This window comes from Tyto alba, unplaced genomic scaffold (genome assembly GCF_018691265.1).
Source record: "Tyto alba isolate M040663 unplaced genomic scaffold, T.alba_DEE_v4.0 Super-Scaffold_23, whole genome shotgun sequence".
Lineage (NCBI taxonomy): Eukaryota > Metazoa > Chordata > Aves > Strigiformes > Tytonidae > Tyto > Tyto alba.
Window position 1 is genome coordinate 4,976,262 of NW_024881297.1, and position 288,358 is coordinate 5,264,619.

General features: G+C 42.3%; 1 long non-coding RNA gene across 1 annotated transcript; it reads left to right on the forward strand.

The window, feature by feature from the left end:
- Positions 1–50,620: 50,620 nt before the first annotated feature.
- On the forward strand, positions 50,621–167,330 carry LOC116965234. Its single transcript, XR_004409217.2, has 3 exons — positions 50,621–50,711; positions 55,179–55,277; positions 167,219–167,330. It is a non-coding gene; the product is annotated as an uncharacterized LOC116965234 (long non-coding RNA).
- The last annotated feature ends 121,028 nt before the right edge of the window (positions 167,331–288,358 follow it).

Below are 288,358 nucleotides of genomic sequence, written 5' to 3' on the forward strand. Positions count from 1 at the left end.
AAAAAAAACCAAACCCCAACATTACAAAAAAACCCCAAACCTGCAGCCTCATTATTATTTCAACGTAACTTCTGACACGAGGAGATCAAGCAATCATCTCCTTTTTGAATGCCAGTCTCTGACTGTCAGAGTGAAGAGACCAACTGTGGCTGTATGTGAGAGCAAGTTTCTGGGCACAGTACATGAGAGGCACTGGTGAGTTCCTTTCAGGCTGCTGGAATGCTTTTCTTTCCCCCTTCTGTCATGTTTCTTTTGTTCGTTTTTGTGGTTTGGTTTGTTTTTTTTTTTTTTTTTTGGTGTGGTTTTTTTTTTTTAGTTTAATGTTTTGTTTTGTTTTTTTTTTGGATGGACTAGTAAATTATTAGGATGTGGACTTGTCAAACAGGCTTGCCAGGTTTTCAGCAGTCATCCCAAGTGAACTGCCTAAAAAAGGCTGGCACTGCATCACATGGAATGACCGATGATATGTCATATATTTTTAATAGGCAAAATGTTTTAATAAACATTCTCCCTCCTAAAACACTGGATTTTAAAATAGGTTTTAGCCTTGAGCCATGTAGCTACCCAGCTGTGAATTTTATAAGGCAACAATCTCCACATCATTAGATGTTATGACTGATATGCCAGCAATTTAAATAGTATGTATCTCCACACATTAAAAAAGTTTCTGATAACAGTTAAAGGAAGGTTGACTCTACTTGGAAGATTTTCTCGTCTCAAAATGAAAGCAGTTTTCTAAAATTATGAAGACCAGGTGGTACTGTCTTCTAGTGAACTGCAAGTATCTGTTTATTCAAGCCATGCGGATATTTGCATCTGACAGCTTTAATCATGTTGCCTGACGTTTTTGAAAATCAGAATTATTTTTCTTTTCATGTGATTTCTACATCTTTGACCAATCAAAATTCAGCTGAAATTAGACTCCAGCTTGATCTGCCACACTTGTATTAGTTCATAGGAAAAGCATGCTTGGTCTTATTTTTTTCTTGGTTGCAACAGTTATCTTGTTTTTCTTAGAAGCATGTGGGGTGAAAATTTGAGTTGAAAGATGATCCAGTGACCCCTCTTTGGGCAGCCCAAGTCCCTCCTCTACAATGACTTCTGTGTAGCAGTCAGGAAATCATGTAGCCTTTTTAAGATCTGTTCTGACTCTAAACCTACTACCAAATTAAACACAGGCCCTCTCAAAAATGGCATACCTCTTATCATGTCTTACCTGTTGCTAAACTGCAAAGTGAAATCACACTGTCTTTATGTCTGAAAGACAGAGTTGGTAGAGATAAGGTTCTGCTTGACCTTGTACTTTCTTGCATTCTCTGTGAACTGCAATGATCCTTTACACACGGGCTAAGAGTGTTTAAAATGTTGAAAAGAAGTTTTGTTGTTTCTGAGCTTTTTGGTGGAATAGATCAGATGTATTTTCTGTGATTATTTTTAATTATTTAAGTTCACTGCTGGGGCATTTATTTACTTCACAGAATACCATTTTTTTTTTCAAACAGAAGACATGCTGTTACAATTCCAATAGGCATTCAAAAGTTCTCACAGAGTGATTCTTTTAATAGTTTACAATTAGTTTCAAGCCGTAGAAGGCAGCAACAGGCTTTCCATCCTGTTACAATAGGACAGAAGTTGAAGCACAAACGTTCCTTGAAAAATCTGGCCAGATTTAATTTCAGAGCGGTGTTAATCTTTTATAGTGTGCATAGTTTCATTCAACATCAGTGCTGTCATCTAACTAATGAACTGGATATATTGCTATATTGAACAGTATGATTGTTTAGTTGCATAATGTAAGGTTTTTCTTCTGGTGTCAGTAAAAGGTACTTGCATTTCTAGCATTGCAGGAAGAAACTTTTCATTACTGGTTACACAGGGATTTGTTTTACCAGCAATTAGGTAATCCAGATAGTTAGATTTTTCTTTTCAGCTTTGGTATGTCTCTATTTTTGGCGGCTAGACTGAATAAAGAGACCTTATTTTTGCAAGTACAAATGTTTGCTCTGTGAGTTTCCATTTTTACAGAAGTTAGCTGTTCTGAAGCTCATACTGCTCCATATTTCTCCCTATGAATGGGGCAACGTCTGACAACATGTCACTTTCTGTCTGAGGTGTTCTAATATACAAGCACTGAATAACAGCCTTGGAGAATGGGGTCCTAGAGGGAACACCATGACTGGTCTCTGTTATAGTAGTTGCTTGACACAGCCATGCTCACGTGAAGACACTGTCCTTCAGGTCAATGCCTGATGATGATTCTGAAAGAAGCTAAATAACAAAAGCCTTGTAGAGAATTTAGAAATTTTCTTGTGCAGATTCACATCTTTATTGCATTCAGATGGGTGGTGGCCTCCCTTCCAGAGGTGAATGAGTTGCTGTTACTCCCTAGTTTTGGTATTTTCTATTGTGGTAATGACCAGACAGAAAAGAAACGAGGGATCCTGAGTGCTAGCTGCTGTAAGGGCAAATAGCAAATAGCAGGCTCTGTGCTGCTTGGCTTTCAGTCCAAAAGACTAACTACAACCAGAGCATTAAAAGATGTGAGAGACCAAGTCACTGAATTGGGTCCCTACTCAGGAGAAAGCTCTTCAGTTCACCTGGTGGTCTTGTGCTGCCCTTAACAAAAGAGTGATAACTTTGCCTGACACTATGGTACAGGGGAAGACTTTGGAAAAGCATGTCCAGATGTGCCTGTTGGTTTCCATTTCTTTTACAGGTAATTCCTGTTCTTCATATTTCAGAGCTAGTGATGGCACAGCCACAGCACTGTGGTCTCTAAAGCTTCCCCAGGAATCCATACAGCCTTATCCGCTTAAATCATGAGAGGGGTTAGCACTCTTTAGGATTGGATTTGCTACTGACCAGCATAAAGCCTTTCTGCAGGTTATCTTTTATGATGGGATCTTATTTCTTGCCACTAGGCAGGTTTCACTCAGTCCCATATCATTCCTCTCCCCATTCCTCATGCGATGTCTGTAAGGAGCAGTTACTTAAATGGCAAATAAATCTGATTCCTTTTAGATGAAAAAACGAGTCGGGTAAGTTGCTGCTTGTTTTTGCTTTGATGGCTATGTCTATCGGGCAGTGATTTCTATCACTTTCTCCTTGCTGCTGTCACCCCTCATAAAGTCCATTCCCAGGGGCCTGACAAACTTGTGTGGCCTCTCTGCTGCAGGAGAGTATTCCTGCCCCGGCTGCCTGGCCTCGCTGTGTTCCCCCTCCGCAGCTCCGGGCCAGGGGAAGAGCTGGTTGCTCTGCTCTGGCACTGCATCGAGGGCTACAGCGGCTGGTGGGGAGCACGGGATGCCGGCAGTGATGGTGAGGAGAGGCCGTGCTTTTGCTTCTGCCGCCTCAATGCCAAAACTGGCGTAGGGGTGGAGGTGGAGAGGGAAGGGGCAATGCGCCAGGCGAGACGGACAGTGATCTCCCCGCGTGTTTCTTTGTGTGGTCAGACATCCCGGTGGGTTGAGGAGAGCCGTTTGATCTTGAAGACAAGGGCAGAGGGACCCCATGGTTTGGTAAGTATTCATAAGAGACCACCTCTTCCTCCCCGGCACATAAAGTAGGGATGGGTGAGTTCACTTCCTCCCCAGAGGAAGAGGAGCTGTGCGAGTGCCTCCTTCACCTTCCATTTTACGGCACGTGAATACCCGATTTCCAGGGTGAAGCCGGGGTGGCATATGCTTCCTAGTGCACTGTTTTGATACCAGGAGGGGAGCACTGCAAACCGTAGCACAATATTTGCTCAGCCTGCGCATAGATTCAGTTAAGTCTTGAAAGACTTTGTGGGTTATGACATTCCCCTAAATGTGCTGAGCTTTCTTTAACCTTTCATAAAACATTGTGATCTTTATGGACTGTATCATATTGTGCAGTAATGTGCTTTATTGTCCACAGAATAAGCTTTTCTTAAAGATAATTGGAAAGCTGGAAATGGCTGCTATCGGCTGATTTTTTTTTTTAATACATTATTTCTGAAATGGGCCTGGTGTAATAATGACCCTATCTGTTCAAGATTTAAGATTTGTCTTGGCAGAGAAAATTGATCCATTTCACCTTTGTCTAATGGAAATTTTTATCTGGGATTATCTGTTTATGTAAATGAATGTTCCTCTGAAAAGAGAACTTGAGGGGGCTGTAAATCTCAGTGACACTTTAGTTTCATGGGGGGAAAATTGGAAAGGATTCTAGTATTTATCTGACTGAAATTGGTTATAAAAACAAAATTATCTTCATGTACCTGCTGCATCTGATGTTTCCTGGAATTTCATTACCTTTTTGAATAATGCAACCTTATACTATATGCAGGATTCTCTGTGATTAGCCCCAAAATTGTTGGGGGGGTTGCTTCCTAGCGTTATAATTATCAGGAAAAGTCAGCCTGTTGGGGCAGTGGGATTCAGATTCAGTACCCTAATGGGTACCAATTAGCACAGTCACATTATTCATAGCGCTCTGTGTAGAGCAGTGAAAATATACCACATGACTTTTTTTTCCTTATGAGGTTTTTTTTCCGTTGTTTTTGGGTTTGTTGTTTTTGGTTTTTTTTTTGTTGTTTTTTTTTTTTTTTAAACTGAGGACTGAATCTAATTACAGGGGAAAATGTCTTTGGCTAATCAGCTTTTGTTTACAGTTTGCAGAGCAGGACTGTGAATGTAGCATTTAAACTAATATTTTAAACATCATCTTTAAAAGCAGTTTCACTGTTAAAGAGACAGACTGGGGTTTTTGCCAAGTTTCCTCTTGGGATCTACATGACACAGAACCGACCAGGCTAGATCCTTGCTGGAGTAGCCATGCCGAAACACAAAATTTGGCTTGTGCGTGCTATCAGTGAACATGGTTGTCTAACATAGCTGCTGTAAATACCCCCTCTTTTCTGGCACTCAGTGGGACTGACGGCGAATAGAGCAATGAATTGATTTTGTGCCTATTATTGTATTTAAAAAGGCACTATACAAGAACATACGACTTTTGATTATTTTAAAAATAAACAGGTGAAAACCCCATGTATTTTCATATGAGGCAAAGCTACTTTGTAGATATCTAATCCTTGCCATCTCTGGTAAACCAAAAAGGATTTAAATGGTATAATGACATGATAATGTCAATTGTACATGCCCAGAGGGAGCAGCAGAACACACACTAGAGATAAACATGCATTTAACATGTGGAACTTCTGGTTGCTATCTCTTCTGATGAAATCACTGCTTTCCTGGAGCAGAGGAAAAGCAGTTTGTATCTTCAAGCCATGAAAAGGTACACTTCATGGTATAAAATAGTGCCCCATATTTTTACATCTAAATAAGTGGCCTAATTTTCAAGCATGTATCAGAGCTGCTAGTTGCTCAGAGCCTTCAAAAATCAACCGCCCTTGCCTAGCTACCCAAGTGGAAGACAGGAGCCTAACTCTGGAGACTCGCCACCCGAGTCTTCCTGGGCTGATTTCAGTGAAAGCTGGCGCAAAGGCTCTAATGAAAAAGGGATTTCCCCTCTGCTATTAGAAATCATACCTGTAATTGATGCTGTACTGAGGTGCATCAAGACTTCTTCAATGGTCTAGCCTAGCATAGCACTTAGTACTTAAAATAAAAAATAGTATTTGAAAAGAAAAGTTGGCACTTAACCATGGCTACCATTTTGTGATATCTGGCAGATTTCTCCCGAATCTTTCGTGTCTTAATGTTGCTTAATTTTATTTCCATAAAACTTGAGGCAGCAATGTTCCCTCCCCAAGTTCTTTACTTTTGTGACTTTCTGCTCCACATTCCAGGCAGCCATTTCAGCTGGAAATATACATTATTACCAGCTCATTAAATCCAAAATAAATGAAGTGGAAAATTACAGAACTCCATGGATTACAGTGCACCCAACTCAAAATAGAAGTGTGTGATTAAAAACAAAATGGTCTGCATTTTAAAAATGGATTAATAGTTTTTGGGCCCAGCTGGCAAAATATCACATGAAATGTGTTTTCAGAGTTGGACTAATGTAAATTAGATCTCACTAAGGGTGCTTAAGATGGGCCTCTACAAGTGCAGGGCTTCCCAGTACACACGCTCAAAAAAAAAAAAAAAATGAAGGCAAAGATATATTTGTAATATAAAGGAATGCAATACATGAAAGCCACTGGAAAAATGTAGCTCAGTAATGGTGGTCTGGTCCTGGAAAACGCATTGTTGAAACTGCTGGGAGACAAACTATGTGGCATAGCCTTACCTGCTAAGCTGGAAAGTGATGGGGTACTGTGTGTCACTCAAGGTGGTCCTTGCAAAAGCTGTTGTGGACCCCCGTGGCTGGGCGGGGTCAGGACTACGGGGGGGTACCTCTCTCCTGAAGTGTGACTCTCCACAGGGCTCCGTGCCTCTGTGCAGGGACACAGCATGTGGAATTATTTTGTAAAGGGAAAAAAAAAAATCACCTATGCCATGCCTGGTGCTACTTCCTTGATGCTGAAGCATTTAGGTGCTGCAGTCACAGGCATTGTAGAAAAACCTTAACAAGTTCAGAAGTCAGGAACCTCTGGATACCTGCTCCCATGCTTGGCTGTACACAGTGGGGAGCATTTAAAGCTAATACTACAGGAGCCCAGCTCAAAGTTGAGGAAGTAAAAGACTGTCCTTTGCCTCCATTATAATGTCTGTTTCTTTGCAGGACTGGAGCATGGTTAGGCTGTGAATCCTTATTTGCTTTCTTTGATTGTAATGACAATAATAACAATGAAAAATAACAACAAAAAAATTCCTGGGTAAAAGCCCTGGTTCTTGAGAATAGTTTGGTTGACAGCATTAACAGGCCAGCATTAAATGCTAATATACAGGCAAATTTCAGAAGATGCAGTTTGAAAGAAACAGAATATGTGTATGCAGAAAAGGTTTCCTTTATCTTCTCTATTTAGCTTGTTTCCCCTGCTTTTGGTCCATTTTCACTAGAGCTTAAGCAAAATGAATCTGGATGAGTGGTGAAACAGGTCTTTTCCATCTTCTGTGTGTCACTATTTAATACTGAAGGAGAAAACGGAGAGTTAGGAATGGGGAAATATGAAGAGACAGGTAGATATTTTGCAGCACAAATAAAACTGGAGCTCAATTTCCTTGTGGCATTTTGCCAGATCTTCCAGGCTTTGTAAAGTATTCCCAGGTTTGGGTAAATCTTACCATTCCTCATAAGGTGCAGAGAAAGAGAGTATTTTACAAAGTCTGGATTAAAGTATATTAAACATGAAACTAAAAATGAAGATCATATAGTTAAAAACGCCACAGGTTTTTTTTCCTGATTTGTCCTACAACAAATGCACATCAGTGTTTAAATGCTGCTGTTAGGTTGTGCTTTGTGTGCGGGTGTGAACAAGAGAAATGGGTTTTTGACATCACAGAGTACACAGTATTGCAGATTCAGAATTTGGGTTTTCCTTACTTCTGTTGAATTTATTGATGTCTACCTGGATTCTGGAGCAGAATACAGTAAACGCGCATCTCTGCCTCTCTCTTCTGCAACCTCGAAGAGCTCTTAAACACAATGGAGAAAGGAAGGGGAAAAAAAAAAAGTGGACCATCTGTAGATGCAGATGGGGATTTGTGGACGGTGTACAAGTTGCAGTCACTGAGTAAGCAGAGATGCCCAAAATATGTCATCCAAATTGACCAATCAGGCTGGTAAGGGGAACATTAGCCTGTTTGGATGTGTGGTCTTACAGGCCCACCCCAGCAACTGTGCAGCTCGCGCAGGCACTCCGGCACTCCATCAGCTTTTCTTTCCCGCTGCTGCTCAGCAGCCTGAAATCAGAGCTGCTTTTACCTGTCAGTTTAGCTCAAATCTCCTAAGACTAGCAAGCTTCATTTTGCTTTTTCAGAACATGTTGCAAGAAATCTCTTATCTTCCTTTCTTTTTTTTTGTGTGTGTTTGTACTTTTAAGGGAGGATGCACGATCTTTTACAATATTTGCCTGCTCTGAGTTGTAGTTTGATTACTAAGTGTTGTGATGCTGCAGTTAGTGAATGGATTGTGTTTTGTTTGGCCAAGCTAGATTTGCTTCAATTACTTAAATTTCTTTTCAGTTCTAAAAGATGACAAAGTCCCCGCAACCATACATTTGTTGGGGAAATTAGTTCTGAGGAGAAAAGATACTGTTTCTGTCCTATTCTTGGGGAGAAACTGTCTGAAGTTGGAAAAGATGTAAGCATTCCTGTACACCAAATCAGTTGAATATTCTGACGTTATTGGATGCCAATTAACCTATTTTTGCTTTCACTTCAGAAAGAGCTCATCGCACCCAGCCTGTTTTCCGTAGAAAGTTTTTATTTCTACTGACTATTCCAGGTACATGTTGTCCTGCTTCAGGAGAGGGAAGAGCCTTACACAGCTCTGGAGTGCTGGGACGTGGTGGTTCGGCAGTGCTTTCTCCGAAAACAGGGTTGAGTGGTGCCGAAGGGGCAGGTGGCTTTCCTGCACACCGATGGGCTAGTATGGGTAGACATAAATGGGGTAAAATGAAGAGTTAACTGCTGGATTACGAGTTCCCTATATGAGGAGAACCTCAGTGAGGTTGATGAGGTCATGGAGCACTCTCTCGGGTGGAAATTTTGCTACCGGGATCTTTTAAAACCTGGGCAGTACTCCAGGGAACTTCCCATGAGGATCAGATCCCAGCTGGCAACAGGATGGACATTCATCCCTTTGCATCTTTCATGCTGGTATGCTTGTAATGGCTTATGCTCATGTGAAAAAAGACAACCCGCATTCACTCCTAGGATATTGTGTGGAAACCATCAAGTGGTAAACATGCAGGACAGAAGGTGAGACAAGGCTTGTAGCATGTGAAAGAGTATTGTGTAGGGTTGTTAAGTTAGTAGCTGCATCAAAGTATGTGTCAGCTTGTCAACTATAGCTAAACCTGATTGCAGACCCATCAGCTCTGCAGCGAGTTATCTAAATCTACCTGAATGGATTAGCTATAGACTTACATCAGCATAAATGAGGTCACAGTTTTTCTAAGCAGGCCATAAAACACAGTGAGTTGTACAGCTAGTTGAATACATTGTTCGTTGCCAAGTCCCAGAGAGGTTTTTAGGGTATCTGAAGATGTGATATCTTTCCTAATGAACTCCCAAGATTGTAAAAGAAATGGTGTGGAGAGGAGGGTGGAAGGGCAGTAGAGGGGAGAGCAGTGGAACTCCTTTTGCTGGTTTTCCTCAGAAACGGTGGGCAGCCACTTGCCAAATGCATTTGTAAAGAAGCATCAAGGAGAGGTTTGGCCGCAAGCTCAGGTTCCCTCAGAACAACTTTTCTTTAGAGGGGGTTTGAGATTCAAACACCCATGAGTGCTGTTGAAGGTCCATTTGGATTTTTAGGTCCTGACTAACAGAAATCCCAGCTCAGTTTCCTACATGGCACGCCGAGACTGTACTTAGGCATACTGCATTTGTTTGCCCAAGTATCCAAAGCCAGTTTTTATTTCAGAGAGGGCACTTGTGATGGTGGCAGTTCAGCCTTGCAAGCATTTTCTCCGTTTGTATTTCATGCCACTTTTTCTTTTAGATGAACCTGGTGTTTTGTGAGCTGTAAAGAGTCTCTGAGCTTGCTTATGCAGGACTGCAGAGCAACAAGCCTCCTTGTAATGCCTTTCAGGATGGCTCCATTTATTTTAATTGTGTCACTAAAAATATTCCCTTTTACTTAGGGGAGCATAGTCTGCCTCACAAATCATCCAGATAAGAAGAACAGTATCCACAGTAGGTAGCATTTTCTTTAAGGTATGAAATTTTTGTGTGGCAGCTTTAAAATTAAACACCCACTCTTCCCTCTCTTGGTACAGAAAGCTGGTGCATGTTACTGCTCAGCTCCCTTGTTTGACAGCACAAGTGGCTGCATTTCTGTGGTTAGAAACAAAACTGTGATTGTGGCCCAGAGTCATTCAAAGCTTTATCCTTAAGCAAAACCATAGTGGTGGAAAGAGAAACTCAGGTACCACTGTGCTTGGCAAAATATGTCGTGATGACAGTGCCTTTGGTTATGTTCGTTACTTATTGTCTGTTAACTAAGAACACTGAGAATGCAAGGGCTGTGACCGAAACGTGTAGCAGGGTTGTCGGGCAGTTTTCGGCTCAGCTTAGCGAGCGTTTTGTGTGTCAGCCGTGGGTGGCTGATAGCCATGGGGAGCTGCTGTCTGGATCGGTGTCACTCCTGATTGCCCAACCTCCCAGCAGGGAAACAGAGGCGTTGAGGTGAGGGGACTGACAGAGGGTGCACAGCGAGAGCTGGTGGCAGAGCCATGCTCAACCCCTGGGGCTGCCAGTTCACAGCAGCAGCTTTTTGCTTTCCTGGAGATTTTTCTGTCTTCACAGGACCTGCAAATCCCGAGGGAGCCAGCGCACAGCCGCCAAGCTGTCTGCCCGGCTGTCCCGGATGGCACTGTGACTGCGGTTTGGCTCTGCTGTCTGTACTTCACCCACTGACTCAAAGTGGAGGCTCTTCCTCCCAGCCCTGCTCTGATTCAAGCTCCCTGCAGTCGATAAGCGTCTTCACCGCTCCCTCCAACCTTTGGCTCTGGGCCCTGTTCTACGTTCGGTGAAAGCCTGTCGAGCGGTACCAGTGCCAACAGGCTGCATCAGCTTCTGGGTGTTGCTCTCCCCTCCCACTCTTTCCTTCTTCTGTGCTACTCACTCCACCTTCCCAGGCTCTGCACTTTCTGCCTACCTCCTCCGAATCCCTCCTCTTCTTCCTCCCCCCACCCCTCCCTCACCCAACAAAGTCTTAGGTTCTTCCTGCTTGTAATTTGTCGCTAATCAGCTGTCAGTGTTGGAGCAATGATGAGAGGTTCATCTCTTGCTGAGGGTAATGGCCTTAAAAGTCACAGAGTCAATGTCAATGGGATCGCTCCAATTCAATCAGAGACCTGAATGAGAAATGGCCCCCGCTGACATTAGCACTCATTTTGAGCCCAAGCATCTGGGCCCTAGTAAATAACCATCAGTGGGTGGGTCCGGGGGACAGGTCATTAGCCCCACGAAAAATAAATATCGTTTCCCTTGATGGCTGCGAGTAATTTAGCTCAGACGAGGAAATTTCACCCTAGATTAAGTATGATGAGCCAATATCAGTCAGAGGAGGCCAAACAGTGAGAGCTTGATGAGATAGAGGGAAATTTATATGCAGCTGGCTGAATGCAAGATGAGTTTAAAGAAATGGTGTTCTCTTCCAGTCTTTAGCCACGTGCAATGGCAAGCACTGCATTTCCAGCAACTGACACCCCCTCCCCACGCTCTGGGGGGCTCCCCCAGCCTACGGGCACCCATTTGTGCATGGCTCAGCCCATCCACTGCCATGCCCACCCCCTCTACAAGCACCAGCCCCTGCTTTCAAACAACTGGCTCTGGCGCTGACAGCTTTCGCATGTGATGCCTCGGAGTCAGAGCGGCAGCAGCAGCGAGCAGCGTCCGGAGAGGAGCTTGCCATGTCCACGGGCTTGCACACAAGTCACAGCCGTGGCCAGGCCTGCCTATCCGAAAACAGCGAGGGGGCTTCATTGCTCTGGGGGCCCTCAAGGCCCATCGCCTGCTCCCTTTCTCCTACGCAAGTAATGCAATAAGCCTCCCCCTGTATGTTTGCTTTGCATGCTTTTTTTTTGTTGTTGGTTACTTATTTAATCCATCAATTTAGTACACGATATGCTCGATGGCTATTAATTTCACACACACCCCCAGCCCCTCTATATTGGGAGCACACATTGGGAATCATGTTTTATGTCTGCTGGAAACAGTAAGCAGCAGCTTCTCTCTCCCTCATTGGCCCAGCTTTACATCCTAAAGCTGTGGCTGGAGGCTGGGGTCTGTGCCCCTGTTGTGCTCTGAATATAAATCAGGCACGCTGTAGTAATGAGTTCAGCTCTCCCTCTTTGTCAAGTCTTTTGGACAGACCTCATGGGTGATTGGGACAGGAGCATGGGGTGAACCTGATGAGCTGGGATGCCAGAGGAAAACTGAAGCAGGCGAAGAGCAGACAGAAATCAACAGAAACTATGAGGAGACGTAGGTTATTTTAACCTAGGCATGAAGGAGGGAACTGCAAATGGAAGGAACCAAGTAAGCCTTGCTACAGCTAGCACATGCTTTGGCTGTCTTTTAGGAGGCCGATTTCTTGGTGTTAAGCTCATTAATTGTGCTAAGAACAGACTTTAGACTAGTTACATGGGAGAGCTGGGAGGCTTTGTCCTTTATTTCTACCTACCTTGTGCATCTCCTTGTGCCTGAATATTTGTCTCACTCCACTTACCTTCTGTTGCCCCAGTAAAATGGGTCAGCCAGCCACGAAAGACCAAGCAGTTAGCAGGTTTGACAGAGATAAAAAAAAAAAAAAAGGTTGAAAAGTTGAAATCTACTGGGAATGCAGTTGTTTCTTTTACAGGATGTTCCTATTAGAAGCTAGCAATGTCTTTCTACCAGCTCACCTATTTGCACACTGTACTCCCAAGTAATGACAAAGCATGATTATCCCATATCTCTGAACCTATTCTGTCATTGTGCTTGAGTTCACCACAAGCAGCTTCTAGTGGGTCACTTAATGATCAGCAGCAGATATGCATCACTTAGGGCAATTATTTTTTTTAAGAAACAGGGCTAATAGTTCATGTATGTCAGCCTTTTTTTTTTTTTTTATGCCCAACTGAGCAGAAGTAAAAATATCTTTGTAAATATTCTGCCCTTCCTTGCAAAATCTCTCTGGAAGGCTGAGTCTTGCTGTTGTGCTGAAGGGCTACCCAAATATTCAGAGCAAAAGACGGAAGTGTCAGAATACCTACATTAAGCATTTAAAGTTTCCCCTAGCCTGGTAACATCTGATCAGCATCTCAGAATTACTCCTTCTGTGAAGTAAATCCTGTGCAGGTATGGTCAGTAGAATTATGACAATGTCTTCAAAACAAAGCTCTGGCCAGGACACAGGGTCTGAACCCAAGCAAAGAGTGAAAGGCAAAGCTTGTACACAGATGCACCCCATTTCCAGCCACCCTGGTTTTGAATGGTCTTTGGATCACATTGCCCCATGCCCAGGAGTTGCAGCAAGCACAGCTGTGTTATGGAGCTGCCGAGTCCCCTGAGACCAGCTGTTCACTCAGCTTTCCTGTGAAAACTTTGGAGTGTGTTCCCCTCTTGAGCGTACTTCTCCCTTCAACTTCCAGCATCACAGGTTAGGCTTTCCTTAGCGCCTGAAAGTTTCCTTGCAATTTGCAGGGGGATGGAGGCTGGTTTCCCTCCTTCAGGGTAATGATGAGAGAGTGCTTGCTCACCCTTTCTGCTCTCTGAGTTAGAGGTGGAATTACTGAGGCAGTACCAGAAAGCTTTGTAAGAGGAAGGAGAACATATTTGACCTTTGGCTGGTGATACAAGTGAGAACTTTTTGGCTGGTGTATGGTTTAAAATGTCCTAGCCCCTTGGAGGTTGCTCAACAGAAATAGGAGCTGGACTGGGAACGCCACAAACCTTCTATCATGTCATTCACATCTCGCAGGGCTTCAGCGCTCAGTGTCTGAGGCTGAAAGCCCCCATAAATGACTGTCAGACATTTATATAATTCACTTCATGCAGAGGAGTATCAAAGCGAGTTTTATTGTAGCTGGCTGTATCTCCCATTCTTATCTCTTCTGCTTCCCCCAGGTAGCTCTTGTGGAGGAACATCCCAGCTCACATAGCAGAGCTGTTGTTGGTTTTTAAGGTTGTTTAGATATGCACAGGGTCTTGTTAGGGCTGGCATAAAGTCACATTCTTAACAGAGGAAGGAGTCTCTGTGTGACTCATGGCAACTTCTGTGGGGAGCGACTGAAATGTGTTTGGTTTGTGAATTTATTTCATGGCTTACGACATGTTACTTTTTGATTAAAAATGGAATTAAGTATTTTTTCTGGAAAATGTTCTGACATCTTAGATTTTTATCCCAAATCAAGGTAAAAAACTTTCATCTATCTGTTTGTCTATTTATCTATCTGGTTATTTATATATATATATATATAAAAAATTGGAAATTTCCAAGGTATGAAAATTCTGAATATTCACTTTTTCTGCTTCTTTCCTGGTCATATGACATTGTTCACCAAAGAGAGAGATTGCTTATGGTGGAGGGCATAGAGCTGATTTTTTCATGAGCTGAAGCAGTATAGCCAACAGAAACAAATGCAGTGACTGACCTGGCACCTGTTTGGAAGGTGTGAAGATCCTTGTATCCTTCTACCAGTAAATGGAGCTGACACATCAGCCACAGAACATAGAGGATGTGATTTTAATGTACAGAGTTTCTTGGTGACGAAATGAACATGAGCCGCTCTTCTCTATAATGCTTATTTTGCACATTCTTTGCCCCCGTCTCTTGAACTTGTCCAGGTCTTAATGTAGCAGAGCTGCAGGTTCTGTTGCTATCACGGTAAATAATTTAAAAAAAAAAAAAAAAAAAAAAGCAATAATAATTTTATGTGTAGTTTATACATAATAGCTTTTCCCATCTTTCCTCCCTGTTTTGGAAAAAACGGTTGGCAGGACATCTTGGGCCTGATCATAAATCCCTTTGCAGGGTGATGGTCTGTGTTTGGAACTACTGACAACAGCTGTATTTGTCTCCAAGAATCAGTGCCTGGGATGGGTCATAGTTACGTGGCCTGTCCAGCAGTCAGGAGCAGTGCAGTGGAGGCAGAGGTGTGTCTGTTGGCTCTTAACCAGGCCAAAAATGTACTTTCTGTGAAACAGGATACATATAGCAGAATTTGGAGTTCTTTGCTGAATTTTCCTACAACAAATGTACTTTTTTTTTTTATAGCTTTTTGCTGGGGTGTTTCAGTCTTAAATTTTTTTTTTTTTTTTTCCTTGTGCATCAAGCCACAGCATACCCTGGTGGGTAGAATGGGCTAAATTCTGGCCTAACATAAGCAGGTATAAAGAAGTTAGCAGAGTTACAGCCCCTTGGGCTAGACCTGACTTTGGCCCTGTGCCTGCCTTGCTCCCTTGCCAAAGCAGAAATTGCCATTCCTGGTTCTTTTTCTTTTTTTTTTTTTTTTTTCCCCCCGGTCTGTGATAATTCTCTATGATGCAGTATCTGCCTCCTGATCTCTTGTGTTGGTACACAAGCAAATCGATGAGCAAACCATTGAGAAAGTCCTGATGGTAGAGCGGGTGATGATGAATTTGGGGCCATTATAGCAGGTATTGTGCACATTCTACCAGCTGACACCAAACTTCCCTTCTAATGCCAGTTGCCTTCTATCATCTGGTAAACGGATTGGATGCAGGCTTCTCCCAATTAAAGCCAGTGAGGTCATATACTTCCTAATTACAGGCTATCCCATTGTGTCTAAATGTGACAGACATGTGCTTGGAAAATTGCTTTTAATGCCTAAATAAACATGATGAACTAAATGGCAGATTTGAATCATAATTGAAAGTGCTCAGCCTCTTGAATTTTGCACTGACTTTCTGATAGCCACTTGTACTGCCGACCACCCCCATTTGGGGGTGCTTTGTTCTTGGCATAGCAGTGCTATTATGTTGCATGTGGGTCCTCACCCTTTCCCTTTCTCTGGGATATTAGTGTTTTACAAACATATGCAGCAGGATCGCACAATGGAGAGCAATACAGCCCTCCTAGAAGAGGAGGAAAGGATTGCTGAAAGAGAGACAAACTGAGCTTACACCACCAGCAACACTGGGTGAGTGAGCAGGTCTAGGACAATGCAAGTGCAACACAGGATGGTTGAATAGAGAAACTCTGAATATTCCTGAGAAATCACAAGTGACTGCCGTGACCATCCAGGTTGGGACATGTCTCCACATGGGCACATTCTGCTCCCAGGTACCTAGGGAGAAATCTGGGCTGTTTCCAGACAAGCAAAAACAGTCGCTCTTAATTCAGACTACAAATACAGCATTGCCCTCCCATGCTAAAACTTTGAACGAGAGCAGATGAGATCTGTGTAGATATTCAGGAACAATCTTTCAGGGACGTATGTATGTTAAATAATACACTTAATGCTGGACCAGAGGCAGTTTAAGTATTGCATTTTATCTGACACCAAAGGCAAATTGCTCAGTTTCCCAGGCAGCTTGCTATTGCTTGCATATGTATTAGTTTCTATTGGTAGTATTCCCTGCAGGATTATCTAAACTGGCTAAAGCTTCGCTAGCTATTTCCCTGTGTTTTATAATGGTTGGCAATATTCAGTGCTCACTAACAGTCACAAATGCCTGCTGTGCCTGGCTCTGCTCTGCTTCTGCTCCATTCGTTCCCTAGGGCTAAGACTGTGTCTGAAGGTTTGAATGTGAGTAAGGCAACTGGGATTATATGTGAAAATCAATAGCCCTCCTAACAGTGTCCAGAATAGATGGTGCCATTGCAGAATGAATATGGAGAAGTTGTGGCCATAGTCACAACTTGCTCTCCAGCTCTTGCGATCTCAGGTCATGATTCAGCCAGCTGCTTAGATATGTGCCAGGCTTTAGTGTGATGGCTAATGTGCTTGAGACTGGGCCTGTGATGATGTGCTCTGCTAACAAACAACCTGAATTCTGTGAGCCAGTTCAGATTGACATCTCACAAGGCCCTGAAGCTTTAACTTAAAGAAGGCATACAGTCTTGTGGGGTGCCTCCAAACCCAGGGATCCCAAAGTCCTTCCTGGCTCCCAGACACAGGCTAATGCTCTGCCCAGGTACGTGTTGGAAGGGGAGCTGAATGTACATTTGTTTCCCACCCGTTTTTTCCAGCAACATCTTTCGCTTAGTGTGCAAATGCCAGCAGTGACCTCAACAGAATCACACAGGTGCTTTGAGTTAAACCTGAGTGGAAGGGTTTTGTCACAGAAGGATGGGCAGTTCTGGGGTTTTAAAGTGAGGAATATTGAAAGCCAAGGGTTTCGGTCAAGTCAAAACCTCATAAAAATTCAGAACTTTATATAAGGAGTGGCTTATTTTTATCTTCCCTTCCAAGCAATGCTAAGATCAGAAAAGGCTTGAATCAGGAGTGCAAGTACTGACTGTGGCTTGTATCTCTCATTTTCAATGTCTGGTTGCCACATGAACCTTCAGTATTGTACCCTATTTGATGGTTGCACATATTTGCCGGCTTTAAAATAATATATAATCTAATCAAGCTTTCTGTTGTTCAGAAGAAAGCAGTCTTCCTGTCAGGAGTGGGGAGGTGATGTTTTTAAATCAGCGGGTTTGGTAATGGGCATGGTGAAATTTGTGGTGAAGTGAAAACTGGGTCCCAAGCTGGCTCAGACAAGGAATATAATTTAGTGTGTTTGAAACGCTGCGGTGAGGTAGAGTCTGGTAGATTTTGTTTTAGCACACCCTAGTATATGGATACAGCGTAAGTATATACATAACTTGGAGATTACAATCAGCTCTCTTAAAATCTGTACTTGAGGTTATATGCCAGCATACGCACCCAGCTGGACTGAGATTTATCTTGACAGGTATTTTCCTGTAGAACAGATCAGCATATTTGCCTTGTGCTTCATTGCCTGAATCCTTTAATGCTGCCTGAGCAGAGAGTCCTGTCTTCCTGCCCCGTTGTAGGGATGAGCTCTCTGATGCAGGGCCAAAACAATTCCCTTTGCAAGCTGTATTTTATCTTTTGAACTGATGAGTGTCAAACTTACAATGGTGTCAAGACAGATGTGAAGTGCTTGGGGCTCGCAGTAATATATTGTGCCCTGTTGTTTTATGTTGATAGCACACTGGTACAATTTACACCAGCTATTCTGTCTTACCTTGAACTGTAAGGTACAGCAGCTGTTTACTTTATATTTACAACACTGTAACTATTTAGACTATGCTGTTGACAAGCACACACATATTTCATGGTGCTCTGCATCCTCTTGGACTCTGATAGACCAATTGCATGAACTGATGACGAGGCACTCAGCAAGAAACAGCTAGCTTGAGAGAGTGAGAGAAGGGGTTGGCTCTGAAGATGTGGGATAAAGTGCTGTTGAAGTAAAATGTTTGTTCTCCTCAACCAGCCACCTATTTTCATGACACTTGCAGGAGCTTAACTGTTTGAAAGAGTGTCAGTGCTCTTTCAGATTTGGTTATGGTAGACTAGTATGAGCAAGAGTTATCAGAGAAGTGGAAAGTACAGAGTCTGAATGATTTTTATTTTCCTTTTCCTGGGGGAAACTAGGTTAAAAGTTAAAAATGTGAATAAAATACCGGGACATTCATAGCGAAGCTAGGTGGGAGCTGTTGTTGAATCCGAGTTGTCATTGAATACCTTGCCGAATCCTGGCCTTAGATCAGGTGTGCTGAATCATGAAACGAAGGCTTTATTACCCCAAGATGTGTGCTACATACTGGCATGGGAGAAGGGCTGTTTGTTGCAGCTCTGCAGAGGATTTCTGTCCTTTGCAAAGGATGTGACATCAACACTGTTTATTTGGCATAAGCTAAGGACATTAGAGGGAAAAACAGGTCCTGCCAATAAGGACTTCATTCCTAGGGTGTAGAATTAATAGCATCAACCAATCCATTTTAAATGACCTGGCTGCTGCAGGCACCGGGTTTTCTGAGAGACCAGGAATGCTCAGGCAGCCAAAATAACAGCTTTGATCTATCTCTCTAACTTTTTGTAAGGCTAGGTGAATGCCATGCAAATGCAGGATGTTCCTGTCCACTGTGTGTGTCTTTGTCTTAGCAGGAATGAAAGTAAGATTTCCCTGAGAACGTCGGAGGTAATTCTCCAGCTCTGCTACAGACTCCTTGTGTGATCTTGGGTTAGTCACTTAGGTCAAAATCTTCAGACATATTTGCACGTTAGTTTCCAGGCACTTTTCTGTGGAATATAGAGGCTGAAGTGTGTTTGGCAGTCTGGGTCCTAATGCTGTTTGGCTTCACCAATACTATTTTCCCTGCCATGCTCAAAATGTACCCAGGCGAACCTGCTCTGGTCTTTGAGAATTGTGTTTTCCTCCCTCATCAGGGTGTTGTGACAATAAACACAGCAAAGATTGCAGAGTGCTTACTTGATAATAGGATCCATATAACTACCTGACATGGATAAGCTGCTCTTTTGTGCATGTGTCTGGTAAGGGAAACTGTTATTTATCCTTGCAGCATCCTTTGAGAATCGAGAGCTCCCTCTGGGCTTCATCTGATGCCTTTAGGGCTGATTACTGCCAGCCCTGCAGTCATCCCCTACCTTATTCCCACACTCTATAACCCACCCATTAGATCTTTTTCTCACTAGAATTTATTTACAGCGGCTACCACCTGCTTGGCTGCATCGTGTGTAGGACCCTTCTTTCTATCTCTGCAGAGCCCATAGTACAAAAGCAAGTTTGTGGCTGGAATTTGGTGTTTCTTTTCTGTCCAGATGGTCACTCTGAGCCTCAGTTGACCTCTCAAGTACAGGCTCTGGACTCCAAAGCAGAAATTAGCAGGCTTCATCTTCTCCTTCACAACAAGCTGTGAAGAGCTTCAGCAGGAGATTGGCTTCAGGGAGAGGCAATGTATTGGAACACATTACAAAAGACACTTCATGCAAGAAAACGTGGGTAAGTAAATGAATTATTGTTTTTCTGCCTGTAGCTGGAACTTACTCTCCAGCAGGGTTGGAGGGCACAAAGACTCCTGTTGAAAAAGAGATCTCCCTTGGGTGTTTCATGCAAATGTTTTAATTCGTAGGGATCCCTTTCTTCTTGAGTAGGCAAGGTGGCACTCTTCAGTCCTTTCCACTCTGCCCGGCCTGCCCCTTTAGAGTCTGTCCCTGAGAGCCCCTTACTTGGGCTAGGTGGAACAGTGGGTATCCCTTGTCGTGACTCTGTTGTTCACACCAACAGTGAATGCTGGTGTTGGACACAGTGGTGATGAAATGCTGATGGGAAGGGTAGCACTTGCACCTCCAGACTAAACGATGAAAACAAGCAGCTACAGTTTTCGCAATAAAGGCAGAACTTGGCCTTTGTGTAACAGCAGACTCTTGTGCAGGGAGTTGTGCTGTCTGTAAATTATTCCAGCACTGTATGAGTTTGAGACTGGACTCAATGGCTTGGAGCATACCTACACAGTGGCAGATAAAAGTCATTATTGACACCACCATCAATGTGTGGATGCTGGAAGAGGGACTGATATTAATTCTACCTAATTAGTGTAAGGCTACATTATAGTTTGGTACTTATCTTTTTTTGTTTCTGTATTTTTTCCTATGACAGATCTTCCTTTTCTAAATGCTTTCACATACTGGAGTAAACAAATTTGTCTTATATATATATATATATACACACACATTCATGTGTGTTGTTTGTTCTGTTGTCTATTTTGGGGTCCCTACAGAACATGGTAATTTTAATCTCTTCTTCCAGAGGAGTGATTTCAATCAGCCAATGCAAAGTTAAAGTACATGCTCTTGATTATCAGAAACATTTTTGGCTTCTGGAAAACTATGACAAAGTTGACAAGTGTAAAAAGTTCTCAAGTATCGTAAGAATTAATGGCCACTTGATATTTCTTGTTGCTCCTTGTTCTCTTTGACTCCTTTCAAGTCACAACTTTTTTTTTTTTTTTTTTTTTTTTTTTTTCCCTAGTGCAGAAGGTAGCATTTAAAAAAGATGATCTCCCAGGCATTTTTATCAAAATAGTCTTTATGGTCATCATTATATATTTCAGCCCCAGTTCTGTGCTGGTGGAAGGAGTTGGGAGTGAGTTTCTTTTTGCTTCATTTGTTTGCTTTTCTTCTATCATCATAGCACAGTTTTGGATCCTGCAATATTTGCTTTTCCTCCTCTGGCTTGATGCTAGTGTAAAAGCAACTCTTCACCTCAGCAGATCCTTATCAGCTCAAAGTTTTGAAAATAATGGGTCAGAACCTGCTGTCCATTTTAGGGCATATAGTGCCAGTGACAACTTTATGGCTTGTCGCTGGAAACAGAAAGGTCTCCAGTAGGTGTGGGTATAAACCCCAGATTTGACCAGTTTCCCTCTAAACCTCCAGGCTGGATTCTGGACTTGGATACAGACTTTTTACTAAATCTGTACCTGCCTGTATCCCCACACCGAGGTTTTATGTAAGCAGGTGCTACGTAAAATCTGAGGCTTTCAACACTTGGCCCTACAGCAACCAGCTTTCTCAACATGCAGGTTATCAAACATAGAAGCCAGAAGCCAGTACAGAGAAAAGCATACTGTAGAAGTCAGAAGATTTCACTTAAGACATTCTTAAATGTGAAGTGTCACTATCAGCAGGATAGTATGGTAGTGCTGTCTCTGTGTGTCAGCTTTAGGAAGAGAGTGCCTGTCTCCTGAATCGCCGTCCAATGTAACAGCAAAATCATCCTGTTTTTGAAATGATGGCATTTTAATCAATTGGAAAAAGCAGCTTGAGCTGGCAAAGTTCCTCTTCTTTCTCCCTGCTTTTTCTCCCCTTTCCAGCATTCATTCAATGCAGCTAAACTGTGGCCAGAAAGATTTTGCAGAGAGCAGTTCCAACAATATTCTCTTCAGAACTGAGACACCCTCCGCTCTGTATCTCTGCCAGCAGCAAATTTTTAGGAGTGATTTATCAAGTCCCAGGCCTGGGGGCTTTGTAATGGAAATGCTGACAGACCCTTAACTGTAGCATTGTGAAATGCAATGCTGTAATACAATGAATAATATTCATGAATCTGCCATAATGCTGGATATTATCACTCATTACCATTGTAAGAAAGGGGTGATTAAACTAATAGTTACTGAGAGACATTTCTGGTGACAGGAGGCAATGATTAGAATGAACTGACTTCAATATACATTTAGAACTGGGAATAATGGGATGTGGCAGGAAGCCAATAAGTGAACATGGCCCACAGCTCTGATCAATGAATTACTTTTTTTCCGCTTTACAGCAGTACATGGTGTTTAATGAAAAATCAATAGCCCCCTGTAATTCAAAACCGTAATCAATCGTTTGACCTGAAGCTTTCCCTTTTTTTCTTTTTTCTTTCTCTGCCTCTTCTACCAGGAAAGATGTCTTTGGCTGATGACAGAGTCCAATGGCAAGGCGCAGACTTCACAAGGCTCGCAGAAGGAACCTGACACAGGTCTGCTGCAGTTTATATCAGCTGCAACATATATAGTTATATGGAAAATCTGAGCATGATCTTCGGTCAGATGTTGATGCAGCCTCGCCATCCCTCCTGCCACCCACAGCCAAGATCAGAAGGTGAAATGAGAACTCTTTTCTCCTGCTTTACCCTGTCATCACTAGCCACAAGGAGTTTTATGGCAATTGGACCCATTTGGACCTGGCACTAAGGCATCTGTGGCCCGAGGCAAGTTGAGAATGGTTGGCCCCTTTCTTCAGGCTGCAGCCACTCCTGCAACCCAGCGTCCAGAAACACTTCTGCTGCCCCAGGCAGCTGCTTTCCATGCCTGTGTGAGACAGCCTGTGTCTGCTCCTGCCTTTCACCTCAGCTGGTCAGAAGAACTCTCTGGTTAGCAAAGCAGCCCTCTGGAGGGCTCTCTTGGGATGTCCCCTAAGTCCTTCCAGAACTGCAGATGATGTCTCATAGGTGTTCAGTGATGCTGCAAGCATTGTACTGTTTCCCAAAGGGAAGGTCTTCCCACCAGGGAAAACTTGGACAGAGCAGATCCTTTGGATTCAGCCGAGCTCTGTCAGTTGACACCATTGGATCTGGCGTGTTAAACCTCTGCTTTACATAGGTGTGAATTAATTCAGCTTTGTTTTGAGCACAGTAAGACAGGCCAAATCAGAGAAAAATAATGCAGTCGAGCGCCTTTCTTTTAGAAAAGTCAAAGCCATGCTTTCAGCATGTAGGTAGTTTGTGTCATCAGTGCCTTAGGCCTCCTCTGCCTGTCAAGGCTGTCAGAGGGGTTTATTTTAAACAACAGGGGAAGGGAGGAACTCAGTGTTGGACATAGGTGGGAAATCCACCCAGGCTATTAGTGCCTGTTGACTTAGGAACTGAGATACATAACTGGGTGTTGGGGCAGATTCTGTTATGCATTGCAGGAAAAAGTTTTCTATCTCAAGTTTGCTGTGAGGTTGAAGAGATGTTGCTGGTTAATGCTATCTATCTGGGCTCTTACTGGGCTAAACTGATAGCAGGTGTGATGTTGGGCTTATATGCAATTGCCTCTGATTTGCATCAGTGACAACAGGAAGAAAAATGTCTGGTGTGTCTCAGCAGCACCTTGTTAAAAAGGATAGTGATGCTGATGAGCAGCGTTTCCATCTCAAGGATAACCCAGTTCAATGAACTAATAATAAAACCCTACTCTTGGCAAGTTCCCAGAAAGGACAGATTTTGGAAACCTAAGGTTTTTTTTGACTGTTACTTGAGTGGGGTTTTTTCTTTGTTCTTTTTGTGTGTCCTCTCCCTTATTGGCTTCTTGCTCTAGTCTTGTCACCAACTACCAGAATCAGACATTGTCTCCAAGTGAAAAAAATGAAGCATCGGTAATGGCAAAGACCTGCCTACTGCAGGATTGTTCCTAACAGCCTGTTCCTGACTCTTCTTCTCAGCCTACTTCCAAGTGATTCAGTGACAAAATGTCACCCTTTTCCATTCCAAGACAGCTCTTAAATGGGAAGGTTTTTGCTCAAACCTAAGCTCTAAGATATCGTCTCAGTATGTTGATTTTGGTTCCTCTAACCACTGACTAAGCAGTTTTCTTCCTTGATGCATTAGAAAGATAAATGGGTTAAGCTAAAATTTACAGCATCTTTCCGGTTCCTCACTACCCACACCCACCCCTACCCCCCCTGCTATTTGTTGTAGTGCATGAGGAGAAGAGAGCAAGCATGTCTCTTGGGTTTGACGGCTCCCTTCTGCTTCTCCGTCTTCTGTGGCCGCTGCTTTGCCTGTTAGCTGAATGGCTGATTTCCTGGCACAGAGACAACACCGGTCCCTTGGCGGGAAGCTGAGCACACGCAGTATTGCCAAGCAACACTTTCCCATGGATTGTGTGTGCCACAACTCTTGCTTGGTGTCGTGTGCTGCAGTCTTCTGATTTTTCTTTCCATCCGGTGAAAATGCATATGCCTTGGGATATGGGACCGAGGGGGTAGGAGTGGGATCTTAGTGGGGAAATACGAGGGTGGAAGGGCCAGGTTTCCTTAGGGGCACATATTTCACAGATTTTCAGAGCTTTGGGTGGAAGCAGAACTGCAAAAGAATATTCCATGTCATAGCTACACACATTCCTGTAATGCTTCTCTCATGAGAGTGTCGACCGATTCCCTGTCCACTGACATGCTGGGCCAGCATCTGTCATTGCTTGCTGTGAACCTCGGCTGGACGTGGCAGGTATGGCTCTGGAGGCAGGCTCACCTCAGGTGAAAACCAAGTGCTTCGAGCAGGTCTCCCATACCTCTGACTTAGGTTCCTGCTCTTTCTCCTCCATTCTCTCAACATCGCTTTACCTTAAATGACTGGTATTCTCTATGTAACATCTTACTGACCTCTTTGCTTTGGAAACACAAGTCTTGGTTTGAGACAAAGCTCCTTGTATTTATAGACTGCTCTTGAGAGGTATTGGTGGGGGGGAAAAGGAGCTTGTTGCAAGGTGAGGAAAATTAAGGTCGTTCTTGCAGGACTGCACAACAAACAAGCTGCATGAGGAAAAACAGAAGATCCCCTTTGTTGAGCATTTACCAGTGGCCCTATGCATTTGTTTGTTGTCCTGTTCTCGTATGGAATTCACGTCCCATCCTGTAATAGCTTGTTTGGTGTTAGACCTCGCTCTCTACTTGGAATACATGGCGGGTGTGCATGCCGATATAACCAAGGCCCTACTATACTGTGTAGGAATGAGTTTGGGTTCTGGACTTCTCTGGTCCAAAAGGTCTAAAAAGAGGATTCCATGCCCTGTCCTAAAGCTGCTGAGACTTGGAACAAGGGGAGTGGATTTCATCCAGAAAGAACATGTTCTGGGATAGCTGAGCAGCAGTAATTTTGGGGTTGCTCCTGGAACTGGTCCCCAACTGGGAGAGAGGACTGAATGCAGCACTTAACACGTTCGTACTAGTTTTATATGTCCTGTTCGGCTCTGAAGACATGGCTTTTATTCCTCTTTGATTCCAGTAGCTTGAATAGTGACACTGTTGTGCTGCTATGGGTGCAAGCCAAGCAGTCTCTGCTGCGGCTCCTTTTCTCTCCCATAGTTCCCAGATCTTCACTGTGGTTCAGTCTGAAAGAGGACTGGACAAGGGCTTTGGGTTTTGGCTTCATCAGAGGCGAGCCTTTAAATGCAAGGAAAATGGAAAGAATGAAACCATCTTTCCTCGAGAACTGCCACAGCCAAGCCTCCAAACTGTCCAGCCAGTCACTGGAACAGTGGGTACCAGGTACTACCTCAGATACAGCAGGGAAGCAATAACGCTACTAATAACGTTGTCGTGAGTCAGAGAGGCAATGAAACTCTCAATCTGGATGTTGCAAACCTCATCCCGCCAATGGAGTGAGTGAATTTGCAATAACACTGCAATTGCTGCAATGGCAGCTTGTCAGGCGGCTACTGGAGCAACGAGAAGCTCTCAAGCTGTGGTAAATACTCTCTGCATCGCAATTATGTAACAGAGCACATCCTATCCCAAGCTCGTTTGCTAAACAAAAAGGGCCAGCTCCTCCACTGGTGTAAATTGGGGAAGCGCCACTGGCTTGGGTGGACCAGGGCTTAACCCTGGGATGATTCTCTGAAGTGTCACTGTCCATCTCTTCTTCTAATCCCCTGGCTTTTAGAGATGAACCTGTATTTTTACCTTCTGCTGCATGGCTTAATTGATTTCTATTTTTTTTAAATACTATTTGTTAATTCACATTGTGTATTTGGCCGACCAATTATATGCATGGCCATATTGTGTGACTGCAGCAGTCTGGTGCAGTGCAAGGAATGCCACATCATGTGAGACGTTTCATCTCCATGAGTAACCTAGTCACTGTGGTAAATGAATACATGAATACAGTACATCCAGGAGAGATTAAACGTATTGACCAGTGCCTCTAGTCGCCATACAAATGTCATTGTTTTTTAATTTTTTTCCCCCCCTTTTCTTGTTTTCCTGACACATTTTGGTCCCCTTTTCGCTTCTCCCCTTTTCCCTTAAGTAGAGATGACACAGATCAATACCTTTGATGGAAAGTAATAATCAGGCCTATTAAGTGACAAAGGTTTACTCTGTAACAGCTGTGCTGGCGGGAGAGGAGAGCTTGTCTGACTAATGAATCATGAAACAATCAGGCAGTAGCCATTTGTGTTTAGATCTGTAAATATGGTGTGGTTCAAGTGCCAGACCATCTCCAGCACTCCAGCTGGGGGCACAGATGGTCCACATTCAGAACAGCACAAGTGTAAAGAAAAGCTTCCCCCCCTTCCCCCTCTCCTTCTCTGTCCCATACTGCCCCTCTCAAAGGAACAGATCAGCTAGCTTGAGGATAAACTTGTGTTGTGGGAAGGAGTCGTAACATTGGCCTTAACGACCGAGCAGCTCCCAGCAAAACGCATGCTCCCTTGCTTGTCCAAGAGGGAAAAAGAGTCAGGAAACCCCTCAGATCCTGTGTGCTGTGTAAGTCCTATGTTTTGAGCTAAAAATTGGATTTTGTTTCTTGCTTTCTACCCCTTTGATTTCTTCTTCGTGCTCTACATCAGATTTCCTTCTGAAAGGCACGATGATGTCAACTTGTTAACTCCTAAAGGGCAAGTGAGTGGCACATCAGGAATTCAAAGCTAAAGCTCAGGAGCACAGGCCCAGCAAGTGAGGGAGAGAAATAAAGTTGTCAGGGAGTTAAAGCTCTTTCCACTGTCTTGACTTCAGCTGAGAGTGCTGCCTCCAGTGCTGGTTGTTGATGCCGCTTTTCCCTTTGCCTCCTTAGGGAGGCCAGGGATCCCAGCTGACACTGAAGATGCTTCTGATTCTTTATTATTATTATTCTTTCCCCCAAGAGGTGGTACCATGATCATGAGTATGTATTGAGTGTTTTCTCATCTGCAAGGAAAACTGCAAATCAAGTAGTCCGATTTATGCAAAATATAACAACTTCAATTTTGACAAATTTCACTGTTTGAAATATGGACTTTAATGCAGTGAATTAGAGAGACCTGCTTTTCTGTTGTCTTTTACGCTGATGGAACTCCAGAGAATCCAAACAACGGGAGAAGATATAATACAGAAATAATAACAATTTCAGGCCACAAAGATCTCTCTTTAATCAGTGCATGCTGTTAAGATGCTTAATTGCCCATTGCAAGTAAGCTTACTACTCTGGAACATTTATTTTCTTTCACAGCATGTATACATGTTTATATGTATGTGTATGCATGTATGTTTGTAAAGATATGCAATACATGTTCTTTCTGTAAACTCCTTAATCCAAGCACTTTGAAGCTGTACCCCAGTTTGGTTTAGCAAAAGAAGTTATTGCTGCAGTGGGGAGTTGCTATTGCAAATGTGTATTCTTTGGACATGCTTCTGATTTCTTTTGCTGCAAATGGGTAATTTAGCACAAGATGAAACAAAGAAATAGCTGTATGTATGGCACATCAAAATTCACTCGCTGGCCAAAGCATGGAAGCGACAAAGGCAGAAACACGTGAGTTTGCAGCTAACTGATTGCCTGGGATTATCGCTTTTTGGAATAGTGAGGCTGTATTGCTGAGACAATGTTTGCTTAAATATATGTCTGTCCCTATCCTGCTAGAATTATAGGATGTACTTGAAAGCATTTAAAAAATTTTTTTTTTTGTCTTCTAAGAGGGAAGATGGTGGTGGGATACCACTGTCCAGATCGATCAGTGAAAGGAAACAATGAGCACTGTGATCTGCTCTTCAAACCTCTCTGAAGAAGGCAGCAGTGGCAGAAGTGAGGGTATGACCTGCCATTCTTAGTTTAGTATTTATTTGTTTTAGGAGTATCAAGTTAGCTAACATCTCTGCTCATTGTTGTTGATGTCATTTACATATTGCCACTCCCTCAGCAGCTTCCTGGCTGCTTCAGGGAGCTGTTGTTACCTTGGACGAAATGTATTTCCAGTGGGTCTTGCCTGAGGCTCCGGCTCCGCCTAGGCAAGCCTGAATGCTTTTGCTGTTGTGTGCTGCATCTTCTGTGATTATTCCTGCTCAGACAGCAATGCACTGTAAATGTGAGTCCGTGCAGGCATTTCACCTGTTGGTAATTTATGCTCATTTCATTCTTGCTGTATAAATAACTCTGCAGGGTACAAGCTAGTGAAAAGACACATCCCCATTTCATGTGAAAACTAGATAGGTTTCTGTGCATGAATTCTGGCTGTTTCTGACTCTCTGGCAGCCTGCAAGGGCCAGAAACATATAAATCCATGTGATGTCCAAAGCCTCCCAGGTAAGTCACCCCATCAGCTGCTTGAAGGTTGAAACATGTGCAAAGAATGGAGCAGACTATGGACACTTGTCCTGTACAGTCTGCATTCTGATGTACAGTGGGAAAAACATCTGAGAGGGCTCAGTGAATGGACCTCTGCTGGCAGGCCCTAGAGTTGAAGTCGGTCTGCTCCCCTTCTTGAAAAGGATCAGAATACAGATCTCATTGTGAGCGCTCCCTGCCCAGTACAAATGACCTAAAATGTCATGGGATTCCATCACCTGCGTTTCAGACTGTATGAAGTGTGGTTTGTGAATTTAGTCATGCTAAAGAACTATATAGACCTGCTTGAATGGCAGAAATGTCAGCAAGAGAAGATGATGGTTGGCTTGGCTTGAGATGGTTTTTCATCACTTGGTGTCCTAGTGGAAGGCCGTTTTTGACTCTGATCCTCTCTCCCCCTCTCCTGGGTGAAAAGGGCTTTGGGGCTGAGGTTACCACAGACCAGTGCATCTCAGTGCCATCCGTTCACAGAAAGAAAGTTCCTGAACCCAGAAGCAAATATCTAATTTCTTTGTCTCAACTGAATTGGAGGAGAGCGTATGGCACTGGGAAAAATACTTTCATTCAGATGATTTTCTTTTTAAAGTTATTTAAAGCATGAAACAAGACTAAATTGAGGAAAAAGCACTGTAGAGACTCATGAAGACTGCCTAACGCTGGCCACAGGACAGTCCTTCTGTTGCTGTAGGTTGGTGGGTAGCCCTCCTGACAATACAGGAAAGAGGTTTAGCTTCTTGTCTGATGAGGGCTCAGCCCATCACATTTACCCTTGCAGGGCTTTTTCATGAGTGTTTAAAAGTCCCTCAGCCTTGATAACTCAAGATGACATAGTCTGAAATAGGGATAAAGGGCAAAAGGGGAGGGGGAGCAGACCTTTTTCTTTTTCCTTTCTTTTTTAAGCCATTATTTTGGGTGGACAAAGGAGCAAGTTTGCCAAAACCCTAAGAAATACAGATTTTGTGGGCTTTAACAATAGTACTATTCTTTCCAAAAATCACATTATGTCCCACCTCATTTGAGCTGCTGAATGGTTATGTCATGCAAAAAGGTGGATGAGAGAGAAAAGCCACCAAACTCTTTCAGCTAGATCAGTGCAATCAATAAAGCTCAGAAAGGTAATTATTCTCTGATTTAAGACTTGCTCTTCTGTTTGCAGTATTATTTGCTTGCACTGACCAAAATGCTTTTGGGAACAAAAAGAAGTTTAAACTCATGTAAAAATAATTTCTTCAGGAAGTGGTTTTCATCCTTCTCTTGTCCAATAACCCTTCTTTCCTTTCTCCTTCTTCTTTTTGGTTAGGGGAAAAATTTCTTTATTTCTCTTAATTTTGCTTTTTGAAGACATCTTCTTAGAAAAAGCAACTGAGGCCATGCACAGCTGGCTTTTGAAATTTGAGTTTCTACTGCAACTTCCCTGCTATTATCTTGACAATCTTATTATTATCAAAGCATGCAAATATTAGGTATGACAATGAATGCTCACTGCAGGGAGGAACATAGCTTGGCCATCAGAAGAAGGGGACCACTAACAGTTGTGCCCCCTGTTGCAAAAGCCATAATAATTTAATATTCTCATACTGGGAGTCTCCATTTTCTGTGGCCTGCATAGAGTTGCTGAGTGCGTTGATTCCTTTTGGCCAAATCACAAAGGCTGTTCCTTGAACATTTTGCAAGACTTCAAATAGAGGATCATGCTGATCATGACTTCAGGGCAGGATTTTTTTAATTTTTTTTTTTTTTTCAGCCTAGGAATAAATGATTTAACTATTAAACTGAGTCAGGCTTCTAGCTTTTGAATGTAATTTATTTCAAGGTTGTGTTAAGCTTGTTAGTAGATCAACCGTTTTTCTTTTTTTGCCAACTTTCTTAGCAAAAAATAGGGAAGACAAATCAGCTAAATGTCATTGACTCAGTATATTTGAAGTGTCACATATTGTAATCATTAACTACCAGCTGCATTATCTGGATATGGATTTTATTTTTTAGGACTGTGTTTATTCTCTGCTACTAAAATTCATCAGCATATAGCAGGACATGTTAAATGTCTCATTTTAAAGACAAATAACTTGGCAAATTGGTCAATTAAGTGATTTTAATGGATGTTCTCGCTTCTTTGCACAAATCTGCTAGCTCATATAGAAGTCAGACATCAGGACTTCTATCTTCCTCAAAGACTGGCCCTTCAAAACAAATTTGTTCAATATCCACTTTTAGTCCTTGTTTGATGTGTAGAGGAGGAACTGTACAGAGTGAGATAAGCCTGGCAAAGTGGCTACCTAAGATGAATTCTCTGTAGCACATAAATCAACAATTCAGTTGCTTCCAGCCATCTGAAACCACTTTGCTGTTTTTAAGGAGAACACCAAGGAAACAGAGCCCTGGGCTAAAACTGTTGTCTTCTACAGGGCATAGATTTCCCTGTTCATAATACGAGAGGGTCACTAGCAAATTTTTATTTGTCAACCAAACTAAAGGAGCAAGGGCAATATGTGAAAAAATGCAGGCAGTAGCTGCCACTAACTGGTCATTTAAAAGCTGTTATGAGGAGTTATCCCTTTGTCTTCCACACCTTATGCTTGTGTGTATGCCTGTGCGTATGCAGAGTACATAAAATTTTGCAAGTAGAATGCAAATTCACAAGTGCGCTCTGGGAATTTTGTTACACTCAAAAACTATACAGACCTGTTTGAATGGCAGAAATGTCAACAAGAGAGGGTTATGGCTTGAGATGGTTTTTCATGCACCTGAAAAATGTTGAAGATAGCGTAGGCAAAGTTCACCAATAAATATAGTGTTACAGTTTTAAACACATGCTGGAGATTCCCATGACCACAGGGGTCCTGCCTCTTGTTTAACAGCCTGGTGGTCTGAAACATCAAGGTCAGAGTGCATCTATTGCTCTGTGTGTCTATTGTCTGCACTTCTAACTTAGGCTGGTGAAAAGGATAATCATGTCTGAGCCAACCTCCACTTCCAAGCCTGCACCATTTAAAGCCTGTTCATGAATTATTATGGGGAGATACTTATGCTGGGTGGCCATTTAGAGACAAGGAAGAGAGGCCTCTTTCTCCAAATGTGGGTACCGGGAACAAGGTTTGGGTTAAGTTAGCTGGGGCATTGGGGTTAACACCCTTGATCTTCCTTTGTTGAAAGTTGTGGGATTTTTGGCACGCAGAAAGCCAGGGTAGGGAATTCCTGCATTTCCCTGGGGATTCCCAGTGTCCTGGCAGCAGAGACTCAAGCCTCTGTGTATAGAAGCTTGCCATTCATTTTTATGGAGAAGGTAGGACCTCTTCTGCTGCAGGAATGTATCACACAGACTGTGGTGAACACGGACTTGCAGGACATGTGGAGGTGGAGAAGATATGGAGAAGCACTCAGAGAGATTTGTCTTTTTGATATACCTGTTGTCGTGGAGACTAGGAAAACATTTTGCTTGTTGTTCTGGTGAGTTGCTGCATTTGTCCATCCTCGTTGGCCTTTGGAAGTCAGTACAGCTACAGCTAGGTACAACTGGAGAAAAGAAGAGCATGGGTTGTTGCTGCCAAATAAGGGGACACTTGAGGAAATTGAAAGGCAACACATTGCTTAGAGGAAGAGATAATATACCTTTTTATACCACTGACCTCAAGCCAGCCCCTTGTTACAGTCTGTAACTGAAAATGGGGCTTCAGGCAGAAGGTAGACTTTTAGCTATGGATATTTAACGTAGCTCCAGTGAAGCCACTGGGACTGTCTGCCACATCCCCATGTTGTCCAGTTCTGCAGTCAGTAAAGTGTTCTTTTTCATATGTATTTTTTTCTCCCACCCCCAGGGGAGTTATACTGGCTTCTCACTTTGGTTTTGGCTCTTTTTCATAACTTGTCTGAGGATCCATGGCGCAAGAAGTGTGGATCACATGGAAGGATAATTCAGGGCCCAAGCGCTGTCTTTAATTCAGTGTGTACTGGCATTGCCAGTAACAAAGTGGGCTAGGGAAAACCACGAAGTGGAGAAACACTCCCTTTACCTTGAAAAGAGGAATCATTGGAAGATGGCTGCAGAGCTCCTGAGGAGCGCAGGGAATCAGTGGGAGGCATTCACAGAGCAGCCCATCTGCGGTAACATCAATGCATTTTTGTTTGGTGGTTGCAGAAATGTTATTTCCCAATGCATAATCAAAGCAGTCTTGGAATCAGAGACTGAGAGGGTCACTGCTGTGCTCTCCCCTGACAGCAACATGCCACCAGCCTCCCCTCAGCTAGAGGAAGTGGTTTAATTACTTGTCCTGTAGCGCGTCCATCAGATCCACCGCAGGGAGCTGCTTTGCTGCTGAAGGGACACTGTCTCCGCACGCTCCCTGGAGCTCCCTGAGAATGGTTTGAGGAAAATTCTCTGGCGTTTGCTTTATGAACAGCCTTTCCTGACTTCTGAGGGGAAAACTGGCTGGCTGGACAGAGGTTGGATTTGGTCCATGAGCTGGATTTGGCGCGTGGTTGGCCTATGGGGTAATGGGCGCCTGGTTCAAGGCCCAGGTGGTCTGTATGTATTTCTCCACAGGAAGGGGAGCATGGGTCCACTTCAAATAAGCAGCACAGTGTCATGGCATGATGGTACATCGCTGACTGGGCCTCTGAACTGCAACGACTGTATCCTGACAAAGGGCACAGTTAAATCAGTATTTTTTAGCGGTCATGGGATGCAAATTGGGAAGCGATTTGGTGTGTTGGGTCAGAAGACCAATGGCTTGATCCCGTAGCAGTGAAAATTGTGGTGGCTGATCTCACTGCAGAGCAGTGGCCCTATGGTGCATAGCAAGAGGAGCCCAGGAAGGCTTACAAAGGGCTGTCTCTTTGATTTATCCCCTCCCCCACCTCCCATCCCCCCACAAAGTAATGCTGGACAGCAGTGAGTTTCAAAAATATTTCACATACCTAGACACTATAGTGATGAGTTTGGTGTAATGATCAACAGAGAATAGTGGGCAGAGGATAAAGCAAGGCACCCTGGGCTTAGATGCAGCTGACTCCTGTTAAGCTGCAAGAAAGTCTGTCCTACTGGTTGAAACACAGACCAAGGTGGAGGGAGATGAAAATTGCAGCAAGACTGACATAGGTGCCTAACTTTGTGAATATCTTCCAGTGCCTTGCCGAGTATTGATGGGGTTTGGAATACGTGCCTCTCTGCCACAAGCATGCGAACGTGAATGAAAATGCTTTAAACACTGAGTCTGCTTTGTATATCATAGGAATTGTTTAAAAATCCTGAGCAGATGCCTAATGTGCTGCTGGCATGGGAGGGGTTAACCGGGACATCACCTCCTGGTCCGACTAATTGGGCTCATTTGCCATGGTGTGGCTTCCAACACCATTTCAGAAACTCAAGGATGTGAAAAAGATGGAGCGAAACCAATGCAAAGTGGGCTTAAAGTGACTGCTCTACTAAATGTCAACTGCACAACTAAATATAACCCCGAAAGTAGAATTTATGCTCTGCACTCCTTCGCTTTTTTATTGTGGTGAGAAAAAAGCCGGGAACTCAACGGGCTGTAACTTTAATAGGTCATTCCAGCCAGTGCTTACCTTTACAAAATCCTGATAATACTGAGAAGACAATACAGTGATCAAAAGCAGTGATGAGATTTTTTAGCAGCATTAACCGTCATGACCTAGCAAAATGAAAGAAAATGGTTTAACAGAACTGTCAGATCCAATATAGCTAATAAAGGCATGGATAAATGTTTATTACATACCGGAGACAGATCATTTCTGTACAGAAATTGAGGATGACCTTTACTGATAACTCTTATCTGCCTGATATCCTGAATAAGAAAAAGAGAGGGGGAGAGAGGGCTGCACTATTGCTGATAGTTATGAAAGGTGGAGAAAAATTACAATTTGCAGATGATTGTTTTTAGACAAGAGCTCTCAGGAAAATAAAGATATGGAACTGTTCATTCTGCACAAGAGATTCCAGGCTCTGACTTGGCTGCATCAAATGTAGTGAGTGTGTCCAATCAGGGGACTTCCTGGGAGACTTGATTTTCATACATTATATATATATATATACACACACACACATATATTTGTGTGTTTGTGTATGTGTCTGTGTTCAGGGGAGTACCAGTTGAATTCACACTGATTTTTCTCTCTGGTTAGAAAGTTCCATAGTTACTCGAGTAATGTTGCTATAAGCCATCTTCCCACCAGGCAAGTTTATCGAAGCTGAGCACCCATAGAGGAAAGCAGACTTCCAAGAGAAGCCAGCTCCCAAAAGTTCCCATCAGGACTCAATGGTCAGACCTACAGAAGAAAATTGGAAATTCAATATTTTGAAATTGGAATATTTACTTTGGACTGCAAAAGCTATGTAAGCTTTTTGAGGAAATCTGTCTGCTCTGTTCCAGTTCCATACAAAGCAACACATGACTTTTTGAAACACAGCCAATACCAGTGCTGGACCTGTCAAATGAGGCTGCAGTAGTCTCACCTGGCCTGGCAGCCACGTAAATATGGGAGTCAAGAGACAGACAAGTCACCAGGCTGCCTGAAGGACGAGGGGTGGGCAGCGCCCTGGTGGGTGGGCTAGGAGAGTTCTGCCAACAGGGAAATCAAAGAACAAGTGAAACGCAGATTGTTTTCCTCTCAGCCTAAAGTTCAAGCACTGAAGACCTTACTTTCATAATATTCTCAGTGTGATGTAGAACTTCATATGCTGAAAACACAGCTGTATCCGTGAGGGCGGGCCTCCTGCCTGAAGCTGGGCACACAGGAAAAGGCACCAGCTACCTGTCAAAAAACTGACTGGAATGAGATGTGAGTGAAATCAGATTCAGGCTTACTATATGCAGTTAATCATAAATAATACTGTCTCGGTAATGGTTGCAATTAGTTATGAACTTCAATCATTTCTAACGTTTCCATGTTGGCCAATTATGCTGCAGAAATTATCAAGTAACCCATAGCACATTAGCTTTCTGTAATGCCATTGTTTGGACGTGCTCAGGTCACCAGATCCTCGCCAGGATGAATTACCATAGCTCTCTGAAGTACAATAGTGCTGTGCTGATTTACATTGGCTGAAAAGCTGTCCCTTTGTCTGCTGGAGTTGTAGCAGGAGCAAGTTTAAATCACAGCTTTGCAGTAGAGACTTAGGACTCAGCCTCATAGAAACAATGGTAGGTGTGTTTTCTCTCTCAGCTCTGTGGATGACTTATTAGATGCCAACAATAATTCTTAGATCTGGTGGTAGTTCAACAATAAGCTGAAATCATACTTAAACGGTGCAATTTGAAGCTGGGAAAAAAAAAAAAAAGAACACATAATTAATGGGGTCGTCTGACTTCTTAAAAAGAGAAGCCTATCAGATAAGGAAATTTCTTAAACTAGTGCTGATGAACAGCTTAAAACTTCCTTATGCACTTGCCCTACAGCTTATTAAAATGCCTTTTGTTTTGATTTTACAGGACTGCAGAGGTGTATTAGGAGTGATGCTTTCTGATGGCAGGTATGATTATTTTTACTGTGGAAGTCTCACTTTGTTGTAAGCCTTGGCAAAACAAAGCAGTACAATTTGTTACTGTTGCTACAGTCCCAGCCTTGAATGCTCCATGTCTGTTGCTTGTTTTCTTCAGAGAACAAATGATTTTTCTGTTTATGTGAACTTCATTTGTCAAGTTGTGTGGGAAATAATATCCTTGAAGGCTAAAAGGCATTTCCATGTTGGTAACCTTAAAATCCATGATAGCTGAAGTGCTTGAACACGTTGAAGCTTCCAGACCAAGCCCACAAACACAACACATTATTTTGAGTGAGAACAGCACTCTTCACACTCTTTTTGATGAGATCTCATGCTCTGTATTTGTTAATCGTTGTAAAGCAGTTTGACTTCCTATTTCCCTGACAATAAAATGAGTCGTCAGTCTCAGTGCTTTTGCCATGCGCGTGGATCCCAAGCCTGTAGTTTGAAGATGTCATAGCTGGTTCTGGGCTGTGAGGTTTCAGAGAGAATTATTTTAAAGCAAAAAATCTTGGGGAAATTAGTTGCAGTTTTAAAACAGAATATTTTGTCAAAATCAAATTTATTTCAATGAGGAACAGTCACTCTAATGGCTGAGAAGAATGCAAAGATTAAATGAGCTATGAATAGCTGTAAGATGGTACAATTACCACCTCAGAAACAATATATTTGTAAAGTTAATTCCTCTTGAACATGAACAATCTCCTTACACTTGACCCCTCTCTATTGCCTCTTCCATGCTTGAACTCTCCTTGAACTTTGAAGATCCATCTTGAGAGTATGATATGGCCATCTCTTTTGCATCTGGTTATTTTAGCTCCAATTTGCAGCCCTAAAATGGCAATTATGGTGATATATTGCTCAAGTCACCCGACATGGATTAGTATCGGGATCAGCGCGTTTATGCACAGGAGTAGTGAATGGAGACTACAGCTATGATTTTAAATGACTTGATTAATTCTGAAACAACACTTCAGAGTCCATTACATCCAGCAGGTGTTGGGGTTCAGGCTGCACTTCCGTTGCATATTCAGGCTGCCTTCCCTTAAACAGCACAAGCATGTCATATTTATTGCCTTTTTTTTTGTGTGTGTGTCCAGCATTCTTTTCCTCCCCCTTGCCCCTCCTTTCTGTAAAAGCTCAGTGGCCTTTTGGGGCAACTCGGACAATACTTCCTTTTCATAAATCACACAGTGGGATTCAGATTGCCAAACTGTAATATGTTCCTTTATAAAAATCTCTGGGGACACAGCCTGATGGGTATCGCAGTGAGGACTGTGACTTGTTGGACAGCAGGTCTGGTTTTTGGCTCAGGGTCAGTTGAATAATGCTGAGCCTGCATAAAATATCTGACCATGCTAGTATGAGTATCTCTGACCTCTCAGAACTAACTTTGTTTGCTGGGTATGGATTTCTTCTCTCTTACTTCAGTGGTATAGATGCTGGAACCCCTCTCTTGCCTTTCTGCTCCAGGTTATCTACCATTGCTCGTTTTGGGGGCAGCCGACAGCTCTTATGAAATTGGGAACTTGTCTGGGATATGGTTACATATTAATATGCAGGGGGTTAGGTTTTCAGCTGATGTGCAGTGATGTGGTTCCCACCTGATACTGGGGTTTTGGTTGTCCTTAAAAGAAAGGGGATAAAATAATTGGCCTAATCAACGGGTTTAATGTGCTTTTGATCTTTGAGCTGTTACCACGCTATTTGATACCGTGAATGTGTCTACCTGTGATCTTCCCTGACTTTAAAGCAGGACAAGGAGAAGCAGGTTTAATATAGAAGTGTTTGTGCAGAGTCTGCAGGGCGCCACGATTGAACTCTTTTTCAGTCTGCTTCTTGTCCTATGGTCAATACTGCAGAGAGGGAGGAAATGACAGCAAACCACAGAAATCTTCTGAACTGGAAGGATGACTGGATTTGGATAAAGCAGGGAGGACGGTGATGAAAGCCCTTCCAATACATCACTCAAATTGTAGGGACAGCCTTTTGTAATGATCAGTTGTCATGTGGCTTTATTATGTGCTTGTTGCCTTTATTTAAGTCTTTGTGGCCTGATCCTGATGCTCTCTATGTCTTGTTCAGCTAGAATAATTCTCCCAGTTTGCCGGAATTCAGCCAAACAGAGTGGCAGGCCAGGCAGGCACCGCACATATAAATAAGGCACTATTCAGTGAGGCGCCACTGAAGTGACTGCTTGATGGCCAAGGTACTCCTTCCCATGAATAAGGGGACAAAAGTTTGGGGCTAATGAGAAGCACAGCATTTGAGTGTTTGTTTTAAAGACAGTGGCTCATTCTGCAGGCTGTGGTACAGAGGCAAGGGAAATTCTGTCTGGGGTCAGGAGTCTCCCAAAGGAAGCGGCTTCTGTTTGCACTCAATATGTAGCTCCTCTTAGCAGAGGTGACAGTACATGAGCCTGCTCTGAAGTCCATTGAAATCAGTGGGAGCCTGTAAGTGTACATGGAATTTGCCTTAATAGGACAAGCACAACGCTTGGCTCAAGTGCATTGAAGGATCTACTTGGAGGAATTTACAGGGGAGAAGGATGCAGAACTTGTCCTAAGGCTCTGCTGGAAAGCATTGCCCAGTTCAGACCCCCTGAATGAGCAGATGGATGATCTGTACAGTGCTCTGCAGGAAGTGTGCTTCTTGGGGATCAGATAAGAAGCGCAGTTACACGGGTTACGAGGGTTCAAACCTCTGTGAACAAGTTGCCATGGAAATACCTGGCATGGCTTGGAAATGCAAAGGATTGTTTTAGGGTTGTTGTGGGGTTTGGGTTTCATTCCTATGGGAAAAAATCTAGTGAAAGTCTTGGTTTTTCCCTTGGTGCTTCATCAGACTTTTATTTCATTTTTACAGTAGATGGGAAATAGCATAGGCTGTTCATCTGTGAGAACATTGCATTTACTATGGGAAATTTAGCTGCAATGAGAAAAAACCCCAGCTTTTAAAAAATGTGGCATCTGAAATATTTGCAAGTGTTTCAACCTTTTCTCTCGGTGAAGGCAATGATCTTTATTCTAGAGCAATGGTGGTATTTCTTTTAAGCTGGAGTTTGATTGAAAACTCAAATCCAAATGTGCCTAAACTTTTGGATTGCTTGAAATCTAACCCTACAAAGCTGTGAAGAGCTAGGAGCAAACCTGGGCTGGATCTCAGGAGCACAGAGCTCAATTCTTGTCTAGTCTCACATACCTCTGTTAATGTAATCTTTTCTGTGTAGTAACTTTACGTAGCTTAAGTGTTAGGTCAGATACCAAGTTCCCTGAGCCTGGGGCTGTGTGTACTCCAATGATATAGGTCCTTATCTTCGCAAATCCTTCTGTTTCCAGCAGGTGTTTACGCAACCTGTTCTCTGACCAAGAAGCCATTGGACAGCAGTGGATTAGTGCAAGACAATTTTTAGCTCAGGGATTCATGGTAAATGTCCTGGCCCCTCTTGGACTGTGAGTCTGCAAGTTTGCCTACATTTTAAAAAGGGACATTAAGATCCACCTTCCTCAGATCGAGGGATAATCTTGCAAACTGGGGGCTCATTCCTTTACATACCTCCATCTGAAATGGAACAGGGAGAAATTTCTGTTCTTTCTTATAAATGGCACAGATGGGGCCAGAGGGAGCACTGTGCTAGCCCACATAAGGCTGGGATGACTCTTCAGCTATGCAACATTCTATTCACACATTTCAGACTATTTGTTATCTTCAGTTGTTCCTCCTCCTGCTGGGGTCTACCCGCTACAGACACTTTTAGTCTGTTAAAATATTTTCCTTCATCCATGGGCTAGCAGTGCTATAACTGTGGGGAAAGCCCTGGGCTGAAATCCAGGAGGCTCGAGTTTAATTTCTGTCCCTGCAGTTTCCACTGGTTCACTTAACCTCTCTTTGATTGTATCTTCTGACTTTGGACATTAGAACGGGGAGAGAAATTAAACAGGTTTTGCCCTGTAGCCACTACTGCAGTACTGTGTACCTGTCCAGATTGCTTTTTCCCTTTCTAAAGTAACGTTTTCCTGTTTGTGTGTGTTTCTCCTCCCGCTTTAAAACACACTGACTGAAACCCTCCAGCTGCTTCAGCATCTTTCTGATTCTTCGCAAAGCTCATGCTGATGTTTCCTGGTGACAAGGGGCCCAGAGCTGAATCCTGATTGAGAGGTTTGCCTGCAGTGGCCCTTGACAGCGCACAGCAGAAGCTCAGCAAACCAGGGCCTTGGTGTTTCCTACCTGTGGCACCGGGGAGATGGTGGAAGGGCTTGGAGACATGGTAAGCGGGCATTGTGTGCAGATGGAAGGCAGGGAACGGCCTGCGGGGTAAATGTCTACATGCAGAACAGAGTCCTAAATGCATGGTGGCTCTCAGCAGTATTCAGCTGGGGTTCAGGGCTCAGTCTGCTCCTGGGCTTTCACCTCCCTGTTGACTGCCCTGGGAGCTGCCCTTCAGCCACTGCCTGGATCGCCTGTTTTCGCAAGGATCAATTTCTGTCTGTAAAGCAGTAGATAAAGTCTCTCAGAAGACCCACGTCCTTCAGAGCAGGGATTTTTTCTGAGCAAAGATGACTGTGCTGTGTAACGTGCAGCATGACTTGCAAGCGGGCACAAATAACGTACCCGGAAAACAAACCTCTGGTGCAGAGGTGTGACAGCCAGCACGGGGTGGTGATTGACAGGAGTCTCCATTGAAGGCCTGCTCCATTCAGGAGAAACCATTCCTTTTGAAGCTGTTCCTGACCTCAGGCGTGTTTCTGTGGAAACACACTGCCAGGAGGTGCTCAGCACAGCCTGCCTCTCCTCCCACCCTCGCTGAATGAGGCGACTTCTTCACACAGGCACAGGCCTACTGCAGGCGTTCAGTGCAATACCCAAATCAGGATTTTATTTATATTCCAAATCCCATTTCTCAGCACTGTCAATTTTTTCCCTTGCGCAGAAGCGAAAAGACAGCTAAAGGGACTTTCGGTGACATCCCCCCTGTTTAATGAAGCTTGGAGTTATGGGCAAGTGACTCGAACTGCCGTTATTATCTGCATGAGTGACTGAAGGCCGAGGGTCTAGCAGTGTGCAAAGAGCTCCACCGCAAATGTGGGCATTGATCATTCCTAATCAGACCAACCAGGTCAGGGGTGCTGGAGAGATGGAGAGCTCTGAAAAAGCTGACAAATGAAGCAGCGGAGCTTGGGGGTTAATGTAATATTCAAACAGAATGAGATATTCATTTTCTTATAAGCTTGTCACTTTTCCCTTCCTCTGACATTTTGCCGGAGACTACGATGAAGAGGCAGAGAGAGCGTGAGAGTACATGAGAAAGAAATGTCCTAACTGGGGCGGGGGGAGGAGAAAATTCTACAAGTGTATCTGAGGAGCAGAAGGGAAAAGGCGTAGGGAAATACAATTCTTCTGTGTCCTTCTAATTTTTCCAGTGCTTTGCACTCCCTTATAGTAGAACTCTTCAGCTTTGGGACCTTTAATGTTGATACAGCCAACCCTGTTCAGTTATTCTGCAAAAACACCTGCTCTGGCTAGATTGTCTCTAAAATGGGAAACTCTGTGGTGCTTCTCAGGCTAGAACTGTATTCCCCTTAAGGAGAACAGACTGTGTTCAGCATTGTAAGAGGTGAGGAGCTGTGCGGTGTGCTCGTATGGTTGGTGGGTTTTTTTGGAACCACTGTGGGCTGTGGGCAAAACATCTGCTATGTGTCAGAAGTATCATTATTGCTTTACTTGGGCTTCTCATGACTTTCTGGCTTTTTAATGCTAAACGCCCCACCTGAGGGATTTGAAGGATCTGCCAAAAGTTCACTGTACTTCCCAGTGCTTTGCATGCTGGAAGCCAGGCCCAGTAAAGCACAGCAATTGTAATTTAAGTGGCATAAATGGTATCTGTGCAGCTCCTGTTGTATAACAGGATAAACCAGAGCACAAAAGGATTGGTGGTTCATCCCAGTCATCCCTGCAAGGCAGGAGAAGGGCTTGAGAAGTCCCTGTCATCAGTTCTGGACTCTCACCAGGTGAGTGTGGTCGGGTTATGGCACAGTTGAGGCCTTTGTACTATCTGAGAAAGGTAGGCACCTTATGCTTCACAGGACTCTTACCAAAAGCCTGCCTGGAATTAACAATTTGAGAGATTTATTTGGCACTTTATAGGTTAGAGGGACTTAATGCTCTAAAGAATGAGAGAGTCTTGAGAAATTAAGGGTCAGAGTTCCTCTAAGATCTTTGCCGATTCAGTCATCATTCCGGCATTGGAATGCGGTACACAGTGCTGAGGTCAGCTGTTGGGAAGGAAGGACTCCACGAGGAGACCCAGAATGCTCCAGAGCTAGAGATTTTGTGCAGCGCAGATGCTCCAGGGTTCGAGATGTAGCAAGGAGACCGTGAATTGTTTTTGGTTGTTTCATCCCAGATGCAAATAACTCTCTGAGCTCACCTAGTGGGACCCTACAGGTCTTGACCAGGAGACTACATCAGGACCGCAAGAGGAAACCTGCATTACACTGGCGCTACAGGAAACAGGAAATTTGTGCTTTTCAGGCCGCTCTCTGTAATACTTTCATGATGAAGTGTAAACTGAGAGAAGGAGGAAAGGAATCATACTGCTGTTTGTCTTGTACCTTTGGAGTGCATTACAGCTCCAGTTCCCACAGTAATGAAATCAGCCTATTACCTTCACCAGACTTTAGACTGCAGTCTCCAAAGTTTTGTAAAGTGCAGCTCAAATTTTCACATCAGAGCTGACAGGAATGTGTAATAGCAACAGCAACAACATATAACATAGCAAACCCTGCAAATTTCTTATAATTTTCCCCTCATAGTGTGAGAAGCACAAAGGATGGAAGGAAGGCCTTTGGAGGAACAGTCACTGAACTGGGTCTTGGAAGATGCGAATTCAGCTCTCTTCTTTCCCACCAGGGTGGTGCAAGACCTGAGATAAACAGCTGATTTTTTTTTTTCTTCTCCTTTGTTTTGCAGATCATTTCAATATGTTCTTTTTTTCTCCCGTCTGTTTTGACTATCGGTTCTTCAAGGCTGGCATGATTTCTTATTATGTTCCTTTTACAGAGGGGCTTTCTTCCAGCAAGAGCCTGTCCTGAAGTACGGAAGAATAATACTGAATATTTGTTAATGCTGACAAGCAGAAATATGTAATCTTCCTGCTCCTTTAACCAGTACTGCAGTCTGCTGGCTGCCTGTGATGTTAGGTAGTTGGCAACATTTTTCTAAGACAAGCTCTCTCTCCTCATCAAGCTTCTGTCTCAGAGATTCATGTGAAGCATTTCAGTTTATTCAACCTTTAATCAGATGCCTGACCTATTCTGAGCAGTGCTGAGCTTATGACCTCTTCCCAATAAACAAGTTTTAAACAAGCTGCCACATCAGATTTTTTGCAGAAAACGAATGTGAGACAGCAAGGAGAGCTAATCATGCCAAATATCTCTCTTTTTGCCAGGCCACTCTCTCTTCTTCCCTGCAAGAATTAATTTACATTTTTGGAAAAGCATGACCATCTCACTGAAAAGAAATGATACAATTTCTCTAGCGTCAAGAAATTTGCTGTTCTGTGGGGAATGAAGTGTATTTAATTAGGCAGAATGTTCTTAGTGAGTTGTCCTGAAATGAACGCTGTCCAGAGTACTTTCTTCTGCTAGAGTTACACATGATTTAAAAGGTGAAGGCAAACACCGTAGTCATCTGTAGCACTGGTCCTTTGGACCTTGGGTACTTAAAAACTCATTAGTCACCGAGAGAGACAAGGAGGGTGTTCAGACAACTCCCTGACTCACTGCCAGGGCTGTGGGCCCTGATTCTCAAACTAATGTAGTGCATAAGTCATGTTGGGGATCTCAGGGTCTTGATGTTGAAATTATTTTGATTTTGGAGGGGTTTTCCCCTTCTTTCTTTCTTGGAACTTAATAAGCAGTGGAACTGGAAAGGAAAAATGAAGAAAATGGTGTTTTTTCAGTGACTGCAGCCATCTTGCCCAAAACTACTACCATCTTTGGAATACTTATTGGCAGCTTCAACAACAGATGAGGAAGCTCAAATGGTTAAATGACTGGATTCCACTTGCCGTGAGGGTGACTGCTGCAATAGCAAGTAGCACAGACAGGATGCTGTGCCGAATGTTCCCTTTTCAGGCTACGGTCTCCATTTCTGACTAATAACTCCCTTTACTGCTACTAAAAGCACGTTGCCGTATTTTCCTTGTCAGACAAGGTGGAAAGCCTCTTGAGGCTTTGCAGTGCCACTCTCCACAAGCGGTGGTGTGGCAGAATAATGCACCCAGGTGCCAGCTTGGGGCCAAGTGTTATAAGTATTGGAGGTTAGGACACCAGTTCACAGGTGTTTGAACACGGGCACTTCCCTGGAATATTCTCTACTCTGTAAGCCGGCCACCTACTGAGTACCTGTGTCGCTTTGTAGTGGTAAGAGCGGAAACACTGGAAACGAACGGAGGTAAATATCACACATTCTGCTATAGCCCGTCGTTGGCATCACTACGCAGCTGACCACTGCAGTTACTACAGGGGAAACATAACAAATATTGACAAGACTTTGTACTACACAGTACAGTCTCCAGGACACCACTGTTTGCTGATAATGTTGTTTTTTCAAACAGTTTCTTATGGCTCTGTTCCTTAATGCTTCTGTGAGAGGTGTTTACATTAGCTTAGGCCAGAGGTGCCATCACAAATGTTGTCAAGCGAGCCAAGGCCTCGATGACACCTGGACCTTGCTCACTGGTGAGGCTTAGCACCAATAAACATAGCTAGCAATAACATTGCCCATTTGCTTTTCTTTTGACTCCCTTTGGATTCTAAAATATTCCAAGATGATTTGGTAATAGCTGAACTTGTCCCTTTTCTCTGGATCCTTCTGTGATGCTGAAGAAGTCCCAACAGTGGAAAATGGATTTTTTGTTAGTACATTTGGTCCCATTTTGTAACGTTCTGAGGAGGCTATTGAAGTTGGAGTGCATCCTCTGACTTCTGGTCAGTAGCTTGTAGGACAGGCTGCAAATGTGCAAAAGGAAGGTAGGAGTTGTATATTTTCCTCTTGGAAAAGGAAATTGGTGAGGGAACCAACCTTGGGCAAATTTCCCTTGCTCCAGCATTACTTGCCTTCTCTATTTTGACAGTTTTCTGTGGAGGAAATAGTCTACAATGTCCCTGTAGTGCTCAGCATACCTCAGCCTCTCCAGACACTCTAGAGACACAATAAAATTTTAAACAGAACTTGATTTATTTTTTTTTTGTAATTAATCATGATTGTTGTGTGATTTTTGGTGTATCTTGAACACCTTAGACTGTGTTTGGCTGTTGGTTGGATTAGAAAACGATAAAACATTTTTTTTCAGATTTCATAGGATTTAAGAAAATTTTGTCTGTGGTTTCCCTTAACTAGACTTTAGTTGAGAGTTTAAAAGGGGGAAAATGCTTCAAACCTTCTCGTAGTTTTCCCTCTTTCCCACTAGATGGCCAGTTGTGTTAAGTCCAAGAACCATTTTCTGTCTTGACACCTGGGAGGCCTTTGGTGAGAAGCATGTCGCTATCTGCTAAAGCCCAGATGCAAAAGCTAGATACAAAACATGCTACTTAGGCAGGACACTTTCAGGAAATACCCTGCTGGGTCATAAATATTTTTTTCCATCACGTGAGTTTCATAATCTCTCATTCCCAACAGAAATAATATTCAACAGTAAAAGCAAGGGACTGCACATCTGTTAGGAGGTCAGGAACTATAATGGGTGGCATCCCTTGAAAATATATTTGAGAGAGGAGAGCAGTATACAGCAATGTTTTCTTGTTTGCTCAGTTTCTATACTTTTTTTTTTCCTTAAATGGCTTGGCACTGGTTTATGCTTCATATAAAATATTTATTATTGTCTTATTTACATTAATTTTGAATGCTTGATCAGAAGTTGGATCTCTCTCTAGTTTATGTGCTCACTTCCCAATAAACCAATTAAAAGCCAGCTGCTGTGCAAGAGAGAGTGAGTATGAATCAGATCCTCTTTCCAAGGATTGTTCTTTTATAGATTGCTCTTGTGTCCTATTTCCCTGGCAAGAATTTAATTACACTGAAGACAGACATCTAATATTTCACTTGAGGATGGAAAAATCTAAGAGTCCTTACCATTTTCCAGAAAAAGTTCTGGGAAATGCTTTTAGGGAAAGCAGTAGCTGTGCTTGTTATCTACCTGCTATTCTATTCTACGTACAGAACCAGATACTTGGTCATCTTGTATTATCTGATCCCTCTCATGGATTTGACTTCACAACACGTGCTGTTTGTGTTTTCACAGAGGTTCCATTAAGTTGTCTGTCCGAGCTCATCTTGGAGGGCTGTGTTTGTGCAGAGAGATTAGGTTTGAGGTGAGGAGTCCCTTTCTGCCTGTGTCCAGATGTTAACAAGTCTCGGTGTCTCAAGATGCATCTCAGACACTGGTGGGATTGCTAGAAGTAATGATGGCGCCGACTCCCACCACTTGGGATTTTTGCTCTAGGACGGCTTTTTGTTAGTTTTTAGTCTAGGAAGATTGCAGTTTGGGCAAAAGCAATGATTTCTGTCATCCTTCTCTGCAGCTTTGCAATCTTTTGTACCCCACAGTGATCAGATGGCCTTCCTTTCAGTGGACTGTATTCTCCACAGGCTCCAGACAGCCTTCATTGTCTCAGGGTAAATATTTTATCTACATTTGCTCTTATTTGTCCTTACCCTTGACAGTGAAGCACAAACACAGTCTCTTTCGTTGATGCAATTAAATGAGAGTTCCTTATAGCTGGGAACAGTCCATGAGAGCGGGACCCTCGCTTAAATAAAACTGAGCTTTTCTGATGGCACCTGAGCCAGGCATGGGAGAAACTGGTGTGGGCAAGCAAGGGGCTGGGACTGCCAAGTGCTGTGTTTATGACAAAATGGTACCAAGGAGCCAGCTTGCTGCTACTTAGAGATTTCTGCAGAATGTAACGTGGTTTTTGTAATTGGACAGAGAGCAGGAGCAGGGCTCTGGGTAAATGCCATTTGTAAATAAATAAATTCAGTCTGAACAGAAAGAAATAGCTGTATTTTTTCATGGTAGAAGACCCCCCGAGAAGTCAGTACTTATTAATTATTATTTTCCCAGGCTATCCACTTCCTGCCCCACTGGACACTTAGGAGCTGCTGCTTCGAAGTCTCGATCATCCTTGTGTGTCTAGCTGTCAGCCACAAGGACTCAGGGATCCAAATGTCCCGTGAGGGTGGTGTATTTTTCTTATATCTCTTACTCGGAGCTGAACATTGGTTTGCTGATTCAGGTTTTATTGGGTGTCATTCTAACTGTTGCACTGATGACAAAGAGCAGTCTCTCTTCTAGCAGATGTAGCTGTAAACACCGCCAGCAAAACAGACTCCTGGACTTGGTGATGTTTCGTGTGGAGTAACACACGCTAAATGTGGATGCCTTGGTAACAGCCTTCTGTTTCAGGCTCTGGTCATGGAAGAGATACTTCTGTGGGAAATCCTGCGGGGTGAAACTGTTTGGTCCCATCCTGACTGCATTCTCCTTTTTCAGCTTTTTGTCTTCTGAGGAAACATGCTGCCAGAGAAGCCTTAAGGCGCCCACATGAGTTCAGCATGGAAGGAAGATGTCCCTTATTCTAGCTGTGTGTGAACATGCAAGCTGCAAATGATGCCTCCATCCCAGGTCTCTTTTGAGCACAGGAGAGGAGGTGGTGAGGATTTTAAAAACTCAGCTAAGCATCCTCTCAGTCAGGGCAGATTCAGTTAGCATCATGCCAACAAATACACATTTTGGGTATGTTTAGGACCAAATACTGGTCTCAGCTAAGGCAACAGCAGTTTTACTATTTAGTTCAGTGGGACTCAGCTTTACTCATTTCACTCCCCCTTACTTCAATAAAAAGAAGCCTTATTATCAAAGAGCAAAAAGGAAGTGAACCAAGTGGTCTCCTCTGTGCCTTTTTATGTTGATGGAACTGTACCTCTTGTAAGTGATTAAACTTCACCCTGTATTGATGTGGGGCAGAGTCACAAGCTCCTAGGGTAGGGGTTTTCAAACTGAGATCTGCGTACTGCTGTTTTGTCTGTACGCATCGATCTGTGGGATCTGTGTAAGGTATTTAAAAAAACCCCAAGGCTATTCCTGTGAATTGTTGAGGGGTCTTCAAAAAGGCAGACACTTTTATAGAGCAGATCTTGCTGATTTTCATGGGTGTTGCAGTAAAAAATTCCATGGGTGGTTTTGAAAAATCTACCATAAAGACGCTCTTGTCTAATTACATAAAACAACTGCCTGGCTCCACAAAGACCTATTCCTGTGAGTGTTCTCTTGACAAGAATCATTTTAAGTGAAGAAAAGCACAGGTCTTGAAGATTTTAATGATTTTTCCAAAACCTATTTTTAATATCTATTCAATTGTACTGTTAAAGAACAAAGTTATTGTTCAAGTTTAGTATTTAGTCATGTAAGATTTGACATCTTGATTATTTTTTTTCTCATATTTTGAAAGGATTAGGCAGTGGGCATTTGAAAAGTCTTGACTGCACTGGTGAGACTACATCGTATGGTCTTGGTGCTCAAGTCTCAATCCTAATTCTACTAATTTTAATAAATGCGATTCATGATCTTGCTTCTGTCATTATATAAAAATCCTGGATGATTTTAAAGATGAAAATACACCAACAATCCCCTACTGAAATTTAACTTAACTCCAAACTTCTTCCTTTACAAAATCATACAAAGAATGAAGAGCATACAGCAACTAAACAACAAAATAGAACCCAAAAACCTACCACAGCAGTTTAGACTACAAATATTCTTCACTTAAGTTATAGTTATTACCATGTCCTTGAACAGGCTGGATTACTGTAATTCAGATATAAATGGTGTGTTCCCATACCCAATGTACCAGTGCATCTGCAGCAATGGTATGGCTATGACAGTGTAGTGCTCATGTGTAAAAACAATTGAAAGGACTCACAAGCAGGAGAAAAAAAAAAATCATATATTTGAAAATCTTTTTTGTTTAGGTTTCTTGGTTACATTTCCCACTGGACCCAAAGGAAACTTAATCTACATTTTCTGTAATTAAGGTATGATGCAAGCTATGGAATCTCCAACTTTTGTGTCAGTCTGCAAGACACTGGTAAAACTAAGGAAAACCACCTTGGCAGTGGTTGTTAGTGCGCCTTTATAGTTCACACAAAACTTTGTGTTTCTTGTTTCAGAGGAAAGAGAAAGATATTTTCCCAGTACTTTTAATTGTAAATGGCCGCTTTCATTAAGGCCTTGTCTCTGCTTAATGTCCTTGATGGGAAGAGCATACCCTGCCTGAGTGGATTTCAGGAACGTGCTCGGATGCTCAGACTCACTCCCGCGTGGTTCTGACACTCACTGTGCTGCTGTTTCTCCCTGGATAATCTGCATTTAGTCAGCTAGGCTTTTCAGAGAGGAAGCGGCAAAAAGCTAAGATGCTGTGAAAGAAACAGTGAACTTGAGGAAACTGGCCCTAAATTAGAAGGCTGAAACCCAGAATTTAACACCCCTGTTGTCCGTTTCAGAATAGGGGGGCAGAACAGGAAATAACTGATGGAGCTGATAACATTCCTCAAAAAGCCCCTGCACGACACCCGGTGTTCCCTCATCTGTCCCTTCCCTTTGATTCTCTCCCTCCGTCCTCTGCCACCCCCTTTCTCCGCACGCACACTTCTGTCTCGGTATTTTCCATCAAACGTGGCAATGCCTCCTGCTTGCCAGAAAGACAAGATGGCTCGGTTGCCCTGCAGTCAATCAGACAGCTTGGCTTGCGCGGGAGAGCCTGGCCAGCTGAGTCACATTTTGACCTCCTTCATCTGCTCTTCTGAAAAGTTCTGGATCCACACAAACTCCTGAGAGTATTCTGCTCCAGAGCCCCCACGCAGCTCTCCAGGTGGGGAATCGGGGCCGTGGCCGCATCTTCACACCCAGGCGGTGGGTCGAAGGGCCCACATGATCCTTTGCTGCTCTTAAAAAACATCTTTATTTGCTGAAACGGCACGCTGCTGTCAGCCTGGTTTATCCTTGCAAGCCTTTCTGAAGTGACCTCTGTTTTGGAAGCGGTTAGTGCGTTTCTCTCTTGTTACATCTTTTTCTTCTCGCTTTAATCATTTTTGGCTGGTGCTCCTGGCTTATTCCAGTCCTAAACCTAGCACAGCTGTAGGCTCCTTTGGTGGGGACAGTTAAACATAAATGCCGCGCTGGTTTGGGGCTGCAGTGTGTTCTACATAGCCTTTAACCAGCCGTGGGTTTTTTGTTTGTGTTTTTTTTTTTTTTTTTTTTTTTTTTTGTAAAGCACAAGAAAACACGCAGTGCACCCACGGCTCCAGCTTCCTGAGAGGAATCAGCCTTTCCCGCCTCTTGGGACTTCACGCCCGTGGGGCGGGTGAGGCGGAGCTCCGTGGCAGCGCAACCCTGGCGCGGCCCGGCCCTCACACGCCGCCGGGGCCGCGACGCCGCTCGCGCGGCTGGGGGAGAAGCGCGAGCGCGGAGCTCGCGAGCCCGTGCAGGCGGGCGTGGGGAGGGGCGGCGCGCGCCTGTTTGAAGTGAGGGGGCGCGCGGCGCCGAGCCCCCTCAGGTGCGCGGCGGGCGGGGGTCGGTAGGTGATGGGAGAGGGAGGGGGCGGCTGCCGCCCTCTTTGCCTTCGCTTCCCCCGTCTCTAAGGTCCGTGCGGAGAGATTGGCTTCGGTGAGGGGTGGAGGCGGTTGGTCACCTCTGGGAGCCAAACGAAGTGCCCTCCCGCTGAGACCACGTAGAATATTCTGGAAGAGATCTGAGAGGAGGGCAGCTCGACTAGGCTTTCTTGGTAAGAAAGCTGCTTTTGCTGGGGAAGCGAGTGCTTCTGAGCACATTGGGGTGTGGGGTGGGGTGCCTTGCCTCAGCTGGTGGCTGTGGGGACACTCGGAGATTAAGTTCTGATTTTAGCTCCTTATTCCCGAGTAAGACTAATGCTACTATGTCCTTCCAACTATTTCTGGAAGCAGAGGCTTCTGGGCTGCATTTGAGGAAAAGTGGGGGTTTAGCCCTGTTGGGAAGCTGGGACCGGCTGTGTTTGTGAACAAAGGAATCTGGAAGGGCAGCAGGCTGTGTCCCACTGTAAGAGGCTGGAAACATTTCTATCTTTTATAGTCTGTCTAGGAAAGAAGGGGTTTATGTCATGTTTTGCTTTTTTGCAAAACAGGTTGGCTCTGCCCAAGGGGTCTGTGCAATGGCTCTGCCTACGTTTAGAGGCCTTATATCTCTTTTTCTGCAGTAGTAGCTTTTTTGTACTTTCTGTAACTTCAGGTAGGTAAGGAAGGTTTGTGCTAAGGAACTTTATCTTTAAACCTGCTCTCCAGATTTTGATAACTGGATTTTTCTCTCATTATTTTCCAGTTTATAAATACTATCAGTGTAAGAGCGTCAGGGAAGGGTTTTCAGCACTGCCCTATGTACTCTTCCAATGTCAGTTGTCTGTTAAGACTCTAATGGAGCATGTAGTAACTTATAAATCTTACATTAGCAGATTTGTAAATCTCTGTATAAGCTGTGTACAAAATCTCTTTACAGTGGTTCCTTAAGAAAAGGAGTTGTCTCTTGTTTGTGGCTTTTTATGGTGGTAGATATAAAAATTATGGATGCTTCTTATTTTTCTGCTGTGAATGTATTCTTTTATTCTGGTTGCTTAACTGGCAGTTAATACATACAGGTCAGGTAGTGTATGTGTGTGGAGTGGACTGTTGTAACTTCCTTTCAGGGCAGTATTTTGTTTTAAATATTATCCACTGCTGTGCTACAGTTCGAGATCTCTGGTTACGATGTTTGAGATGACCTCAGCACTGCTTCAGTAGGCAAGGAGAGCTCATCCATGTGAAATGACTTCAATTAATAGTTAATTATATGAGGTGATGATTCTGTGAGAGCAAGCTATCCCAGGTCATTTACAGCTGTCCATGTCTAGTTACAGTATGTGTAATGCAATTTGATACCTGCTACTACAAATGCAAGGGTTAAAAATAAATTCTTAATTAGGAAGGAAGTATATCTTGCCTGTGCCACAGTTTAGTTTCAAGAAGGATGAATAGCTTTAAAAATGTGGGGGTTTTATTAAAAAAAAAAACCAAATTCACAACAAACAACAAAAGAAAAAAATCCAAACCCACAAAAAACCCAACAACAAAATTTTCCAGTGAAAGTATAGCAGCACTGGTTTAAGATGTTTATTTTCTCCCAGGTTGTTTCTTTCTAAGAGAATAAGCTTTGCATACTTGCAGGTGTTTAAAAAGTATTGATTTCTGGCTAACAGTGAAAGGAGCAAATGTTTGGTTTAGTTTTGGTGGAGTTTTTTGTTTGTTTTTGGTTTGTTTCCTGTTCGTGTGGTGTAGTGCAACAGAATAAAGAAATTAAAGCACAGGGTGAAATTAAAGTTTGGGTGTTTCTGAGGCAGAGCTGTCCTGGGGGATCTGCTGCCCTAAGTAGGTGGAACAGGTGGGTATCATAAAGAAAGTAACAAGCTCTCAAGCTAAGGAATGAGAAGTGGTTGCACATGCTCATCAGTGTAGGCTTTCAGGAATGTTTCTTTAAATTTCTTAGTATCTCTAGGTAAGAAAAGTTTAGGTAAGGGTCGGATTTTGTGAAGGGACTGTGATACTGTTCTCATACCGACAGGGAAGCAGAGTTATGGGGAAAGAGAGAGCATCACATTTTTCTACTGAAATTTGAAGAAAGGAAATAATTATGACTTTATCAGTTACGTGTCAGTCATTCTGTCTGTGTCTGTTTTGACACATTCAATTCTAGTGACTGGTGGTAAAGAAGATGAGAGTGTTAAGTTTGAAGGAAAAATTTTCATGGGGGAAAGCAAGGGGAGAAAAAAACCTGTCGAAGACAATTTCTGGCAGGCAGTCGGGTTCCTGGTGCAGACAGATTGGCTGATGTTGATTGTTGACAGCTTCTGCAGCTTGCTAATTACAACTGTAAAAAATTCAGGTGAATGACAGTAACTTGAAATGTTAATTCCGCTTTTTTTTTTTTTTTATTTTGCAGCTGCAACTGTTAGTTGGCTATCGCCATAATTGATGGACACTGCCAGTTGCTTAGACAGATGGAAATTAATACTTGTGTTACTGTTAGAACTCACTATCACAGTCACGTTTTCATTTGTCTCCTGCACTGAATTAATGTGTACAAGATAGTGTGTATAGAAGGAGCAAACACAACTTTTACCTGCGGACCAGGCAGCAGCACTGTGCTCATTGTGTATCTGTGCAGAGTCATGCATGTCTAGGCTGTGGTAAAAGATGGTAAGACTGGGTTAAGGAAGAGTTGTCAGCTCTGCTTTCCTGTGGACGCAATGAATTGAGCCACCTGAGAGCTGGGCAAGTGCTTTTTAAGGTTTGTGATTTATTCCAGTCACTAGAGGTAACTATGCTTAATGATCCCCCACATAAACTGGATTCAGACTGGAATAGTTTTCTAGTAGCATTGGCTTAAATCTGATGGATGTGAGAAGTCTTAAAATGTGTAGCAGTAGCATGGGTTTTCCTGCTGCCGTCAGAACTTCACTCTGCCTTGCATGAAAAGGGAAAGACTAGAACAAGATAGAGTTGTTGTGCCTGTTTGCACTGAAGGCATGTGTACTGGGGAAAAAAAATAATAAATGCTTTCTGACACCAAATAAATAAAGTATGGTCCTGTATATGTTGAGGTTGGAGGTATGAACTCTGAATAAAGGAAGCTTCCATGCAGTGTCAGTACTTGAGGTGACTCTCACGTACAGGCTGTTTCTGCACAGTATTCTTCAGTAAGGGTAGTGGCTTCGATGTATTCCACCTGGCTTTCTATTTTCACAAAATTTAAAGGCTGTATGGTTTTATCTGATCTTGTAAGCAGAGATTGACTTAAGTCCTAAAGCCTGTGTCAGGAAGCAGGAATGGAGCTGACTCTTCTTGTTAGCCTGGCTTTTTTTTTGTCTTTTTTGTTTGTTTGTTTTTTAAACTCCATTAAATATTTGAAATGAGAAAGTATTTCTTTTTCTCTGCTTAAATGAATTGAGACTAGACCTGTCAGTTTTTGCCCAGATTATGTGCAAATGAGAGGAGAGTTTTTTGGCTTTTGAATTGTTTCAATGATACTGTACAGACAACTGAAAGTATGCTAGGCTCTTTGAGCTGGGATGGTGACCCTCCCCTTTTTTTTTTTTTTTGTATTGAGGATGATAGATATTGCAACACAGCTGCTGTTTGTTAGGCCTGTGGACCCCTTGAGTTCCATGGCAGTTTATTCAGGACACCATCTGATTTTGCTTCCTGCTTTCACATCCTGACTTAACAAGGTCTTTGCTGAGTTATTTGAAGAAGCAAGCTATTTAACCTCTCTTGACCCCCAGAACTACAGTGTTTTCAAATGTTCTCCTTTTCCTATTCCAGTTAAGAAGGCTTATTGAGCATAAGATCCTGAAAAATGTTATCTGGATGTGAGTGTGCAGCTGCAGATGTTACCAGAGTTTAGAAGAGAGAAATAACTTGCATTCCATGATATTGGAGCCATCTGTCCAACATAGAGCAGATGACCTGCTTGTTAGCATAGTGCATACTTCCATTTTTTCTGAGCTTCTGAAAAAGTTCAGATGAAGTTAAAAATTACCATAATAACGTCTGAGTGTTTGAAGACTTGTATCAGAGTTGATGGAAACTTGTGGCTTAACTTGTTCATCATCAGAAATGCAGCTGTGATCTTAACTGGTGTGTTTGAGTTGTAGTTAGTTGTATACCATGTGAACTGCAGACTGTAATGCTGGTTGAAAAGAAAATGCCTAGAGGTAGGGTAAGTAAAAGCAATTAATAATGTCAAGTAATACACAGAGGAAAGTAGCAGTGAGGTGAGGTTTTTGTAAGTAGAGGTGTGATGTTCCAGGAGGAAGAAGTGCATTTAAGAGAGTTGCTTGACTGACTTGCAGGTGGGCCTGCTTTCTCTGCGTGGTTGTGGGACAGGCTCAGTAAAATCCTGATCTCTCTGAATGTGGATTTGCTTCAGCTTCACAGGGTTTGGTTGTTGAGAAAGGAGGTGGTGGCTCGGTTTATCTCTCTGAGGACATAGTCCTTTCTGAGAGGTTCAGTCTTGTGGAGGTAAAGCAAGTCAGTGTGTGCAAAGAGCTCCTCATGTGCAGTGAGGGAGCACCACAGAAGTGTTAGTCAAAGAAGTTGCTGAGATGTTCACAACTTTTTGACTAGGGAAGTTAAGTGCATGAATTCTGAGCCCTCTGAAGCTTGCCTTTTTTTTTTTTTTTTGACAGTTTGCTTCAGGCTGCTGAGGAAAATCCTCCTTTGGCATTCAGAGATTGCAGTGAAGTGGGACTCTCCTGCCTGGAGGCGTTCATGAGCTGTATTTAGAGGTAGGCTGACATAGCTGCTATAGCAGCTCAGTTTAAGGTGCAAATGTATCTACTTGCTGTTTTGCCGCTTCTGTGAAGGGGAAGTCATGCATGCACAGTCCTCTCTCCCCATCTCTCTTTCTCCTAAGCCTCATGTGACCGAAGTGGTGCCTCATTTTGAGAGCCACCATGTCTGACTGGTAGTTCTGACCTGCGAGCTAAAGTGTAAGCAACTGCCCAGGAGCTCTTCACTGGCCTGGTTAGCAAAGCTATGATGTAAGTGTAGTTGTGCACTTGCACACAGCACAGGAGGTGTTCATACGCTAAAGGTAGGATTGTGTTGGCCACTGCTATGCCAATTACTGGATATTAATGGCAGGATAGCATGCATATGCCTAAACTGGGAAGCAGAAGGTTAATAGACGAACAGCACCAGAAGATCCCATTTATCAGTTTCTATTTATCTCTCCTTGGGAGGTGGCAGGTTTACAGTAAATACCTTCTGTCCTCCTAATTTCCTAATGATGGGGATAATGATGGAGAATGGTGAAGTCATTAACTGGGACAGCCTCTGTGCATCACTCTGTCAACCACATCTCTCCAAGACCTGCAATGAAAAGTGATGGGCCCCAGCTGTTCACCGTATTATCTTCCCTTCCCCCTCCCCATTCTCAACCCCAACTGCAGGTTTTGCAATTAAAAAGGGGGAAAAAAAAGGAAACCCCCAAACCAAAAGCCAGTCTCTTCCTCTTCCACTGCAACGATAGGCAAGTCTGCCCTGTGCGTTGTGTGTGTGTGGCAGGGGGTGGGAGGGATGTACTGGTCTGATCCTGTTTCAGTGCTCTTGGTTAAGTACAGTGGTATCCTTAGGCATAGAGGTGTTACTGGGCAAGGGGAGGGGAGTGATTAACTGAACCAGCAGAACATAGAAGGAGGTTGCGCTTCTGGGATGGAGGCATTGGGTTTCCTTTGTGCTGTCTTCTGCTCTTGCCTCCTGCTGAAGAATGTGTTAAAAGTCTGTAAAAATGTATAGCAGTTGTCTGTGTCTGAAACGGTGGCCTGGAGCACTGATGTGTTTTGGTAGTTAAAAAAATGGATGAACAAACAGTTCTCAGTCTGGGTGGTATGTTGGGGTAGAGCAACAGAGAGAGTACAGTAGCCGGGCTTTATTTCTGGATGCCACTACTTGGAGTTATAAGTTCTACAAGACAGAAAGGTGTCCCTGAAACATGAACCAAAGTTCAAATGAAGATTTGCCTAAGTAAATTGTTGCTTTGAAAGGCTTTTCTTTCTTTTTTTTTTTTTTTTTTTTTTTTTTTTTTTTTTACTTCACTATGGCATTTTTTTATAGCTGACTTGAGAGGTTTTTTTTTTTATGTTTGTTTTCCATTTGGACAATGGCTGTGACTTGATTACTGTTTTCAGAGTTAAAAGTCATTTCCCATTTGTAACAGCCATGTATTTATCCAGTGAATGCCAGTGATTTATTGCCAGTCCTTTAAAAACATTGCATTTCTGTCCCAGGGAGGTGGAAAAAACCCAACCCCACCCCACCACAAGGGTGATTGGGTGTTTTTATTACAGTGAGAGGGGGAAAAAAACCTTATGTGTGCTCTCTCCTATGCTTACAGTTTTATGGTAAATCTGAGCCTGTGTACAAGTGACTTCAAAGCTGGTTAGCTTGATTTGTTTTCTAGTAATATAATAGTTCTTCAGTGAGATGTCTTTTTTTCTTGATTGTTACAGGCACTTGCTGTGGCCCTGAGTATAGTGTAATACGATGAAGCCGTGCAGACCTGCGGGTCATGCCTTTTGCTCTTGACTGTCAGCTGTTCGTGGTGTCTGAGAGTCCAGCCTTCTGCCTTGGCATGTTTTGAAAAGAGGCCTGCCTGAAGTGAGGTTTTTCTATGCATCTAACGTGTGTTGGGCTCATAAAAGGACTCTGAGCTGTGGGAGCTTTGTATTAGAAGGGGTCATTAACTTTAAAATGTTTCAACTGAGAAATTTCAGAGCTCTCAGCAATAGACCAAGGTGGCCAGCTCAGCCAAGAGTGTCCCCTGACAGTCAGGTACAGATGTGATTGCTAGTCAGATTGCCGTAAGAAACCTAATAGTGTCCCAGAAAGTGTCATACTTGAGCTGGAGAGGCTTAAACCAGATAGCCCAGAGAGACTGTAAATAATTTTTATTAGGCTTTAAGCGCTAGGAAGATAGAGGAGCCCTTAACTTGTAGCACACCAGGAATTCAGTCTGCAGGGTTGTAGAGTGTGTGGGTCCTGTCTTTATGTGACTGATCATGTTCATTTAGCTGTGCTGGAAAATGTGACAGGAGGAAGGCAAGCACTGTTGTGGTGAGTTGATGGACTCCAGTACTGGTCTAGTTCTGAGCAGATGATTAACTGTGTTCTTAAGTGCTTCAGGCCAGATCACGATGGTACAAAGGGGCATTTTTCTGACTAACGTCTCTGTAAATATGGTATCTGAGCAGAGGGATTAAAAATTAAAGGGAATGGAACAGCTCTCTTGTTTGGGAGATGTGGTGTTAGACAGTTACTTCATTAGACAAGGTGCAGAGTAAATGTTCCATAAACATTTAATTCTCCTTTATTTTCCAATCCTAGATGTTGTTCTTGGCCATACAAACCCACAAAGATTTTTGTATTGCTCCAAACTGGTCTGGTTAGCTGCATGTTCAGGGAGTCTTCTCCCAAGGGCTTTGACTTGGGTTAATGGCCTCTGGTATCTCGTGGGTAATAACTTCATTTTGTATCTTCAGTCATAAACTTTTAGGCCAGGGAAAGTGGAGTTTGATTTCATGTGTAACAATGCAGGTCACTCAGCTTATCTCATGAGCCTTGCAGTATACTCAAGGGTTGATACTTGACCAAAGTCTGTTCTCCAGCTTTGGTTTAGCCATGTGAGGAGGTGCCAGTTCACTGGGATTTCAGCCCTCCCTGGAACAAACTGTGGGGGCTCCTTGATGATTTTGCAGTGTTACTCTTCTTGTTGAGTTGCTTTTCAGTTATTTGGCCTTGCCTAGGTTCTCCTGAAGACAAGCTAGCTAGTGTTTAGAAGTGAAGTGAAGCTTTGGATTTCAGCCCTCCTGTGTTGCCTTGGTTCCCACAAGAGTTCTTAGCTGAAAATTAGAATATGTTTAGTTGTTAATGTCTTCACTTCCCCTGGTCTGGCTGTTCAGAGTCCTGCAGTACAAATACAGCAGTCCTGGGCCAGGCTCTACAGCATCAGCTGTTTCTGTGGCTAGCCTCTCAGCTTTGACACCTCAAGCATGACACAAATCAGGCTAAACAGAACATGCGATATTAAACATCTGTTGACTTCTAAATAAGGAAAATCACATTAGTCACTCGGTAAGCAATCTGTATGATAATTTCAGGAAAACATGAGGTGGCTGTTCTCTCAGTGGAAGAAATAGCTGATAGATCTTTTTACATACATAAACTAACTGTAGGAAAGACTTAAGAGCCTAGCATGGAGGGAAGTTTTACTTCCCTGAGGTATGTTTGATGGAGAAAATGAAGTAAAAACCAAATTGTCTAGCACTGTGGAAATTTGTTTGGGTAGGACACTATCTAAGCACCAAATCTTGAGGAAGATAGATGCTGTTAAAGATAATGCTGGTCAAGTGAAAGAAATGTCACTGGAGCATTGTAATATCTATCCCAAATAATTTTTTCAATTATGTGTAACATAAAGCAGTGGATGACTCAAAAATTAATCCTAGCTGACAGCACAAAGCCAGTGAAATCTTATATTCAATTTAATTTTTAAAGGTGCAGAATGTATATCCTAACTGTCTGGCTATAGATGGTTTAAGGAAAACAGAAGTGTTCACAATGAGCATTTAGCTCTTGTTTCAGCTTGTCTACTATTCTAGCACTGGCTATTATGCACAGTTGCAGCTTCCAAAGTGAAGTGTAGCGGTGCATATCTGCAGAACATCACAGATTAATCTAATACTTTACACTGATTTCAGTGGATTTTGGCTTCCAGAAGCTTTGTCAAAAAGGAAGCTATTAAATGTGTTTTCTCTGAGTAACTAAATTCTTAATGTCTCTGCTGGGTGAAGTATACAAGTTTGGGTTCAGTAGAATGTACACACCGGATCTGTCCTATTCAAGTACGGGAGAGTTCATTGATGGCTGTGGAGAAATGGGGATTAAATGTAGCAGACTTTTTTTCTGCCCTGCCTCTGACTCCAAAATTCAGGAGCCCTGCACCTCTCAGATCTCAGTGTTTCCAGTTGCAGGCATGGTTGAAGTGTACGAATAAAACAGCATGTAACGTTAACATGGGAAAACTGAAGGTGTGGACCAAGTTTATACAGAGAGATAAACTCTGCAATTCCTAGAATTGTGTTCAGGTTTAGTTTTTTTTAACAGTATTTTACCCCCTTCCAGAACATTCTTAGTGCTGATGCTCTTCTGCCATTCCCTTGGTTAAGCAGTCTATTGAGAATCCATGTCTGAGCGTTTGGAATAGAATGACTGCAGATGCTTTAGTTGAGTTTAGGTGAACCAGGTTGTCCAGGCCTCATGGAAACCAGAGAAAATTTAGTCATGTTTATGTAATCTTTATGTTGCTTTTAACTGAAGTATAAAACCAAGTGTTGTACGACCATGCCAAGATCACTATAAAGTTTATAAAACCTATAGTGTTAGCTACTTCACAATATTAAAGCTTGGTGCCTGAAGCTTGTAACAGTTTCTTCTTTGTAAAGAAAGAAATCAGTACTGTAGACAGGTAGAGGATCCAGCTGGGGCAAGAAGCTCTGCCGGTAGCCTTCAGCAGTGGAAGGAACTGGGTGGTATAAAGCTCTCTCAAGGCTTGCTTCCTTGATCGTATTATGTTGTGCAAAACTCTGAATTGTGATTCTGCTTTGTGTGCTTTACATAGATAAATGCACACCTTTCCACACTAACCCTGCCCTCCCCCAAGCCCCAAGGAAATAACCATAAAACACAACAGCTGCACCGTGAAATACTGTGATGAGGACACAGGCCAACATGGAGAAAAGCACCTTAAATTACGTCTTTCAGTATGGCAGTTGGCATACAGTAGTGTGCACTGTTCCCCAGTGCAGTCCAGAGGAAGAACTGTTTGCACTGGAGCATGGACACAGACTGAGCTCTGTGTTGTGCTAAATGCAAATAACTGAATGTGACTGGGCTGTGTTTTAGCAGGTACATAAAAGTCAGTGACAGACTTGAGCGGAGCCTTCCCATGTCTTAAGATACCATTTTGTTTGAACAGTGTTTCTGTTACTTGACAAAGTTCTTGGTGAATTAAGAATGTCAGACATCTGTAGAGTATTTGAACCCATGGACTAATACAAAGGATTAATCTCCTTTAGGGAAAGCTAACACTACTGAAAAGTAATGCCTTTTATACTTAAAAGTCAATAAAGGAAACAGAGAGCTTGCTTCTTTTATGTGCATGTGCAGGGTGGGCGGGGAGAAGGAAGACTGTCTGTCATACGTTCATTTCCAGGTACACTAGTTGGAGGGAATATTCCCCTGGCATGTGCAAAATAGTCCTCCTGTGAGTAGATCATGGCTGTTTAAAAGGAGGCAGCTAGGTATCCAGTATATACGACTGACAGTCTTAGCTAAAAAGGAGTGTGAAGTCCTGCATTAGCCATGGCACTAGGATGTGTAAAGAGAATTCTGAGAGCTATAGAGAATCCCAGGCATCTACTACTTTTCTTTTCCAGAAGAGTACTGTTGTGATTTGTCTTTGTATAAAGGAACCCTCTTGCTGATCTGAGAAATCATGCAGTGTGAACACTTCCCCTGCTTGCCTTTATATAGACTCCTAAAAATCCTTATAATTAATTGCATGGTAAGGGCTTCAGCTTTCACTGAGAGTTGTATTGTATTTGGAGTTTTTACCACTGCTATGATACTTTCATTACTCTGCGTACATATTTTCCCTTACTTTCTTTGTTCCTGTTAACAAAGGAAACCTATACAGTTCTGTCTTGCTACCATTTTTCTTTGGATAAATCATCTGTGATACAGAGGCCTTGAAGCCAGAAGCCTTAGACACAATGCTCAGTAGGCTGCGTATACACCTTTATCGGGGGTAACAGCTGTAAAAAATAGGCAGCACCATGGTGCAGAGTTCTGCATGGCTATTCCAAGTTTTCTCTCTTATTCACATCATGTAGTGCGTGTTCACATATTCAATCAGTCACCGTTGTTTTGTCTGGCTACACAGGCTAAATTTAAGACCCATGGTGAACATTTCTGTCACTTTTGCTGTTCTGGCCACTATGCTTAATCAAAGAGCTGGAAGGATCTCATTAGAGAGGCTTTCTTTCAGTCATACAAAAGCCTGCACTTGGCTAATAGAGGCTTTAGAGAGCTCTTGCTTCTGGTTAGAGTTGGTCTACTTGACCTGATCTATGCCTGAGGCAGAATGAAGAAAGAGCAGACTTAAATGATATCTGAGTAAATGGAATGGCTAGAGATGAGCAGGATTTTGTTCTGTAAGGCTGCTGCTCTGAGACTAAAGAATTTCCCTGCTTATATAGCAGCAAACTGCAGGTATATACTGTGACTGAGGAGATGGTTGCAAACTTTTAGGTGAAAGTGAGAGTCTGTGTGGAATTGATATTTTTATATCTGTTGTTGTTACTGCTTGCATGTATAGCAGTCAGAGTCCAGGCTTCGTGGTACCAGGTGTTGGAAGAAATGAGAGTGAAAGGCAAGCTGTGTTGCAGAGCCTGAATGGAGAAAGCAGGTAAATGCTAGGGAAAAAGATGTAAGGGGAGGCATAGGTGCATCACTGGCAGAGCTAAGAACAGCTATCCTGTTCAGCTGTTGCATAGGTGTCAGGTGAAGAGTGGTGTGGAAAACCTAGTGTATACTGTTCACTTGAAAAGGGAGCGTGGAAAAAAATTTCTTCTCTCAGAGAGAGCTAATTTGTCTGTAGTGTTTGAGGGTCTTTAGCTTCTGGAGCCGTGTAAGCTAGTCTATTTTGTGTGTTTTGTAGACTCTTTATTTTAATACATTTTTTGTGTAATACATAGTCTGTGGGCCTAGAAGTTGCCACCTGGGAATGTGTGAGCAGGTGAAATTATTCCAAGTGATTTGTTCTGAATAGATTCACTATTTAGAACAACTACAGTTGATGGTACTAATTGTTGGTGTCTTGGGGAAGAAGTGTGACAGAGGAGATAAAGTAGAGCACTTGCTCTTTCAAGAAGGAGGAACTGTTTCTTCTTCTTGTGGTTAGTTACTTGAGTAAATATCATCTGAAGAGGGCTTCTGTTTTGGGTGTGAGGCAGTAGTCTTAATGACAAGACAAAGGTGGAAACCATCAAGAGTAACCTTCATAACATCTCAGGCTGCTCCCCATGTAAGATGGGTTTGTCATTTGTAAAGGTGGGTACCCATTCTCACTGAACCCTTTTAAATGTTTGGTGGTGTTAAGTAGTTAGCTTTGCAAGAGGCAGTTGCTGCTGCTCAGTAAGAACAGGTGTGTTAAGAATTCAGGTGATGTAATATTGTATTATTGCCTGTGCTAGGAAAAACAGAAATGTAAAATGTGGAGCTGGGGTCAGTGGCTTGCAGGTAGGTGTGAATTGTGTGTGCTTGGTGATGAAGGTGTGGAAGGACAGGAACCTCAAGGTAATATGTTCACCTAATGCTTCTGAAAGCCAATCTTCATCCCAAGTGAAGTGTAAGAGCAGAGGTTTCAAAAAGTGTAGCTGCCTTCTGCAGCTTTTGAATAATTGGGTTGCAAAGGGCTGAGTTGTGCTGAGAGAATTGGAGTTAACAGCTGTAAGTACCTTGATCCTGGTGCCTGGGTGCCAAGGCCAGCTGCAAGCTGAGCAGGCTCTAGAACTGGAACCAGTGTCTTTGTGGTCATTTGGCAGGGTCCTCCTTTTCTGTAGAAGGGGAAAACCTACCAGCTACCCGAGTGCCTAGAATTATTAAAGAAGCTGCCTGGAGAAGGGACACAATGAATTCAGATCACTTAATGAGTAGGGTAAAGATGGAATCCAAGTGGAGATGGAGTGAAGGGGGAGGGACAATGGGGCGTTAATAGGATGTTTGCCAGATTGCTGAGTAACATTCCTAGTTGGTCAGGCATTGCCAGACATGTCTCAGCAGGTCTGTCCTGTCAGGAGTCAGTGCAGAGATGAAGGGACAGATGGGGAAAGGAGACAGAAACTATAAGGGGATATATATGATCTCACCCAAGGGACATGTTAAATTTAAGTTTCTTTGTTAACAGTTTCATAGTGTATTAGTGGCTGACCTTGCAGTGAGGATTTCTAAGTACCTTCCCCCTCTCCTTTTTCTTTGCTTTTTGCTTTTTATCTTCTTGCAGAGCAATAAAAATGCTTGACTCCAGAGAGCTCCTATAGGAATTGAATTCTTAAGACACAGCATTGCCTTATGAAGAGAGATGGAGGAAGCTGTGAGGATAGGAATGGGAACAAGGTTTGCCAGGAACAGTTTTAGGATTGATCAGAGCAGGAAGCGAGGAAAGGATAGACTCCTGAATCAGATAAGCTTGTTTCAGTAGATGACGTACAGCATCAGAGTGATGTGTCAGTGCTTGGAACCCACAGTGCTGGGAGCTGTATGTGTTAAGAACTTGCTTCTGCTCAGAGATGCTAATGTCGCGCAGAAAGAAATAAAGAACTGATCCCTATTCCTGTTACACAGTCAAGGAAGGCTGAAGGCTCCCTCTGATTAGGGGAGGGGCTTTCCCCCCTTCACAGCAGGTAGTAGGAGTGGGACTGCAACTCAGGTGTCTCTATGTTCTATATGGATTTATAAATGCAGCAGTAAAAGGAGTAGCTCTCTTCTGTTTATCTTGATCGTGTTGTGTCCACTTTGGCTTAGCTTATGTCTACTACCAGTGGTTCCATGTGGGATGCTCCCAACTGAGGGACCTGAGGCTCTGCAGAAGAGGTTAACAGAAGGATTGTAGAAAATAAGCAATTCATGACCTGTAGGCCACCAGCAAAGGGGAGAAACTTATTTCTATCTCTTCTAAGGCACAAGCCAAATCCTCACAAGACTAAGTGAGATTTGGTGTCCTTTGTGAGCGCAGGACTGAAGGCCATGTCAGGAAGAATCCTGGCGATGCCTTTAATCACACCATGTAATTTAAACACTGGAGGATGGCAGAAGACTAGGCGAGGAGCTTAAGATTACTGCAAGAAGGCATGTTCTGGAACAGTGTGGGGTAGTTGCCTCACTAATGTTTTGTCAGAATCTTCCCATGCCACAATGGATTCCAAATGTACGACAGAACTGTGCATAAGAATGAGGGTTTCTGTGTCATATGTCGCTGTCTGCATTTTATGTATTGAGGGGACAGGGACCTAGGTTTTGATGGCAGAGGATCCTTAGACAAGCTGTCTGCGTTGATATATACAGATGACTTTATGTGCTAGAGGTGGAAGGTGTGGCTGAGCAGGAAGAGGCAGCCATTGAGGTCTCTGGGGAGCAAAGCGCAGGTTTGCAGATAGATTTGACTGAGTGAGTGATGGCTTGGCAGATGTGAGGAGAATCTGGACAGGTGCTTGGAATGGAAATCCACTGGGAGCTGTTAAACACAGAAAAGCCAACCTGAGCTCAAGAAGTCCCAGAGCTGCAAGTTGTTAGGGACCAGGAGTGTGTTCTGAATGAGTGTCCCCATGTGCCTGCTTTATTCTTGTATCCTTTGCAAGGTGTCTGCTTCTGGCCTCTGTCACAGCATGCTGGGCTAGCTCATTCTTTGGTGTGAGCCACAGCAGATGTTCTTCTGAAAAAAACTACAGCAGGAATGATGCAAGACAAAGAGAGTTCTGAATGCTTACAAAATGCATCCACTGCTTTTTACTGACTTTGCTAAATCTTACTGACTTATTGGATGTTGAAAGAAAGCAGAGAAAGCTATTGTCTGTGGGGAAGAGGGGCAATGAGTTTATTCCCCTGACCCTTAGGGGTCCTGGGCTGGTGGCAGTGGTAAATCAGGGTAGCATCTGCAAGACAGAGTGGAATATTTGAGTTAGTGGATGACTCCTTGAGTATGCAAAAGTTCATAAAGATATCAGAGCTAATGATGAATGAAATGTGTCATGTTCCGATTAACTAAGTGATTCTGGCAGGATTGATTCAAGACTTTGTTCTTATATGCTGGCTCTATCCCTAGTTCTGCTGTGAACTGACATTGCTTGCTTTCTGGTGGAAGAGTTGTGTAAATGGTACTGTGGCTTGTTCCCCAAGATAGTTAATTGTTGCTTCGTAATGGCTGGATTGTGACTCTCATGTGCTTGTCAGAAGTGCCTTTCTTACACTGTCCCTAACCTTGCTGAAGTTTGGGTCCTGTAATACTTTGCTTAATGGTGTATTTTTGAAGAGGCCAAGGTGTGGGTGACCTTCAAGTCAGTAGAACAGTGCTGTTGTTCAGGATCTGGTACTTGCTGAAGCAACATTTGCAGTGTTTGTATGTAGACTATTGCATTAATTATACACAATCTTGAATCAAAATAAGCATGAATATACAGCAAGGGATATACCCTCAAAAGCCATGTACAGGACAATTAGTGTTCAGGCCAGTGTGTCAGGGAAGAGGGCAGCAGAGGACATGGTGCTCATGGGGGGAGGAAGAATGAAAGGGGGCTTTTCATCACAGAATCAAATTATTATAAGGCTGCTTCTGAAGTAGTGATAATACTAATGAATTGTTAATGGAAGCCTGTGGCTTCATGGCACTGACTGTAAAGTGCTAAGATCAGGAATATAGGTGGCAAAATGAGTTCTGTGGTCTGTAGAGGAAGGAGAGTTGTCTCGGGTGTAAGACAAGAATGTTGCTGTTTTACTGTCAAGCGCTATTTTTATTTTTTATTGCAGAAAGGGCAAAGCGAAACTAGAGACCCATATTTACTCTTGTACGAGCTGCCTTTTCTTTTTACTGGAATAGACTATCTGTAGCCCCACTAACTACAGAGTAGGAGGTATGGACAGGTATGGCCACAGAGTCCTACTGTGTAATATGCATAATACAGTTCTTGTGTGGACTATATGGGTATGATGGCTGTGGTTTGCATTTTCCTTTTTGCCTGAATGCTTATTTGTCTGATCTGATAGCCCCTTGAAATCTCTGAGGAGAAGGCTCCATTAATCGCTGGCTGTGGGGCAAGGTGAAAAAGCAATGTGTAGTCCTGGGTTGATCTAGATACAGCTGCCATAATTAGTTATCAATGTTTTTCGTGTCTGTATGAGACTGTTTTGTACTAGGGTTAGGACTTGATCTATCTATTGTCTGTGAAAATTTGTGTGCACCCCACCCCCTGGTGCTGTCAAAACAGAAAAACTGTATGTGATGATTTTGTATCGTATAGCCAAGAGAAAAGAAAATAGTATTTTAAATGACAGGCATTAAATCCAATAAGGAGGAGACATTCATCATGGATGTGGAGTCATATTTTCTGTCATCTGAGACTGTGAAAAGGTATTCATGGTAAAGCTTACTTAAAATATGTTTAGTTTCTCTACAGACTTTGGGATTTTTTTTGTTAGCTGAAGATCTGTTAGAAAGGTATACTGAGGTTTAAGACATTAAGAGCAATCAGCTGATGCTAGAACTAACTTTGGCATTTGAATGAGTGTAAATAACTATAAGTACTGTAAGTGAGGATGTGTATTAAATTGTGAAAAACTTAGAGCGAACTGATCAACTTGTACAGAAGCAGCAGTGTGGAAAATAGCGAAGTAGCTAAAAATTGTTTGCCTAGATATAATCACCTGTGCTGAAATGTGAAATGTGTTTTCCTTGGGATACTTTTTAATTACTATTTCAGTTTACTGGACTGTGGTAAGTGTAATGTGTGTGGAAGGAGATGAACTCTGAGTCCAAGATAGAAAAGAGAATTTTTACTAGAAGACTTTTTAATATGGAAAGATACTTTAGAAGCTCTAATATTTCCTAGAGGCCCAGAATGTGAGATTCAGGGTAGGAATTAAGATCCTGATCCACATCAAGATCTGAAGTTATTTTTCTGTAGGAGAGGATTCAACCCTTCTATCTGTGGAAGTTACTTAGATTGGGAAGAAAAGATGAGGGTCAAAACTATGAGCTGTATCTGAATATACCCAAGCCTGTGTGCACCTTGGATTCTGTACATCTTGCAGGGAGGTGCAACTTAGCATTGGCATGAAGGTTTTGACCTAGCCTGTCCTTAGATTTCACGTGGCCTTGTTGGTGCGGTAGAGCAACCAGACCGAAGCAGTATCTGCTGTCAGTCATGAGTTTCCAACTCACTGTGTTTGTTTTTATAGCTCTACGCAGCTAATTTTGCAGTCACCCCATTATGCATCATCATAAATTAAACGACTGCTAAGGTCAAAGGGCAGGAGCTCATCTGTAAATGAACATTCCTCAAATTCTTGTTACGTATTGGACCTTTGAGATCAGCTCTAACAAGCATAGTGCAAACAGTGGTTTAGTTTGTTGCATGCCATTGGGAAATTAAATGTGTCTTCCAAGTTCTTGTCACTTAAAATTTGCAGTGACATTTACTGCATTTGACGAAGTGTAGGAAAAATAGGTTCCAATTAACCAGAACATCAAACACTGTAGATGGTGCAGTTTATTTTGGAGGCATGATATTCAGAAAGGTCAGTCTTTCAGTCAGCTAACCTCAGCCATTTGTAGTGTTCACTGTGGCTAATGAGCACTTAGCTCAGTTACATAATGGGTGCTTTATGCAGAGAAAATCCAGAGACGGTTGCGTAGTTAATGTACGTATGTGCTGAAACTAGCTTTGCCCTATAGATGTGCACGAGGGAAGCAGTGGATGAAATTTCTCTGTAATGTACTAGAAAAACAGAACTGCTATTCTGCCCTAGAGACTGAGCATTCAGAGGGTTTGCATATTCTAGTGGGGAAAAAATGGAGGCTGGACCTAGATCATGAGTCCTTTGAGAAGAATGGTGATCTTGGCCTTTTGAAGTACTGATCTGAGGTTGAAGAAATCTAGGCATCTGGGTTTAGTTTACTTAGAAAGTCACACAGAATAGTTCTGTTTCTTGCCAGTTGCATTTCATGTCAGGTAAAATCAGTGTACCAGGATTTAGGCTGTAATTTGTGTGCCTAAATTGCAATTTTGGAAGGATTTAATCATGCTTGCTTCAGTCTTCCTTGTGATGGCTTTTATAGAGACTGCAGAACCAGAGGTGTTGGAGTTTGCTGCTGTAAAAACCTGTGTAAGTTAAACTGGGAATACTGCTTTTAAGTGTGAGGTGCAGAGAGTTACACAGGCCCTAATACTCAATGGAATGTCCATCCTTGTCTTCTCCAGTGTAGGAATGTAAAACAGATTATTTCATCATGTTAGGGTTGTCTAGCCCAGAGGTGATGCTCAAAATAGCTTACTACTTTTCATCTATGTTTAAAAAAGTAAAAACAAAGTTTTTATTGCAATAACATAATACTATGTAAGGCTCCATTAGCAGCTATATGCAGGGAAGAGGTGTGATTTAAAAATTAATAAAAAAATTGCACTGAGGTTTGGATATGCTAGTTGGAATTTCACTTAGGAAAATAAGATCAACACAAAAAAGTGATGAATCCAGTGTTAAGAGCCAGAAGGATCTTTATAAGCGAAGTTCTTTCCCCATCCCTCAGGCAAAATTCTTGGAATATTAGTGCTTCTCCTTACAGTTGTTAAACACACAGAAACTTATGTAACAGGACGGTTGTTCTGAACTATAGCATGACAGTAGTTGCTTATAAAAGGCAAGTGGAAATCCATTTCCGCATCCCACACTATATGCTCAATGTTGACAAAAGGCTGAAGGGGAGGTGAAGTCTCCCGATAGCAACTAATCAATACCAACATTAAGGCAACTGAAGAATATCAGTCTAATAACTTAGTACTTCTGCTGAAATAATTTATGGCAGCTGCTGGTCATTTAAGTGGGTTTTTTCAGCATTAGTACTTGACTATAGTACTACTATACTATCTAAAACTAGTCATTTGGGCAGAGCTTCAATGAGTGGTGGTGGATTTATAGCAAATTCGCCCTCGGGAAACTGATAGTATTAAACTGGCCCATGACATCCTGGTTCTTCTCAAAGCTTTGGTGTTTTTATGAGTCCTTTAGAAGTATTAACGTTTTTCTGTGTCCTAACAAACCCACGTTCTTAAATACACTCTACCCCAGTTTTTTTTCTTCTGTTTTAAGGAAGACATGACAGAACAGTGGTGGTTGGCAAATGACAGCTCTTTGAAATGTTAACTCTTAATCCAGTCTGCATATTTGAATGCCTCTGTTCTTGGAAAAGTAGTTGAGAGTTCTCATGTGAAGGCAAGTGAAAAATAATTCAATGTTTCTTCGATCTTTATAAACTTTTTTAAGACATAAAGATGAACACTTTCTTTGCTAACTATTGTTGCATCTTAACATTGTCTTTGTTTTCCTTCCTTGAATTTAGCTCCCCATATCAACTGTTTTGGAGGGGCGTCCAGCACTTATAAGTATTTGTGTTTCACTGTGCTGCATGCTAGGCATCTTCTGATCAACAGGATTTTACCTTGTCTGCTTTCTGTTGGGTTCTGTTTGATTCAATAGAGGGGTGGGAGTGTGGGAGACAGGAAGGAACAGTGAGAATAAGAGGACTGGGAGAAAGCAAGGGCTATTTTAAATTGGTGGAAATTGGATCACAGGCCAGAGTAGGAATAAGATAGTTGCCTTCAATCTAAGAGAGGAAATAAGAACAAGGACTTAGAATGGTAGAGCCTGATGTTGTTAGGGTTTTAGCGAAAACGTGCTTACTGGGTCACAGTGCAAAAGAAACGATTTTGTGAATTAAATACGGCTCTCTTCATACTGAAGTCAGAGCAACAAAATGACCTCACGTTGCAACTTTACCCCCCTCCCAGTTCCCCCCTGCTCCCCCCATAGTTGTTGCTTTAATTTCCTACAATATGTTATTCTTGTTGTTTGGAATCATGGGGAGGAGGGAGAGAGGGGAAACCAACCTGTGTAAAAATTAGCTTTGAGTTATTCCATCTGTGGACTCTTAATTTTGTCATGAAAACAGAGAAGCCTGGCAGGAAGCTAGCTTTTGACTGGCTTCATGTATCCTCTTGTCTGGAGCTGGTTAAGAAAGTGTGGCATTTAGAATGAAAGCAAAAGCTTCGTTTCTGGAACTCTGAGTGTTTGCCCAATTCTTTGACCATCTGTTTTTGTTGACAACCACCTCTTTGTGTTGTGCCAAAGTTATTTTGGCTTTTATAATCTGTATATGTGACTGTATGTGTGTACGTGGTAGTGTGGCTGTGTGTTTCTGCATGTAGATCATTAGGGCGCTACTGACTGGGTAAGATTGCAGGAAGTTGAAAGCGTAAAAGCAGTTATCTTGTGAGGATTGAATTACCAGGAGAAATATAAGGACTAATCCTGGCTTCTCTAAGAGATTCTCAAGTCCTATCCATGTTGTTATCCTGTCTAAAAGCTGCCAACTTCTGGTAGCATTCCTTAAGTGGTTTTGGTTGTGTTGCAATGGTTTTGAGTATGCATGTACGTGCCTCAAATCAGTGCTGTGATTAGTAGTACTGATGGACAGCCCAGCATCTGACTGAATGTGAAGAGCAGATGGTTCTCTGTACACTTTGGTGCTAGAGCGGGGGGCCTCTTTGGCGGTGGTATCATGGAGGTGCTCAGTCAATTTAGCTTCTCTTTGACTTCAGTTATCTTCCATTCTTGATATCAGTGAGAGGGTAACTATTAATTCCCTGTATCCTTCATATTCTAATTACATCCACTACCAGTATATATCAGAGGCCTACCAGAGCAAATGATGTTCAGAACTCCACTGTGGAATTGCAAAAGCATTTTAAAATTCAGCCTCAAAATCTAGTATGAGAGTCTTGTGCTTCTTAAACATGTTTGTGTGTTTGTAAACCTGCATTTTTCTCTACTTTGTAATGAAACTTCTCTTTCTATTTTCTTCTGAAGGAGATAGTGAGAATTTTCTGTGCTGCTTTCCACACCTAGTTTTTCCAGCAGTGACTTCCAAACTCTTGCTTGGCATGAGAATAGGCCAGAGAAACATATATAGCCTGTGACAGCAGCAAAATGAGGCTAACAAATACCCTACCGAGGATGCAGTATGACAGCTTCATCCATCCAGCTGAATTTGCATTGTGAGTATGCAATAGCTGCGTGTCATGGGCCACTGCCATTGCACACAGTCATTTATTTAATAACTCAGTGCACAGACATTAAAGGGGAGCCATGCAACACATCATTTTGTTGAAGACAAATAAGAAATTAAGAGATGGCAGCATTTAGAAAAAGTCTGTTTTGTACTATTCCATCACCGTAACTTTTTCATGTTCATCCAGGCAATGCCTTGGGTGTAAAATGGATAGTTTTTATGAACAATGGCAAAGGCATAGACTGTGGTGTGTCCCAGGCTGCTTCCCTATATTGTTCTCCTTTGTGCTGAATATGAAGGGGGCCTTTTAAAAAGATCAACTTATTCTCTTGCAATATAAAGTATTAGAGCTGGTTACGCAACTTGCACTAGATGTTTTCTGGCCCGTGAATTGGGTAGGTTAAGCCTGCTTAAAATCTTGATGATTACTTAATTTACTCTAGAGCATTGTTAATTCATACAGAATTGAGTCTCTGTATTTGGTACTCAAAGTTTTCCAGAAATGCCAAGTGTTGAATTCCACCATGAGAAGAACTAATTTTAAATGATGTAGATTGCCTTGAAATCAAGTTTTTAAAATGTTTTCCAGAAAGGAAAAATGGAGAAACTAAAGGACCTGAAATAGGTAGTCACTTCTTAAAATCTGTTCATAAGCATGAAGGAAAATGCTTCTGTTATTTTAGACGTATTTTCAGGAATTGTCTTCAACCCACGTGTTGCCATGTGCAAATTAGGTGTCTAAGGTCAGTGAGGTTTGTGGACATGTACAAATGCCTCTAGTGAGTGCTAGTGCAGTTGTGAAAGGACAGCTGTTATTTCAAAAAGAAAATTGGAGTTATGAGGAGGCCAGGACTGAATTTACATGCGGACAGCATGTCATGCTGAGAAAAGGGAACAGTGGAAGTTCTGTTCATGCATAAACAGAGTTTTTAGCAGTGAAACCTATAATGCATGTCTTAAAATAATAGAGTCCAGATGTGAAACTCCTAAATCCTTTGCAGGCACTTAAACCAGAAGTTTTTCACTGCAATGGGAATAAAAGATTCTTTTTTTTTTCTCGTTCGTGGGAGACTAATTTTAACAGCATAAAAAAGATTTCATGATGTCTGCTATAAGAGTAAGTCATCAGACTAACTGGAAAGGAACACTAATGGTTGTCACTCCCCCTCAGCATCAGCAGGGCTAAAGCTTTCAGAGTGCTTTCCTCACAGCCAGGCCAGCTCTAAACCTTCAGTTCTTATTTGTGGAACTCAGCTGTGTGTGTGAAATGTCTCCTGGGTTGCTTTGCTTAATAGCAGTTAAGAATAAAAGGGCCTCTTAAGTGAAGCATTTCAAAGAATTTCTGTTCTCAAAGGTCTGTAGAAAGAGATATTTCAAAACCAGAAGAACAGGAAGGGCAGAAGCTGCAAAGAGAAGGGAAAAGGCGCAAGAAAGAAGGATGACTGTTTTTTTGTGATAATTTTCATTGAGAAAATCCAGGTTGCTGCTGTTATTTGTACTAATATTATTACTGCTGCTGCAAGTACAGGATGGCTGGAGTGGTTACTACTTCTTTGCCCCTCTCTTGCAGAAGGGCAGCCTGGTTGCAGGCTCAGTAGGTAAGCAAGTGTCTTAGTCTTGGATAGAAACTTCAGTAGTTCAGCAGCTGTTAAGTGACGAGTGGAGCTGTATCTGCAGTTGGAGCAGAGACTTGTGAGAGAAAGGTGAGGTTGCTGGCCAGGTGTGGGGAAAGATTATCTGTCTCTGCATGTGTCAGATGCCTGAGCTGGGCTATGTTGTGTTTGCCAGAAGCTGGCATGTTACTGAGAAGATTCACCTATCAACTGAACCACAGTAACCCGTGTGTCTGTGGTTAAATGCTTAGGCTGCTTAGAAATGCTGAAGTGAAGAAAAATATGCAAGGAGGATTGGCCACTTGTGCCCTATTTATACTTGAAATACTTACACAGGAAATAACTAGAGCATGGTCTGCAGCTTCTGAAACCAATACTGAGTTAATTATTCAAACTATCTGTTGGTATAAATGGATGCCACCTCATGGATTTCAGTGGCATATCATCCATTAAAACAAGCAGAGAAGGTGTCTTGGAAAGCTTGTAACAAAGATGAAATGTTCATATTTGGTGGCATGTAGTTCTGTGCTGCTGTTACTTACTGGTATTGAAAGAAGAGTTTTGCTTGAGGCTGATATGTAATTGGCTAGATGGCTAAATAGATCAAAAAATAGCTAAAAGTGCAAGAAAGTTACAAGATACTCAACTGGCAAGAAACAAGTCTGTAATTTAGCTTAAAACAAAGCAATGCAAATTGAGTTCTGCTTGTTAGAATAATAGTTTATTCATCCTGCACAACTTGTTTGCAATTGCAGATTCTTTCAAGAGTCAATTCCTAAATCAGAGAGCAGTGCAAAGGAAAAGGATAAGGGCTCTGCCTGCCAGTTAGGTGGAAGGGCAGTTAGTATCCCTATGCGCTCCTTCAGTGGAACCATTTAAACCTTTTTCCTGCAATCTTTCATTTCGTCTTATTGTCACTGGATTTAAGTCTTCCACTTACTGCTGTAAATGAATCTGGAGGCATTGTTCTAATCCAGTTTCAAATGTGGAGTCTGCAAGGGGCTGCTTTGCCTCTAGCACTTCATCCTGGTGCTTCAGCTATTTTATCAGTGCTTCTGCTGCAAACTGACCAGCTGTGGCCTTAGGAGACAGTGAAGTCTTGCTTCCTCACATCTGCAAGTCTGACTCAAGTGGCTTTACCTGATGCTGCAGTTCAGGTCTCAAATGTTAAGATTTTTGCGCTCTGTGTCATCTGAGCGGAGGTCTCTTCCTGTATACCCCATCCCTGAGAACTGCATTGTGTCCTCATACCAGAGCTGTCAGCATTGGACCATGTGCAACTAACATCTTCATTCCTATAGATACAAAAGCTGGGGAGAAAGCTGTTCTCAACTGCTGGCTCAAAGGAAACAAGATCATGTGGGTCATGTCTTGATGTAATTATTATAAGGAGTTCCTCCTTGTGTAGGGCCCAGTGGTTCTATCTTCCCTCTCAAGGTTTGTGTGTGTCACAGGAGCATGTACTACGGCATCCTTCCTACTTTGGTTTGTTCCTAGTAGCCACGCTATTACACTGAGGTTGGTTTGATTCAGCACTGCAGGAATGTGTATAGCTTGCTGTATATATGAACAGAGGTGGAGGAATGTACCCTGTAGTAGATGGCAAGCCCCTCCAGTGATTGTTTTGGGAGCAGATTTGTAATTGCCCAAAGAAAGTGAAATTCTGTTTCGTCCACAAAACTCAGGATTTGCAGTTTCAGACAAGAGGTTTACCAGTTGCAGCTTTTGAGAAAAGTTTGGAAGAACCTGTCTGGGTGTGTTGTATGTCGATCTGGTTTAGTGCTGGCCACATATTTTGTGGGAAAAATATTTTTACTCTGAATGTGACTAGAAGCATTTCAGTGACCTGCTTCTTTGATATGTTATGTGAAGTTTATCACTATATTTTTTTTTCCCCAGTTACCATCAATTAGACAGCATTGTTACATTGAAACCTAGGTTTAAGTTGGTAGGCAGTGTATATCTAATAGCTTTGAAGGGTCTGAGCTATGGAAGTAAGCTTTTACAGTTCCTACTGCTTTGTGCTGTAATAAGGGTACACAGGACCTGTAAACCAGAGTTGTTTACTCAGTGTGAAAGTTGTTGACAGATGGTACTGTCTATCTTGGGTGCTGAAGGTCTTAAACTAGTTTAGTAGATGCTGATGGGGTGAAAATAAGTGGAATGGATAAGCGCGGTGTTTAAGTCTTCTCACTTGGAAGGCTTCTGGACCATCCAGAGGATTTTAGCTGAAAAGCTGCAAAAGCAGGATTGTCCTCAATAGATTTTTGCAAGAGAGCTACTTAATGTAATGGCAAATCCAGGGAAAAAATTGTGGGGGAGTTCTCATTGTACTTGAGAAATTTGAAACTTACCACTGTTTTGTGTTAGAATGCTGTGGGTAAATGGAAGCAATAATAGCATTCTTGTTGAAGAACCTCTATTTTCATCTGCCTGAAGAAGTGACTCACAGTAAAAAAATTGAACACTTGGACTGGTTTCCAGCACTGACTTGCGTTAGGGTTAATCCTGAAGATTTCAGCATCTTCAGCATCTTGTTTCTTATCCCTTCTCCCTTATCCTAGGAAAGCATGTAGGAAAATACGTTGGCTTTGGAAACTTCTTAGCTGCACAACTATTTTATAGTTGTGTACGATGGCTTTACCTGTAGGTAATGCTTTACATATGGTATTGGCTCTGAACCATCTGTGGACCATTTTGCTTCTACTATTTCTGGGTGTAGAGCAGAGATGTTAGTGCTGAGCTGAACTGCTGCTTCTGTTATTTTTATATCTCTGTACCCTTTTGTATGATGGGCTTTGGAGACTTTACAAAGTAGCAGTGCCATTTTTCTCTGATTCTGTATAACGCAGGAAGTGTAACAAGCATATTCCTCACTTTGTGCGTACTTACTCATTTGTGCTACCTAACTTTCAGCTTCTATGACTACTACTTCATTTTTTTTGGTGCCAGTTTTCTGTTCTGCTACTGTTATTTCCAGGTAGATAATTTTGGCAAGATTTCTACTTCTCAGCATTACCATGACTCCGCTGGTAATAGCAGAATATAGCTGATATCTTATGACAGCTATTACTATGTGTAACTAGCAAATATCTTTTTCACAAAGAAAATTGATTCAGTGAGCATAGTAGCTTGGCTTCATAAAGTATAGTGGACTCCTTGAAAGTCTTTTTCATGGCTTGTGTGATGTGTTTGGTATTACAGCACCAGCTTGCCTAGCAGCTGCAGTCTGGAACTTGGAGGGTTCAGATCCTGACAAGTTGGTTTGTTTCTTAGATTCTTGTCATACAAACTCCTTCCCATAGATGGAGCAGGTGGAAAAACAGACCTCTTCCCTTGCTGATGTTGACACCTACCCAGATTTTCTGAAGTTAACAGCAGACGCTAGTGCAAAATATTGAAAATGAAGCAGTTCTCTTGAGATGTGTGGAAGTACCTCATGTCAGAAGGAGTTCAAGTGCAGAAAATACTGCTTTCAAGAAGGAGGGTGGGCTCAAAGGCCTCTTGAGCTTTCTCCTAGCTGCAGTTCCTGAGATTTATCAGTCTATTTTGAGCATGCTTTGTCCCAAAGGAAGTATCAGAGATTGCTGCTAATTCTGGTTGGAAAGCTTGTCTTTGTTAGCAGAAATACTCCTTTGCATTTGCTAGATGCTTTGTGGTGTATTGGAGAGGTTGCTTCTTTACCAAGGAAGTCTTCAGAATTTGAAATGCAAATGTCCACTCCTTCCAGAAGAAATAGAAGTATAATGGTATGTTAGGACCTTCATCATTTTGATGAGAATTTTACGTTATTATTTATCTGTACCATACTCTGTATTGCCATCAACTGTGATCTCGTTAATGATTTTTCTCTCTAAGTTTTAGACTAGATTTAGACTAGGTTGAGTGGGTAAGTTATGGCAGCTCTAACTACAGCTCAATTCTGGAATTTGTGGAGCAATTAAGTCATGTGGTATCCTTAAACATGCCAGTAGCTTGAATTGGGTGGGACTGTTCGTGGCCTTAGAATGTGTGCAGCTGAGAAAACCATACTGCAGCCAGGAAGCTGGGTTGGGTGGAATAAGGCATTTTGTGTTAGGCAAGGAGAATGTAGGCAGAAGGGCTTGTATGAAGATTAGCAGCATCAAAAGACAAAAGCCTGCATATCTTCTTTGACTACATAAGTGAAAATAAAGGAGAAACCTCCATTTACTGTGTCAATTATGAATGAGTACTAATATATGATAAGAGAAAGCAGATGAGCAAGTGAATTTGGGGGAAGCCACACAAGTCCTGGTTCTAAACATCAGACTTGTTGATGAAGCATCCCAGGTTTCTGTGTTGGTAGATAGTCTAATCTTTCAGATGATCTTATTTGGTGGTGTTCTACTTCAGCAGAAGAAAAAACCTGCCCATTTATACCAGTGGGACACTGCATGTTATGCTGCTAGTACAAATGCAGTTTCTTTGTAGCCACTATGGGGTTAAAATAGTTTGAAGTGAAACACTAAGTTTTTAGTGGTTTGATTTTAAAAAAGAAAAAAAGTGTCAAAACTGCTGTTACAAACCAGAGGGCAATATTTGAGCAAGTGGATAAATAGAAATGCTCTTTTGTTTGTTCTTTTTCTTGCTTTTGTGTATGACAGATAAGTATAGGATAAATTATACGTTTATATGATGCGTTCATGCTCCACATCACTCGAATCCATCTGTAAATGTAGAGCTGTTGCCACACATCGGTTCTATATGCTGCATATTTTGCAAACAGCTACACCTACTCACAGACAGTATGAGGCATTAGGGCTTTGATTTCCAGGATGCTGTATGTACTTGGAGTCTGCAAGCCGTGAAACTGCAGTCATTCCAAACCTGACTCAACTGATTTGGCTGAGCACTAGCATTAGAAAATACTACCAAGGCGTGGGGGGAAGGGGTAGCTGCTCTCTCTTTCTGAATGGAGGGCTTAATGGTGAAGATTTTATTAAGTTGCGAGGCAGGCTACTGTAAAAACTGCAGTACGGGGCTCTTGCCATGCATGTGTGGGTGTGTGTATGTAGATGAAGGCAGGTGTAAACTCCATTTGGAAAAACTGTAGCTCTCCATCTATGCTGTGTCCTATCAGAATATTTATCTGTGTTCATTCTGGTTTCCCCCCATGTGATGTGTTGTAAGAATAAGTGTGTGTTCCCCATCCTCCCTCCCTCTCTCTCTCTCCCTCCTCCTTTTCCCTTCCCCACCCCCCCACAAGCTGGAGGGCCAGAAGGTGGGGTGGTACCTCAGGATAATGGTAGCAGAAGGCGAAGGAGGCAGACAGCTGGCAAGTTCTGCCCCAATATGCTTCTCTGAAAGAGGCAAGGAAAATGCAGAAGATGTGATGCCTGAATAGCTCACTTTGCAGCAAAAGGGAAGATTAAAAGTAAAATTAGTTAACATCTTGCTCATTTCAAACCACCGCACGCCAGCTTTTTGTTCCCTCCCTCCTTGCCTTTTCTCTGTGGCTTTATGTTCTGAGGGGAAGGAGTGAAAAGGCAGAGAATCCTGGGAATTTGCAGAAATCCATGTAGTGAACAGCACTTCAGAAAGAGTAAGCTCTCCAGGTAGTCTTCCTGCTAGCTCTATAAGTCATCTTCATGAGACTAGGCAACTGGAGCAGGCAGCTGCATTCCTCTACCATCAGCTTTTATTCACTGTACTAATACAATATTGTGTGAGTGTTTGAATGCATAGGGTAGGAAGAGAGGCTGAAGCAACTGAAACGGTTCAGTCTAAAAAGGGAACCTCTTAAAGTAGGGTATGGGTACCCTTAAGGTAACCTAAGACCTTATGGAGATGTTGAGTAGGGGACGTCTTGCTGCTGTTTACAGCTGCCTAATGGGAGAGTGGCAGAGGCAGAATCTGCTGGGAGGTGAACCATGACAGGTGAGAAGGACAAAGTGGAACACAAGAATTCTTGACTAGATGCAAGCGAAGTAATTAATTCCCTGAGAGGGTGGTCAGGCACTCTAACAGGGACCTGAAGTGGTGCTGGGATCTCCATTCCTGGACATGGTCAATAAATTAAATTAATAATACCTTACCTAAAAAGGATATGTGTTTTTACTTCACCAGCTACTGTTTCTTTTGACAATCTGACCAACACATCCCTTACTTGCAGGGAGCTCCAACTGTGTGGTGGACTGGTAAGTGCTGGGAGTAGCGTTCTCATTCAGTGCAGAATATCTTTGTGCCAGTAGTCTAGGCGTTTGGGTCCAAGTTATTTGAGGGTCCAGTTCCTGTGTTGTGTGGGCAACTGTTTTTTGAAGAGTTTTTTGTTCCATCCAAGCGAAACTCAATGGTATGTTGTGGTGGTTCATTTTACATAATACTGTTCAAGCAGAACTGAGGTCCTCAATAAAGCAGATGCCTGCTTATTGAACATCAGGGTAGCAGAGACAAGGTATTTACTAGACCCCTTCTAGCAGCAGCAGTGAGGGGTTTGCTCCACCACCTGACTTGCTCAAATAGGCATGTGAAACTTGTTGCACCTGTGAGTTCAGACCAGAATGATAGATACTTGGCTCTGAGTGGTTACTGAATACCTGCAGAGTCTGGAAGCTTTGCTTTTTGCAAAGTGATGGAGAGGAATAGGAGAAATTATACTTCTAATTCTTGCCATCTCCACTGAAAATAATGACAAGCCTTAAATGTGTACAAACCACTTTTTTGTATAAAATTCAGTGAATGTACAGCTTAATGATCATGCAATTATTGTAGAAACACATCATTTTTATTACAGTTTGTATAGTTGAAGATAATCCTTTTGGGTAAATGTTAGTGTTAGTTAATTGGACAGAAACAGATAGATGCCAGTGCGGAATGCTTTTGAAAATTACTCTGTTACGAACACCCCAAATCCCACGTATTAGTGCTTGCAATACAAACCAACTATACCAGCAGCTTGGAGTTGGGGGAAAAACAGCTTCCAAAAGCTGTTTAGTTGGTTACTGCTCATTGTGGAATTTCTCATACTGACTTCTGAACTATCTGGTTTGGATTGATGTTGCGGATTAGATTTTGTTCCAGCTGGAATGAAGCTCTGATCCTGCTCACTGATTCTTGCACTGGACGAGAGTACTGTGGGAAAGATAACAAATAGGGGAGTAAATTTATCTGCTGGTTTTTGGTTGTACTTCTCTGAGGTGACTATCATTCTAGCAAGGCCATTATGAGTAACAGAGTGATGCTGTTCCTTTACGTAAGCCTTACTTTTACTGCAGCCCAAGGGTGATACATGGTCCATATTCCTCATGATGATGTCTTTAAATGCTTATGGGCTCATAAGCAGAGTTTATACATAGGAGCTCCTGTCCTTAAACATTCACCAGTAGCACTAGTTTATTAACCGCTTATCTCTTTCTGAATCTCTTAAATAAGCTGGACTAGAGTGATTGATGGCACTAGGGAGCACCAGAGATGCCTTCAGTGAGGCTTCCTGTCCTTGCTAATGTCATAAAAGTGGAAAAGATTCTAGTCCTTCAGGTATGTTAATCCTCATCGTGGCTGTCTGCTACACGAGGACTTTTTGAGTCAGTGGTGATGTTTCTTGTTAATAGCCCTAGCGACACTGAACTTTGTTACACATGGCCAATTGCTTTTTGAATGCCTGCAAGCTTGTGGAATCTGCAGGGCCTTATAGAAAGGCATTCTTCTACTTGTCTGCGTGCACTGAAAAAGATGCTAGGGATGCATCTAGGTTGCCTATAGGAAAATAGGGCTTGAAAGCTATGTGGTAGCAGTTGGAATCATGTTCTAATGACTTAGTAATCTTCTCTTAGCACACAGAACCTAAATTCTCCATGTGTCACTTGAACTGAAAGTACTCAAGTATGCCATCACTGTTGTTAGGGCCTTGTGACTATTTTACTGATGACTAACACGATGTGTCTAAGGTTACTGTAAGCAGTGTTTTTTTGCTGCAGCGTTTATGTGGCTGTTGTGACATGAGGATGAGTAAAAGAAAAGGCTTGTGTCACCTGAAGGCTACTGTATATGGCAGAGATGCCTTTGGAGTGCAAAGTTACTCAGCTACATGTGTATATATATATATATATTTTTAACTGTGAAGGTGTTCCATCCTCTTGTTTTTTTTGCCCCGCCCTTAACCTCCACATGACCCAAGCATACAAATACATGAAATTCAGATGGAGTGTGCCTCACTTCATATATTTGCCTGTGTACCTCTAATGGGGTGAAAAAAAAGTACATCAATGATGGAAAGTTATTTAGTGCTGCATGGAGTTAATTGCTTCTAATCACTGTTTACATCCGTCTGGTTTTATGGTAGACAGCAAACCTCTTCACTGGATTTGCTCATTAGACATACTGTAAATCACAGAGATGCTCTGGCATCTTGCATATTGTGCTCCCATTAGCAAGGCTGCATTCTCATATAGCTGTGAACAAAGAATGGTAGTCACTGGGAAGTGGATAGATGTGTTGGGAGTCTCTGCTGGGGAATGCACCAGGGAATGTCCCCTTTTAAATTCCCTTGTAAAAATTTGTAAATTGACTGTTAGGTTTAGGTGGAAAACCATGAGGGACAGCTGTCAGACTCTTAGTGCGGGCAGCATGGTAGCTCTGCACAGCTGCAGTTAAGAAGAGTTCAGATGGACATTTCCATAGTGGTCCCTGCTTTCCATGGCTCAGAATGCAGGGGTGGTATGTCTTTGTCAAACTGAAACAGGATGCATTTCATCTTGGGCTGAGGAAACAGTGTAATTTAAAAGATGTGAGTAATTCTTAACAAGGAAGAGCAGGCTCCCTTTAAAACACAAAATGAACCTAGTGCTGTCTGCACTCTTTTTTTTCAAGAAGGTATTATTTGGCCTTGTTTGTTTGTTGTGGCAAGGCTCAGTGCCAGGCAACTCATGAGGAGAGATAAAGACTGTTTTAGTTTTGAATAGCTTGCTCAGGTGGAAGTTGTTGCCGAGTTGGCTACTGTAACCTTGATGAGGGAGGCCTGTTGCATGGAGTAAAATGATTTTATATCTGAATAAATAACCTTTGTCACTTTAAAGAAGACATCAGAGCTACAGTTTGCATTGTGTTGGCATGAAAATTCTGCATGTTTTTGGGAAGCTGTTTTTGCTGCATGTAGCAGTGAAGTGTTGTAAAAAATGAAAATTTCTTACATGAGGGTAAAGAGTGGTGAGTTCTGCAGGTTAACTACCCAGCATTATGTAAAGATGTTTTAGTTACATTAAGTAGCTCATTTTTTCCTGTTTGGTTGTTCCAATATATATGAAACAGCTAAGTATAACATGTTCATATTTTTGAAGTTCTCTGCTGGTTCACTTGATTTTCTTCTTTTTGATTAAAGCATGAATAAACATGTAGTCTTTCCTAATAAAGAATCTTTTCTGTGGCTTTAGTTTGTTGCAGCCATCTCCAGTAGTCTTAGGTTTTGTGAAGCTTTTTTTTTTCTATTAGCTTAAAGAGAGTGTAAACCAGGGGAGTATGTGATTCCTCTATACAATGGACATGTTACTTTGATATAACTTTCTTATGATTTAAAATGGTCAGAAAGTTTATAAAAGTGAACTTGAGGTGGACAAGAGAATTTAGAAAGGCCTTTCTGGAAAGGATGAAAGGTGCTTTTTTTTGATGTAGGCTGTTCATGATACTGTACAGTGCAGAAAGGCGTGCTCTGAAATCAGCCCTGTTTTTTTTCATATGGTATTCTGGATGAGAAATTAGGAGTCAGGTTAGTTTATAACTTGAAGGTGTTGCTTTTCTGTTTGAATTCAAGATGTAGTGAGGAGCCACTCTACTGAAAAGGACATGAAGGCCGTGGTGAGACAGCGGGCAGAATGTGAGCCTGCACTATGCCCTGGCAGGAATACAGCCTACAGGGCTGCATTTACAGGATCACAGGCAATATATTGAGAGAAGGGGTTATTTCCCTCGATACTCTCTTTAGGCCACATCCAGAGCAGTATGCTTGATTTTGCATCCCACAATACTGCAAAAGGCATGAATGAACTGGTGTGAGTTCAGCAGAGAGCCACCAAGATATATGGAGGTTGGAGTGCTTTTGCCTGTGAGGAGAGGCTGAAGGAGCTGGACTTAATCGACCAGGACAGGTTCAGTGCAAGGGGACCCAAGATCGGCACCCCCATGTCTCCAATGAGGTCATCAAGAAGATGGGTATGGCTTTTCAGAGAGACATGTGGCAGCAGGTTGGGAGGCAGCAGGCAGGTCAAACAAGAGGTTCAGTTTGGATATAAGGAGAAACCTTGTTGTGATGAGGACAGTTGGTCAGTGGAATTTGCTGCCTAGAGAAGTTGAGCAGCCTCTATCTTAGTAGATAAAGTTTAAAACCTGACTGGATACAGCCTGGTCTGACCGACCTCACAGCTGGCCTTGCTTTGAGCAGGAGGTTGCACTAGTGACCTGCTACTGTCATTTCTGGTGTGAATTACCCTAAGATTTTATGGATGTTGCTGCTGGAAGTGAAATTCTCATTGAGTCTGGCCATGCATTTGTTGGGCCTGTGGTGTGTGTAAATTTTAACAGGCATTTCAAAACCTGAGTTTTAAATACCTTAGGAAGATTTAGAGTAAATATTTGGACTGAAATAGGTGCATCAGTGCCCTGGCTACACCAAGATTTTTGGAAAAATGTCAAGAAGATGAAACTGTATAAAATTTAAAAGCTTCCCCAGTATATTGTAGATGACATGATAACCAGGTGGAATGTGAAATGTAACTTAAGTCACTGCAGTTAGTGTAATTTCGGTGATTCTCTATGATACAGAACAATTTCTTGTTACTAAGTCCAGTATGTCCAGTGCATCATGTAGTCATTTTGAGCTCAGAGACTGGGTTTATCCAATGGTCATGAGCCTAGAGAGTGCGGTCTGTTAAAGCGCGATGTGACCTGCTCTGTGTGGTGAGCGTTGTAACGCTGTGATGAACAGCATGGTCACTGCCCTCATGTTCCCCTCTGTATGTGGAGCTCCCACCAGCTCCTCTTGGAATATACAATAGCTGTGGTGCTTAGAGCTCTATAGTAAGTGATAACCAAATGAGATCTATTATGATACATCATTGCTGTTAGACTTGCAATGAGCCATGTTAATCGAGCCATGTTAATCTCTTGGACATGTGATCCACTTGGTTCTATTAAAATGTCTCCTGGAGGAGAACATTTGCCTTTCTCCTTACAGAGTGTTGTGATAGACGTAAACAGTGCCTTGTTTTCTCCCTCTGCCCCTTCTTCTCCTGTATATGTATATTGGTACACGTATCTTTTATGAGGATCATTTACGTTCTGCTGGCTAAACTGAGTTCCAGGAGCAAATTTAAAAAGTGACAGGAGCTGCTTTTCCATCAGATATAGGAACACTGAATGGAGTGGCATTATAATTGCTATTTGTATATGGTTTAATTGTTTCAGTGGCATCTCTTTGGGGCATCCCATCCTCAAAAAGAAGAATAAATTTAAAACCTTGCTGCAAAGGATCTTCTAATTTCTGTCAGAACAGACAAGGTGTGTCAAATCCGAACTGTTTTTCTTTTGATGTCTTCATAAGAAATAAGTAGTGTTTCTAAGAGGTTTCAGCTCTTCTTTTTCAGGACAAACATAAATAATTACCTAGAGAAACTACCTTATGGAGATTCAGAGATGCACTGTCATGCAGCAGTCGTGGCAACCCTGCCAAGCTCTGTATCTGGTGCAGCATGATGGATGCATGTGGTTTGATGAATGGCGTATGCCTGGGCACCTTATTAGAGCACATTTGCTTCGGGAAGATTAATTGTTTCAGATTGTGCTGGCATCTTTCAGGACTCAACATTTTAGGTTTATCTATCCATCTTCCACATCAACTATAGCATTGTATGCTCAAGTCAAAAAACATAAGGGTACATTACAGTTCCTTACAGATAGCTGGAGGCTTTGTCTTCTGGAGCTCCTGTTACCAACATGTTGTGGTTTTCAGCACAGAAGGCAAAGGAGACCACAGGACTGTTAGTCTTGGATGGAAACTCCTCTGCTTCATTCCTGGTTATCGTTGTTTTTTTTTTTTTTTTTTTTTTTTCCCTTGAATCTCTGTGCTCCCAGCTTTCAGCTTTCCCAACACTCACAGCAGGTGGCAGCCTCAAGCATGCAAAACTAGGAGCCTGGTGCTGTTGAAATCCTGAGGCTAGCTTTCAAATCATGATAGTAAGAAGACAAAAAAAAAAAAAGAACCTAAGTCAGCATTTGCTTTTTGGGTTTTTAAATGTTCAGGTGTTTTGAAGTGTTTAAGAAGCTGCCACCAGGAGAATGAGCAACTTGTAGATTATTTTACAAGTAAAGGATGTTGGGAACTGTTTTACCATCCTATGATTCTAGAAGCAGGTGCATGCAGGGCTGTTGTAGGTGGCATGAAACTCATGAGTCTCAACTGAGGAATGGAGACAGAGACTGAAGTCATTGAGAATTGTGCTAGTTTCTTCCAGCAAGAAATCTGTAGATGGAGAATTTTGGTGTGGGTTGGAATAGGGTGGTAAGGTACGCTGGAAATGGTAAAAGATGGAGAGCAAAAGGAAACAGTGCCTAATAGGAATATATTTTATACAGAAACACAGGGCAAGGGAGAGAGAAGGCTGAGTGTAAAGCATACAGAACACACTGCATGGATAATAGCAAGTGACAAAGGCTAATCTGGTCACCAAATAGTGGCGATTCCCAGGAGCATGAAGAGATCAAAGAGGTGATAATGCATTGTATTCCATATCCCATGTGGTTCTAGGTATATTTTAATAATTGATTATCTGACAAAAAGTTGGCATGGATTGGCTTGCTGGTTGTGTTTGCTTATGTATACAACCCCCTTCCTGGGTCCCTCCAGCCTGTGGAACGAGGGAACGCTGATTGGGAACTCAGAATGCTACATACTGCTGTTCTTAGGCAGGGATATTTGGAAATGCAGCTTGCTATCATGTTTGGTGCCGTGCATTGGAGTGCAGGAGAAGCCTTACTGCAAGTGGGTGTATCTGTGGACATGCGGTGCCTTCTCTACCTTGGCTGTATGTTTTTGTAAAGATGGGGAATTCGGAGGGGTGACAGCTGGGAGCAAGGGCCAGTGGCTGACAGAGGCAGGATAAAGAAGAAAAAAACAAGGAAGGTAAAAAAATTGGGGAGAATAAGAGGGACTTGAAATGGGAATTGCGTGATCAGATGACTTGGGCCTCAACCCCTGACCTGTGGTTTGCACCTTGGCAGCTCTGATTCAGTGGCTGATCTGGGATTGCATAGAGCCTCAGCAACAGAACTAATGTAAGAAACCAGGAATCCTAAATCCAGATTTTATCTCCTTGTTTGAAAGTGTGAGAAGCTAACAGGTTGGTTAGGCTCTAGGAGACTACACAGGAGCCAGAATGGTGTACGTGGGTGCTGAAGCTAGTTTTAGCAGCACCTGTTACTCCCAATTAAATGTTTAAGAATCCAACTCCTTCACAGGGACTGAAAAACAGGTATGGCAGAACCTATAGGTACTTGAGGGTGGAAGGGGGAAGACAGCAAAAGACACTGTTGTGGTTTTAGTGATACATTCCTTGTTCTGATGGCTCTGCACCCGTCTCTTTGGTAGGTGGATAGGTTTTTTTTTTTAAGACAATGAAATTCCATATATGCCTAAAGAAAATTAAGAGATCTATATTAATTGTGAGGCAGCTTAAGGGAGATGTGCATGAGAGAGAAGTGACATAATTGTGAGAGACGTAGTGACTATTTCAGAAGAACTGGGGCTTCCAACCACACTGAGAGCGTACGGCTTGCATGCACATGAGATGATGCTATTCGGTGAGTTTTCTAGTTGTGTTCTGCTGTTCCATTTTTTTATATCCAACTATCTTTTTGCACTCACGAGTAAAAGGTTTTCTTTTCCATCCTGACCTAGAAGGATCACAAGGCCACGTATAGGGAAAAGCTTGTTCTTTGAGTACTGTGAGAATTTTGAGCTGCTGAACACTTTGGAAAATCAACTATTTAATTAGTTGCCTGATTGGGAAATGAATATCGGGGAGGGTCCCCATGTCCTTAATAGAGTTTACACATTGATAAATAATGCAGAATAGGGTAGGGAAGAATGAAAAGTTGGGGCATCGAAGGTTTGCAAATAATGCTGTGGCTTCTGCATCTCAATTTTTCTGGCCAAGCTCACTCTCCCAGCCAAAAGCATTCAATATTAACATCCCTCCTGGGTTGTTGGATTTAGCAGAGCTCTAGACTGACTTTTTTTTTTTTTTTTTTTTCCTCCTGTCTGCCTGTTGGGCAGTCTGGACTTTTGGAGTGAATTCCTCTGCTTCTGTGTGCAGAGCTTCAGAGAGATTGCTGCCTGCACTGATGTGATGTCCCTGTCCCCTGCTCCCATTACATGCGTTTTCCGTTTAATAATTGTGTGTGGATGGCAGACTGGATGCCAAAGCCCTGTGCATCCAAAGTCATTTGGTGAAGGAGTCCATTATGATCGTGGCTTGCAGTGATAAATTCCCTGTGATGGTGGCAGCTCACAGCAGCCTCCTCTCGTAATGGCATTCTGCTCTTGTTGGCAGGGATCCCTGGGCAGGAGACACTGCCCTGAAATAGCAGAAACGATGTGAAGAACAATAGCTAGACATCTATGGGAGACCAAAAAATTATGGAGGAATTAGAATAATTCCTTTTCTGGGATCTGTTTAAAGGAGATGTTAACTGGGTGTCTTGACATTCCCAAGACAAAAAAAAAAAGTAATGGACTAACCAAAGAGATACTTTTAGGTGCATGAGGGGCTAAATAAAGCTTTCAAAAGTAGATTAAAGGCATGTACATGTACTACCTCTGTAGTTTCAGGAAAGAGCCTTTTGGAACTTGTTTTCAAGGCATAAAGTATGATGTGTGGGATGAGGGTCTGGGGGAGGCATGGATGACACATCTGAAATAGGAGCAGCTTCCAAATTATGCACTTTGTCAAAATTATCTTCTTTTTGGTATATTGATCTTATAGGAACTGCGTGCTAACACTTTGAAGGATTTGTGCCACGTTCAAGCTAATCTAATTAAAGCAGTCCAAGCTGCTTAGCATGGACCAAAATGAAGTAGGGTCAAGTTTTATGTCAGTATTTTAAGGATAATAGTTATTAGGGTATAAAATAATGATCAAGAAAGCTATCCTTAGTGGAAGCAGTTTAGTATAACAGATAAAATACTGTTAAGAGAAGATCCTAATATATCAGTACTGTTACCAGAGAGCTCTCATGCATTCTGCACAGGGTTTATATGTGAGAAAAAGTTTCCCAGAGAAGGGCTGGAGGAAGGGTTTATGCGTAGACCAACACATTTGATGGGCACCTTACTCTTCTCTCTTTTTCTACTTGGTTTCTCATTAAGTCAGTCCAATTGGCTCAGAATCTGTGGTAGTAATCTGCTTTTATTTGTGTGGTCAGGTTTTTTTTTGTTTACAGACGTGTGAACATACAGAGCTCTGTTAGGCAGATGAAAATGTAGCTTTAATTATCAGGAAATGGTTAATACTGATGAACTCATTAGATATCAGTCACTTGTAGGGTGTTATGCTGTCTGTTTCCTAATTATTAATTTTAATTGTCTGCTTATCTATTTATACTGCATAAATGGTGGGGAGCCCTTGCCACAAACCCAGACCCCAAGCTGCGAAGTGCTGTGAAAAGGACAGTCCCGCCTGCCACAGAGCTAACAATCTGGACTGGCTGATGTGACAGAAACGAGTCTGTGGCGGTTTGCACTGACATCCACCCACACTAGGCTTAGAAAAAATAACTTTATTTGGTTAAGGGAACAATGGAGTTCCCTTGCTGTCCATATTCTGCAGGCTTGACGTGATCCCTGTGCACTGCATGAGAGAGATGAAGAACTAATCATTCCATCAGCTACTCTGTGTATTTTTAAAGACTGTTCTGCTCACAGCTGCAGAGCAAAGCAGGCACTTTTTTGCTAACTAGTTTATTAAAAGTATGGATATTTCTTTCACTGGGTTATTTGCAAGTCCCTTGCTCCTCTGTCATTTGCCCTTGGCTGCAGTATAACCATAAAACATTTACTGCAAAGCCATGAAGAATCCATATGTCCATTTGATCTGTCAGGCCACCAAGAAGCCAGGGCTTGTGGGGTAGCATAAGGATATCTGAAGGTGACACATGCTGTCATTTGATGAACAGAGATGCAGAAGGGGATTCTGGCAGCCACTACCTTGGCCTTGACAACTTGTGATGGTGACCAGGTGGGGTGTGTTATCTTAATAGTCTGGAGCTCTTGTGAATTATTTGCTGATAGATGTAAACAGCTGTTATTCTTGGTAATGGAAAGCAATTAGAAACATCTGTACTCTTGGCGATGAGTAATGCCTCCCATCTTCACTGCTCCCAAGTGCCAATTGGAAATAACTACATCATCAGGATGGGGCTGGCAGTTCTATATTGCATTATGGACTGATGATTAGTACTGAGCTGTGAAGAACAAGAGGTGAAGCGCAATAGAATGAGCCTGTACCTGCTTGCTGTTTGTTCCCCCTCTCAGGAAAAGCAGCAGAAAGTTGCTGGTTTGGTTATGCAGAGAGAAGCAAGGTGCTTAATACTTCCCCGTCAGTCTTCAGGTAACTTGGTATTCAGGAGCCTTGACCTGTTACAGCTTCTGGAGCTGTAAGTCAAGATCAAGTCACAATGCAATGCTGTACTGAGGTACCTCTCCACCGTGCTTCAAGGACATGGCATGTACCACGAGTGCCTCAGCCAAGCACGTATGGCTGATCTCAGGGGCTTGCTGACAGCTGGGATGAGGTGGTGGGTTTGGAGGCACTTGAGTAAAGACCAAGGGAAGCAGAAGAGCTTGGGATCTAGCAGTTGCTAGCAAGGCTTCTCAGGAATGCCCCGTTCTCAAGAGATCCTGGCAACAAACAGTAACTAACGACAGTGAAGTATATTGCGCAGAGAAGATTTTTTTGGCTCTTTGACCTCTGAGGTGTATTGTTTAAACAAACTATGGCTGGAGTCCTTTAGGTTGTCTTTATTCTTCATTGTAAATTACAGAAAACTAATTGTGGCTTCAGAATCACAAAATGTCACACTTGATTTTCCTGTTGGGGCTATATGAGTAATATTTAACAAAACAAAATGTAGGGTTAATTTAGTATAAAATCCTTAGCTTTCAGTTTTTAAAAGTGCAGTTTTTATTCACAATTTGCCACTGGCTCTGGAAAAAAAATAAGAAGCAAAAAAGACCCCAGAATCTTGATTGATAGAGTATCTGTTTTAACCCTTTCAGGAAGGACCATTGGCAGTAGTGTTAAAGTATTTGAGGTGAAAGTGACTGCCTGAGCTGCATAGGTTGGCAGTGGTTAGTCTGTGATGGGTGTTTTTTCTGCTTTTAGTTCACAACTTGTTTTGTCTCCATGGTTTAACAATAGAACAAAAAAAAAAAAAGGGTACATAAAACAGCATATTACCTCACTTTATCGTTTAACTGCAGAGGCACCTTTTACTTCCTGATAGTTTCTCTCAGCTGTTTTTAACAATATGTAATTTTCAGAGTCGGAGGTCAATGCATCTCTCTGCCATGCAAAACTTAGTCAAAGACCAGCAACTCAATTTTTCCAGTAATATGAATGAAGGAATTGCATAGCATTATAATTTCCTTTTAGGTCAAGCTTGTGTACATCTTAATTTGTTTTCTATTATTATTTTTCTTTCAATGTGACAGGATTGCATAGTTTTATAGTTTCCACATGGTTTTAAAACAATCAAATAAACAAATGGTGTATTTTGTAGCTGTAGCATCTCTGGCTAATAGATTACAGGCTGCTCTTGGAATGGAATGAATTAGGTTAGTTCTCTCAACTTCTAAACTACAACTTAAGGAATTAATGGTATGGATGAAGGTCTTTGAAATGGGCAGCAGAGGAGTACTGTGGGCTATTTTTACTTTTCTTGGCACATTAGTTTGTTCTCACAGGCTGTATGGCTTAATTCTTCCTAAACCCTCTTCCCCCACCCTCCCCGCAAGAAATGAAGAAAACGATGGAAGTGATTAACACATAAGACAGAAAATATGAAATACTATTCTGTACAGAGGCATTTCATGCTTAACTTGTTTCATGATAAGGCCAGGGTACCAGAACAGTAATTATTATGTTGTAAGAAGAAAAAATGTCTATCTCATGTAAGGTTGGAAGAATTTTGTGGCTTTGAGGGAAGGAATAGTATTGAAACTGTTGTGGTTTAGGCCTGGTTGGCAGCCAACCACAATGCAGCAGCTCTTTCTCCCTTCCCTTCCGGCAATGAGAAGGGACAGAGAGCCAGGCTTGGGGTTCAAGATAGGACTGGAATGGAGAAAAATTCCCCTTTATGATCACGAGCAAGAGGCAGACTCGTTAGGGGAAGAAAAAAAAGAACATACATTTATTACAGACACTAACAACACATAACAGAGTAGGACAGTGAGAAGCATTGCCACATCTTGAGAACACCTTCCCCCCACCCCTCCCTTCTTCCCGGGCTCAGCTCTGCTCCCGATATCTCTACCTCCTCCCCCAGCGGCGCAGGGGCAGGGAATGGGGGGTGAGAACTTTACTTAGGCACCTGGTACTCAGCTGGTTAACAGAAATTGGAAAGCTGATGGGCAGTGTTGGAGCAAGAGCTCAACTTGTCTGAATCAGTGTGGCTGTCATGAGTACTGGGTTTTGGTCAGTGCTACCGTGACTGTATGCATTGTACCTGCTGCTGGATGAAGGATTATGAAGGGCTCCAATTGCTGTGTTTGACTTGACAGATGTCATAAAAAGGCATTCTTCAAACCTGTTCATTCCCCCAGTGCTGTTTTTCCAGATGGGAATTACAGAGCAAGATTTGGTGAAATCTGCTTCTGTGTTACTTAACAGAAAAGAATTACAGAAACCTTTTCTAATCCTTTCATTTCAGGTTTGATTTACCTGCTATAGTTTGATCATGATTTTGTGTAGTTCTACAGGATTAGGTATTTTCATGTCCAGTTCTGCAATGAGTTCAGTATATAAAATGTTCTATGATTATTGTATTTTGAAAGCTGGGATTAACCTGTGATTCTTGATTAAAAAGATATTGTACAGAGGTTGGGGGGTGTTTAAATTCTTGCCTAGCTATGTGTCTCTTACTTGGAATAAAGCAAAAATTAAGCAATTTCCCAGGCAGTATGCTAACAGAGCAGAGAAATTTGGAAATACGGAAGCTAGGAGTTTTTTACTTAGTTCACAAGGAAATTCAGAAATGTGTATGTGAATGGTTGGCAGCAACTAGGCTTTTGTTTACTGTGCCCTTGAGTATTGGAAGATAGCAGTGCTGAATCTGTGTCTGTGTTGAGTTGACATGCGTAGCTCTACTGAGGATGGGATCAGCCTCCTTTGTGTTAGTGACTCCAATATCTAATTGAAAGCCCCTCGTTAAGGCCTAAACTGAATTGGATGTAGGAAGTAGTGGCTTGCAAAAAGCTGGCTTTTTCAATGCCATTTTTTTCTACTTTCTTGCAAAATGTCAGGGAGAGCAGTTCTTAAGTCACAGGTAGAGGGAAGATGCCATGTGGGACAAGATTATGTGCCACTGAAGGTAGGATACAAGAATGCCCACCTCCCATAGTGGGATGATTAGAGATGTGGTTTGGAATGCCTGTGGACAGAAGAAATACTTCCAGAAGACAGACATGTTGCACAATACAATAACTGAATAACCTAAATATTCTATTTATATGCATCTGTATATCTCATACTAAATGAGCCTAAGTGTCTTTATTGTACATCACGCTCTCTTCAACCCAGTACAGTTAATTTTAGACTACTATATGTATGTATTTTACTTATTTATAAGGAATCAATCCATGTAATTTGCTCTATTTAAATCTATCTAAAAGTTTCTATTGATTCTGCTGCCATCCTGCCCTTGAGTAGGGGTAGAAGAAATAGTACAGATCTACTTCACTTTGGACTACTGCAGGAATTTTGGCAAAGTGATAGTGTGGTGGAGGTGATGGACTGTTTGAGGGCTGGATTTTGTTCTTGCTCACTTTCCCTTTTTAGAGAACAGCTAACATTTATGAGGGAGAACTGTTTTTGTTGGTTTGTCCTGCTTTCAAGATCAAGCCACTGCCTTGCACAGCAATAAGAAAAGTTGCTTTACGTGGTGATCAGCTTGTTGAGAGAGTGTGTGGTGGGTAGTTTTCCCATGAAAAATACCTTCCCACCCCCACCAAGCTGTTGTCTGCCAACCACAGATGAAGCAGTCCTCTTGTGGATGCTGAAGTCAAGGGGAATAACAAGGAATTGCTGTTCTCTATGCTAGGTAAAAAAAAGGCATGTGCCCATTAAAAATTTAAAGGCATGCTGCAGTTGTATTCTGTCAAATAATATAGTCACAGCTGAGTAGGAGCATAATTTACAAAAATTCCAAATGGCAATTATCAAGCAGTTTAACACTCTCTTGCTTAGGAAATCACTATCAGGATTATGTGCTCTCAGGAAGGATTAGCAAAGCTGAGGAATCTCCAGGTTGATAAATAGGAAGATTAGACAAGAACAGTGGGAAAGCTACTTAGTACTGAAGTATTTACCATAAGAACTGAAAGAAAAGCTTTTAACTAAGTGTTTGGAATGAACAGGCTTGAAATTGCAAGAAAAGATGGCATAAGGAAGTAACATGACAGCTGGAACCCAAAGGAGCTTTTAGTTGCTTCCACTTGGCATTGATGGGAACTTAACCAGACATAATACCAGGAAGAGACAGTGCACCCTAATTCTGACTGCTTTTGTAATGGAGACTGTGGTGTACTAAGCCTCCATTGCAGAAGGCTGTAGTGGGTAGAAGAGAAAGATGAAAACAAACCTATGCTAGGCTGGAAACTGTGGGTGCCAAATCATACAACCCATATCACAGATCTAGCAAGAGAAATGTTTATTAATATTGTCTTAGTCATTGATTTGATAGAAACACTGCCTAGATCTAATCAAGACTGGGGAAGGCTCTGTACAGCGAGCAGGACTCTGCAAACACAGAAGATAGTGTAAGCTTAAGTATGAGTTGAGAGAGGTGTAAAAAGGTTGTTGTTCCTGTTATAGAACAGGGACCCCAATAATTGACTTACGTTGTACTGGGAGTCTTTTAAAGAAATACAGTTAAGCTCTTACATGTCTCCTTCGAGTTAGAAATTGTCAGAAAATCTGTCCTTTATATAGAAATGTACATGCACATACATAGTGACAAGCTGCTCCGTGACACCCACTAAGGTAGCTCGCTAGCACAGTCTGTGTTCAGCACATTCATACTGCATTTTGTTTTCTATTTACAATGATAACTAGCTTGCAAGGATGTATGGGGAAGGAGTCTTGTTAATGCCTGTGAAAAACAGTATTTCAGCTGAAAGGAGTTTGTTAGTGTCAGATTGTCGTAAACAATTCAGTTGGGTGGCTAACAGATAAGAAAAATAAATAGTTTGTGACGTGTGAGACCTGATTTGGATTTTTATAATTTATGGTAAGTTAGTGTATTGAGTATATTTTTTTTCAGTTTGGATGTGACTGCTTTCTCCATTATTTGGGGTGAAATTGAGAACAGACATGTTGGAACATAGAAGGGGTTCCTTGCAGTAAATAATAGATGTTTTACATAATATTAAGTACTTCTGAGAGAACCCCACCATACTTGGCTATTCTGCATTCAGTTGTCAAGGAATTTGAGCACGTAGTGTTTCTAGTAGTGTCTCCTTCTCATGGAAACTTCCTGAATATTGCTGAAGCAGACAAACTAAGCGGTGGTTATGTCTTTGTGAGGTGTAACCACAGCTCCTCTGCTGGCTTTCAACTGTCGTGGCTGTCTAGGTGTCTTATTCTGGTGACTTCGAAGCCCTCTTGGGTTCTGTGTTCCCTGAATGGCTGGAATCTCTGGAAGAATTACTGATGGGGAGGACCTGCATTTTGCAGGGTATTGTGCATACATGCTGTGAAAGCCTGCAGTTTGGAAGGGAACTGTGCAGTTCTCAGTAGCTGATGTAGTGAGCGCTGGCCATGGACTTTTTCTACCCTATATCAGGAATGAAATGTATTGGGGCATCCATTTATCTGCAGTCTGTTTCCAGAACTGTGCAAATGGAAGGTCTGTTACTTCTACGTGAACCTTTTCTCTCTGAAGAGTTTTGTGAGGCCAAGACAAGCTTCCCAGCTGGCTTGCAAGAGGAGTTCAAGTGACCTGGAGCGGTCTGTATTCTGCTCCAACAACCCAGTGTACCATCTGTCCCCTGGGCACGCTCTGGGGCTTTGAGCTGGTGTTGGCTTTGTTGCTTGGCTAAAGGGTGTGCTGGATCTCTTTGGTTCTGGGATGTCCCTAAGGATGTATTTCAGGACCTGGTCACAGCTGACAAATGGTGTGATGGGCCAATGAGAGGTGCAGTCAGAGTAGCCAGGAGATATTTTTCTGCTGTATCTTTTCTTAATTTGGTAAGAAGTTAAAAAATGGTTGAAGGCAACAGGAACACAGGGAGGCTGTAAAATACTGCATAAGACTAATGGAAAATTGATCTTTTCCCGGCATTATGTAGTTTTCATGTCAATCCTCCAGGTGCTAGAGACTAGTAATCATTTTGGAAGAAATTCTATTTCTCTACCAGAAGTTCACTCCTTGCTTTTTAGTTTAGACCTGCTTTTTAAACTAGTTAATTTAACATCAAGTAGATATAGTGGAGTGATAAAATTATTGTCTCATAAATCTCATGTTATTTATACTCATATTGTCATGAAGTAATGCAGCAGAAACATAAGAACATTACACTGAATGATATGGCAATTTTCTATCTTCTTGCTGATGATGATCAGACCAAATATTCCAAGGGAAAGTTAAAAAAGAAAAAAATAATTCCAGAATGGGCAGGTGGAAAGTGACAGATGCTGACTAGTAAAAACAAGCATGAATGTGTTTGATACATGATGGTATAGATGGCTATTTTTAAACATAAACTGGGGATCTTGCTTATGGCAACTGTCTGATATAGAAAAATGTGTAAATGTCCTAGTTTTATTAAAAAAAAAAAAAAAAAGAAAAGAAAAAAGAAAACAACGAAGTTGGGTACAATGAGGTTGAAGGATAAACAGCTAAAATACGGAAAAGGATTTTGATCTTTATTTTTAGGGTGGCTGCTTTTCAGTCTTACTGGGTGTAATCTTCCTTTCATACTAAGTAGTTACATTGGTTTGTTCAGATTTCCCCAGTTTTGTTTTTGTTTCACTTTCTAAAATTACGTGTAATAAAATGATATTACAGTATGGCTTCGCTACCTAGATACTTCCAGTACACGTTTTCTGTTCTTTATCTGTATTGCCACAAGAGACAAGTTACTTGCCCAGCTGTCCAAAAAAACCTGGCTAGCTTTTCAGATTTGCAATAGTGTCTCCCTAGAATTTGGCACAGTATTCCTGTTATTTATTCCAATGCTCATTACCTTTCTGTTTTGATGCTGCAATTGTTCTTTTATCTCTTCTATGTTCTTGCACTCTTCTCTAGATTTGACTAATCCAAATGATTTATCTGTGTAGGTGTCAGTCACCTCATTTCTCGGCCTCCTTCCTAAATCATGACTAATGACTGTAAATAACTCTGGTTTTAGTGTCTTGGGGCACCTCTTTGTTAATCTTCAGCCATTATATTAATTGACCATTTGATCTTAATCTCTCCCCTGCCCCCCCCTTCATCCCTCTGTCTAACTTGCAGCCAAAATGTCTGTCTGCACAAATGCTTAATTCTCCCGGAAGGTCTTATGGGGCACTTGGAGGCTTTTTGGAAATCCAAAATAAGATGCCATCACATACGACTTTATCTTCTATTTTGGTGAAATGCCATTATCTGGCATGATTTTCCACACCCTACCCAGGCTCACTGATGATTTGTTGTGCTGCTGTGACTGCTACTGATGGTTATTCTATCTCCTTCTAGTGACTTGTTGGCTCCCCTGGAGGGATTGAGGTGGGAAAAGAACTTGGAGAGATCTGTGTGGCAGGGGAAGAGGAGGAACAGAAAAAGGGAAATGAGCCCTTTCTTCAACTTGCTTGTACAGTATTTCTGTCAGCATGTCACGATGTCATCTTGGAAACAAAAGCAGAAGTGGGAATTGATTTAAGGCATTCCTAACAGTGATAAAAAAAATAAATTTACACTTCAAGATTATGTCCAAGTAGATCAGATGATCTTCTGTCATTCACTCCTGCCATTTTGGTATGAGGCAGGTTTTAAAAAATATCTTTGCCCATTCTCTGTGTTTTACAGTAGCTGTATATTTGGGAAATGGAATGATAAGTCTGGTGGGTCTTTCTTCTCTCCCTCAGCACCAATATAATAGGCCATGTTTTAAAGGCTAGGATTGCAGGATATCTGCATAAGTAAATATAAATCTTCTTGGCATTTCAATTTTCACCCTGGAAATCTTGTTTTGATTCTCAAGTGCTACGGAATTCTGGGAGCTTCTTTGGTTATTGCTGCCTTTATGAAAGCAGCTGTTCTATCAATGCTGTGGATTTTGTTACTTATCAAGAAGGTAGAGGAATACAGGTGACTGAGGGGATAGCCTGGCTATCTCATTCCAGGGCAGTTACTCCTTCCTGATGGTTGTGCAGCTCAGGACTGTTAGTTATGTAAATGCTTACTCTGTGCATACGAACCCCATGTGACAAACCTGTTGAGAAGACCAGTGTGTTTTTCAAGGCAATGTGACTGGTTTGTTTCAGTTTCCCTCTCACTTGTGTCATATTCCAGATAGCCTTTACTGTTCCTGAAGGATGAGGTGATGGAAGTAGGAGAAACAACTGAAAGAAACTCTGCAGAACAAGAAGCAGAGTTGACCAATGATTTTTAGCGAAATAAGGCAAAGACTAAATTCTGTGTGTGGGGACCAGATTATCAGTTTCACTGGGGTCATAGTTGTATTAAGTGAGCACTTTCAGAAACCTTGTGGATGGAAATCGATGTGTCTCAGAGGACAGGAATTTGACCTGGATGTTAATACACCAGCCCAGGCAATGTAAGCAGTGAGCACCCTGTTGCATGACCATAAAAAAGACCTATCCCCCTTTGGTGCCTCTTTGGCTGTCTTTTAATGTGTTCTGCTTAAGACCATCAGTTGTTCAGGCAGGAATAGACTCTATACCATACTTGATATGGTCATGTGGGCCTGTAGTTCAAGGTGAACTTGCCATTTTTTGTTGCTGTGTACAGTGGGGTTCGGAAGCAGTGAAACGCCGTAGATAATATTCCTGGGAACGATGAGGAACTTTTCTTCAGCCTCAGGAAAACAGTACATCTCATTGTAGGAACAAAAAATGTACAACATCAAAAGTTTAAGGCTCTTGAATCTCTGCACCATTTCACCCCAGCAGGCTAGCAGCAGAAGTTGTGGATGCTCAGCCCATCTGATAGTCAGTGCTCCACTGCCCATAGGGTCTAGGACCCATGTTTAGGTGACACTATACTTAAAACCCCAAATGGAATGTTCTCGCTCGTTGCTTGGTAGCTTCATTTCAGACCGGATGGTCAGGATGGATTTGATCACAAAACGTGGGATTTGTCCGAATCTGCATCCTTCACACTGCTGCCTCCTGGTGAGCAGCTAGACATTTGTAGATGTATTGTAGAGGTTTCTTGGTGGATGAAATGTTACACTAATTTTGTCTCTTCTGCTTACGGGTCGTTGTTGAGATTTTTTTGGTGGGGAAATGAGAGATAGATGTGAAGATGGGAGACAGATGGGTAGACAAAAAGGCAGGATCAGATACTAGATGAGTTACAGTTGTAGCCTTAATGCATGTGCTGTCTTAATGCTGCAATATTAGCACAGCATCAGAGTCCCTCTACATCTGCCCCCCTTCCTCCAACTGTACCGATTTATATGAAAATTAAGATTACAAATTAAAACCAGGCTATCCTGGAGTTTTCCAGTTCATCAGCCATCCAATAAAAATGATGTTGAGCCTGTATGCATAATTCCCAGAAGATTACTTTGTCCTTACAGCTAAGCTCTGTCCCTGATATAAAAGATCTCTATCCAGTTTTATTGAAATAAAGAACTAACATCATAATCCCAATATTGAGGTATAATCTTCATTATCTCCTGACCCTCTTGAGATTTTTTTTCTACCATCCCCATTCTATTCTGCTTCAGATTTATTTCATTTATAATCCCTATGTGTTTACCTTTATTCAGATAGGATTATAAACCAAATAAATAAAAAAACCCTCCCCCTGCCCTAAGATACAACAAATAACCTTCAGTTCAGTTATCATTCTCTGATGTGTTAGGCTGAGCTATTCAGTACACTGGGCTTGATTCTTGCTTACTCCACAGTTCCTGTTACACCACTGTAGCTCTGCCCAAGACCCCTTGGACAAAGGAGTGTGGCTCCTGAACAGTGTCATGGCTACTCTCCTGTTGGCATTTACTTGTGCTTTGATCCCCCGTACTTGTAGGCAAGGCATAAAGAGGACATGGTATAACTGTCAGTGAAGATTGCAGACGGGTAGGCTAGCATGTGTTTGTAGGCTACTCCTGCTGTAAGTGGACCTGATCTACTCCGCTTTATAGTACTCGAGTTTTATTTCTATGCTGAGTACAGACAAAGAATTAGAATCAGCTGATGTGGTTTTGGTGACCTGGCCAAAAACTCTTTTCAGCTGAATACAATGAATGGCTTTTTTTGACAGGACCTTAATGGCTGCAGGCTTTGCCTTGGGCTGTTAACTGCCTTAGTGGTCAGTAGTTAATGGTCAGAAATGTTTCTCTGCTTGCTTTCTCTATATGTGGAGCAGTGTTTCTGTGCTGTAGGAAAGGGGAAGTGGTAGAGAAAGGAAACCTACACCTGCTGCCTCGTATTAGTCAAATAGAGGGGAGCTGTTGCTATGTAATGTCATGGTCAAATGTCTTTGATCACATGGGAGGGCTAACACAAAATCCAACTGTGTCAAAAATGAAGGCAAGCTTTTGGAGACTGAGTTCGAGTGGTGAGAAAGTCTTAAGGAAACCTGTTTGCTATTTATAATCACTGGAATGTTTGCATGGAGAAGAGAGGAGACTTCAAAATATGAAGTGCAAGTGGCAAAAGTGTTGATTTGGTGGTGTGGTTTTTTTTTTTTTTCCTATTACTGACTCTTTCTGATTTTTGTCTTGGAGAGGACAAGTAATCAACTTGCAGCAATGGCTGCAAGTAACCAAGGCTCTTGCCCTGAGCACAGTGATCATTTTCCTTTTATACGTTTTTGCACAGTTAACACACAAGGCGGGAAGTCCTGATCTGATATGTCAGTGACAAAGCACCTACTGATGTCACTGGTGCTAGGGTTGTTCAAGTGAATTTCAAACGGATGGCACTGTGCATTGTACAGCTTCATTGCAGGTTGGAGTTCTCAGAGACATTTCAGGGGCGTTTCTTTAGGTGCTTAAAGAAGAGTAGTCATCTGGCTAAGACCTATGTAGATTGACAGTATGAGTGTGGTTTAGTATGGGAAAATAAGGTTCAATTCCTGGCTATGCCAGCGACGTTTCTGGTGGCCTTGGTGTGTCTCCCTAAGTTTCTTCAGTAGGTATGAAGTGAGGTTGGAAATATTAGCATTCAGTGAGAAGAACTTTGAGAATCCAAGGGGAAAATTGCAATGAATTAGGCATGTGTTACATAAGAGGAGAGAGAATTTAGTTTGCTATGGGGAGATATCATGTTGCATTGCTAAAATTATGATGATTCTTGTTCTGGAGTATAGTAGGTATGCACTTAAGAAGAAATCATCCAGGTAAGCTGAGGTTTTTCCTTCTCTGTCTCCATCTGCTAAGCTGATAACACAGAGACATATTGATGAGGGCTCAAGGAAAACATGAAATATTTCATCAGTAAGATTATACCACACAGAGACAGATGTTGGGAAGCTGTAACATTTAAAAATAAAGAGATAAACACATGCTTGCAGGAGGGATGGAAAGATTATTTTTTTTTTTTTTTTTTTTACTGCATGGGCTGAGTGGGAGGAGGGAGTGGAGCTGTAAGAGGGAGAGGCTGTAGTAGAACACAAAAAGAGAAGTTATTACCTGAAAGCAGACTGAGGGGGTAAATCCTGCTGCTTTAGAATAAGCAGCTTTATGGGAGTAAGGGAGGAAAGTGAGCTTAGCCAGCTTTTTAACCTGGGTCTGTTCTTACATATATACCAGCTGTGCTGGTGCTTATGGCAGACTGTATTTTATTCTTTAATTGTAAAGCTTTCCTTCTGAACTATCCAGACATAGGAGATAGGTATTTCTTGAATTCAGAGGGTATGAATGAACAGAAGGCCCACTGTCTGGTAGACCTTTTACCTTTTCCATGCTACAGGTAGTTTGTATGTCTAATGGTGTTAAATTTGCAGGTAGGTGTCCTTCAGGTGTGTCTTTTGACTTGCTTACTTCTGCTGTGGTGTGTGACACGCACTGCCAGCTTTCTCATTCGTAATGGTTTTACTTCAGCTAAATTAACCATGTCATTGTGCTGCTCTTCAGTAGCTATCCCTGAGCCTTGCTTTAATGCTGACCCTTGAGTAGCAATAAGCTCCTAAGATTCATGGTTTGAGCAAGCTGTGTTTTATCTATACAGCAGGTGTAAGTGTGTCAACTGATCAGCTGGGCCAGCAATCCCTAACTGGCTTCTAGAGGTGTTTTGCATTCCTTTGTCAGTTCTGGGGGTGTGGAGATAATAAATTGGAAGCTTCACCAGAAATGCTTCAAAAGAATTGGTTGTCAACAAGCTTGGATACGTGGTGTGTAAGGAGGAAGAGAAGTCTCCTCTTCTTTCTCCCAGGATGAGAAAGCCTGTGGCTGGCTCCTGTCTCTAGCCAGATTTCCAGTACCTTGCAGGTTTGGTGCCAAAGGAGGAAGCTGCTAGCAAAGCTTCGTGAGTCTGCAGGTACCTGCACTGATGGAAAGCTCCCATGTGATTCCTCACTGGTACAGCTTCATTTAGGCTGCCCATCTGGCAGTTACCCAGTGATCCCATTTGAAAGGGGATCTCTGAGAGTGGGAGCTGTCAGGAGAAATTTAAAAAAAAAAAAAAAAAAAAAAAAAAATCACTGACACTTCTTGGGATGGGCAGAGAAAACTTCTTGGGCATGGTTGCAGTGGTATAGGGTAGGAGGTGGGAAGCCAGAGCCCCGATTTGTACTACTGTGGAAGTGGGACATGCTATCTGTCTGACAACAAAAAAAAGAAAAAAAGTGACTGAAACATTTGTAGTGGTAATTGTTACCGTTGGCTCTGGATCCAAAAGTTGCTTCAGTGGTCTCAGCGCATGGAATTGCTCAAAGCTAGAAAGGCACTCATACCCATGTGAAATGCAGAAAAGAGGAAAGCCAAATTCCAGTAAAGGATGAATTGTACATGATTTCCCATCCAAAGTTACATCTTGAAAATCAACCTGTTTGCTGTAGTGCTGCTTAATCTTCTTCTTTGCCAAATTAGCTTCTCCTTTCTGCTAATGTTCATTTGACCTCCTCTTCCTCTTGATCCCATTTGATTTTTCTATCAGCTTCATTACATATTAGCATAGTCTATATTTACTTCATTATTCCCCACCTCTAGCTTTTATTCAGTCTAATCCTTCTTCTGACTTCTTATTTCTAATGCTACATAGTAGTATTCAGCCTTACTGATTCATTAGTATCTCCTTACAGTGCTAGTGTTTGACATGATTTGCTACAGTGCCAACCCCGTCAGGGAATTACCCATTTTTCTCTTTTCTCTCTTGTTTTACCTTGCGGCTGAGCTCTGCTGCCCTGACATCTTGTTTGCTGTCTTGTGTGGGATCTACAGCTTCCTTTTATCACCTAGGAGGTCCTGGGCTGAGGGGCAGTTGACCCCCAAGCACCCCACATGGTTCAGGATTTCCTCTGGATGTTTGCCAGTTGCACACAGTTCCTGGATTCAGCGAACAGCACTTAGGCAGCTTCTCAGGTTATTTTGGTGGAAGAATTTGGTATAGGGGTCATCAAATAACAGATGTGCCTTCTTTTTTTCAGGATGGCTTCTGTGGGAAATAGATGAGTAGTTTATAATGGTGAGTCTTAAAGGTTAGCAAGGCAATGATGAACTCATTCCATTTGGGGTGGGTAGGACACTGCTGTTTGTTCTTGAGGTTGTTGCAATGATCCTTTGGTTCATTGAGGGGAGTGTGAGTTTTTGGTACCTCTTGGCAAAGTGCACAGAGCTTGAGTGACTCACCACCAAGGAGGGTTAGTTCTTAACTTTCTCACTGGGATAATGTGATGGATTACAGTGCCAGGAACATTCTGAAAGCTGTATAACCTCTCAGGTTCCCTAAAGGTGATATACATCATGTGTAAATGTTGCCATCTGCAGAATGCTTCTTTATGAAGAATTTCCAGCTCTGCCTTAAGTGGGAAGCTGGAGTGACAAAGTGATGGTGTCACTTTGCAACTGGCCCTTGAAAGATGGTCCATTCAGTTCAGTAACCATCTGTATAGTCCTTCGTGCCTGATTGAATATTTGTTGTTTTAGGCTGAAATAAAGAAAATAATCTTTGTGTTTCTTGTGTTGACTTTCGCAGTGAGTTTAAAAGCCTTCTGAGAAGTTGTTCCCTTTTCACCAGAAGACAGACATGTTTTGAACTGGAGCACAGGCTGGAGGTGTAGCATTGGTTGAAAGCTTTATGAAATTTAAGTATTGAAAAGATTAGTTGATACAGATTTCCTTCCTCTTCAGCATGAGAATCAGCCTTATGTTTGTCTGTGATTAATCAATTGACATAGCAGGTGGAAGTAGCAGCCAGTACTTGGTTACTAACAGGAGTGGCTTAAAGTGATAGAAACATTAAAAATGGATGTTTGAAAAAGATACTAATTCTGAAGTCACATAAGGTCAACGGCCAGGTGTTTATATGAGGGATGTATGAGCAGCAGTTGGTGATAGATTCTCACCTTGATGATTGTATGATTTGATAGTAACTCTTGGTTGGCCAGTTGATCATCCCCTGCTTGCGTTAGCCTTCCTACTTGAGCTTCCTTGGAAGCAGTAGGAGCGTGGAGATGGTTTGGTGTAAGTGAGGTTACTCTGACTTGGTCTAAGATTCTAAACTAGCCCCTCGTACTGAAGGAGTTTTCACTAAAGTGAACTACTTTGGGGCATGATACAAGGGAGAAGTTACTACGGGTATAGTAAGAATAGGTAGAGGTGGCTAATCTAAAAGGAAAGACTCAAAAAAGAGTGGGAGACTTGGATTATCTTCTGAGTTTTCCCATGGGCTTGATGTGTTAAGTGTGTGATCTGCCTGTGCCTCTGCAATGTCCAGGTCACATGAATGTTTATGAATGCTTTGCTTGGACCCTGACTCTCAAAAGTATTTATTTACTTCTCAGGTCAGGTAGGGCTAACAGCATCAAAGCAGATGATATGCCTACTTCCTATTAAGTGAGAGGGAGTCACGTATATAAACTGCTTTGAAAGTTTTGTTAGATAAGGCTTGTCCATAGGTGCCTAAGTGTTAATCAGTCTTCTAGTATTTTCTGTAATTGACTTCTGTTGGTGATTATTTTTTTTTTTATTTACTCACAATGGGCTGCAAAAAATAGCAGGAGAGAAGATGCTGACACTTGCCACTGACACTTACTTTCATGTGGCCAGCCTACAGCTCTTTTGTTCTTTTCATGTGGTCTTTTTGTACGAAATAACTCCAAAGCTATTGCTTGTTTTAGTATAAGCACCATCTTAAAAGTGCTAAAAGTCAGCTGTACTTCTTCCTATCAAGTTCCCTTAGGTTTTTGTTGATTTTTTTCTCATAAAGGCAGAGAAGCATTGTGCAAGGCACAATGAAGAAGATGGCAGACTGGGACAAATGAGGAGAGAGGGCATGAGTACAAGTAGGGGCAGGAATGCCCATCCTAAGAGACAAGGCTAGAAAGACTAGCTTGGTTAGACTTGTGTGATGGCATCTGTCTAGGAATATGTCAGGGAGACAGGCTGTTTAAACTGTGAGATGAAATGGGCACACAAAGAAATGTGTATAAACTGACTGTGGATAAAGTCACTGGAAATCAGAAGGTGGTCTCTGATGTTAAGAGGGATCAAGTTTTAAAACAATCTGCTGGTAGGAGATGTAAGGATGTAAGAACGTATCTAGTATTAAGGCCATTTAAAAGGTTAGATGCTGGATTAGCAGGGTTCAGTTCAGGCTTTGATAGCCTTGGGTGTGATACAGGGGGCTTCTTCATATTCTTTTCCAGTGTATTAAGTGCCTAAGAAGTTTGTCCTCATGGGTTCACTCTTTGAACAGGATGGCTATTAATGCTGTTCTCAGTAGTACCTCTTGAGGGGAACAGAAGGCAAGATTGGACAGTTATTCCTGGTTCTGTATATACAAGCTCACCACTGAGTATTCCAAAACCAGACAAGCCCATCCTCCCCAGCAGTAGCGCTAAAACTACTGCAATTGTGTGTGAAATGTATAGTTTCTGGCACATCTAGGGTAAGGTTATAGTTGGAATTTACCCAAGCAGCCAGTTTATAACGTGATTGCGTACTTCATTACGTTATTTGCCTTGTAATTAGTTGTCTGGTGACATTAAGAGAAGTCTATTTCAGCGAGTGCTCATGTGAACACTTAGCGACTTGGTGCTCAGATGAGGACTGCAGGAGCAGGGGAGCTCCTGGCTGAGCAGCCCAGCCCTGGGTGCTTGGCCTTGCCAGCTCCACTGCCTGCGTGTTCCCAGCTTCAGGCAAACTGGCAGTTGGTTGGTGTGATAACTTCCAACTGACCTGACTGCCTTACTCAGCTGAACTGGATCAGTTGAATGTTTTGACACCTTGCTCATCCAGGAAAGCTATTTCAATCACTAAAATCAATTTCTTAGTTGGGAATACAAATAGTTCAGTCTGCACATACCGTTGCAAAATGTGCTTGTCTCCTTTCTTATCTGTTATTCCCCCTTTCCTCCTGCTGCCTTGTTTTTTTCTCTCCAAGCAAATCTGGGTGATTGCCTTCAAGCTGAAGAACCACAGGCTATAATGACCATGCGTCCCTGTCTTGGCTGATGTCTGTTTGTGCTTAAGTGCTTCTAATAGCTATTCCAGCATGGGTGACCATGCAGCTTTGTTTGCTGAGTCTCGGTTTTCCCAGCTGCAGTATGGGCTAATGGATTTAATAATGTTCTCATGATCTGAATAGACAGCAGAATAGCTACATGGTGGTAGTGATATCAACAGAAACTGAAATTGCAGGGATGTATACGTACCTATAAGTCATTAGCTTCTGAGCTAAAGCATCTTCAAGCATTTCAGAAGAAAATATTTTTCTTGCTGTAACATCACTAGAGATATCTAAATGCAGGACTTACAGTATTTCAAAAAGTATTTAGTAAATATTAATAAATAGTTTGCTTTTTTTAAGCAGTAATGTTTCATTAAACGTGGCTGCTTGTGGATTGTGTTCTTGCAGATCACTCTAAGAAATGGGTGTTTTACCTTCTTCAAGCCCCAAAACCGCCATCATTTAAATGCTGAGGAAATAGGCAAGAAAGGTGAAGCATCAAGATTTATGATGCTGACTTAAAGCTAAATAGAGTAAAAATCCAGGAGCCAGGTTAAAGTGGGAATGCTTTGTGACTGGCAAATAAGTGCTGCTGAGTAGGTCTGGGGGACCTGAAGTGGTGGTGCTGTCTTCTAAGGCTAAAGGCTTTAAAGGCAGACAGAAAATGAGATGTGAAGTTGGTTCCCTGTGTTCTGCTTTTTATATCATGAGTGATGACAAAATGGAACCGAACATGAGAGAGTTCCTGGGGAAAACGAGCAGTAGCTTCAGAGTCAGGCTTTTAATTAAGCTGCTCAAGTGAAACTGCCATTTCCAGGGTCTGCATGTGTGTTCTGAGAACCCCAAGGGCTGTTTGCCTGAGAGTAGTACTGTACCTTATTAAATAGCTGTCGATGCCATTGACCGATGCAAGTTTAAGTATGTGCTTCTGTTCTGCCCAATGACACACTGCCTTTTTCCTCTATTGTATGGCTGACTGTAATACATACCATTGCCTCGAGCAGCCTCTATTCTGGCCAAAGGATTGCATTTGAATATTGGAGTTAATGCCTGGTAAAAATCAAAGGTGTTCAAGCAGTAAGCAATTTGTTTGTGGGTTTGTTGTTTTTTGTTTGTTTGTTTGTTTTTCTGAGTGTAATTCTTCAAGGGAAGGCTTTTGTAGTTTGATTCTGTTGCAGTTTGACAAAGCACTTTGAGAGATGACATTCACTGTTCATAAAGAAGAAACTCTATGCAAACAGTTGAACATCATAAATATAGGTGGGGTGTCTCATTTGGTAAAGTAGTTCACAAATAGCACTAGGCCACTTGCAAACCAGTAAAAATTACGCTTATTTCAAATATTGGCCTACCTTGGCATTTTGACAGGTTATGTCTCTCTTGGGTTTGCATGCTGTCTTTTTGCTTCACCCTCAGCAGCACAACAGGAATGGGAAATGCAAAACATCCAGCAGTGGGAAGAAAGATGACATGTTGGTCACTAGTCTCCTGCTTCACTTGGCTAATGTAGTGGAACTGCCACTCATAATTACGGTGAGAAGGGAGCCACTGTGCACTGTCTGGAGATTTTCATGAGAATTGTTTGCTATTATGAGAGGCGTGAGGTTACACTGGAGGAATTTCTCCAGACAGAAGTCCTTTGACTGTTAAGATGGGCCCAGATCAGGAGGTATGCCTGTAGAGGAATTTCGGTGGGGAGCAGGGAAGTATCCAGAGGATTTGCCTGACTAGTTCTTCTGGAGATGCTGATGTATCTTAGCTGTGCGACACTGCAGGGGCATTCGTGGTTATGTCACACATTGGCCTAAACAGCTATAGCTTTCCTGTAGTTGCTTGATTAGTTACGTGTTGCCTGCTTCTGAGATTGTTCCCATCAGATCACTCAGAGCTGTAGCACCCTTCTTCAGTAAGGTGGCAGGGATGCAGTTTCCTGTCTTCAAGATATATGCTCTTGTAGTGGGAATGAATATACAGGAGTATTCTTAAATGTTCACTTATTAAGCAGCTGTAAGAGCAGCTTGAGTGGGGTTTAAATGAGTCATTCCTTCTCAAAACTTGCTTGTCAGTCACCCTGCTCCTCAAGAGCTCCGTACAAACACTGCTGCTGTTAGCTGTAAAAGTTACAGCAGCTGCTTCATAAGCCTTCTGTCTTCTACTGACTTAATTCACTGTGGTTTTTACTTTGTCAGTGAAAAGTATCAATATAATATATGTGTGTACTACTAGAAAAAAGGTGAATTAGTTGACTATGTCACCTTTGGCTGACTGCTTCAGCCTGCAAAATATATCTGAGGTTATAATATCATGGCCAGAGCCATCCTGAAGCCCCAAGGAAACAAGGGAGGGATATTTGAAATACCAGCAGAAGATACATGGACAGCTTTACTTGTTAGCTTGCGCTTCTTAAGAAACCTGATATTTCTGTGTGCATGTATGGAAATTACCCCAAAGTGTGCGTCTTTAAGTGGAGAAAGAAATTGTGAAGTGGCTACAAGGAAGTACTATCCACTCGTTATGTGTTAAGTTCTGGTAGAGTGCCAAGAGAGAGCCAGCTTAACCTGGTGCTTTAACCGTTCATGCAGAATTTTTGTACAGAGTACATGGGGCTGGCATGTCAGCTGTTGTAAACTGACGCTGTGCTCCTGACCTGATCGAATTAAGCCATGAATTGCAAGAATGGGGCTGTGCATTTTCATGGCTACAGAATGTCACAATCTTTACCACCTTTTCCTGACTGCTGCGCTAAAAAGGACTGTAAAATAAATACTTGGCATTCATCATTTCACATCTGGGTAATGAGTCATTGGCAAAAATGCTTCAGGCAGCAGCCCAGTCAGATTCAGAGGGCTGTGTTCTCTGCTGCAGTGCTGGTGACTGTGCTGCAGTGATGCTCTTTGAGACTTCTTGATAATGTGGTATAATTGACAAAATATTTTGTCAGTTCATTTCATGCTGTTCTGCAAGTATTACTGTGTGAACTCTTCCTTGAAGTGTCTGTAGCTTACATATCCCTGGTGATGACATGAGCTGGGTGTTCTTTTTCTCCTAACATGCAATTTGTGGAATTTAAGTCCAGGTAGAGCAAGATCAGGACTCTGCTGCTTCTGATTGTGAACTCTACAGAGCACCAAGAGCAGAAGCACTCAGCTGATATGGTGGTAATGCTTTTGCAGTACTTTAATGGCTTATTTATAATTATCTGGTAGATTGAGAAGTCGGATATCATCTGCTTACACCAGTCTCACATCAAAAAGCAGGTGCATCAGTGGAGATATCATAGTCTAGTCTGTAAGGAAGCCTTTTACAGCTTTTGCTTTTCCAGTGTAACAGTAGCCGAGGGGTCTATTTTGTGCCCTCTTTTTCTCGAAATAGACTTTGAACTGCGCTGGCAGCTTTCGTGTGTCAAAACAATTTATTGGTTTCTATGATCAGGAATAAATTTTTCTCTGCTGCAGTGATGAAACTTGCAGCATAACATGTAATGCTACTGGTGGCAGAAGCTCAATATGTGGGTATTACAGAAGAAGTTAGAAACCTTTTCAGTAGGCAATATGGGGTGATCAACAATACTACCCATTATTCCTTTTTGTATGAAAAAATCAGTTGATAAATGTGTATGTTGAATCGTATGCAACTCCAGGTTTTTTTTTTTCCTACATAATTTAGCACAGAAATGAGGTGAGTACTGCAAATAACTTATGGTTTAAGTATGTGATAAAAATGACTGGTGATACTGGGGACAATTTTTGCCTGAACCTTTTTGCAACTAGCTGAGAGACTTCAGTTTTGCTACAGCCATATTCCAAAAGCGTTCATCTTTGAAACCTGCCAAATTCTAGAGGGTTTTGTATGTTTAGTTTCAAGAAGAGTCTGGGAAATATCTAGAAAGGTAACTTGAAAACAGGAAAAACAAATTAAGTTTGTTCTGATGCTAATAATTTGATTTGAACTCTGTTGGAGTATGCAGAAACACATAGGGCAGTGATTTGACCCCATGTGCAGATTTACTGGTCATCGCTGATGTTATATACAATCATGAAGAAGGATGTGAGGATTGAGAGCCCCATCTATATTTGGTCTATTGAAATTATGTGTATGTAGTTTGCATTGGAACACTGGAAAGCTGGGAAAAATGCTGTCTAGGCATCTAATTAAGATTCCTTGGAGAGCATAAACCATGTGTTTTACAGGTTGACAAGAATACAGTTTGAGGTACGCTTTGTCAGTAAGCAACACAACAGTGGCCGACTGCAAGGGCCAAGGACATGTGTGAAGTCACAGGACCTGGAAAAGAAGTCTGAAGTGACATTGTGTCTTAAACCTGATTTAGAAGGTGAGAGACTCAGAGGCACACCGCCCAATATAAAGTGAAGTCCTTTGAAGGTCTGCAAATGGAAACATGCTGGAAGAGGGCTGGCTCAGAGCACTTCATTATTATGAATGCCTGAATAACGTTCATGCTTTGTCATTGCTCACTTTTATGGTGGGGCCGGCTTCAAATGCAGTATATTATGCAATGGTTTTGTCATGTATCAGTGATGATATTAACAGTCTAATGCTAAACAGGTTCTGAGGAAATGAGGAGGAAAAAAAAATGACTTAGTATATTTACCCTGAAACAAGATTCAATCTGCCACTGTATTTAATGCTATATTTTTCATTATCTCACAAGCATATGTTGGAACTGCTACAGATGATGAAGTTAGCTGCTGGGCAGAACTATCATCAGTGCTTTCCATCTTTATTTTAATAAGAGGAATGAGCAAATTGTTTGTGACCTTTGTCAAGGGCTTCCTGGAAGACAGGAAACCTAGCTGCAACAGAATCACTAGCCTGGAGCCCTGCTGAATATTCAGAGCTTTAGCCCTGAATGAAATGTGCTGTAGCGAAGCCATTGTGTCTGATGGAGTCATGTCTACTACAAAAGAACAGGGATCTAACAGCAAAAGTTAAGTCTTTTCTTTCTTCTTCCTTAGGCTTCTGGAACAATGTTGGCAATATGCTGTTTTGTTCAACTGCTCTGAAAATGTACATTGAAGGCAGGAAGCTTAAAATTGTATTTCCTTGACAGCTGGCTCATCACGCATATGCTGCTGTGGAAAAAAAAAAAAAAAAGTGGGCTTTTGGTTTTTTTAGGAAAGAAAAAGCTGACATATGTGCTTTTCATATGTGTTGCATAAGGGGCATGTCCCCTATGGCCGACAGCATTTAGGACCAGGGAGATGTCATTTTTAGACACCTTGGACAAAGAGAGCCTTTTGTGAAGCTAAGCATATGATACGGTGTCAAGCAAGTAAGAATGCTGAAGCATGAATGGGGCTGTATGTGTTGAAGAACTGGAGTGGTTAAAAAATGCCTTCCTGGCATGGAGTGGGTTCCTATAGATTTCCCCCACCATGCCCAGAGTATTGGGTGAAAGTCTCATTGCTTTATATAGTCTGTAAGATACGATATGGGGAGATGTGATCATGGTCTTTGTATTAAACCCTTGATTTAGCTCTTGGCAGTGTTGTGAGGTGTTCTGATTAATTCCAAAGGCGCTGCCTGGTGGAGTTCACTGTCATCAGGGTGTTTCTGATTAGATGTGTGTTTAAAAAAAAAAAAAAAATCCAAAAACCCAATACAAGCACTACCAGCCCCCAGTAATACAGGGGCATTATGGTCAGTTTGTAGGCTCCCTGTGGTAGCCACTCCAGGGACTTGAATCATCCTTCAACAATAATCGTTTTGACACTTTGATTTCTGCAGCTCTTAATAATTTGTAGAGATAGAGGATATACCCGATGCTGTATTTTGATGCAGATATAGGCTTCACAGGTGACCTGAGACAAAACACTTCACTGTGACTGTTTATTTAAGCTGAACACTTACTCAAATCAGAGCTTCCAAGGACCATTTCATATATAGGGGAAATAAAATACATGGTAGCAATGACAATACATGAAATAATATGGGCAAAACTGAGAAATATTTGCTGGATTTCTTATAGCTGATAAAATTTTGACACATCAGTTGAATGCAAATGCAGTGGTTGCTATTTTGGATAGTACGAGGGTTGAAACTGGGGGCAGAGAGTGACTTGTAAACCTCTAGAGTTTTACAAGTACATGAGCAGTTCCATTTACTGCTTGTGCTGGTGGATCTTGAGATGAGGGATGAAACCACCTGTGTGGCTAACATACAGAGGAAGGCCCATAATGTGGATGGGCTGGTGAGCTTGGTAAGGTTTCTGTGGGGCTGTGATCATCTTTGTTGGAACTGGTGTAGAGGTGGGTATGTTACTTATGTACCCACTTTTGGGTTCTTTACATCTTGGAAAGCAGATTCTTTCATCTCCTCCAGCTTACTTTTTTTAAACTTGGTAGCTGCTACGGAACAGTAATTGGAGCTCCTGGAGAGCGCTTTTCTCCAAGAAGGAAATAATTTGCAGCCGTATTTTGCCTTTTCTGCATCTGTAGTTCAATCTTCTTGTTGGACTTAAGCTGAGAAACAGAAGTTAGCATTGTTATGGGAGATGGGGGTATGACAGACCTCTTGGAATAGGTTCATGATTAGCAGTAATACCTCCACTGAAATGGTGAAGAAGGATCCACATACAGATAAAGTAGGGTTGCAGTTCGCAGTTGGATGCCAAGAAAAAGTCAAGAAAGTCCCAAGCAAAGTAGCAAAAGCACGCCACTAATTTCCACAATAGAGTTGCACCTCTGTTTAATGTTTTCATACTGTGTATTTTACTATCAGTGTTAAACTTGAGTTAAATTTCTGTATGCTAGATATTAACTACTTCAGTTACTTTCTGAATTAAGTATTATATGTAAGCACAACCTCACCTTTACCTGTCCAGGTAGAATGTGTACAGTCATGTGTGTGCCTGAACAAATAAATCTGTAGCTATTATCTCTATGTATGATGACTGACTCAGTGTCTGCAATTCTACAAGATGGTACAAGAAGGTCATGTGAGTGCCATTTTTGTAGTTAGATGATTTTGCTTTGGCATCAGGTCCTTGTTGGCCTCTGATATATTGTTACATTTCTGTGTGTGATACTCTGATGCATTGACACTAGTATCTTGCTCAGTACTTTACCATCACAGAGTGAGTGAAATTCTTTGTGGCCATCTAAGGAAGTACAGTTATAAATTCTGATATAAGCAAGTTCTTGTGGAGCTTGGGACACATGAGCTTGAAAATAGGGTTCCAGAGCTGACACTTACACTTGTATCAGGGTAATGGCACAGCAAAACCAATGCATAGTGTACTGCCATGTGAGGTAGTGAACTCATGTACGTGGCAGAGTTTTCCCTGACCTGGTGTCTGTGGTCACTTGTTTGGGTGGTGCTGATAAATGGCTGTCTGATATAAAGTTTCATGGCAGCAGTTAGTAGTGTGCTGTGTCAGGTTGTTCTGAGTTTTGTTAATTTCTTGTGAAACAATGATGCTTTTTGTTGGCAAAGGGCTTCTGTAAAATAGATAAAGAAGCTGCCCTGTAAAGTGAAGTAAGTGGCTGTGGCCCAGAATGGTAAAGCTCTTGAGTCACTCTTAGGCACCTTCTTCTAAAGGCTTCAAACCATTTCTTGCACCTGTGAATTGCTGGTGCCACTTACTGGGATTATTTTCATGTTTGAGGATTCAGAAATAGCATGTCTGAAAACCAGGGGAGTCTACACAATTATTTCTGGCATTAATGCTTCTGTGCAAAACCATCTGGTGGAAAGCTTGGAGTGCTGAATGAAAGGTGTAAACCTGGATTAGCATTGATACGGTTTTCTATTGCATTTGGCTCATTCACATCTCACTGGATGTTATCCAGGTTCCCTTAGAAGAGCCAAGATTGCCATCATACAGTGTAATGCCATATGTTAAGATTCATATGACATATTACCTAAAAGTCATAAATTATTATACTGTGTCTCTTTACAGGGCTGTGATTAGAAATGTTTATGTAAATGCACCTTCCAAAGAAAAATGGCACATGATGTTAAACAACAGTATGCATGGCAGCTCTAATGAGATACTTTGACTCAGTCAGGATGTTGCCTTGAAAACAATCTGATCCCAGTATAATGAGAAATTAATGTCCTTTAAATGCACTGATCTTAGATGAGGTTTCTGCTGGGGCTGGCATCGCTGGGGAAAATAGTCTGCACACTCTAATAACAAGAGGAAAGAAAGTGATCAAAAGACTAAACTGCAAAATGTACCATTCTATGAATTAGAAATACCTAGTCTTAGAGTTCTGGTCTGTCTCACTGGAGTGTATTATTATAACCTGATGTGGACTGGACATGGGACACGCATTCCACGCATCATGTTTTTAATTGCTAGGTTTCATGAAGATGGCTGATGCAACAATTGAAAGCAATTGTTGGCTATTACTCATGTCACTTGGAGGAGAAACTATCATTGCATAAATGTAGTTTTGTCAGAGCTTCCCAATGATTGTCTCACTGCTGTGGCCCTCTCTAGAAATAGGGGTCTCTTATGAAGTCCTTGCTTATGTGATTTCCCTGGACGTGTATGTTTTTTGGTTCTGGCATTCTATGTCACTTGACAGAAATCCCATATGCATGCACATATGTGTAGACACATGTCATATTCTGATATATGACTGCAAGACAAAGATTTGACTTGGGTGTTTAGAATACTTCCATAAAAGTGAAAAAGTTATCCTTCCAGTTAACTCCTGTTTTTCTTGTATAACTTAACACATCTCAGATTCTGCCAGTGATAGAAGGTCTAACATGCCCAATTAAGTTGGCTGTAGATTTCTCTTAATTGCTGCTTCAAAGATGGATACAGAAATCAAGTGAGCAAAGATGAATATGCTTAGTTAGAAAGCTAACCAAACTGAGCTAAATATTTGTGTATTTGAAAAAAATGCCACCATAAATAATGAATCAGATGGTTTTTTTAAGTATCAAAATGGAGGACATATAACAATTCAGACTAGACATTGGATTAAAAAAAAAGAACAGGAGCCCATTTCATGCTGAGGATAATATGTTTTTTTTTATCCAACAATAGATTTTATTTCAGATCAGATGAAAGGATCCAATCACTCTAATTATCACTAAGTCACTTTCTCTTCCTGAGAGATTATATCTGAGCTTTGAAATGGGTATAACTGTGTTTTGTCTTTTTTTGTAATCTGTTGCGATACTTTGGACGACCAATATAAGGCAAAATGGTAAAGAGGTAAAAGGAGGTGGTGTAACAGTTTTGCATCCAAGCATTCAAAGAAGCAGGCAAGCCAGAGGAAACCACTGGCTCATTCTGAAGTTGTTTATGAACTTGCAGTGTTCTTGTAAGATCTTAGGTCGGCTTCTCATCCTTCACATCGGGAGCTTCTAAAATGAGCCCCCTCCATTGCATCTGCAAACCACAACGGCTGCTCTGACGTCACTCAAGCTATATTCTCTGATACCTGTGCAAATGCACAGTGGTGCTGCGTGTGCACTGGTGTATTTTCTTACACGCCTATATTGCATGTATGTATCTGTACCTGCCTTTTCTTGTCATCCTCACACTGGCATCGATGGGCATGCTCCCAAGGCTCAGTGTCGCCACAGGATCAGCTCTCACATGATTATGTGAGGGATCAGCATGATCGGCTGTCACTGATTTCACTGACATCTGTCCCCACAGTGAGACAAGCTGCAACATGAATTATTGAAGACATACACATGCAGATCTGTGTCATGATTACGCCAAACAATACACTTTGCCACACTCCAGAGAGCTGAGGAGAGCCATGTGGACAGCTGCTTTAACCCTTTTTGACAATCTGTTACCATCTTTCAAGAACAGGAACTTTCTGGGGATTTGTAAAACTTGTGTAGCCTGTTTGCTCCCTGTTCTAAACCGCTACTGCAAATTTATTGTCTGAAGAAGTTTTCATCTCTGCAAGGCATTGTAAAACAAGTCATTTGATTTTTGATAGGAGGACTTGATCTTACAACAGTCTGACAACACTGGACCTGATCCAGAAGAGAAAGTAAGGCCCTGATTAAGTTTAACTGCAAGTGAAGGAGCACTTAAATGCCTGACATTAAGCATGACACTGAAAACTTGGAAGGCTTTGAGGCTATAACTGCTTGGATCACTGCATGATTGTCCGAGTAAGGAGGTTAGGACTCAAGCTTGAAAAACAATAATAAACTTGTTGACCTAGGTCATTGCATGGATTTAAAAACTGTGTTGTACTAACATAGCATTGCAGCTATTTGTATTTGTCTTAATGGTGTGTGAGATTGCTCACAGCTCACAAAAAGAAACGATATCTAAGTATATGTATGTGATAGCAGTTAGCAGCTTTTGGAGGCACTGCAACAGAAATAAACCATAGGAAGAGGCTTGAAGGAAAAATCATTTGATAAGACAATTCTTTATGCTTATACTCTGCATTGATTTTAAGGCAGAAGAAAATACCAAGGTAATAATACCCAGAAGAGATAAATACTAAATAATTAAGAAAATAAAATTATTAAATAAGAAGTAACTGAAGTTATCCTTCGAATGACTAGAAAGTTAATATGATCAGCAGAAAACAAGAATGTCATCTGTGGGAATAACTTCTTAGTGTCGGTGAAGATGTGGAAATATTCAGCATTTGAAGAGATAGTAATCTGTGGAGAAGGATGGTTGCGTTAGGCTGCTTTAGCAGCTGCATTTTATACACAGAGGAAGAAAGGGGTTTGGTTATCGTTATACTAGGTAAAAAAGTGTCGTTTGCACAGAATAGTTCTCATGTTAGCTATCAGTAAAGAAATAGCCAGGTTACAGTTTGAGTGGATGTGTGAGATGGGGAAAAGCCGTGATATCTCCAGATGAGGAGGCTGGTGTCTGTGAAGGGCTGAGCAGTGATCCCGTGGGAGGATTCTCTCATCAGTTCTGGGTTGCGGTATCTTGTCCTACCGAATGTCACTCGGGCCCTCGCACACTGTTGCTATATTGTGGGCATAGTGCTGTTTCCTCCTTCATGGGAACGCAAATTTGTATTTTTAATACTATGTTCAATAACTTGTTAACTACTGATGAGTAAAGAATTCTGACCTTATCCTGTCATTAGTCATGCCATGACTTGAGCACTTATGAGCAAGATGATACACTTTAGGGATCTGTAATTTTGAACAAAATGTTTTTCACAGTGCAGTTGAACTGTTGAGACAATGAAAGCAGTTTAAAATGTTTTTGTAACCCTTTTCTCCCTGTTGCCATATCTCTCCTGAAAGTCCACTGGATGAAGAACGTCTCACTGTAATGACAGAGGTTAAAAATGACTTCTTCTAATGGAGAAGGGAATAATATCAGCTGGGGAGTTTTGCAGGTTTCAATGGCAGAACGTTTTGCCAACTTGACATCAGCACAATTAGAGGGGCTGGTGAAGAGAGGTGGGAAAACGGTTAGGAAGTTCACAAGCTGATGTCACTGGCAGGCTGTTAGTGATATCATTAATACACTGTAAAGACTTTAAAATAAAATCTAGAAATTTGCAAACTTACTCATCTAAAGGATGTGCTTAATTTCATAAGGTGGTTAGTAGACATGTCTCACTGATACCTCAAGTTTTTTTGCCAAGGCTAAGATGTTAGAGACATTTGAGTATCAAACTACCTATGCTGTGAAATACACTTGAGTAAAGCTTGCTTTCTTTTAACCCTTAGTTAAATAAGCAACTTCAGAGCCTGTGTAACTGTGTAATATTAAGCCCTTTTCCTGTTTCAGTGCAATTTAAGCATATATTTAAGGGAAGCAGATGGATATGGGCCCACTCTCCTGACCATGGAAGTCTGTGGGAGGCTTTGTGTTAATTTGATGTGGGGCCCATCATGCTCCGAGTGCCTCTGTCTCACTGAACCTCTATGCTAGCTTTGTAGTTAAAGGGTTGTTTACAGCAGTGTGTGGCTCTAGGAGAATTGGACTCCACAAACAGCTGTGGATAACCAAGGAGAAACAAATAGTAGCCTTTACCCTGTTAAACAAATTTCCTGGGATTATAACAGTTTTCACCAGCATATCCAATGGACCTTTTTTCTGCTGGTTTAGTTTACAGAAGTGAACAGTACTGGAGGAGTTTGTTTCCTGCTCAGTGTAGGTTGTGGGCTATTCTGTGTTGGTTCATAATGAGTGTACTCTGCGTGTTTTGCTATGTGGTGAGTGGTTGGGGTGTGTGGTTTGTTTTTTTTTTTGTTTGTTTGTTTTTTTTTTTTGTGTTTTTTTTTTTTTTTTTATCTCACCATTTTCTGCTCTTACACACTAGATATTGATTCATCCAGATACTTAATATGTCTCAAACACTGTCACAAGGATCAGCTCCCTTTAAGGATTTAGCGGAAGTCACTTGCGGCCTTCCACCTTGTTGCAGAAGTGATTATAATCCAGACCTTTGGATACAAGTGTCATGCATCAGAAGCTATGAATATTTTGAGCTTTTCAAGAACGGATTATTTGCTTTAAATATACTCACACTAATTGTATAGCTCATATCCAGCAGGTCAAGATTACAGATTTCATTACAGATTTCAGAGATTGAAAGTCTTTATGCAATTACTGTAAGTCCAAATACGAGGTAAAATAATTTCCTCAAGATGAAATAGGAGAGCATACTGATCTGATGTGACTTTTCCTAGGCTTCAATTTCATTAGGAAAATAAGAATCTTTCTTCTTTTTCATCTGGGTTTGATATATTCTCAGATATATGGCATATGAAGTGTGATATATACTTGGATCCTTCTTCTCTACATCTCTTAAAGATAGATAAATATTGCTTGGGGCTATGCTTGCTTGATTTCTGCAAGATTCTGTGAACTGTTTTCTTTTGGACTGGCTGCTAACTGCAGACTTCTTGGAAGAAATGCTGATACCTTGGATTCAACCTGATTGCAGAATTAAAAGAAAGAAAAATTGAAGCAACACTATGGGAAAGTGTTCTGGGTTAGATGTACTCTTCATTTTGATTTTCACCTAATGTTTTACCAGGATTCTTATATTTACAGTAAAAAGAAAAAAACAGCAAAAGTGGTCCAAAACTAATATTGTTTAATAATTGGGAAGTTCTCCAGTCAAGGTGCTTCAGTCACATGACAAAAAATGCTTTTTGCCCCATTCTCTTTCTGAAGTGAACTTTAGTTGAAGCATATGTGATGGTGCCAGACTGACTTTTCTGTTTTCTGTGCTACCAGAATGACTTTTCTGAAGGGGATGAAAGCTCTCACTGGAAAGCTTACATTCAGCTCTGACTGGCTCTGCTGACACTAGTGGGCCTCTTGATTCATTAAGGTGCTGCTGTGTAGGAAGTAGGGCATGAGGCTCTCTAAGACCTTGATGCATGTGTTAGCTTCCTTGAGGAAAAACAGTAAGGCTTTTGTGTGAGTTGAGTGGGCTACCCCTGTGAAATAAGGGGAACTTTGATTTCAGATGATCTAGGTTCCAAGATTACTGTGTGCATGGAGCAGAAACCATAAGACTACAAAAGATTTTCTTGAACAACTTCGTGGATGTTGGGGAAGAGGGTCACTTACTAAAAGCCTTATCAGACAGGGGAAATGTTACAGATAAGTTGAAGTAAGATGTCTTCCTATTAGACTACATTAGAGAATATTGTTTCTGAACAATCTATTGCTCTGTGTTAGAAAGTTCTCATAGCTGAGCAGGTGTTTCTGCAATCACAAGGCCAGTGGAACTGGGACACTCAACTCGGAAGTACTTACAAATGTGGGGTGACAAATAGATAATGGGGTTATGTGACACTGTTTACAAAAGAAGACTGAATCTAAGAGCTTCTTCCTTTTGCAATTTATAGTCTTGCTCCATTTTTAAAATGTTCCTGAATTTCCTTCATGAATGGAAATATTTCTTTTAGGAGACAGGGAAAACAGGTTGTTTATTTTTTTCAGTAGCTAGGTGGCAAACATTCTTTGTGTGATCTGGCAAATGAAATTTAACTCAAAAGGAGTCTTGAAAAAGTATCAGGAGTGCAAAGAACAGAGGTAATTCTGAGGGTCACAGTCAAAGAGGAATAAGGTCAATGTACTGATTATACTCACTTAATGAAGTGCAGATACACAAATGTTGGACAGGCCGCTTCCGATGGCCCTGCACAGGCACCATTGCTATGCAGAGAGATATTAAAAAAAACCTCAAACGGACGCTTGAAAGGGCTTTGAGTTACACACATGCTCAACTGATGCCTCAACACAGGCAAATGTGACAGTGGTACCGGCACATAGGGATAACCCATGTGCAGTGTAAGTGTTTGCTGGTGGCAGTTCATATTGGCTGATATGATGTGAGAACACACAGAGTGTTGTTGGACAGATCTCCAGGCCCATCATTATCTCCTTGTAGAAAGAATAGTGTGGGACTTCTGTATAATTGCAAACAAAGTGCCAGAGGAATGGGGATGTGTCTCTGAATGCATATCTGTCAAGGGTCTTTCTGTTGGACAGCTCAGTAATACTTTTCAGGAAGATGGTTCTGTTTGTCTGGGAGAATGAGCTGGAAAGTCGGGGGGATAATACTTGGGAAAAGACAGGGTTTTTTCCATGGACATGAAGCTTTTTGCTTTGAGCATTTGTGCAAAGTGGATGCTTCGCACAGCTTTCCTGCCGGCATCCTCTGCACATGGTATGAATCAGGCCTGTGTTTGGTTCTTTTGGCACACGCTTATTTGTGTTATTGTTGGCTGGTTTTGATGGCTTGTGTATTACCTAAAAGAATGACAAATGCCTTGAGAAGGACCCATTCCCCTGGTGCTTACCAATATGAATCTCTCTAAGAAAGGTGCATATTTTGTCTATCACAGAATCAAGAGAAGATAACCCTTTAGGACCTGGTTTGTCAGTCAATAGGTTAATTTTCTTCTATTCCAGATGAAATGATTGGGATCCTGGTTTTGATGCCAATTGGGAAGTTGCCTGAATTTGATGCAAAGTCCAGTCACTAGGGCTGAGACACAGGGCTTAGAGAAATGGGGTTATTTTTGGTCATGAAAATAGTGGTGGTGTAGAAGCTTCATGATCCTGAAATTCTAGCCAATACTTGATGGCAATCATGTGCTGAGAACATCTTCGAGGAGGTAGAAGTCGGGGATGACTTTACCAACCTGCAGTGTTTCAGTAAATTGATCCTTTGGCGAATTCCACAGTAGCAGCTGCTGGAAAACTTTTCAGCTCTAGGAGCTGCTCAGATTGGTTAATGCTCTTGCAGAGCTATACATCTTGTCTCTGAGTGAAAGGACCTGAAAAAGTCAGAATATGGCATAGTAGCTGAAGGTTGATAGAACAGGGTGTTAAATACTGATGCCAATCCAGAAATAACTGGTTTTACCTATGCATAGGTCCATCAGTGTTTATAGGTGTGTAGCAGGATATTGATTTTTTTCTTCTTGTCAAAAAGGAAATACGCTTATGTAAAAGCTAATTAGACTTAATGTTAAGATTGGAGACACAGAAAGATGTTAGAGACTAATAAATTGTGAACTCTATTACTGTGTGTTAGCTACAGGCTATAAAGATGCGAGCAGAAGGTAACACATGCTTCTCTTTGTAAGCATATGACTTCAGCGGACTACTCAGATGCTTAAAGATTAGCATATGCCCGAGTGCTTTGTTGAATCAGGTCTGTCTTAGGTGTGAATCCGAGACGATGGAGTATTCAGAGTCATTTCTCTGTAGCCATAGGCATGAGCTGATTGGCACATAGGGTTTAAAATATCAGAGAGACCTTGCTGCTGCACGATGTCTTCTTATCCACATCTGTGGTACTGATCTTCCCTTTATGTGGAATAGCAGTGGATGGTGACAATTAATTCCATAAGGTGAATGAACAGGATTGTGTGTTCCCCATCAAAAGAGCAGCATCTGTTGTTTTTAGCACTTCCCAGAATCACGAGTGTCTTAAATCAAACTAACAGTACATTAAGGTTGTTTGAGGTATTAATACTCCATATTTCCATATTCCTTTTTCTTAAGAACGACCTTATCTTTAGTTTTTCAGACTTCCCTATAGTTACTGTTCTTCTCCATAGCAGTGACTTTTTAATGTTGTTTGTGTTTTTTTTTTTTTTTTTTTTTAACTCCTTTGCCTGTGTCAAATGGATATTTCTTTAAAAGCAGAACTCTCATGTAACAGAAGTTTGTGTGTGTGTGAATGCACATGGACAGTACCTGCGGGTCAAATTCAGTATCCTGGCTGCTGCAGTAAATTCAGCCTTAAACATGTTATTAGCCTTTGGCTTTGGAAAGCCATATGGCCAACAAATCTGGCCAGAAGCAGACTGAATCCAATTCACAGAAAGCTGGTAAACCTGGATTTGTTACTGAGAGTGTCCAAATGTTGTCTTTAGTCGGCCAAGAAAATACTAGCGGCCAAACTATTATGATAAAGTAAGACTGATTGCTGTGTTTTCACCTGACAAACACAGGTGATGAACGCAAGGAGTGACAGAAAACCACCAGCATCTCTTTCAAGTAGTACAAGTTTATAGCTCCAAAGATCAGATCTCATTCTAGTATTCTATTGGTTTTAAGCCAGTGAGGCTTTTAACTGCCATCCTCTTTCTTCTGGTAACTTCTAGAGCTGAAGGAGAATCAGCTCAAACTTTGTGCTTAGTGCCGTGCACGAGGAAATGAAGATGGCACTCGATTCCTGCTAAACAGAGGAGGACTTTGGTATCTAATCTATTAATATTTATGGCAGTGTTGACCAGTGGGGATTGAATTTGAGGAACTGGCTGGAATCAGAATGCTTTGCTTTTTCACTTTTTAATGAAGGGAGATGGAGCTTTAATTGTCACTATGTGTAAATCTGTTCTGGTTAGCTTCATGAGAGAGTGGGTTATTTTTATTATCTTTCACTAGTAAGAGTTACTCGCTTAAGAAGATTTCAAAATATTAACCAGTCGCTGAAGGTTCTTTGAAGAAAAATATGACTGCTCGTGTAAACAATTAATGGTTGTTAAGCATGGCAGTGTATATTATGACAAACAACACATGCTACATTATGCCAGCTGGTGTAATGATGTGATAATGTCTGACTCATTAACTCTGGCACACAGTTTACGATGCCCTTCTATGACAGGATTAATTGATTCACACATACATTAAAACAAAAATAACTAAACTGAAATTCAGCTGGAAGCCTGGCTTCTCATTTGTCATCAGCCCTGTTGGTGGTTAAAGCCAGTTCAGGCCCAGTGCAGAGCGAGTCGAGGTTTGTCCGCTGACCTCTGTTTTGGCTAACTAGCTCAGTATCTTGGGTGGAGGGAAGAAGGTACATGAGCAGTGACTTGACTGAAGAGTCCCTATAGTGGCTTTGAGAGCTTCTATAACTGTTTGGATCAAATAGGAAAGTTAGAGGGTGGAAATACCAAAGAATTGCAAAGCCTGAATACGATATAAATGCACATCCCTTTGTTTACTGTCTTCATGGAGCAAGAGCTAGTGAAATAAATATATTTGTATCAGAGGATTGATTAGCTGTTACATTGCTAGTGGAGAGTCTTCCCTCAAACCAGAACTTGTAAGACACACAAGAAGAAATTCACGAAGATTAAGTGAAAGATGTTTAGGCAGTGGGAAAGCTGAATTGGAAACAATGTGCTAAAGATGAAACAAGAACAGTGGTTTAAAAGTAAAAATGAAAAAGCTTGTGGTAAAGTGACCTATTGCTTACCTGTTTTGATGTTGACAGGGACAAACCCAGTGTGTCTCTGCTTTCACCCTGTGTCAGTGATTGGCCTGTACTTGGCATAAGAAAAACAGCTTCTGTGTTCACTTTTTTTTTTCTTACTCCCTTGCCTGTGTGAAATGGATATTTCTTCTAAAGCTTTTTTAGACTGCTTCACTTGTAATGCATACCTGGTCCAGGATGCACAGCGGAAGCAGAGGTGTTCGGAGTTGCGAGCAGGACTGCCTTCTCAATTTGGCTCACACTGTAACATTAGGTTACTTAATATATAGCAGTCCAAAACATATAATAAGCTATATGCTTTTTGTGATTTTAGTGTAGTGTTCGTAGTGTGTAGTACTAAAGTGTCAGTGTGTCACTCATGGCAATTAGTAGATAAAAGGATGTAGATTTCTCTAACCCCGAAGATGTTTCTAAAGATGAAATTGGAAAATGTCTTACTATTATAATGTACAGTCAATTTTATTTTTTCTGTTCATAGCTCAAGAACTCATATGTAACTAGGCTGAGAAAAAAAAATGTAATCCACGTGTTTCCATTTGACAGGTCCTTTAAGGAAAGAAGGGAAAGAACGAATTACTCATGCTAAATAATACTTTCAGTTGTCCTACTGAGTAATAGCTTGTAGCAGGAAGAAAAGTAACAGGGCTTACCTGTGTGCTAGGAGTTGTTAGCAAACAGACAAAAAGGAGAGAAGTCAAGAGGGTAAGTGTAAAATGTGTCTCATAGCTTCAATGAAGCTGCAAATGTAATTGAAGGTTTGACTTATCGTGTGGCTTCTTCCTGGTTTTCCAACAAATGGAAGGCGCTGCTAAAGTAAATGTGATCTGAGAGACTAATCGAGTTACAAATAATGTAAAAATTCTGGGGAAGAAACAACATTATCCACTAAACTTTACACCGTTGGAGAAATAAAGGTAGCTTAATCTTAATGTTCAGCATGTACCTAATTCTAATTTTTTAAAGAGGTTCCCCTTGTTTGGTATGATTTCCTTAAGTGGTTTGTCCCTGCAGCATGAAGCAGTGTGTTCAGATGCTCTGTTTCTGCAGAGAGAGATGGTGAAGGGGGTATGCTTCTGTGCAGTTATGTGGAATAGAGGCTGTGCCAGGAGCTGGGGTGTGTGTGAGACCTGGTTGCCCCAGTTGCGGTGTTTCCCTCTTCATAAATATACGTGGCTGTCACTGAAACTGTCTGAAAGCCCAGAAATAAGCCCCGAGCTCAAGAGAAGTTTCCTGCCTCACAAGCTTACTGGATAATAGAATTATACTGTGGCAAAGTATAGTCTAGAGGTGAGTCTAATAAAAAACCCCTCTGTCATAGGCATTTCTATGGAAAAATATTTCCTGACAAACAGTTTTATAAAAAGGCTTCCCCTTTCACTGAATATTCAGTATTAGGTTTCTTTTTTTACCCAGTCTATGGAAAACAGACATATTTTTAACCACTTTCCCTGCCTTCAATTTCCTCTGAAAATAAAATATGTTGATTGTGGCAGGGTAGTTTATATCCCTGTGCTTTTTTTCAGCTGGAATCCTAGAATGACAGTGGTCTTGATGAGACACTACTTGATTCAATATAATAGGGCAGGTGTTGCTACTAACCAGTGTGTTTCAGCCAGGTTTCTGACCGCAGGAAGATGGTTGGGAGTGTAGAGTAGTCAAATTCAATTTGAGATGAAGTTTGGTTGTGGTGTTTTTAAATACAGTTACTTCAGTTTTTGCCCTGTATGTTTCCACTTAGGCTTTGTGCATTAAGGAACTGTTAAAACATCCTCCAAGCTCTGAGCACCCTTAGATACAAAGTGTTGGATCCTGTTGTTCTGATCACCCATGTCTTCTTTAGTTCATCTTAATATTAGTGGACTGGCTCATGTTGGTTTCAGCATCCTTGAATATGATAAACTGAAAAAAAATCTTGGTGATTTAGTCATGCAAGTTTTAACTGAGTGTTGACAAATACTTTGACCTCATGTTGATAAATATGTTCTGACCCTATCATCTACCTGTGCTAGGTCACTAAAAGGAAACCAATGTATTTGCTGTCCCTTGATTGTTTCTCTCTCTTAGCAGATCTTTTTGAGTTTGGTTTACAATAGTGATGTCTTGTCTACAATTGGGCAATATGCCAGTATGAAGGATAATCATACTTTATGATTGTGTAGATAAATGTAATGGTAATTTGGGGCAGTATTTTGGCTATTGGAAGGATGTTGGACACTGAATGGTTTGAGCAGCACAGTTTCACGTGTACTAACGCTCCCTGCCAATGGCTTCTGATACCTGAAGTGGTTCAGGCATTTATACCATACACTCTGGCCTGAACTGTAGACAAGTTCACAGGGAGCTAACATCCCTGGTTAAAAACAAAGTCCTCTTCTGTGTCTTTAAGTCTTGCTACAGTCTCTCTGGGCAGTCATTTTTTCTTTAAAAGGCTCTCGTGTGTAAGTGTGCCTCAGGTTTAGATGTTCAATTGAAATGAAGAGAGAAGGCTGAATAGCCCTAGGCTGGGCTCATTTTAGTTTTATTGGAATTTCTCCAGGCAGCTGGAGCACTGAGCTACTGTTGAGTTATCAGTTTACACTTATCTAAGCTGAAAGCTGAGGCTATGAACAAACCTGGCATCTGGGTGACTTGTCACAGTTACCTGATGTGACATGGTTGACCACTACAAATGTATCTTACTCTTCCACTCAACACTTTGTTTTGGAAACTTCACACTTCCTGTATTGAACTGACAGGTTAGTGCGTGAGAAACAAATTGCAGCACAGCATGGACTCATGAGCTTGAGTGACTGTACAGAACAGTGGCTGCTCTCCTCTCCCAGAAGTTAAATACTCCCGTAAGGATGTCACTGTTCTGCTCATTTTCTTTCTTTTGGGGATATTACTCTATGACTAGACGTGGTTTATTGTTTTGGGGTTTTTTTGGACTTGATTATCGTAATAGTCTGATGTAAAATCCCAGTTGAGATCAAAATCTCAGTTTTTAAATGCACAATGAAAAATATTTGTGTCTGAAAGAGCTTAGTCCTGAACAGGTAAGGAGAAAAAGGAAAAGAGGATATTTTATCCTAAACAATTCCTGCTACTCTGGCAGAGATAGATCTAAGATATTTTCTGTAATTGATGTACCTTGAGCCAGTTTTTAAAAAAACTTCCAAGTATTTGGCCAGAAAACCCACAGAATTTCGGAATAGTTTGAGTTGGAAGGGACCTTAAAGATCATCTACTTCCACCCACCCTGCCATGGGCGGCGACACCTTACCCCAGCCCAGGTTGCTCAAAGCCCCATCCAACCTGGCCTTGAACCCTTCCAGGGCGGGGGCAGCCACAGCTTCTCTGGGCAACCTATGTCAGTGTCTCACCACCCTTACTGGAAAGAATTTCTTCGTTAGATCTAATCAAAATCTACCCCCTTTCAGTTTAAAACTGCTACCCCTTGTCCTATCCCCACCCCCTGCCAAAGAGTCCCTCCCCACCTTTCCTGCCCCCCCTTTAAGCCCTGGGAGGTCACTCTAAGGTCTCCCCGGAGCCTTCTCTTCTCCAGGCTGAACCCCCCCAACTCTCTCAGCCTGGCCTCCCAGGGGAGCTGCTTCAGCACCCCAAGCATCTTCATGGCCTCCCTTTGTACCTGCTCCAACAGGTCTGTGTCCTTCTGATGTTGGCAGCTGCAGAGTGGGACAAATGCTATATTATTGTCTGTGTGAACCTTCACTGTAAGTATTTGCAGTTTGTTTTATCATGAGATGTGTCCGTTCTACTGGGCTTATAAATCAGGTGCTGTGCTTCAGCTGAGTGTTCAGATGACCGTGATTCTTTCAACTGAGTTTTCAGAAGAAACAAGAAACTATAATAAGGAATTTTTTTTTAAAAAAATCCCTTTAAATATTGCCTTGCCCTGAACCAAGAAGCCTCATTTCCTTGGAATTCTGTTGGACAAAGCAACCAGTGGATTGTTGGCAGACTGTTACCTCAGATAAGAAGACAGCAGAGACTGTTTTAAGTGTTTAAGTATTTACTGTGTAACTATTTGCTTTTTAGGTGATTCTGATACTGACATTAATGGACTAGGGAGCAATGACTGTTAGATATATCAGAACAGCTTTTGGAAACATGTTCGTTGAAGTCTGCTTTGGCTTTTCCTAACTTTCCTGTTATGGGTGAGATGAAGCCTGTCAAAGTTGTTGTACTGTGTCCTTTAGAGCTCTGCAAATTTGAGCTGTTTGAGGATATACCTCTTACTACTGATCTGAGTTAGTCACGAGGTATTCAGCTTCTTCTGTAGTTAGATGTAATTAAACAAGGAACATGAGCTTTTTCTACATCACATGGCTATATTGAGGATTGGCAAACATGTTAGTGTGTGTATGTGGAGAGACATATGAGGCACCAAAGTCATTAGATGCTTTTCTTCCTGGAGACAAGAGTGTCTAGTTTGTTGAGAGCCCTCAAGTTTTTCTCTGTGAACTGGATTGACCTCACTCACTGCGAACTTGGGGTCCAAGGTGTTGTAGTTTGTATAGAGGTGGTGGTCCAGGAGCAGGTTATGCCCCACAATGAGTCCAGAGGAAATTGGGACAGCTGTGTGCTGTCAGAGCATGCTGCAAGGATCGATACAACAAAAGTCTGTGTTCAGTGATCTAGAAATACATCTTAATCAGCACTTCTGGTTAGGTATATGTTTGTAGCTGAAAACAAGCACGGTATCTTCATAGCACAGAATGATTGCTTTAGACTAGGAAACAGTGACACAGAGAGTAATTACAGACTGGAATGTGTGTGTATGTGTATGCATACACACATACTGCTACAGTTTTAGTAGCATATCTGTACAGTATATAAACAGTAATAAACAGTATATATACAGTAATAAAGTATGTATTCTGCATCATGCAATATGCTAATGACTGAGGGTGTTTTAATTACAACCTTAAATAAAACATACCCCCTATACTTAAGAGTTTGTGTCTCAGATCCTGTGCATGTGAGGGTCTAAGGTGGCCCTTGTTATCAACTAGTACCAAAGGAAAAGTATTTCTAGGGCTTGTGGTAATGATTGAGAAGAAGATTAATTTCAGCTAGAGGAAATGTCTGATGATGATGGAAAGATAAGTCACCTATGGAGGGATAATGGATCACATAATTAACTCAGTTACCACATTATGAAAAGGTGATCCCTGGGCTACAGGAAAGCAGAGATGGGTTTGTGAAGTCTGGAATGCTTTTTTTTTTTTGAATGTCCTGCAACACTACTGAAGGGCAGTGCTCTGTCAGCGCTCGGCAATGTGGAGTTCAGTGTGCTGGGCTGAGAGGAGTGAGTTGGTGGCATGCCTCTGTGGAGCAGAATATATCTGCATGGAAGTAGGGGACTGTTTTGGCATCAACACTGAAGTGTTGAGGCCATAGGAAACTGGGGAAAAGACTTAAGGCAGATAATGTACTGGCAACTTTCTTAAAACGTGGTACAACTACAAGCATGAAACTGATGATGTTTGTTAGGCGCACATGATTTTATAGCAAGAAAAGCCAGATGATGCTCTAGGTATGTAGCATAGTACTGCTGGTCCGTTTGTTGAAGCACTGGAGCTTTTTAGGTGTTTCCCTCCGTCTACTGCACAATTAAACTAACATTTGCGAAAGACTTGTATACCTGGACTTTTCTTCATCCTGATGTGAAGTTAATGCTTAAAGTAGAGTTACTTTAAGAAAAATTGGCATCCCTGATGGCTTCAAATTTGTCGGAGGAGTTTCTCTATTGCTTGTGTGCTGGTTGACGGTGTGTATTTATATTAACTTAGGCCGGAACCATCTTCAGGCTCTCCATTTGACATATTTGGAATGCACAGTTGCATTTGGGCCGTGCCATTTCTCCTACTGCTGCCCGAAGGTGTGCCACTGTAGGAAAAATTGATTCAGGGTGTGGGGAGCGCACACAGCTTCCTGCATATTGCTGTGTAGGGAAGGAGGCAAGAAATTCAGGAGTGTGAAATACCAGAATATTTTTCCCATTGCGGTGGTAGACTTGAAAAAGTAGAAGCCAAGGCTGGTGACACGTGACCTGTGGAACTCATTTGCTTAAGGTGCACCACACTTGAAGTGGCTTTAAGAGCTACCCTCTTCGTTTGCTTCCATCGACTTGGGAAGATGTTCAGATATCTAGACATATCTTAGCCCTCACCAACCCAGTAGTAAGATATGCTTACCGACCCACTAGTGTCAAATGCTGCTTTGGAGATAAACAAAATACACGTATATGTGAAAAATAAAAAATAGCATCCGGAGCTTCTAGGATAGTAATGCACTATAATGCATGCTAAACACAGAGGCCAAGCACTGCAGACAATTTCTCCAGTGCTCATATAAATCACATGGTAAAGGTTTTACTGGGAACCGAAGTGGATATTTAAATATTCCCCAGGTTAAGTTTATTCATTTTTGTTTTGATTGAAACAATCAGAAAAGATTGTGTGGCTGTAATTTCAGCAGGAGGTTAAAGTAGGTGACTGACCGAGTTGTGATCGTATTTACTTTAGACCTCAGTAGAGAGATTACTCATAGGGATCTTATTAGGATGCATGATTAAAAAAAAAAAAAAAAAGCAGCACCAGCAAATATTCAATATCTAACACATATAGTGGCTGCATAATGTTGCATCTAGATGGATGATAGTTTAATTTAATGTTTAGTCTTATGCATGGGCTTACTCGGACAAACAATTGCTTACTCCCAGGGGATTATGGGCATTAATATCAAAATGATAACACAAGCATCAGAGCCATGCTCAAACAGAGAGCTGGAGGATTCAGAGCAGCCTGGTTCTCATAGGAGCTGGTTTATTTGGTTGATCTCACTGTAACTTTTACTTCTTGAAAGAAAAGACAGGCTGTAACAGCTGTAGTATTCCCTGTGCCTGTAGGTGAAACCAAAGACATGAGCTAGGCTCCTGCAGAAATCCCTAATGAGATAGGCACAGTACACCTTGTCCTTAAGTTCAACTAACAAGCTGTCGGCTCTGAGTGCATTCACATACCTCACCTGTATTTCAGTTAGTGCTCATCTTCTTTCCACCCTACCCTTTATGACCCTTATTTCTCCAAGTCTGATTTCTTAAAAATTAAAAGAGCAGCCCAAGAAGGTGTCACAGGAGAAAAGCGTGGTTCTGCCTAGCGATCAATGCACATGCAGACAACACACACTGACATTAAACAATGACATGGTGCCACAGAATGTGCATGTAATGAGGCACCATCATCATAATTTAACTGTAGTTCTGCTTAGTGGCAATATAGAGAAATTATTAATTAACCAATTTTATAATAGAATATACTGAGGCGATGTAGTTGCCTGAAGGAGAAAGAGAGGGCTGTAATTTGCTGCTATCAGATGAATTATATTATGAAAATGAGCTTCAAAAACTGCAAGAATGGAGAAGACAAAAATATGGCTGTAATGGGTTTGGATTGTTTTTTAGTTGCTGTTTTTTCTGATTTGCTAATGATTATTGTATGTCCATCCTTAAGGTCATTTGTGATGTGTCCCATGCTGAGAATTATGACCAGCAGCAAGAAATGAGAAATTAATTTGTTTTAAATGATACTACACATTATCAGGAGAGAGACTGCATTTTCAGCCACCAAAATGATTCCTAATGACAAGCTTAATCCTTCTATCAGACACAGATGCACAGAGTGCCATGCAGTTTTGAGAATCGGCTGCTGTGCCGACAAAACACAAGTTGGGAGTGGAAAAAAAAAAAATCCTGCAAACCCCAATTCTTGTCCAGCCATCCCTTTTTAACTTTGACTATCAGACCATGTTAGGATATAGCAGTACACCACGTTCAACCACAGATGTAGTGAATGAAGTTACAATTTACATCCAAGGAGTTGCCTGTATTTGTATCGATACATAATTTGCTTGCTGGCTTGAGCTGGTGTAGGAGCCTGGTGCCACACCTGTGAAAGGCAGGGATGGGATTCCTGCTTGGACAGTGTCAGAAGGACCAGCTGCAGCCCTGGCTTGAGCGCTGAGGAGCTGCTCCTGTCCTTAAGCATGGGCTTGGTTATCTTGCTGAATTGGTGCCATCAAAGAAAAGAAAGAGAATGCTCTTGTTTTCATGGTTCAGTGGTAATTCACTGCTGCGTTGTATTAGTTCAGATTGCTGTGAGGGATTTCATAACTAAAACTTTATCGTAATTGAAGAAGCTGGTATTAACCTTCTCCTGGAAGCGCAACATACATACAGTAATGCTACTAGAAAGAGGATGCTAGTGTGCTCTTTTTAATAATTTTATTTTGGATATATTTGGGACTTCCTTTTTGTTTGGCTACTTTTCATCTTTTTCACAGTAAAATGTAATGGCTCTGCTCATCCATATGATGGAACGGAGAAGGGCTGTGGGTTCAGAAGCTTGTTTTTTTGCTTGGTTGAGTATGGCTGTGTGCCATTGAGTTAATGAAGGCCAGAGTGTATTCTTTATCATGTGGACTCTTCCAAGTGTGACGAGATATTACTCTCCAACACATGCTCCATTCCTACTACAAATTCTTGCTTCTCTTTCAGGAGTCACAAGGTATAATCCCATTATTCGTGTTGCTCATATTTGGATAAAGTGAATGTAGTACTCTAGCATATCTTAAAATCTCCTCATCTTAGACATCAAGTAGAAAAGCTGCAGACAGTTGAAGTCAAATGAGTATTTCGGGAACTCAGTGAAATTGTTTTCTGATCCTTTGTGTTAGATCTCACACATAATAAATTGAAAACTGTTGTGACTCAGGAGGACCAGAATTCCCTGAGTAAAGCTCCCTATTGAATTCCTTCAGTTTTGTGGTAAGATGCATGTAAGGGAAGAAGGAAGAGCAGCTAAGCTACAGACCTCAAGAAGGTGGTATGAATATCCTCTGTGGAACACAGTGGCTGAAATAAGCTTGAGTCCCTTTGTTTCGATTCATGTCAGATAAACCCAGAGGAGCTGTGGAAGGGAAGGTAGGATGATGTCTGGGGTATTGCTTTGATCCTCTCTCAGTAAGGTAAATGAACTGTGAGAAACAGACCATTTTCAGTGTTTTATCTTTGTGTTCATATTTCTAAAGGATTAGTTGAGTCTGTGTCTTGGCAAGAAGCACTACACTAGCATGAAACCAGACCTGATCAATTTGTTGAAAGACCTCACGAAGTCACTGGATACATTTGGCAAAAGGGGAAGATGCAGCTTTGAAAGCAGTGTGGGGACACAAACTAAAGGATGAGGTTTTCAGATAGTTTATTGAGGAAGGTGGGATGTCTGATTATTTCCTTTTCAAATACCTAGAGAGAAAATTCCTGTTGCATTTTCCTTTCTGGGTGTTTGCTCTGAATATTCCATCGCGGAACGCTGGTGTTCTCTTGCCACTCACCGTGTTCTCCAGTCACACAATGATGCGCTTCTAGTTACGGCTGGGCAGGGAGTAAGGATTGAGGGGATTTCACAAAGGACTCGTGTTTCATCCTGACTGAATGAAAGCTGCTTTCAAGATGGGTGATGGGTTAGTATGGCACAAGGAAGATAAAATATAAGGAGAGCCTAAAAACTGCTGTATGTTTTAAAAAATAAGACCAAACCATTATCAAGTAGTTTTGGATTTTTTTTGGTAAGAAATGAGTACTGAGCTTACTGATGCTTAGTTATTTGAATCAGTAAGCAGACGTGATACTGCAGCACAAAGACACTCTGAATGATAGAGAACTCCTGCTGTGAATTCAATGAAGAGGGAAATACAGAGATCAAGCTGTATGATTATGAAAGGTACACATCTCTGATGGGACTTCATTAGGGGCTAGTAAAGACTGTAGCTTACACAAACCACACAGTTGAGGAATGAAAACCCCACCAGCAACCATTCACAGCCCTCCTCCGATGTGCCTTTTGTCAGGAGGTGAGGCAGTGCAGTGTAGGAAGTTGGTGTCAGTCCATGGCTTCAGCTGAGACCTGCCAAGCCATGCTGTTGGGACTGACTTGGTGTGATAAAGTGCATCACACTAGGTGATGCTAATACAGAGCTTAAAATCTCATATTTCTTCCAAAATCCGTATACATCAGTGCAGGGTAATATAAGGTTGTCAGAGTGCTCTGCTTTATGTGTTTTCAGAGCCAAGAGCTGACAAGTCTCATGAGGTCTCTTAGCATGGATGATTTTGAGGGAAGGGAGATGGTCTGTTCTGGTAGTCTAGGTTGACACAGAATAGGCTGAAGATAAAGCTTTCAGTTCTTCCTGGTGGTTTATTGAAGTAGCAGATGGAAGCAGCAAACTTAGCTTTATGAGAGGGGACAAAATAAACAGGATTGAGACATGAAGGGTGGCTCAAAAGGCAAGAAAGATTTATTTTTTTTTTAATATAAAGTGTATCCTTTCTTGAAAATTTCTGATAACTCTTGAGTTTTTTAGGAAATGGAAGAGGGAATATTTTTCCCTCGTACAGCAAGTGTCATTGTCAGTAAAGTAACTAATAGGGGCTGATGTTTCTTTTGGTTTTGTTGACTTTGTTTCAATAGTAGCCCCTTCCTAATGTTGAAGATGAAGAACACTTTCTGTGTTGGAGGAGAAAAAACAAAAACAAAAACCACCACCACCAAAAAAAAAAAAAAAAAAAACCAAACAAACCCCGACATAGAAGCACAGAAATATTGAAGAAAATATGCTAGTGATGTTTCTTAGGCAGGCCTTTCCTACAATTTTGTGCCAAGACTGCCTTGAAGGAGTGTTGTTTGTCCTTCCCATGAAATGTTGAGTGACTTGAGAGTGGTGTTTTCAGTAGGACCTGCCTTAAGTCTCATCTGTCGTTGAAATGATTGTTCTGAACTGCTCAGTCTTTAGTACTTCACTGTTCCTAAAGCAGTCAAAGCAAGATATGTATTGGAAAAATGGGCTGTTTATACAGGTGTCTAAACATGGGCTTACTAAATTTTATGCTTTTGGTTTTGAATATCTTCATCTGAATCGCATGCTGCTTTGTTTCCAGCAGTGTGCAGAAAAATGGAGATGGGCTACAATAGCTTATCAGACTTGTATTGTTTATTTATTGTAAACCACAGCTGTCTGTTGAGTGCTGGCTCGTGACTGACAAACAAATGAGTTTACCCTTCATGTATTTGAAAGTGATACTGAGAATCTCTGCATCCCGTATTTTAATTTTTGTGTCCTTCTTTGTCATTTTCCCCATGAAAATTACCCCAGCACTGATCTCAATGTTAATGTATTCCTGCTTACATTTGACTTCTGAATATGTTATGGCTAATTATCATTACACAGGACGAGAGATCAGAGCCCTGACTGAGGTGCTTGGTATGGGAACAAAAGAAGGCCATCTCTGCATCTTGGCACAGGGCCCAAAAATTGTGACCGAGCATCTTGAAACTGGTGGAGTTTGGGAAGGGGAAGGGGGGCTTGTTGGCTTTTTTTCTTAGTTACATTTTAGTATTTTTTTATTAATTAGGGGGAGGGGCCAGGATGGGGCTAAAATTTCCCCTTGAACATGATGTCAATATGTTGGCATGTCTCCTTTTATTAAGATGCCATCCAACTGATAACAAGTCCTGCTGTGTTTTACCAACATAAAAAATTAGACTGGAGACCGGGGAGCGGCAGGTGGCTTTTGGCACCAAGAAATAATCACACTTGATGTGGAAAGTAAAGTAAAAGGAGCCATCTGTTCACTGCAGGAGGACGTGAAAAATCACATTAACATATTGTCACTAACATCATGAAATACACAGTTAATAATAAATTTAGTTATCATGGCAAGCTGCATTGGATGCTTCCTTACAAAAAGTATTGTATGGAAGATGTGCTTGCTCACATCCTCTTACTGAGATATATCCTTTTTTTGTGTGGAAGTCTGAACCCTGCCATTTGTCACTGCCTGTGTGAGCAGATAAGCGAATGGCTTTTCAGAGTCCCTCTTCTGCCTTTGCCCTTTCTTCTGCTGTGCTTGTCTCCATCCTTGTTTCCTGACAGCCAGGCAAGCACACTACATGGTTGAAAAGGGAGGAACTAGAAAGCCAGTGGGAGGAAGGGAATGAAAAACCTAGAAAAAAGGCGGAGTCTTAGATTAGATGTATTTGCAGTGAGTGCCAAGAGTCTGCTTTAATGTCTACTGAAGTCCTTGGGAAGCTTTTCTTTTGCTTTAATTGGCACTGGAGTAGACTTGTATTGAAGGCGTTTTTGATAGGAGCCCATTCTTTCTTTTTGTTGCAGCTGTGTTCATTATCTGTTTCATTAGAGTTGTACATAGCCTGCAAAATCATTCATCAAGTTGGGAAATCCTTTAACCTCTTTTCCTTCTTCCATGTACTAGGGTTTGCAGACTTCCTGGGCCGAGTGTATCTGTGAGGGCTGTGTGCTAAACTAGGAACCAACCACTGATGGTTTTCTGACAAAAAGATTGCAGGGCGGTAGTGCAGATTTAGAATAAAGCAAGGCAGCTGGAAGTCTGAAATGAGGCATAATGAGGTTGTCCTCTTCTTACTCTAAAGAAACACTTTTGGTAAAAATGTAGCTAGTGTTCTGCTCTGTGTACACTGTACCTCAAATTTGTCTGTAATGTGTTTGAAATTCAAATGGATCACGTAGAAAAATTTAGTTTTTTAGTCATCTCTGCAAAGACTTAATCCCTCAGGATGAAGCTGGTTCCTCCTTTCCTGTACATTGATCCTAATGAAAGATTTTAGTTGTGCCCCCTTCAACCTGTGTTACTCTGTTTTCAGATTGGAATGAGAATTGAAATAGTACACAGTTATCAAGAGAGTTAGCAATAATAGCCTAGCAGTGTGTAGTTGAAGGAGAGCTACTAAGATAACTGCATTGGGTCATATATTGCAGGTATCTCTTGTTTAACCGTTTAATGAGATTTGTACCTAGATGAATGTTGCAGAAGCTGGTGGGATTTTTTTTTTTTTTTGGTATCTTGCAGAAGTCTTCTTAACCCAATAGCAGCATCATAGAGAAGAGACAGAGGTTCATTTCAGAAATATATAAAGCTTTTTTCCCCCTCAGAGTGATAGTCCTCCTCACATGGCTTTGTCGCTAGTAAAAAAAACAGACCTAAATCAATTAATTTCACAGTCTGATGTCTTGTCTACATTGGAGATAAGTTTGTCACTATTGACTTGAGTCATGGACTAACTCTTCAGATGTCTCAATATCGTTACAGCCAAGTCTCTCAGTCAAAAGTACAGGAAATGATTTTCAGAGGCTAGGCTGTGAAATGTTATGAATGTCCTAAGTACCTGAAACAGAATCGGGGCAATGGGTTATATGCATCTTCAGGAGATGTCTCTGTTACTCGCTATTTCGGGCCAGATATTTTTGTGACTTAAAAAATAGCTTACTGCACGACATGAAAAAGTTGATTCTGTCATTTCCTGTCCACTTAATCAAGACTTCACCCAACGTCATACCCGGCAATTCATGGATTAGTGTTTTGGTGGTGCAGCGTTGTTGTGTCACTTGCAAAATGTGCTTTGTGTTGTTGTGGAGATGGTTAGTAGCTCTTCAAAAGATGTCTAGGGTGTCTTTGGTAACAGGTCTGCACATGTGTGTGTGATCCAGAGCACTGAAGCTTAACGTGAGTAAGAACTACTTGATCAGGAATATCAACATACCAATAGCTGTTTAACAGAAACTTACATTTTGGAAAGACTATAGATCTGCAAGTGTCAGGGCTCTAAATACTAAGAACTAATATGATGTCCTTGTAGCTGCCTGTTGAAGCTGTTAAGCTTCTTCCAGCTGTTTTTGGATCACTTGGTTTGTCTGGCATTTTGAGATGGGGCATCAAGTTAGCTGGATACCAATTGACGCAGCCTGTTTTCCTTACTATGCTCCCTGGTAGTGTTGTCAGAAGACTTGCTGCTTTGTTTTCTGTAGGGGACATGGTAGCATTTGAGGGATTTTTAAGCACTAATAGATATGTCCTCATAACCTCCTGCGAAGTAGGGACATAGTGATATGCTCATTGGAAAAGACGAAGATTGAAGCCTGGAAAGAGCAAGCAACACCCACATGCAGGCAGTCTGGGGCAGAAACAAGTATTGAATATAATTAATGTCAATCAACATGGCCTTATGGAAAATGGATCTTGTCAAATGAACTTGATATCTTTTTTTGATGAGATTATGAGTCTGGCTGATAGACTTCTCTTGATACTGAATGATATTTTGATTAAGAAATTGAAATGATGCAAAATTGCCACACAACACATTATTAAATGGATTGAGAATTTGCTAACTGTGAAGTCTTAAAATGCAGCTGTAACCAGGTTATCAGTGTTGAGCAGGTGTGATTCTAATGATATCCTGCAGGAATACCTTTTTAGTCCTGCACTGTTATACTTCATTATTCTCTATTACCGACGTAGAAGAAAATATACTGCAACTCTTAGCACTGGCATGAAGATGTCTGGAATGTTCAGTAGCAGAAGGGGCTGCTTGCTGATGCAGAGCCATGTGGATTTTGTGATAGGAGGAAACAATTTCCTTCTTCGTGTAGTGAAATACAAAGCCATGTGTCTGAGAGCAAAGAGTGCAGGCCCTGCCTGTAGTATGGGAGAGACTTTCTGGAGAGCAGTGACTTGGAAAAAGAATCAGGGGTCGCAGTGAACATTAGCTAGAGGTGAACAGTACTCTAGCTGAAGATGAAGATGCTGTTATTCTTGAAAGGCACTAAGGATTTAAGTAGATTTAAGTATTTCTCTGTCCAGAAATGCTTGTGACTGCTTTTTTTTTTTTTTTTTTTTTTTTTTTTAAAAGGATACGTGTGGTTCTGGGGCTAGCAATTTTAGTAGTCATGTGAAACTTAAGAGAACTTGAAGACTGAAAAATACTGAAAAATTGAATGTGGTCTGTTCTGGGAAGGAAAGTTGCACACTGAAATTAAGGAGGGAGAAAGCTGAGGAGAGGTTGGAAGAGCAGCCAGGGGCATTGCCACTTGAGTATTAAAAATCTCTTCAGTGAAGAGACACAAACTTGCAATAATGTGACTGTAGGAGTCCCTGTCTGGATGCTGAAGTTGAAACAAATTTACACTTGCAGGTTCACTTTTTGATAGCAAAAGGTAGGCTCAATTTTTTCAGGGCTTGAGATCTTGGTAGAAAAAGCAACCAAGGGATGTTTTCAGTGACGAAACAATACCTGGAAACTAGACTTGAATATCCTTGTTTTAATCAATAATCCATGTTGTGGCCCCAATTGTAAGGCCATTCTTCTTCTCTAAAGTCCCTGAGCAGAAAACTTTCTCTTGTTGTGAAGGTGAGTTGCTTGGAGTAAAGTGAAATCATTGAAATAGCAAAATGTTTGGCCGCTGACAGTTCATTTTGCAAGTAAAATGTCACTTGTGGGGGAAAAAGCTGTATATATTGACAGCCTTTTTGTGTTCTGACAGGCCTTTCTAGTTTACTAGCTACTTCATTTTGTACATGACGGACCTCTATGTGACTGTGGAAATCTGAGGCAGATGGGCTCTGCAGTCAGCCTGAGGGGACAGGAGGAAGGCGACTTCGGAACTCTCAAGTACCCTGAATTTTCTGCCTTTCATCACAGCAGTTAAGGGACCCACAGAGACTGACAGTGCTGCAGGAGCTCCAGGAGGATCTTAACGGGTGGCCGGGATTGAAGCGAATGGGTAATGCCTGGTTTCACAGGGAGAGAGGGGAGAGTCTCCTGTAAGGTGGCAGTGGCATTTTAACACGAGCAAAGGGAATATGGCCTGTATGACTATGAGCAAATGTTCTACATGCTGGATTCCAGTCTTCTCTTCCCTGGTTTGCTTGTCATCTTTCTCTACTTAATTTTTTTTATTTACAGACATCCTTCTGCCTGCAAGGGGGTATAGAGGTCCCATCTGCTTACCAGCAGGCAGGGAGTTTGCTCCTTCCAGCTGATGGTGTCTTACAAAAATGTGACTTGTGACTCTCTTACTGAATATAAGCTGCAAGTTCTGTTAGCTGCAGAAAAGGTTTGCAAAACTTTACGGCTCACCAAGTTTTTATACATATAATGCCCATGTACTCTTTGTGTTGTGCCACTGCTGGAGACTTCCAGCCAGCTCTCTGGGCATGTGCTACTTTGCAAATTGCTGTACCAAAGGAGAATGTAGATCTCTTCCCCATGGTTTAGTTGGGCCACAGTGGGATAGGTGAGTGAGCTCAACAAACAATGCAGTGGTAGGATGAGTGGTGGTGATGAAAGGCACTTCCTTGAAAAGTATTAAATGTTGAGTGCTTTTTTCCTTTTCTGTCAATTGAGTGTTCATTTGCTTTGAGGAATTGCCTACACTTGCAGGACTGCTTGTGGAGAAACAGGCAGGAAAAGACTTTCATTTCATCTGCTGATGCTCACTTGTAGCTATTTTGGATAACTTCACTGCAGAATTTTAAGTAGAGACCTGACAGCCTGATAGCTGGTGGTTTGTGTATCTAGATGCAATAAAACTCTTCCCAGCACATCCTGATGTGGGGAAAATGTCAAGTGAGACAGTCTTGTGCTAGCGCTTGAGTGGGAATGTTGCAGAAAGGGGACTTGCTCACATGGATGAGGATATCAGAACAGTCTTTTATTTATCATTACAGGGGTTGTGTGTTATTTTAAAGGAGGAGAATGTTTCTGTTCCTTTTCAAAAACATTGTGAGAGGAGAAATAAAGCCCATTCAAGATGCGTTCCTCCTATTGAATGGAAATTGAATTACAAGGGAGCATTGCTACATGTATCCCAACATGTTTATACACATTCGGGTATTTGGAATAATAAAATGAGTGTGCTATTGTACGCTCTCATTCACACAACTAATTGGAGCATGGTCCTTATTATTTTGATGATGAGTCTGCGTAATAGAAACCTCCTTATAGCCCAGTAGGAGAGTGGGGAGATAAATACCTTTGAGGTCCAGTCTTCTGCTTCCTTCAGTACTGTAGCATGCTTGAAGTGGTACTAGAGATTTGCAGAACATCTGGCAGGAGCAGGTGGTGGTTTACCTTTCAATATGTTATTTAAATGACAATTTAGTTAAGCCTGCAAATAATAACAGTAATAAAAACCGTCTCACATACATTCATGTCGTACAGTAAAGGAGCTTTTTGAGCTGAGTTATTGAGCTCTTTTCTTTCTAGGCTCAGCCTGTGCTCCTTCTTCCCTGATGTACTTGCTGGTTGTGTACTGAAAGCAGGAATGAGTACCCTGGCCCAGATAGGAAAGAGGGGAGACTCCCTTTTACTGCCCAGCTGCTTAGTAGATGTCCTAAGCAAGGTTTGTGCTTGGGATTTGCGTTCTTTACCCTTGTGTCTGGAACGAAACATCATATTGCATCACCAATATATTGAGGTGAGAGATCACAGACAACTTGTCAGCAAGGAGTTTGTTGTCATGTTTGAACATTTCGTATTTCTTTTTGTATCCTGTGCACAGAGAGAACCTCTTATGCCTCAGATAGTGACTAACTCAGTCTAAATCACTACCTACATCTGAGGTGTAAGTCTGTAGACTATATGATATTTTGGAAGTGGTGATCTTGAAGGTTTATCTCTGACAAATGCTTCCAGACCAGGAGCAGGAGTGGCACCTTTATCTGTTTCTATGCTGCATGTGTTGTGTCCCACCTGTTCTACAGTCGTTCATTTCATTGGCATAAACAATGTGACTGCTTTGTGTGGGCAGCATTAAGTGGTAATGAGAATCTGATTAGTACAAAACAGGCTATGCTTTCTTACATTATTAATTGACTAATGAAATTAAAGGTCTTACTGAGAGTTGGAAAACTGACTGTAGCTGTAAACATGCTGATAGAGCATTTAGGACACAGAAGATGCAAGATGAGACAGAGAAGGTGATAAATAAGAGGCATTTTCTGTTGGGAAAGGTGGATGAATGTATGTAAATGTGTATGACCCAGTAAGATGATGGTTGCAATTTTCATTGTTCAAGAAATGATTTTCACTCTTTATTAGTGCATGATATGATATGGTGGATTATTATTGGAGATAGTGCTTTCGCTTGGCGGAAGTTAATAATTTTGAAAACCAGGCTTGTTTGCAGAAGAGAAAGACAATTGCAAAAATAAATCTAGGAATGCAGTTATTCCTTTCTCCTTAGTGATGGTTGTGAGTGTAAGTGAAGCCTTGGAAAGGATAGTCTTTGCACTTTAACCATTTGGAGGGGACCAAAAAAAAGCTGAGTAGCAGAAGCTCTGTGTTAAAATTGGTTTGATTTGGAAGGCTGATGAATGTCTTCCGTATAGCTGGAATTGTGTTCTGGAGGTCTGCATTTAGGCAGGGTAGGGAACTGGGAGAGGAGCGGGGAACAGAAGTATCAAGATGTGGATGGATTTGTTAGAAGTGGTGCTACCTCCAAGGACAGGTTTTTCCAGAGGTGCTGGAGAGACATTGTGATATATCACTGGTACTACTTGATGGTGTTTGGGTCCCTGTGACACATGGGTAGGGCTTGTACAGTCTCAGCTTGGCTTCCGGCTATTTCACTTCTTCCTATTTATTTCACCCATTATAGTAGAAGTTTCCAAGAAAAACAGTGGAATGGTGGTCTATCTCATGTAGCTTTTCAATCCCATATCAGGGCTTAATTGGGCTCTGTTGGCCCATTTTTGTATCAGGACTGAAGCGAAACCATGCTCAGGAGAGCGAACCTGTGGACAGGCATAGGTTGGTTGAGACTTGGCTGGGTAGGACAGCTTTCCCACAGATAAGAAGTCAGTTATTCTATTCTCATGCAGGGACAGTAAAATCATTACAAGGGCTTCTGTAGGGAAGGAAAAAGCCAGACCCAGAAATCCTACTCTCCATATTCTAGTAAAGCATAGGAGATCTGAACTGTTTGTTCTTCTAGGGTACTTTCATGGTCATTGCAGTGAGACTACGCCCCCACTGAGAGATGTAAGGAAACTGGTATTGTGAAGTATTTACTTTCTAGCACTGCTTCATTACCTGCTCTTTATAATTTATGGTGCCATATGGAACAAGGTTGATAACTACCCGTCTTTATGAATACACTGGTTTCATTTACCTGGAGCAGGCTTTTCAGTTTTGAATGGAATCAGAGATACATTGTTGCCTCATTACAGTCCAATTAAAACGCGGTTTTAACCTAACGCTAGGTTGATTATTAATTGTCTGGAAGGCCTTTTTCCTTCTGTGCCTTTAATTAGGATTTCCCATTACAGCCTCATCCAGAGGCACAGAGTGCTGAAACTGAGCAATGTTACGGTGATATGTGGTGGGTAGATGGGTCCAGACCTGCGCGCAGGAAGCTGGTGTCATGCAAATGGTCTCGAGTCAATGTTCCCAGAGAGGCAGGAGACTTCTGTACATCACAGTTGTAGTTTCTTATCTTGAACCTTCAGCTAAATGTCGCTGAGGTTCGAGTCCATTGTTTGGTGGGGGCTTGTTTTGCAATAAAGTGGGACAGAATTTTAGGGTCTACCATGAAGAAAAACCAACAACGTCCCCCCAGTTGATTGGTATCTCTGGCAAGGAGTAGCCTGGTCGTAAGAACAAGGCTGTGGATTCAGTTTTACTAGCAGCTGTATTTGTAGAGGAAGTTGAGGCAAAAGTGGCATGTTGGCTTTCCCTGATGCTGTTTCTATCCCCTTTTCAATTATTCTTGCAATAACAAAGCAAAGGTCTGTGCAGCCTCAGGCAGGGGTCAGTTAACGCATGGGTACTGATTTATTTAGCGAGTAAACTGTTTCCTTCTGATGAATGTCACTCAGGGGTAGGCCGACTCCTCCACATGCCTGACATATGACCTTGCAGTCGCTTTGAAAAATGATAGATGTTAGCTTTTTCACGTTGGTAGCAAACCAACTTATTTTAGTTAGTGATGGGAACTTGAAAGAAATGCAAACTTACAGGGACCCTCAAAGAACACAGTCACTGTGCCTTTAGGTATGCAGTGGGAACAGAACTGGAAATTTTGGGGTTTGCTTACTTTTCAGTATTTTTTAATGTCTTCGGCATTTAATCATTGGGAAGAAAACTTAATGGAAAGGACTTCAGAGGAAGATGTTGTTATGTGGAACTAAATATGGTAGAATGTCTCATTTCGCTTGGCTGGTATGGTACTATAAGGAATATCTTGTAAAGGTATTGCTTAGGGCCAAAGGTTTCCCAGCTGGGGTTTGTTTTGAGAGGGAATGGTGTATTCTCACATATTGTGCAGTAGGAAACCTTCTGCCTTGCAGCTCTCCAGTGATTTATTTTAGGTGTTTAGCCAAGGACTTAAATGGGCTAGTAGATGAGCACCTTCAGGGAAGTTGCTCTTTATAATTTAACTTTCAGTGAGCAGGTTATAGTGCTCTCAAACAGTTGTGTCAAAGACCCAGCAAAAATTAATGGCTCAGAACTAATGGCAAGCTTTCCAGGATATTGCTCTGATTTATTGAGTGGTGCTAAGCTCCAGCATCCTTGTGTGGAGAGCACTTGTCTTCATATAAGGGGGCTAATATTACCTCAAGCTGTTGTCAGTTGACTTGGTGAAATTGCTTAGATGCTACTCTGGGTGTAGATAGCTGGTGGTGATTACTCTTAAGTATTCAAAAAGCAGAAACCCTGGGGAAAGGCTGATTAGCTGCCCAGGAGGATGATGTTCCAGCCATGTAAACAAACTCCTGAAGTCTCCTGGTCATAATGAGGACCAGGCCCCAGTGACAAAGCCCACTCTGCTCTGTGCTGCTGCATTGAAGTTGAGCAATTTGCAAGAGGAAAGTGATTGGAGTCAGTCCCTGAGATGCACGTAATCCACTAATCACCACTCTGAGACTTCTAGTGCTCAGAAACAGCAGGAGGGAATTGGCTTTTATGAGGTGAAGGAGACACTGGCATATGTTGTTGAGAGGGGGAGGAGGGACTACTTAAATATTTATAGATTAAAGGTACATTGGGATCCCTTCTGTCTTTTGTATGCCTGGTTCCCCCACTTCCTCTTGGGGATAATGAGACATAAAATCTCCTCAGTCTTACCTGTGTTTTAACGCGGAAGCATCCAGTCTGAACCTCCTTCCCCTTTCCAGCCTTTCTGCTTGCACTAGTACACCGGGTGGATATGATGCCATTATAAAATGTGTCTTGTCACTGTCCATCTTTCTGGGCTGTCTCAGTCTTCCTCTGAAAACATTGCAACTGAAAAAAAATAAGGGCATTGCAGCCTGGATGCTTACAGAAAGTGAGGTTAGAAGTTAAATGATCTCAGAAGCAGATTAGGGGCAGGCTTCTTACAGAAAGTTGCTGGTGACACTCTCCTGAATCTCTGTCCCGATCACCACAGGGTATGAGGGCAGAACAGGTAGAGCCTGCTGAGAAGAGCTCTAACGGTCCTTCCTACCTCTAATTTTAATAAATATTTGTCTTCCTGCACAGCAAAAGGTGACCTTTTCATTGGTTTGCCAGTGCTTCAGGGATTACTTTGCATGTGTAAATTTGCTCTCCCTTTCATAAAGGAGGACTTATTTCGTATTGTGCAGAGTTAGAGAGCAGCAGTTGATTGCTGTGGACAAAGTGCTTTTGTATGCAGACTGCTCTGCTCAGTCTTATGTACAGAACCTGTGAAGGAGATAGGAAAGGCTGGGGAAGCAGTAGACCTCAGGCTGAATCATCCTCTTAGGTCAGAGCAACCCTATATGGTGATAGTAATAGAGTAACAATGCCCCACTTGGGAGCAGGGGGCGGGGGGGGGAGGTGCCCAGTGTCACCAAATCCTCTCTGCTGTCACAGGCGTATTATTGACAGGCACACAGCAGTGCGAATGACGGCTGTGAGCAAGGTGACTTGAGGAGCTCTTCCCATCAAGACCTTTGGAAAAAGACTGGGCTACTGAAACTAAGGAACAGGGTGTGTTTCCTTGTTCCAGCCAGGTAAAAATGGTAGAATTTTGTGTTTTGTTTTTTTCCTGCTTTTGATGGGCTGTAGTAAATTAGTATTTGTATCCACTATAAAATATGCATCTAATGAAGAAACTGTGATAACCATTTTATGCAGCAAACCGAGGCACATGATATGAAGAGAACCATTCAGAGCTACCTAACGTGTTTGATAGTGCAGTCAAGAGCTGAGCCCCATGTGCTCTGAGCCCAAATGAAGGGTATTACCCTGTTGCTCACCCTCTCTGCTACATGTAAAAGAGGAGAGGCCTAGAGAAATTATGCCAACTAGCTTTTTTGAAAAGACCGCATGAAACTTTTGATAAGCTGTAGTTGCTGTTTGTAGTGCAAGATAACTTCTTGTTTTATTTGTACACATCCTCAAATAGCTTTAATTTCTTGACCAGCTATTTCCACATGCTCTTTTGTCTTAATTTTTAGAAGTTTTAATCTGGTATCAACAAGTCATACCCAAGTCTGCTCTTATTTTGCTGGAAAGGGTGTGTAACTCTCTTTGGTCCTATTTAGGTTAACAGCTCTTTTAAGACCTATTAAAGCCTGTGCTTATATAAATCACATATTAAATGGTTTAATATTGGGTATTAAAATTGCATAAATCAGTTCTAATTAGTTAAAACTGTTGCTGTAATGAAGATCTGCCCCTCAAATCCAGTATAGTGCAGCAGTCCTTGAAAGTCATTGTAGAGCCTGATTGAATGCTTTCAAACAGCTCAGTTGATGTGCTGATGGGTCTGCTGGAAAAAGCAAACCAAACTCAGCATCGGAAGTGCTCCAGAATGGTCCCGACAGCTCAACAGTGTGTGTAGGACAAAATGTAACGCTCTGATGATGTTAAACAAAGCCAGATTGTTCCTGTAGTTGTCATGTCTTTGGTTTCTCATCTTGCTCTGTGTAATGGTGTGGAGTTACAGTGCACAAGTGCCACTACGGCCTTGTACCACAGTGGACTGGATTTTCTGCCTTGAGTTTGAAAGAGCTGTTGCTGGGGTGACTCTGGGCCTGTGTTTCAGGCCACTGTAGTGTTACAGAGTAGGTTAAGGAATATTTTTGTCCAACTGCGGCATAAACCTCTCATAAATCAGTTTTAAGCCAATTGTAGCTTTCTTACTGTGTTCAGGAGAATTATTTACAGTCCAGTCTCCAAGCTTTGGTTAAAATTAACAGTGTATCTGTGACACAGTTTCTAGCAAATACTGGCGTGAGTTGCTTCACTGGCTGGAAGTGTCTGGAACTGTTACCTGTGATCTGGGAATACTTGCAGCATTCAGTTGTCAAGCCAGCATGCGTCGATGCTACTTCACAGTTCACAGATCTTTCACTGAAACTGTCCCGCTCAGATTTTGCAAGTATAAATATCATAATCTGTCTGAAACTAGTAGCCACTGCACTTCTTTTATTTTGCCAATGGTGTCACTGCTGCACCACAAGATTTGTGTTTTCCTGTAGACTTGAAGAAATAGCAGTGAGAGTGGTATTGAGCGTTTAGAGGGCTAGGCGAAGCAATGGGCAAATGGCACGTTGCTGCCGTGCTCCTTGAGGGAGTGAGTTGGAGCAGCTCAGGGTAATACAGGCACCCTTTTTGTCCACCTGTCCCACCTGACTTCTCAGGAGTCTGCGTGCTGCGGTTCAGCTGGAATGAGACCGCAGCTCTAAAAGCTGCACCTGGAATAGCAGAGGACACGTTAGAGCTGTTAGGCTGGGCCTGAGCTGTGCTGGTGAGATGTGCTGCCAGCCGGTGACGGGAGGCGAGTGGCGTGTGCCTGCTGCCAGCCTCGCCTCTCCCCGCTGTGGGCAGCCTGCTGGGGCTGGGCCTGGGCTCTGGCTGCGGCTCGGCTCGGCTCCGCTCCACAGCCTGAAGAACCCGGAGGAGAGTGGATGTTTTATCTTCACTGTGCTTACATGGGGATTACATTTAGGCTTCCAAGGTGGCTTTGAGGTTGGATGTGGTGGGTTTACTTAAAATGGTGCATATGACATCCTCAGTTATATTGGAGCTTCAAGTCACCACCACCACCATGTAAATAGAAGGGAATTCAAGGAAGCCTTTGTTAAAGACTTTGTTAAAGAATCTGTTAGATTCAAAGCCTCAGACTTGCCCTGTCCCAGTTTGCCAGTGCTAGTTTTCTAGCTTGGTGGAAGCTGCTTTGTTTTTAAAGTTGTTATTACCGTTTTTTAACTGAGGGATACTGTGTTTCTCCTGACAAAGAACTGATAGTGTTTATCTGCAGCAGATGTGCCTGCTTTGATGGAATTAACAGCATGTGCATTTGATTTTTTTATAAATGTCAGGCTATAGTTTCAACAATAGGATGACGCCCTATAGTGAGACCTTAAGCTTAGGGGAAGACACAAATGGACTTTTGTTGTTGTTGGGGGGAGAAAGAGGAAATCCTGTAAACTAATTAGCTCATTTGGCTCAGATGTCATTTCTGATCAAACCACTTACTGCTGCTTTCAGTGGCAGATCAGATGTCTTCTGCATTAAATGCCATTCAGCAAGAGCAGAAAGTGTCTAGGGCACCTGTCATGTGCTCTGTGGGGATGCTTGATACACAATTAACAATTGCTTATTAAAACTTTACTGGATTTATTTCAGACACTAGAGTTTGATTTTGTTCTGTCAAAGGGCATTTCTGGGGTGTTGACCAGATGTCAGTGAGCTTCAAGTTTTTGACTTCTGCCTGGTTATTGGGTATTTCCAGACAACAGCTTTTGTCTGAGAGAGAATTTACCAAAGAATCTCAGCATACAGTATTACCTGTGGTGGTGGACCTCTACCTTTTTCACACATATCCAGGAGTCAAGAAGCAGCCATGTCAATGGGGAACAATGAGGCTGTATGGTTCAGGACTGGACTCAAGTTCCTTAAATTGTAGTCCCTGTATTGTAGTGAGTATTAAAGGGACGGATAAATGAGGAGAGTTAGCTTTGAACAATTGATAAATATTATCAGCACCAATGACTTGTAGAGAACTCAGAGTGTTTCTGGGATAAATGTGTATAGGCATTTGACTCGTATTAACATTACAGAAGAGCGTGTGGTTCCATTTTTGCTTTTTAGTCACCTTTCTGATACTGCATATCCATTTCTCCCTTCAATATTTTTTTCCACTGTTACCAGTGAAGAAGATCAAGAGAATAGGCAAAAAATAAACTAAAAGAAATGAAGGAGTTCCTTGGCTCCTCTTTTAGATTACTTATTTTCATTTAGGTAATTCTTAAGGATTGCAATTACATTGGCACATGTGCTTAAAAAAGCACATGCGGCCATAGGCATCTGCCTGCACCTCTACAAAGAATCAGTAGGTATTTTATTTTGACACAGGAGCAATTTGTAAAGATAGCACACAGATTATTTTACCAGAAGGATGATGAGAGAGACTGCAGACAGACGTAGTGCTTGTTTAAACTAGAGCCGTTAATCCTGCATTTGTAAAAGTGCTTTTGAGATGGCTGCAGGCTGGGGCAGCCATGGCATGGTGGAAAAGGCCTGGAATGATGGTGTCCAGTTGAAGGCAGCAGAATCCCTGCAGAAATTGGTCAAAATCTGGGCAGCTGTTCTGTACTGTTGTTGTACTTGAACGGCTTTAAGCTTTCCCAAAGCTTTTTCAGAAAAGGAATACTCAGTTTCCCTTCCTAAAGGGAAAGATGTCTGTAAAATAGTCTCACTCTCAGCAAGTCTTGCATGTTGCTATTGTACCACAGCACTGACTGAAGCACAGGGGATCATGCAGGAGATGAGGGCCAAGTTCTTAACTGGTGTAAATTTGGCATCTTTCCAGTGATGTCAGTGGTGTCATGCTAGTTTACACCAGCAGAAAATATGGTCCAGATGGTCTTGATGAGAGAGAAATATCATGAGCCTGGTGCTTTCTATTGCATTGCACTTTATGTAATGATTTCACACCTGTGAAAATTGGTACAAGATCAAAATGGGGATTCATACAGATGTAGATACACACAAAAAGTGCAAGGTACTTGAGAGAGAAGCCCATCTATTTTTCCTAGAGATGGTTGCACAGTAGAAATATTGATTCCTGGCATGTCTAAGTTGCAGCCTGAGCTCATAGTTTTGTGTATTCTTTATCTGTCTATCTTTTGGATAATTACAGTAGAAGCATCTTGTCTGCAAAAGAAGATAACTTGTAATGGAAGTATCATTAGCAGGAGTGGTTAAGTATAAATATGAAGATAATGTGATTGCTTGAGTGACAAACACGGTGAGCTTTGTTTGACACTGTCAGATCCCACACTGGAATAAAATATGTATAACTTCTGTCTTCATAAACATATGGTAAGTGTAGTGGTGAAGGTAATGTTTTGACAGGTCTACCTGTGGTGTGCTTCAGCAGTGCATTGTTGACAGTCATTGAAAATTACTTGCTTGTGCTCTCTTCAGAATTTTCTAAAAGATAAATACAATTTCTCTAACTCTTGTCTTGTTCAGATCATGGAACTAGAGGAGTGAGTTTATTTTGCTGTTAGCAGGTTCTTACCTCTGCCTGTGGCTGGCCCAATCCTCCCCCAAGGAAATTCCTCATGAGAGTTCTGCTGAGGTTATTTGAACTAGATGAATACTGGTCAGCTGGGGATTAGGATTCATGATCATAGGGGAAAATACTTCTGACTTCATGTGAACATTGCAATGTCAGTGTGTTGGGCTGGAAGTTTAGATGATGTCATTTGACAATAAGGGCTGCGTTGACTGACACAAGCATAGCCAATGTGGAGCTGTGTTGGTGTACAGTAGCCAGAAATCTGACTTTGAAATAGTCAATAGCAGGCAGCATCTCCTTAACTCATCAGAAGTAACTGTATTAGTTGTCAAGACACCTGAGAAGGACTTTTTAGAACTGGTTGCCATCAGCAACCTTTGGCATCTGTAGGGCTGCAGGCAGGATTTGCTATCAACCAACAAGATCTAACCTCTGGAAATTACTGGACAGTGTTTTCTTTTCTTAAAAAAAAAAAAAATAGAGGGAGGTTTGCATCTCAGTATTTTAGCTGTCGAGCATAATACAGTAAGAAGGGTGTCAGGATGCATTCTATCTAATACAACAGGATGCTGTAGGCAACAGTGTTTGAAATTTGCAGAAAAGCAGGTGACAGCCACCCATGTAAAGAGTCTCACTTCCTTGAAGTGTGTTATGCTGCACTGTTGCTATTAATTTCACAAGCTCTACTTGCAAATGAGGAAGTGAATGAGTGATGCAGTGCTGCTATACAAAGCCGCCTTGGCCTCAGAGGTTCTTAGGCTATTTAAACATGTTCCGTGTAATCCACTTAATTGCATGTGTAAGCTTGTCAGGAGAAGTTCCAGCAGAAGCAAACCCATAATGTGCTCAGAAGTGGCGGGGAGGGGGGGAAACAAACAGAATGCTGAATTACTGTGGTGTATTACTGTCTTCCTGAGTTCAGAGGCAGATTTAATTCCAAGTCAATAATTAGAGCAGTTGCTGTTGGATCTTAATATAGATTGAGTCAGGAGTGGCTGCTGTATAAGGATGACAGCAGGTGTAGCAGAAAGCATTCAGCTGGAATGATAAGCTGTAGGGTAGCTGTAGGTATTGAGATAATACAGGGTTGACAGCCTCACCTGTCAGATCTGGTCAGGTTTCCATTCAGGGAAGTCGCATTACACCTGTGAATGCTCAGGATGGATCCTGCTTGGTTCTACCTGAATTTGGATTCCTTTGTGGTTCTGGTGGGTGGGGGCAAGCACAAGAGCCAGAGTTGCTTTTGACACAGTTTGCAGTGCTTTGCTGCAGAAATCAGTGTTTCCTAAGAGAAGGTGCTAGAGCTGTGGGTTTTACAGTTAGGGTCTTAAGTAATTGAGAATTAGAGATCATCAGGCAGAACAGTTTTCTTCTGTTGTTTGTTTTCCTATCTGCCTGTAACAGTTAAAAGGATGTAAAGTACAGGTGGAATTAGTAGCATTGCTTAGGTCCTGGTGCTGTGAAGAACTGTGCCTTAAGTAAATTATGTGCACACACATTGCCTCCTTGTTGTCAATATCTTAGCACAGGATGATCACACATCTGTTCACAAAAACTGTGGGGGAGACGCTCTGTGGTATGTCAGCATTTCTTTTATGGGCTAAGCGTAGTGACTGTTACTCGTCAGGCTTCAGAAATGACTGTTGCTAGGGCTCTGAGAGGCCTAATGAAGCTCAGCTCCTAATTCATACCAGATTTCCCTGGGCTTTGAGAAGCTGTTGCTCTTAGAATGCTGTGTATGCCCACATTAAATCCAGCAGGGCATTTGACCAGTTAGGTTCAAAAGGTGGTTGTGCAAATTGACTGTTGACACCAGCTTTTACAAAGTTAGTTTTTTAAAAATTACTTTTAAAGAGTTTTTATTCAGATGCACGACAGACTAATACTGTGTTGCACAGGCTGAATTAAGAAATTGGTAGAGGAAAGTTCAAAATATAGAATGTTGTTTCTGTACTTTATTACAGTTTATTGGACTTGTATGTAATTGAGGTCATGCTTGTGTAGCAGCATGAAACACATGCTATCATCACATACAACGCAGGAAATAAATGTTAATATAACATAGTAAGTTTTAAGTGCTGTACTTCCTCATTTGTAGTCCAGAACCTGGGAGACCTCCCCTCTCTCAGGTCTGGAGAACATCAGTTTATACACAATGAAGATTTCATCATAAACACCTATCTGGAATGCAAGCTAAAAAGGATCGAGGGGGAAAGCCTTGTGGTTTTTTTGATCATTGGGATATGCAGACTGTGACAACTGTTGTGCTTCAGCAGATAATGATTTGCTCCTATTAATTGTTTCATCTATGTCATAGAAAGAAACAGTGGGGAAGAGAGGGCTTGTATTATCTACATATTACACCTTTGTGTTGGCAGACAGGATGGGAAATAAGATTTTTCTCTTCTGTTTTTTTCTTTCCAAAGAAAAGTGGAGGTTCTCTTTGAAAAATGTAAAATTTTTCCTTATGGAGTCATCGTTGAGTTGAAATTCTGAATTCCTTTATACAAATTCCAGAAGCAGAAACAAACTAAAATGTGAAGGACATGACAAAGAAGGAAGTTGTGTGTTTTCACTTGCAGTATAAACCTCCTGCTTTGTCTCGTCTTACTATTGAGTGTGGAGCAGTTTAAGTACCTTATTTACTGTGCTTGAAAAGCGTCCTTACTAGAGGTGAGGAGTTTTCAATTTGTAGTGTCTCTTCTAATTGACGTGCACAGCTGCCAAGAGTATTATCCCTGCAGAAGGAAAATTGGGTTTGTAGTCTGTAATGTTTAAGAGGCTATTGAAGCCTTCCTTTAAGTTATTCAGGTACCAGAAATTAGCTACAGCATAAAATTGTCAGAGATGCTTGTCAGCTTTGTCAGCTACCGCAGTAGTACTTGATGTCATGACAGTTTGTCTATACCAACTGGAGAACAAGTTCCTGTAGTGGTTGATGAAGTGGATGAGCCATGTGCCATACCTTTGGCTGCTGCTTCTTTCCTTCTACTCTCTGGATGTTCAGTGGCAAGTTTCCCACCCTCCTGCTCTTGTATTTTGGGTATGAGTGAGAAGAATCAAAAAAGTTGACACCTCACTTAAGTGTATGTTGAAACCTGGAACAATCTGTGGCTTGGAAAACTTCTGTCACGTAATGCAGTTTGTCATCAAGGGAATGGAATAAACCCCAATCCCTGCATTTGAAACCATGCTAGGAAGTGTCCTTTGCTCATAATCTTCCTGTATGGCATCTATTCCCAGGGCCAGCAGCAACCTCTTGATCTTCTGCAGTGCAGGTGATGGTTTTCCTCTGCTCATCTATTGTGTGACTTCGCCTCTCCATGGGAGAGCATGCTGAGACCTGAGCTGATGTATATGCGAGATGCTATCCATAAGGGCTCTAGGACTGAGATGCAGCTGTCACTCTCCAGTGTGAATAACAGGAAATTTAATTTGTTGGGTGGAAAGAGTTAAATGAACTTTAACTGAAAAGCTCTATCTCTCCCTCTCAGGGTAGAAAATAGCCAAGGGCAACAGCGGATGACTAATGTGTAGAATATTGCAATTAGTATAGCAAGGTACTTACAGGGATCAAATTAAAAAATTCATTAACGTACGCACTTAATTAAGAAACACTTTTCGGTTTACATGATAAATTATGACACCTATTAAATCTTCTAGTACAAGCTGTAATGGCTTCTTTGCTCCTGGGCAGAGAACTATTGCCTTTGAGGTCCTTCGAACCTCCCCAAGGACCAGCAGCATTAGTTACAAGTGTGTTAAAAACAATGCTTTTTCTCCTGTGAGGTACAAGCCCTGCTTTTACTTGGAAACTAATTTAAAGTTAAGAAACCAGCCCGGGGATTGAGAGACGCAGCAGGCTGCAAGCACAATGGATGATTAAATAAACAAGAAATGACCTTGAGAATGAAGAAAGAATAAAGTTAGAAAAATGCGGAGGTGAGTCCTGAGGCGCCTGCTGGATACACACGAGGGGGCTGCATCTGGGCATGTCCCTGTGGGACTCCAGCTGGACTGCACCCAACTGGCCTGGCAGTGTCAAGAGTCTTGGAGAGTTTCTCACGGGCAGGACTCTCGGCTGCAGCTTTTCTTTCATGTTTTGGGGCTTTGTTTGGTTTGGCTTTTTTTGGAGGAAGAGTGAACACTTCAGGGATTGTAGCACCCAGAGATCCTGAGCCGTGTCGCAGCAGGCGCTGCAATGTGACGCTGTGGAGTGGGAACCAGGCTGTCTGTTCTGCTGCACTGGGAACATGACGGATCAAAAGGGGGGTTTGATGAAGTCTCTTATATTCTAAAATAGAGCAAAGCTGCAGTTTCCAAAGCACCTGTTATTGCAGGTTTTTTTGGGAAAAAATAAAATCCAACTGATGAAAACACTATTTTGGCTTTATAGTTAGAAAAGAGATAGTTTTGAAATATAAAATCCAGACTACCAGTTTAAAATGGACTGCTAGAGAGCGCTCTGACATTTAGGAGAATGCTTTTTCCCACTTCATTTTATTAAACCTAATAGTCTTTTTAATTTGGATTAATCTACTCTATTCATCAAAAAGACTTCTCTGTATCATTGGCAGGAAGCAAGTACGGGGTTAGCAACATGGGCTAAGCTCAGCAACATCAGAGGCTGGAACCAGAGTTCGGTGTGACCCTTTCAGAATTGCCACGTGATGGTCCATGCTAAACAGAGTTGTCTTTCGTGTTTCAGTCACTCTAAAATGTGCCATATATTAGCTCCCTGATTTTTTTAAAACTTTATTTTTTTTTAATTTCAACTGGACTGTAATCTACTTTTGTCTTCAGTGTCCCGATTTGGCACAGTACTGTAGCTACCTAGGAGTACTTTTGCAGCCAAGTGAGTTTGAAATATGGCCCAAATGTGAAATTCCACATACCCTTACACAAGCAGAAGCAACAGCATGAAGCACAAACAGAGAAAGATCAAGTCTTTAAGTGGTAAAGAGGGACTTGTGGCATTTGCATGCTATAATCCTGTGGAAAATCATTTTGTCTGAATTCTATCCTGTGCAAAACCTGCAAGAGCTTAAGCCACCTTCAGTCTTCTACCTCTAAACCCCTCATACCACTCAGATGCACCTCAAAAGTGCTTGATATCTAGTATCCTTCTAGCACTTCAGGGACCTAAATTGCCCACATCACAATTTTAGTCTAGAGTGCTTTCAGAAATCTGTGTGCTTCATTTTAAGATTCTAACGTGGAGCTCTTGAAAATCTGACTCTGCTTATGGTCCTCAATGTTTCAGTCAGCCTGAGCCCGTGTTATACTGCCAAGACCTTCTTAGGAGTTGAATACATTTTTCTCTGAGGCTGATGTGGATTTTTTTCATAAATGAGTTGGAGTTTTGAGTAATGTTGATGAAACGCACACAGTTTATTAAACAGAGCAATTCCAAGTAGTCTAAAGATTTACTGCTCATTAACAAATGTTTGAATGAACTTCAAATGAGAATAACCTGGGAGAAGCAGGAATGATATCTTCATTGTAACAAGTCCATAAATATAGTCCAAAATGGAGCAGATTTTTTTTCCAGACATTGGTGCCTTCCGCTTTGCAGAGCTATGCAGTGTGTACAGCCAGTTGGGAAATGTTTCGCACATGCAGCTGTTCCTTTGAAGCCCGATTAGTAGATTGGCGAGTTCTGTTGAAACATTTGACTCAGATGCTCTTTTTCCTTTGTTTTGGGGTTGGGTTTTGGTTTTATTTTTCTTTGACCTTGGCAAGCTGTTGGTTAGTGGTGGTTTTTGCCTTTGCACCTTTTGTCTCGCACCCCTGGAGACTGACCCTGACCTGAGATATCACAAAGCTCTGGGGAGCCAGGGGGGCTGTTCCAGGTTAACAGCAGGGGACCGGGCTCTGCTGCCCTCAGGAGCACCTCTCCCTTCACGCCTTCTGCCTGGTCAGGATCAGAATTCTGTTGAGCACCTCCACAGAGGTCTGGCCTTTCACTTAATTATATGGAGTGCAAGTAATATCTAGCATCCACAGTATTTTATCGACACTGACAGGCCTGCATAAATAAATAAAAATCTTACTTTATGCAGTGAAATATCTTGTTGCTTTTTAATAAATCAATAACTGGAGGTGACATGAGAAAAGCATCTTGAAAACGATTTTTGAGGTGATGTGGAAGGCACTATGTTATCCTTATTAGTGATTTTCTTTGCAGATTGTTTGGTTTGAAATAAGTTCCCCGATGAGTTCTCCAGAACAGTCTAGAATGACTGCTAATCACTGTTTTTGTCAGCATTTACAGCTTTATATCTTTCTTAGAGTGTGTGAGGTGCCTTACTTTTTCAAGAACTAGTACTAAAAATCACTACCAAATAAATATTCCAGTCCCATTTCAACTAACTGCACATTTCTATTTATGATAGAGGAGAAGAGTTGTTCTGAGCTGAGAAGAAATAGCTTGCATTTCTGACTTCAGTTCTGTTCTCTTAAAGGGTTCTTTTTCTGGACAGCATTGCTGGCGTGCCAGCATTCCTGTGCATGTAGCCTTTGATAATGCTTAAGAGCTGTAGTACAAAATACGTATACAAGTCCTGTCTTAGTAAACAGTTGATGCTGTGCACAAAAATCAAGGCTCTCTTAAAATGCCTGTAGCTGAAAGGCTGAAATGACAGACCCTGAATGGTAAAATGAAGAATCTTGCATCATAGCACTTTGGAAACTGTGTGTACACCTGGTTCTTCTTCAGTGACTGTGGGCCTTCCCTCTCTGCCGTGCACTAACTGTAGTCCAGGTGAGCAGCACTGAATCCCATCACTGGCTTCTGTAGGAAACCAAGTGTTTGTAGGCAAAGTGTGGTGAGCTGGGACCAGGGCTATTGGTTTGTTCTCAAATTTGTATCACGAGTTGTGTTCCTCAGAAAAGGTTCAGAATGACTAATTGGTTGTGTGGAGACATGGACTTGACCCAGCTTAGCTTGGCTTAAATACAGAGATTTGTCTGAAACTTGTATTTGTGCTACAGTGTATGCTTATTTCTGTACTTATGGAACCGATGATTCTGTATTTACGGAACCAGTTGTATGTCAGAGTGGGTTTAATGAGTGCTGATACAAAACTTTTACTCAGTGGGAAACTTGCTATTAATTGTAGTGTAATTTGGGTTGATGGCTTGTTTGCCTGTGTGGTTTTCTGTTGGAAGTGGTTACTGGGTGTCCCGGTGGTGCCTGTTCAAAGAGATAATTTTACTGCAGATGGCAACTTCTGCCATTACAAATATTTGTTGAGCACACGGACATCTAATAAGTTGCTGCATGTGATGGCATGCAGTGATCATTCAGCTGGGAATGACAGGAATTTGTTTAATATTCAGTGTGGACAGTCCCAAAATTTGAGTGCGTGTCTAAATTGCCATTCTGCAGATGTGTAACGCTGGGTGCTTAAAGCCTCGTTTATATTTGTGTGAAATTTTTCTGTTGCCTTGATTATTGAAAAGGAAAGGTTTATGTGAGGGTCTGACTAGCTCCTTCAAAATGGAGGACCTGAGAAACCAGGAGTCCCTTTGGGAACGTCTTGCTCAAGCGTGGTGATTAATCCTCCCCCCAGCCGTTATAATCCAAGTGCAACTGTGTCCCCAGCTCGCTGTAACAGCCCTTGGAATCCTGCCCGAAGCTCCAATCCAGAGGAAAACTTGAGAGCTCTGAGCTTTCCGGTTCCCACTGACGGCTGTGAGACTTCCTTCTTGCTGGGAATGGCTGTGTGTGTGCTGGTGGTAGCGTCTGTGCACAGACATGCACTGCCCTGCTCCCCACAAACACTTAGAAACAATTTCTTCTTGTCTCTCTGTTGCTTTAATCCCTTGCTAACCTTCGGAGGATTTCTTTGTCGCTCCTCTCTGGTATATTTCCTTCATCTTGTAGGCACTGGCATTGAATACTGATGAGGAAATACTTGGTCTAAAGCCAGCTAGTCAATTTTGGTTAATTAATTGGAATGGTGATTGGCAAAAACCCAGCCCAAATTTTTGTAGGTAATTTATAGCATAGGTAATCGTTTACTCGTGGATAATTATCTCTACCTGTAGGTAGCAGAAGGTAATGGTTATTGAGATCCAGATGCATCACTAGCAAACGCTGTTTTAGGAAATTGCAAATACTTAGACTGAGTTATCTGTTTAATTACTAAGATTGTAACTAGAACTGTGCAGTAAACCCACCCTTTATTCTTTGATTCCCTGCACCTTAAGCCAGGTAAACAGAAATATGGGAGAAATCATTTATTCTTACTGGGAAGCCAGTATTACTATTTCTATTTATGTGTTAGCTAGCACAGATGTGCTAGACTTCTGGGATGTTGTAATTTGCTTAGTATCAGCCAGCAGTAAATTGCTCCTGCTTCGAAGCCAGCGGGAAATAAGTGGATAGAAAGGTAACTGAGAAGAGTGCTTTTGGATTGTAATCTGCTGTGTGGCACACCTCGTATTCTTAGCTAATACAGATGTTAGTGTGTGGCAGACTTTGGGCGAGCATCGTACTCCTGATGGTGATGAGCTCATCAAGCAGGCTAGCAGGGCACCTTTTTAATATCACTCTGGCTTTGCCACAACGTCAGTCTCGACAAATGTTCCTACAGTGCTTACGACCTGAGGAACGCTGTTCCTTGGCGTGGTGTCACCCTTTTGCCTGTTTTCAAGTGTTGGTTACTTGCTGGGTGGGTGGAAAGCCAAAGATACAATGGATAGTTCCAGAGAGTAACCCAGGTGCCTGTTCACAAACATTGCCGTTCTTTTCAAGAGAAGGCAGAAGGAAAAGATGGGGAGTTTGTGGCAAGGGAAGGAGGATGTGCTGAGTGTGATCATTCTGCTGTTCACTCGTTCTCACAGGACATGAGCAGATGATGGCTCTACACTTCGGGTTTTGGCATGAGCAGCTCCTACATGGAGAAATGGTCTGGCGAGATGGTGACAAGGTACAGGTGTGGTATTTATGGCTGGGAGAGGATTTTTGTCAGAATCAGGGATTCGTAAGCAGGAGTGGAAACAAATTGCAAGTCTGTCCCTATAGTTCTCTCCTGTAAACAAAGACAACAGTGGAGAACACCAGTGCTTCAGTGATCTGGCAGATTGCTCACTCTCATCTACAGGTGAAAGATGGACACATAGTCCCTACTATGCTTTGTAACTGAGGCAGCAGCATTATAGTAGGTTGACATTAATAGTAACAAAGGAAATTACTTACTCCTGCCACAGATGTAGAAGGTTTATTTTGGAGGGTGATGTCAATTTGAAATCAGTCTTTACAGGACATTTGATAACTTCTGTTATACATGGCAATGCTGTGCCCTCTTTTACAGACTCGGGACAGATATATGCTATCTCAAGCTTTGGCACTATTGGAAAATTCTTGTTGATGTATTCAAGCGTTTGAACTCCCTCTCTGCTATAAAATATATCAGTCAAGAGTTTTGAACAAAAGAGCAACATATCCCAGTGTATGTTCAACACTCCTAAAAGTGACAGATATACGAGTGGAAGACCAACAAATTGATGGGCTTCTAGACAGCCGTTCCCTTCCTCTGTGAATGGACTGGACCCGTTTTTTTGTTCGCTTAAAGCTGTTTGTTTTGCACTTGGTATCTGCTGAAGTTTCCATCTTTTTGTTCCTTCCTCCAGTGCAAACTGTAAAAAACAAAAGCAGAGCCCCTGACATCATCCTCTTGCAGCAGTGGGGTGATGTTTTTTTTTTTTTTTTTTTCTTTCTTGTGAAATACTTTGCGAGTACATGGTGTTATTTCCAAAAGGGAACAGGCTGGAGACATGCCTTGGAATAAGAAGCAGGTCTGTATGCTGTCATTCTAATTTTGCATTAGTGACAATATGAAATTCAGCTCTGCCCCTCAAGAAGAGAGCAGAGGCTTCTCCCAAAAGATGAGAAAAAACCCTTACGTTTTGCCTAGCAACAGAGCAATATCTCATTTCTGAAAACCAGATTCTTCAAGTCCTGTTGTTTTTTTGGCATGCTGACTTCTCAGTTTGGCTTCTTCCCTGAACAGAGCAAAGGGACATAGTACAGCCCAGAAGGCCAAGGGCACGGGTACGGGGTGACGGCTTGTGCTGCCTTCCAACCCCTTTGACCTGCCAGGTTTCCTTTAGTGCTTACGGAAGATCCCCCTCCAGTGACTTGAGGCCTGGTGTAGGGGGGAGGCACTTGGCAAGCAGTAACCCACCTTGCTGCCTGGCACCTATAGCTCTTGTGATCACACGTTCATGATCTCAGAAAAGCTGCTTGAATACCACAGTCTTCTGCACAAATTGCTTTACAATCACAGTGTTTGGCATAGTTGATATGATTTATACATTAAAAAAGCCTACAAAGCACCAAGTTGCATATATAAGAAAGCTGATGGCTTGAGTGGATTGCATATGGCCCAGGAGAGGCAAGTAGAATAGGAAACATATGTTTGGCACCCACAGGTACTGCAGAATCAAGCAAGTGTGAATTGCGAAAATGTAGTTTACATAATATGGTCAATAATATGCAGCAGATGGAGTCTGAATGTATCGCTTAAATCATGAAATTTCTGAATGCTGTAAGGGATTGCACTACAGCAAACTTGAACTTTGAAGGTAATTTGATAAATGATTTTCTATTTACTGTAGCAGTTACGAACCAAACCAATGGAATTAGAAGGCTTTTTTTACTCTGGACAGTAGTGATGGCTACTACTGTGCATGCAGTAGTTCATGTTGGGAACAGCTGATACAAAAATATAATTCAGTTGGGTGATATGTGTGACCCGGTCTGCAGAATTTGCTTACACTGTCTCTAGACTCGAGTTGTGGTTTTTTAATTGACAAAAATGGGAAGGGAACTCTTCTGTACTTTAACCTCCCCGTCAATTTTTGTGAACTTCAACTTTTGTGAAAACCTGTGCCTTTGTGTTACTGATCCCAATTAGCTTTGCTCAGCTTTAAGGTGTTTCTTTTCAGGATCAGCCTTTGGTGTCACCTGGGTTTGGATGGTTCTGTTGTCCTGATGTTATATGGCTGCGCAATAAGATTCCAGAGACTGGCTATAATCTGCTTGTATGCAAATGACTACCCCTTAACCTTACAGTTCAATATGTTTAATATTGCAGGCTACAGAGTCTGGGAAGGGGGCTGAACCCAAAGCTTCTAAAAAAGTTCAACTTTATTGTGTTTTTTAAGTCTTTGAGTAAGACCATAATGAAAAAAATGTTTCCAAGACTTTTTCAGGATACCTAACTGGTTTGTACACTGTGGAACCCAGGCCTTCATTGTTCTTTATGAGCCATGACTACAGATTTGCTAAAGCACACAGAAGCCACAAATCTACTTACCCTGCAAAAGGAAAACCTTTTCTGAATTAGCACCTGGCACCTTAACTCTAAGGTAATATGGTCTATCTTCATTCAGCTAGTGATTGTGCTCTTGATCTGTGCTGAGTGGTGCTTTAGTGACTATATTGGGGTTCCCTCCCAAATGAATCATTAGTGCCTGCAGCAAAAACTTGTATGCAGTCTGCCGACTAACACTGGGAAGGCAGCGTGTTCCTCGTGGTGTTTACAGACGCTTGATGTGCTTTTGCCAGTGCAATATTCAGATCCACACTGGAAAAATGGAGGGTGCTTCTGGGGTACAGTATTTTTAACTCGAGCAGCATTTTGCCACTTCCTCTGCTAGTGATTCCCAGGAAGTCACACTAATATGGACTAACTCCAGAGTGGTTGTTGGAGAGGAGTGTTGGGCCATAGTGTAAGTCTCACTGGTGTGTTTGTAGGGTGTGAAGGGTCAGGAGTTGGTAAAAAAATTAACTAGGAGATTTTGTGTGTGTAACTCATCGCTAATGTCTTAGCAGAGATGAAAGTTGGCACATATATAGTCTTTGCTTGGATCTTTTGTTGTTATATACTTTGCCAAAATTTAGTTTGGCTATTTTCATTTTAGGCAAGTGTGAAAAATGTTATCTGTTTAAGTTGCTTCTTTGCACTTCTATGAATAAAAAATGGCTTTAATTAAATTAAGAAAGAGCTTTGACAAGTGATTTGTCTATAATACGTACTTATGGTTTGTGGCATTTCAAAGAATAAATAACCAAGATGTTGAGGCTTAAACATTGGCTGCTGCACATGTTCTGTCAATTTCTTCGTTGAGAGAGAAATGTTTGAGTGTGCATCTAAGTCCAGATCCTGCATATCCTGCATATTCAGATCTCACACCACCTTCGGAGGTAGGGGAAGATGCCTGTCATTGACATGGGGAATGAACTGAACTGGAAGCAGCCCAGGAAGTCTCTGGAGAAGTCAACTGTAGTTCTGTAAGGCAAGGAAAAGCAAGGCTTTGATTTCAGCTCAGCAGACAGGCAGGAGAATCAGAGACAGCAGGAAACTTGTTTAATTCATGTGCAGATAAAATCAAATAAGCTGCAGCAGGTTAGAAAGAATTGAGACTTTGCTTCAGTCTCAACAACACACCAGCTGCAGGGAGAAGAGAAAGTAGTTGATTGCGGGTACAAAAAAATCAGAAAAAGGGGTGATCTGTTAACAAGTTACCAGCTCAAAAAGGAGAGGTTTTGAAGCAAAACGCTTTCCAGCATTATTCACGGTGATGTGATTTTGGCTTTGCCTTCTTTTAGCATTGGAAATGACTCAAAAATGGAAATAGAAGCATGGAGAAAATCCTTAAAACAGTGAATCTTATGTTTTAAAATGTTCAGAGTATACCTTAACTTAATTTTGAGTTTTTCATAAATTGCTCACCCTTTTGACCTGACAAATTATATGCACAAGATGTAACTGAAATGGATCATAAGTTTCCTGAAAATACTCAACAGCCCCTTTTTCTTCTTCCTCTCAGTAAAAGTAATAGCAAAAGTCTTAGGTTTTAAAAAAAAAAATTGCCACTAAATCAGTGTGCCCCATTCAAACTTAGTCACTCGAGTTCCCAAGCAAAGTCCCACTGTCAAATGGCAAAAAAGTTCTGATTTCTTTTGAGTTCGGCATCAGTAGGTACAAACCTATAGAATGTAAATGTTGACCAAGATGAATCCAGTGAATCTTTGCTTGTGGGATAGTAAATACTCACTTGAATTGTGAAGTCATCACAGGCTCAGTTGTGCAGTTTTCATTTACAGAGTTTGACTGGGTAAACCCTTCCTTGCTGGTATAACCATGGATGGATTACACCAGTGAGCTTTGCCTGACAGTTGTAAACTGGCACTGGTGAAAATCTGTACACTTGAAAGTGCTGACAAAATAAGCAATTAAACAGAAGTGCTTCACTTTATCCTTGGACTGTAGAGCAGGCTTGAGGAGGAGTAGACTAGAGGCTTTCTTGTGAGGTAGGAGAGAAGTTGGGTTTATGGCGTGTCTATACTGAGACTTCTGCAGGTTTAGCAAATCCTGACCAATACAGGTATTCTGGAAAAAAGGTTTTGGTCAGAACACACGGAAGCTTGTGCCACTGTTTTCATTGTCCAGAGAAGGAGAAAATGGTTTGGAAGAGTATGAAAAAAATAGAAGTTGTGTACTCCTAGTTCATAACGCAGTAGCTAATGCATGATAACTAATTGCTGTTCAAACTCTTGTTAGCGCCTTCTGGAGACAAGCCTCAACACCACTAAAATTAGACAAGTTGTTTTTTGCTGAATGCTGAGCACTGCATACATGGGATGAAGAGGAACAGCAATCATATTTCTCCTGCGTGACCGTGGGATATGGAGAATTGTTTCTGCAGACTGAGAAGGGAATGACTTGGGGACTCCATGGGCTTGCAGGAGGGAGGACCTTCCTCTTGATAGTGGTGACATTGAACATACGGGCTCAGGATTTACTGCAGGTAAAAGAACCTGAATCGGGGAACTGAGTACTGGTAGGCTAAGCACCGAATGCTTAAGACAAGTGTTAGGTTTCCTGAAAACATGTATTAAGGTGAAACTACTACAGGAAGAAGGGCACTTTCTGGGCAGTTGTACACAGGACCTTGAAAATACCAAGCACTGAAACATGCTTTTTACAGCCCGTCTCGACTGGCAGGCAAGAGGAGTGGTTTTGTGATGTTTATCTGCTGCTTGTGGCACGTGGGCTGGTGGGCTTTGCAAGGGCGCTGCTCTGGGCAGTGGAAGCTGCTTTGGAACCAGTACAGTGTCCAGGCAGATTGGTGGCGTGAGCAGTTAAAGAGAGAGAGCAAAGAGGAAAAAATGACTGGTCAGGCTCTGCAGATAGAAGCAGTGACTGGAATTGCTCTGGAATTGTTCTTCGATGTAGTTGAGACAGGTTTGACATGGCCACCCCCTTTCCCCCCCCCATCCTCCCCCCCCCCCCCCCATCCTCCCCCCCCCCCCCCCCCCCAGTCTATTTTTAAACACAAAAGAAAGGAACATAATGTAAACAGGCTGTGATTAAACAAGGGGCTGATTAATTCAATTCTCCTGCCATTAGCAAATGATTGGGTGCAGGTGGGGGCAGATGAGAGCAGCTGGTGCAGAGGCCTCTCCATGGACGTGTGCTGGCTGGGTTCTGCTCATGGCATCCCTTAGTCCAGGCCCCTGGACAGAGGGTTCTCACCTCACCTTGCTTCAGTGCGCCTGAAAAAACAGTCAAAACTCTTCTTACTTTAATTTTTTCCCTCCTGTATGAATTGGATTGCACACATAGAACAGAGTTTTTGGGTTAGTTCCCTCCTAAATGTTGCTAGTTAGTGTGTACCGCAACTGTTCTGTGAGTTGAACCGATGTACAGTAAATGATGACACTTGTGAAATATACTTGAGAATGTTTTTATTTTGCACTAGAACTCTAATGGAGAGGAAGCTTTTTTAACCCCCCAGCTGTGAATGTTTGCAGCTGAGACACAGATAATGATACTGTTGGGGACGGTACCCAATTGTACCAAGGCTTTGCAAGGCAGGAAAAAGTGAAAATGAGCTGCCAAGGGAGGAGGTGGGTTCAGGGGCATCTCAGCACTACTCTGAATAAGGCCAGTCCATGCTGTCAAGGCCCGCTGTGGTCCCTGAAGGAGGTGAGCTGGGCTCTGCAGAAGCAACTTGCCCCCGAGTTGTGGGGACAGAACAGCAGCGGAGCTGGGCTGAACCTGGGGCAGCTGGAGGCTGCTGCCCTCACCTGCTGCGTGCTCGGAGAGCAGAGTGGCTTTGCTGCTCCTGTGAAGAGCCCAGCATGGCAAACGGCTGCTACTGAGGCTGATCAGAGGCGAGTGTGGGCTTGGAGTGTGTCTAGGAAAAAGTCTGTAGCTGTCAGGAAGCGTGAAGGCTGCTCCAGCTACAAGCTTGGCTGAACTTTGCGTCTGCTTGGGTTTTAAGCTGAAAAGACAATGTGCATGAGTAACCAGGAGGCAACCAAGAATTAAGGTATCAACTCACCTCAGCTTGTCATTTTTAGTGGCTATGTTGAAATCGTAGGCACTGGCTCCCCTGCAGTTTAATATGTCTGGCTGTCACCGTAACTGTGTCGAGGAATTTACAGCTATGGGTGGAGAGGCAGGTGATGCTGTGATGAGTGTGTGAACCCCTGCTCCCAAAGAGTGGAGGCAGTGTTACGTGTTAAGCAGAGCGTAGGTTTGGGGCTGGCCAGTTGCCTCTGCTCTTTGCTAGTGGTGAACTTTGCACAGAGCTTGCTCTGACAGCGACTCTGCTTTGTTCTGCAAGTCAGCTGCAGTCTGTCTTGTGCGGTACAGCCTACCTTTTTATTTATTTTTATTTTTTTTCTCACTGACTCTTTGACACCCACCACCTCCCTGCCAGCCTGGTGTGGCTGATCAAGCTGTTCAAACAACTGGAAGACATCAGAAGTTAAACACTCATTATTTTAATTTGATGCTAATCATGTGTTAATGAGACTAATCCTTGCAATGATTCAGGTAATTTGCTTAATGGCTGCCCAGAGTACAGATTACAGCAATCAGTCACGTCTGATAAGATGTCTGTTGTGGAGGAGGTTGTCAGGTGAATGAGGTGGGAAAAGACTAAGGAGTAAGGTCTGGTCTCCTGTAAGTCAGGAGCCTTCATGTTCCAAAGGGGGAGGGGAAAAAGAAGTCCTGCTGCACAACCTTGCACTTCACAACCAGCTTTGTGGCTTCTGGCAGCCAGAGCAAAGCAGTTCAAAGGACTGTGCTTAAGGGCTGTTCTGCTGGGGGGGCTGGTCCTCTCCTGGCTTGAGAAGGAGGGAGTAGTGTGTGAGGGCTTACACCTGCACCTGCATTGGACACTATTTTCTTGAGGTCGCTTGGGTCATGGCAAAGCCTTCAGGTCTAAAAGACATCTGACTGATACACTGGGATAGATACTGGTTCTGATACTTTGCTAGTATGAAATGGCATAATTCTGATTGAATTGGTGGAATTCCACTATTTTATGTGAGGAAGACTATCATGGGCCAGTCAGAGCACCTCTCTGCTTCCAGCCATGCTCCTGCTTCCCTGCTTTGCCTTCCCAGTTCCCCTGAAGGGTAACACTGTCAGTAGGGTGGTGAGGATAAGTCGCCAGGGTTCTGCTCAGCAGTTGCAGATATTGCTCGTGTGAGTGGTCTGTATTAGTCCCAGTGCATGAACAACAGGTCTGTGTTGTGCAACTGGACCTAGCTGCATGCTATGCTTGACTTAATAGTATGTTTTGGTGGTAGAAACTTGATCTGTCTGTATCATATATATTTATCTCTGGATTTCCTCACAGCATTGCTTCTGCTTTCTGGTTTAGAGTTGTAAGCCCTTCAGAGTAAAGACAAACACACTTAAGCATTTAGTTTATAATGAATACTACACTAAGAATATGTAAGGTGTTAATAAAATAGAGGTGCATAGCTAATAGGAGGTTGAGAGGAAAATCTAGCAATGCTAGCCCTGGAGGAAAACAGGTTTGTGTATTTCAGTCACCACAACTGAACCTTTACTTTGTTACTTTGAGTGCTACTTGTGAGGAGTTGTAGGAGGGAAAGCTCTGGAATTTAAAAACCTGTGTTAAGTTCTTTATTATTGTTACTCGTTTCAGAAAAACACTAAGATTCCATTAAGTTCTTCAAGAAGGCAGCTGTGGAGTGCTAGAGCACTTGACCTAAGGCTGTGGGATCTGCATTGCATTCCTACCTGGCCTGCTTTCTGCTCTAAGGTGAGTAACTTTGCTTTTGCTCAGATTACTTTCCAGATCTTCACAGACCATGCCTTTGTAGTTTACAAGCTTTTCAGTACGGGTGTTTCTGTTTATAAGCTTAAAGGCAAAACATCAATTAAGGCTTCTCTCTGCTGAAACTGAAAAAAAACAAAAACAAAACAAAAACAAACAAAAAAAACAAACAAAACAAACAAACAAAACAAAAAAAAAAACAAAACCCCCCCACAAAATACATACTTGTTTATCTGGATGAGATTAGCAGAGCAGGTAGGGAGTTAAGCTTTATCCTTTTTTCTATAGGTGAGGAAATGAGACATTGGGAAATTTGGTCACAAAGGGTAGATGGGGAATGAAACTGGAGTCCTGTACCATAATTACAAGTCTGTGTCTTGATTATTGTTTTCATGGCATATCACTTAAACTGGAAATCTACATGGCTTGTGTTAGGTTTTTTAGGTTCATTTCCATGCCGTATTCCAGCAGATCTTTGTTGGAAAAAGTGAGGTTCCTCTTCCAAGCTCAACAGAAATACTAATCCAGGATGAAAAAATACTTCTTATTTAAAGTGACCCAAGCCTAGGTTTAAATGAGAGGATGCAGGTACCCAGATGTTACTAAGATGGTAATGTTTAGGTGCTTGCTAACACATCCCCTCTACCTGTCACTCTAGGCACATATACTATAAACCTGTACATGCTGAGCCTTAGCATCTATATGTTCCAGAACTGCATTGGCTATCTGTGCATTGGCTGTCTCTAAACTCATGGAAAACAAATGGAGAAAACTTTTTTTATGTGGGAGATGCATAAGCCAGCAACTATCAGTGAACTAGGGAGTGTGTTTTACTCAGTCAACCCCAGGAGCAGGGTGTTGTTTCAGAGCCCTCATTATGGGAGAGTATTGAAGAGACTGATGTATGTTTGGGGAAGGCGAGCAGTGTTGTCTTTTCTTCAACATATATGTAAACAACAATAATCTCCTATAAATTTGGAAAACTAAGCTTAATCTGCAGAAGGGTATTCAACACTGGGCTGCCTGGAGTCAGTATCTAAATGCCTGAGGAAAGCAAATCATAACCAGTACTGCTCTTCCAGCTTCTTGTAAGTGTGCTTAGGCAGATCTGCTGGGCAACTCCAGTTCTGTCAGGAGCTGCACACCCTTCTGGGGCTGGGGCTTAAGCATGTACTGCTGGGAAAAAACATTGAAAGGGAGGAGGGAGAGACAAAACAGGTCAGGTCAGTGCTGGTGATGTCAGGCAACTAGAATACCATTGTGAAGGCAAGGGAAAGCACTGTTTTAACAGGTGGGTTAAAACACCTGGAGAATTTTCAGCCCCCAATGACTTGCCAACAACTGTTAAAAGTATGGTGAGCAGAGCTGCAAGGCACAGAGAACTGGATTCCTTAGCACTACAGGAACGTAGACAAGGCATCTTCAGCCTCGCTTTCCCAGATTGGCATATAGGGACATGAACTGGGATTTTGGGTTCCTAGAATAAAGAATATAGTGGCTTTTTAAAACCTGGATTAGAAGAAAGCCACTAATCATGTTCCTGCCTGAAAATTCAGGAATTTTCCAGTTGTCTCTATGATGTATAGCAGAAGTTGCTATTTGTTCAACAATATTTTGATTCAGCCATTTGCAGCAAAATATGCTTGGATTTAATCAATTTGCATCTCTGCTTAAGGCCCAAATTGTTATAGGCTTTAGGGGGATGACATTGTCCTAAAGCACTCATTTAATGATTTAGAGTAAACAGATGGTTTTATTTTTTCCCATTAGAACCTTTCAGCTTTTCTAGTTACATAGAAATAATAATGATATCTCTCACTTTGATTAAAATGCACAGTATTAATGTCTTACTCTGTCTGGTTTCAATTGCATTATTTCTCTGTGGGTTTTATTAAGTACTGTGGAGTTAACATCATGTACAATAAGCTGTGCTACGCAAGTCTATCAGCCGACAGTGAATGCAAGACAGTTGTTACCTCGACAGAGCTGACAGTATGTAAGTGCATAGTTTGTGGTGTTAAAGAAGTCTTGCTATGCTGTGCTTCATTAAGTGTGTGTTTTTCTTGTACAGTAGCTGTTAGATACTATTTGGCCAAATAGACAATAGACAACAATTGCTATTTGATACTATTACTTCTCAACTAATTGGCTTTGAAAATTGCATTGAAATTTGGGGACAACACTGCTGCTTCTCAGGAGTAGGGAGAATTACTTGGAATGTGTGTCTTGATAAGGCAGTTGATGAATTCACAGATCAAATCAAGGAAAATCAGTTCAGAGGTATCGCAGCAGTAAGCACAGAAGGTGGTCATGGGAAGAGATGTTCTCTTCTGGATTTAGGCTGTGATCTTGTGTCTGAAGACATGTCTCTTCTTCGGTGCTTTCTGTTGATCACGCGAGGAAGGATGAATCAGCATCACTGCAGTAATTGCTGACTTGGCCTGAAGTGGGTGAGGACATGCTCTGACCAACCCTTCAGAGTTGTGGGGAGGTGGCCGGAGTTTCCAGAGGATGGTCAGTAACCAGCAGCTGGAGAATGCTGTTGTCCCTCAGCCAGAGTGGCTGGGAGCTGAGCCGGCCATCAGCTGATGGTGGGCTCTTACCAGGACAACAGGTTTCACCTGAAATTAGTGTGATATTTAGCTGAGATCTGAATGTTCATAGGGAAGCAGATCACATCTCAGAGCCAGTAACTTTGTGATAGATACCTTGGGAAAGTACATAAATATCTGTGATGTGATGCCTGACTTGACGTAGTTGTGTGTAGCCTAGTCTGGAAGCTACAGGAGGCTATGTCCTTTTAAGCTCTCAAGATAGCTGGTCATACAGAGGCACAATGACAAAAGGTTGAGCACATAGAATTTGGGATTAGAATGAAGCAGGACCTTGTTACAACCTTGATTTTTATTTATTATTTTTTTAAGTGATTACTTAACAAAAATGTTAATCCTATGTCAGAGTCAGTGGATTGAGCTGAAGGTTGAGAATGCTTTTTAACAGATGAAAGGGTCTATTTTAGAAATGCTGTCCAGGAACATCAGCATCGAAACTCCACTCACACCCCCACCCCCCTCCAAAAAAAAAAAAGGCCCATATGGTTTATTTACAGTTTGTGATAAAGTGAGTGGCAGTCCTAGTTTATATGTTTTATGTCTTATGCTGGTTAGTTTTATATGTTGGTCACTCAGTGATCACTTGACCTGTCATTTCTGCAGTTATTTGTGAGCACTTAGGTTTATCAATTACTTTTCCAGGCTGTAAATTACCTATTTTGAGAGCATAATTTGTTTATAATGTATGTTTTCACAGCATGATTTGTTTCATGTTTGTAATTAATTTTGAGCTTTGAGTCTAAAATTGCATGACAAATGATTATGGAGAGAGCTATTACCTTGAATATTGCTGTTAAAGACTTGTAATATACTGGAACTTTGTCTCCTTTATTACTGAGTTTATTTTAGCAGTCTTGGGACTGGGATTTAGGGAAAGTATTGACAGAAGAAACACAGGGTACTGTGACATTGCTACACTAGGGCCTTCTAAACACTTTGCTAGTGTGCAAAGTGAGCCTGAAGTAAGGCAGTGTGTGCAAGAAGGGCTTTATCCTCAACTGCAGAAAATTCAGAGAGGAGTTGGAGAGTGGGTATAGAGGCTGGAGATGGAGAGACTTGGAGTTGAAATGTGTCAGTTTTATTCTACGGAGGTGGGGTGGAGTGACATGGTTTTGGTTTGTAAGTATCTTTGCAGTGGGAAAATAAATTCTCAGGGGCTGTTGTGCACAGCAGAGGAGAAAGTACAGCACAAGGGAAAAGATGGGAAACACCAGTCATAAGTTGCATTTAATGAAAAGATCAGGCGGCTGGTTTGAATCCATGTGGAGGATGTATTTAATTACATGCTGCTTAGCTCAGTTGAATGCCTTGTCACAGGACTACTAGACTAGATAAAAAAGTCCAGACAGCAGAAAAAATGAGTTTGAAAGGAAGCCCTGGTATCATGCTGTTGATGCTGTGAGTGTAGGTTGTGTTTAATGTAAGAGTCCTCTGCTGGGTTATGAACTGTCTCTCCTCTGCACAGGTGAAGTCCAGTGTTGACTTCATTGTTTTAGCAAGACAAATTCAAACCACTTGATAAAGCTACTGATAGTGCTGTTACACAAGCTCCATTCAGGCCTAACTCATATGTATTTCACAAGGAAACAGAGTAGATGATGATAAGCTTCCTTACGATGCTAAAATAAAAAAGAACCTCTTAGTTTCTTAATTAAGAGTGATGTTAATTTTACTCCCTGCTGCTGAGCCAGGTATTGCTGGTAGTTAGGGCTTGGTTTCAGACTGGTTTTTCATCGGTTTGTCCTCTACTAACTCCTATTACTGAGTACAAATTGGAGAAATAAAATGATTTTCCTTCAGAAATTCATTCAGTTGAAGGATGTTGCTATGGTGCCAGTGGTTTTTCTTCCTGAAAAGTATTTGAATTGTTCTCAGTAACTTTTCAGCCACTGAGCTGCCTTGGGTAAGATCCCACAAAATATGCCTGTTACTCTTGACATCATGTAACGATAGGGCTTTTCTAGTCTTCTGAAAATGGTGTATTATTATGCAAAATAATATCATCTTAAGTAGAAATGGGAAATTTCCGTGTGTTCCTCTGACCAGATAGTATACCTTAAGGTGAGAAGAGAAACTGATTCTTGCCCAACTCTGGGTGAACACTGGTTCTGTAGTCTGCTTCAGTGGAAAAGCTTCTCTCTAAGACTTCTCATTTCCCATTGAAACTGCACCTTCTCACTGAAAGCTTGTTTTCAATCTAGAATTACCATGCCGTGTTAAAGAACATGACAGTTGTTCTCTGCCTTGAAATAGTTGAGGGAAATGGAGAGTGATATTTTCCAATCTCTGTGCAAAGCCCTGATACGTGTTTTACTGAAATTTTAAGTGGGCTTTAAGTATGTGCTACCAATAAGCATATACTACTTTCATCATACGCTGCTAAAGTAAAAAATGAATGTGAACAAACCCATAAATGAAGGACTACAAACAACAGGAAGGACTTAATAAATTATGCTGTGTAACTTTTTCACAAAATAAATCAAACTTAGTTCAGAATAGCAAATGAGCTGATCTTTATGACAACTTTTTGTTATACCTTTTTGCTAGAGAGGTGAGCAAAGCACCTCAAAACAATACAAACAATTCAGAAACAGGAAATGGCAGTTTCTTCCATTAGAAACAAATTTTACTGCTTTGGTTTTTTTCTTCTCAAAGAGCTAAATTTGGAGGAAATAACTCCCTGAAATGACTGAAGGTTTCTTCCTCCTGTAAAGACAAGGTTTCCTACTTTGAAAACAATACAATACAACCCAGCAAGCCAAAGCAAATGTTGAAAATTGTAGTTTCAAATATTTGTTGGGCATAACCAGAAATGTGTAATTTCTCAATGAAACTATGTGAAGCTAAAAGCTGTTTTTAAAAGTGGGTAATTCTATGATAAGAATGGTTTGAGAGAGACTTGTAGTTACAAATGGCTTTTGAAGGACTTTGAAGAGGGTGAATTCAGTTTAAAGTTGTTTAAGCATTTAAAAAATGTGACAGTGTGTTTTACTTCAAAACAGAAAAAGTTTTTAAGTACAACTGGGATGGAAAGCTTTATTTCATGTGACCTTTTTATAAAGTTCTGCACAATGAAAATATACATTGATAAAAAATGCATATCTAGAGATACAGATTAATATCTGTAAATAAAAGTTTAAGATAGGCAGCTTAATTTGAAGAATTCATAGATACATATTTTGTTTTCAGTGGTCTCATCAGTTCTATCTGTAGACATCTGTGGCTTAAAGAGCCAGAGAATTTGGTGTGTTTTGCTTCTGTACATTAAGATATGTGTTTCTGCCTCTACGAAGTTAAGATTCTTTAACAGTAAAACTTCTATTTAAAAATACTTCATTTTTTTGCTGAAAAACATTACAGGAAATTAACAACTTAGTTTTGTATTTGGGCTGTGTGTGGTATTGCCCAACTTTCCTGGATACTGACTGACAGAGGTTTCAAGTTACATACTCTTCAAACTCTTCAGGAGGAACTGGTAGAAGACGTGCATGAGGGTTGAAGTGGGCAGTGGTATTTCTGATGAAGGGAGTAGCTTGGAACAGGATCTGGTTTGGTCTTAGTTGCAGTGTGTGCTTACTTGTGAAACCTGCAATGAACCCCAATCAGTGGTGACTGGCCTCCTCTGTTTCTTTACCAAGATGAGTAAAAACCAACATGGTTGGTGAAAAATACTATTTGCAAGTATATCCCTTTTGTCCTCCCTAAATTTTAAAAAAGTTCATGACTTCTATTTTGTCAAGAAATACCTTAATTTGCTGGGATGGTTTCTAAAAGCTTGTGGGAGTGCACAAAAATGGAAACTGCAAAAATGTTATGGTTTGTCCTCTACTTCCAACTGATTTTCCACTAACTTGTGTTTAGAAAAGCATGCATTTGGAACGTTTTTATAATGTACACCATTATCCCTCTAATTCCCTGTCCATCTGTAGGATAAACGTTTAGACTGTGTGTAAACTATACCAAGTCTATATCATACATAATGTATGACTGTATATGATAATGTGCCATGAATGTCAAATTTTATTTTATTAAATATAAGCTGCTCTTCCATCTGCGCATTGGAGACCCCATATATTGTTTGCCAAAAAAAAAGCACAATTTCCAAGCGTTACATAATTTCACATGGAATCATGTGAAATACCTCAGCTTCTTCTCTCCCTTAAATTGTTACAATTCCATTAGTTTTAAATCCTCATTCATGGTTTCTTCTTGTTATGTAAGAGCAGTGTCAGACTCTGACAAGTCAGCAGCAATGCAAGCTCAGCTGAGTTTGTCTGCCAAAAATACTGATGGCTGGATTCTTGACTGCTGTAACTCCACTGGCTTCAGAGGCGTACCAACAGTTTACACGGGTGAAGCTCTGTCCTCCCTCCCAGCCTTTTCCTGCAGCGTTCCAGCACTCCAGCAATGATGAGGCCTTCAAATGAGCAAGGAGACAAATGTTTGTCGTAGCTTTTTAAGCTTTGGCAGACAAGCTGCTGGGACCTTTAGTTGGCACCTATCTGTGGTTCCAAAAAAGCCAACCTTGTCACGGCTGCCTCTTTTTTTTTTTTTTTTTCATTCTTTTTTTTCCCCCTCTTTTGCAGAGATTTCGCATTGTATGTGTGCGTGTGAGTCTGTGTGTCTCGTGATACTCCGCAATAGAGATTGACAGGAACCAGAAGCCAGGTTCATCAAAGCCACAGATTTCTGATCCAGAATTACAGTGACTGATTTGTGCCAACACAGACCTAGACTGTCCAGATAGACTGAACAGGAGGAATATGTAATGCCAAAAAGGAAGAAGCTGAAACCTAATTAATCAGAAACAAATAAGTCATCTTAATGGCAGCACAGAAGTGGTACCAATTTAATTTGAGAGTACCCTATGTTCCGTAAGGATGACATTGTGCAGTAATTCTACTGCCAGTTACTGCCATCAGAATTGCTGAATAGTAAGAACCAAATGAGTTACTGCCTCAAATGGTCTGTATTTTGCACATTTAAAGCTCCCTGGTATTTTAAAATCAAATTCTGCTTATGACTTCTTGCATCTCCCCTGGCTTACTTTTGAAGCCATGTTGGGTTTTTATTTTGTTTCTCATGGTGGTAGAGTAGCTAAACCTTACAAACAGTACAGCTGATATTTAAGTCAGTAGAAGCCGTCGGACTGGACAGTGACTGCTGGGGCTGCGTTGCATTAGATACTATTAGGATTAGTATTGGGGAGTTACTTCATATTACAGATTAGAGAATAAAGACTTTCTTTTCTGTCACTGGGGCTGCCTCTATTGGATTCTGTGTCTTACAGAGAAGATGTGGACCCGGGAGCAAAGGTGGAGAAGTAAGACTACTCTGAGCTATGATTATTTCCTGCTCTGTGTTGGAGTGAGTGGAAGTAGCTGGGCATAGGGATACGCGTACAATGTAGCAGGACTCTGCTCTTCCCTCTAGATTTTCTTTAACCCCCTTGTTACTACCTTATAGAAATGCATTTAAATGGAGAGAGCCCTTCTTAAAGACGCAATGTAGTCATCTTTGCTAGGAGATCAGTAACCAAGTCCATGACTACCAGTTACCTGGTAAATGGAAGTGCATGAGCAATTCCATGTTCAGGTTATCCTGAGTGACTCAGTGTATCTTTTACTATACAAGATATGCTCTGTTATGCTTGGGACCAACAGATAATAGGAGACAGTAATTGCTGGAAAAGCTTGTACTTTTAATACTCAAGATGGGTAAAATAGGAGAAGCGTGGTCACAGGTGATGGGAGCCCAAGGCATAGAGGTAAAAAAAGAAGTGACTTACGTCCTGTATCTAAGTCTGAAATGGTGACCTTCTTTGGATGTAATTTGGTGTTCAGTTTACAACAACTATTAGACCCTATGGTTTAAAAAAAACCCAACCCGTAAGAGCAAACGTTGGATGAGAGAGAAAAAAATCACTTCTGTTTCCTTGGTTACAGAATAACATGAATAAATTACATAGAGAAAAAAAAAAAAAAAAAAAAAAAAAAACAAACAGCCCTCAGTATGTTCTGAGCGGTCATTTGTGAAAACTGGTCCTTTAAGTTTTTACACTGGGAGGAATGAGCAAGAGCTCATCCTCTCTGGAAGTGGCCTGTATCACCCGTGTAACAGGCTCGAGAGCCCACTGTAATGGGCAGCCACGCTTATGCGAAGTTCTGTGTTTGGGCTGGTGCTCTGCTGGAGCTGTGTGGTGACTGGTGACGGATCGCCTGCTGCTGGCACAGGGCTTGAGGAAGGGAGGAGAGGTTGTGGGGTCTCGTATCACACCTCAGCTATACATTAAGCTTACTCCCTGCTCCTGACAGTCTCAAAAATTACATGAGTTTAGGTCTGAAGCCTAATTTAGAAATCTGCGGAGCCTAATTTTCTTCTAACTGGGCTTGCAAAACCTAAGTGTGACTTTGGATATTTCCATATTGAGCTGTTTTACCAGTATGAGGTGTGAATTTTAAGTTCCTCCTCTCTAGTAACATTATTTTATGGACTACTGTATTTTCACTTAAAATAATTTCTTTCCAATCTAGTTGATGTCACTTCGGAAATTGTTTAAACTGAACAAGCAAGCTATTCTTAGTGTAGAATAAGTAGATCCTTCTAGATATCTATGCCATTTTAATTATCTATGTTTATTATGTGAATGTACCGGTGATGCTCATTCAATCCAGCAATGCTATGGATGCCTAGGTACCAAATTTGCTTTTGAAATGGGTCTTGGAACATGGTAGCCTTATCTTCTCATAATCCCCAGTCCTGTCTCCAATCTAAAGGCTACTGCAGCTGTTCCACTACAAACCCAGATCTGATTTCTAGCTGGATTGCCTTCTGAGTCTGTGATCAGAAGCTTTTGGCAATACTACTTGGTTTGTACAAAATGCTTTTCACCCAAGGTACGGAGAAGAGAGTTTACAGTGGGTCTGTGGCAAAGCCAGGAATGCAACAAAGGTCTTCAGAGTGACAATTTTCCTTCTTGTTTACAGAAGAAATGTCAGTGGGACTTTGTAAAAGCCTGTAGATGAGCCACCTGATAACATCCCAGTGGACTAGTTTGTTCAGGGAAAACCATAGGAGACAAATGAACTGGTCAGTGCTTGCAGGCAGAAGAAAGAAAGGAATGGTGACTCTGTGTACATTACCTGCTGTGGAGGCTATGATACAGAACATCTTTTCAAGGATGGTGATTTCAGGTGTTGCATGTGTAAAGGATTGCTTTAACATTGCTTGTGACTATATCCCACAAAGAACTTTGGAGTATTTGATGTATTGTCTAAAATGGGTTTCTTTAGAGCTGCTGCTCTAAGGTGTTTGGCAAGTCTAAGAGCCATCAGACAAACACCAGAAGCAAAGGCTGGGAGATAGTTTACATGTAATTACATTCAGGATGGTGAATGAGGGGTCACAGCTGTTACCGAGAATGAAATCAGATAGGATTCTTTCCAGAAAAAGAGGCGATTCTGTAATGTGACACCACAGTAAAACCATGTGTGCTGTCCTAAAGCAGTGGCCTTGGGATTCTTCTTTCTAAGCAAGAAATTGTTGGGGAGAGTAAGATGTGCTCAAATGGCAAAAGACTGTCCATTTGGGATCCACTGCTGTGGAGCTGGGTAGCTTGTTGGAACTGTTCAGGGAAGTGATGCAGTTAGTGTACGTATAGGCTCAGCGTAGCAGATAACAGCACTCATGTAAAACTGTAAATGAGGACTTACTGTCATGTGTAAGTTCAACAATATTCCTTAATCACACATGGGTATTTTTAATAGTTGCAAGGCTGTAGCATACAGGTAAATATTACTGTTAGGATTGTTTCTTGAAACAAGGGGCTTTGAAGATCATTTCATTAATTTTTCCCATTTACAATTCTCAGACATGAAAAGTTAACACAGTTTGGAAGACTTTTTTTTTTTTTTCTTTTTTCTGGCACTTACAAGTTCAGAACGCTTTTGTGCATTCCAAGCAGTCCTGCCCAGATCTACCACCTGTTCCATAATTCTGGGTATAGTCAGGGTATAGTTCTTTTCCATATGGGCAGCGTAATTCCATTAAGTAGCAATCCAGCACTCTTTTTTTAACATTAAACCTCGAGAGTTAATCATCCATCTGTGTGTAATCATTGATTCCATTAAGCCTTATGGCCTTGTCAGATTATCAAACATTTTAAACAGCACTTTCTTCTTTTTTCCTTACTCGACAGCAAAAGCATTTGTTAGGGGGCATGATTAGATCGAAGTTTTCAAGACATATTCCAATCTCATACAGACATTTACGTTTTTCAAACCTTCTTCCTGTTCCAAATTACAAAGCTTGCCTACATAGCATATGACACAAATGACCGTAAGTCATTCAGGTATTTCTTGGCAGGCAATGCTGAGACATTTACTTGATGTTAACAACAAACCCTCCCCCCTAAAAAAAACAGAGACCACCCTCCCCAACTTTTTTTCTGATGATTCAACACTTAAATGCTTACTCACATTTTCAGTTAAGTTTGGGGAAAGTATGGTAGTTTGAAGTATGAACAGACTCAGACCTTCAGACTGATTGATGCAAACAACCTTTATTCTTGTAAAATAGGGGAAACCTATTTGTGAGATGGACACGAAAACTTTTTCAGATGAAAACAGAACCAAGCAAGCTGTTTCTCCCATATAAGATTTGAAAAATATGGCACGGTATTGCTGAAATTAACCATCTTCTCAAGTGGTTTCCTAAATATGACAGTAAAACTTTGCATAAGCATATAATTACAACCTTATTGTTGTCCAGAAATCCCTGAAATCATAGTTCAGTGGTGGGATCTGTTTGATTAAGAGGAAGGAAGTGGCATCAGAACTGCTTTGCAAATCCCCAGTGGCCCCAAAGAGAGGGAATAGCTGATAGCAGGTGAATGGTTTTTGATGGCAGGAGTTACTGCTTTTTTCTGCCAGACTTACTTTCCTTCCCTACTTACTAATTTCCCTTAATTGTATTTGGCATTAATGTGAGGATAACAGTGAATGCTACATGGGGAAGAAACAGTGATTTTCAGGGTGAGCAAGGCAGCCCTTTACCATTTCCATACCCCATCGAAAGTAGCCAGCATGATGCTGGTTCTTTCCAGTGATGAATGCCACAATAGAGTGATAAAATACAAATGAAGAATGTTGCCTGGTAATGGATGAGCAGTAGGAGGCCCTCAGCCAGACAGTGTTTGTGCTGTGGCTTTGTACTGGGGGGAGGGGTATGAAAGAGGACTGTTGCTTAAAACTTAATTATGAAATGCTGACTTAAACTTGTGGTGGAAAGGGATGAGCTACACCTGGGACCTCAGTGAGTTTCATTGACTGCTTCTGAGATAGCAATGCAGGCCTACCAGCTCAAGCACCAGATGTCTAAATTCTGCCCAGCTGAAAATAATAAGGGCTTTTATATGGCTGAGGACAAATTTCTTGCAGTTGAAATATCTCCTCAAATCTTTAAATTTGATAAAGGAGTTTCTGGAACAGAGCAAAAGCTAGAAGAAGTAGGAGCCATGATGGTAAGTTTTGGTTTTGTATCTGTGTAATAGTAGACATAAAAAAGCATGTTCTTTCTCCTCTGGTTGTGTGCTGTTTGTTGTGCAAAAAAGCGTATGATAAACCCAGCTGAATTTTTCAGATTTTACAATAAATGTAAAGCTGGGGCAAAAATGGACTAAAAAACAATGGAAAACCCAGAGTCAGTTTTGAGCAGAACTGACAAAGCTTGGAATTTCACTCATTTAGTCTGCTTGTGATGCATTATCTCAGAGGAAGCTCATAATTTATTTCTACTGCATTTATGGTGCAGCTTCAAAAACATTTTAACCCGAAACTCAAAATTAAATCTTAGGTTAGAAATGTATATGAATGGGAAGGTGGTTTTTTGCACAGATGTTGGGAAATTCACCTGAAGGAATACGCATAGCTTCAAGCCCTCAGTCTGCGTACGCGTACAACAGTAATGTATGCTCTTGGATTGATTCTTAATCTCCCAAAGCTTGATCCAGTCTCTTCACTGCCTTCTGCTGCCTTGCTCTCTAGTTGTGCATACCTGAAGGTCTGTTTCACCTTCTGTGGCCATCAAAAACTCCATTTCCTATGGGCCTGGATTAGATTTGCCATGTGCTTATTTCAGATAATTTATCCTATGAAAAGTATATATTTTAGATTGATTTTTGTTGACACTGTTTACTCAAAATGTTTTTTGATGAAGAAACTGTGAAAATACTAAGATTACTTGAGGGGTGAGGAGAAGAGTGGTAAGGTTTTTATTAGGAAAGATTTCATGAATTTCAAAATCTAGTAACTGCTGGCAAAGAATCAAAATACCACGTTTTATTCCAACCACTGTGATTACTACTGAACCTGATTAAAAAACAAAACAAAACAAAACAAAAACAACAACAAAAAAAACCCCACAAAACAAACAAAACAGAGCAGGGGGCCTTGTTTCTTATTTCATTGTTAATTACACTTATTTTTTTTTCCTGAAAAATACTAGAGTGATAATTAGACCACACATCATGTGTGGTTGGGTAAATACTACTTGCATGTTGAGAAAGGGGGCAGAAGAATTGTATCTAATGAAAGGAACTGGTGCCAAATAGTAGAGATTTGTGTTTGTCTTGGAGAAATCAAATTCATTCACCTCAGCTGAACCAGGATATCTTAAAATGCACTCCTAGAAGCATGGCTGCATTCCACATCCGTGTACATCTGATAAAAGATCAATGTGATTATTTAATTTGCACATATATCATTAACTCTGTGAAGCACAAAGACTTTTGCAAACAGTATCTTTACTAATCTTTAAATAGAAGTTTATTTCTGTATTTTTTACAAATGTCAGGTATGCTGTTCTAGCAGTGGGTTCAAGTCCACCAAATTTGGGCAGAATGCCACTGTGGTAGATTAAGGGTTTGGTTAATTAAATAAGTAAGGAAATTAGGGAGTTGCATTTGAACTAGTGAGCTAATGCGTAACAGTGTTGGCATCATCTAAACTTGGAGTATTTATTCCTTTCTAAGCTTTCGAATTTGGCCTAAAATTTCCTGCTGATGCATTCTGTAGGCTGTATTATTTCAGTAAGGTATATTTTATTTAATTTGCCATAAATAGTATTTTTAAGTCTGTGGAGCACTTGAGGACAGAAAGTGTAAATCAGCTATATATATCCAAATTTGCTGTGAGTAAATATGGAAAATTTTTAGTAGGAAGGAACAGGAATAAATGGCACAAAACCTGGGTGTCCTTGCCATGAGCTGTGTGCTTTTTGTGGTGTTTTTTGTGTGTTCAGAAAGTTGTGTCCAGCCTTCCTCACAGTGACACCAACGGCATAATTCCAATTAGCATCAGTGAAATGACTGATACCATGTGTGGAGTTGTCTAGAAATTCAGTGTATTGTGAATTCTGCACGTAATTCCTTCTGCTTGCATGCTACCGAGATAGGACATAGGATAATGACTAGAGGAAAGAAACTGAGCTGGGGGCGGGGGTGAATGCGTGTGTGCAGATGGTCCCACTGAGTTTAACACAATGACTTCTTTTGGCCTAGTGCGAAGTTTGACTCTTTGGCTTCATGGATAATTTAGATAGCAAGTTGTTATGTAGTTTAAAAGAAGGCAAGTATTACATGTTAAGTGGTGTGTGCGAGAGTCTAGAAGACTGATATCGCTTCTCTGCTCTGCACCGTATTCCTTTGTTCAGTGTTGAAAATGACAACGCTTCATCCTGAGAGAACTTCATATATAAGGGGCAGGCATTGTCTTCTGTTCAATATTTGTCTGATACTAATTGGAGTGGGTGTCCCCTTGATGCTTTGAATAGCTACCACTCCCAACATGGTAACTTGTATACTGTTTGTTTTATTAAATACATCAATAGAAATGTCAGGGTTTTTTTCTCCCTTTGCTTGTACCTATCTGATTGTTAGGGCATGAAAAAATGGGGCACTGGGTCAAAGATCAAATAATGGCTTTCTCTTTTTACTTTTTTTTTTTTTTTTTTTTTCCCAAGTCTACTACTCTACTTAGAGGGCTTTTTAGGGGTGGTAGTGGCTCTGGGACTTAAAGTTTTGTGGTATAGGCAATGGTGCCCCTTTGCTGGAGACCTACAAATGTCACTGTGCTTCTGTGGCAGTGTGTTGGGTATTCTTACAGTGACCGACAGAAGTCACAGAAAATGTGAATTGCAGTGCCAAAGGCCAGCTGTGAGGAATGGTCGACGAAGCCACCAGCTCTTTGTAGTTTCTGGGAGAAAGGATGCTCTGAGGAAGGATGGAATATTCACATTGCTGGGATAGTCCAGGGCATGCTCATGTCATCTGGCATCAGCTGTTGTATAGAGACTCCAGAGTGTGTCCTTTTCCTACTAGCATTTGTCCTATGTGTCATCTTTGTACAGAACTTGTAAGGGAAGTCTTCATGTGTCTGGTCTTGATTTTCTTGGTGGTACAGGGGTGGGTCAGTGCAGACGCTGGGTTGGATCCCACTCAGCTTTTGCAAAAAGAAGTGGGGAAAAAGTGCACACCAGGTCCCTGGAAACTTCTAGTTCTGGAATTTTGAAAATGAAAAAATATCAAAAGTTGCAGTTATGAAAATGCAGAATTAAAGCAGTGTGCTTCCTGGCCAACAGGCAGAGAAGTTGTAAAATTGTTATTCAGTAAAAAATTATTGAGCCTTCAGTTTCAAAATTTCTTATTTTTTTTTCTTTTTCCAAGTTTCAAAAGTAAAAAGAAGGGAGGCAAGATTAATTGGTATTTATCTGCTAGTGTGTGTCTTGATCACATACGAGGTACTTCAAAGGAATTTGTAGTGAACTTTCAATTGCTTTAAATCTTGCTATAAAAGTTAGATGTTAGAGATAAGCGGAGTTATGTTCTTTACATCTGTTGGGTTGTCAGTTTGCACCATGCACAGCACAAGTCTAGTAGTAAAAAGTTGTGCTGTGCATGTTTAACACCCACAAATCTGCACTAGTCTCTCCTCAGTTGTGGAACTGTTGTTCCCTCTTGCCAGCTTGTACTAGGAAAGACCCACTGAGTCCTGTTTTAAGCAATTAGAAAAGTTGCCTTTCTCCAATCAAAGAGAGGTATTAGTGAAATGAATGGGAGTAATTAAATCTAATTTAGTCATGTAAATGAGTTTAATTAAAAGAAATCTACCCTTTAATAACTTCAGGGGGAAATGCCGCTCCTTACGGAGTTTGAAATTTAGTTAAGCTAACAAGACACAATAGCTGAACTGATGAGACCATGATGTTGCAATCTGCTTATGTAAACAATGACACAACCAGTGTTTAGTAGCTGCTTTTGGTTGTGAAGCGAAAGAATTCACTAGTGTTGAGAGGCTGGGTGGCCTAGGTGTGATTGCTGTATGACAGGAGTTAGCACCATCACTTGGCTTTGAAGTCCCACCTACTTATTTTTGTTGTATTTAGGGAATTTGGGGGGAAAAAACCCAAATGATTTTGGCTAGGAAAGCTATTAGGTACCCAGTTATTGCCATTTAATAGTCATAATTGCCATAAATTTAATAAATGATAGGATGAGTAGTTTGGCAGTTGGTTAGGTGAATGGTAGAGAATCTGACAGAAGGCAGGTGGATTGGACAGGGACTTTCTACCACCACCTTATCCTCAATTTACACGTGTACAGGACTCCCTTTCCTAATTTCTTCTTCCACAGTTGTTTTTAAATTAGGTGAAAAAGAGATTTCTAAAAAAATAGATGTGGCATGGTCTAGAACACGGTCCATGATTTCTGTGTTGTCTGAAATGTTGCATACCTTTTACGATTTAGAACCTGTGCTTGGATGGCTTGTAATTTTTTAAATGAACCCCTGTCTTGATACATTACTAGTTTTAAACTCACCTACAAAACAGGGTTTTGTTTTTTTTTTTTTTCTAAATTCAGAGAGGTTTTGAATAAATTAACAAGAAATATATTCTGAAGTTATACTACTTTTCTGTGGCTGGCAAACACCTAGTCCCTTCTTCAACTCTTACTTACCAGAAAATAACCCCAAAACATTAAAATGCATGGTTCAAAAACTTCTATTTTCCTGAGTTTTATTTATTTTATTTTGTTCTGTCATGCCACTCAGAAAGCTTTGAACAGATCTTTAAGTTCATGTCTTTGCTTTTACTTCTGGTTGACTCCATTTCTCTTGCTCTTTTTAGTCTGCTGAGTAGAAGATTATTGTACACTCAGGAATTTGCCTAGTGAAACTGAACTTGTTTCAGGATACTGTAGGAGCCCACATGGAAGTTCCCTAAGTTTTCTGAAGACTTTTTTTGAAGGGGTCTGCAACATGTACTGTTTGATACTTCAGGTTATATCAAACTCAAATTAGGGGAACAAAAGGCTTGTTTTCTTATTTGTGAAAATATTTCATAAATTCTATTAAAAGTAGCCACAAAAGTATAATGGAAAACTTGAAACTTGTGGGACAATCAAGTAGCAAGAATGCTCAGATTGATTTCTTCTGGTAACAGGCCTCTCCTGATGTGCTGGTCTTTCTACCACCAAGCATGTGCGTCCAACTCGCTGAAGGTTTTACAGAATTGCATGTTTGGCTGTTGGCACAGGTTCGGCTTTAGTATTTGGGGGAAAAAAAAAACAACCTTGAGCTGTTTAACTACTCAACTTCGTTGGGTCTTAAAAGACCTTTCTATATGAAACTATATTAATTCTTTAAATATCTACTCATCGGCAATAAGCTTTTACTGCTTATTGATGAATCCATAATAAGGTGAATAGGGAGCCAGAGGGAGGAGGGACACCAAGAAGAGCAACCTGTTGTTTGAAAGCAGATGGCTTGAAGCTGTGTGGTTCCATCCTGCCAGCCAAACCTCATCCCTCCATTGCTCTGACGGCACGGCACGGGTGTCAAGAGGTGTCATTGGTAGCCCTTTCTGTTGGAGGAGCCAGGTGTGCCCTTGGGTGTTGCCCAGGGCAGGACCAGTAGCTTGGAGACAAATGGATGGCCATGGGGAGAGCACTTCTGCTTCCAGCCAAGGCTTCATTTTCCTCCTTTGAGAACAGCTGTCCGTTCTCTGCAAGCTGTAGCTTTTGACTGGATCAGTTGAAGCCCTGGCCTTTATTACATGGACAAAACAGTGAATTTGTAAGTCATTTTATTTTCTGTATTATCTGTGAGGTGTAGCACTGAAGTCATCAAAGTATTGTGGTGGAGTTGTTAACAGTAATTTTTCCTCTCTCAGTATAACAAGGCAAGCTGGCAAAGTGAACTGAGAGGCATTGTGCTTTTCACATAGGAAATGTCAGAGGTGCATTAGAGCATTGGGGAAGGCTGGAGCTAATATATCCAGGACATTAAATGCCATTAAGACTGCACAGAAGGCTGGTTGCCCTCTTCTCCCATCTGGGATTCTTTAAGTATTACAAAGTGCACTTAGAGTGGTGAAGAAATCTCACACCACAGTGTTTGAGAGAGGAGAATGGGGAGACATTGCTGAAGAGCAGCTGAACTGGCAGAGGGAGGATGGCCAAGGGGACAATTTTCCCAGACTAAAAGCATCCTCAGTGTAAGCAGCTGAGGCAGTTGTTGGGCCAGGGTTGTGCATTTGCTGCTGGCATAATGACCACAACTGAATGAAAGTTGGTGTTTCTGCAGCTGCTGGCAAAATCCATGTGGTTCTGTGTGTCAGTGGCAAGAACAGAAGGAATATGGAAGGCAGCAGGATAGAGCCCCACTGGGTTGTGTCTGATAACTCATTTCTGTACAGGGCATGTACATTGTCTGCCTTCAGAGAAGACTCCAACCTTCAGGCCTGCGATGAGAGTGTGGCAACCAGAGAAGAGCACCCATACTGTACTCTAGTGAAACTCCTGCTTAATGTTTTCATAAGTCTGAAATGGCTGTAAGCATTGGTGGACTTGACGTCATGTGCTGGGAAGTTCATCTTTGTGGCTTCAGCTGCCAATACTGCAAGTCACGCTTCAAGCAGGGCATTGTTCTGTGGCTGGCTGGCCAGCAGCATAGCTTTTTGAAGCTGTCTCTTGCTTGGCTGGCTGTGAGAAAGCAGCATGTGATACACCTACACTGTACACAAATAATTCTTGTGAATCATTACTTCAGACCCATAAACACTGTCTGTGTTGCATTTGCAGTAATGGTAATTAAAAGCCCAGAGGCAAGTTAGAAAACAAATGAATTCAAGCAACAGCTAAATTGAGCTGCGCAAGGGCAGGGGAGAGAGGAACTGTGTGATTCCAGCGAGCTCCCTGCCTGGATTTTCAGCAGGCTCTGAGGGCATGGCGCTGTATATGCTGTGGTGATGGCATTTTTTGGAGATAGACCTGACAGATGTACATTGACTAGTCAAAGATGGCTAGCGATTGAGTGGCAGGAGCAGGGAGCTGTTAGCATGAGCTGACAAACTCTCCTGAGATGCCAGGTAAATACTTAGGTGAGTCCCAAGCTCCTGTTTTTGGAAAAGTGGGAGCTGAGTTGTTTTCCCACTAGCTCATCCCAGTCTGATGTAATGCAGTCCAAAGCACCTACCACAAAGGCAACTTATTGCAAGTTGATCTTTCTTAAGGTATGGTTTCTAGATGATGGCTCAGAAAGCCAGCAAAATAAATTATTTTGGGAGGAAACTGTAGTGTCTTTGTTTGTGCCTTTATCCTTTTATTATCTTTGGTTTTATCTCTTAAATCTTTTTGGCTGAAGACTGACTCAAAAGAAGGTTTGTTTAATGTTCATTTATATTTAATTTTAACAGTCTATAAGCAAATAATATATGATTATTCCTAGACATCAGGGTTTTTCTGGATTAGGAGCAGTGTGTAACTCATTGCTGAACAGGAATTGTCATTTCAAGACCACTTAAACCTTACATTTGACAACACTTGTAAATACCTAGAGGTCTTGTCTTTGGAAGGATTTCAGATAGCTCTAGCTAAGACTGTCAAAATAATCTGCTTTTATATTCTTGCAACATCAGAGGCACCATCTGCAATGAACAGAACTGTCTTTGCCAGAGAATGCCACTGCTCAGGTTTTGTGTTCTTTAAAGATATTGGCAGGTGTTCTGTAATGTCTTCAACAAATAAGCTTACCAGTTTAATAAGATCATCAGGAAAATCATGTGCACTGCCAGTCCCATTTGCATACATGTAAAGTTCTTAGATTCCAGAGGGTTTTAGATTTGTATATTTATTTTTCTGACTTAATTTAAACCAGTCAGGACATAATTTGGCCATTATATTCAGTCACTATCTGCCTATTCAGAAACCCAGGGTAAATGGTGTTCTTGATCTATGCAAAAGAACACTTATCTTCTGCTTAATGCTGGCAATTTACCTTGATACTGTGTGCTATGTGGAGGGATTTTATATGTAGATCAGGTTGTGTAGCTAAAAATAATTTCAGTAAGCCCAATGTACGTAACACTCAACTATAATCATTAAGTGATTTTTTTTTTTTTTTATTTTTTCTTTGCTTCTTTTTGGCAACAGTTGCTAGATGGAAAGCCCTATTGTATATATTTGCTTTCATGGTCTTTTGATTCTTTTGAAGTGATCTCATAAAACACTTCATTTCTCCTTCGATAGTAGTTAGTATTCTGCACCTTGACTTTGAAGTGAAGTTTTCAGATAAGCATGTATATTTTAATGGGATGGAAGAGGCTTATAAAGAGTTTGAATGTTTGATTGTAATAACCAGTGCTTAGATTCAACTCCATTCCCAAGGTTGTCTGCTGAACTCACTCCTCTACCTTTGTGGCAAATCCTTTTTCAGGTGGACACTTCTCATCACTTACATGCCCTTTACTGCCAGCTACAGAGCCTATATTTAAAGGAAAGAAATTAACTGTCTTTTTCAAATTCTCACACCACTGAGTTACTGGTTTTGCTGCTCTCAAATGTCTTCCCATTTCACTTTAGTTGCTTCATGATGTGTTTAATAGACTGTCTCTGTAGGCTCTCCTGTTGCACAGGACCTTTGGTTGATTCTTTATGTAGAAATGGTTAACCAAAGGCATCCCTCAGTAGCTAACAGTGAAATGGCTACTGTGAAGCATGACTGAAAGCAGAGCTGTGGCCTGCAGAGAATCTAGCTGGAGAAGCCAGCCCAGCCCAGTGCCCACAAGAGACATGGTGGGGGTGTTATCATGCTGGAATACCTGAAGGGTCATTAAAGGCCGAGAGGTGTAAAACTGGGGTCATGGAGAAGACTTCAGATGCTTGGCCAACAGGTTGCTGTTCTCAGATATGTTTATGGTTAGTTGGTGCACTGTCACTTGCCTCGCAGAGCAAGGGGCATGTCTTGAGACACCTCATAAGGAACAGATAGCTTGAACATTATTGAGAGTCTCAAGTGGTAGATCTTTACTGGCTGAGGGAAACATGTAAAAAGCAGTCAAGAGTGTGAATGGTTTAGCTTTGTTGTAAAGGAATGCTTTGAGTTGCTCTGTTTGAATTTTAGAAAATTAAATACACAGGATTGTAAAAAGTATGTTTTGGGTTGAGCAAGAGGGACAGTGTTTACTGATGGAGGTGCTCTCCAAAAAGATGACTGATTTTGGGTTCATCCCTTTCTCCCCTTCTCTCTACCTTGGTACAACACACTTTTTTAGGAACTGCTATTTCAAAAAGAGGAGTAAATTAAGTTCAGACAGCTTCAGTAATGATGTCCTGCATTGGTTATTGGCTTGCATTGACTTTGCTGAAATTAAAACAATATATTTTCTCTGCAAATTATTTGCTTCTTCAGGGTGTTTTCCAAGAAGGTTCATCACCACAGTAAAAGCAGTTAAAGCTGTCAGTGCTCCATTTGAATGTACTTACTTTTACCAGCCTTAAAGAAAAATGCAGCCAGGACATAAAGTTTCCTGTTAATTGTCTGTACTGGCAGAAAGCCAAATTAAAAGGAAAACGTAGGAAAAGTTATTTGAATTAGTCAATTGCAAGAAACTTTGAAGCAAGCTGCTGGGCTTTTCAAAACTACTTTTTATACTGTGGTTTCTGTGTGACTCCTTTGACCTTTAACATGTTTCATACACATAGCTTTTATCCAGTTTCTGGTCATTCATCACATATGGAAGTGAAATGACTGTATTTTAGTTGCTTGAAATTGTATGTGCTATGGATGATGTGCATACTTATAAAATCACCCTTTTATTTTGGTTCTTCATATGGATCCTCATTATCTGAGCCCTTATATTGTGCCATGGTACTGGTGCAGAGGTTCTTTTTGTCTGTATTATTAGGAGGACCTGAGGAACAGAATGTGCTCCAGGTTGGAAAAGCTGTGTCAGCTGCATGGTCCCTTTCTGGAGCACAGGCTGTTCACTTCAGTAGGAGCTGAGCACCTACATATCTTCAGGGAACTAGACCAAGATGATTGTCTGGGGCCATATGTAGATCTCTACTGGAACACAGATTTGGGGGAAAAAAAATTAATCCTGGGGTCTTTTGCTGCTACTAAAGGCAGTGTTTCTCTTCAGGCCTGTGATACCTGGAAGAAGGACAAAATACGTATTTGTGGACACGTGTACTGATGATTTTAAGAGTCCTGGACTGCTGTATGGCTGCTGGGGGAAGTTCTCCCCGTACTTTGAGGCAGGTGGCCTACTGAAGAATGTAGTTCAGTACCTGTACTGAAGAAAGCAGAGCCATCCAGGGTCCAGAAGCTTCCGTGGCAGGGGGCTCTTGGTGCCAAGGCTCAGAGTGGGAGCTGTCAGTACCTGCCTGTGTGGCTAACGGCCCATCTGTCTGGCCTAACACTGTAGCCTGTTCCAGCTTACAGGGGATGGGCCTGACAGATCCTAGGCTGTCCATAGGCACGGCCTGCGCTAGGATAGCAGGTGAAGGGGGGCTGGGATAATATCAGTATAGCAAAACACAGATGTGTGTATTTAGGATTCCATATAGACAGTGTAATAAATTAACAGCTCTTTATACCCAGTGTTGTTAAAGGCAGGAGATCCTTTGCATGTGATGCCTCTCAGAACGTGAGTGTTGCTGATAGGATAAGCTCTGATGTCACTGTGGAGCTGAACTCCCAGGTGAGCAAGGCAAGAATGCAAATATGTTAATAATTCCAGCCTGCCCCTTAGGCTTTGGAGCAGGTATTGGTCTCCTTTTCAGTGCTCATCAGTTTTCACTTCTCCGTAGGTTGGCAACTCAGCCATTTCAAAGTAGTGCTATGAACACACCAGTTCCCCAAAGCGAAGAACATAAATGTTGTTGTTATTTCTGATGATGGTTTAACTAGAAGGTACTAAGGAGACGCTAGCCTGGCTGTAAAGACTGAAAGACTGTGCTGTTATGTCTTGCTTTATTTTCTTTCTTGGGGCTCAGTAAGTAATTTTATTACAAGTACGGTTGTCGATCTTGGGCCTGAGCCGTGGGACTCGGTGGACCATGTGGCAGCAGTGTTTTGCAGGCATCTTGTTCCATGCTGAATGTATTTTTAAATTCAGCCTATTTCTTGGTGGCTGGATTGATGCTAGAATAAATGCAGAGACAGTGCTCTGTATCATCTGAGGGAAGTCATGGAAGCTTGCAGAACTGGTTAAATTGGGGCTTTTCCAGAAGTACGTGGAAACTGCATTGAAACATGCTACCTATTGTCACCCGTTTTTGCTGTTGCCACAAAAGTTTATATGAACTTTTACACTCGCTCACCAAGGGGTGGAGGCGGGTGGGAGAGGAACTAAAGCAGCAAATATTTGGAATGGGCATGGAAGTTTTTTATGCTTATGTATGTCTTCAGCTTTCAAGCTCTTTGACAGGAAGCTAAATCCTCAGAGGCGCAGCCCAAGGAGCAGGGGATGCATGAAATCTCAATGTCATTTTCTGCAGTAGAGCTGACAGTGTGGTTGAGCACTGCCATTAGTATTCTTTTCACTCAAATAACGTGCAACACAGGCAATAGTACCTGCTGCAGAGGAATCTGCATCTGGCCTGGCCTTGATGGGCTGAGGTCACACGTTCTAGGTGTGGAAGCTGCCCTTGAGTGTCCCTAAGAGCAGCTACTTCTGCAAATACAAGCTAGGTAAGCACCAGTCTCATCTCTGTTGATTCTGAAAACTGCATCCATTGTCCAAACTGACAAGTTCTTGTCTTAGGTACTGGGTGTATGTAAAGGTAGAATTTGACAGTGATTGCAGGAGCCACAGTACTCTATAAAAATAGAGTAAAGCATAAAAATAGTATTTCTGTAATTTCTGGGGGGAAAAAATAAATTCTACTCTTAATTCCTATTTACAGTAGGTATAAATAAATCCCCCATATTCAATTGCACTACTCTGGATTGACACCAGAGAGCAAAATTTATCCTAATAACCGGGTATACCTCCAATTCTGTTAGACTGCACTAGATTGTATAAATTATACAAGGCTCTGATCTTTTCTGTTGTTACTCAGACTGTTTATTATTTGCACGACATACTGAAACTCCTGTAGATCTGATGTGTGGTGCTGCTCTTGGGCTCAGAGGAAGGTGGAAAGGCATGCTGGTTTATGCATAAGTGTAGTGGGGTGACAGCTGTCAGAGCCAGCTGGGGGATGCTTTCCTGGATGCTTTCAGGACGTGCGGGCAAATGAACGTCTTTAGGGATGCTGAAGTTTGTAAGTCAGCCTCGCTCTCTCTTCTTCCCCCACCCCCCAAAGGCATTTGACGTAGTTATGTGCTAAAGTGGGTGATGCATAATTGAGCACTGCTATATTTGAATGTGTTTGGAGTACAAAATATTCATCTGTATGAAAGGAGTGTTTATGTATTAATGTGCATTTCCTTCATGCATTCCTGATTCCATTAGTAATGGAGGCATTGTGTAATATAATAGAAATGATTAACTTTAATTGCACTTCTTTGTTGGGAAAATAGACATGTAATTAAAAATCTGACATGCGTTGTACTTTTTTTTTTTCTTTAACGATTTACTTGTTGGCATCTCTTCAAAAGGATATTCCACAAGGCCCTTATCAGTTCCTCCTTCAAATATCTCACCAAGTCCAACTTCTGTCTTTCAAAAATCAACCCATTTCCAATGCCAAGACTGAAGTGGCTAGCTAGCAATTCCTGATGGTCGGTCCCTCATTTCCCAGAAGAAAAATAGCTGTGAATCTTAAAATGTTGCTCATGTTGTGGGATACTTTTGGATGTTGATTTACTGGAAAATCGGATACTTTTCAAAGGTTCCTAGAAAGAAAGCACACAGAAAATGGTAATACCAAAATTGTTAGTGACTTGTGAGGCTGGTGAGTAGACACCTTGATTGTTGTCTTAATGAGTACTGCTCTCACTTCAGCTCACAGCCCTTTCTGGGTTTGCCACTTCAGTAGCCTAGTCACTGTTCACTGATGTACCAAACTGCAACATAACAAATACCTTGTGAAGAGTAACAGTGAGAAACAACAGCATCTTAGAACTGCTGTTGGCATGAGGTGAAAAAGACACGCCTTAACTTCTAAGCACATAAATCCTGTCTGCAAATTGAAGATATTAATCTGAATCTGAGCTGGATGTTAGCAGAATTAGATGATTGCTTTTTGGAAGCAGTTTCATTGTGGCATCAAATCGGGGGTCTCGGCTGAAACACTCAGACAGAACAGATGCAGGCAGGCCTGCAATGCAAGAGAGTAAAAACACGCCTTTGTGTTTGTTCCGCACAACCATCTGAAAACAGACCTTAGAATGCCAACTCTTATCTCGTACCTTTTCAATGAGGTATATGTTGTTTGTAGTCTTGAAATGCTGTTTTTATTGCCTAGTTGCATGTGTTACGTGTGTGCAGTCTGACTACAGACAGTGATGTGGATAAACTCAGTACGCATTGATGTAAAGCTTTTTGTTCATGCTGTTAGATTAGTTAGGTTCTTTCAGTGTGTTTTAGAGTGACTGTTGCCTTCCAGGATGTATTATGTACATTGGTGTAATGTCCTGGAGTGCGTTAGTTGTCTGCAGTGCCTTGAGGCAGGAGTGGTACCAGGCCTTCCATGAAACAAAGTCAAGGAGAAGGTACCAAGTTCCCTCCTCTCCTCTGTTTCTACACATCAGAGACAGAGAGAAAGCTCAAGTACACCAAGTAAGCAGAGCAAGATATTAATCCCCATAAATAACCATAAGAACCTGCAAATGAGTGTTGTTTTCTTTATAGGAATTATAGTCATCTTCAGGGTTGGTTTCCTTCCTTGAGTGTCTGATGGATAATGGGCATCTGGAGGGAGTCGGGAGAAGCTAAGTGCTGTGCTTGGACCAGAGACCAGCATTTGGGAGGTAGAGGGATTTGTGATGAGGAGATAAGCACAGATTGCTTGACAGCATGTCAGTTCACTTTTTTACATTTTTACTATTGAAGAACAAGCCTATGTTCTTGTTCATATCTCCTGTCTGCAGAAGGTGGGGCATGTCTCAGGCCAGACTTCAGCTGTACTAGTTAAATCAGAAATTTTTGTTTGGATGGTATCCAGAATCCCTACTGAAGAGTTGCATCTGTATGCACTGAGAAAATACTTCAGGATTTCTTAGTAACATTTTAATTTCCCAGAAAAAATGTCAAGTTCAGATACTACCAACCAGCCAGTGTTACCCATCACTGTATTTGTCCTCCGGCAGAGTCTTACTGTGAATTTAGAGTCTAACACCATAAACCCAACCCCTTTGGGTGTTACTGGGTTTCAGTAGGTTTGGAATTTCAGCTGGCTTGTTTGATGTGCAAGACCTCTGCAGTGCTCTGACAGTAACTTCATGCAGGATCATGTGGATGGACTAACAATGCTCTCCAGGTTCTGTGTTGAGATGTGGAGAAACATTTGGGGCTGAGAGTCCTGGCAATGCTGACTTTACGGTAGCTTTCTGCCACCTCTTCTCTTTCATTTTTACACCTGTGCATTTTGACATTTTCTTTCTTGCCAATTTTCTGTTCTGGCTCTGCTTCTGGAGATTCCCATCCACTCTTCATTTTTTCAGGTTTATAGGATAATGTTCAGTTACTAAACTGAAATGTTTTACCCTGGTTTCATGCTGTGAGTGAAATGGATTAAGATTGTGCGATTTGGGTCAATTTGCTTGGCAGCAGGCATGGCAGGTACAACACTCGTCTGCAGGATCCAGGCATTGCTCTGCCTCTGTAGCTGCCAGTGCCAGGCCTGCTGATGGAGGAGAAGGGGGAGCATGAGAGCTGTGGGCTGTCAAGGTGCATCCTGACTGGATGAGTAGGTTGTTCTCATGTTTCAGTGAAAGCTTATAGCACTTAGTGATCCACTTACACCAGCTGGGTCACAGTCTCTGGTTTGAAAAAGGGCACTGCACTGCCTAGCAGTGCCACCTGCCCTTCAGATTATATAGATGTCAGAGGCAGAAGCAGATAGTAGCTGAGAACGTATCAGGGCTCAGAGCTGTTCCTTGCAGCGCAGGTTTAGAGCTGGTGGTTGAGCTGTGTGCCTGCTTGCCTCTGCTCGTCTGACTCTGGAAGGGGTTTTGTGATTTCACTGGGTGTAAGTGGGTTGCTTTTTTTTCTGTCAAGTCATCTAGTGGTGACCCTGCAGCTTGACTGGAGATGAGAACAACTGTGAGAGTGTGGTGTGATACCTTCTCTCGCCTTGTTTGACTTCTCTGAGACTCAGGATGTGACCTCAAAATGAATATCCCCAAACAGATCAGTACAGATGACCCGTGTTACCTATGCTAAGCTTCAGGCTTTTGGTCCTTCTGGAGAAAATGCCTAAGCTGCTAGCAAAGAAACACAGTAGGTTTTGCCAGGTCCTGATGTGTACTTCTATCTCGTCTGACATGGCAGACACCAAGGAGTAGGTGTGATGGGCAACAACAGACCAAAATCGGGAGTAATCACAGTATGTGTGTAGGAACTTACTGACCTGTGATTCCTTTACAGTTCTCATTTCTGTAGTGTTGGTGCAAGTTCTTAGATTCTGGCAAATAGTGGTGAAGAATCTCTTGTTTAACCTGACATCAAATTTGTATGGGGTGTGACCACACTTGAGATTGAGAAATACTTAATTATCAGGATGTGAAGAATAAGTTGTAATCTAGTGAGTTCAATTAAACTTTCACTTCTGAACTGAATAGAGACAACCTTTTTTCTGTAAAAGATTAACTCTTCAGTTTCAGTTGAGGAGACTCCTTGATGCCATGGATCTTAACCTGAAAGAGCACATGGGATATCTGTGCCAAGTGAAATATTTAAGCAAAACACCAGATGATCAAAAGGTCATACCTGAAAAATTTAAATCCTCTCATCTACCAAACACTTTTTCTAGGAAAGAAGTTAACAGTTCTTTCAACATGAGACCAAATCTTTCATCAAGTCAAGGCCACTTGAAGTCAGCCGAATGTAGATGAAGCATTGCAGCCTATATTGTCAAATCTTGCTTGCTAAAGAAGCCATTAGGATGAGATGCTGTTGCCCAGAATGTTTAGGAAAGTGCTTAAGCTAGTTAAGGGGCCACATTACCAGTATTCTTAAAAGATGTAGGACCTAACTGCGACAAGGTATTCTTTGTGGAAATAAAGCTGTTTTCTTACCACACTTGGAGATGATGTATGCCTGTAGAGCAGTTCCATGACAGATTTGCTGTAGCAATGTTCTGTATTATTTTTAGGGAATGGTGGTGTCAATAAGTGAATAAAAATAGGTATCAGAAGGCTCACTGAGATAGTTTACTTTTAGCTATCTTTTGATCCCTTTCTAGATGCTAGACTTCTAATGCTCAAAATATTTGTTTATTTAAACCATTCTCTTCATTGAGTAAGTAAGAAAAAATTGTGTTTGTTAATATGCCAGATATGGAAGAAAGAAGGGGAGGTACAGGTGTACTTTTGTGGGGAGGAAATTCACATAATAGATGACACTGGAATGAAGATTACACTGCTCTTTTGGGCTTCTCAAATTTTCAAACGACTAATAATGAATGGGTAACTGATTTAAGTATTGCTGAGAAAGGAGTAAATGTATATGCCAGAACAGAGGAAAAGTTAAGAGATTTTGTATACATACAGGTGTATTTAAGTCTATAGAATACGACAAAGTTTTTCCAAATATTGAGCTGAACTAATCTGTGAAGTATTAAGGATTATCTGTGTTTGAGATGATTCAAAGGGAAGAGGGAGTCTTATAACAAGCCTACGAAATATACTTGTGATGACAATTTCTTGTGATCTTGGAGCCCCTTATCAGTGGTTCACTGTCCCGTTAATAAGTGTCTTCAATGACAGCTGAAAGGAGTCTCTAATGGGCCCATGTGTACTCAGTGTTTTCTGTTGTCATTTTATAGCACGTATTTGATCAGTTCAGAGAAAAAAAAAAAAAAAAAAGAATATAAGGGTTTAATTGGCACCAAAGATTCAGGTAAAAAATTGGAAAACACTTCAAATCTAAAGATGGTTAAGCACTGGATAAAGCTTCAGAGTAGCTTGTAAATGGTCGTTAGAGTTTTTAGAAGAAAAAAAAAAGGTAGTCTCTTAAGTGTCTTGCATGATCTTTAAGTACCTTAAAATACGTGCCTGTTCATGCTCTCTCATTTTCTCTTTTTTTCACTAAAAATGCTAAGAAGTTCTTTATGTATATGCTACAATAGTCATGTTTTGGTCCTCTTTCTCCCTTCCCCCCAACATTGTTTCCCCCACTTAATTTCGACACATTGCTTGCGTGGCACATATTGGTAATTATTGAAATGAATTTAGTAACATCTCTCCCCAGCAGAGTGAACTAGCAGTCCACAATCAGTCTTGTGGATTATTGTAGTCTGAGTGGATTTTCATGAGAAAGTTTTGAATGAGCAGCAGCCCAGGTCCCCAGGCGCTGATTTGGGTGGACACAAAGCAATAGTCAGCCTTACAAAAAGCAATAGCTGAACAGACACTCGGAACCTCAGTTGTAATACATGACTAAAAATTTTGGCTGTGGTCCAAGATAGCACTAACTGCAGTGGACACTTAAAAAAAAACAGCCCATCACACACACAAACCCAACAAAGATGCTCCCAGTAGACCAACAGATACACAGCTTGCAAAAAATGTTGTCTTGTGTGTTTCTTTATGGTGCAGTGGGGCTCTCTACAAAAACGAATCCTATAATAGAAGACACTGTTGCTGTGTTGCACATTTTTTCTCAATTGGTTTTCAGTCTGTGGGAAGGTAGAGTGTTATGGACCCCTCATTTTGTTTGTACTGTTTATCTCTGCCGTACTTTATTTTGTCCATCCTTACATGGTCTGTGTTGTTTTCTGGTTCTTTTATTGTCATTATTCAAAACATGAATAGAAATGAATATCCTCTAAGTTATGAATGTAATCAATTTTGAGTCTTTAATTGTAATTTTTTTTCCATAAAATTCTTTTAATTTAGTCTAATATAATGGCACATCAAGCAGTAATGGGTACATTAAATTGAATCATGATGTTCATATACACATTTTATGACACAATCAAATATCCCAATGCATTAATTCATGTCAATCAGTTAATAAAATCAAATAGGAAACATTTCTCTAGTGCTGTTAACTACGTTTCTCCCATTTAGTGGGTGACAAGATGGTGAGGACCTTTATATCTTGCTTAGTTCGTGTTTTTTTGTCTGTGCTGGAGTTGATACATTTACTTACTTGATTAGGACAAAATGTGTTTGTTCCCATGGCCCCTGACCAAATGGTGATTGGGAGCAGAAGACCACACCGTGTCCTACCCTGGTTCCTTTGGTATAGTCCTGTCCCCAAAGACTCCCACAAATAAGGAAGAAATACTAACTGTGAACTTGGGGAATAACTTCTCTTTGAAGATTTCTTCACTTCTGATGTTCACTTTCAAGGACAAAGAGATGTAGTGAATTTACTGGCACTCTTTTGTGAGGAAAGAGAAAATTAAATTTAGAACAATTGTCAAGCGGTTGTAATTTGAGCAGGTTCTTCATGCCTCTCATCTGCTTCACATTATAGTTGATGGTATTTTCACCTCCTCTTTTACAGCACCAGAATTTTTGACACTTCTTTACTTCAGCATGCAAGTGTTGGGCCCCAGTCCTGCAGCCCATGGAGGCCTGACTAGAGCTTTATGGGAGAAATTATGCAATTTGGGGGCTGTCTGATGAAAGAGGTAAGGGATATGGCTGCTTCCATTCAATACTCAACAGTATAAAGACAAATAAAAAAACAGAGCACAGAAGGGGTAACGGAGCCAGGACCTCAGTTGGTACAAACTGGTGTGTACTTCACCCAGGATTAGAAGAGCTGGCACTGGTTGGTGTCGCTTGAGAACCTGGGCCAAAATCATGAGTGAGGTTCTGGCCTTTATTTCAGCACTGTAAAAGACTGCAGCCAAAGTGGAAAGGAGCCGACTCCCATACTAGTGGAAGAAGAAAACATGAAGGCACTTGCTCCCCTTATCCCCTCTGCTGGGCTCGGTGATCCAGCTCTCTCTGATTACATCACTGTCTTAGATTTCAGCCTGCAGGTGGAAAGAAAGAAATATTTAAAAGTGTTCACTGTACAACTTAGTATTACTTTAAGAAAAAACACAAACAAAACAACAAAGCAACAAAAAAGCTAGTTAGTTATTTTCTGACATTTCATACACAATGATTTTCTTAAAACTTTAGGGTGTATGGAGTTGTATCTAAAAGAACTTGTGTGATATTCGTATTATTTTGCCTGATAAGTAACATAAAGCACCAGTCTCGCAGCCAGTAGGAACTATCAGGCTGGTTTTGTTTCTCTTGTTCCCTTCTCTATATTCATTTCCAAAGATCAGTGTTTTCTCTGGACATCAACTTACTTTGTTTTTGTGTTTTGCAACAAAGTATTTTCCCCAGAATCACACCTTGCTGAAGTTTCCCCAAGTCAGCAGAGTGGCTGAGGACTGTTGGGAAGTGTCGGGAGCCTTTCAAAAGAGCCAGGGTATGGGTTATGAGATAGGCACCAGCAGGGCCCCCCAGAGAGTCTTGAAACTGCTGTAGGTGGGTTTCCTTTCCTTGGTTATAAGCAAAAGGTTGCTTTTGAGTAGATTATTTTTTTTTGTTTGACAATAGTCTACTGAAAGATATTTTTTACCTTCAGTTTAAAATTGAAAAATGGATTGAAAAATGACCTTTTGTACAGCAGTTACTCAGTGTGCATCAAAAATTAACCATAACTAAGATGTGAGATGAAAGCCTTATGAACTCTTCAAGTTCTAGGTTGGAACAGTTGAATGTAGGCGGTAGTAGCTCTTCTCATATAAAAGGATTCAGTGTCAATAAACAGCCGACTAGCTGAATGAATTGTGTCCAGATACTCCAGAGACCATCCCAGAGCTGACATTCTCAGCCTACGTAGACATCATGTTTGCTATTAGGCTGTCACATCCTTTCAGAGCAAAATGAAGAGTGACTTTGCAAGACTGAATAATGTTGCCTATTGTACTTTGCAGCCATGGGGAAGTAAAGGAAATGCTACTCTGGTGCTGAGGGAGTTTTAACACGTAAAGCATTACTGAATGACAAGGTGTGAGAAGGGCCTTGAGTCATCAGCCACAGGAAAGAAAATGCCTGTGCTGTGACTGACCTTGAAGTAATGAAGAATCTCTGCCAGGTGAAATGAAGTAGAAGCAAGTCCAGACTGAAATGCCTGAGGTGAAAGAGCAGTTTCCCATATGATGCTTGAAAAGGTTATTTTTTTTCTTTTCCATTTTTTTATTACTACTTACAGGGTTTGTAAGTATCAGATCTGATCTCAATAAAAGAGAGAGCAAGACGTGGTAGCAAAAAGAGTAGGTACGGCAAAGTGCTCTTCCTTGCCAGGGACCGAAGGCTCAGGGAGCGAATTCGTACTTGTGAAGGTTGATGAAGTAACATTTTAGCCTTCAGGCACCTAAATACTGCTGTGTGAGTGAGTGGGTCAGCTGCCCACAGAAGTTGCAGTGAGTCTGTGTGCCAACAGCAACGTTGTGACTGTCAGTGGCACATGCAGTATTCGTGGTGTGTTGTGAAGAGCTGCACTCCCCCATCACATGTGGATGTCTGGCAGGGCCCAGGCAAGCATTTCTTCATTGTAGGAGAAGCAGCTGCTGGGGGGCACTTCTCGTCTGTGTTGTTTCCAATTCATGTTGTTGCTTGCACATTAAGAAGAAAATCTTAGGTGTTTCTTCTTGCAAGGTTGACTTTTCACTACCTTTATTTTTGATATACTTAAGGACCTTAAGGGGAAAAAAGCAACCCCCAAACACAGAAAACACCCAAAGCTTGTTGCCTGTTAATTGCATTCTTCAGGATAGATTGTCCTTTCTGTCAGTTGCCTTGTGAAAAGCAGCTTTGTACCTGGTCTGCATAAAGCCTTGGAAAATGATGCAGCCTCCAAAAGCCAAAATTGATAAACTGTTCATAGGATTTTGAAAGACTCCCTTTTCATAATTAAGTTTTCTTCAACATCCTCAAGGGAATTATTATACCCTGGAGTTCTGTACTACTCTGAGTACTGGGATGAATGTATTTTGTGCCTTCATATTATGTGAAGATCTCTTGATATCTTTAGTCCCCTTTCATAGTCTTTGTTTTAAAAGCAGGAGTGGGGGGGAGGAAATCCAGTCTCTTCATTAGGGGGCTTGCAGCGAGCAAAGGCCCAAGGTGTTTACATGAGCAAGTAATTTGAACACTCAAAACTAAATGAAGATCAGTAGAGTTTAATCTCAGAAGTTAGTTATGGGTTCATAAGAGGTGCATTTAACTTAATGACACTGGTTTGAAATATCTTTTCTTTGGTTGGCTGTTTGTTTCTCTCCCGCTCTAACTTGTTGAATTCCCTCATATAATCCTATACATCACAGACATCATTTGTCTTTGGAAAGAAATGAGGGAGAGAAAACAGTGATGTCTATACAAAGTCTGTCTTACTGTGGTCAGAGTGTTCAATAGACTCTAGTTTAATAATTCCTTATGTTTTACCAGTCACTGGGTAAGGTTTGTTGGCTTTACCTCTACTGAAGTTATAGTACTGGGTAGTGTACTGGCTACTGTCCAGTTGTTTTGCACCGTAGGTAATTTTGTTCTTCCTTGTCAGCAGTTCATCAACTTCACCCTGAGGTTCCTGTGGAAATTGTGATTGCTTACCATCCAGCAATGCTGCCCTGTACTGGTTCTAAAGTCTTTCTGACACATGGGGCAGTGTCTCATTTGTAGTGCCTGTAAATACTGCTCCTTGAATACCTTCTCAGAAGACCTAAGGAACTGATCTTAAAAAGAGAGGATCTCCTTTTTGGAGAAGCAGTGAGGGGGGGAAAGTTTGTTCAGCAGATGGGGACCTGGTCAGAGTTTTCACTAAAGTCACGTATGCTTTGAGACTTCACATTATGCTTCAGATCAGGATTTTACTTCTTCATTCTCTTCCTACATGAAGTCATACTCAGAAATGGGAACAGACTTAGTTGGTCTTGCTGAAGAGCAGTGTATAGTTGTTGGGTTTTTTTGTGTTTTTTTTTTTTTTTTTTTTCTGATGGGTACATTAAAATATTGTGTGCTTTCAGTAAGAAAATTTAAGTTTTACCCCTCATGTAAGTTTTTTAGCCTGTGTGAAACTTGGTGGGACCTGTATCAAGTTTTACTGCTTTTCCTTCTCAGAGGGTAAAGCATACATTTTTTTTTTAGCAGGGACTCTGTGTGAGTCAACAAGGTCAGATAATATGAAGAGCTGAGAGATGTGTGCTGCACGTAACAGCTAATGGGTTCTGATGTTTGCCAACATCCAATTGTGTTGGAAATGTTAACAGTGTAGAGGTTGGTTAAAGAAACCTTTGTGCAAAGCCAGAAAGTTGCTGAGTAAAGCATGTTTTTATTCATTTGGGAGTTCAAGACATTTGTTTTCATGAGGGTTTAGGGGCTTCATTTTTCATGAATCTCCCTCTGTACTCTGCTCTCGTGAGACCCTCCCCTGCAGTGCTGTGTCCAGCTCTGGAGCCCCCAATATAAGAAGGACATGAACTGGCTCAAGCGGGTTGAGAGGAGGCCACGAAGATGCTCGGGGCGGGGGGGGGATGGAGCAGCTCCCCTGGGAGGCCCGGCTGAGAGAGTTGGGGGGGTTCAGCCTGGAGAAGAGAAGGCTCCGGGGAGCCCTTAGAGTGACCTCCCAGGGCTTAAAGGGGGAACAGGAAAGGTGGGGAGGGACTCTGGATTAGGGGGTGTGGGGATAGGATGAGGGGTAGCAGTTTTAAACTGAAAGAGGGTAGCTTTTGATTAGATCTAAGGAAGAAATTCTTCCCTGTGCGGGTGGTGTGACACTGGCACAGGGTGTCTAGGGAAGCTGTGGCTGCCCCCTCCCTGGAAGGGTTCAAGGCCAGGTTGCACGGGGCTTTGAGCAACCCGGTCTAGTGGAAGGTGTGCTTGCAGTGGCAGGGGAGTTGGAACTAGATGAGCTTTAAGGTCACTCTTGTCCTGTGATTCTGTGAAAGCTTTCAGAAACTGTACAAGAGTAAGTGTTCACCTTTCTTCTCTAGGGGAGCTCAGAGGGCACTGGACAAGTATTAGCAAGGGAAACATGGCTAAATGGACAAGCAAGGTCATACTTGGGAAATCACCCATGCTAAAATTAGGTACAGTCTTATAGTGTATTAGAAGGAACGGTTGCAGAGGCATCTGCTATAGCGGTGGTTGGAGAGCAGATTTCCAGGGGAGGTAGGCTTTTCGACTGAAGCAGTATTGTTCTTATGTCACGCTTTGTGCCCCTCTCTAGTTTCCTCACCCAGATTCTTTTCTGGGATTGCACAGGGGGCCTTGCTGGCCCCAGCCAGACTGTTGCATCTATGTGGACAGATGCTATATCTGTAAGTTGCCTCACACAAGCCAAAGACAGCCGCAAATGTCTTTGCAGGGAACCTCTCAGTGTAGGATCTTCTTCAGATGAAAAATCATCTTGCTTTTAGACATCCTGTTTCTGAATCAGTAGTTTTCAAGTAGACCTTAGACACAGCCAACTGGAATAAGATGACAAAGGGTCTGAAGTGGTGGAGATCTCATGTACTAAGAAAGTATGGGTGGTGGTAAATCCCTTTTGCAGATTCAGAGTTTGAGGAGTTACAGAGTAGCTATCTGTAGTCCAGTAAAAGTACAGTAAATTATAATAAATTACCTAGAACTAGTTGTGTTAAAAACTTGAGTTACTAACATTAGCCAAAAACTTCTTGACTGTAGCCTTTCATAAGTGGGGAAACACATGTACAAAAATTCTTTGGCTAGAAAAGGAAGCCAAGATGATGAACATCATCATAGCTGTTGATAAGTTGCTTTGATCTGTACTGTACCAGTGGTGGCTGAGGATTGATATTTTTTTTTTTTTTTTTTTTCTTCCGTTTTCATTTGTGGTCAGGTAAATAACTTGATCTGAACTGATAAAACTTTTACAAGGTTCTGCTGCTGGCAGACAATGGAAGCAGCTGTCTTTTTAATAATCAAATGCATCTGATATGAATCATATAGCAGGTTGGTCAAGGGGAAAGAAATTATGTCCTATGAAAAGGCCTTGTTTGCTGATGGAGAGCAGAATAGATGGTTATCTAGGACAGAAAGATATTTTTATGAGATTGGAGGTGGCAAAGGACAGCACTGTTTATCATTTTGCCCTTTTTCAGTTTGAATTCAATGGGCTTCCTTATACCATCTGCTCCTATCTTATTATAGGCAGTAGGTGTCCTGATTTGAGATGTCTAAACAGTCTTTATTGAAATGGGGTTTGGTTTCGGCTTTCTCTTTTGCTTACTTCACAGTGATTGACAGTCAATCAAGTAGATAATGCTATGGCTGGTCAGACTGTTGCGAAGGCAGGAAAACCAATGGAATACTACTGGGTTGAAGGGGAAAGAACATAGAAGCAGTGGAGGAAGAAAAGTGTCAGGATTTGTCAGTATTTGAAAAGGTATTAATGACTTTTTATTTTGGGATTAGTATAAGTATCTGCTGGGGCTGATCTCAAATCCAGAAGCAGGAGTAACTGGCACATTTCAGTTCATTTCGTAGTTTTTAGTGCTGTTTTCCAACAAGGGCGCTGCTCTTATATTTGACAGCACAGGCTAAGGAACTGCACTGGATATTGTTTCAATGATAGTAATGCGTGGTGGTGTTCTGCTGATCTGGGCCTTGCAGCAGGCTGATACAGGTAGGAACACATGTCCTTATACTCCATTGCATTTACTCTCAAAGCCTACTTGCTCTGTGCAACTAAGAGTGAGCTACTGTGACCTTCATTTGCCTTACAGAGTGCATGAATCAAAATACACACTTAGGACTGCTGCCAGCAGGTAAGAGCAAAAGTAGTTTTCAACTTTAAGCAGAATGGAAGAGAACTCATGCAAAAAAGATCCTGTGAATGAGGGTCAAAGAGGGAGGTCGTGTTCCTCTGCACAGTCTTTGTGCTCACAGTGCTTATCTTCAGGTGTAAATGCAAGTGTTTGGAGATTGCAGTGATCGTGGGAGTTGCCTCTCTTGGTTGTTCTTGGAGTAACCCAGCTTCTCTGCTTTATCAGCACAGTGAGAAGGAGTCCTGATCCTCATGGTGGTCTTGTACTTGCACATTTTCAGTTGAATCTCTTAAATGGGCCAGCTATGGTTAGCATTACCCTTTTAGCTATGTCAGAGTGCTGGAATTTGAGATGTGCTCATTATAATCAAAAACGTTGTGCTGTATTCCCTTACCCTCTCTCTTTAATTTAGAATCTGAACAGACTCACTGGCAAGAATTTGTGGAGAGGAAATTTACTGCTTGCTGCTTATTTTTATCCAAATTGTCACTGTTTCTGGAGCCTGATTCAAGGGTGTGCTGAACTTTGATACCTGCTTTTCACTACATCTGGGATTAGTTGGAAGTAGCCACCATGTAAGTGTGAATGAAGAGTAGAGTTGGGTGAAGATAAACAATGTCCAAGATTTGCAAAATAGTTGTGCAAGGAGGAGAAATCTTCATAGCAGCTGTGATATAGTCCTAGGTGTGAAATATCCCTAAACATGCTGCGTCTGAATGCCAATTTTTCTACTGAGTGGGTTTAAATCCTCCAAGCCTTTGTGTTTTTGTATCATCTGGTATTAGGGTTGATTTGAGAACAATGAAAAATGACAGCTTCATGCATCTGGATCTTCTGTGAGTGCAAGTGTGTGTGAGGAAAGGGGGGAGACTTGGAAGGTGATCAGTGTCGCTGGCGTGGGCGGGGGGGCCCTCTGCTGATGAGATCCTGCACTAGATCGGCTGCCAGCAAGGGCCCAGGTCTCGGCATCTCCAAAGGGGTTGAATGAACACTCCACAGAGAGGATTTTCTTCTGTTTCCTTACCTCTTCCCCAGTCCTCCTTCCCCCCCCCCCCCCCCCCCCCCCAAGAAAATGAGAGAGATTTTTAGGAATGCTCATCTACAGCATAGATGAATACAGTAAATTGATTTTAGGCTAAAAATGGGAAGAGTCAAGCCAGCCTTGTGCTATGCTCGTTTCATGCAAAGGTGCTTTTAGAGCAGAATAAATTGAACTACCATGGTGAGAATATTGAGGGGAAAGATAGAGGGCAGAATGTTGCAGTGTTACTTTCAGTGAGGGAAAGAGTATCTTTAGCTGTGTTTGCTTTCTGAAGGGCTCTTCCTGAAGAAGATGGAAAAATTTATTGTGTTTTGGAAGAGAAAGCAGAATTTTGAGATTATTTCCCTCCATGTGTAGTGCCTATGAAGAAAGGTAGGCATTATCTCAGTATCTTAGTAACAGCAGCTCTGTTAGCCAGTTCAATGGTTGTGTAGTGTTTCTGAAGTTGTGCTTGCTATAGGAGGAGATCAGCACCTCGGTGTTGGACATTTCAAAAATATACATAGGCTGATGTCTCAATGCATTTCCAACGTCTGCTCCGTGTCATGTGGGAGAAGATGCTTTAGTCAGCAGAAATAGAACGCAGTTCTTGGTTTTTTTTTTGCCATGCACTACAATATTTGCAGTATTATGACAAAACCAACACTTGCTAGCAAATCTGAGGTGACCGCTGTCAAAGAATATTTCAAAACTGTGTCTATTTCTGTAGCTAGAATTGTGCTTTGTGCTCTATGATAGCTTTGCAGGATTGTCTTGATATAGTGTAAGTGTGTGGGTGGAAACCTTTGAGAGGAGGACTGGAGGAAAGACCCCAAATATGCTTTCACTAGATAGGCAGAGCCAAGTCACAGATGGTGAAAGCCAAGGATTTAGATGGACTGCATGCTCACAATAGAGTTGGATTTATGCTGATTCCCTTGGTAGGAACACTTTTCATGTTCTGGTTTAGAACATTTCAAGTTTTCCAGACCTGCTTCTTCCCACTTCCCACTCTAGTCAGGAAACAGTATGTTCTCCTTAGAAGTGCTTGGTAAGTACCTTGCTGCACCTTTCTCCTTGCACAGCAGCTGATTCTGTTTTACGTGTGCAGTTGCCAGTCAATGCAGTAGGGCAGCTGTGGAAAAAGAAGCTCTCACCTTGCCTATGCGTAGGCTTCACTGAGGAATGGGGAATTATGCAAGTCTAGCTGAGTAATTAGTGGTGCTCATGCACAATAACATTGCCCAGAAACCAATTTCTTTTATAGCTGAAGGCATGTGACTTTCTCTGGTATTATCAATCCATGCTGGTATTCCTCATGAAGCTGTACCTGATGCCTTTAAAACTTAAAGCTTCTTGCTACTCGTGCACCGGGCAATGAGGCAAAGGACACTGTCGCTGCTTTTCCACAACTAAAGCATGGAAAATTTACCTCAGTGCTCAACAGATAGAATTATTGGTGCCCTAGTAATTGCTTTTTGGTGTATGAGGGTTCCCAGTGAGTCAGGATTTAAAAAAAAACCACTGCACAGGTGTGGGTTTAAAGTAGAGCTGAGTGCCTACATTTGGAGGTATGCTCAATTTCGGGTTGGGTACCAAGTATAATTTTACCTAGCAAGTACAGGAAAGCATGCAAGAATATCATAGCCTTCGCTGAACAGCAGTAGTATAACTTGAACTTCTCTGCAAGGTGAAATCTTGGCATTTCAGCAGGTGCTTTGTATGTTGTTGGAAGGGAATAGACAAAAAAATGAGAGGCGTGGCAAACTTTTTGTGCTGTATGGACATCTAGGAAGAAATAAACATAGTCACTCTCAAAGCATTTGTGTAGCTTTTATCCCAGTTTTGAGACTTGTGCATTATTTCCTCTGATAAAGATGACAACCACGTTACAGATTTTCCTTCCCAAAAATGCAGTTCCTTCAGAAAGCTCAGCTTTCTCCTGTGCTTGATGGCACTGGAAGGGTAGTAATTAGGCTGGAACTTGAGCTCAGCCACTAAGTCTGTGCAGCCTGAAAATTAATCTTCTAAAGAAACCATTACCTCTTTCAGTGCAGCCAAGGTAGGAGTATTGATAGAAACCTTGCAGCTTTAGGAAATGAGGCCACCTCAGTTTTTGTTCCTTTTCAGCAAGGCACCAGCTTAGTCTGTGTTGTCTGCTGCAAAGCATTCCACTTGACTGTTGGAGGGTAGGAGAAGCTGCTTGTGTGCCAAATAACCAACAATTCAAGTCTTAATTCTTTCTTTCCCTTCTTAACCCCCCAACTTGCATAACCCATCTCCCTGCAAACAGCACATTTTTTCATCAATTATGTATCACATCATGTGAAGGTCACTAGCATGAGCAAGAGAATGAGCTTTTATTCTAGCCGGTGAGTCAGACTGGGTGATACTTGTCCCCATTTTATTTTTGTGTGCTTTGAAAGATATTTTTGACAAATGGGGATTTGCCAGCTGTTCCTGAGCACAAACACACCATTGGTCTCTGCATAGAGTTCACCCAGCAGTGCAGGGTGAGGTGCGTGTTTTGCCTCTCAGCGCTACCACTGTGTGATGCTCCAGCCATGAGGTCTTGCTTCAGGAAGTTACCTGCAAGGACAAAGATTAAATACTTTTGAATGCTCTGTGTTTCCCAAGACGGTCAGCAACATCAGGTAAAAGGGGAACTCATTTGAAGATGTGGCAGTTCCTGTGTCAGGCCAGCTGGTTTATAATGCAGTTCATTGGAATCTTTGGTCTGGAGACACCAAATAAGCAAGCACATACTTGAGGTGTGTGCTGAAGAGAGGTGATGATACTAGTTTTGGGGGCACCAAGATGCTATTTTCAAGAAACCTGACTCTGTGACTGGCCTTGGATACAAGTCAGTCCCTGCATCTGTTTCTTCTTATTCTGCTTTTCCCTCTGAGACCATAACGCTGTTTCTTGATATATGCTTGGGACTCCCATGGCAGGAGTCCATATGTAATGGGACCTTAGAGGGCTATTTGTGATACCAGCAATGAATGCTCTATGCATGTACATCTAATGCAGTAATGTCTGTGTATCTCTCAATGTGTGTGCACACAGTGGCCATGAGACGGCCATCTGAGGCAGCTTTAGCCTCCGAAGTTTGGAAATCAGTCCTTCCCTGCAACTGTAATATTCTTCCAGGCAGGACCCTTCCACTCTCACTGAGAGTGGCATGTTGATGAACGTGCCAGTTCATCAACATGGTATGTGCAACATAACTCTTCCACATAAAAATTCAGAGCTTCCAACTATAAAGAAGGGAAAATGTTTGTGTGAGACTTTGAAAGGGGTTGTGAGTGCAGAGGAAAATGTGTGGCTGTGCTTTGTGTTCGACAGCTGTGTGTCCTGAGAAAGAACTGACCTGGGCAGGGGTATAATTGCATGTGGAGAAACACCAGCCACAAGAAACTACAAGTAGTTTGTGGTTTTGTTTTTTTGTTTGTTTTTTTTTTTTTTTTTTTGTTTGTTTGTTTGTTTTTGTTTGTTTTGTTTTTGTTTTTGTTTTGTTTTGGTTTTGTTTTTTTCCTGTCTTCTTAACTGGTTTTATGAACAGGAGAGGGATGTGAACCCTGGGGGGATAACGTAGTAAGTGGAAAGGGCTGAGAGGCAAGTTTGGCCTGCACATTGCCAGGGATGGCTAAGGATTTTAGAGGAAAACAGCCAAGGGCAAGGAGTGTGAATGCTGAACAAGCTGAAGCTGCAAGGAGGAGTATGGCCATGGGAGAGAGGAAGGTTTCTTTTATTTGTCCATGTAACACCCTGGGTGTGGTAAGGGATATAGAAGAGATGATCAAAGAACTTTGGTAAACCCTGAGACTTGAGCAAAAACAGTCTGTTTTGAAATCAGATTCTTCCTCTGGCTCAGTTGAAAACTCATGAAGAGGAGCCAGGGGTTGCGGGGAAACAAGCGCAATTGGCTTCATAAATCATTTCTGTTCTTCCATCCCCTCACTGCAGTATCTCTGCCTGTGCACTGTGGAGGCAGGAGTCTCAGGGGTGGTGTGTATGGAGGGAGGGGACACAGAAAGGAGCCGTAGTGTCTGAATTGGACAGGAGGGTTGAGAGGTCCCTGCTCTCTTAAATCTCTCTTCCAGAGCACAAACAGATGCTGTTGGGTTTCTGGTGCATGCGGTTTTGAGTCCAAATCCCAGTCAAGGCTCCCTTTGGCGATGGAGCAGAGGATTGTGCAGGAAAGAACAGCAATCCCCCAACATCTATGGAGCAGATAAACAGCTGCTGTGGGGGCTGGGCATTGATTTTTTTTTTTTTGCCTCAGGCTTGGACCCATCAGGCATTTTGTGGGAGAACGTGCCAGTATCCACATTTGACAAGGCTGCAGGTCTGAGGCACTTTCTCTTCTTTGCCGTACCTCTCCACTGGCCCCTAGACTTAAAATATTTAAAGGCCTGCATTACCCTACTGAACAGAATGAAAAGAAAATGATGGGTTTGTAGGCAGTGGCGGTGCCAGGAACCAACTATGGCTCTTGAGACCCATGGCCTCTCATAGCAGTTGCTGGGTTGGGAGCCTCTGGGTCTAACTGCTGCCACACAGCATCTTGAGTGGCTGAGAGCAGAGCCTGGCTTTCTGCCTCTGGCTTTGACAGGTCTGTCACTCGTTCTCCAGGTGTGGAAGAGAAGCCTTAATAAATGAGAGGCTTGCAAGAGATAAGCCATTCAAAAAGAGTATTTCTTCCTGCCTCTAACCTGAATTCTCCAACCCAAGGGGTGGCTTCAGCAGGAGAAACGGGCCGATCCTCTCTCCCCTCTGGTGGCTTCCAAGAGAAGCCTTTCCTCTGAATAGCAGGTCCTGCGCGAAGGACTGATTCATTCCAAGTGAGATCTTGTGGAAAGGGCAGTGAATCCAATGAACAGATGAACAGCTGGTCACAGCCACTTCAGAGAAGAGAATCTCAAACATAGTCTAAGGCTTGTCAGCAGAAAGTGCTGCTTTCACCTCTCTGGCAGCAGAGGTTGTGAGTAGGCACTACATGGAGCTCCACCTGCACCAGAAAGCAGAGTGACCTTGGGAGCGAATGCCCAGGGATCTCTCTTGGTGTCTGAGTTGGAGAATTGCATAGGTTTTGAACAGATGGAACAAGAATATTGTGGCTAACAGGTATTTACTGTGTGCCAGATTTTCTACCTTACAGCTAATCTTGAGATCCAGTGAAAAGACCAAACTGAAAAGGTTTCAGAGACAATCCCTTTTTTCTTTTTTTTTTTTTTCTTCCTTGGCATGCGTTTATACCTGCCATTCATACAGTGGTAGATAAGCTTAAACATTCGTCTTGTAGCCTAGGTGGTGACAGTGACAGAGGTTTGGCTGTGTGTCTTCAAAAGTAAGGCCTGCTGGCATGGCAGTGAGCATACAAAAATCCTTAGCACTTCAAGTGAAAAAAGTGATGTCTGCTGTAATGTCAGTGAGGCACAGGCTACTGGGCTGTTATTCCTATTGAGACCGAAGTTGAAGTGCAGCTTGTCTCAGATCAAACCTAAGCTGCTTGGTATAGTTAGCATACGTTCTTCATTGTCTTTGGAAGATGGAATTGTTAAAATCTGTTGCTTATCTGAGAGAAGCAAACCCAATGGACTGTGAAGGAACTCTGGATGCATATCTCCTGTGTTTTCATTAAAGCGCCTTTAGTACAAAACCAACTATTTTCTGAGTCATCTCTGGAAAAAATTAAAATGATCTGCCCATAAAATCAAGAGATGAGGTGAAGAATTTCAGTCTAGCTGCATGGTTGTCTGTAGGGTCTTTTCATTTGGTATGTGTCTTCCCAGTGAGACCAAAGTAATGGTGCGTTTTCCTTATAACATCTATCACAGTAGGTGTGTGGAGTGCTGGAGGAAGGAGGGGCATCTCTGAAGAAATCACTAATGAAAATGTTCGTTTTAAGTGAGAGAAAGGGCTCTAATCAGTATGCCTCATTTTAGGTTATTAATGTAATTGAAAACACAATCTACCTAAATCATGCAAATTATATGCAGGGTAAGGATTTTTTCTGCTATCATAATGATAATCTAAATAAAATGGGGATTGTAAGTGGAGTTCTGAAAGACTGGATATGAGATTAATATGAAATACAAAAATTTTAAAAAGGCATGCATATTGTAAAGCTGCACCTTGGCTTTTATGACATTTGAAACCCTGATTTATGAACGTTGTTACAAGGTTTTTAACTATACTGAAAATGAAATGAGGTTAAACTTCTTCCTATTAGCATTAGAGTTACAATCACAACACATTACAATAGACTAATAAATGTTACTTTTTGAGTAATGAAATTGCTATCAAGGCACCGTTAATCGGAATGAGATTATAATTGGAGTTTTGCTGTGCAGGGAAGGGCTGTGCACGGCAGAGGTTGACAGAGCCCTGATTGCATTCCAGGGGTGATGGGCAGCCTTGGCCATGCACTTCAGTCTCTACCAGTGGAATGTTTCCATAACATGTGAGAATACTTAGATCTTCCACCCAGCCACGCAGAGCCAGAGAGCAGTGCTGATGGGGTCCTCAGTACCTGAGGAGGAGGATGCAGAGGTCTGAGCCTTGCTCTGCCAGCCTTTGGCTAGGTTTTGGACTGAGAAGGGCAGGATCTGTTGCAGGTGCTTTTGTTTAAAAATCATCAATCTAGCTAAAAAGTGAGTATTACTGGAAATAAGAAGGAAACCAGTGTTCTAAGCTGCCTTTTTTTTGTTTGTTTGTTTTTCTCTTTCAAATTGGGTATGAATTGTAAGTCAGGAGACTGATTATAGATCTTAGAAATAGGTTTCTCTGATTGATAGGCAGTTGTTCTGGTTTGTAAACATGTTGGGTTGGATTTCAGATTTTATTCCTGTAGGGAAGGATGTGGAATTGACAGGGCTACAGTGGGGATGAGATGGTGTTCCGTGGTGGGAACTCCTTAACCAAAAATAGCTCCCCAGTAAGTTGCTGAGCAGCTACATCACAGGCATCATCACTATGAGCTTCCCTGCATTTCCCCACCTGTGTCCTTTGACTGGAGCTAGGTGAATGAGGCAGAAATTATCCATAAGCCCTAGAGAAGGGAACATTGCAAGTGCTCATAGCACCTTTAATTACATCACACCCTTGTGAAGAAAATATTTGTGAGTATACACGCAAGCAGATCCTTTTAGTGAATATTCAGGGGCACAGGTATCAATTCCTGAGTGTGCATGGAAAGTGATCTGAAATGCTGGGAAGTGCTAAGGGATGTCTTCCCTTGCAGCAGATGAGACCTGGCATAGTCTGAAAACTGGTTCACGCTTAATGAATGTGTCAATTTGTCAAGTAGTGCCCTTGATTGCTGTTCCTTTCCTCATGCTGATAGGAGATCCGGTCTGCTCTGCATTGTATTGTTTGAGTGAAGCCAGGGCCTGGTCAAATTAGAGATGACAATGAAAGGCTAGTTGTATTCTGTAATATGCTGGGAAACTGGGTCTGGATTTTTTTCTTGATTTCCCATGGCTAGATATTATGGAATAAGACCATTAGAGGATGGTGGCGGCTGCATTTGGCCAGCACTTACACAGTTAAAAAATAAATTACATGTTAATGATAATTTTCAGAGGTAACTAATCAAATTCTATTAAAATTTTCCAGTATTTGTTTCAGGGTGTCCACAGACTCAGTGCACAGCTTTGCATTCAGGAGGGATGACTTGTGCTTGCAAAAATTGCACTGAAGAGCTCAGTGGCTTGGCAGAGCCAGCAGCCATCCTGTAGAGCTGTAGTGAGCCTGGTTTCCAGTGGGGCACAAACACAGAAAGCAAAGGCATTTGGCTCTTTGAGAGTTAGAGGGTTAAGTATTGTGATCATAAACCATACAGTAATTGCTCTCGGACCTATTAGCAGGATGTCTTGCATAGACTGTCATCCTGCCCTTTCCCATGGGCTCTGTTCACTAACCCTTTGCATTTTGATAGTAATTACCATCCAAGCAAGCACAAACCATCACCAGCTACAACACAAACCTACTGTCATGGTAACGTGGCAACCTCCAGTTCATCTTAAAGATGCTTAGTTTCATCTCATATGCTTAAAACTGGACTCAACTCAAAGCTGTACTGAAAAGAGCACCAGCAAACTGAATGAAAAAATCAAATGAAGTTTGATACTCCAGCTTACAACAGAAGCTGATATTGCAGTGTATGAAATACATAATGAGAATAACAGACTTAACTGGAGGAAAAGAAAACTTTCAGGTAAATAAGAAGGGTGTATGTGTCTGAAAACCTGTTTACTCTTCTGAACAGCTGCACTGGTTTAGTGAAAGATGCTGTCTTTCCTTGCCGAGGTCGACTGTATTTGTGGTCTAGAAGCATGTTTTAAGACATGATCAGGGGTATTGTTAATCCATTAATTCAGAAATGTTTCTTTGTGTGCCGTGGATATTGCTCTTCAGACTAATGTCCAGTGTCATCACTCCTGTTAAGGAAGAAAGCACCATGGATGGTGACTGTTTCCACATCGGTTCTCTCCTTCTAAAATATTTGCACTAGAAGTTGTCCTAAGGCCATGTAGAAAATAGAGCCCGAATTATCTTTACATATAAATCAGGCTTGCTTCATTGATCTCAGTGCTAATGATCTAGCCTGCTGTGCATTATAGTCTCACAGTGGAGTCACAAGTTAACTCCGAGAAAAGCCTTGTTCCCCAGGACTTTGTCTTATTACTAAATCTTTTTCCTCAGGAGACCTGTGGCAGTCTCCACACAGCATTTCAAACAGTAGAAGTTCTCAGTACACTTGATGGCCAGCCAGGCAATTTTTTGCCTCCTGGGCTGTGAAAAGGTCATGAACTGCATGTGCCCCTTACCTGGGGCAGTTCCTTACTATGCTGGGCCACAGAAAGTGTGGTGTGTAGTACCCCCAACTTCTGAGAGGTCTTCCAGGGGAAAGAAAAAGTTACTGTGGGGGAAGCATCTAACCCTGAGTTACAGGGAGTACATCCCTGTCCCTGTGTAACATGTTCCATTGGTTTCACTCTCTCGCATTTAAAAATAAAGGCTCTAAATTTCATCTCAAGTTGTCTACCTTTTGGTTCCAAACACTGGCTCGCGTTACGGCTTGCTAAACTAAAGAGCCATCTACTGCAAGAAATTACTTCCTGACGTAGAGGACGGTCTTACTCCTGAAGCTACTCCTGAATGCATGACCTCCTGTCCTGTTCTCGTCTTTGGCTGTAATGTTGTGCAGCTGGCATTTATGGATGTGTATGTATGCGGGGAATGTATCTCTGAGGGCCATAAACCTGGGAATGTAAACACAGGTGGTGAGACCCTGACCCCATCAGAATCAGAGGGAGTTGTGCCATTGTCTCTCCTGAAATTTTCTCCAGATGTTTAGGTCCCTGTGGGTTATGTTATACTAATGAGGACCAAACTTCTAACTTGTTAAAATAAAAGGAGGTAGTTTAATACACAGCTCCTATTTGGTGCCCATCTCTGTTTTCTTTCCCTGTACTTTTTTGAATGAATGTCATCTAAAAGCATGTCAGAAATGGGTATCGTTTGCTGGTGACAAAAAGCTGCGTAAAGCTTCCCTTCAGTACAAGTCTGTCATTGCTGCAGCTGCCACTGGCTTGCTCAGAGCCGAGCGGCTGCCGGTGCAGCTCTGGTCCTGCTGCGGGTCTCCTTCCCGGTGGCAGCACGCGCTGCCAGAGCTGGCACTTGTGTCATAGGAGTGACCAGGGGCGTGCTGCTGTGAACCGCCTCTCGGTCCTGGTTTTCAGGTGAGGTGAGCAGACGGTGGTCCCACCGTGTATGTAAGGCTCTAAGGGCTTTTGCAAGGAAGTCTCTCTCAGAGCACCTACTACTGTGGGCCTGATGTTAGCTGGTGATTCCATTTGTTTATGTATAGTCGCTAATCAATGCTTACTCTGTGATGCTTTCTTTTTTTCTATATCAGTAATCATTCTGATATTTCACTGGAGTATTGGTGCCCAATTCCCATTCTTATGGACAGCCCCTAAATGGTGGTATTTTTTTTTTTAGAAATGCTAATAATTTGCTTTACTGTTGCCCTCCTAGCAGTCAGAATGCTAAATTGGATTTGACCATAAAGAGATCTTTAACCCTTTTGCTATCTTTTGTCTCCACAAATACAAAACAATCCTGTTTCTGCCTTGTGTTCACCTGTTTTTTGGCTATTTTACAAGAAATAAGGCAGCAACCTTGTATAACCCAGTGCCACTATCGTGCCTCTTCTTCTTGCTGTCTTTATGTGTTTAAAGGAAAAATAATCCATACATGTGATAATATTGTGCTTCTGCTTAGTTGCAAATAATAGTCACTTCTTATCCAGAACTGGATGTTACTAAAGGACAAGAGATGGTTCCCTCTTCTCTTCTTTGTTTTTTTTTTTTTCTTTCCTAAGCGGATGTGAAAGTGAACCTCTGAAATACGATGGAATTTCTGCCCCCCGGCTTTGCACCTGCCATCTGACCTGGCTAAGGCAGCACGGCGGTAGCCGTGGAACAGGCAGGAGGAGCGGTCTTTGTCTGTGTGCTGCGCCTTGCTCCTCGCCCAGCCCTGGGAAGGAGGGCTCTGCCCGCTGAGGTTGGCAGTGGCAGCGCCTGCCGCCCGCCCAGCGGGCCCGTACCTCCGTGGGCTGCACGTCAGCACCTTCCTGCCTTCCGGCTCTGCCCGCCTCGGCGCTCCCTCTGCCATCCTTGCTGGAAGCAATTGATGGCCGACAGAGACTGAATCTTCATCAGTTTGAGTCTCTCGGGCAGAGCCTGATGTGCTGCTTGTGAGGAGCAACCTCTCCTGACAGCCAAGCTCCCTGTGCTGCTCCCTTCGGACATGTGATTGATTCCTCTGTAATATTCTTAAATGGGAGCTGTATTGGAATCTGGTGTCATCTCAGGATTGGAGAGACAAGGTCTTTAGCATTAATTGGGCCACCCTGTGTCAGGTGAACTCCTCTGCTTATGGGCCAAATGTAAATGTCACTTGAAGTGATTGTTACAAGGGAACTGACACGGCTGTGAGAGCATTACTTGTTTATAGTGCAGGTTTTTATCCACGCGCCTTGGAAAGCATATATTGCTAGCAGTGGTTGAAGTCATTGCTTTTGACAGAAACAGTCATGGATCAGCAAGACTCAGAGAGAGAAATATGGGTATTTTTTTTGTCGTATGTAAAAAAGCCAACTGTGCTCTTGAAGGTTAAAGGACTCCCAGCACTGGTGGCTCTGTGGGTTTGTTGGAGCATTGCAAGTCTGTTGTCAGCTGTGCAGGGTTGGTGTCAGCCCCAGCCTGGCTCTCAATTACCACGCCAGAATCACTGAGACTGGGGTTTGCTTATATAGAACAGCTTTTTAATTGTATTTATTTTTTTAATAAATATTCACTAAGTGACAAACGAGAATGAGAGGAAGCTGGCTATTTCTGGGTTGCCCTATCAGTGTTTTATCCCCCCTTTTGTACTTAGGGGTTTCTGCTTACTTGAAAGCAAACCTCACAAATAAAGCTATTTTGTGTTTGGATGTGTGGCCATTTGAGTTGCTCAAATCCATCTGCACATAAGGAAAGCAGCTGGATAGAGGAGAGGCTGGTGCAGCCACAGAGAGCTGCCTGAGTGGGCACTGTATATACACGGGCCGGCCGTTGGAGCCAGGTACATGCTAGGCAATGTGGCAGGCTTGGGAAAGGCCACACCAGGAAGGGCCTGAAATATTTGCAGGGGAAAAGAGTGATGTACACGAACAGTCGGGAGCCAGAGCCAGTCACGTAAACTCCCCATGGCCTGTGCAAAATGTCTTTGTGGGGTAATGCTGCTCAGTGATCGAGTCTCAATCCCAGTGATGTTTGAGAACGCCTTCAATTTTTTTGCTTAAGCCCTTTTGGGAAGTGATCCCATGAACCGGTTCATGCCAGGTTGTTCCTAAATATTTGCAAGCTTGTGAGAGCTGATTTTCTAAACTACTTTGCTCACATAATTAGTAGGGGGTTGATACAAAACTTACCATTTGATGAAGCTAGCTATGTGTGTGGGTATGATACATAATAAACACAAGCATATTTTATGACTGGCTGTCATCCTTAGCAGTAGATGGCTGTCTGGGGCAGCAGATGCACAAGTAACTGTTTGTGACTGTCCTGCACAAAGAGCAGGAAGTTCTGAAGCCCTGCAAGTGGCTGACTCTTCTCTCTCTGTGTTTTCATGTCTTAAAATCAATTATTTACTTTATGTATTCAATTTTTGGAGGTTACTGAATGAGCCACTAAAGTACGTTATATCAAGATTGTGTATACCTGTAGGTGAGGGTGTAAATCAAGTTCAAACAACACAATCAGGAAAACACCAGTGAAGGCAATGGCATTGCTTTTGCTTAGCTTGCAACATAGTATGATTTTTGGTTGGTGAAACAGTGAATGCATGTAATTTTAGATATTTTTGCTTCCCTACGGATTCCTCTGCTTTGTTTTGCCTTGACTATGTCAGTGGATATGTGTTCCTGCTGGGACGAGTGAATGCCTTGCAGGACTGAGAGTTGAAGTCTCTGAGCAGAGCCAAGTCCAAATCTGTGCTGTAGAGGCCTGTGCCCTTTAATTGTCAGTTACTGGTGGTCAAGAGAGCAGCAGTATCAGTTGTGAGCAGCTTTTGTTTGTCTGACTTTGGGTTAGTTGTGTGAAGATTGCTAGGCTTTTAGTTCACTGATCGGAATGAAACAAAAAAACCCAGATAATGAACAGCCCGTTCTCTTCCAACCATGTGATTAAATTCACTTGAAACAAAGTTTGGAGTTTTCATCTCAAATGGGGAAAAGAGAGACCCAAGAACACAAGCAAGTGCAGTAACATTGCTCTGATGTCTTCTGCTTGTAAATCCTACACAGAGGTATCCACTACAGAGAAGGTGGGGACAGGGGCTATGGCAATGTAAGAGGTGGAAAGGAAAAGAAAAAAACACACCCACATACCACACACCCCCACCCCCAAAATCCAAACAAACAAACAAACACAAAACAAAAACCAAAACAAAACCCAAGCCCAACTGGGCTTAAGATAGAGCTTGAAAAACATCTATGCTTTGAAAAAATTATCTGTTGTTGGTAACTGAAATAGTGTGATGTCGCCTGAGAGAAAGGTTTGGGGGTCCTTTTGACACTTGCATGAAGACAGAGGGCACAAGCGTGGAAGAGGAAAAGGGAAGGAGGACGAGAAAAACTTAGAAGACATGTCCAGATGTCCAAGGGAGAAGGAACTTGACTCTGCAGGGTAGGTGGACCGTGCAGCAAAAAGTTGTGGACAAGAAGGTGTGGAAAACTAAGTGCAAGCTAGACCCAAGATTTTAAGTGTGTGTGATTTCCCACACTCTGGGATTTAGAATTACTAAATTTAGCATAAAGAGGGTCTTCAGAATATCAAGACTGTCTAAATATGTCCCCCTATACTCTCCTTAATGTTCATAACTCCACAGAGGCATGGGTTCTCCTGTTTCTAGTTGCTCTTTCAGCATTTCCTGTAGCAGTTTTTACTGAAGAATCTTCTCTGTCAGCAGCTTTCCTTCATATTCAGGCTGACCTAGGGACTTGAGCTGAGTTGCTGGCCTTGTCTTTGTTCCACCCAGGCTTATCTGACATTCAGCTGAGTCAGGTTAGGCAGGTCTGGCTAAGGACTTGTATGCCTTCCAGTAAAAACAGGCTTGATGCTTTTAAGGTGTAAATCAACACAGTCTATTGCAGGCAGTGGAATTATGCCAGCTTCAAGTTACTCATCACTGAGTATTATTTGTAGAGGAAGAAAAACTACAGCAGCAATTGCTTCACAGTGCATTACCTTGCTGCCGCTGCAACTCTGGAACTGTAAGATGGAGGCAATGCTGATACTCAGAGAGTTGCTAATTGTCAGGAACAGTGGCTTTGCAGAGGTTTGGAGCTTGTAAACACAGCGGGTGTTTGCACAAGCAAATGCCACTGCAGTGTTGTGTTGCAGCACCAGTGGATGTGTTTTTGTAGAAGCCTTTCCAGATGTTTTCTGTGTCCAAAACATTTGATCTTGCTGTAACCCCTAGTTGGTTGAATTCTGTGTATATCTGTGTGTATATGAGTATAGATATCTCTGCATATATGAATCTATGTAAAGAGTGACATAAATTTATAACAACATGATCTGCATATTTAAATCTGGAAGAATATTCTTTCTAGCTTCTTTCATGGATACTGCTGGTTAGTTCTAAAATCTTAACGTAGTCAGTAAAAGCTTCTAGACTGAAATGGCCCTACCATCAAATTTGGTTCCCCTTGTAGCCCAGGAACCCTTGATTGGCGCTCTCTGGGTTACTGCAAAATCTTCAGTTCTAGGACCAAGAAAAATACCAGATTCATAGACATTGAGAGCTGGATAAGCTCTCTAAATCTTTGTATTTGCTTTAATTTGATCATGTAACAAAAGCAGACGTATGCAGTTTTAATGGTTTGTTAGGTAATAATGATAATTACTTTTACAGATGCTTTAAAATAATTTGCAGATAGGTCACAGGACTTGTCCTTCTCTGGTTCACCTAGGCAAAAAAATACATTCTCTTGGTTTCAATTTCCAAAGAGAAAGGAAATATAGCCCTGTGTTTTAACAGACCTTTTTGGCCTAAGAATTCAGACTCATGGCAGTTACTGCTCTTCAGCTGGGAGGTGTGTGTCAGGTGGGCTGTAATAACTGAAGCCCAAGCACAGACCTGCTAGTGCAAGTCTCTCATCAAGTACAGCTTGTGTTATAGCCCGGTTGCCTAGCTGAAGAGCTTTGTTTCCCCTTCTGACTTAAGGAAAGGTACCTAAAATTCATGATATCTGTTTCCTTGTTTCTGAGATTCTACAAGTTGAAAACTCACCCTACTTGTACTAGAAATGTCAGTGGGGGTTTCTGAATTTTGTTCTTCTGTTTTTTTTGTTTGTTTGTTTTGGATTTGGGGTTTTTTGGTGGATTTGTTTTCGGTTTTGATGTTGGGGGTTTTTGTGTTTTTTTGTTTGTTTGTTTGTGTGTTGTTTTTTTTTTTTTTAAAAAAAAAAAAACTTGCTTTAAAAGCAAAAAAAGGCCGTTTGTGCTGTATATTTAAAACATGTCCTTCACTTTGATTTCCAAGTCATGTTTATTATGAGCAGTCCACAAATTGGGATTAAATCCTCTTGCCTTAAAGAAACAGTTTTGGAGATAGTAAATATTTTTGAAAAGGATTGGAAGGAATGAACCTGTGTCTTTAGTTAGTCTGTGGATAATAATTTTTTGTAAACAGTAGACATTGCTTAGTACTATATACTTGGAGGGATATTTACTTTCCTCCCCTATAAATGATGGTGCTGGACAGGTTGTGAGTACCAGGTTGTGCGAATGGAGGAGGCTTGTCTGGGCTGTCCGTGCCCATACGGATGTACACAGGTTGATCTGGGTGTATGGGGGATTGGCTGGTACCACCTTAGATTGCAAGCTTTTTCCTCATGATAGAATATGTTTGTGTTTGCTTGATGTCTTTCTGTTTTAAGTGCATTTATTCAAGTCTATAAGGTTGGGTTTTTAACACTAGCATTACATTTACTTTCTGTCATGCCTTTCAATGTTCCTGCATTAGCTACTAAACCTTTGGAAATATTTAACTTGTGTGTTAGGGTTATTTTGTTTGAGAAGTTTCATGTTTTTTCTTTACTAACACGGGCGGTCAGTGTAGGGGTCAGGAGGTGTGATAGGTGGAAAATGGTTCTTCACTGCTGAGCTGTTTACATTTTAGAGCCTGCGCTGCGGGATCCTCAGAGGGGCAGTGCACAGAGATCTGTGCAAAGGGTGGTGGTCAGCCCTTGCCCCCTGTCCTGTTGCTGCTTTCTCATATCTGTGAAAGAGTTGTGTTGTCCCATCTCCCTGCCATACTTCCTCATCATTTGCCTGCTCTATCATTCCCTTGTCCTTTTTCCTCCACGCTGCCCTCTCCTTTCTGGTTCCATTCTCAGTGCTGCCCTCCGTTCTCTGCTCCTCCATGAGTATACCCTGTTTTCTTCATCACACAGCTTCTCACAACATGTGTGTTTGCATTTCTGAAGACAATCAACAAGAAAATGAATGAACTTGTCCAATCTTTGTCTGTGGTGTGCAGTTCAGCAAAGCTGAAGGATGCAAATTTGGCAATAAATCCTGTGAAGACTGCTAAGAAAGGTGATCTGATTCTTTCTTTGCCTTAGTAGGAATTTGATTGGACACTGCAAATCCAGATGGAAGGCTGAAACCTTCCTTAGACCTCAGGTGGGACAGGTACATTTTACATGGTCTGCAATACCCTTGAGAGCACACTCATAAGGATGGTCTACATGGATAGCCAAAGCTTCTTGAGGGTTGCCTGCTTCATATGCTGCATACACTTAGATGAATAGTATAGCTGTTAGTAAGCTGGTTCTGTTTAGTTTGTGATGACCTGATGGATAATACAGAGAGGATGCAAAGTGATGTTCTCTGTCAGTGTGAGCTTTTAAGTACATCACTGTACTGCAGTCATTTGAAATCAAGGGTAATCGACAAGGTTGAATAATATTTACCAGTTATTTTCAATTATTGGAAAGTAATCCTGATAAATTCTTTGCATAACATGGATAGCTGGGAAAATGATTCACAGCCCTTATGGAAATTCCTGTCATTCTTCAGTACTAAAATGCCAGTTGTAATGATTTATTCAGCTCCTCTAATGGCTAAGGTTCCTAGCCTCAGCCACTTCATGAATGGAACGTATATAACACAAATAGCACTAATGAGGGAAAGTTCTTGTCAGCGGGAGTTTTAATGCTCTGCCTGGTCACTTTTACTTTTTACTTGAAATGCACAGCAAGGCCCTATGAAAAAAAAAAAAAAAATTACAACTCCGAGCTCCTTCGTTTGAATGTAAAGCCAGGTTCAGTTCTACCACAGCTGTGGTTCAAAGACAGCTTCCATCCGAGGCCAGCGAACGCGCCTCACGTGGGCACTGCCAGGGTGGAAGGCAGAATCCCAGCAAGCACGTGTGCATCTCTTCACAATTCTGCCTCCTTGGCCCTGGGATATCCTTTGTCGCCTTCAGTGCGACCGCGCGGAGCCATTAACAGAGCAGGGCAGGAGGACCCGCGTTTCCGAAGCGGGCGGCTCGCTCAGCCAGAGGAGCCGTGAGGACGCGCTCGGCCCTGGGGCCCTCGTGCCGGACCCGGCGCCGCTGCCGCAGGAGCACCAGCACCCTCCCAAGGTTCTGTGGCAGCCCCTGCCCCGACCGCTGGCAGCCTCCAGAGCACAGGAGTGATCTGCTTGAGCTGACAGATACCTGATAAGTGAGTCTGTGGGGTTTTTATGCAGGCTTATATCCGATGAAATCTCCCAGTTTTACTTTAATTGCTGTTGGCAACATGTGGTCTCTGATAAAAAACATATTTTCTGTCGAGATTGCATTCATCAGTTGGGCTAATTTTTCCTGGCCCTCCACCCATCAGAGCTTCTTTGGAAAGGGAAACAGCAGCTTGTGGGTTAGCAAATGCCAGGCAACTGAACAAAAAGAGAGAGAGAGAGGGAGAGAGAGGAAAAAACAACTCGCAAGTCTGTTGCACAGCATTTGTACAAAAAGTCTTGGAAGGATTTCTTTTTAGCCCGTAGCCCTGTCTATCTGGTGAATGCTTAGGTGGCGGTATGTAGAATGTGTTGCCCTTGGGGCCTTACGGCCTTTGCAGAATTCATACTCAAATCTTGTAATGGATCATTTGCAAAATCATTGCAAAGACAGCTTGCTTATACTGTCACTGTGCCAGCACCAGAAGCTCGCTGGGTATTTTTGTCTTGGCAGATGCACATTCTGTTGTAAAGGTCTGTTCATCTTGTGCCTTCCTTGTTCTCAGGTAATGTTCAGCACAGTCATGCAGAAGGAGATTTTTGATAGCTTGTACGGAGGGTTTTTTTGCCTGACAAGGACATGGGGCAAAAAAAGGGGGGAACTGGTGTCTGATGCAACTACTGCTGTATAGTTCACAGTCTGTGGTTTCCCAGATGTGCTGATCCAAGCTCTCCAAGCCAGCAGCTCAGAGGCTTTCATGTGAATACTGTGGGTGACCCTGTGTGTGCTTGTGATGAAAAAAAAAAAAAAAAAAAAAAAAAAAAGAGGAAGAAGGTTTGGTGGGGAGGCACCCTGTCACTCACTGAGGATTCTTATGCTGACTGTCTTAAAAAAACTACCTTGGGTTCTTGAGAACTTGCTCTTGTGTTAACAGAAGGGGGGGAAAAAAAGAAGTTCCAAAAAATTGATTAACATTAGTTTTGAAGCTATGCTGAAATGTTTGCAGGGTTTGCATGCTGGTCTCCATATGTCTCTTTTCAATTACATGTGCTGGAAGAAAAAAATGGCAATGTGTAAAGTGATTTGTTAAAAATTGAGAAATGAAAACGCTGTGCTCTCTTAGGCTGCAATAGAGAGCGATGACCTTCCAGCCCTTCCCTTAGAAGTACAGAAGCACTTTAAAAACCTGTGTCATTCAAAAGTCCCTAGCATGAGAATAATGTTTGATGTGAAGCAGAGTTCCTGTGTTCTCTCCTGGACCAAGGAATGCAGGAGACAAAGTACTGTCATTGTGTGCTTCACAGACACTCACATGGCCCAGACCACTTCAACAAGAAGGAAGTACCAGCCAAATAGCAGCATTCTCCCTTCAGCAAAAATTTCCCAACAGTCCTGACCATTTTCTTTTCCAGTGCAAGCAAGTGTTTTTGATTTCTAAACACAGATAGAATAAGCATTGTGTTAATAAAAGTCCCTTTCTGCCCAAATCCAAGCTTCCATCTTCTGAAGGCAATGGCAAAACTCCTCTTGACTTCAGTGAGGGCAGGACTGGGCCATCTGTCTCTGCTTCTCTCTCACGGTTGCACACACAGGCACACATGCACATACGTGCATATTCACCCGTATGCATGGGTTTTCACAAACCAGAGACACTCGGTATAATACTGCTTGTATTTCCTGAATGGATTTATAATCCATCCAATACGGTACGCTTTGAATGTGTTACAAAAAGGACAGATTTACAGGAGACAATCTGCCTTCATGATGATTGCATATTGTGGCATTTCTAGTCCATATGGATCAGTAAGACTTGGATAGCAGGCATTTGACCTTCAAAATCATGCAAATGTGAAACCAGACTTCCATTTTTTTACAGCTGGGAAAGTCACAGTGTGGCTTCTTCATCTTATTTGGGAGGCATTGATTAAAATACAGTTTGACTTTAGAAATTATTGAGATTTTCGTACTGCCTTTTTGCAAAGCACTGGCTTGAGATCCTTCTCCCTCCTTCACCCCTTCTGGCTAAACTTGACTCATTAACGCCTATGACTCAATTGATCATTTAAGAGATAAGTTGCTAATTTAGAGCCATGGGCTAACTATAAACAAGACTTTAAACCTTTTTGCTCATGCCATAGTTAATCTGTGATAATAACTCCTGAAAGCCTTTGAAAAGGTCTGAGTGTGGCTTTCTGTCAGCTGCATTAGGAAACTGTACATTTTCTCACTAAGAAACCTTGATTGTGCCAGATCCAATCAGACTGTTTGTACGGCAGCATTAATCTTCTTGGATTGCAGAACAATAACTCACCAAGATTATAGGGATACCGTCATTAAAAGGGAGGCCGAGTTCTGCTTTGGTAGATGTGCACCAGTGCATAAGGACCGCTTTGTATTTGCGTGTAGCAAATGTGTTGCCTTCATTGTTTGCTAAACTGAGATGGAAAGGAAGGTGTGTCGTGCTTGATGATTTCTTGCTCTAAGGGCTTCCAGCCTTTGCTTTGTCCTCGGAGATCCCCGCAGGGGCCGGCAGACGGGAGCAGCTGCTGGCAGCCCCATGACCGCTGCCTGCCAAGATGGAGCGCCGCAGACATGCCCAGCGCAAATATGCTTAAGCGGTCAACGCGCAGCGCGAACCCCGGCAAGGAGAGGTGGAGTTTGCGCTGCCCGTGCTGTTGTGTTGCTCACATAGCTGCATGGGCCAGGTCACACAGACCCTCAGGGGAACGCGGAGCGAGCCGCAGGCCTGCTGTACCTCGGCATCTTGCTCGGCAGTACCGACAGCAGGCCCACACGTGGTAAACGGCCGCTTTTCCACCAGCTCCTTGCTGCTGGAGGGTAGCTGATCACATGAAATAGTTAGCGGTGGGGCAGTGTTGTCTTCTGGGGATCCCCTACAGGTGACAGCACATCCCGTTTGAGCAGTATGACTGATGCAGAGTGTGGGAAATATTTTTAATTTCCTGGTTCCATGACACATGAAGTATCATGCAGTGACGTCCCCTCAAATGACTGCTGTGTCACTGCCTTCGGTGGGAGCTCCATGCTTTCATGAACACGGTGTAGGAGAGTGCCGGGTTTTGTCTCACCTCTCTATTCAAAATCCAGATAATTTTATCTCTGTGTGTGTTTTCCAAAGCTATGGATGTATTTTTCACTTGGCTGTATACCTTGTATCCTCTTGGTGTTAGCTCTTTATCTGTTCTCTGCTGCAGTTGTTAGAGGCTCAGTGCTCTAGTCCGTTTTTATTGCTCCATGTTCCCAGCCTGAGCAGTGCTGCTTGTAAACACACCAGTCAGCACACGAAGATGCTTTCCTCCTTTCACCAATACCCTGCATGGTGTGGAGCCTTTGCATCAGTAATTGTGCATTCTCACAAGAAACTGTACGTGAACTTCTTTACTTCTAATCATTATGTATACCAAATTCCTCCCTTGTTAAAGTTTTAAAAAAGCAAACTACAGCTAGTCTTTGCCCAGTATTTTGGCTAGAGCCATAAGACACAATTTACTTATACTGCATGCTTCCACAGAGTTATTTTATGTACTCTGTAAGGAAGATGTTCAGTTTTAGGTGAGGAGAATTTGTCCTGGAAAAGGGAGAATTGAAGATGCACAAAATGCACATGTGGTTTTAGCTTGTCTGGTTTTCCATGAGATTCTGGTTGGTTTGGATTGTAAATCATTTGAGTTTCCTTTTCTGATGTTTTTTTCAGTTTCTTCCTAGTCTTGATGCATCTACAGAATTCTATGTCATCTATAAACAGTCTTTTACAGGGCATTTGGTCACCTACAAGCCCCTACAAATGTTTCATTTCACCTTTTGAGCGTTGAAAACGGATCGCTGGTTTGTGCACGTTGTCCTTACAGCCAGTTCTGCCTTTGTGACAGTGTTTTACCTCTCAGATTGTAATTATGCAGGCCTAAATTGAGACTAGGTTTTTCCCCAGGTGCGCTCTCGGATCAACTCTTCAACAGAGCAGTACTAAAGAAGTTGAGAAATAGTTTCTGTACATGTTTATCTGCTGCAATGCTCGCCCAACCTGGTAATGGCTGCGGTCATGCATTAGTGCTGGTAGGTGCTCTTCGATATCCCTCACGTGAAGTTACGACTGTCCTTCTGATCTGAAAAAGGGTGGTCCAGCAGCCCTGGCGGAGTGGTTTCTGCAAGCCAGGATGGAGCTAATAAGTTTAGGGATAGGTAAAGAGGGTAAGGATTTTATGCGGTCTAGTTGAGTTTTTTTAAACAATTCTCTGTTTCTTCAGTTTTAAAATTAACTCATGGACAGAAGTTTCTGAAGTTTCTGTAATTTAGTGGCCATATGCCACAGAACTGTTTCCTGCTGTGAAATCTGTCACGGACAAAGAATTGAAAACAGAAGGAAAACCTACACTAATATCATCAGCTTCATGGAAAAGAAAGAAGGAATCTTAGACTCTGGACACTGGCAATCAAAAGCAGTGACTTTATCATTAAAAGGAGCACTTGAAAGATATGTATGTCCACATCATGAGCAGAGAAGTGGGTCCAAATATTGCTGTCAGCTTGTTTGTTTCCCATTAAAAAAACAGCTATAGTCCAGATTACACTCTGCAGTATAAGCAGCAAATATCCAAAGCGCATGTCCTTCCACTGGTGTGACTAGGTTTTTGGGTCTTGTCTGCTCTGTGAGGTCCCATGACAGAATCTTGGTGAACTAAAAGGAAGAGGAGGTTAACCCCATGAATACGCAGACTTGACCCTAGCAATGATTTGCAGGTGGTGCCATTGTCTGCTTCCCTCCATGCCAGCCCTACGTGTTGTGCTTTCTCAGAGTAAGTCATCTATGTGAAAATACATATTAACCATTTTAAATAGTGCAAATCAGCCTAGACAGTTAGAAGCAATGGCAGGAGCAATATTCAATAGCAAGGCATTTTGTCCCCCCAGTTTGGAAACAGCTATGGTCCACTTGAGACAGAGGTGCTGGGAAGACATGGACTTGCTTTGTTTCCTTAACAATGCACTTGCTCTTCCTTTGGTTCCCAGTAATTTTGACAAAAGTAGCTTGAGAAGGTTGGTGTTTGGTGGGTCTATTGTTTTGTAAAGTCACCTTTTTTAGAAGAATCTACAGTGGTATAACTGGGCAATAAATGGGAAAAAAATTAAAGGAGATTTTTTTCTCTACATTTTCTTAGTTCTGTCATATTTTGAATTGTACAATCCATCTTTGTCATGGATTGAAGCAAAATATTTTTTTCTTAGTTCTGCTTGTGTACTGAAGAGTTCCACACTGCAGTGCCCTCTCTGCTCCTGGCCTTGGTCAGCAGCGACTGATGGCTCTGGGGCTCGGGGCTGGCGCTCCTTTGATGGACCAGTTTGCATGGGATGGGAGCCTGGGAAGCAATTGCCCAGCTCCTCAGTATCAGCCCTGGGCAGAGCAGGGAGCAGGCACCACTTGGTCCTCTGCACTCAGGTGCAAACAGGGGTGTAAAAATATGCAGTGGGAAGCCAGTCTGTTGCCCCCTTATACCACCTGAGAGATGTAGATGACAAAGGACAAGGCTGTTGTTAGACTGTGAGGAAGTGTCCATCTTCTGATTAATGCAACACCAGACACATGGCAGCACTTGACAAATTATGCATTAAACTGGTGATTAGAGAGAACAAGTAAATACGAGTTTTTACAGTGAATATTCAGTCTTCAGACATTCAGTATCACATGCAGGGTGGTCTGTTATTCTTAGTTACTACTGGTAAAGCAGCAGACCTTAAAGATAATCATATTTGCTGGAACGTGTTTGTCAGGAAGCCAGCTTTTCTTTTAGAATGGCTTTTATTCTCCCTAAAGCACTTGGTGTGGCAGCTTCTTCTGTTTAACTCATGCTGTTCCTGCCTCTCCCACAGTTGTGCCTGTTCCCCGAGTCCCCCTGAAGTGAGCCTCCTGCGCAGTACCCCAGCACAAGCCTGAGGCCAGGCCCCTCGAGTCCCCCCGGGAACAGCAGGCTCAGCTCTGAGAGGAGGGACACCTTTGTCCCCTCTGGGTTGGAGTGTCGGAGCTGCTGGGGCTGAGCCCTGGTGCCTGGGACACGCCGAGTCCACTCAGGGGGTCAGGGCAGAGAGCAGCCGCTGTGGAGAGAGCCCGGACCCAGCCAGTTTAGCCACTGTGGAGGCAGTTGTGTGAAACAAAAGCAGTACAAATTCAAGTGAGTGCCTGGGCGCATCCTCGTATTTTGGGGTCCGAATCTGGCTTGGAGTGTATGACAGAGATTCTTATACTAGCAGTAGTGGTACTGCACAGGGTAGGTGGAAGAGTCGGGCTTTGGTGTCCAAGAGAGACCATCTGAAAAAGGCGCCTGCGCTTCTAAAAAACATTGTCACCGGCAGCATGGGGTTTCCAGAGTCACACATACTGTAATTAATACCTGGAATCAAGTCTAGATTGTATTCTAAACATCATACAGAAAATGTGATCTTTCATTTCTGAAAATGAGCAGGGCAAAAAAATTACTACAACCTCTATTGTTCTCTTTTCTGAAAAAAAAGATCCCAGTCAATCAAAATGCTTTGTTCTCTTGGTACTGTGTTTTCATATGGAAATACAAAATGTTCAAACGCAAGACTCATTTCAACAGGGAAAATCAAAATGAAAGTCGCAATGAAGTGAATTCGCTTTATCAGAAGTTCCTTTGTCATTTAGAAAAGTGATATATTGTCAAAACATGCTAAACATTTAAATTTTGACGAGTTGTCTCTGTATGACAGGAAACTGTTCCATCAGAGTATTTCTGACCAGCCAGACTACCCTGCTGATGTAGCACCGGGCAAATTTGAGGTGGTCTCAATGATATCTGCAAACCATGTTTTCTCAAAAGCTGAGGTCAGATTTTCAAGCAGTCAGCCCCAAATATGGTGTCTCTTAATCATAAGAGTAGCTTATTCCTGTGTTTGTTTAATGTGCAGTTACCAACTTTGGGGGGAAAAAATGTTTAGCTACCAGATGAAATTTATCTGAACCTTCCAAGCATCATCTTGACTTTATTCTCTCCCCTGCTGCCTCATATATATAAATATTTTAACGCTCTTCTATTTCTAGCTTCTTCTCAAGAGTAAAATTATACTACTGGAGTTTGCAGTGTTTCTCCCCTACACAACCTTTCTTAATCCCTAAAAGGCTTCTAGGGAAGACAATGGACTCGGCCGCTTTCTCACCATGGATGCTAGAGTTGGAGGTTGCCAGAGGTCATCCAGTTCACCCATCACACCACAGCAGGAGCAGTTATAGCTGTGTCGTCTGTCACATATGTTTATCTTGCCTTAATTTTAACGATGTTTCATTTAGTCCAGTTTGGCATGGATTCAGGTTGGCTCCCAATATGGCTGCATCCTTCCAGTCTTCTCTGTGGTATCTCCTGACAGAGGTTGACAGTGAACTCTGAATCTGCTGACGCTGATCAAAGGGACAGCGTGGCACTGACTTCACAGGGCTGCGAATCGAGGGCTGATATGAGCAGGGATATCCAAGAGTGTTTCTGAATTTCACACTGTGACATTATGTTTGGAACAGGTGCTGCAACACAGAAGGTAAAGCAAACTGTGAAATGTGCAGTGTGTTGCAGTACAGGAACTCATTGGCAGAGGTAATTTAAACAACCTGAGTGGCAGGTGACTCTGATAGTTCTGTCTCCTGGTGTCCAATTACTTCAGTAAAGAATTGATTTAAACCATATCTGCATAGCTGGAAAATACATTGAAGTATCCTGTAAGAGTTGGAACATCTTGGAGATGTTTCCCTGACTTTGTTTGGCACAGAGAACCTATGTTTTTTGCTTCCAAACTAATCTAAAACGTTATTTAAAAGTGTGTTGTAATACACTCCCTTTAGCTCTTTGGATTTGAAAGTCAGCTATACAGTTTGCTCATGGTAGTGGAACAAGATGGGGTATGACACAGATCTCAAGCTATAAAGAGGGAAAGATCTTACAAGTCAAGCATCTCCAAAATATTGAGCAGAATCAGGTAGACTACTTGTTTCTTACCAGTTTTAGACTAGATGCCTGTCCCCTTTGCCAAGGCACTTACAATCATATTTTTTTAATTGGTCCTGCATATCAAGGCAGCAGTGAAGATCTGATCTAGTGTGTAGCTCTTCAACTCAAATTCTGGCTTTTGTTATCTTTAAAAATCTACCCTGTCTCTCTCCCCAGCTCTACTCATGTATCTAATATCTGTTAAGTCCAGTTGAAAAGTAGTTATTTGAAAACAGAACACTGAGTGTGTATTTCTCTGAAGGAATATTGTTAGTGCACTCTATTTTCAACAGTGATACCAGTACAAATCCAGCTTGTACTCTTCATATTATTGGTGAGCATTTAGAAATACGATTGGTCTTAGGGAGAGAAACAGAGCTGCTTACATGTATGAAGATTAACCACCCTATGGGTTAATGCATTATCTGGACCATAGAGGAAAAAAAAGTAGTGGGTTTTTTCAGTGCTTAACTCCCTTCTGATGGGCAAAATCTACCATGGCAGCTTCTGACTTCTTCTGGTTTAACAAGTGTGTGTTACATTTTGAGTGGTTAAGTTTCCATGGAAATTCTGTGCATCTACCAGGTTCTGAAATGGCTCCACATGCAGTCTGGATTTTAGAATAATTGTTAGCTTGTAGTTCATTTTTTTTTATGCTACCTTTTGATAGAATTAGCCTGTTTTCTCCCTAAGACATGAAAAAGTAGTTTCTTAAGCAAGCAGACTCCTTGGTCCGCCTGGAGTATCAGGTAATGCATACCTAAGAATGCTTCTGCTGATGTATGCAATAAACCAAAACCTCAGCTGGCATGATGTGATGTAGCTCTATTAATTTGATAGGTCTGTCTTCCTCACAGGATCTTAGGAAAAAAAACCTAAACCCCAAGCAAAACCAAACAGACTGTGATTGTTCCCAGTGTCTTGTTTCATAGTTTTATCCCGTAACCACCACATTTTTCCAAGTTCATGGGTTGTGAACAAATGTGAAGACTTGGATACAACTAGTAAGTTGTTAGGTTGGTTTGCCTCTTATGTCTGCGTTGTGGAGGCAGTGGTGAGTTATCCCTTGGACAACACTGAGCTGAGCAATGAGGCAAAGCTATTCAGAGGCAGGAGTTAGTTTACAGTAGAGTTTCCTGGAGAAGTAATTGCCCTATCTAGTATCGGCTGGTATCTCTGTTCCCGAACTGGTCAGTGTGTCCAAAGAGTTGGATGCTTCTTATTTCTCCTGTGTTTGGAGTCGGGTGTGCTGTGTGACCCTAGACATCTGCTACTGCTCATCTGAGTAACACAGGACTGCTTTGAAAAGCTTTGAGGCCAGTGTTTTATTTCTACCAAGCTCTGTTGATGTAGCTAGATACAGGTTTGTCATAGTGACTGGTACAGATTAATGTGTATAGAGATACTGATACAATGCCTGTGTGAACTGTGAACTTGCAGTAGAATGACTTCACCACTTGCAGCTACCAGCCAGTCCAGTTCAGAGAATGCGCTTCTGCGAAAACAGCAAAAGTATCCGTGATACAGAAATGTGTGTGGAGCTTGGTAAGAGATGAAGAGATGCTGGTTCCTGCAAGGAGGCTGGTTTGGTTTAGAGACTATTCGTAATTTTAATTGATCTTTTTCATTGTTAGCATCATATGACCTTATCGGCTAATTACCTTTTAAAACACAAAAAGTTGGCCTGAGTCGATACTGCTAAGATGCTGCTTTTAGTTATGGTAGGGGGAAAAGCATGTGTCTACATGTCCAGTTTCCTAACTTGAAGAAGCATCAGCTGGATAGCGGCACTGAGAAACTGTTTTGGGATTTTCAGAAAGACCCTCTCTGCTGAGGAGCTTCTCCCTTTACACAGCGGTGATTGCCCAGAAGATTTTTTTTTATAAGTACCTTTTCTCCACATAGATGCATTTACAGGCAGTTTTAAAAGTGACTGAAGGAGAAGCTACTAGACTTTTGGGTTGCTAATCTGTGCTTCAAAATGTAAATACGTATTTATGAACAGCTCCAGAGGAGTCGTTTGGTTCCAGTGGGTCAATAATCTGCATTTTTAGAAGACCCTTAATATATATTTACATAATCTGCATTTTAACAAGTCCTTAATTATGTATTTACATGACAGATCATAACAGCTCTGAAGGAGCTGTTATTGTCTGCTGTGTCACTCTTAATAGATTTCCATAAGGGATATTTTCCTTGCTTAAGTTGGTGTTTGTGCATCTGAAGGTAAAGAGACCTAATAGTGACAAGTGGGGCTCCTAGTAAAAGCAGTATTCCTGCACTACAGCGGAGGAGGGAAGTTGCTCATCTTTCTGTTCTTATTTGTATGAAACGCTTCCACATCAACAGAAGTGCTTTTAAAAAAAGGGTGGGGGTGAGAGATTAGCTAATGAAATATTGGTAGAGAGTATTTGTAGAAGGCTCTCCACAGTGAAGTGAAAGCCAAAGAAAAGCACTAATGAGTAGTTTCCTGGGAGTCTCTCCGTGTGTGGGAGCAGTTTGTGTTTAGTCCTGAGCGCTCGGGCAGAATTGCTGTTCTGTTGGAGCTTTGGCAGGGAGAGGTCTGATGAAGGGCAAGGCTGTGTCGCCGTGGGTTAAAAGACAAATTCTGCAAGGGGACCCCCCTTCCTAGGACTCATTCCCTGTTCTCCTGGCTATTACCTCCTAAGTATTCTAATAACTCGGGTAAACTGCCGGGACAACAACGCAGCTACAAATGTGTCTGGAGATTCTGCATCTGCCTTTCTTAATCAACTTCCTTCCCTGAATATGAATTGAAATAATGAGTCAATTAACGTTCTCAAATGCCAATGAGATGCAAAAGAGATTGGTGGAGGTGGTAGCAGTGCAATTTGGGAGCTGTTCCAACACTGGATTTTAACAAGAATCGCACACTGAGCGTGCAACTGATTATTTATCACATGAAAACGTGCCTGCCTGGCACTTTTCCATGCTCACCCTGCCCCAGGTCACCCAGGGAAAAGATCCCCTTTTAAGTTGGGCTATAAAACGTTCATTATACAGGGCAGCATAATAATAAGCCCCAATTCCTCACAGGCCTATAGGCAGCCAGGTAGGATAAGACAAAAACAAAGCAAGCCTATTGCCCTTCAGCTGGCTATAATTGTAGCCAACCCCAGTTAGGGAAATGTGTTGTCTGTGAGCTGAGCTCCCATGGGTCCCAATTCCTGTGAACTGGTCCTGTTAGAGCATTTTATTGTGGGCTGTGGGGGGGGGAATATTCATGAGAAGGTACTGCTCTGCCTTTGGGCCGTTCATACAGTCTTCCTTGGGCATTTGCTGCTGACCATCATCCAGTGCATGGTGCCAGACTACAGGCACCTTCCGTCTGACCCAGCAGAGCTCTTTTCTTATGTGCGTGTTCCCAGCCTTCTGCTCCACAGAGGTATTTTGGAGTTGGGGTTACCTTGAAGAATGAGGGATCAGATCCTCAGTTGGTCTTTCTTCTTCCCTGTGAAAGGTGTGTCCGGTCCTATCTCCCCAAGATGGATTGTTTTATCTCGTACAAGGACCTCCTGGCTGTTGAAGGGTACCCTGGCAGGTAGCAGATCCTTTTCTTTGGCCCCTGCATGATAGGGAGAATTTTGGAGGTAGTGAGATGAAACAGGGTGTGTCAGGAGAGGGAGGAAATGGCCAGGTCACAGTTTGAGCCCTGAAGGATTATAGTCCACATGTAGAGCAGTTCTGAGGGTCATTAAAAGTGAGGTTCTGGCACACATTGCTGTTCTCTTCTGAATTGTGAATGTCAGGACTTTTGGTCACAATGCCAATAACAAAAAGGCAGTTATGCTCTGTCTGAGGGGATTAGTTTTCTTTTCACTCTGCTTCCTTTGTCCAGGTGCCACACATGCATCCTAGGTTTTCAGTAGAAATTTCTACAGTGGCTATATAAGCTTTGGAATAGGCCGGAGAAGGAGATATCCCAGTCTGGGGAACAAGGATGTGTTTCTTGGTGCACAGAGTGCTCTTCACCCCTGCTTGTGTGAAAGAAAGTGTGTTGAGAATGAGCACAAATCAATTGGAGCACGCTCTGGTTTTGTGTCTGGTCAGAGGAGGAGCAGAGGGTTGTGTTGACCTGGGCTGCCTGTGACTGTGAAGGTATTCAGGGCTTCCTCAAGCTGGGGAAGAGGGTGGGGGATGTGAAGCTTGGGTGGTCGTTGGGAAATCACTCCTTTTGGTACATGGAGGACTGTACCTGAGGGGAGATACCAGAACCTGGACACACATCTGACACGGGAGAATGGCTGTTGCAGTGTCCATCTGGATATGCAAATATACATCTTTTGTGTGCTTGCAGTTGTAACAGGGCCATGGCTGCTACTTGTCCAGACACAGTGTGCTCTTCCCCATGGAAATACCTGAAGCTTCCAGTGGTTGTCCAGACTTTGTATTCTGTTTCTCAGTGAATCTGGAGGTAGTTTTTCTACTGGCTTAAGGGGTCTGGAGACAGGCTTAATAGTCTTGATTTTGTTTTTAAAGGGGGGTCCTTAAAAAAGGAAAAATTAAAACCAATCCATACACACTCAACTCTGCTTATGCCCTTTCTAAGGATCATTGAATTTATCCCTCCAACCTGCACAAATCATTTTGGCAAGTGCCTAGTCTTTTTCTTGCTTTGACTTCACCTTTGTTCAGGCAACACTTCAACACTTTTTATCACACTTTGCTCAATCTCTTCTCTTGAAGTAGAAGAAATTCTGGGGGAAAAAACCCCACAGAAATAACCCCCAAAGAGATGAACACTTCCTTAAAAATTGGTGAGCAGAAGCAGGCAGGAGGGTTGTTTAGCCTGATTAGAATGTGAGGCAGAAAGAAAACAGGAATCAGTCCTTTCTGCACAGCCAAATTGTATGTCTCCATCATTACTTTCTCTGCCTTTGCACGTGTCTTATTATGATGGCATGCTACAGTGACTTGACCTTTTGTTCATTAAATTTTCTCTGAATCAAGCAGTGAGAAGCATTTCTGCAAAATGCCTCCCTTGTACCCTTTGCACCTCACAGAATAAGATGTGTTTATAGGAAGCCTATGACTTCTGCCACCCGTATCACTGCCACCTGAATGCCAGTCCCCAGCTAGCACAGGCAAGGTCAGCCTCCGTAGCTTCGTGGAAGTTGGATCCATGGGCACCAGCTGAGAACTTTGTCCTGATCATACAGGGTGTGAGCTGGTGGCAAAGCTAAGCTGTTCCCTTCATCTGGACTGCTGTGTTAGATTTTAACAAAGATGCACAGAGTAGCAGGGAAAATGTACAGGGGATCTGTTTCCCAGTTTCATAGGGTTTTGAACACGGGAACAGTAGCACCAAGGAGTTTTTAGCCGGAACTTTGGATTTCAGCAGTATATTCACATGATTTACTGTATCAACACGGAGGCTTTGACATGATAATAGAAAAATACGCTCATGCTAATACAGACCAGAGCAGTCTGGCTGCTCAGCTACCATGGCTCCTTGGCATAAATGTGGCCAGATAGCTTCTGCTGTTGTTCTTCAAGAGGCGTTTCTGTGCTGGGGTGTGGGTGCAGTGTATAAACCTAGTGCTAGACAGCTTCTGCCCTGTCCTTCCAGCAAACCATTAGCAGCCTTCCTCAAAGCTGTTCACATTTTTCGTTATGTTACTGACATTTTCTCATTCTGTCAAAGAACAGTTCACCCAACTACCAGCTCTGTCTCCTGGGGCATTGGGATAGCTAAAGGATGTCCTTTGTGAGCATTATCGAATAATCTATATGTTCTGGTAATTAAAATCAGCAGCCTTAGTTTATGAATAAAATATTCTTCCACGGCCCCCTTTGGAGCAGTTAGAGGTGTTCCTGCATCTCAGCTCTAAATGAACTCTGATGAATTGCCTTTTATTATAGCAAATAGGGCATTTAGGGATGTAAAGGGTGTCCAGAAGTTCCACTAGTTTGGATTAGCAGTTGTTGGGTTTTAACTGGAGATTCCTGCTTTTTTAATCAAAACGAGCTCTATGACTGGCAGCATAAGATGGAAAAGAGAGGTTAAAGGCTAGAACTGGCACCATGGAGCCCTGTCCTCGTGTGAGTGGCTCCCCTGGTGCTACTGGGAGTGTTTATGGAGTAAGGCAATGAGCAGTGGAGTCGTTCTCACGGTGGCAGTGGGGTTACAGGTGACAGCCCTGCTGCGGGCCATCTCCCTGGCCCTTGAGCAAACAGTGTGGGGCCCTTTTCCAGCTGAGAGCTCTGGGGAAGGGTCTTCTCTGTTCCCAGAGCTGAGGGGAAGCAAAAACGTGTATCATTCATTTCAAATGTAGCTCATGTGGAGCACGCACTATTGCTTTTAAGTTAGTTTGGTGGACAATCCCAGTGTCCCAAGACATTACCCCATACTTGGGGTTCAACTTGACTGGAATCACCCCAGGAAGTGGCCTCTCCCCAGCTGCCCTGGTCAGGGTTCCCTTCCCTGCTTCAAGCACCAAGCAGGTCATTCAGCCAGATGGCTTTGCCCAGCACTGAGCCAGAGTCTCAGTGGTACTGTGCTTGGCCCCAGACCAGCTCTCCTTTTGCCCCACACGGTCTTGAATTAACAAAGCTAGAACAGTAGATCTGGGAATAAAATCAGCACTGCCATGAGCACAAGCTTAACAGTCCTCAGTGCTCCCCCCTGCAGCTGTGTTGGTTGTGTATTGCCAGTACTGTGCTTTTTGTTTGTCACCGTGGAGGTTGGGGAGGTTTTAAATGGTGAACTTCAGTTCCCAGCACAGTCGCAGAGACAAGCACTGTGGGTGTAGAGGTGGCATGAGCACCTCTGCCTTGGTCCAGTCAATGACACCTTCAACTGGTTACCCTAATAGGAGCCTTCAGCTGGTACGCTCATTAACCCCATGTGCCACCAACTCCTGCACTCTGGCATTTTCCCGAGTTTCACACTCTGAGTTTCTGCTCTTGGATTCTTGTCTCCTGTTGGAGCAGCTGGTGGGTGCCGGTGCTGAACTGTTGGCTGACATGATCAGAGTATCGGTGGGCTGTGGGACATGAGTACTGCTGTTTTGAGAACAGGCATCTGCTGCTTCTATAGCCAGGCAGGGAGCAAGTGGTTCCACCTAGACAAATGTTGTTGGGGGACCTGGCTCTTCCTGTTCTCTGTAAATGAAGTGGAAGCCTTTTACTCCTTTAAACACTTAGCAGTATGTTTGTTTTTTCTAGCTGAGTCACCAGGATAGTGAGCTCATTGACTTTTTCCTTACAATAAGGCCTAATCTCCCTTATGTCGTTTGATGTCTTCCCTTCTACATAAACATTGTAAGTTGTGGGGTTTACTTCAAGAACTAAATGCAAGTTTATATTGCTGGGAAATTATTTGATGTATAAAAATGGCTAGAAGGAAAAAAGTGGTCCCAAAATTTCAAGTCTAATGTTCCAGTTCCTCCTCTCCTGTTGTATCTTTCTTCTCCACAAAAATCATTACGATAGTTTTTCATACTCTGGAGGGTTTACGTTATTTGTAATCCTATCTCAAGCAGAACTAGACAGATAGTGTGGAAAACACCTTTATTGTGTTCCTCTGACTTGCTGCTTTGTACTCTTTATTGCTGTAACAGTGCTTGATGTTCCAAGTAATATCCTGAATGCCAGAGTTGCACCATCTATAAATACTGATCGAGCGCATTCCTTGGTTGAAGGGATTTCCCATCTCAAAAGAAAACACACTGTGTAGGAAGAAAGGATACCTTGTTACCCCCATCCTTCGGCGGGGGGAGGGGGGAACTCCATGTGCTGGATGAATACCTGATTAGATTCATGTCTGTGGTTGAGTTTTTGACAGGAGCAGGAGGTAAATGCAAGCATCTGGATGTCATGGTTTGAGCCTGGTCGGCAGCCAAACACCACTCAGCCGCTCACTCACCCTCCCCCCCTACCTGGGAGTAGAGGAGGTAATAAAATGAAAACAATGACGGTAATAGAAAATATAAACGGGCAATGCACAATGCAATTGCTGACCACCCGCTGACCAACACCCAGCCCATTCCTGGCCAGCGATCCCGAAATACCAAGATCCCGCAATTGCAATCCCGGAAGCAAGAGAGAGAAAGAGACTGTTCCCGACCACCCCTCCTCTATATAGTGAGAATGATGTTCCATGCTATGGAATATTTCATTGGCCAGTTTGGGTCTGGTGCTCTGGCCGTGCTCCCTCCCTGCTTCCTGTGCACTTGCGCATGGGCAGGACACAGGGACTTGGAGAGTCCTTGAAATCTCAGCAGCAGCTGAAAACATCAGTGTGCTCTCAGCATTCTTCTCATACCAAACCCAATGCTGAATCCAAAACACAGCACTATTCTAGTTACCGAAAAGAAATATTAACTCTATTCCAGCCCAAACCAGGACACTGACACATCAAGAGTGAACCCACATTTTGGTCTGTTATTCATGTTGACCTCCAAAGTGAGTTTGCTGGTAGGGAGCTGGTCAAGTCTGAAACATACTCAGTTCTGCAATAATCTGTGTATAAAAAGGGTAACTAAATGCAGTTTTAGGATGCATAGTGGCAAAATATCCATGGTCAGTGCTAGACCAGTTGATGGAGCTGCTCTTCCTGGCTATCATTTGTCTCACTTAGACCTCCGCTCACAGTTATTCCTCTACTGGATGACTCTGAAAAGCCCAGTGCAGAATTATTCCACCTGACAGTAGCAGTACAGCATACAGGTAAATAAAGATCACAGCCGGCTTGAGAAATTAAGTTGGATCTCAGTCACATCTAATCAGGGTTACCTTGCATGAAAACTTACACGTCAGCATGTGCAAGGCTTAGATACCATTCCTTCTGATGATGATTTGTAAAGGAGGGTATGATCCTGTGTCATGGAGTTGACGAGATACTTGCTACTGTCTAGAGTTAGTGTAGACTCAGTTCCTTCAGTATGCAAGCTATTGCTGAAAAATTAGCCGTGGAAACTCACCACTAAATAATCCCTGTTAAAATGGCAAAAGCAGAAGTGATGACTTTTTCAGGAAAAAAAGAACAAAACAAAAAACAGAACAGGTTAGAAGCCTGAGTCAGATTGGAAATCAGTCATGATGACATTTTGAATCCCTTAGTTTGAATATGTTATATTAATGTCTACAGGGACAGTTGGCAAATGAGGATGGGAAGAAGAGCTGAAGTTAGTCCACTTGCTTTTGTGGCAGGTCACTTATGCTAAGACGGCTGTGTCTGGTTTGCTTAGTTATCTCTTTGAACACAGAACAGCAGCTGGTGTAACACATATGTGTAGTAAGAGAAATGGCTAAGGCGGCCAAACCCTGTGGTGTAATGTCCTTTAAGATCAGCATGGTCAGATAGCTTCAGGTGTCTGGAGTCATGCAGTCCTGCTGCCAGAGGAGCTTGCCATCCCAAGTGTCTCTGATGCTACCTGTTCTTTTCTAAGCCAAGCAAGCAAAGCATAAAAGTCTTTGCAGTGAGCCAGCTGAGAGAACCTGGAACTGAATCTCATTGCCATTGTTATCTTAGAAACAGCAAAACCAAGCTTCAGACAGAGAAAAGAAGAGACATTTTTCCAGTGGGAAAACTGAACCTGGTTATTCCCTCTGTAGCCCATGCAATAATGGGCCTAAAACCCAGTCCTGGAAGGAAGGCCTGTGAATGTGCTCAGTGCAGGCACTGCACTCTGCATTCGCATCCCCTGAGCAGCGCACACAGCCCTCCTGGGTCAGTAGGTGCTCTGCTGCTTCTCTCTGCCATCTGTTACTTCAGTACTTGCAATTAAAAGCAGGGCTGGAGTAAGCCGAAAGCTTATTTTCCTTCTAATGAATTGTAAGGTAACATTTGCTGTGAGGACAGAGATATTTTAGGTACTCCTGAAACTTTGAACCTCTTCTGTTGAAAATAGGGTCTTTCTGGAGTTAAGTGCTTTGGTGCCTTGTGAAGATAAGAGAGCAAGAAAAGTGGTTTGTTGTTTTGTTTTGTTTTTTAAATGAATTTAAAACCCCAAACGAAATAATGCAAACTGGAGATGAAATCTTGCAACTGTAAATGATTTTTTTTCTTCCTGACCTTGGTGAAGGAAAAACCTAAAACATGTAGTTTCCGGTCTGGACCAGGAACTTATCTATTATCACCTAGATTTTTCCTTGAAATAGTTTTCAGTTATAGCCTGGTGTAACGGCATAATGAATTCTTCCCCATCTTCCAGTTCACAAACAGTCCTAGCCCGTTACCGTGTCCTGTACCGCTTCGGTCCTGTGGCACTAGCTGCCAGCAAACGTTGGATCAGGTTCTGAGCTGCCCTCAGGGTGCCCTGTGCTGCCTTCTGGGGTGCCCACAGCCGTGAGCACACAGCTGGGAACAGTATCTCCCTGGGTACGTGTATGTGAAACAATGTATAACGCATTTCCAGCTGTTTTAAGTCTCTCCATAATACTTAATATTTTTTTAATCTTTCGGTAAGTGGAGGAAACTGGTGCTGGTTTTTAACTTGTTGACTCTTCAGCCCAAAATTTGATAAGGTTCAAATTTGTCCAAGCTGATCGGGTGTGGAAGTGGAGGCACTAACTTGAGCACTCTTTCCTTGGTGCCTTTTTCACTACTTGAGTGTGTTCTTGCTCTTTAATATGTTTTGAGTTAGAAGCGTGATGTTTTCCCTTATCTTTACTGTGTTTTCTTCAAGCTTAGGTACCACAGTATGATCTGTTTAATGAATGTAGGGCTTTCAAAAGTTCTGTTGAAACTGTTATGACTTTCTACTTAAGTATTATTTACTAATGAAATGACTTGTGGTAAACCTGCAATTGTAAGGAAACTTCCAGGCTGGCTTGATTTGATTTCAGCTTTGTCTTACTACATAATCAGCAGCTGCTATCTCCTGGAGAATAAGGCAGCCCAGAGCCATCTGAACAGTATAATACAGGTAAAGGTTACCCCTGACTTTCACTGCATGACATCTCAGCACTTCAAAGGGGACTCCATCATGTGTCAAGTGTTGGTGACTCCTGCTAGAGAGTTATTTATTTGTCTTCATTCTGGTTTACCTTTTTATCCGAGAAGGCATTTGGACTATCTACATATACTCATTTGATCAATAAAAGTAGCCTTGCTCATTCCTTGCTTCCTTACCACTGAAATGGGGTGTCAGTGAAGAGCTTCCCTGTGATCAGAAGAGGTAAAAGCATTCTGCAGTTGCCCCCCAGGTTTTATTTGTATCAAATTGCTTGTGAAAGCATAGATCTTTCCAGCTTCCTCCCTGGTAAATAACGAACTATATATGGAACACATTATTCCTGTCTGTCAGGAGGTGCTGCCTAATTGCAATGGGAAGTGTAACGTTATCCTTTAACTTAACATTTATGAAGCAATTTGCTATAGAAATGGGGACTATGTGATGGCTTTTCAGACAGTAAGCTGCATTGCTTGAAAATGTACACAATTTAAGAACTGACAAATCCAATTCTGAGGCATAAGAGGAGGGTTGTGATATTTTGGCACTGTTTAAATATTCAGTCATTTGCTTGCCCTGTCTGTAGAAATATGCTAATGATTATTGCTGTAGCCTTTGAACTCACGGGGCAGGTGAAGCCCAGGATGCCACAGCGGCATTGCCAGTGATCTTGATTACAGTTGATAGATGCAAATTGCTTTGGCTTTGATATTTGTGTTTGATCTGAAATGTGTAAAGAGTGTGCAGGGCTTATTTTAAGGATAGAATAGAATAAACTCCTGATAAAGGCAGGAGGAGATGCAAAACACAACCATGCATTTGTCAGCACTGGCCAAAGGAAGTGAGCATAGACTGTGGGCCTTGTAATAGAAATGTGAAATGGAAAGACAGTAGGCTCTTCTAACATTTACAGTGCCATTTTTTGAGCACAAAATTTCAGGTGAATTTCAGCAAACTAGGCAAACCAGACTGCTTATTCCAGTTACGGTAAGTAGAGGAACAGGATGCAGCCAGTCTGTAAGTCTGAAAAACATGTAAGGAGTGTGGGGAAGGTACAAAAATGATCAGCTAAAAATTTTGCCTCTTCACTTTTGTCTACATCCATTTTCCATCCTACTAGACATTTCCAACAGTTGGAGAGTCTGAGATGCTCAGTGAAGACACTCCATGGGGCGTTAAAAGGAGTTGGGCATTGCTGTAAAGCTGCAAAAAAACCCGAATGTAGAAACATGATACTACTCCCTTCAGCTGTCTCCTTCACCTAGTATCTTCACCCTTTGGATGGTTCAGCTTTTCACTGCCTTTTCTGCTTCATCTCAATCATGAAACGGCTGTCAGAAATGCACTTTTCATACAGCCAGTAGCTAGAGGTGTTATTTCTACTAGGATAGATTTTCTGTCTTTTTTCCCCCTGTGCCTCCATGTGTTATTACAAGGCAGAGTAAGTGATATACTGTGCTACAGCTCAGTGGATTAGTCATTGACCTTTTACTTGGGGGATTCTCTTTGATTTACTCTTTGTTCAAAGTGGAAGTACAGATGCTTCTTTTGTGCCCTGCTGGTGAACACAGTAGCTGTCAAATTTCTGCAAAGTTTCCATGCACCCTTTTTTGGATCTCTGCTTTTTATTGATGGGTCTCGGTTTTGTCTTGGTATATCTTTTTAGTAAGCGCTGAGATTGCTGGGCTGGGGTGAGACAAGGAGGATGACTTCACAAGATCCTAGTGAGCAGTCAGCTTGGACTGCATCTGCTTGGTGAGAAAGGAAAGGGGGAGACAGTTTGTGTTATTAATTATTTAGCCTTGCTGGTCTGTGCATTGGTTCCTGACACTTTGCACTGTCAATACCAGCCTGTAACACTGTGTTGCAGATGACAAGGTAATTTTCTGCAGCTACAAGTCTTGTTAGCCAGAGGATCAAAGTCTCTTGAGGAGAAAGGGGTGCGCTTCAAAGCTGTCAGATGCAATGAGAATAACCTTGCTTATCATACAGATTTTCTTCCCTTTATTTAAAGGCTAAAGACCGACCCTTGAAAGAAACAAATATGAAAGCTGTACTCTTTACTTCAGGCTTTGTTTGTGGTATTATTGTTTTGGGTTTTGTTTGGCTTTTGATTTTATTTCTATGTTGTAATGAAAGACTGAAAAGGAATGCATGACAGAATTTGCCTGTTTAACCTGAAGCCAACAGCAAAAATTTGGCACGGGTTCCCTATGGGATTTGAAGGGAAGAAAGGAGGACTGCAGTTGAGAACTTGTTGCCAAGAGGTGAGTATCTGCCACTAGAACACATTCTGGTGCTCCAGACTGGTAGATAAACAGGCCGAGTCAGTCTTGGTCTTTGTTCTTACAGTCTTGCTTAGCTGTTGGCATTTTTCATCACTAGATATCAAAGTGCTTTCATTTTTCTTGGTTAGCTGGAAAGCAGAGGTACTGCAGAAGCACCTGGCCTCTAAGCGCAGGGGAAGCCAGCTGCCTTGTGCTGCCGTCTATGGCTGTTTGCACAAGGCAGCTCACGGGATGGTCCTGGCTCTGGAAGAGAGCAACACTGAGCCTTGCCCTGCTCCAGGCTTGGTCAGGGGCTTTCAGCACCCTTCTCAGGTGGGTGACCACCACACCCACCCTCTCTGCTGCCTGCGGGACCACGGTGCCCTTCACCTTCTTGGTGCTACCAGGGTGAAGCTCCCCCGTGCAGAGCAGAGGGCTTGAATCAGTGTGTCTGCAGCCTCTATATTACCTCACATGGCTGGATAAAGAGATTGGTATGTTTTTCCAATAGGAAGAAAAGTGCTGGGAGAAGAGCAAGTGCTATATTCATGTTTCCCACCAGTTCAAGCCTTGACCCAGGGTCTTGAGATTCAAGATGGTCCGGCAGCTTAACCATTTGTGTGTTAATTTTAGTATCTCACACCATGTTACAAGAAGCACAGAATTCATTTAAGCCTGATTAGAAAAAGGGCACTGTGGGACACAGGGGGTGGCACAGGAGCTAGTTTGGGCTGCTGACTTTCTTGTTATATCAATATGGGTCACTGAAACTAGAAACAAATGCAGCAGTGTCTTCAGAAGTCTTAAGGAGCAGGTGTCTGTTTCCCATGGAAAGGTGGCATAAACTGGATGCAGGTTTCCTGGCCTTTTCCTCAGAATGGTTTGTGAATCATAGACATAGAACATACATGTAATTCTGTGGCTGTCCGATTTATTTTAAATTAGCCATATATATACACAGTGACATTTGCAAAAGCTTTTTGTGATTAAAAATACAACTCTCATTGACTTGCAAAGTCACATAGGCATTTTGCAAATACTTCCCAAAATAATTTCAGAGCATCTTTTCCAAGGAATATAGGCTAATGTGCATCCTGGGAATGGGTTGTGGCTTATTCACATTACGTGCATAACATTTAATTCCAAATTCATCCTGGTTATGTGCTGTCATGTGATTTAGCAGTATCTTTTAGAGATGCTGTTTCTGTGGTGTGCTATGGTGTTTCAGGTCTTACTATACTTTATGAAGAGACAGTGAGACCTTGAGAAACTTTTTAGCCTCTTCCTTGCCCTGTTGTTATTTACGAGCTTTGAACATGTAAGAACTAAGAAACACAAACAGGAGTGGGGGAATACAGTGATCTGAATTATGCTAATTGATGAAACAGCAATAGAAAAGACAAGAGTTGTCACTGGTATGAATTTCAGATCCTTTGGGGAGTTGCTGACGCTGACTCATCTCCATTCTGTCAGGGAGATAACAAATATATATCAGCTTCTGATTTACTAGGCAGAATGATGACAGACACAGGAAAGGGAAGTTAAGTATGCGATTTTGCTCATTTTGAAGAGGAACCGCTGACAGTTTGATTTATAGACTGTGCTACATGAAGGCCGAGGATTAGAAGAACGCTTGAAAGGTGGAAGGAGGTGAACAGAGGGCAGACCTGACCATCAGGTGAATTAATGGAGGACAGTCTGTCATGTCACTAATGATGGCAATGACACTTCATTATGCGGCTGTTGTATCCTGTGGTTGATGCTGAGGGAGGGAGGTGATGCTCTTCTATTGTGTCAGTGTAATCTGCTGTGCCATGGTGTCATTTCTGCTTCCATATCATCTCGCTTCACTTGAGAATAGAAGATTTTCCCTCCATTATCGATCCTTTCTTCACTGTTTTTTATATTTTACCATTGTGGCTTATGCAAATGAAGGCATCAGAATGTAATAAAAATAAAAGTCAGGGTTTGGCCCAACTGAAAGTGCCCTCGGTGAACTAGGATGAGTGAGAGGAAAATCGGAATCCCTCTCAGCTGGTGACCAGCACAGACTGCAAAGCCAAATGTGATTTACTGCACCTAGGGGTGAATTTGCATTGCATCGCAGCACACTGTATCAGAAACCTGAGTCGCGTTCCCCTTTGCAGCTTGTCTCACAAGTCCCAGTGGCTGCTTTTGCTTTTAAAAACCTGAATAGCAAATACCTGGTTCTGGGTGGGGAAATATGGCAGCTGACTTACTTGCAAAATAATAATGATGATAGATGTCATCATTATCTCAGTTAAGCTGCTAGAAATCTGCAGGCACTGGAAATGTCCTTTTCACACGTATCAAAACACGACCCTGTTGTACAGTAAAGGCAGAGTTCATGTCTTGTTGGTGACCATGAGCAAGGTGGAGGAAGCTGAAACAAAGAGGTGACAGTGATGAGGGTCCTAGCTATCAGTGGCCTTTTGATTGCTGCCCTCTTGGTAGCAGGTTCTATTTGAAATAGTACCTGAGTTACAGGTCTACACATACTGCTCTTTTTTGCTGTCTTTGCTTTTGACCCTCTTCAGGAGTTAGTTCTTAAATAGAACAAAACCAAATATTCTTTTCTCCTTTCAAATAGGACTCCTGGTTAAGGGTGCTTTATGGTAATTAATGGTAAATTAATAGTGTTTACCTCAGCAGGCTTACCTTCTTTTTAATACCTGAAGTTATTGTTGGTAGGAGAGCTTAGTTAAGTAACAGATGAAGAAATGGCTACCTTAAAAGACAGAAAAAAATAATTTAGAATACTGTCAAATCCTAAAACATTGTACATGTGAGAAGCTGGCCGTACTCTAGAGGAGCCTGATGCGTATCCTACCTAGCAAACTCCCTGTGCTCTCAGTGTTGTCCACCATTCTCACACAGGCTTCAGCAGTGGTGCTGAGGAGGCGCTTACAGTTCACGGTCCCCTTGAAGTCATGTGTCTTCAACTGGGGAGAAATGGCAGTGGTATCTTTGCTGGTGAAAGGATATTATACGTTAAGCAGTGCCGCCCCATCTCTCATGCAAGAGCTGGGAAGTTTCTTCGGAGGTCACTAGTGTCATCTTTTCTACATAGCTGTCATTCAAGTCAACCTTTGAGATCTGCAGTGAAAACTTTGCAATCCTGCTATAGAAAAATTGGCTTGCCTGACAGGTTATATATACTTGATTCCTTATTTTCACAGCTTCAGATCTGTCACCAGTAGAACTTTTTTAAAGGCAGTGATCTCACCCCCCTGAAATTTGTCACATAGATTTGATACGGTACAAATCACAAGGCATTAAACCCCCAAATAGTGATGTTTATTCACTTAGTATTTTTCTTCTTTTCTATCTGAGCGAAGCAAAAAGACTATTCCAGCTCTAGTGGGGCAGGATGTGAATGCCAGCAGCTACTGTGGAGCATTCTTCTATACAGCAAATTCAGCTCCCTGAGGATGCTGCCCAGTGCAATGCAGGCACACAACAAAAGGTATGAGTTGAATTCCAAGTCCCTTATCCACATGGCTTTCAAAGACTCACTATTGTGTAGGAGGACTAGTCACATTGATTACAAGGTACTTAGCTAGATAAGAGCTGGTTATGGATACACAAGTCTCACATTGCTGTTGTTAGTAGTCTCCTTCAGTCCTCAGGGATGCTAGCACAGTCCCATTGCCTTTACTTGGCCACACTGTACTTTCTTTGTCCCCCACAACTTCTCCTTGGTTGTGAGCATAACTCCCTGCCACTGTTCAGCAGAAGTCTGCTAAGTCAGCAAGTTCATTCGCTGATGTGGCATTCAGCTACATTTTCCTGCGCATTGTACTTCTGCCCCTGAAGCATTGTCTTGAGAAGTGGCACGTTAGATTGCTCCTTAAATAGCAGTAGATGTGTTGCATCAAAATTATTTAAGAGCAGAAGACCCAGAGCAAATAGGGCCATCTGTATCATTGTTGTTGCACCCAGGAAACACCTATTAGACTCCTGGTTGTTGCCAGCTGGTGATGCTGTGGCCTGTGTCAGCACATTGGGTACATGTGCACCCCCAGGGACCCATCTGTCTGGGGGTACATGAGGATGCAGCGAGCTCGGTGTTTCCTCCCAGCCTGCAGCTGGTTGTGGTGCAGGGAGCCGTGGTACTGCCACAAGAAGAGAGCAAGAGCTCGTAGGGCAAGTCTGGTGCTGCCAGCAGGCTCTTCTCCTTGTACTATTAAGCCCAGAGGAAAGGCTCTGTTTGTAGCAGAAGTCTCTCCTAAAGCTCCCATGACTTGTAGGGTAAGTTACCTGGTATAACCAGACCTATTTGAGAGTAGTGTTGTAGCCCTTCTCCTTTGACACCAGGCATGCTGGTTCTGTAGTCTCAGCAGAGCCTGGTGGAGAACAGACACTGGACCTACATCATCTCTGCAAGCCCTGTAGTTAGGCCTAGCATAAGCAACCTTGTCCTTGGTGTATGCAGTATCCCTCCCGCTTGTCAGGTGGAACTGTTCATCTTCCCATGCCCCGCCACTGGCATTGGTAAATTGGTGGCACACACGGTCTGTGATTTCCTAGCAAGCAATGTGGCACCTTAGCACAAGAGAGGTGAAGACTGAAGTCCTGAGATCTCCAGTGCCATGAGGAATGCTGTAGAAAATGTTTGGCAACCCATTCCTCACTGCTTAGCAAGGCAAGGGGCAAATATAATCCTGTTTACCTCCTCTATAGATACTGTATTGATTATCATTGCAGTGATTCCACTTCTGGAAGCAGCTGTTCTGAGACCCTGCAGCCCTTGGGGATGTGGGAAAGGGTCCTCTGAAAAAGAGCTGGGTAATTCTAGAAAGATTTCTTTCTGCACTGGCAGGGTTTTGAACTCTGGGTCTCATTATAAGGCAGGGTTCACAGTACGTGTATGCAAGTTGAACCAAGTGGCATCTTGGTGGCTTGCCCAGGACTTTGCAGTGCTCATGTCACCGGTTGTGTTGTGGGCTTTGTTCTGTCAAGGAGGTGACTTTTAAAGAAACATGTCTTTTTTCACAACCTACAAATATATTCTTACCTGCATGCCTGCTGGCTTCAGAGAACTTGCACTGACTGAGAGGTCCATCAGTGGACTTTTACTTGGGATCCAGTGATGTGCTTGCAGTCTTTCTCTGTGAAATTTTATCATTTGGCTAAAAATCTAAGCTAACAGTTTCTTATGCCTGGCTTGCTACATGTTTCTTCTTTCTCCAGTTACTTGTGCAGACTGGTTTTCATGTTGTTAGTCTTCTCCGCAAACATGACAGCTAAGATTTTGGCTCTCAGTCATTGCAGAAATAAGTCCGTGGGGGTCAACAGATTTACTGCAGATTTACACTGGAGTTCTCCCAAAGCTGAGCCGGGATTTTTGAATCTTTACTGTCCCATTTTGCTGTCTGTCTCCTGTGGTGATATGTGGAGGACCACATAAAGACTGAAGATTAAAAAAAAAAAAAAAAAAAAAAAGTTGCCATTTCTCTGTACAAATAAATCTGGAGCAAAAACGATGTTGGGACGTAAAATGAGCGGTTGGAGCAGTGCGGTGTGAAGGGCCAGGTGGGTGTGGAGCGTGGCGAGCGGTGCAGCCTGACGTGCTGCAAAAGGAGCGAGTACCACATCGCCGCAACGCTGCCGCTTGACCCATCTGCCAAAGAACTGAGGGGAATAAAGGCTGCCCTCCCGGCCTCGGGAACACACTGCATTAATAGAACATAAGTGCTCATGCAATGGCACTGGATCCGTGGCAGCTGTTTGTTCAATGTTTCATGCTTTTAGCCACATCTGCTCCAAATGAGTGTTAATATTGCAGTGGCATCCACTAAGGATGGGCTCTGTCAGCTTTGCTAAGCATCAGGCTGACCCCAGTGACAACGAAAGAGCAGTTCATCCCACAGTACTATCTCTCCCTCCACCCCCCCTTATCTGTCTCGCTTGGCTCAGCTCCACCAGAACGCCTTCCTCGATGCTCCCTCCCCATCGAACGGGGAAAAAAGAAAAGGAAAAACTAAGGCAGTGATTCTCAAGGAGAAAAATTGCATTTATTTCTAGCACCCTGTCCAGCAATGTCAGATAACAGTTTATTCATCCCCTGGCCCCTGTATGACATTGAAGCATATCAACAGTGACAAAAGTATATTGAATAATTATCTTGAAATTAATACATTATCCCAAACTTAAATAAATGTCATCTGATCAATATATCTTGGAATGGAAAGGGAAGAGAATGTGAAGGGCATCGCTTCATTATTCATTAATTTTAGAGTAATGTAGGCAGATGAAATGGTTATTTCAGAGCACTGCTATTATACTCACTGGCATTTTAAATAACTCCCAAGATTTAACAGTATATATTCCCTTGTCGAAGCAGCTTATACTTGTTAACACTGTGGGTTCCAGATTTCTCTGCTTGACAATGCTACAAAAGACCAGAAATATTATTCTGATCCCATTCTTTCCCCTCCTCCCCCCCTTACCCTTTCTGTTTCTTCCATAGCTTAAAAGATCCAGTACCACCCTTGCTGGTACATCGTGCACTGGTATCAGTCCAGCTAAAACAGCTGTGCATGAATGTTGAATTCCTGAGAATGGGAGGTGACCCCATTTTATCCATATGTACAGTTCTGGCTAAAAACCAAGCTGTTGGCTGCAATTTTCTCTGTGAGGAGAAAATGGAAGCTGTCTTATGTCTCCTGAAATCAGTAACAGTTGTTTGGTCTTCTGGCTGGCTTTCCCAAGGAGCGGGTGAGGTGAAGTCCTCCCACCGTGCCTCATCTTGTACCGCAGGCGAGTCGGTAGGACATGACCGATGGACGCAACAAGTGAACTGGCTCTTGCCTTTTCTCCTTTCATTGGCCATTTCAAAGCTAAAGGGATTAGTAGAAACAAGTCCAAAGTGCACATCTGTAGGATTATATTTAGCTGGCAATTAAAAACAAAGACCAAGAAGCCACGTTTAGCAGCTAGTGTAAAACAGCTCGACAGAGTTCAGTTTATTAACTGAGGCACACCCCAGCAAAGGATCTGGCCTGATAAAGCTTATTGCCTGTGCAGGCAAGTGCAGAGCATGACCAATGCATGATTTTAGTAGAAAATAATGGATAATCAAACACTGCAGGATTTCTATGGCAGAGCCTTAATTACATAAGAGGAGAGAATGCAGCTGTCCATGGGTCTGTACTTAACTCCGGCGACTGGGTGTCAGAGCGCTGCTAACCCCCAGCCCCAAACGGTGGGCTGGTCCTAGTCCCCTTTGGCCTCAGGAGTTTGGCTTGAAGATTCACAGGACCAAAAGAAAAACTGTCCTTACTTGTGCTGGGTTTTGTAGCTATTCTCTGTGATCCCAGAGGCTAGTAACCACTCTGACAGACAAAAGCCAGGATCTTCCTGACCACAAAGGCCAGAACTTCACAAAAACCATCTTGCATCCTTGCGACAAAGGGTAAGCCCAAGCCATGCTAGCTGGAGGCAGTAATTCATAGTCCAACTCTTACTTAGTGCCTCATAATTAATAGTTAGTTAATAAAGTGAGAGTCATTTCAGCCTTTGGAATAGCCTAAAAAATGCTTGTATAGGGAGATTTTTCTTTGCAGCTAAATAACACTAACCATAATAAAGAAAGGAGAGACAGCAATGCTAACTTAATATCGTTTAACAATATATCTGTATTTTATGTTTTATATAACTCTGCAAATTGGAAGGACTCTACCTGCAAAGTTAAACAGGCAAAAATTACCATAAAGGAGGCTGCCCAGACTGCTGGAATTGGATATTGTGCATCATGCAGACGAGATGCTATTCTGCAGACCCCTCTCATCTTTGTGCAGGAGCAGCTTGTTTGGACCGGTGTCATTAAGGAATCTTTTAGAGGGACTGTGGTTGTGAAAGCTGCACAGTGGATAGGTCAGGGGACTGTCACGTGGGGAAGAAAAGGTTTCCCATGAACTGGATTCAATTCCTGTGTGTGGTACTGTGTTCATGCAAGTGCTGTCTTGGCTGTGTCCTTCCAGAAGGTTGTTAGCACACCTTTCGTTCCCTGGCTGTGCTCTGCAGGAATGTGGAATGCTTAGTCTATCTGAGTTTGGGGGTAGCTGGGCTTGGAGTTTAGGATGTGCTGTATAAAAAATTGAGAGTTTTTGGCATTTCTGATTGGGTGCTTAAAAGTAATGGGCATTTTCATGGTAACATCTCTCTGCTACAGAACCCCCTCTCTAGAGCAACAGGCCTAATGTGACCCCATACCATTCTAGTGGGGTAAGTAGGTGAGATGTGTTTTTGTTTGGGAGTCATGACTGCTAAGAGCATCCTGGAAAGCTTGATGTTGTAAATGCTGAGAGGTTTTCAGTGAAGGTTCAGGAAATAAAGGAAGCAGCAATGCACCAAACACCAACTCTGAAACAAGATACTAGAATGCAATGAGCAGTTCTGTCCCGTGGTCTTGGGTACGGCACAAACATATGGAAAATACAGGGATGGGGTTGTGTAGCTAAGGGCTGTCCAGTAGTGGTGGACAAATTGAGACAAGTTTAGTGTTTTTACCTTGTTTATATCAGCAGCAGTGTCAATGTGTGTAGCAGATGGCAAAAGATGATTGTGCTAGCAGCGGTGATACTGTTTGGAGGATAGTGCAGGTGTAAAGTAACCAGAGCAGTTGTGTATCATGTCAGACCAGAAGTTCTTCATGGCAAGAACTCTTTTCTGAATGCATTTACAGAGCCTTGCCTGGGCCCCTAAATACCAGCATGAATATGATGTAGGCAGGTAACCAGGAGGTTGATAGGACAGATGCCATCTGCAGCCACTATATATGCTTTTCATGGACCAGAATAACCTGTTCAGTTTTGATTCAGGAGAAAATCATTTTACCTTGTAAGGAAGTATCACATCATAGTAGAAGTGTATCTGCCTTTACTGGTGATGTTTACGGTGAGATAATTTCTACCTTTGGTTCTGATAAGAGAACTGAGAGAAAGCACCTTGCTTTATATGGCTCAGTAAAGAGGCAAATTGAAAAAGGATAGATTTTGTGTAAGAAGTTAATGTTGTTTCCTCTGTAGACATGCAAACTGACTTACTTTCCTTGTCTTTCCACCCCCTTAGATTTTGCCCTAAGTATATTTTAAGGGCTGTTGGTTATTATTTCTATCAAGGTCATGTTTGAAATAGCATCTTGATGAAAACATAAACACAGTTAGGTTTTCTGTAAGAAAACATTCAGATTTACTTTTCATTTTATTGGTAAGTGAAGCTATACCAGCAACAATTTCACTGCTGACTTCAGTCAAAACAGTACAGACAATATTATACTTGACAGCAACCTCAGAAAAGACTGTCATAGCTTGGCTGAGTTAAAGCTTTATGGACTTATGTAAGGGACTCCTGATACTGTGATACCACCTTGCTCCCTGTGTAATGGCCTTCTTTCCTGAACTGATGTTGATGACGAAGCTTGCTTTGACCTCTGCAATGCCTGTGGGCTGGCAGTCATACCTGTTGCCTTTTAATCCCATATGCCTTTCTTCTGTGATTTTGCCAATTGTGTTCTAAACCTGTTTGCTTTTTGGCATTCCCAGCTTGCTCTATCAGTGTTGTCCTGGCTGTTTTAAACCTTCCATCCAGTCATTTCAGTGAATATTGCTATATTCCTTTAACATGAGAAATAGCAAGTAATCTTATGCTTCTCCTCCAAATCTTAAGTAGCTTTGTAGTTCGCTCTTATGTTCTCCTAGGCTCTTAGTAGTTCAGGAGTAAGACGAAGGCAGCAAAACAAGAACAGTCTTGAGCAAAGTGCTCTTGGACTGCAGTAGCATATTAAAAGCATTCTTGTAGGACGCAAGTATGCAAGCCCTACCCAGTTTTAGCACCCTGTTGGTTTTAAACTGTCTTTTAGTTCTTTTGGAGTCACAGACAGGCATGTCCTTTGAGCTCATAGAACTTGGGTGAAGAAACTGGCGCTTGCTCAGTTTACTACTTGGTAAACTGCCTGGGTTTGCTACAGGTAGTTTGTGGTGAGTTGGGTTTATCATCATGTAAATGACCTGGCTGAATTTCTCTGCTGAGATGGTGGGAGCCAAATGCTTGCTCTGTGTGATTTTGCTTAGCTCCTGTCCTAGCCCAGTAAATGCAGCTCTGGTCTGTGGACAGGGAAGGAGGTTTTAAGGAGAGACCCGAGTGTTGTCATTTTTAATGGATCGAGAGCAAGGTCCTGCAGCACAATGCACCAGGGCTGGCTTCTACCAGTGAGTTGCCAAGCAAGGCTGAGGCTCTCCTCTAGTCGTGGGATTTGAAAATTCTAGTGTAAGGTAGATAGAACTTCCAATTTTTGTACTGGCATATACCTTCAGTTTAACAAACTGTGGCTGCCTTCCAAATGAGAAATGCTGTCACCACAAACCTGTTATTGAAAGACACAAAATTTCAAAGGCAGTTTCAGAAGATGGTTTAAGGTCGCTACCAACAGTTGCAATAGGGTTAAAGCATTGAGAGGCCAGCCTAGCGTGAGTCCTGCTGGTTCTCTGTAGTTACAGGAAGTCTCTTAACAACCGCTTTCTGAAGTGTAGCCCATAGGGCTGTTTGCACATCTGTCATTATTTCAGCATCAGGGATCCTGGGTGGTTGTTCCAGAATGTGTTGTTCAAGTGACAGTACTTTGTGTGGCGTACGCAATGCGAGCATGGCTTTGGAGTAGTGGTGGATGCCGTGTCGCAGAGGGCTTCACTGTAGTTGCCATTGCACTGCTCAAGCAACTTCTGCACCGGAGAAGTTTGGGGGCTGCTGTCTTAATGAAATGATAGTATGGATGTCATCTGTAATCCCTGTGTGGGCATGTAAGCTCAGCCACAGGAGAGTAAGTTTTTCTAAAACATACCTGGTTAGGTTCAGTGTGATCACTGATTATATATGTGGATCTGGTATGGTGCTTTAGCTATCAGTAATTCCACAGACTTCTGTTGCTCTGTGCCTTTAGCAGTTCATCAAATAATCTTCACATGACATTCCTTCACCCATATTCAAAACTGGGTCTGCAACATAGAAAAAGTAGTACCTGCTTGAGACAACATCATCAGTTATTCTGGTGCGTAGGTGAATATTCAGTTTAAAGTACGAAGAAAGCCAAACAGGATACTGGTTCAGATATGGCAAAACCCATTTGGTTGTGTGCTTTTTAGACTACATCCCCAAACCACAAACAAACCTTGGATTTAGCAGAGTGTACTTATCAGAGCAGAATCTGTGTATTGGAGCAGCTTCAAAACACTGGCTTCTTTTAGCTCTAAGGATCCAGTTGGAATGTTCAGTGAAAAAAAAGTTGTCACCTGCAAACAGAAGCAGGAGGTGTTGTGAGTGTCTCACCTAACTTGGTCTTGCAGCAGAGTTTTTATTCACTACAGAGGCAATGGAGAGCTACAGCCAGAGCCCATTGAAACCACTCTGGGAGTAATTCGTGTGCCTGAAGGTAGCTGTGGAGCGTCTAGTTCCATTTGGATGCCTCTGGGCTGTGCTGCGGCACTGAGCACGTATGGTTAAGCACCTGAATGATTCTCTAGGAAATGTTACCTTGACCTCGGTGGGTTCTGGCTTATGCTCTGCTCTTGTAATGAGAAGCAGTGCATAAAACCCAGAAAGGTGTAAAATACCTCACTAAAGAGGTTTTTTTTCCAGATGTTAGGGTTTTATGCTTCCTTCCTTCCAGATTTCCACTGCTTCAGTGTATTTTGTGTGGGGCCCACTGCTTTCAATAGCAATCTGAACATTGGCAGTTGCACACACTTGCACACGGCTCACGAGAAGTGTAGGGGTCCAAAAACCTGCCCCACGTTGTATCTCCTTTACTCCCACCCCAGGTTTGCTGCAGTTTCAGTTACATGCCAAGTTGAAGCAGGTTTTAACACTTCCGCCACCTTTGCAACTGCATCACATAAACAAATTGCCTTCTCAGTTGTGCAGCAGGAAAACGAACATCGGTCCATTTAATGACACCTAATTAGGTCTACAGACGCCAAATGACTTGTGTTGCCCTGTTCAGACAGAGATGTGTGGGTAATGAATTATCCATTGTGTCAGGCTCGATACTGCTAACTAGGGCTGGGAGAAGAATGTTCTGCCAGTAATTTACTTGACAAATGAAACCTCTTGTTCTATTCATAGTAAATCTTTGCAAGTATCCCAGGTTTCCTCCACCCATTTATATTTTTGAAGTTACTCAATTAACTTTTCTTTGTTTCTCCTTCACTCATCTATGGCTGATACTATGCAAGTTTCCAGGCAAATTCACAATTCCTTATACTGGAAATTAAAGCCCTGTTGCTTAGTTTAAGTGAGTCAGATAAGATCTACGTTAAGTGCTTTGTTTCCCTCTTACAGATCTGTCAGCCCTTGTCTAGGCTGAAGCTGTGGCATAATTACAATAGGAAGAAAAACCTCCCTTGTGCAGGAAGTTTTACCGACACAGCCTTGCATGTGCCAGAAAAGCTTACTCAGGGCAGGGAGCTGAATTAAATTGCATTGATGTAATGTGCCTAAGACCAGCACAGCAGCCCTGTGAGGCCTTTCAGAGGCATTACTGCGCTGCTGACAATAGCATGGCTCATGGCTGTAGTCGTGCTGTTGGGCCTTTCAGTGTGAGGATGTTTATGAAGATGTTGATTTTAGCATATATGTGAGCTCATTTGCCTGGTGCGTTACCCATTTGGGACCCTAATCCGGATTGAAGACTTTAATTCCGGCAGAGTGTGGGCAGCTGCTGAAAGGTTCTTGGGAATATTCAGTAGGGTTGTGGGTTTTCTTGCTTGTTTTTTGAACTGAGTGCTTTAATCCTAATCCCTGAAGAGCATTCTCCATGCAGGATGGTCTCAGTTTAATTTTGGAATAATTTTATTGGCCGTTTTGTTTATGCATATCCTCTAAATCAAATCACGTAGTCAGTTTTGATGAACAAATGCTTCTGGGTCAGATCAGGTACCGCTTTCTCTTTTTGTTACACCAAAATACCAGTTTCTCTACAGCTGTTGGCAAGTGTCTCACAGTGAGTTAGAAGAGCATGGCAACTTCGTTACCAGTTTTGATTGTGCAGTGTCAAGTAAGGCTAGGGCAGAGGAGGATATTAGGACCCTACCCATGCTTCTTGGCTGAAGGCAGAGGCAGAGCACACAAACATGCACCAGCTTCTGGTCTGGGAGGTTCCCAGCACTCCATGCTAAACTGAAGTCAAGGGAAGGAAAAAGTCAGAAGAGCATTAGGCTGTCAGAGATGAGTAACTGAGAGACTCCGGGAGATTACTACAATAATGTAGTAATGAATATCTGCATTACTTCTTAGGGGAGGGTTTAGAGGGTTAAGCATGGCATATCCTGAATAATAACATCAATATTTCAAGTACTTTTGCAGAAAAGAAAAAAGATTCTGAGGGTATGTGTGCCATGAAGTTCCATCCTATACTGCACACAGTAACGAGGGGGAACAATTTAATCTCACTTCTTGCAAAGAAGCCAAGGGGACAGAATGGCCACAAGCAAAGCATGTTACGAAACTTACAGGTGTGGGTTACCTCTTAGCAGCTATGTTTGGTCTACACAAAGTATTTGATGAGCTTTTAAACAGGTAGAGAAATGCACTTGGCATGCAATCAGTGGCCAGATTCCTTCTTGTCAAGAGACTCATCTCAGCAGGGTTGTAAACAGTAAGGGAAGGTATTGTGGAGGAGTATCATCTCGTTCATCCTTCGGCAGAATCAACCCCTTGGCCTTGCAAAGGTTTCAGTGTGTTTAGAATTTTGGAGGAAGAATCCTGCCCTCTGCTTGGGGAGGGTGGAATGGCCAGCGGGTGGGACTTGTGCCTGTGCTTTCGCCTTCTGATTCATCAGAATCCAAAGTGACTTTGTGTTTGAGAGAAATTTTAACATGCTTCTGTGCTTCAGCAATGGTAGTTGCCGTGATAATTGTGTATGGAGTTACTTTTAGGCTTTGTTCTGTTAGTGCACAGAGAGTAGTGCCCTTCGTGGGCTGAAAGAGAAGGCTTGTAATACAAAGTGGCATGCAAGAATTAAGTACCAGTGTTTGAGCAGGTACAGAGATGCCAATGTCACATATTTGAATTCATAAAATACATGAGTTCTCAGGGAAGCAGGTCCAAAGTCATTTTGTGAAGATAAAAATTTGTCGTTTACTGGCATATTGATCTGAAAAGCTTTTTCTGTGGGATCACAGCAGATCAAAAGAATCCTCGCTGGGAGGAGAGTCGTTCTACCATGGTCCTTGTTACTGGACTGTCTAAAAGCCTCTCTGTTTCCCGTGCCCTGTTTTCACAGTATGTCACAGTAACACCATCTTTGAGTGCTATTGCCACAGTAAGGAACTAGGGCAGAGAAGACAGAAGCCGATCAGTCCCACATGAGCCTGTGGCCAAGCTGAGAAACTGGATCTCCATGTAGAGTCTCTTAAAAGTCTGACCACCTTTCTTCCTTAAGTCTAAATAATGTCACATTCAAAGTCCAACTCAGTTAACTTTACTGCATATTACAACTACCAAGGCTTATTTAAAAAAATGTAATTTAAAGGCAGAATCCTAACTTCTCTTTCCCATAGCTTCAGTTGATCTTTTTTCCTGGTCAAGATAAATACAAGCTGTACCAGGAAACAATGACTACACTTTTATCTAGAAGAATTTTAAAACTGGGCTTAAAGTTGAGAGATGCCGTTGTGCGTATGTGTTGAATGGGCACATACATCTGTACAGGTGTATGTGTATCTAAACAATATTGCAGGGAATTGCATGTGGTAGTTAGAGAAACGGAAAGATATTCCTGTGTGTGGCCCAATAGAAAATGATTTGTTTCTCAAGGGAACAGAATGAGGAAAAAGAGGAAAACAATTGCAATAAAAAAGCAAGGCAAGGCCTGAGGTGCTAATAAACTCTAGCCTTTCTGAAACATGAAGCAGATTTAGTAAGCAACCTGCAAAAAAGTGCCTGTGTCACCAAAGCGTGCCAGACACATCAGCATGGGGAGCCATTTGAATATGTTTCAAGACAGAGTATTGAGGAAAAAATACAATGAACAGCAAACCAAATTAAAAACAACAACAGGATATGTCCTTTAAATGACTCATCCAGCCTCAGCTGATGCTGAAGTACAGTATGTGCAGGGCCGGTAGACTTGCACTGAGAGGCATATTTTCCTAAAGCACTTTCTTTTCCTAACCATCGCCTGAAAGCTACAGTCAGTGCTTGGAACATCTGTGTTTATTTTGCATGACAAACTTGTTCCTCAGCTTTGACAAAATGCATGCTGATTTGGGACTTGGGGCTTGCAGTTCTTCCGTAGGGTTGTGCTGAAGCACATGCGGCTGGCCATTGCACTGGTATATAATACATATTACATGATTTCATCCATATTTAATGACAAGTGTGCTATATTTTTAATCTTTATAGCTTTAATGTGTGCAAGTGGTTTTAATAATTGGTGCTGCAGGATGGTTACTTCCCAGAATTACCCTGCAAAATTGCTGTGTTTTCAGCATTCAGTTGTGCAGGTTGTAAATTATAAAACTTGGGTAGTAATAAACTTGGCACCCTCTCCTTGCTCTTTGGAGATGCCAACCTGTAACAACAGTAAAAAGATACACGCTGGCAAAAATTCCTCCCTGAAGCTTTCCTCATCTTGTCTGCACACCCTGTGTGAGCAAATGAGGCCGAGGCTGGCTGGAGCCACCAGCATCTCTGCACAGGCCCTGCAAGAACTGGTGCGATGCTACTGATTTGCTGCACGTAGAGTAGTCTGTGCCATGTGGTTGTGCCCCTGTAGGTGTTTTATACGTCCAACAAGTGCTTCATATGTGATTATGAGGAGGAAGATAACTCTGAAATGAAGCAGGGATGGTGGTAAGGAGCAAAGGGGTTCGGGGCTCCTTGAACCCCTGAACTCCTTCAGGACATTCCTCTATCTTTATCCCACTTGGAGCACGGACACTTTTGCTGGAATAGTGAGAAACCAGGCTGATGTTATCTAGATGCATCTGCCAGTACCTTGAGACTGCATATCTCTGTTTTGGGCCTCTGAAACTCGTCTGGAAATGGCCACTCAAGTTGGTTGGTGCTGAGGTCGAAGCCTCGGCATTTGATTTGGAGTCTGTGCTCTCCAAGGGTAGGTCTGGAAATGTGTGTGTCTCATCACATTCTGCTGGCTGACTTCTTTGAGGTCTGGGCTTGGGATACTGCTCATACAGCACAAGACAAATATTTTAAGTAAGCCTGGGTCAAACAGCACAGTTATATTTGAAAATAAAAAAAGGTGGATGGGGGGAAACAACTCAAAACTGGGTGAAGGTGTTCTGAAGGCTTTCTGTTTTGGCTGTTCTTGTCTTGTTTGGTACTTCCCAATTCTCTCGTTTCTGGGCACATCCCCAGCAGGATAATGACATTCACTTTGCCTGGTCTTGCCCCATGTGCATTCAGCTGGTGAAGGCTGTCGTGTCCCTGCCCTCCTGCTCTGCTCTCATCCATAGTCGCTGCTCCAGATAGCTGTGAGCCTGTGCAGTGGGTCAGCCTTTTCTGGGGCAGCTTTGTGAGCTCACATCTTGTGTATCACTTGTGAAGACCTCTGGGATAAAGACAGAGTGTGACTTTCAGTCATTATCCTGGTTATTTTGAATATTTTTAAGTGATGAGACTAATCAAGAGTGACTTAAAAAACAAGCACACCTGTAAAAATTGACTTTTCTTGTACTATGATTTCTATCCCACAGAGTAAATCTGCTTTTAGCTCTTTGTCATCACACAGTCAATTCAAAGGCAGGAATTTAAAAAAAAAAAAAAAAAAAAGACAGTGACAGCTACTCAGTCTAATGAGGAAAACCTAAAGGCTAACTGAAACAGCCCTTTTGCTAGCTGGAGGATGCAGCACCTGTAACGGATCTGAGACAAGACACAGATCGGGTTTCTGCCATTAGGAGTGCATATGGAGGTTTGGTGTTTGCAGGCAATGCAATGTAAAATGCTTGCTGGGTTTCACGTACAGCTTGGTTATGAAGGTTACTGACTGCTTGAGCAGTCAGGTTTTATTAAAATGTGTAATAAATTGAGGGAATACACCGTCAGTATTGAAGTTTGCTTGCCAGCATTAAGATTTGCCCTTCTAAAACTCCGTAGCTTCCTCTGCTGAAGTGTGGTAATTCACAAGAAGATAAACAGGCCAGTGCCTCAGAAGTGTGTGGCATACGTAGTCAAATTGGGAGGATTTGGTTAGCCTTCCTAGAAAACCTTTTGGCCCGTATGATAAGGAATAATTTTGTATTTGATCAGTTAAAAATTATGAAATAACTGCACTGGTGTGCATACTAACAGCCATGTATTGGGGGGTGGGAGATGTCTCAAATGCTTAAAAGCAAGCCAAATAGCCACAGAATTCCTGTCCTTGGGAAGCTCTTTCTGTTGCTGGAGCCCCAGAGGCGTGCTCGTCACAGCCAGGATGTGGCCGCCAGCGTTCACGGGGAGCCCTCCCCGCTGCCCGGGTGAGAGGGGCCAGCTAGCTGCACTCCTCTCCTGTCCAGCCATGGGTCTGATGCCCTTCCCTTGGCCGGGGCACAGCAGCGGTGTAAAGCCACAGACCGATTACTGTGTGGTGGTGCTTCTTATTACCGATTTAATCCGGACCTCAGATAGAAACCTTACGTACCGCAGCGCATCCTTTCTTGTTCAGTGGCGTGGCTCGGTTTCTGACAAGTGGTTCAGACTTGCGATGTGGTCCGCGTCTGTGGGTTCAGATTTTGGTACCAAATCCCAGGGCAGCAACTCAAGCCCGTCGCTGGGCAATCTCCAAGGGCTGCCACCTTGAAAAGTTTCCTTGCAGATGTGTGGTGTTTATATACAAAGCCCTTGTGCGCAGAAAGTCTTCCGCATCCAGAGGAACACTTTAAGGACCATAAACAAACAGGGGCTAACCCTGGAGACAGCAGCAGTAACATGGCCTAAGGTAACGATAGCTCCTTTGATTGTGCATATTGCCTTCAGCCTCCAGCTGCCAGCAATATTCCACTGTCTCTGAAACTCTGTTTGCCCTTGGGCAATATTTAGCTGCTATAGTCCTTTGAGCCCAGTCAATATATGTAAAATATGCTGTTCAGGGTACTTGTAGGAGTTTATTGGAATACCTGATTATCAGCCCTCAGTATAGCTTTGAGTCTTGGCTTTTGCTGTCAAGGGCAAGGCAGCATTTCCACCAGTCATACAGGTGCAGGCTGCAGTGCTGAGTTGACATCCTTGGGTGGGGACAAGCTGAAATGACTTCTCCTGCCCCAGACGCTCACTGGGCAAAATGCCACAGTTCAGTTTCCAACCCTGGGGACCACGGCCCAAATCCTCTTCCTTTACCATCTCTAAAGACTTCATGAGTGGGGCTGCTCACATTAGTGGCTAAGACAAGCCATAGGTTGTTCCAGTGCCTCATGCGCAGGCACCTCCATGCTTCTGCTCTGCAGAGAGCCCGAGAGAACAGAGAGCAGCGGCACATGAGTTTGAGTTGCTTGTTTGCTGCAGTCTCAGAGTAGTCTGGGTTGAATGGGAGGAAAGCACATGTGTGTTCTACCAATTTTCAAGATTTGATTTGGCTTTGTCATGGAAGGAAAACAAAACCACATACTACTTGGTTTTCTGTGACTGATGTTTCGTTTCACATTTTTTTTTAAATGAATGTTTTCAGATCCTGAGGCTGAGGTTTTCAGTTCAGCGCTCTCTGTCTCTCCCCCTGTCTTCTACACATGCCCACCTCTACATAGAGATGGTTAGAAAATAGTGAACTGCAAAAGCAATCCCAACAAAATCCTTCTTTGTCAGGAAGATCCCACAAACGTCATTAGAATTAGATTTCTTCCAACCAAAATTATACCAACCAACTCTTGTTTAAAACACCACCACAAAAAAACCCCTTTAATTCTGAGGTCTAACTTTCTTTTTAATGTCATTTTGGCATGGGATGAAACTTTGTGTCATTGTCAGTGACATTTTTAAGCCTTATATTCAAACAATTAGATATTAATAACTGTAGCAAGACCTAAATAGAGAATTCATAACAAATAAAGTGCATGACAGTTTAAACTTTTTTCCTATCTCTATCTCCTCAGGTAATACTTGATCCAAATAATTTTCAAGTCATATTAATTCTTACGAGCTTTTAGATGCCAACATTTGCTTTTCATCACTCGCTGTGTATGTGGCGATTGTCAACCTAAATGCCCATGTTACATGGCTGTTTGCTGATTGCATAAACATAAGGTTTAGAAACAAGAAGAATGTTTTGTTTGAAGTAAATCCTGGCATTGGAAGGAGAGGAGAGGAGAGATTGGAAGCCTGTAGCCTCTTTACTTATCGTAGGCAACAGTATTTTAACTAGATACAGGTGTCACAGCTTTAGTAAGAGCTGGGTTCTTCCTCTGGGAAAGAAGAAAAAAAAAAAAAAGAATTCGCTATTATAAAGTCTTTTAATTTTTTTAATTGATGTAAAGTAACTGGTTTTCCTGGTGGCTGTGTGGTAGTATTTAAAGGGTACCTGTCCACTAGCTTTCTTTATTAAGCATGCTTATGGATGCAACTGAAATAAAGCTTTCGGGGAATCCTTATTATTTGACCAAGTGCTTCAGCAAATGTTTAACTTAAATATCAGTGGGGCTTGGGCATATGTTAAAGTGTTTTGTAGAATGTGAATGTTAATTAATTGCTTGAAAGCCAGACACTGGTCATAACATGTCCTGTTATTTATTAGTTGTGTTAGCAGAGTGCCTGGAGGCCCACGGAGAGCAGGCACTCTGCAAATACACTGTGGTGGATGGGCTTGCTTTTCAGGGGCTTCTGTTCTGAGAAAACATGGCTTAAGGGGGGGAGAGGTGGTGGCAAAAGGAGTGACACGACTGGAACTGTGAAAAGAGAATTTTTGTGCTGCCCACAATGGCTCGAAATTTATTATTCTAATTTGGTACAAAAGGTTAAAGTACGGTTACTTTTATCATAGATTGGAAGGTTTTTGATCATGAAATGTTTGAGCATTTTTCTGTGGCTTGGTTCAAGTCTGCACATGTATTTTGCAGGGCTCTTACAGTGCCTCACTGGAGCGACTATCTTCTGCATTGCATGCTGCAGCACAGCTGTATCTCCAGTGACCACCTAGGTGTACGATCATGAGGCAGAACAGGAGATGAAGATTGTAAGGTAAAAAAATGTTAAAATCTTACTTACCAGGGGACTTTATGTCAGATAAAAGGGTAATTATTAAAAAAGACATTAACCCTGAATAAAGTACTGCAAACGGATGCAAATATTGTGATGCCAAATGGTATTTTGTGAAATCCACATTTTTCCAATGGCTGGAACATACGATTCTGTTGTGAGCAGTATTTGACTGAGGAGATTAAGGTAAGAGAAAGGGAGATTTAAAAAGAATAAATAAAGCAGGTTTTTTTCTGCCCCACTGTGTGATTTTGATGTTCTACCTTTTGGATAATCTAATTTTCATTTTAATTTGTGTCTATTGCCAATTATGCAGAGCACTAACTCATTGCAAACACCTGTCTTAATATGTATAATTTTTGAATTAAGGTGTCCAATTTGCTTTCTGTTAACATATTTGTGGGCAAAAGGTTTCATTCAGAGGTGTGGTCAAGACCCTGTAACTTCATAAAGGCCTTAAGCAGGGCTTGGTCTGCATGCTTTCTCTGGAGCACCCTGGGGTACCCGCGGGTGTGTAGCGTGTGCCTGTGCTAACGCAGTGCTTGGAGCCCTGCTGTGGCGCACGTTCTCTGTGCTCAGACTCGGAACTGCTGGATGCTTTGAGGGAGTTTTCCTCACTAATTAGTCATCCTATCTGCAACAAACAAGATTATCACTGTTTTTTATTGAAATTTAAAATCCTAGTCTGGTTGTGCTTGAGGAGTGTGAGTGGGTTCAATAGTCCTTGTTTCCAGCGTTCAAGTGTTCACTTCACAAACAATCTGTTCCGTGTTTGCAAAATAAGTGTATTAATCCCAATAAAGAGCCCTGCCACTGAAGCTTGCCTCGTTCCCCTGAGACAAGTTGCAATGCCCGTTTTAACCAATACAGCGTGGTCCTGGAACTGGAAGTACTCACTTTTGTGTTCCTATCACTGCTGAACTTTGGAGAGGAATTGGTTGTGGGTGTCCTTGTACGTGTGGGGAGAGGGGGATGAGAGGAAGGGAGGAGGCCTGCAGGAGAAGGTATACCAGGAGCCAACAGACGCGTGGAGCCTGGTGGCTTTTCAAAGGGGCCAGGAAGACACTGAGCTCTGCAGCTCCTGACTTCTTCCCTTTGAACAAGACTACTCTCTCCCTTGAGGAACTGAGAGAACATCCTTGTAGAGGAGAAACTTTGAGCTCACACCTTGATCCACTGTTACAGTTTCTAAAAACTTCCTGTGGGTAAGGTGTCTAGAAAATGAAATCTTTCTAAATGTCTATTTGAAAAGGCCTGTTGCTGTTACAGAGGTGCTAATTTTTAAATGGCCTCCTGAGTCACCCAGGGTTACCGTACAGCTAAGGCCTTCAACTAAACTCAGCACCTGGCAAAGAGCAGGCATAGGGCAGGCATACAGGCTGAGCACAGGCTGCTAAAAGGCATCCGTAAGGAACCAGGGGTACGTGCACGCATGCAGCAGCAGTGCTCATTGCTGAGATTGCAGATCTGTGCTGTGCAGAGTGCAGGGCAGTCAGCGGTGCTGGCAGGGCACGTCTGTGCCCGGGCCCACCGGCTGGGCTGCAACTCCAGCAGCCACACACAGCGGGAGAAGCATCCTGTCAGCACGCTGCTCCATCTTTGTTCTCCAAGGGAAAAGCAGGGCAGGTGCTGCAGGCAGGACAGGCTCCACATGAGTCTGGTTCCTGGGCTCTGCTGCTCCCCCCTGCCGCTACCAAGGCAAGAGCCGTGCCTGTAAATGGGATTTTCTCTATGGGGGAAGCTGCTCAGCAGGTGCAGAGCCAAGGGGTGCAGGTTTTGCATAGCACACAGAGATTCTGCCCCTCTGAGAGCCAGGGACGCTGGGGGCTCTGCAGGTCTGGTTGCCTTGCTGGGAGCTCTGGGGCAGCACTGGGTGTCGGTGCACAGTCACTGCAGGGTGCTTGTCTGTACCCAGTGCTGCTGCTGGGAGCTGAGTCCTCTGAAAGCCATGAGGCAGGAGCTGGAACAGGCAAGCACGCAGTCCTGGAGGGAGCAGGGCTTGTGACACACTGTTCTTGAACAGCAAGCCCAGTGTGAAACAGGGAGGCAGGCAATAAAGGGGGGGTCAGCTGGCCCTCCCTGGAGCAGTGATTCGGCTGGGCTGCGGGGCAGCCCCAGGAGAGGTGGGCTGATAGGACACCAGCTGCATTTAGAGCACTTTGATAAACTGATCTCTTAATAAAAAAATAAAATGTAACGGGGCCAAACGTGTGGAGTCCTTCCATAAAACACAGGTATCATTTTTCACTCTTTCTAAAAGCATAAAGCACAATGAGAAAAGGTATAATTGCATGAGGTGCCAGTCCCTCATAAAGGGGAGTGTATCAACTCACCACCAAAATTAGGTGTGAGGTGAGTCTCACATCAAATATTAGGACTCCACAAAGCATCATCCTTAAAAAGAATGTTTCTCCTCTGATAGAATGCAAATTAGTTAATAGTTTGCAGTGAATAAAAATGTAATAAAGCATTATTTTAGCAGAAAGGAAACCACTAGCAGTGCCGCCACCTCTTCAACAGCTCTTTTTCTAATCACCATTGCTTTATCAAGAAATGTTAAGTTGTATTTTTTTTATTGATATTTAAGAATAAATTCTTACAACATCATATCTATAAAAGGTTCATCACAGACCAAATACCACTCTAACCTTTTAAGCTTCTACAGTAAAAACTGTCGTCTTTATTTATATAAGTTTGGGAAAGATACAAATGTAATCATAACCCCCAAGGCAAAATTTTATGGCAGTTTTCAGAACTCCTCTCTATAAAAACTACTCAAACCTACAAACATAAAAGCTTCCAATAAAATTTGCTTTAGATCCTAGTCATAAAACATGAGTTTCTTTCCCTGGTCCTGGAGCTACAGGTGTTCAATTGCCCGAGCTGTTGCTGCCAGCCTGGGCCAGCAGTGTTGGCTTCCTCCATCAGCTGGTGGCTCTCTCAGTCTGGGCTGTGCTGGATGTTCTCGCTCCTTGGCGAATCCTCCTCACTGCCAGCACCCAACCTGCAGCAGGGCTCCCGTCAGTAAGGTGGTTTGCTGTGGTTAGGAGCAGGCTGTGGAAGGCAGAAGGGTTGCGCCATTGATGAGGGGGTTAACCTTTTAAGGCACAAAAGAGCTGAGGGGTCCTACAGCTAGTGGCAACCTCCCCTTGCCTAGGGCAGAAATACTGGCCTTTTATTTTCCTGAGGAGTAGTAGTGCCCTTGAATCTTATATATCTTAGGATGTCTGTCATCCCAGTGTTTATGTATAGGGTACTTCCTGTATTTTTTTTTTTTTTTCCTCTTGCTTCAAGTATTTTCTTTTGCAAGGGGGAGAAGCATTACAGGAGGGGTGTGACACTTCTTTCTTTGCCCTATGGGGTAATTAGCAATGTCAGGACCCAGCTTACTTCCATGAATATACTTAGCCTGTGCTTAAAATCAGGTGTCCTAGGCTCTGTGTATTCACTAGCATCAGGTCTGTAAGTAGGTAGATACTGCACCCCAGAGCTTTAAAGTAGATCAGCTGAACATACTTCCATAGACACCTCAGTAGTGCCATGTGCGGCTGCTAGTGCATGCACAGGAGACTCAGTTAAACCATGGCTGGAGCAATCACCTGCCTTTCCCCAGTTTTGTCCCACCTTTCTCACCTAACATTTTTGGTCTGACCATGAAAAAAATCTTGCAGTATGAAAAGAATCATGGCATAAAAATTGTTTCTTGGATGAAGTAGAATATTTTAGACATGCAGTAATCTAGAACATGTGATTCTTCTCTCTGTTTACTTTGCTATTTAAAACATTGGTGATTTGCACTCACTTGAAAGACTGGTGGCACTTTCCATCTTACTTGGGTGAATTACGAATGTGTGCATTAGATGTTACCTTTTAAGTAAAGATTCCGTTCTGTATAAGCTTCTTAGTTGCATGTTAACTGTTAGTAGCCAGTAGAAAATTCTTTATGTTTCAGTTGAGAGAATAAATATATACACACATGCAGTGAAGTTGTGCTGGGCTGGAGTCAGACAGGCTGGCTGTGTTCTTGAAATGAAGTGCAGGAATAAATCTCTGCAGATTGGGGCTTTAGTGGATTCCTGGCAACTAAAGGCTCACGCTTTATCAGCCTAAATTAATTTGCTTTACCATCCAGGGTGGATTTAACCCTGACAACTCAGTCTGGATGGTATCTGATGAAAGACCTGAGACTTTTTGTTCTGACTGCAATTAGAAGAAAAGTGTACATAGGAACAAAGCCTGCTGCTCATAAAATGAAAGCACAGGCAATTCACAGATTATGTGTTTCGCAAAAGAAAAGAAAATCCCAAACTTCTTTTGCGGCACAGGCCTCAAAGCATTCCCGAAAGTTCATTGTAAGTAGGAAAAACTTAGTTTAAAACTGTGTTTTTCTGGATGTAATTTTTCTAATGTGATAGTACTAGGACTTCATTTCTTAAAGCTGATTCATCCAGTGACCGCAGGAGGCTGGAAGTCACCCACAGGGCCTTCGGCTGGTGGCCTGCGTCTCGCTTCTGTGGGACTTAGCCTTGCTTCTCATTCCCAAGCACCTGCCGTGCACTCCGCCTGCTCTGTAGCTGTTAAAGTGAGTGGTTGATGGTCTCAGCTAATGGTCTTTGTGAAGATGGTGGAGGAACGCTGGTGTTACATGGTCTGCTTAGCATGGTGACTCCACAGCCCACATCTGTTCAAAAGCCGTTCTGTGCGCAGGTGCTTTCCAAGGGCCTTTTCCTCTCAACTTAATATGCCCTTCTGCTGAAACCCAAGGACAGGAGCTGAGCAGCCTGCCCAGGGTGGTTCTTTTCTCAGTGTGCTGCTGGATCTGTCCTGGTCAAGGGCAGTGGGCAGCCAGGGACATTGTGTAAACCAGTAGTAGAGAAGTACATGTGTAATAAGATATGATTCATGACGGGTTTTTTCTGTTTATCTATAATAGACTTCAATGACAATTTGCCTTCCCATTTGTGTCTTACATAAGAAATTGGCTTTCAGAGTATTAACAAGCCAGCTGTTAGTACTTCTTTATTATTTCCCTGTCTTCTGGTCCATTAGGGAAGGCTGCATACTTAGTATCTGCTAGGTTTGTTAATTATTAGTTGATTCTGCTTTATGGGTATTATCTAACAAGTGAACTTCTCCCAAGTGCTCACAGTTAGTTATCATTTATTTGCAGGGCTGCTGTGTCTTTTCAGTGTCCCAGTTAAAAATCTATGTTTAAGACGTAAATTTTGGGGTGTGTTCATGCAAAAGAATCAGTGAAACCAGTTTCTCTGAAAATGTTTAAAGGAACTGTGGTGCCCAAATGCTGTGGAGAAAAGGTCCCTATTGAGATAGCCTGGTGTGTTGCTCCTCTTCGGGGCCGTGCTGGTGTGTTTGTGAGGCTGGATATGTCAGAAGGACATTGTCAGAATGGCTGCACCACTGGTCAGGTTCCTAACTTCAAGAGGGTGCTTTTTCTTGGCTGGAAGGCTGACAAAATGATGGCTTTCCTGGCTATACAGGGAAAACTGTACGCCAGCCAACAGATCTTTCTTGCCTTCCTTCTTCCCGACAGCACTGGGGGAGCCTGAAGTACAGGAATGTCCCCAGAGTCCTAAATGGCCTTCAACAGACATGTCCTAATGAAGCCAAGTTAAAACTCTGTAATAAATTAATGAGAATGTTCCTTTTAGTGGCAATCATCCATACACTCCCTCTTATGGCACCTTTTAATTATTGTTACTAATGATAGAGTTTTTGGGTCACTGCTTTCAGAAAGAAGCAAACCAGAAAACTTCTTTCTTCTAGAAACAAGTATTCTTCAGCTTCTGTGGTACACAGGATTCAAAGCTGACAGGAAAAATAAAAATGGTGTATTTGGCAGGTGTAGGGTGTAGTTTGGGGAATGTGGTGCTGCTGTTGATTTTCTGTATTTTGTTGATAAATGAAGCAGTTCATTCTTTGCCTTTGTATCCATTACCTTTCACCAGCTCTAAATGCATGTAATTTTCTTTCAGTTTTGGCACAGGATCAGAGGGTGGCTCTCAGCCTCTGATCTAAATAAAATAGTAATGATTTTAGGCGGTGCTGTTTGCATTATTCATTGCTCTTGGCAAAACAAATGTTGATCTTATAACATGGCTATTAATATTTTCATAGAGTAATGAAGCCACCTGGATTTAGAGCAGAGACAGGCTTCTCGATGAGGCAATGTGTTAGCTTACAGACCCATATGAGAGGGACCCACCAATGGCAAGCACATTCACCAGTGTTCCCAGACCCAAAGGTGGAACTCTAATATGAGTGTTACCATCCTCTGCTTTCCGTTCAGCTGCTTCTCACAACAGATCTGCGAATTCTCAACCCCAGATGCTCCTTGGCAGAAATAGGGCTTAACTGTTTTGGTCTTCTCCTGTGAAAATAAGCATCTTTCTAGCAGAGTGTGAGGTAGGTAATTAAGCATTAATCCTGTGATTCTAATCCTTAGAAAAAAGAAGGAAGAAGCTTTTCGCAGTGTATTCTATGTGCTTGTACTGAGTGGCGGTTTCCACATGAGACTTTTCTCAAGCTATTGATTGCCCGAACTATCCGTATCTCTGGCTTACATGGTGCTGTCAGGCACCTATTGTGAAGGCTTGACAGCATCATCAATATTAGTATTAGAGCTACTTTTCCCGCTTATGAGGACAGGACGTGTGTGATTGATACGGAGGCATGTGAAAAATTGTGCAAGGTCACTGCAATTTTTTTTCTGGGCTTTCACAAAAGCCCTGTTTGCTTCCCTGTCTCCTCAACACAGAGAAATGAATTCATCAGCGCTGCTGCTAAGTCAGTTGGCAAGATGAGTAAGCAACACACCACGCTGGCTCAGCCTGCCTGACAGATAAGTCTCGGTCCAAACGGTGCTTTCAGACAGTGCTTCCACAGGCTCTGAGGCTGTTGCTTGAGCTTTTGCCCTCTGGAGACAACCAGTGGGAAAAATGTCCTCCCGTGGATCCACAGATCCATGGCACAGGGTAGTCAGCCTGGAGAGAGAAAGGAAGGGAGAAGCCTGCTGGCAAGTCTGTATGTCTGACAGAGCTGGCTCCATGGGCTAACGTACTTATGGATGCGAGACCTCAACTGCAGATTTGCAGTGATTGATGCTACGTCAAGACAGAGTTGCAGATCACCTATTAAAAGGCATTTCTGTGTGGACAGACACAAAGTGTCCACGTGTTCTGTGAAGCTGAATAGTATGAGAAATCATAGCACACACAGGGTACGGCAAAAATTGGACTGTGTTTTGACTGTCCTCTAATTTCCAGTTTCATTTTCCTTTGCTGCTACTACTTCTGGCTGTGGAAGCAGAAAATGGTTCTTCTCCCAGATGTCTCCAGATTGGTACCTGGAACGCATGTGCCACTGGATAAGCTCATGCAGCTCATACAGATATTCATAACACCCTAAAAGCTTTGCTGGAACCTGAGAAAATCAGTTGTATCGCTGCAGCGGTGCTGCTCTTGCCATGCTCAGCACCATGGACTGGATGAGGGCCTACAGACAGTCCAGCCCCCGTAAGCAGCCGTGCGTGGTTGTGTTGCAGCAGGAATGGGGTTAGCAACCATATTGCGGCTCCCAGAGTCTCTATGGCTTCCTCATTGCTCCAGCAGGGAAATAATCTGCACCAGACTTGTTTTCTGGCACCGACTGCCATCCCTCTGTGCCAGCTCCAATGTGTAGGCTGGCACATTGCAGAAATGAGTGGGGGGGGGGGGGGGGGAGGGGCGGGTGTTGTGTGGAGAAGGAGTGGAAACAGAGTCCTGGCTCCATCGCCTCCCGTCCTGACCTGCTCCATCCCCTGGCCATCCCTGGCTCTGTGGGAACCTCCCTTTGGTGAAGCAAATCAGCTGTTGGCATCACTGGGCGGTGCGAAGGGAAGCCATGGGGCACCCTGGACAGGAGCGCAAATTGAGGGCAGCCTTGCTGCCACATATACCCCCACCCCTGTTTGCAGCACCGGGTGTTGCGGGGAGGAGAGTGCCCTGATGCTGTGCAACCCATGGACTGTCTGAACTGCAGCTTGTAACATTTAGAAAATAAATTTACAGCTGCCCTTCCAAGTCTGGACAAATGCTACAGGCCAGAAACCCAAGGCAAAGCCTTCCACCTCTCCCTGAGCACAGGCACTGTCTCTGCCTGCTTGTTACAACCAGTGTGAACCGTCTTTCCTGTGCATAGAGCATCTCAGTTGTTACTGCAAAAAGGGTACATGCAATCAGTGAGTGGTGGCTAAGCTTGGAAAAAATACCCACCCCAAAAAACAGATGGTTTTCTATGTCATTTGCCTTCCCCTTTGCCTTCACTTGATGATTTCCTTATTCATAGCACTTCAAGAAAATACTGAGCACAAGACATCCCCTGTTCCTTTTCAGTTACACCATTTCCTCGCATTCGACTCTTATTAACGTTGCTTATAGATTCAGAATCCACCATTTCCAAGTTTAAAGCCAAAATATTTCTGTTCTGCCAAAGGTGGTTCATACTAGAAGTGGGAAGTTGCTTCCACTGAACTGTTCTTAAAATTCTACCCCAAAAGCAGCTCCATTTGGGAAGAGGCAGTTTTTATGTAGGTTAGCCTTCAGCTGCTTTCTTCACAAGCCTGAGCATCCATGTAGTGAGTGGAGATGTAGCAGAAATGTATGTAAATGCCAGAGCGAGCGCTGCCATGTTAAGCCTAGGAACTTGACATGTAAGTTAATTTCTGCGTTCATTTTGCTTTAAAATAAAGGTTGGCTTCATGCTGTTCCATATGTGAAACAAGAATTTGCCTTGAGCTGCTTTTTTAGTCACTCTTGCAAATGAAAATTCTTGCAGAGGCGAAGCTGGAAGGCAAGATCTGTGTGTAGTAATGAGACCCCACTATACATGTCCTATAGCAGGACACTGAGCTTGTTGAAAATGACCTTTTTCAAAAAACTTTCATCAGTTTTTTTTATGCTCCCATTCTTTCAAAATATGCTCCAATTCACACATGGCACAGGGTAGTCACTAGCTGACAGGACAGCATTAACATGTGAAGTCCCCACTGGGGTTAGCGTCACATTGCCACCACCAGAACTAAGCTGTCTACCCACAAGAGAGATGGTAGGATTATGCGTTATCTTTCCTATTAACAATGGGACCTTCTACCTGGAGATTAAAGAAAAAAAGCCTGGAAAGACAGTTAATTATAGCTTAAGCTTCACAAGCAGAGTTAATGAATTTTAACGTGCCTCAATTAATAACTAATTGGGTTTTGTGCTTCAGCTGTGAATGGAAGTGTAGGGGTGTCCAGGAAAAAAAATGGGTCTAAAGATGAGCTAGTTTAATTGAAACACGGTAGGATTCTTGTACAGGGGAAATGGTACCCTAGTAGTGTCGTGCGTTCTTAATGCAAAAAGAAAATCAAATGGGAGGTTGTTTCCAAGAGGAAACAAATGGTAGCGTTATCGTGTCACCCATAGTACGTAGGTTGGAGGGTCCCTGATTCAAATGGGTACGTGAGACTGCGGCTTAGTTCTGGCCCATCAGCAGCCCTCTTGCCATGGACTGCTCCCACACTTGACACCGTCCGCACACGGCAGAGCCAAATGTACTGCAAAGATGAGACCTGGAGCGTTCGGATAAGCCCGGCCTCACAGCCGGCGGGGCTGTCAGGGCTGTGCTGGTCGGGGGCTGACCCCTGGCTCGTACCAGGATGCGACGCTGCCTTCACGCACCTCTGGCAGAATCCCAGGGGGCGGGGGTGGTGATGGGGGCCGATCCCGAGCTTCCTTGAGCTGACTCGGCACTGGGGTCCGGCGAGCTTAAGCAGGTGCCAGGAAACCTTCTGATGAATCTGGCCCAATGGGAGTGTTACTTAAAAACTAATGGGAGGTGATGGCCCAGCAGTATGCTAGAGAATGTGTTAAAGCTTTAACTTTTCATTTAGGGTTTTTGACAAGACACTGCAGATTATAAATAATGGATGAATTCCCAAAGTATGTCTGTACTTCCTGGCTAACTTCCCACATGGGTGAACTGTGAGTTTTCTCCTTAATTATCTGTAGGAGAACCTCTGCATATTGCTCTTTAAGCATATAATTATCCTTGATCATTTGGGATGAATTATATGTCCTTACTACTGTATGGATTTGGTCCTAATGTAGGACATAGAGTCAAGCAGATAAAAATATGTGAAGGACGTAGAACAGTGAAGTGTGAGGAGGAGCCTCAGCTGCCTTCATTTGAGGATGGGAGTTTGTTCAGAGGGATTTAAAAGCCACAGTGGACCGGATCCTGCAAGCAGAGTCATATGAGCTGCTCCTAAGAAGCAGGCTACTATTGTGATTTATTTTTTTTTAATGTGATTGAGCGCCAGATGTATTATAGTTGCTTTTTAAAATCAAGTACAAAAGGCCTATTAAGGAGAGCCTTTGGCCTTTTTGGTGTTGACTGATAGGTCTGATAAAGAGACCCTGTCTCCTCTGTGGTGTTGGGCGAGTGAGAACATCTGTGGGGCTGGGATTTATTCTCCACAATCTCCCATATCTCTGAGCACTTACTGTGTCAATGACCATATAGTTCTAGGGCTTCCCTTCCTTAAGTTTTGTTGGCAGAAAGCAGTCAGCCTGCTCCCTCTTCCTTTCCATACCAGCACTTTGTACCATACAGACGGTGAGTGATGAGACTCTAATGTTAGAAATGAGTTGGTGGTCAGAACAAGGGCCATGCCTGGGGGCACCTGGGCCATGCGGTGCTGCTCGTGGTGTCAGGTCCCAGAGCGCTGGGCTTGCCCGGGGGGATTCTGCTCCTCGGCTGCCTGGGCAGATGCTGCTCATGAATGTTGAGGAGAGGTTTGTGGAGGCTCTGCTGAAATCCTTCCCGGACACATACCTCAGTGGTTTTACACACCTCATATGAAATACTGGCCAAGTAGAGGGACGTGAAAAATAAATATGTGATCCATAGAAATAAAGGGCCTCATTTGATATCTTTTAGTCATGCCCTTAATACAACAGTCTGGTACTTCAGTAGTTCGGGAGAAGACCCCTGTATGCAGCTTTGACCTTATTCCTACCCAAGCCCTGTTGTTGATTTGAGCAGGATGAACCCCTGAAAGTAAGCACTGGAGCTGTATGACTGTCAATTCATCAATGGACTCACACCAAAATATTCTGTCTCTGAGTTCCAGGTGTCAGAGAATTTAGGTAGAAAATGACACATAACATAAATTTTTTTATATTCTAGGATGGATTGTGCCTGGTAGTGCTATTGGTCTAATGAGATATTTTATGTCTTTTTCTATTGAAAGAGGATTATTTTTAAGCCCACAGTTAAGAGAATGTCCAGTATTTTGCTATGATTAGCATGTAATTCAGGCTCTAGTGGGATAAAAAAAAATTACCAGAGGTAAAGCTAGCAAAGGTTAAATTGTGTTTTTTTGTAGTTAAAAAGAGTGATAAATCCTCGAGAGTACAAAAATAGCGGAATACTCTGCATCTCAAACAGTAGAAAATTGTCATCTTTTGAATTTGATGCTTCAAGTGTGAAGGAAGAAAAGGAAATATATATGCTGTTCTCCTCCTTCAGTACCATTTCTAAAGAATATTTATCAGCAACTTCAGTCACAAGGTAGGAAAACACACAGAAGCCAAAGTGCAGCTTTACTTTGTTTTGTTTTACTCTCATTTTTTTTTTTTCTGTTTTATTTCAACACCCTCAGAGAGAACATGGCAGTAATAAGAAAAAGAAAAGAAAGCATTAATTTCTTAAATGCAGCATTGTCACGCACCGATCCTCCAATGACAACTATTTACACAGGGCTTCTCATCATGCCCTTCACAACTGCTGTACAATAAATAATAAAAGATTAAAACCTTAAACCTGGAAAACTTAGGAAAAAAATATTAGAAAATTTTATTTCAGATTATAAAAATCCTTGAATGATTTACTTTAAGGGACAATTTCATTGCTGCCATGTGCAGGAACTAATGATCACACAGGGCTCCGGATTGGTGAGAAGGTTGCTTGGGAAACATAGTCATAGGTAGGTGATAAAGTCATCCTTTCTCCATCACTGCCTCACTGTCACCAGGATAGCTTTTACCATTTGTTACAAGAAAATGATAGTCCATGTACATATTTATATCTGGATGGCAATAACATTGGCAATAACATTCACTGAGCGATCCATGTTGTTTTAAGGAGCCCAGCTTGCTTCTCGGTACCAGCGACCCTCTTCCTGCATGCGATGGCGTTTAAAACAGAGTTTCTAGTGATGGAGACAGCTTCCCCGATCTTGACATTTGCAATGAAAAATATTCTTTGTCATGAAGTGTGTTGCTTAAACTCGAAACAAGCGACAAGAGTGCATTGTCCCCTCTTGGGCGTTATATTAGCAATCCACTTAATTAGGATATAGGATCTTTAAGAGCCTTACATTCCCCTCCAGAGAACAATGTGTCTCCTGCAATTTCTGAGAGGAGGATTGCTGCAATATATGACTGGTTGGTTATTGCTCTAATGTGAAAGTGATTTTGTGATGGCTGTGGGGGAGAGGATGCTAGATTCAGGTCCATTTCAGCTGAGAACCACACTAGAGTAAGTGTGGATTTGATTTTTTTTTTTTCTTTTTAAAAACCCTGTGAAATTAGCACATTTGTGCACAGCCTATTGTTAGGCAAAGCTGTCAAATGGAGTAGCAGTTGGTGATGCTAAAGCCAAGAAAAAATACAATTAAAAGTGAAAGACACTGTACGGTGAAGAAAGTAAACGCTGGTGCTTTTGGGTGATGAGGAAGACAGTTGTGCTTACTTGATGGAGGTGCCCTATAGTTTTGATGGATTGCACTTCTAGTTCCATTGCCTTCCTGTTCTCAGGTATATCTGTTAGCAAGTGCTTCACAATATGGTTAATACTGCTGAAGAGCGGTAAGGGGGAGTCGTGCAGTATGTAACTGTAACTCCGCTTGTCTTTTGGTTTAGACTAACAGCTCATAGTACCCCTTTGCTTGTTGGTTTCCATCATGGCAGAGATGTTTTGTTGGTAGCTTGGGGAAATTTTCCCCATGCTTCCCAAACCTCTTCCCTGTCCATGTCTTCCTGCATTTATTCCCACTAGCAGATACTAATTCTTCCTATTCTTTGCTCCAGATTTCACATTCTCCATTTATCTGCCTTGATTTCTAGCTGTTGCCATGTTTTAGCCTAGCTACCTCAGTGTAAGTTCATCTGTGTTTGACTGCATGGTTCTTTGTTACTTACTTTTCGACTTCATTATAGTCTACAATTCTGGAGATCTCCTTTCTTGCCCTTTCCTCCTCACTTAAACAGTCAGGAGACTGCTAAAAGCCTTCTAGTTCTCCATTGCTACCTTCAGTCTGGCATGTAGGACAAGTCTATGCAGAGTTTCAGTTGTCTTCTTCACGAGCTTTTTAGCTAGTAGCTGAGCTTTGGACTCTTTCTCTACCAAATACAAAGGAATTGCTTAGCAGTGGACAGAGGCTTCAGGTTCATGAAAACCGCTGGCTTTCATTCTGTGTTGAAGTAATTGTGGATATTAAAAATTGAAACCAGGTAGTCCCATGGGCACCACATGCACGCAGTGGATCTTACTGGCCTGATACCAGCTGTTGCTGGCTCTGTCCCCCGAGCACTGGCACAGCCTCACAAGCTGGGAGGGCACCAGTGTGTGGGTTGGTTGTACAGCATCCCCAGCGCTTTTTTCCTTTTCCCTGGTCAGAGCAGAGGAAGGCGGTGTGAAGCGCAGTGATGTACCTTGTAGATCACACGTTTGGATTGTAGATTTATTCACTGAGGAACCCTGCAGCTGTTTTTTGTCAGACATAGGTAATGATTTTACCATCTTCAGAAATACACGGAATAGTTTTTGAGAGGTATGTCAGAAATATGCTAATGTATCTTACTGTTAGGGTAGACCCATATGCAATCCATGTGAAGCTGGATGTAGAGATAGAACCTTTTACTGAACTACATGAGCTGAGTGAAAAAATGCCAAAGACAAACTTGTGAGCCTGTCAACAGCCACCGTTCCCCAAAGCTTGTGAGATGAATGATATGTAATTAATGGATGGGTGTATATTTCGTCAGTATATGGTTGATATTTATCTTTTGAATACCACATTAAAAGGGGGAATTATATGTACATTTTTTTGTTTATATTTAGGAATTATAGAAGACCTTCAAATGACTTCTCAGACTACCAAAGCCTGAGTGTCTTGGAATGATATGTATAAATTAAAGCATAGCTTGTTGATAATTTTTGTTCATATTCAGAGCTGTCCCATTAAAAAACAAACAAACAAAGAAAGAAACAAACAAACAAACATGAAAAGACTGTGTCATAAATTCTAAATTGGAAACTGCAATTTGGGGGGCAGAAAAGCTCAGCTATCTATCTCATTACTAAAACATTGAATTGCAGGAAAATACAGGTTTTGGTTAAGGTACTTGGAGAGATTTTTTGTTTTTTTTTTATATTGAAACTTTGCAGCCTTTAAAAGAAGAAAAATCTGTAACTATGACTAGCCTAATGTAATAATGCTGTTTCAACAGTATCCACACACACCTTGGTGTGGTCCCCTTGCCACGGCACACAGACAAAGCAAAAGACAGATTTTGCATAAGCTCTGAATTGCCCGGAGAATGAGTGAAGAAGAGGGCACTTAAGAAACCCCTCATTTTATGCTGTTACCAACTCCCTACTTGAAAAAAATCAGTGTCAGGTGGCTGAAAAGAGGTTATAAACTTGATACTACTTCAGTATTCAAGTTTCTTTGTGTAGGGTAAGCTGATGCCAGACTGATGTCTCAGAAAAAAATCACGGTGGCTCACAAGCTGTGGTGTGGTCCAGGTCTTTACCTTCCCCTCACCATCTGAAATGCATCCAGGATGGGGAGCATTTTTGGCACCTACCTTTCTGTCTGCACAGAAGGGGCAGGGAGCGGTGCCTGCCAAGTCCGTGGACCTTCAGGAGCTGACAGCCTGAACCCCACAGATCACCGGTCATGCGTGCGCGGCGCCTGGGCCTTCGTCTGCCCTCCTTCCAACTCCATCTCCCGCAGCCCAGGCGTCTTGGCTGGCTCAAACATCATGCTGTCAGCATCTCCCGCCGTTTCGCACGGCTTCCTCCTTGAAGGGGACTTGCAGCCAAAGGAGAGCCGTCAATGTCACGGTCCTGATATATTTATCATTCAGGGGTAGTAACAGGACAGTTGGTGATACAAGTGGACCAGTCTGCTTCGGCGTGCTCTCCAGAAGTCATAAGGAGCAAGTATGAATGTAGTTGTTGCGGTGTCCTAACTCCATCTCCTACATGTACGCCTCGTGAGCCCCAAAGCTGCAAGCATTTGCATTTGGTGGGGTGTGAAGTACCACTTCAGAAACCTGTGATTCTCTGCAGGACTCGTGCTTCTGCTCATCGCACCTCAGATGTGGCCGACGGCGCTGTGAGGGGTGCTTGTGCTTCGTGCATACCCTGGGGATGTGCACAGGCTGGCAGAGCTCAGCTTGCACAGAGGGAGCCAGATCACTCTGGTGGGGCTTCGGTAGCCTCGTCGCAGACGCTGCTCTAGCCCTGTTGCTCATCACCTCAGACTGCAGTCCTAATTTTGAAGCTGGGTCCCCCTGCTTTTAGGGCAAGTTCAGCAAAGGCAAGTCCCTAGTTTTAAGCACATACTGGGTTTGAGGGTTAGATACAAGGCTGAAGACATGTCAGAATAGTGATGGTCAGGCCTGGCTTAGGAAATGCTGCTTCTTGTCTTGAAAGGATAAAGCTTAGCCCTGTTGTTGAGCAGCAACCTGAATGGGACAGGATTGCTCAACAAGGAAGCTCTCAGCCACTCAGTTCTCTGCTGTAGTGGATTAACTTAAACTCGGGTCTTACAAGCTTCAAAGCACAGGGCACAATTTTTATTGTCCAGTCCTTTCCTCTTCCAAATATTCCTTCATTCTCACGTTACCAGTAATGACAAGTAATTGAGCATCATCCTTCATGGGCACAAAACTGGGTTTTGCATTATGCTAAGTGCTGTGATCTGGGAGCGTGGTAGAGAAGAGATCAGCACTGATTTTTCTGGCTGGAGGTTTGGAGGTGTTTTTTCATCTGGCTCTGTGTCCTGAACTTAAAGTAGAGAAGAATCAAATATTTAGGTAACTCTCTATTGTCATCTTCTTCCCCCACCTTTAACCTAACTTTTTTGTACTGTTACACATATCTTGTAATATGTGTGAGCTTGTTAGTAGCGTAGTGTAAAAGCAAGCTTGAAAATGCAGTGTTCCACTTCAGTGCCTAATTAATATTGAAAAATAAAATCTCTGCAGTAGCTTATCTTGGTGAATTTTCCAAGAGAATAAAAGAGGAGCTTTCCTCACTGTTTCCCCAATGGTACTCTCCCATGCTGCAGAGCTTTTTGTAGAGTGTTTCTACTCTTGTCTTTGAGGGGGAAAGTGTTGTCATTAAATAATTGTAGAGCAACTAGTGTGTGAAACTGAGTTTCCTGGTCAATAATGGATTAGAGAGAAACATAACGGCGAGGTAACTTATTATAAAACATAGTTGAAGCTGGAAACCAGTTTGGATTCATGAAAGGAATTTTGGCAGGGGGTTAGGCCCTTCTCTTGCAAATAAGCCTGCTTACAGCGTCACAAAGCTTAATGGGGTTGTGTTTTCCAGGCAGTCATCTGTGCCAAAGAGTCATTTGACTGGGCATTGTACAGGTGACTGCTTTCTCCGGTTCCTTTGTTTTCATTAGCTTCACGTCAGGGTGGCACTGCTTTCTTTGCTTCATCCATGCAGTGCCGTCACACAAACCCCAGTGACATCTCGTTTCCCTTAGTGGGCTTTGGCTCAGCTTCTAACCCCACCACAGTGAAATACTGGATCGGTGTTCACCCACTGTCAGTCACACAGTCCCCGTGTGTCTCAGTGTCTGCTGAGCCCAAGTTGTGAAGAGGCACAGTTGCATCTGCATCAAAACACAAGAGAAAATCAGTTGCGAGGAACGTGGTGTGAAAAGATGCTGAGCTTGCTGGGACCAGCTTCTTTCCATGGGTATTTTCTTAGCACACTCGTGTGCCATTTATGCTTGGCAAGCACGCCTTGTGTCAGAGCTGTTCACAGCTGGTGCTGCTCTTATTCTCAGACGTTGAGGTCTGCTTCTTTGTGAGGATCACAGTTTCTAAAAGGGAGTCTAGGTAGAATGAGCAGAAATGGGATTTGCTACTCCTGCCACAGTTCCCCCAAAGGCACTGTGTTAGAAAACACAGAGTCAAAGTTCATCCTGCAACAGTAAAAAGCTTGGTCATGAGTGAAGAAAAAAGTATTTTTTTAGCATTGGGGTAATGCCATCCCCTGGTTAACTCTGCTATAACAATATTTGAAATATTTATTTTCCTGATAACATATACATAGGAATAGAAATGAGGCTGGGAACAGATGAGTGTTTACTTGGAAAAAAAGAGTTTTGTTCACACCGTTCAAAACACCTTCTTGTCACCTGAAACAAAAGGAAATTAATTTAAAAACCAGCCAGCCAGGAATGCATCCAGCACTATATTGCCCTCATAAAAGCTGCACCTCACTGCTCTCTGTATCATGCAAGAACACAGTGTGCAGCAGTGTTATTAAATTTGCTTGAAATAAGTATTTTCAGTTGGGAAAATGCAAGGCAGATGTGGAAGAAACATGGTGTGTGGATGAGAAGAGAGAAGAATGAGTTCTACTTAGTAAAGGCTGCTTCCAGCACAGTGCTTAATCATAATGCAACAAATCATATAAAGAAACTTTTAGTTCTGTTGATAACTATTTAAGGCAATGTTTGTGTTTCTGTTACTCTTAATGCAACTCTTGGTTTCAGTGCTGACTTAATTTATGAGTGTTATATGTTCATTTCTCATTTGGAAGTTTGATTTCGGTGAATATTTAAGCCAAGCATTCAGTATTTTCTCTAAGGAAGTCAGCACATCTACATTTTCACAATGACCAAACATGCATAATCTTTTAATATGGCCAAACGGCAAATTACATTCAGAGTCAAACTAATATGCAGTGTCCTTTTGCCCATGTGTTTCTTCTGCTTCACTTAATACCTCCCAAGCTTTTCAGGAGAGGCCTTCTGTCAAATCAAACCATTTCTCATGGGCCACCAGACATCCTTACCCGACAGCTTCTATTCAAAACTACCATCCAAGTGCTGCAGTCCCCAGAGCCCCTCCAAACCACTTACCTTTTCGTTACCTGCAAAACTGTCAGATGAATGCCTTATACTCCTCTCAACACAGGAGGATTTTATACTTCAGTCCTTTTATTTAAAGCCTTTTCTTCTTCAACTTGCATTGGTAAGTTTGCCTCGTAGTTTCTGGTTGGAGCTATTACATGTAGCTCCTTTTTGTACAGCACCGGCCTGTGAAAGCAGTAGTTGGCATCAGCATTTGCAGAGCAGTTTGAGCTGTGTATTTTCTTTGCTTGACCACAGGGTTAAGCTCAGTTCAAGGAGTAGTCACTGTATTATTTAGTCAGTGCAAGATAATGCTATATATAATTCGGATTTGTACTTCCACCAGATTATCATAGAATAGTCTGGTTTGGAACGGACCTTTAAAGGTCAACCAGTACAACCCCCCCTGCAGTGAGCAGGGACATCTTCAACTAGATCGGGTTGCTCAGAGCCCCGTCCAACCTGCCCTTGGATGTTTCCAGGGAAAGGGCATCTGCCACCTCTCTGGGCAACCTGTGCCAGTGTTTCACAACCTCCATTGTAAAACTTTTTTTCCTTATATCTAGTATAATTCTACCTTCTTTTTGTTTAAAACCATTACCCCTTGTCCTATCAGTACAGGCCCTGCTATGATCATAATTCAGTTTTAAAAGAAGTGGGAGAAGGGTGTTTCACTAACTTACTATCTACCCCATTTGGCTTCTTTGTCCCAGAGCTGAGCACATGGTGCACAAATGTTGTCCCCTGCATATGATAAGCCTCCAGCCCTTCACCTAAACATTGGTTATATTTGCTTAGCCATTTTCTACTGTAAATAAATTTTGAGCTTCCCAGCCTCAGAGAAGGAAGTTTTGTGTCCTGTAATAAATAACCTGGAGCCATAATAGACCAAGAGGTCAACAGTTCAATCCAGACATGACTTATGTTTGGGGCTTAGGCCACATTTTCAAGTTGTTGTTTGCCCAGATCTAGAAACACAGGCTGTGTGGGGCGCGAGGAGGGGGACTAGCAGCTGAGGTGGGAACTGCGCGCTACACTTGCATCTGGAATAAGGCGTTTGAAAAAAGAGAACTGTGCAGCACCAATTTCTGGTTCAGGTCAGTGTTCCTGTCACAGTTACTTCTCCGTGGAATTAATGGAGCCAAATCCTGAGCATCCTACCCAAGTTCTTGTTCTCGGCCATAAGCTTGCAGAAGGACCGTATCAGTGGAAGAAACGTGTGATTCGGCTGAAGTAGTGCTGGTATAAACTTGTTTGAATCTATTCCACTGCACTGGTAGAGAAACTCTTGTGGATGCTTACTTTAAACCTGTTTTGTACTGATGTAACTTAATCTGATCCCTTGATGATTTAAGCTATATTTGACATAAACTGGGGTGAAATTGATTTCCATTCACCCACACGGAAATTTCCAGCAATTTAACTAGCTCAGTTTTGAAAGTGATTTTAGGGCATGGCATCTTCAACAAAGCTTGGGGAGATGGGTAAGAGAATAGACCTGTGGTGCCCGAGGAGCCCAGAGGTGATGGCCCGTGAAGGGGGATGTTGCAGAGTACCTGGGCACCCAAGCCAGCATAGCTGACAGGTACTAAGTCACAGCCCAGTTTGCCTGGGAGGAATTTAGTGCTGTTTCTGCACCCTGGGGTAAACTAACATGCTCAATAGGAAGACAAACCTTACTCAAAGTGCAGCAAATGGGAATTTTCTGCCTAAAGCATTTTAGGTTCTTTTCTGTTATTATTACTGTAATACCGAGCAAATTTATGATGTACTCCAAGATGGTGATTGAATGTATCTGTGCTTCAGGACCTAATCGTGTAAGCAGAAATTAAAAATGATATTTTTTAAAGAGGAATTCCAACTCTGCATCAGTTGCCACAGTTATCAGGGATTCTTTCAATGCAGCAGAGCTGCATTTATTTTATTTACTTTGATATCCAAATTACTTAGGGAAAGAAACTTGTTAGATAAAATGTTTATAAAAGGGAAGCTGGAGAAGAGACTTGCAAGTTCCCTACCCAAAAGATATAGCATTGGATGTAACTAGAGTTCCCATACTATTTCATGTTTTACTCCTCTGTCTCATTTCTGCTCTATGCAGAAAACATTTCTTCTACCTGTATGTCAGCAGGGTGGCAAAATAGAAATCTCACCAGTCCCTTTGGAGAAATAGAGAGGACCCTTGTATGGTACTTGGCAATGCAGGTAATCCCAGTGAACGGTGATCTGGTTGTCTAGATTGAGTATCGGTTGACGTTAACGATGTGTACCACAGTCTATACTGAATAGCAGGCAGTGCCTCTCCCTTCTACAGCTGTTGTAGCTGTGCTGGCAGGGCTGGAGCAGGTGACAGTGATGTCCCATCCTGAGCATCCACGGCAGGGGTGGTGCTGGTGCTGCAGGTGACCTCTGTGTTTTTATCTGAAGTTGTTTGGTTTTTTTTTGTTTTGTTTTGTTTTTTTGTTTGTTTGTTTGGTTGTTTTTTTTTTTCTCTGTTGAGCTACAGCTAGAGTTTTTCAGTGCTCTCCTTTAATTTGTAACCATGCTGTCGGTTTTCAAAGGGCAGCTCTCATTACACAAACTATTGGAAACGGGAGCGCCTCAACATTAGTGTTTTGTCAGGGCCAAACAAAAATACAGAGCCAGCTGCCAAAGTCAGACATGTGTAACAATCTCTTCTCCCAGCATGTGTCACATCCACCCCACCTCCACTGCAGTGGGGCGGAGGGGAGAATGCTCTCTGGAACAGAAGGAGATGGGATTTGGGAGTAATAGGGCATGAAGCCCTTCCCCAGGAGACCTGCCCGTGCACTTAAGACAGAAGCTTTTTAGGTGTGGTCAGCTATGTTGCACCACTTCCATATCGTCACTCAACACTGAACAACAGATGCAGCAAGACGTTCTTGTATCCCATTTCCACTGCCATTGTTGCCTCTCAAGGAGGGGTTGCTTTGTTTGCTCTTGCAAGCTGCGAGGAGAGAAACTTCTCTAGCTCACAGCCTGCTGACTCACATGAGCTCCAGCCTGGGAGGCATGCAGAACAAGCCTCAGCTGTTACACAAAGACTTTGTGCTTGGTAGGTGATACAGGCAGCGAAATATCGCTGTCCTATAGAGAAGCTATAGGGAATCTGAGCAGCAGAGAGGGGAAGACCATGCCTGTGTTGAGTCACTGAGCTGACCCAGTGCACGATGACTCAGGACTGAATGGAACGTGAGCTGTAAGTTAAAAGGAACAGCCATAGGGCAGCCCCTGTCATGTCTGCAGGTTAGGGGCAAGGTGTTTTACACATTGCTAAAGGTAAGGTGAGCTGAAGTCTATGAATGCAGGCTGGAGCACACCAGTGGGGCAGCGTGCTATTCTGCAACGATTACTGTGGAGTTGGGTGTTCTGAAAGGCTGAGAACCCCACCTACCTTCTGTTGTATTGATAGTTCCCTTTCTAGAAGTAGTGTTGACTTCTGGTTGAAAACATCTTCAGAGCCGTGCTCAGAGTGCATCTCCCATCAACATTTCTCAGTGACTGTCTTAAAGAGCAGCAACTTTCACACAGTGTAAGTTAGATTTAGTTTTTGCTAAAGGCTGTAGGTAGAGATTCCATCCCCTCCCATCTATACATGTACAGTTTTAAGAGCTTTGCTAATTCTTCCCTTTGAGGAATAAAAAAGCTGAAGTTTGAACCACCAGTTTCCTGCAGTCATGCCAAAAGCATATATTGCCAGGTCCATATCTCCTGAGCTTTTCTGACTCCAGATCACAAAAGCAGGTATTTATGTCTCTTGTCAAGTTATTTGAATGCTACAAGCTGCAAAATATGAGTCTGGAGGCAAGCTTCTGAATGTAAATAAAAGCCGACCCTAGATGAAGTAACTGCTGCCTAAAACCATATACATGTATGCATAGGGGTCTGCCTGGCTTTCCAGTAGATCAAGGATCTGGCTTCAAACTCCTTGCTATAGCCACAGGTCAATACGAACTGGGAGCCAAACTACAAGTCCAGTAAAACAGGAGAAATTTCAGGAAAGTTCGCTGGTTGGTCATTCAGGCTTGCTAACCAGCCAAGGCTGAACTGAAAGGTTACATTAAACAACAATGCATTAGATGCTGCTGGGGCCAAGCTGTTGCAGCCTGGACCTTACACTTGATTAAGTGCAGTACTTATAAGTAACATGCTTCTACTGAGCAGTGTAAAGTTGAGAAGACTGTGAGGGATTGTGTTTCCTGTCTAGTGCAAATGGCATTTGCCAAAGCTTTTGTTTTGCCACAGCTAACCACAGCTAATGCAGTTCTCCTTAGACGATCGGACCAGGACAGTCTCTTGGATTGCCCTGGACAACCCAATTCTGCTAGATGCTGCTCTGGTTAGGAGCTTACTCTATTCAAATGGAGGTAGTAAGTGTTTTTTGGCCATACCACCCCACCACCAGATGTGTAGCCTCAGACTGGGTTCAGGACCGTGCAGGGGCTGAGGTCAGAAAGCCTTTCTGATGAAAAGAGCTGAAAGCGAAGGAAAGAAAAGGTCAGGCAGAGCTGAATGTCAGCCTAGACCGTGCTCAGCTTTTGGGAGAGACCTATTAAAGGAGCTAAACTGGAGAAAATGACTTGTGAATAGCAATGCAAGTTAGTCACATATGTCGCAATGGCAGTAACAGACAGAAGAGCAATAAAAAGGCTCAAAAAGTTTGAGAAGCAGTAAAGTATGTTCCTATTTTACTATCCAGAGCTGAGTTTTATCAAGGCTCCAATCCCAGCAGTCTTGGCAAACACCTTCCACTGCCTCATGGCTTGGGACAAGGCCTTGTGTCCTCTGTTGCTCCAAGACACGAAGAGCACAGGCCCTGCATGCTGGAGCCAAGCCTCAGCTCTAGAACCTGGCACGGAGCAGAACAAACCCCACATGCCTGCCGGCCGGGAGGCTTCCTCTTGCTGGTGCCACCTGAATCACGGCTCCCCCTTCAACGGTGAGGCTGATTCCCCACATCAATCCTTCCACATTATTTTAGTTTATTTTTGACTGGGTGAGCACCTGGACTTCAGCTTCAGCGGTAGATTGCTAAAGCCTTATGCAAAGTGCAAAGTTCTATAAAAATCTATGAAAATTCAGAATGTCAAGGTTCTCTGTTCCTCGGTATCTGAGCACTAACTGGGCTGTGTGAACAGACTTAACCAGGACCTTGCGAGTGGACACAGGGAAGGGTTCATTGCTGTCTGCAGAAAACCAGACAGGTAGTGCAAAGCCTCAACAACACCAGTTGCCAAAAGGTCACCTCTCTGGAAATCAAGATGCAGTTGAAGGAGTGCTTGCAGATCTGTGGGTACAGTGATGGAGTGAAGTTGTCCCCTTGCTCACTGTTGTCTTGAAGTGAAAAAAAAAAAAAAAAAAAAAAATCCAAACCAAAACATTGCAGTTGCTTTCCGTGGCCAATCATGCGGCCATATTCCTAGATGTAACTACAGCTGGTAGGTACGGAGATTGGAGTCTGAAGCCAGTGACCTAGGTGGACCGGCCCAATCTAAAGCATTTTGAGGTACTGCTCTCATTCAGTAGACTCTTAAGCTGAAAGCAAAACTCAGCAAGTAAGGACAAGTCAATCTTGACACTAAGTAAACCTTTGCATGAATTTTTCAGGGGTAGAAGGGATGAATTTTGTATACCTGGAGAGGCAGAATCCTTTCTGATGGTGAGGAAGGCACAGGACACGCCATTGCTCATCTGTTTCTGTTCTGTGCACAAATGTGAAAAACTGGCTTTTTGGGCTAAATTTCACTGCTGCCAGTAGCATTGCACCTGTTTGCATCAGATCTGAGCTCAGTCTTAGCAGCTCCTAAAAAAGAACAGTTTACATCTTTTTTACTGTTGTGATTGCAGCCAATTGCTCAGTTCTGCAGAGGGTTTTCAAAAGGTCACTGTATGTAGCAGAGTGACTCACTGTAGCCACAGCCCTGGGAGCATTAACAGTTTGAGCAACTTCCAGCATGGAGTTTTCCAAAATACGAACATTCATGAAAGGAAAAAAAGACACCAAGTGTTTTTAAGGATTTAGTTTTGTAAAAGACATCTGGGTTGGAGGATTATGTTACCTAATAAGTATCTAGATCTTTCGCGTGCTGGTGTTTCACTACAAGGGGTTGGCAATGTCTTTTTCTATGTTTGAATTTCCTTCCTGTATGTCTTCACTCTTGTCCCTTTTTTACTGAGTCTTCAGCTTTTCAGAAGTAAA